Source organism: Balaenoptera musculus, chromosome 5 (assembly GCF_009873245.2).
Source record: "Balaenoptera musculus isolate JJ_BM4_2016_0621 chromosome 5, mBalMus1.pri.v3, whole genome shotgun sequence".
Taxonomy (NCBI): Eukaryota; Metazoa; Chordata; class Mammalia; order Artiodactyla; family Balaenopteridae; genus Balaenoptera; species Balaenoptera musculus.
The window spans coordinates 114,798,540-115,086,897 of NC_045789.1; the positions used below are offsets into that span (position 1 = coordinate 114,798,540).

General features: G+C 35.3%; 1 protein-coding gene and 1 pseudogene across 2 annotated transcripts; both read right to left on the reverse strand.

Annotated features, from left to right (window-relative positions):
• Window positions 1-7,053: 7,053 nt before the first annotated feature.
• On the reverse strand, window positions 7,054-242,968 carry LOC118895758 (bifunctional heparan sulfate N-deacetylase/N-sulfotransferase 4). Of its 2 annotated transcripts, XM_036853272.1 has the most exons (13): window positions 241,991-242,968; window positions 147,867-147,954; window positions 138,310-138,464; window positions 113,533-113,718; window positions 111,320-111,448; window positions 55,342-55,524; window positions 38,390-38,486; window positions 34,058-34,181; window positions 25,030-25,204; window positions 20,113-20,283; window positions 19,068-19,177; window positions 14,920-15,022; window positions 7,054-7,173 (listed from the first exon to the last, which is right to left on the reverse strand). In XM_036853272.1, exons 1-13 carry the CDS (start codon window positions 242,966-242,968, stop codon window positions 7,054-7,056), a joined length of 2,619 nt encoding a protein of 872 aa, XP_036709167.1. The 2 variants fall into 2 exon arrangements, with proteins under 2 accessions (XP_036709167.1, XP_036709168.1); XM_036853273.1 differs by lacking the exon at window positions 20,113-20,283.
• LOC118895855 lies at window positions 120,665-121,661 on the reverse strand (annotated as a pseudogene).
• Window positions 242,969-288,358: the final 45,390 nt, after the last annotated feature.

Consider the following 288,358-nt stretch of genomic DNA (forward strand, 5'->3'; position numbering starts at 1 on the left):
TTATTTTAGATAATGTAGACAAACCACAGTCTGTTGGTTTTGAACCTCAAATGCTGTGTTACAATAAGCGTCCCACCTCCAACACTCCCTAACACACACTACGCTATCCTTGACTTGCAGTCCATCTTCATCAGCAAACAAAATGGGGGAAAATATACTCAATATAAAAGTTCCTCTCCTGACACACCCTTCCTTTCCTCTCCTTGGTACATTTGGTCCAGGTACTAAGATGCCTTCTCTTGCTACAGGTCAGAAGTAGTTGAGGTTTCTTCCTGCTCTTCTGAAATCACTGCTGACATTTATACGACCCACGGTGATTTTGGTCTCTTATACCAACTCATGTGATCTAGGAATGGTCATTGGTAGCCACAAAAATGCAGTCCTGATTCTCTTGTATACTTGCAAATTGGCTTCTGGCTTCTCTTTTCTGCTGTATAGTCTTACCCTGCAGTTAGTGTCTTATTCCTGGTGTACCATTTAGAATTCCGAAAAGATTTGTAAGATTTAAGAAAATGAGAATGAAGTCTTAAATAATTAAGAATATCCTAGAAATAATTGCATTTGCATGGACATATCTGATTATATGGCGATATTTGAATTCCACTTGATTTAAAAAAGAAAGTGCCAACGTTTGTGACATAGCAGTTCCACCTATGTTTTTTCTTGGCAGTGTTTCCACAGACATTTTACATGCATCATTAAACAATTAGCATTACTTTCTTTGTCAGTAGGAAAAATAAATCTTTAAAACTCAAGGGCCTCAATGGTCAAATACCAAGTCAATGATCTCGTATCCCCTTCAACATGTTGAACTCATTTTAATTATAAGCCATGCACTTTTACCACAAGAAGTGCATTGTAGGCAGGCGGCTCTTAGCTCTGTACTGATTGCAAACAAACATATTTGTAGGAAGCACTACTGTGAGATCTTTAAACCAATATAAAATAACAACAGTCGGGGTAGTTCAATTCCTGATATGTCTAGGGATGTTTAATTTGGTCTGTTTGGCTGGTCTTGTTAGATAAGAATAGGCAACTGAGATGTACAAACATAAAGACTCTTTTAGAGAACAGGCAATACCTTTAAATGCAAACAGCCATGAATACGTACACCTTGGTGCTATGAGTGAGAGAATGACTGTATAAGTTTTATGCTTACAGATTGAAGTTCATTTCTTACTAGTGTAAAGATATAAAGTAATGCATATGTTCATTTAACAATTATTTATCTTGTGCCAGGTACCGTGTTACACATGAGAGATGAAAAAAGGAAAAGACATCTCTCATTCTAATAATTTACAGTTTAGCATGACAACACTACAATGTAGGTGAAACAATAATGGTGTAATCTAAGAATATCAAGCCAGCTGCTGGGATTATAGTGATAAATATATTATCATTATTACCCAGATATTGAGGGCCTAATGCCAAGGGAAATGGAAGATTTCTGGTACAACTTAAAGCCAGAGATGCAACATTGAGAAGCCTGATACTTCTGTGATTTAGATATGAAAGAATTGGCTAGCAAAAGGGAAGGGACTTACACAGCCAGGTTGCTTGAAATTCAAACTGGTACTGTGTTAGTGAATTAGCAATGCCAATTCAAGTGTTCTAGGCAGCAGCATATACAAAGGCCTAGAGATGTAAAAATCATGAGGTAATTGGAGAATTGTAAATAGGTGATTGTTACTAGAATTTGGAATGTAATTTTTAAAGATTGTGAAATAAGAATGGCCAGGTAGACAAAATCACAGATCATAAAGGAACTTCATGGAATATATATTGGAGTTTGCATATTGTCCTTTACGTTTGGGAAACATTTGAAGGTTTCCTAAGGTAAAGAATAGTTTCATCCTATTTACAAGTTATAAAGACCATTCCAACATTAGTGTGGTGTATGATTTAGAGAGAAATGACAGCTCCAGGTCAGAGTGTGTGACAAAATTCCAGGAGAAATAAGGAGAGCCTGTAGTAAAACAGTGGTTAGAGGTATGGTGTGAAGCCTAAATTGACTCAATATTTCATACTTTGTTGACACCTGAGAAAATTGGGATGATCTTAAATGGCCTACCCACAAAGTCTGCTTCCTTTCTGCTCCTGTGGGCAAGGTACCCTGGCCCAAACTTGTCCTTATCAAGTGGACCAGGTACAGTTTCTGCTTGTCCCTGAAAGTGGGCTTCAGTTCCCTGCCAGCCTGCAGAATTACTCAAACTAGCCAATTACATGTTCTTGTGGGAACCAAGGGCCACCTCAACCTCTTGGTGCTACAAAGCTTGTCTCTCACAGCCCTGGTTATTCATTTCTTCCCAAGTGCAGCCCCTTTGGCATCTGGCATGGTGTGCAATGTCCTCTTCCCAGGCTGAGTATATGTTGAGTATATGTAACAAAGAAATCGCTGTTGATCCCATCTGCCCAGTGTTGGGAGTTGTGTGTTTGGCGCCCCCTGATAACTGTAGGGCAAGAATTCAGCTCTCACCATTGGGTTGAATAGGAGGTGATCAAAAACAAGTAGATGAAGAGAATAGAGATTAGAGCTGTGCTGTCCAACATAGAAACCTCTAGCCCCATGTGGCTAACCAGCACTTGGAATGTGGCAAGTCCAAAATTGTTATGTGCTATATGGGTGAAATACAAATTAGATTTTGAAGGCTCAGTATGACCACAAGGGTATAAAAATCTCATTAATAATTTTTTAATTGATTTCATGTTGAAATAATATTTTAGACATATTGTATTAAATAAAATATGAGAAACAGTAAAATATTTTTGAATGGAAATTAACTATTTATATAAATGTCTTATTGGGGGCCTGAAATACCAGACATTTGCAATGAAAAATGGAAAAAAAAATTTGGTATTAATAAATATAATAGGAAGCAATATATTAGAATGCTTCATTTGTGGAAAGGAGATCTTATCACAAGAGGTGAAGTTGGAGATAAAGACTCATAGAGAATTCAGATAAATTTTCTTGTAATTTTTAACTATCTAGGATCTTTAAGCATTGATTTGTTATTATATGTATCTCTTCATTAAATTTTATGACTTTCCTTTGAGGGAGTTGTACCTCTAGACCTGATATTCCTGATAGAGGATCTGTTGGGTTGCAAAAAATTTGAAGAGAGAAATATAAAGTGAAGATAAGGGGAAGATATTCTACTAGATAAACTGAGGATTAAGTAGGTAGGAGGAAAGGGACAAAGAGACTTCAATAGAAGGGACTGAGCTGGAATGATCTTGCTCTGAATGTTGATCAGAGCAATAGCAGGGAGCCATGCAAAATTTATTTTTGAAAAATGATGGTGAAGACAGTTTCTCATTTTAACCAAATACAGTTAATTATATGTTTAAGATATATATGTTTTATTATTAAAGGGAATAGAAAAACATATTCTTGTCTGATGAAAAAAGAGATAGTGGTTTGAATATTATATGTTATTTCTGTAACAAACATGTTCCAGCATAACTACATTAGGCAATGGGCCAAGTTGTTTAAATATATTCTCATTTAATGTTTACAGTGACCCAATGAGTAATACTTTATTGTCTCTATTTTACAAAAAAGGAAACTGTGACTCAGGGATGTTCCACAAATTGTCCGAGGCCACATAGCTTGCCTGAGGCAGAACTGGGATGTGACCCCAGATACCCAAAGTCCACTCTCATAATTTCCTGGTTACACTTGTTATATGTTTGGAATTCAGGGAATATGTATAGAGTGAACCAAGTCAAAGGGAAGGAAGTAGATTCATCTATGGGTGAAAACCTTGGATTTTAGAGGAAAAAACAACATTACTCTAGTGGCCATACCAGCAGTAATATTTATTCTGAAGAAGTGAGAACCAAAGATATGTTATGCATGTACTACATCAGTTATTTAACAATTCAGTAAATGCAGAGTTCTCTTTATGTTCTCCCCACCCACCTCACTGGCTCACACAAGAAAATATTCATTTGCATATATATACATATACTGAACAAACATATGTACCTATGGCCAAGCTGTGTTCCTACAGTTGAAGTAAAATCCTATATGCAAGACTCTTCGATTTCTTTCTTTTTGAAATCGTTGGCCAGCATTGTTTTTGAGGGACCTCCATCAAGCAAATGGTTAATATCTTATCTAGCCACCAAAAGCAGGCTTGTAAGATATTATCTGAGTGTAAATTGTTTGCATAATTAAAAATAAATTGACACTCATGGTAAACAGGTCACTTTATATCATATTAAAACAGTGAGATAGAAGAACAAAAACTCCATGAGGTACATGTGAATGGGTTTGTTGAAATCAAGGCAAATAAAATCTCTTATTGGATGAAGAACTATCTTTTTTGTAGAAAAAAAAAAAACAGTGTTAGAAGGAGTATTAATTCTTCTCACTAGCATTATTCCTTGTTGCTTATTTAATTGTTTTGAGGCCATTGTTAAACACAAACAAAATTTGTTTTTGTATGAGATTTGTAATATAATTTTTAGAGGCTGGTATTTGACAAGCATATATTAATATATTTTGATGTAGGGTTATAATCAACTATTGTTCCTTACCTTTATTAATGTAATCAACGATTATATTTGTAAGTTAGGCAGTTGGAATAAAGAAAAAGAAGGAAAGAGGAGAAATACTGGCTTGTTTAAAGGTTTTAGGAAGTTCCTTAAAATTTTAAAAAGTATGTCATTCAAGACCATGAAAGATAATTTATTTAGAATGCTAAACTATTACCTATGTTAAATCTTGAGTCAATAGTTCTGAAGTAGCCAGTGGGTAAAAATTGGGAAAACCAAGATATTCTTAAAACTAAAATTTTTCCAGATTTATTATAATCTTCTCATAGCCCAGAGTTCCTCTAAGTAGTTTACTGTAAGAGATGAATTACATAATTAAAATTTGTTTTGTTGTCTTCATTGTCAATCTTAGTAAGAAAAATGTGCATACTGATTGAAATGAACCAGGGAAGAAAAGACTAGTTGAATTTGTGGGAATTTTGCTCGCAGCTATTTGTAGGTAGGTGAATGATACTGTATACATTATTTAGAAAAAATTAAAAAATGCAGAAAATTAGTTACACTTTAAAAAATCTGGTGATAAGGTGGACTTTGAATTATATGAATTTTACTCAATATGAAAAGTATCTCCCCTCTTTTCTACAAATATCTCTTTCTTCCCACTTGGGAAAAAAAAATGTTAATCTCTACTTCACGAAAGAAAAAATTAGAATGTAACTGGAGGAAACTAGTGAACAAATAAATCAAAAGTTAGAGTTCTAAATACACAATTCTTACGATTTTAGTGTGCTTTAATGGAATGCTATCAAGCACATGCTCACCTAAGTAACAATAAGGTGGAGAAACTGAGTCTCACACTGAACAAAGAACAACAAAAGCAACAGTTTTGTGATTTGTATTAATTCATACCCAAGAAAAATCTTAACATTTTCTGAAAAAGATCAAGAGCCTTTAGATGCAGTGGGAAAACAACAGAAAAACAAAAATCTTAATGAAGTATAGATCCAAAGGTGAATCCTGTTTCTTGATTCTCTTTTAGATCATACTTGAATTGTTTGCTTAAAACCACAAACAACAAATAAACAGAAAAGATGATCTTCAGTTTCCTTTGAAGACATTGAATTATGTCAAGCATAATTGCTCAGATTATAGGAGAATGTAATATTATTTACAGCCTATAGAAAAATTACTCTGGAGGAAGGATGGATTGATAGGTAATGCTACCAAAGCCACTTTGATTTACTGTTCTGCTGAAATTTTACCTTCATGTATCACTGAAAAGATTAACAAATCTTTAACATATCTTCATTGACAAATGAGACAAAAATCCTCCAAATGGGAGAGTAACCTATAACTCTAAGACAGAAAGAGCATCACTTCTCTAGAAATTAATTTTTGGATGGCATGGATGAGAAATATGGTTTAATTTAGAGAATTCATGGTGTTTAAAGAGGTAAGTTTTAAATTACATTTCTTCTGTTAAATAGGCATTAAAAACATAATCTTCTGCATTAGTATATGTACTGACACATATAAAAGTGCATGCTTTAACCGATTGACATGTACTACATAAAAGGCACAAGTGCCTCTCTCTACCTGTAAACACATATTGGTATTTTCATTCCATGTCTTATCAATAAAGTTTTCTTTCTTCTGTGGATAGTGAAAAAATATATAAATACTACATCATTGTCCAGGTGGAAATACCTAGATTAATAGCATGGTAAGATTTTTACCCATGGAAAGATGGCCTTACACACAGTAGTTAATATTATGCAAAGTATGCACTTTCTCATTCATTTCCCCCCCAAATCTCTGATAGACGCTGTTGGAACCATAATGCAAAATTCACTGAGAATGGCATGCCTTGCCAGATAAAATACTATTGTCAGTGAATATGGAAACTTTCAGATAGTCTCCTCCTGTAAGAGGAAAACAGACCAAAAATGTGGGAGGTTACAACTTCGCAACTTCTTTAGCAAGTCAAAGAAATTCATAAAGAGGAGTAACAGAAGAAAACATGTGTGGGCTAAGTATAATAAGTAATAACTGCTCAAAATAAGAGTATAGGATTATACTTATAATTTCATAACAAAAGCAAAATTGTTTTTAAATTAGCAAGGGAAAATGTAAGCCCTTAATTCAGATATGGGTTACTACTAGCCTCATTTACAGATATCTCAGTCCTTATCTTTTCCTCAAGATTCTAATTTGTCTCTTGCATATAATCAGAGTTCTCAGTCAAACACAGTTTCAGAAACCTTATGGTTAACAGAGGAACTGGGCTGTGTTATGATCCCCACATTGGAAACTGGGTAATGCCACAAAACCCCACATTATTTCTCAAAAGCTCACACAGGGATTGATGCTAGTAATTGCCAATGCGTGCATATATAACAGTTTTCATTTTATGAAAAAGATAGAAGATTTATTCACACGATCCTCTGTTGACAGTCACAAGTGCATTAAGGGGATAAAAGATGGGGGGTTTGTTTTTCTGTTTCATAGTAAAAGTCAGTATCTTGGGAGCCTTGATTCTTCTCTCCAGTGCTATCTCACTTTTTGTAGCTCCTGTCTCAGCCATGATGGGAGAGGCTGCCCCAGTCTGTGTAGTAGTTTGGACAGTTCCACATTATGATCTCGGTAGTAATTAGAGAGGAAGGTTCTAGACTGAAAAATGAATAGAAAAAGAAGGCAAAGGAAGCTATTAGTTCATTAAATGAGATTGTGCACATTTCTTAAGAAATTCTACTACACTAGGACTGGCTATAAAATAGGTATTTCTTTGTATTTTTCCACAGATATCACTCATTTTTACCATTAGAAAAGATTTGGCAGAAGTGTAGCTGTAAAATAAAAATGGGTCCGGGTATAACTTATGTGCCTTATACAACCACTAAAACACCTATTTATTAAGGGATTGCTGAAGTCTATGTAGGGAGAAAAGTTGATAAGAAGTATATAATACTAAAGAAGAATGAGGTACGTAGGGACTGGATGTGGTACCAAATCTACAGAAAAAACATCTATGTTTTTAAAATTGGTCACTTTATTGGTAAAATTGGGTCATAGCATAAAGATGAAAAATGAACATAATCACAAAAGTTGAATTTCATGATTAAAGAAATAACTTGCAATTTATAAAATGTTTTCTATATTTATTCAGGACCAAAACAGTTTTTTTGAAAAATAATTAAGCGTTTCTTCTTCAAAGATATTATAAGGTCTCATTATAAAGATCATTATAATGATCTTTCCTGTGATTCTTATATTCCTAACCAAGCTGGACTGATGGGCCACTTTTAGATGAATGGTTTAAAAAAGGATTATCAGATATATCTGTGGTTTTAGTTTGTTTTATTTCTGGAAGACAGAAAATTTATAATTGGTCTTTCTCTCTGGATGTCACTTACCTCATATTAGAACCCAATGAACATAGTTCTGTGTCTCTTTGATAAAATAGTAGAGATGAACATTTTTCCTGTGAAAATACAGGCAGCAATGGCCCACGTATAGGTTTCCATCTGGTCAAAGTTACACCATCTCTCTTAAGCCCTCCCAATATTTTAGCACAAATGAGTCTCTTTCTTCCTAAAACTCCCTTAGCCACTTTTGTGTGTACTGTGGAAATGGACTTAAGACAACTACATTTCGTCTTGTACCATTCACCAGGTATTTCATTACATTTCTTCCCTTAAACCAGATTGTAAACACTTCAAATTCTGGATAAGATTTTTATAGAAGTAGTGGAATTTTACATTGGTTTCTTGGTAGATTAAAGTGATTTTTGAAGCCCTTTTGAAATTATTGAGTTCAAAGGTATAGTTTGAGGACCTTCTGGTTCTTCTATATCCATAGTAATACCTAATCACTTCCATCCTCCTTTGGCCCACCTTGTCTTAGGAGAGATACTCATTATATCTGCTCAGTTGATTGCTAATTGGTTTCCCAATCCTAGTCTATCTCCACATACCATAACTTTTATTGAAAGATTTTTTTCCCCTGCCTTTTTGTAGTTTCACATTGTTTTGTGTATCTTACTATAAACAAGTGACTGTAACTAATTTATCCTCCTATAATAAATCTGGGCTCATAACTGTTTTATCCTGTATCCTATTTGTGATATTGTGATTCATAATAAGAAATATGAAGTTGATCATTGACCCCATTTCTGGCACAGAGCTCCTAAAACTCTTGGAATTTCCTAAGTGAGATAGAGATAAAGGTATATTTTGTTACATCAGTGAGGTGGCTTTTGGACCCCACCTAAGAATGGAGGCTGGTCATGGGGAAACAACCTTGTGATTAAAAGGTTGGAACTTTTTATTTTTTTTATACAGCAGGTTTTTATTAGTCATCAATTTTATACACATCAGTGTATACATGTCAATCCCAAATTCCCAATTCATCACACCACCATCCCCACCCCCAACGCGGCTTTCCCCCCTTGGTATCCATATGTTTGTTCTCTACGTCTGTGTCTCAACTTCTGCCCTGCAAACCGGTTAACCTGTACCATTTTTCTAGGTTCCACATACATGCGTTAATATACGATATTTGTTTTTCTCTTTCTGACTTACTTCACTCTGTATGACAGTCTCTAGATCCATCCACGTTTCAACAAATGACCCAATTTCATTCCTTTTTATGGCTGAGTAACATTCCATTGTATATATGTACCACAACTTCTTTATCCATTCGTCTGTTGATGGGCATTTAGGTTGCTTCCATGACCTGGCTATTGTAAATAGAGCTGCAATGAATATTGGGGTGCATGTGTCTTTTTGAATTTTGGTTTTCTCTGGGTATCTGCCCAGTAGTGGGATTGCTGGATCACATGGTAATTCTATTTTTAGTTTTTAAAGGAACCTCCATACTGTTCTCCATAGTGGCTGTATCAATTTACATTTCCACCAACAGTGCAAGAGGGTTCCCTTTTCTCCACACCCTCTCCAGCATTTGTTGTTTGTAGATTTTCTGATGATGCCCATTCTAACTGGTGTGAGGTGATACCTCAGTGTAGTTTTGATTTGCATTTCTCTAATAATTAGTGATGCTGAGCAGCTTTTCATCCGCTTCTTGGCCATCTGTATGTCTTCTTTGGAGAAATGTCTATTTAGGTCTTCTGCCCATTTTTGGATTGGGTTGATTGTTTCTTTAATATTGAGCTGCATGCACTGTTTATATATTTTGGAGATTAATCCTTTGTCCGTTGATTCCTTTGCAAATATTTTCTCCCATTCTGAGGGTTGTCTTCTCGTCTTGTTTGTAGTTTCCTTTGCTGTGTAAAAGCTTTTAAGTTTCATTAGGTCACATTTGTTTATTTTTGTTTTTATTTCCATTACTCTAGGAGGTGGATCAAAAAAGATCTTGCTGTGATTTATGTCAAAGAGTGTTCTTCCTATGTTTTCCTCTAAGAGTTTTATAGTGTCCGGTCTTACATTTAGATCTCGAATCCATTTTGAGTTTATTTTTGTGTTTGGTGTTAGGGAGTGTTCTAATTTCACTCTTTTACATGTAGCTGTCCAGTTTTCCCAGCACCACTTATTGAAGAGACTGTCTTTTCTCCGTTGTATATCTTTGCCTCCTTTGTCATAGATTAGTTGACCATAGGTGCGTGGGTTTATCTCTGGGCTTTCTATCTTGTTCCATTGATCTATGTTTCTGTTTTTGTGCCAGTACCATATTGTCTTGATTACTGTAGCTTTGTAGTATAGTCTGAAGTCAGGGAGTCTGATTTCTCCAGCTCTGTTTTTTCCCCTCAAGACTACTTTGGCTATTCGGGGTCTTTTGTGTCTCCATACAAATTTTAAGATTTTTTGTTCTAGTTCCATAAAAAATGCCATTGGTAATTTGATAGGGATTGCATTGAATCTGTAGATTGCTTTGGGTAGTATAGTCATTTTCACAATACTGATTCTTCCAATCCAAGAACATGGTATATCTCTCCATCTGTTGGTATCATCTTTAATTTCTTTCATCAGTGTCTTATAGTTTTCTGCATACAGGTCTTTTGTCTCCATAGGTAGGTTTATTCCTAGGTATTTTATTCTTTCTTGCAATGGTATTCTTTTTATTCTTTTCTTGAAATGGTAAATGGGAGTGTTTCCTTAATTTCTCTTCCAGATTTTTCATCATTAGTGTATAGGAATGCAAGAGATTTCTGTGCATTAATTTTGTATCCTGCTACTTTACCAAATTCATGGATTAGCTCTAGTAGTTTTCTGGTGGCATCTTTAGGATTCTCTGTGTATAGTATGTCATCTGCAAACAGTGACAGTTTTACTTCTTCTTTTCCAATTTGTATTCCTTTTATTTCTTTTTCTTCTCTGATTGCCTTGGCTAGGACTTCCAAAACGATGTTGAATAATAGTGGTGAGAGTGGACATCCTTGTTTTCTTCCTGATCTTAGAGGAAATGCTTTCAGTTTTTCACCACTGAGAATGATGTTTGCTGTGGGTTTGTCGTATATGGCCTTTATTATGTTGAGGTAGGTTCCCTCTATGCCCATTTTCTGGAGAGATTTTTATCATAAATTGGTGTTGAATTTTGTCAAAAGCTTTTTCTGCATCTATTGAGATGATCATATGGTTTTTATTCTTCAATTTGTTAATATGGTGTATCACATTGATTGATTTGCGTATATTGAAGAATCCTTGCATCCTTGGGATAAATCCCACTTGATCATGGTGTATGATCCTTTTACTGTGTTGTTGGATTCGTTTGCTAGTATTTTGTTGAGGATTTTTGCATCTATATTCATCAGTGATATTGGTCTGTAATTTTCTTTTTTTGTAGTATCTTTGTCTGGTTTTGGTATCAGGCTGATGGTGGCCTCATAGAATGAGTTTGGGAGAGTTCCTTCCTCTGCAATTATTTGGAAGAGTTTGAGAAGGATGGGTGTTAGCTCTTCTCTAAATGTTTGATAGAATTCATCTGTGAAGCCATCTGGTCCTGGACTTTCATTGGTTGGAAAATTTTTAATCACACTTTAAATTTCATTACTTGTGATTCGTCTGTTCATATCTTCTCTTTCTTCCTGGTTCAGTCTTGGAAGGTTATACCTTTCTAAGAATGTGTCCATTTCTTCCAAGTTGTCCATTTTATTGGCATAGAGTTGTTTGTAGTAGTCTCTTAGGATGCTTCGTATTTCTGCAGTGTCTGTTGTAACTTCTCCTTTTTCATTTCTAATTTTATTGATTTGAGTCCTCTCCCTCTTTTTCTTGATGAGTCTGGCTAATGGTTTATCAATTTTATTTATCTTCTCAAAGAACCAGCTTTTAGTTTTATTGATCTTTGCTATTGTTTTCTTTGTTTCTATTTCATTTATTTCTGCTCTGATCTTTATGATTTCTTTCCTTCTGCTAACTTTGGGTTTTGTTTGTTCTTCTTTCTCTAGTTCCTTTAGGTGTAAGGTTAGATTGTTTACTTGAGATTTTTCTTGTTTCTTGAGGTAGGCTTGTATAGCTATAAACTTCCCTCTTAGAACTGCTTTTGCTGCATCCCGTAGGTTTTGGATGGTCGTGTTCTCATTGTCATTTGTCTCTAGGTATTTTTTGATTTCCTCTTTGATTTCTTCAGTTATCTCTTGGTTATTTAGTAACGTATTGTTTAACCTCCATGTGTTTGTGTTTTTTACATTTTTTTCCCTGTAATTCATTTCTAATCTCATAGTGTTGTGGTCAGAAAAGATGCTTAATATGATTTCAATTTTCTTAAATTTACTGAGGCTTGATTTGTGACCCAAGATATGATCTATCCTGGAGAATGTTCCATGCACACTTGAGAAGAATGTGTAATCTGCTGTTTTTGGATCGGATGTCCTAAAAATATTAATTAAACCTATCTGGTCTATTGTGTCATTTAAAGCTTCTGTTTCCTTATTTATTTTCATTTTGGATGATCTGTCTATTGGTGTAAGTGAGGTGTTAAAGTCCCCCACTATTATTGTGTTATTGTCAATTTCCTCTTTTATAGCTGTTAGCAGTTGCCTTATGTATTGATTTGCTCCTATGTTGGGTGCATAAATATTTACAATTATTATATCTTCTTCTTGGATTGATCCCTTGATCAGTATGCAGTGTCCTTCCTTGTCTCTTGTAACATTCTGTATTTTAAAGTCTATTTTATCTGATATGAGTATTGCTACTCCAGCTTTCTTTTGATTTCCATTTGCATGGAATATCTTTTTCCATCCCCTCACTTTCAGTCTGTATGTGTCCCTAGATCTGAAGTGGGTCTCTTGTAGACAGCATATATATGGGTGTTGTTTTTGTATCCATTCTGCAAGCCTGTGTCTTTTGGTTGGAGCATTTAATCCATTCACGTTTAAGGTAATTATTGATATATATGTTCCTGTGGTCATTTTCTTAATAGTTTTGGGTTTGTTTCTGTAGGTCCTTCTCTTCTCTTGTGTTTCCCAGTTAGAGAAATTCCTTTAGCATTTGTTGTAGAGCTGGTTTTGTGGTGCTGAATTCTCTTAGCTTTTGCTTGTCTGTAAAGCTTTTGATTTCTCCATCAAATCTAAATGAGATCCTTGCCGGGTAGAGTAATCTTGGTTGTAGGTTCTTCCCTTTCATCACTTTAAGTATATCATGCCACTCCCTTCTGGCTTGCACAGCTTCTGCTAAGAAATCAGCCGTTAACCTTATGGGAGTTCCCTTGTATGTTATTTGTCATTTTTCCCTTGCTGCTTTCAATAATTTTTCTTTGTCTTTAATTTTTGCCAATTTGATTACTATGTGTCTCGGCATGTTTCTCTTTGGGTTTATCCTGTATGGGACTGGCTGCGCTTCCTGGACTTGGGTGGCTATTTCCTTTCCCATGTGAGGGAAGTTTTGGATTATAATCTCTTCAAATATTTTCTTGGGTCCTTTCTCTCTCTCTTCTCCTTCTGGGACCCCTATAATGCGAATGTTGTTGTGTTTAATGTTGTTCCAGAGGTCTCTTAGGCGGTCTTCATTTCTTTTCATTCTTTTTTCTTTATTCTGTTCCGCAGCAGTGAATTCCACCATTCTGTCTTCCCGGTCACTTATTCGTTCTTCTGCCTCAGTTACTCTGCTATTGATTCCTTCTAGTGTAGTTTTCATTTCAGTTATTGTATTGTTCATCTCTGCTTGTTTGTTCTTTAATTCTTCTAGGTCTTTGTTAAACATTTCTTGCATCTTCTCGATCTTTGCTTCCATTCTTTTTCCGAGGTCTTGGATCATCTTCACCATCATTATTCTGAATTCTTTTTCTGGAAGGTTGCCTATCTCCACTTCATTTAGTTGTTTTTCTGGGGTTTTATCTTGTTCCTTCATCTGGTACATAGCCCTCTGCCTTTTCATCTTGTCTATCTTTCTGTGAATGTGGTTTTTGTTCCACAGGTTGCAGGATTGTAGTTCTTCTTGCTTCTGCTGTCTGCCCTCTGGTGCAAAAGGTTGGAACTTTAATGTTATCCCCTGACCACAGGGAAAGGGAGAGGGGCTGGAGGTTGAAACAATCACCATTTGTCAGTGATTTAATCAATAATGTCCCTGTAATGAAACTTCCATAAAAACCGAAAAAGGATGGGGTTTGGAGAGTTTCTGGGTTGATGAACACGTGGAGATTTGGGGAGACTAGAGAAATCAGAAAAGGCATGGAAGCTCCACACCCTTACCCCATATCTTGGCCTATGCAGCTCATATATCTGGCTATTTCTGAGTTATATCCCTTTGTAATAAAACAGTGATCCAATAAGAAAAATGTTGCTCTGAGTTTTGGGAGTTGCTCTAGCATATTAATCAGAACAAAGGAGGGGGTTTTTGGAACGTCCAATCTATAGCCAGTGGTTCAAGATGGAGGTGATAACCTGGACTTGGGACTTGAGGTGAAAACCTGAACAGGGAGGGACAGTCTTGTAGGATGGGGTCCTTAGCCTGTGGGATCTGTTACTATCTTTGGGAAGACAGTGTCAGAATTGTGTTGAGTTGTGGGACACACAGCTGATGTCTGAGCCTTGCTTGGCGATGTGGAAGAAGCTCTCCACCACATGTTGTAATTGGTGATTAGAGCAGTTTACTCTCCTTTGCTTAACTCAGTACCATGCACTGTATAGGCGTTGTATATATGTATTTAATATGTAATAATAATGCTTATATATTTTGTCCAAAACCACTTGTTTAGTAGATAATTTATTTAAGTACTTTACACATTTGGAAAGGAGTTACTGTTCAGTAAGTATTTATGTTTGAATTGCATCCCAGCACACAGCTTCTACAGATATCTATCAATCATCTATCTCTGTTGGTCTGTCTATTTATTTTCCAAATATAAAACTATCGATAGCAATGAAAAAGCAGAAAAAGGAATCAGTTTTATTGCCTACTAGCTTTGAAATAGTTGTATGCACAGGGTTCTACCAGTGTATTTCAAAGATGAGGAAAATATTACCTCTGGATCCATGGGTGGATACTTTCGACCTTTGCTTTTTCCAAGGCATTTGGTCTTTCCTCCTTCCACTAGTTGACACCAAAAGCCCTTCTGGGGATCAAAACTACAAAAGATCAAATATATAAATGATAATAAAAATATAATGATTATAAATTATACACAGAATTTTGAGAGAGCCTCACCAACTGTATAAAGGAAATGCACTTTCATATGCCTGTTGCTTTGATTTAATTTAATTCAATTCTACAAATATTCATTGAATTGATTTATGAGATTAAATAAACTATATGTTATATATTTTTGATATTTCTACTGTAATGAAAAAGAACATATAGATCTTTAGTCTTTTCTTGTGATGAAATTATTAAGTTTTATATTTTACCTGTTCATCCATAAAAGATGAAAGATGAACTACAAAACTACAACCATATATATAGGATCTTTAGAATATTTATTGTCTTATTTCTATGATTTCCCTGTTAAAATATATTCACAGATTTCTTTGAAATCATTCAATGGTATATAGTAAGGTGACTGAATGTAATGTAAATATACTTTTGTGTTTTTAAACATCTTTATTGGAGTATAATTGCTTTACAGTGGTGTGTTAGTTTCTGTTTTATAACAAAGTGAATCAGCTATACATATACATATATCCCCATATCTCTTCCCTCTTGTGTCTCCCTCCCTTCCACTCTCCCAAACCCACCCCTCTAGGTGGTCACAAAGCACCGAGCTGATCTCCCTGTGCTATGTGGCTGCTTCCCACTAGCTATCTATCTTACATTTGGTAGTGTATATATGTCCATGCCACTCTATCACTTTGTCCCAGCTTACCATTCCCCTGCCCCATGTCCTCAAGTCCATTCTCTAGTAGGTCTGCGTCTTTATTCCCATCTTGCCCCTAGGTTCTTCATGACCACTTTTTTTTTTTTTTAGATTCCATATATATGTGTTAGCATATGGTATTTGTTTTTCTCTTTCTGACTTACTTCACTCTGTATGACAGACTCTAGGTCCATCCACCTCACTACAAATAACTCAATTTCATTTCTTTTTATGGCTGAGTAATATTCTATTGTATATATGTGCCACATCTTCTTTATCCATTCATCTGTCGATGGACACTTAGGTTGCTTCCATGTATATAAACCTGAATTAAAGCTTCCAAGAAAACTGCTATTTTTTTTTAACAGTTCGAAATGTTTATACTTTTCAAGGAGGAAATTAAAAGGGTAAAGATATAATTCAGTATATTTTTCCAGAGAACATGAGACACAGATTATACAAATGGTGAATGGAAGATTAGAAAAATCTTCATTTCTTTTGTTGAAGGCAGATGATCCTATTGGTTAATTCAGACCCAATACTCTTAAAGAAAATTCTAATGTTGTTTTGTTCCCATGGCTGCACAAAGTTATAAAAGAAAGAATGTGTGGCCTAATTATTTGGTTTAAACTCAGATGTATAAGAATTTTTGTTTAGGACTAACAAGGTAGGAAAAATGAAAGAATAAACCAAATAGGAAGGGAAATTTTAAATTTACTGCTATGGGACTTGCTGCATGCATAAAACATCGAAAAGGTTTGCATTTTTGTTGCTCAGCAGATGTTTTAGAAAGATGGAGCATAATTGAGTAGGACGTAAAGTTAATTAGCTGCAGAATATTTTGTTGCCCTGGGCCCATTCCTATAATACCGGTGCACCTGCAATTTGCTTCTGCGCATATGTGAACTCATTCAGGGGGAGAGGGAATTTTTCGTCACAGTTCCCTGCCCAATCTATTACTAGAGACCTGATCTTTGCAATCCAGGTTGTCCTAGTACATGTTATCAATTAAAATTAAATACATCACTGGTTAAATGGATAAAAGGAAGACAGAGTCATTTCCAACCTGGACTTTTCAATCTGCTCCTTGCCTATCATAGGCCTTTCTCTAGTTTTCATTAATTTCCCAAGAGGAAAAACAATTCTGCATGCTGTACAAAATGAGATGGGGAAGGCAGCATAACAGTGCCCCTAAACAGCATTTTCTGCCTCAGGATGAGAATATTTAACTGCATTAAGGTAAAATACAGCTCTGGCAACCAAGCCAAGATATTTATACACACTGAGAGCATATCTTTTGCTCTCCGGTGTACAGAGGTCTCAGGATGGGCTGCTGTCTCTCCTTGCTCTCCAAACAGCTGTTGTGAGGCAGAGTTTAATACAACCTGAGGAAGGGGAGCCATCCAGAATATTGAAAGTCATTCTTTTAGATAGGGTTGCCATAACCTTGAATCCACATTACTTTGCTGCCCTGGTTTCATTTATTTCATTGACAATGTTATATACCCGAAGTCTAACAATGGGCATTTATTCTTGCTAAGTTATATCAATTCCTTGTTTTATGGTTTGGTTTCAGTAGGCATGAAATTGTGAAATTAAGATGCAAAGCCTTTCTCAAATAACTGTTAGACAACTTTGAGGATATGAATTTGTTGCCTTACAAGTTCTTTTATTACACTGAACATCACTATAGTTATTAATTTTTGTGATGTGTGAGACATATTAAAAACCATATATTCTGTACTTGTTTGTAATCTCTTCTTTAAAAGTATGATTTTACAGGTTTATTGAACCATAAGGAACTATTTGTAGTAAACAGGATAGAACCATTCCCTAAACTACTGCAGGCAGGCAGGGGAAGACATGCTGACATCAATAAGTATTTATGTAAACGTATTATGGGAAGCTTTGTCTACTTAATCAACAGGGGCCATGCCTTGTGTTGTAATTTCCATGTGTAGGTGAAAACTTCATTAGACTTGTTTTAGTGGATAAGGAACAACCCAATCATATTGCTTCTTTTCCTGTCCTTCCATTACCCTCTCTAATTGTCTAATTGCTGATTCTAATCTGCTGTGAACTGGGAAATTATATAATCAAGCTTGTTAAAATTTTGTCTAAAACTTAATAGGCTGTATATCAGGCCTTTGTGAGGGCATCAAGTACATGCCCTTTTAAATATATATTTTGACTGCTTGGAGCTTTTGTTTTTGTTTGTTATTTTGCTTCTTTACACTTTTTTTTCCATTTTCAATTACCCAAGTATATGATTTTATTTTCCCAAGGTGACTGCAACAATACACCCCCTCCCACATTCTCTTCTGCAGAACGTCCTTGCCCCTCCTCATCAAGAGGCGGAGGCTCCTTTCCCTCCCCTTGGATTTGCACTGGCTCTAGTGACTTGGTTGCAATCAATAGAATATGACATAAGTGATGCTATGTGACTTGCAAGGCTAGATCAGAGAAGGCCTTGAACCACATTCGCTCGATATACCACCCCCTCTCAGAACACAAAGCCACTACACTGTGAGAAAGTCACACAGAGAGAGGTCTCGTCCCACTGAGCTCAGCTTCGAGCCATCCCAGTCCAAGAGCCAAAGATGTGAGTAAAGAAGCCTCCAGAAGACTCCAGTCTCCAGCCGTTCAAGTCATACCTAGATATTCATGTCTTCCCAAATATGGCCCCAGGTATATATTTTGAGCAGAGACAAGTTGTCCTGGCTGTGTCCTGTCTAAATTCCCAGCCCACAGCATCCATGAGCATAATAAAATGGCTACGGTTACATGCCGGTAGGTTCTGGGCGGTCAGCTGTGCAATAATAACTACAACATTATACGTGATTATATTTGGTTATACACAATTTAATAAATACAGAGTAAAACATGAATGTATCCCTTTCCCAGTTCTGCCCAAAACACTACTCACTTTCACAGAGCTAATGGAGGCCATCAACATTTTATTTCTAACCTGTAAATTACTTGGGGAAAGAGATCATCTTTCTCACCTTTGTAACCTCAATTCCTAGAACACTTTCTGCATAGAGTAGGCATGTAGAAAGTTTACTTAAACAAATTTATACTGGGAAAAAGCTCACAAAAAGGGGAATTTGTGATACATAAAATGCCTATAAGGTAAAGTGTTCCTGGTATTCAAAAGGGAGACACTACATGAATAATGAGGACATTCCTTTGACTGCTTTTGAGTAGCATAATGATGTATAAATTCATACCTAGTATTAATGATGCTATATACACACCTACCAGTGATAATTTATGATGGCAAATAATGGAAATGAAATCAACCATGAGAATAGACTCACGTTAGTGCTTCAGAGTAATTATAATGAGGTGTAACTCCCAGAAACTTCTGGACTTCGTCCATCACAGTAACTGGGTCAGATCTCAGCTGCTGTCCATCAATAATTAGCAACTGTAGAGTCAAAAATAGTCACTTTATGAAGAACAAAATTAAATTAAATAGACCAAGCTGCCTCCCTTGACCTGGTAAGATGTTAATCAATTAGATCAGTGTGAAAAGGAAGAAAATATGGACTACTTAGCATACATGTTAATGTTTACTATTCTTGTGTCCTTCCAAATAAACAGCAAATTTTGCCAAAGGCATTTTTTATAACCCTTAACTAACTTGATTGTAAATCATAAATAAACACTGACACTCTCTTGATTTAGTAGTTCAGTAGAAACACGATTTTCCATCTGCTCTGTAATACAGATAATTATCCAACCTATGAAATTCCATGAGTTAACCTTGGAGCCAAGGGCTTGGAAATAATGGGCATACAGATGAAAATTAACCATCTATTCTCCTTACAAACCACAACAGAGAACTCAGGTTTTAGTTGTGACCTGACTGGAATGAAGAAGATAAAGGATGTGGACACTTTCCTCAGATCCTTATTTCCTGTTCTATCCCAAGTTCCTGGAGCTGTTACAACACTTTCCATTTTGACAGTCTAACCCATGACCTCCTTCTTTCCTTATAAGAGTCCCACAGGACAGATGACACACGGGTATCTGCACATGGTGTTCCATAAAGGTTCTGTCTAACTGGCTGCTCCTCTACTGGTGATTGCCTATGAAGCACCTGATGCCTCCTGTGTGAGGCCCTACCACTTTGAGACCAGCTACTATCCAAAAGAAGATCCCCAGAATGTGTTTCACAGCCACTTAACATTGTAATACTACCATTGACATTAAAAATGTAAAAATCCACATTTCTTCCTTAGTTATGATCATCTCTGATAATAAATTGCTATCTGTGGCAATGTTAATTTATATTTTCTGTTTGTCAGTGCAACACTATGAGGATATAATAAACAGAAGAAATTCAGTTCAGGACATTACCTGAGAAGCAGCAAAGTAAGTTAGCCATCTTTCTATGTGGACCGCATACCATCCAGGTAATAGGCATCTTCTCTGCAAAGTTTTCAGGTCAGATGGGGCCCAATGTGCTGTTGTGATAACTTCATAGAAATTAAACCTCAGGGCAGCTGGATCTTCATGTGATCTTTGGTGCTTTAATAAGAAAGTCAATTGTAAAATTAATTTTCTTTATGCCTGCATAGGTATGTGTGCATGTATGTGTTTGATGTGTGGATATATGTGTGGGTGTCATGTGTCTTTTATTCCAAAAAAAGTAACAAAAAATAATTAATTGATTTTAGAATGAAAAATAAGGTGAAAAGTGCATACTATATTGAAACCTAGGCATTGGCATATTGTTTATATAGAGTATAAGCCTTCCATATATATCAAGTAGCATTCAGATAAGCCTGTGGTTGCCTTCATGTCTAAAATGTTTAGGTGCAAGACAAGAGACAGAGTACAAGGACTTTCTCCATGGGTCTGATTATAAGTGAAAAGATGTCAGGGACCAGACAGATCAAGCCTGATGAAAAGAGATTTTGATTGGCAGGAGTAGGCTTACATATTACTGTGCTCTTGTTTCATTACAGCCACTGCTGAGGGTTCTGACAATTCCCTAATATCCCTGTGTGTCAGGTGCTATGGGTACCGAGAAGGCAGATGTTTATTCTTGCTTGCTCAGGTGTCACATTTATGTTGATGTTGCCCAAGGCACTTCACTTTGACCCTCCCAAGGGTTTCCACCTAACTCTGCTAATTCCTAAATACCAATTCACTACTGCTTTTCAGTACCAAATTCTCTGAATCTTTCACCTCCTACCATCATTGGTCAAGCTCAAGAGCCCAACACAAATCAATACAATTTTATAAGCATTCATTAAGATCCTTCCCAGAACAATAACCTGCAATAGATTCTAGAGATAAAAAGATATAGGTAAGACAAAATTGCTGTCTTCAAAGAAATCAAAATCTGGTATGGAAAACAATAGATTAACAGATTGTGATAAAGTCATATATTTGACTAGAGGTATAAGTTATTTGCTGTGATAGTCAGACCAATAAGTGATTAGTTCTGAATGAAAGATGAAGGGATCTTTTTTAATGATTGATGCTTTTGAGTTAAAATGTAGTGAGAAAGATTTTAATAAGCAGAAAAAAATAAATGTGGAAACTAAGAGAACTTTAAAGTAAATTTGAGTGAAGATGAATGAGGTGTGTGGGACTGGATGAATTGATTTTGCAAGATATCTAAAAGTGAACTTAAAGAAAATTTACTACAGGATAAGGATGGAAGTATATTAGAGCCTGATAGAATTATGTAATAGCAGCCCTTATATATGTTAGAAATAAAAATTGCTAAGAAAGTAAAGATGATTAAGTGGTAAATGGTTAAAGTGTAACTAATGAGTGGTAGGTTGGTAGAAATAATAATACTTTTGAAGCCCTCTCATAATTGCTTATTTATTGACCTTATTTGTAAATGCATTATGCTACATACATAGAGACTACATAGTACATTTAATTAATACAAGGTGTAGAAACAGGGTAACTTGGGTAAAGAAATATAAACATACTATGTGCATGTTAATACAGTAATGTGAACGTTTCTACTTTGCACAGTGATAATATGGAATTGTACTTAATCTGCTCTATATTGACTTATACCAGTTTAGCACCAACTTATTTTTATACTTATACAACTAAAAAGATTAGCGTAAAAATATGACCAGAAGTCACACAGAACTGGAAAAAATAGCACTATAGGTCCTCTGTGAGGCCCATTATAAAAATGTGGGGTAGAAATTACAGTGGCAGGTGACATTTGTAGGAGTTTCTGAATTATACCTGCTGAGCTTCAAATTTATGGTACTTACTGAATAGACAGGACTGGGTAATAATGTAACCTAAGTAATAGGTTCCATTATTTTGAAATGTACAGCAGGCTGGGGACCCTACTCTTAGCAATATAGCAATAAAAAGTATTATCAGAAAAATTTATTCATTTCAAATGTGTATGTTCAAAGAATTTACTTGAAGAAGCAGGCATAGATTCTCTCTTTTTTAAAAAAAATTGTTGAATCCATGTGGGAAAAAAAAAGATTCATATAAATCTGCTCTAAGCAGTGACCATTTTTTCTGCCAGGAAAATGTGCAACATTTTTCCCCAAGTGTTCACATTCAAAATGTTTCATTAAGGCTTAACATCTCAATATTTTTGGCACGATTGAAAAAAATAAGTTTATCTTGCTTTGCAATGTGAATTTTGTTAAAGTGAGAAAGACACATTTTTGTATATTAGGGAGTCATTGACTCATGGATTCTAACAATAATTTCTGGATTTTGCTCCCAAAACAAGTGTTCCACTTGAATTCCTAACCACTTGCAATCTCAGTTTGCAGTATCACGTTTTTCTGTCCATCATTATTTGTTCTTAGCGATATATGTTTATTGAAGAAATTTTGAAAAGTCAAGAAAAAGAATAAAGGAAAAAGAAAAATTACTTGTTATTTTACAATGCTATTAAATTTTTTCTTTTAATCTACTTTATTTTGGCATTAATTTATGTATGCACTCATATCACTGGGATTTTAGTACATATAGATTATTACCACCTTAAATTCAAGGTCATCAGCTTTAATTAGGCTTTCATTGCAGTGGGCAATTTTACATTTCTCTGGTCAACTTTACCTCACCCCTGTAGCAAGATTTCATACCCCCTTTTTTCTGTCCTTAAACTACTGCCTCCCAAAATTTCCCCCTCTTTTCATTAGATTAACTTGTTCTCAGCTTTTTAAAGGAAAAAGAGACCATCATAGTCACTTTAATTTCTCTATCCCAGACCTTCAAACTTACCAGCAAGTACATGTAAACCCTTTTCTATCCCTTAAGTTTCAATGCAGGGGGTCTTAATAACTCCCGCTGATAGAATTCAGAGGATCTATGAGCATGAATCTTCAAAAAAAGTCTCTTTATTTTTAGTAACTTCTAAATAAAATTTGATATGTACTGTACTTGTGATTTTATCACCAATAAAAATCAGTTCTTTTTTATCACATTACAGGTCTTTCAGATATATCAAATGTTTATACTCACCGCTATTTCAAAATTACAGTAGTATTAGCCCCATCATTAGATCTTGCCATTTAATGATTTAGTAAATATTTGTTACTGATTTTAAATTACTTTTTTTAATTGCAAATTACATCTTTAGCCTTCCCCCACCCCCGCACAACACCTGTATCCTTCTTCAGTGCTTCTTTTTCACGGGAATATATGGTTATCATCCGGTTGCCCAGACTGGAAATTTGATTTATCTTTGACACTGTTTTCTGACCAGGTTCTGTTGATTTTAATCCTTAAAGATTTCTTGATACTTTATCCTTCACCCCGTTTCTACTTACTATCTTTGTCCTTGCTACTGCCATTTCACAGCAGGACTATTGCAATAGCCTCTACTTGACTTCTCTGAGTGGTCACTTCTTCCACTCCAATCCATTCTTCAAATAGCAGATAGTATCATGTTTTCTAAAAGGAATTCTGGTAGTTACACACTAACTAAACTAATGTTAAACTAATGCTGGTTTAACATTTTAAAAAGGCTTTCGATGGCTCAAGGAATGGTGGCCACTTGGTTCTCCCTCTTGGCTTCTAGCCCCCATGTGCCTCTCAGACTCATCTCCCATAGGTCTCCACCTCGGGTTTTGCTCTCTAACCACATGAACCTTTTTTTTAGTTCTTTAGCTGTGCTGTGGTTCTTTGCACCCAGGGGACTACACATACTTTCCCTCTGCCCCACTCTCCCTCTATCCTCACTCAGTTAAACCTACTCGTCTGTCAGTTTTAAGTCTAAAGTTGATTTCTCTAGAGAGTGCTCTCATAGCACCTCCCATACTTCCTCACAGAGCATTCAAAATTTCTAATTATATACCTTTTTGCTTATTTGATTAATATCTATCCACACATTAGAATGAACACTATGTTTTAATTATCATTCTATGGATTAAAACCATCATGAAATGCTGAAGAATACTCCATTTCGGTGTGACACAATTCTATATTGTAGGATATTTACTTTTCCTTTTGTTATTATTATTATGATTAGTACCTCGATGAATAAAAAAGGGATACATATTTTTAATCCTTTTGAGGTTTCCTTATAATCGATTCCAGAAGAGGAATCACAGCACAAAAGTACCTTTACAAACCTTTTGATAACTGTCATCAAGTTAGTTTTCAGAAAATATCTCCATATATACCCTTCTATTGGAAAGTTCGAGCACCTTTATCATCACACCCTTGTCAACAGAGAGAATAAGCGTGACAATTTTTGCCAAGATGATATTTTTAAAAGTACCATTTTGATTTATATTTTGTTGATCCCTAATTAGGTTGATCATTTTTCATGTAAATTATTGTGTGGTTGGATTTGTGTGTGTGTATGTAAATTGTTTATCTATGCCTTTTGCTTGTCTGCTCATTTTTTTACTCAAATATTTATTTAGTAGTTAGTTACTTTTACCAATTTGCAGGAACTTTTTTTTTACAAATTAAGGGAACTAAGCCATTTAACATGTATTGCTAAAGAAGCTCTACTTAGATAGTTATTTTAATTTTGTTAATTGTTACTTACCAACATTTTACATGTTTATATGGTTCAATCTATTAATTCTTTGATGTGTGATTTTCTTCTGTTATGTTATGCTTGAAACTCCTTGCCCAAATTGATATCAATTAGGTCTTATCAATAGTTCTTATTTCTCATAATTTTTTTTTTTTTGTTTCGCTCTTTTAACATTTGACTGTTCAATACATCTGGACTTTACTTTGGTAATTCATCATTGCTTACATTCAAGCTATGACCAAATGCTTTTAACGGTATTTTTCACTGCTTCATACCTGATACCAAGAGTATGCCCTGTCTGAGGGGTCAATGAGGATGGTGATGATCTTGGCTTTGGGGACCAGAGATGCAGCTCGTTTGGGAGCTTCTTCTGAATGGAAGTAATTAGCACTCTTTTCAAATAGAAAGTCACTTGTAATGTTGGATGGAGTAGGGAAAAATTCCATATACCTGAAGGCAGAGAAAGACAATTAATTAATTTGAGGTCTAATTGATTTCCTGCCATACTATGGATAAGAAATAATTTAAATATTTTTACATCCATTTATATCAATTTCTAATTATTGGTGTTATAATAATCAAAATAGATACTATTCTATACACTTCGAATGTAAAAACAATCCCAGGTAATATTGTTCTAATGGACTAGTTAGGGCAGGGAAAGACTGAGATGAAATAGGTAGGTTGTTAAAGAACAGAGGGAAAATCCTTTAGATTTGGGTTGATGTTCTGTGCTACTGAAAACAAAAACCAGAAAAATTAGGTTTACCCTTGGCAAACAGCAAATTACACCATATTGCCTAGTAAATATTTTAAATTAATTCATATCATTAATTAGTTAAGAATTTTTCAGACTCCGGGAGGGCTCATACCAAGGAGTACTTCCCAGAACTTTTGTTGCCAGTGTCCTTGTCCCCACAGTGAGCCACAGCCACCCCTGCCTCTGCAGGAGACCCTCCAACACTAGCAGCCATGTGGCTGACAGGGTCTTGGTGCTCCGACCGAGTGTCAGGACTGAGCCACTGAGGTGGGAGAGCCGAGTTCAGGACATTGGTCAACCAGAGACCTCCCGGCCCCACATAATATCAAATGGCGAAAGCTTTCCCAGAGATCTCCATTTCAACCCTAAGACCCAGCTCCACTCAATGACCAGCAAGCTCCAGAGCTGGACACCCTATGCCAAACAACTAGCAAGACAGGAACACAACGCCACCCATTAGCAGAGAAGCTGCCTAAAATCATAATAAGGTCACAGACACACCAGGTGCATCTGAAAACACATCACTGGACGTGGTCCTCCCCACTAGAAAGACAAGATCCAGCCTCATCCACCAGAACACAGGCACTAGTCACCTCCATCAGGAAGCCTACACAAACCACTGAACCAACCTTACCAACTGGGGGCAGACACCAAAACCAACAGGAACTACGAACATGCAGCCTGCAAAAAGGAGACCCCAAACACAGATAGTTAAGCAAAATGAGAAGACACAGAAACACACAGCAGATGAAGGAGCAAGGTAAAAACCCACCAGGCCAAACAAATGAAGAGGAAATAGGCAGTCTACCTGAAAAAGAATTCAGAGTAATGATAGTAATGATGATCCAAAATCTTGGAAATAGAATGGAAAAAATACAAGAAACGTTTAACAAGGACCTACAAGAACTAAAGAGCAAGCAAAAAATGATGAACAACACAATAAACGAAATTAAAAATTCTCTAGAAGGAATCAATAGCAGAATAACTGAGGCAGAAGAATGTATAAGTGACCTGGAAGATAAAATAGTGGAAATAACTACCTCAGAGCAGAATAAAGAAAAAAGAATGAAAAGAATTGAGGACAGTCTTAGAGACTTCTGGAACAACATTAAATGCACCAACATTCGAATTATAGGGGTCCCAGAAGAAGAAGAGAAAAAAAAAGGGACTGAGGAAAAATATGAAGACATTATAGTTGAAAACTTCCCTAATATGGGAAAGGAAATAGTCAATCAAGTCCAGGAAGCGCAGAGAGTCCCATACAGGATAAATCCAAGGAGAAACACACCAAGACACATATTAAGCAAACTATCAAAAATTAAATGCAAAGAAAAAATATTAAAAGCCACAGGGAAAAGCGGCTTTTCCAAATAACAATAACATAAACAAATAACAATAACAATAACAAAACAAATAACATAAAAAGAAATCCCCATAAGGTTAAGAGCTGATCTTTCAGCAGAAACTCTGCAAGCCAGAAGGGAGTGGCAGGACATATTTAAAGAGATGAAACGGAAAAACCTACAATCAAGATTACTCTACCCAGCAAGGATCTCATTCAGACTTGATGGAGAAATTAAAACCTTTACAGACAAGCAAAAGCTAAGAGAATTCAGCACCACCAAAACAGCTTTACAACAAATGCTAAAGGAACTTCTCTAGGTAGGAAACACAAGAGAAGGAAAAGACCTACAATAACAAACGCAAAACAATTAAGAAAATGGTAATAGGAACATACATATCAATAACTACCTTAAAAGTAAATGGATTAAGTGCTCCAACCAAAAGACACAGACTGGCGAAATGGATACAAAAACCAGACCGGTATATATGCTGTCTACAGGAGACCCACTTCAGATCTAGGGACACATACAGACAGAAAGTGAGGGGATGGAAAAGGATATTCCATGCAAATGGAAATCAAAAGAAAGCTGGAGTAGCAATTCTCATATCAGACAAAATAGACATTAAAATAAAAACTATTACAAGAGACAAAGAAGGACATTACATAATGATCAAGAGATCAATCTAAGAAAAAGATATAATAATTGTAAATATTTATGCACCCAACATAGGAGCACCTCAATACATAAGGCAAATGCCAACATCCATAAAAGGGGAAATCAACAGTAACACAATAAATGTAGGGGACTTTTAACACCTCACTTTCACCAGAGGACATATCATCCCAAATGAAAATAAATGAGGAAACACAAGCTTTTAAATGATACATTAAACAAGATGGACTTAATTCATATTTATAGGACATTCCATCCAAAAACACTTTCTTCACAAGTGTACATAGAACATTCTCCAGGATAGATCATATCTTGGGTCATAAATCAAGCCTTGGTAAATTTAAGAAAATTGAAATTGTATCAAGTATCTTTTCTGACCACAACGCTATGAGACTAGATGTCAATTACAGGAAAAAAATCTGTACGAAATACAAACACATGGAGGCTAAACAATACACTACGAAATAGCTAAGAGATCACTGAAGAAATCAAAGAGGAAATCAAAAAAATACCTAGAAACAAATGAAAATGAAAACACAATGACCCAAAACCTATGGGATGCAGCAAAAGCAGTTCTAAGAGGGAAGTTTATAGCAGTACAATCCGTTTCAGGAAACAAGAAACATCTCAAATAAACAACCTAACCTTACATCTAAAGCAATTAGAGAAAGAAGAACAAAAAAACCCCAAAGTCAGCAGAAGGAAAGAAAGCATAAATATCAGATCAGAAATAAATGAAAAAGAAATGAAGGAAATGATAGCAAAGATCAATAAAACTAAAAGCTGGGTCTTTGAGAAGATAAACAAAATTGATAAACCATTAGCCAGACTCATCAAGAAAAAAATGGAGAAGACTCTAATCAATAGAATTAGAAATGAAAAAGGAGAAGTAACTGACACTCCAGAAATACAAAGGATCATGAGACATTACTACAAGCAACTATATGCCAATAAAATGGACAACCACGAAGAAATGGACAAATTCTTAGAAAAGCACAACCTTCCGAAACTGAACCAGGAAGAAATAGATAATATAAACAGACCAATCACAAGCGCTGAAATTGAAACTGTGATTAAAAATCTTCCAGCAGACTAAAGTCCAGGACCAGATGGCTTCACAGGAGAATTCTATCAAACATTTAGAGAAGAGCTAACACCTATCTTTCTCAAACTCTTCCAAAATATAGCAGAGGGAGGCACTCCCAAACTCATTCTACAAGGCCACCATCACCCTGATACCAAAACCAGACAAAGATATCAGAAAAAAAGAAAACTACAGGCCAATATCACTGATGAACATAGATGCAAAAATCCTCAACAAAATACTAGCAAACAGAATCCAACAGCACATTAAAAGGATCATACACCATGATCAAGTGGGGTTTATCCCAGTAATGGAAGGATTCTTCAAATATACATAAAGCAATCAATGTGATACACCATATTAACAAATTGAAGGAGAAAAAACATATGACCATCTCAATAGATCCAGAAAAAGCTTTTGACAAAATTCAACACCTATTTATGATAAAAAACTCTCCAGAAAGTAGGCATAGAGGGACCTTACCTCAACATAATCAAGGTCATATATGACAAACCCACAGCCAACATCGTTCTCAATCGTGAAAAATTGAAACCATTTCCACTAAGATCAGGAAGAAGACAATGTTGCCCACTCTCACCACTATTATTCAACATAGTTTTGGAAGTTTTAGCCACAGCAATCAGAGAAGAAAAAGAAATTAATGGAATCCAAATCAGGAAAGAAGCAGTAAAACTGTCACTATTTGCAGATGACATGATACTATGTATACAGAATCCTAAAGATGCTATCAGAAAACTACTAGAGCTAATCCATGAATTTGGTAAAGTAGCAGGATACAAAATTAATGCACAGAAATCTCTTGCATTCCTACACTAATGATGAAAAATCTGAAAGAGAAATTAAGGACACACTCCCATTTACCATTGCAACAAAAAGAATAAAATACCTAGGAATAAACCTACCTAAGGAGACAAAAGACCTGTATGCAGAAAACTATGACACTGATGAAAGAAATTAAAGATGATACAAACAGATGGAAAAATATACCATGTTCTTGTATTGGAAGAATCTATATTGTGAAAATGACTATACTACAGAAAGCAATCTACATATTCAATGAAATCCCTATCAAACTACCAATGGCATTCTTCACAGAATTAGAACAAAAAATTTCACAATTTGTATGGAAACACAAAAGACCCCGAATAGCCAAAGCAATCTTGAGAAAGAAAAATGGAGTTGGAGGAATCAGGCTACCCGACTTCAAACTATACCACAAAGCTACAGTAATCAAGACACTATGGTACTGGCGCAAAAACTGAAATATAGATCAATGGTACAAGATGGAATGCCCAGAGATAAACCCACCCACGTATGGGCACCTAATTTACGACAAAGGAGGGAAGAACATACAATGGAGAAAGGACAGCCTGTTCAATAACTGGTGCTGGGAAAACTGGACAGCTACACGTAAAAGAATGAATTTAGAACACTCCTTAATACCATACACAAAAGTAAATTCCAAATGGATTAAAGACTTAGAGGTAAGACCAGACACTATAAAACCCTTAGAGGATAACATAGGAAAATGACCCTTTGACATAAACCACAGCAAGATCTTTTTTTACCCACCTCCTAGAGTAACAGAAATAAAAACAAAAATAAACAAATGGGACCTAAAAGCTTTTGCACAGCAAAGGAAACCATAAACAAGACAAAAAGACAACCCTCAGAATGGCAGAAAATATTTGCAAATGAACCAACAGACAAAGGATTAATCTCCAAAATATACAAAAAGCTCATGGAGCTCAATATCAAAATAACAAACCATCCAGTTAAAAAATGGGTGGAAGACCTAAATAGACATTTCACCAAGGAAGATATACAGATGGCCAGGAGGCACATGAAAAGATGCTCAACATCACTAATTATTAGAAAAATGCAAACCGAAACTACAATGAGGTATTACCTCACACTGGTCAGAACAGCCATCATCAAAAAATCTAGAAACAATAAACGCTGGAAAGGGTGTGGTGAAAAGGGAACCCTTTGCACTATTGGTGGGAATGTAAATTGATACAACCATTATGGAAAACAGTATGGAGGTTCCTTAAAAAACTAAAAGTAGAACTACCATATGACCCAGCAATCCCACTACTGGGCATATACCCTGAGAAAACCATAATTCAAAAAGAATCATGTACCACAATGTTCATTGTAGCTTTATTTACAATAGCCAGGACATGGAAGCAACCTAAGTATCCATTGACAAATGAATGGATAAAGAAGATGTGGCACATGTATGCTATGGAATATTATTCAGCCATAAAAGGAAACAAAATTGAGTTATTTGTAGTGAGTTGGTTGGACCTAGAGTGTGTCATACAGAGTGAAGTAAGTCAGAAAGAGAAAAACAAATACCGTATGCTAACACATATATATGGAATCTAAAAAAATATATATATTGTTCTGAAGAACCTAGGGGCAGGACAGGAATAAAGATGCAGATGTGGAGAATGGACTTGAGGACAAGGGAAGGGGGAAGGGGAAGCTGGGATGAAATGAAAGAGTGGCATGGACATATATACACTACCAAAGGTAAAATAGCTAGTGAGAAGCAGCTGCATAGCACAGGGAGATCAGCTCAGTGCTTTGTGACCACCTAGAGGGGTGGGATAGGGAGGTTGGGAGGGAGACAGAAGAGGGAGGGGATGTGGGGATATATGTATACATATAGCTGATTCACTATGTTATACAGCAGCAACTAACACCACATTGTAAAACAATTATACTCCAATAAAGATGTTAAAAAAAAACTTCTTATTTGAGGACAATGTTTTAAGCAATTACATAAGCATTAAAATGGGCAGAAGAACTGAACAGACATTTTTCCAAAGAGGAAATGCAGATGGCCAACAGTCACATGAAAAGATGCTCAACATTGCTTATCATCAGGGAAATGCATATCAAAACCACAATGAGATATCACCTCACACCTGTCAGAATGGCTATCATCAAAAAGAACACAAATAACAAGTGTCCGTGAGGATGTAGAGAAAAGGGAACCCTTGTACACTGTTGGTGGGAATTTAAATTGGTGCAGCCACTGTGGAAAACAGTATGGAAGTTCCTCAAAACTACCATATGACCCAGCAATTCAACTCCAGGGTATATACTGAAAATAACCAAAAGCACTAATTCAAAAAGTTACATGCACCCCAATGTCCATGGCACATTATTTACAATTGCCAAGATATGAAAGCAACCTATATGTCCATCAACAGATGAATGGATAAAGAAGATGTGGTATGAATATGCAATGTAATACTATTCAGCCATAAAAAAGAACAAAGGTTTGCCATTTGCAGCAACATAGATGGACCTGGAGGGCATTATGCTAAGTGAAATAAGTCAGGAAAGGACAAATACTGTTTGATACACTTACATGTGGAATCTAAAAAATACAACAAACTAATGAATATAACAAAAAAGAAGCAGACTTACAGATATGGAGAAGAAACTAGTGGTTACTAGTGGCGGGGGGAGAGGGGCAATATAGGGGTGGGAAAGTGGGAGGTACAAACTATTGTGTGTAAGATAGGATCAAGGATGTATTGTACAACACGGGGAATATAGTCAATATTTCGTAATAACCATAAAAGGAAAGTAACCTTTAAAAATTGTATAAATTTTTTTTTAAATAGGGAAACTAAACAAAATAAATTATTTCTAACTTGAAAAAAAAAAAAGAATTTTTCAAGTACCTCACAGGATACACTGCTAAACTATTTACACCTTTGTGGAAAATTTATATAACATTTTCCTTTCACAGTTGGTCTCTCAAAATATATTCTTCCCTGTGTCATCCATACTAGATGTAATTAAGGAATTATTCTTATCTTGATTTGTATATATTAAACTTTTATGATATGTTTAAAATTCCTGAGAATAAAATGTGTTCTCTCAAAAAAAAAAAAATAGAAAATTTATGTTTGCAAACTTGAATGCAAAATTCTTAAATTGAGATTAAAGTGCACAAAAGAGGAAAATGTCAGAATAGCTATAAAATACTAAACAGATTATGGCATAGTAGCTTTCCTCCTTTTTAACTTCTGCATGATTTGTAGTATGTGTAGCAATGTGAACACATTATAGTCTATCCAGAGTAATTAAAGAGATATTTCCTGCCAGTTGATCCTGTGGTGCCTCGGCAGGTTCACTCTTCCATCTGCTGTGGAAACATTCCTCTGTGTGTAGATTATGGAATCAATATGTTCAGAGGTTAATTCAGTGAGAGGCGTTAATTATGTGTGTAACCCTCTTTAGAGCTCATCACTTCTCTAACCCTCAAATGTTCTAGAAATAAATAATAAGAGCAATTAAGAATTCACATAAGACACTTATTCTCGTCTTTGACATTTGTTATTATATTTCCCAAATGTGAAGTGGTGAAAAGTCTCATATATATTCCTGCTTAACAATTTGTGTTCCATTTGAGCTCACAGATAAAATTGCTGCTCTGCTTTCAGTAACTTGCATGCAATTTCAAAATTCATTTAGTCTTTTTAAAGTAAGGTAGAATAGTGATCTCCTAGGTGCAGAGTGGACACAGCTCTACTCACGATGGGAAGTCAAATCTGTTCACTGGCATCGCCCCTGCCCCACTCTCCTCCTAGCTGCATCTTAAAAGAATGAGCCTTTCATGAGGACATATTCACGTGTAATGTTGACATAAGGTCACATGCTACAGAGGTATGCATTGAGGGGAAATTTCCTCAGAGGGGTTTGGAAATCAGGGCCATATTTTCCTTAGAAAATTGGGATAGAGCTAGAAAAAATCCCCAGAGTGAACATCAGCTGCAGTACCAGGTTTATTCTATTTCAGTTTAGGAAAAATATTGTGATTTTGACATTTTCATAACTTATCAAATACAAAGTAATTTTCCTCTTATGCACATGTGTGACTAGCATTAATATGATTTTGGAAACGTTCTGTTATTGGCATGACAAATATCAGCTTATATTATAACACAACATTTACAGTCTATGTGATTAATGAAGATACATGTCACGGAGTATAAAATAAAACAACCTACTGATTTATTTGTTTTCTCAAGAGTCATTGTGAAGACAAATTATGTATTTAGTTAAAAAAAATTCTAGGCACAGTAAAATAATAATATGCTTAAGGAGAATTTTAAATATCCTTATGAATAATGCTGATGGAAAATATTCCATAATCCTCTTTATTCAATCATACTAATTTACCAGAAAAATATTATCATTATTGGACTGTCCAAATCAAATTATAGGCAACACTGATTAAATATATCATTATAAATTAATTTCTAATTCACTATGGTAGAATTGACCATACATTTATTCTGTAATTATGTAGATGCCATGCATACATCTATAATTGCTCAGCTGTGAAGGAGCATGTGTTAATAATGGACTTTACTTTTTGTTATTTTTCTTACCAGTCAATTCCCTTGTGGTAGTTGTTGCCATTAAAGAATTGGACTTCTTCAAATGTTTTGGGGCTGGGGAGATTGCTGATGATGGAAGGGTGCATAAGAAGAAATAAATAAAGTGCTGTTGTTCCTATTACAAAACAGGAGGCAACAGGTTATACAGCAATAAAAGAAGAGACATATATTGTAACAAAATTTTTGCTCAGAAAATAATATGCAAAAGACCAAATCATTCCAGTATCAAAATGATTTCCTAAAAATCAGTTGAGTGCATTTCATGTGGCAATGATGTGTTCTTATATTAGTCTTCATGATTCTATTGACCTAAACACTTCATTTAATATGAGGACATAGTCAAAGTCAAGCAGACTGGTAGATGATACAGCTAGGGGAGAACTTCAGAAATCAGGTGGTTCAATTTCCCTCCTGGAGTCGGATGAGTGGCAAAAGTATCAAAGACATCGAGCACAATACCTGAACCTTAATTAATATTATATTCAGATCAATTAAATTAAATCAAACTATTCAAAAGATGTTGACCTGTGCAACTCTGTACAAGTTGCTGTAGTAATGATTGATGATAAATCTTGATAAGAAAAATACATTTGCTGGCCTCGATAGACTTAAAGTGTATCTGTGGACTTGAGTCAAGTAAACAGGTAATTGCAGCGTAGTGAGGGAGGTCCCATGATAAGAGCAGAGTGTTTTTCTAATACCTGAGAAAATGGGTGATTTATACTTGGGAAGTCAGTGAAGACTTCCAGGAGGAAGCATTTTTTAAGGTTGTACCTTAAAAACGTGTTTCCAGTAAGGCTGAAAGAGGAGTGCAGGATTCTGGAAGATGGCCAGTTGAATGTTCTACCCTGACAAGATGGGACAATCAAGTCTGATAGCTGAGACACTAGGCTAAACAGACTGGCTGATAGAACCCACTGAGTGTACATATCACAGAAGGCACAAATGTCACCTCTAAACCTGAGTCAGGCCAGAAACTGGGGACCACAGCAGGAAGGATCATGAAGGGACTGGCTCTCATAAATCAAAACTTCCCTTATGGAAAAGGTTATTTCTTTTGTAACGTGTTGCACCCAGGAGATTCTGTTGGATTTCCCAGCCCTAGGAGAGCTTGGAATGAACTACGCAAGAGGGCTGGCACAACAAAAATGATAGTAGCTGGGGATCTGGAAGCAGAGAAGATCGTCAGAGAATTGTGTATATAAAGGAAAGTAACAACAGATCTCGGGGGACCTAAGAAATCCAGAATGGGTGGCTCCTAGTGAAATGTGAGGACAAAAATTAATAAATGCCCTTAAGGAGATTTAATTACTAATTGAAAAACATATTTAAAATGAACAAATATGGAATCAAATTATATAAAAGTAACAAAAAATATTAAAGGAGTCAGAACTGGTTAAGAACTGAATTAGAGGCCCAAAGTACAGAAGAACTATCTCAAACACACTGAAAAATTTAGACATGAAAGTTATGGGGGGCAATAGCAGTCTTGAAGAACTGATCTGATTTTCTCCTGAAAATAAAAGGAGTTCAAAAAGGAGAAAATGTGAGAGGAGGAACAAAAATCTTCCAGGGAGAGGAAATCAATTAGAGATGGAGTAGTATAGAATAGCAGCTGGAAGGGAACAGGGAATCCAGAAGGTTTCTTTCTACATACTTTTTAGAATGGGGCCTACATAAAAATATTTAATTGATGATGAGAAAGAAGCTTGTGTTTGTGTGTGAGAGAGAGACAGAGAAAGACAGAGACAGAGAGAGACAGAGAGGGAGATTTTTTGAGACACACAAGAGCTGAAATATTAATAGGTTAACATCCCTGAGATGTTGAGATTGGATGGTTCCAGGGTAAAGATACAGGGACATTTTTGAATTATTGCTGAATATTTTAAAATGAATACTCTATAACCTCATTTGGTAGCATGTACATGTTTAGCCACCCTGATGGTCACAGAATTGCACCCAGAGCTCCCCTGGGCTACAGAAAGTCAAAGCCTTTATGCTCTGAGCCATACACCTTCACGCTGCCAGGAGCAGGAGGGATGTCGGGAGGCCTCTGAGAGGAAGGAAGGAGAAAGCAATTTCAACCAGGGACAGTAGACACATGGCCTGATGTTCATATGATCAGCCATAAAATCTGGGTCCATGGCCTCAAAATGTGTATTTACTTTATTATTGCCTGTGCTTTCATCTATCCTTGACATGCATTTTTATCCACTGTCTTTGATATAAATATTTTGTAGAGGAAGTTTCTCACACGTTGTAATGCTCTAAGAGAAACTTTGTTCTATTTTATATATAATCAACTTCTTTTCAGTTTTACCAGAGTAAATGTACCAGGGTAAGTCAGTCAAATTGTGAGAAATCAATATTGACAATGGGAAATCTGATCTTCTAGAAGATTTAAGGCCAATGAATTGTGCTTTCAGAATTATTGTGCTAAATTTAACCCTTTTGGAAATCCTCTCCTACCCTAGTAATATCAAAATTTGACCCAGAATCATGAAGAATGCCCATGTGTCCACAGGATTCTAGTAGGACTACGGTGTCAACTTTGAGTGCCTTAAGCCCAGGCCTATCCCGCTCCCTGTCTATCCCCATTCACTGCCCCACTTTTAGCTGATGGAAATTTTTTCCAGGATTCAGCAATGAGGTGGGATATTTCATCTTTCCATTCTCACCTCAGAACAACTGAGCAAATAGGGGTTTGAGGACCACTTTTATATCTCATGTTTATTGCAAGGGATGCACGGGTCAGGTTTAATTTATTTAAAGACAACTTTGCATTAAAGACCAGGTTCTTAGCATTTATCTGTGCCCATCCTCCAGGGAATTTACAGCCTCTGACAGCAGTGGGAGTTTTACCAACTGAAGCAACAGGAGAACAAATGAAGACTTCAGACTTCTACGATTGAATGGATTTTAAGAATTATCACAATCATTTTCATAGCATATAAAATATTATCATCCAATTTCTTTAACTTGTTTGCTTGTCTTGGGAAGGCCAAAACCAGCTAAAAGCTTTATCATTTCCACACTGGTAGGTCAAATATTAAAATCTAAAGGTATAAGTTATTGTCTGTAAATACAAACAGCAAAGAAGAAAACTAGATTTTTTCTTACTAACCTGTAGTGTTCTAGCAGATCTAAGAAGTAGTAATATTCAATGACAAATGGTAGAAGATATGACTTTAAATGTCTAGCATGATTTTACAACATAGGAATGTTTTGTTTCTTTAGTAGTCATTCCAGTGTTAGAACTGCTGTGAGGGAGTTGGTAGAAAATTAATGCACATTTTAAACAATAACAACAACAAAAGTGCTATATCTGAAAATATGTGCTGCTTTTTTTCCCTCCCTGCACATGTAACTTACTATTGTAATACAATTTATATTTATGGAGGAGGAAAAGATTTCAACAACCAATATCTAATAGTCTGGAAATTTTGCCCACAACCTTTAAAATGGTCTACATGCTTGTATTATAAATATCTTCATCTAGGCCAGTCTTATTTATTGTGACTGTTTGTCTTGTGTTATGGTTTGTGCACTCACTGATGAAAAAGTGCTTCTAGTCAAAGTTGTGAATTCAAAATACAGCAACTCAGTAAAAAGTTAAATTAATCAGGACATAAGCAAAGTATATAAAGCTGTTGCATGCTGAAGAAAGTATAAAATATTCTAATTGAAAGTATCATTTCATTGGCGAAATACTTTCACTCTCTTTTATTACATTCTTATACACTTGTCCTTCAGCACAGGAGAAAATATCAAGGGAAAAAAAATGCCTGATGAGCCATAGGTGTATCATAAAATAAGTCCAAACCATATTCATATATAATGATTATTTGGAAAACAAACCACACAGGTAGAATATTTGAAGGTAATAATGACAGTGGTTCTGAAAAAAAATCAATTCAAGGTTGATATGCAGTGTAAAATAATTTGAATCAAGCCAAAGCCCTTTGTTATAACTTAATTCAGGAGTTAATTAGGCAAAGCCATAAAAAGTAGAACTTAAAAATCAGATATCACAACTGTGACATATAAGCTCCAAGTTGTCAAAAATGTGATGTCTGTTGAACAGTTTTAAAATTGATAGATAAAAATTTAGCCCATAAGTCTAATTAAATGAGCAACTTTAGGGTCTCTTTGAGGATCATGGCATAAAGACGATCCACAGGAATGAAGAACAATTCAAATAATGAACTTGCATGGGTGTCTAAATATTTCACAAAGCCAAACAATCAAATACCATATGACCATGTGTTTCATGACAAAAAAAAAAAAAAAAAGAATGCAAACAGCACAGTTGGCTGTTCTTACCTGTTTTTTGTGGCCCAATTACAAGGAATTTTGGTAAATGGTCACAAGTTTTCTCTCTGGACCAGATGTCTTTGTGTCTTTTATCATCACATGGATTCTGCAAGAAGGAAGAATAATGAATCTTACTGTGTAATGAATGCCTAGCTCTGTTCCATAAAAATTGTTCAAAAGACAGGATCAACCTCTTGCCTGATACCCTAGAACTAGGAGTTAGACCTTGTTCTGGTTCTGGTTCTTTGGTTTCCAAATTGTTTCCTTCTAAACTGGCACCTTCCTTTCCTTCAAGGTTAGAACTCAGCATCAAGTCGCTCCTGCCGGTCATCCTTCTGAGGCTTGGCTAGGTTCTAACTGCTGAGATTCCACTCTGTCTCTGAATTCATGTTTTACTTCTGTATACCTGAGCCTTAACTTGTCTCTACCTGGTTTGAACATAGTTTCTCAGTTTTCTGTGCTCTGCCCTAATCGTTCTTATTTTTTTTTCCCGAGTGGCTTGAAAACCATCCTTCAACTCCAGACTTGGCCAACTTTTCCTTTACTTTTCACACTATGTGCTATTCTCTGCTGATCCAGATAATCTCATAGTTTGGCCCTACCCCACAAGCAGATACCATGCAGATCATGATTTCTAGCCCCTACTTCCCTCCTGAACTGTAGACCAATATTTTAAATTGCATATGTGTCACTGTTGTATAGATATGGTGAGGAAATGCCAGACCTAACATAGCCATCTGTCCAATTTTATCCCCATCTCAGTGTTCTCCTGTGCTGGTCTCCATTCCATTCCATTCCAGTGACCAGATTCATCATCCAATTCATGACACTTCTGAGAATTAAAAGAGCCCTTAAATGAAAGTGATACAATTTTTGAAATATCTATTGACTGACAAATTGGTTTTATTATATTGGTAATCAAATTAATAATTATATTCAAAAATCATTTTCACAAATAGAATTCTTTCTAAAAATATGTTGACCATTAAAACAATTATAATTTTACATTTATTATTCAAATATTAAAAATAGCATAAGATGAATAATCATTTATGGTTCACATTTATGTACTTTAATCAGTTTTTTAGCCATATCTTCTCTAATATCATGTCAGGGGCTTATTACCATTGCTGGTTTTTCAAAGCCCAGTGGTCTGGAGCATGCTGGGACATGCCCTCCAAGGTATAGGCTGTGTTATTGTACTTTGCAACTGCTACTACTAAGATAGAAGCACAGTGCTGGATGGGCTTCTTTGGGTTTTGGACGCAGCATTTTTTTTTTTTGCCCTAGGAAATATTGCTCTGAGTCACTGACCGGATGATGCAGAAACCTGCTAGTTTTGAGTGGAACCCAGAAGAAGAAAGAGCCCTATAAGAGGTAAGACTGAGGTCCAAGCAGCCCTCCCACTTGGGCCATACATCCTGCCAGACCCATGGTACCATGGCATCTATGGTATAAAATTGACACCAAAGAGAGTTTTGGTCAAGTCCCAGAGGAGAATCACAGTGTACTCCCCTAAGGTTCTGCAGCAAGGTGTTGCTGGGCCCTGGAAGAGATAATGCTTGTCATGGATTTTCAAAGTGATCATGTGGCCATTAATTGGCCATCATAAGCTGAGTATTGACAGACCAACCAAGTCATAAGTTCAAGTGTACCCAGTAGCAATTCATTGTAAGATGGGGTGGTACCTCCAGAACTGATTTCAAGAAGATACAAAGGCTATAAGTTAACTTTATAAACAAGTGCCCAGACCCCATGTCACCTATCACTGTTCCACTCATGTCTCTATATCAGCTCATTCTTATAGTTTCATGGAAGGTCCTCTATAACCTGCTGATGGAGAGGCGGAAACCCTAGCTTGGTTTGTAGATAGGCTGACCCATATGTTGGTAGAAGCCTAAACTGGACTGCAGCTGCCCTACAGGCCCATTCAGGGAGGTTCCTAAAAACAAATCGTTAAGGGAAAGTGTCCAGTTGGCAGACTTCTGGACAGTGTCTTTGGCCATCCACATTTTTGCAAATAGACTAGTAGCCCAAGGTAAGGGTATAGCGGACTAATAAGCAGTGATGAATGGGTTAGCCAAGGAACTTAAAGGAGCAAGACAGGAATATTAGGGCTACTAAGTTCTAGGGAAGAGGCAGGTGGATGGACCTGTGATAGTGACCAAAACGTGTGATAATCTTTGTATTGCCCATTGATGTACACCAGAGAGTATCCAATGTAGAACTGCTGAACAACCAAGCAGTCAGATGATTTAGCCAGTTCCCAGCATTCCCACATGTCATGTAACCTCTGTTCTCAGCCAACCCAGTGCTGAAGCAATGGGCTTATGAATGGAGAAGCTGTGGTCGCAAGACAGAAGCCATTCCTGGGCTTCCTTCCCCCAAGTCTGCTTTAGTTACAGCTGCTGCTGAATACCTGACCTGTCAGTAACAGAGGCCAGTTCTAAGTCCCAGAAATAGCACTCTCCTACCACTTAGTAGAAAATTGATTATGTTGGACACTTCCATCCTTAAAAGGGCAGTGACTCATCCTGATCCCATCTGACACATATTCAGAGTATGAATTTACCTTCTCTGCTTACATAGCCTTAGCCATCATCACTATGCAAGGCCTCATGGAGTGTCTGACTCATTGACATGGTATCTCACATAATATTGCTTCAGGTAAAGGGACCACTCTTGACAAAGGAAGTGTGATAGTAGGCTTATGCCCTTGGGAGTCACTGGTCCCATCACGCCTCACTATCCAGACCTGCTGGCCTGATAGAGTGGTGAAAGACTGCATGAAAGATACAGTTGAAGTACCAGCTTGGAGATACACTGTACTTCTTAAATCAAAAGCTATTGGTTGGTGCTGTGTCTCCAAAAGGTAGTGTAGCTGTGTCTAGGAATTAAGGAGTAGATGTAGGAGTGGACCCATTCACCATCATTTCTAATGGCTTAATTAGAGAATTTGTGCTTTCCATCTCCACAACTTTAAGGTCTATTGGTCTCGGAGTTCTGGTTCCCAGAGGAGAGATGCTTCCACCAGGAGGCCCAGGAGGAGGATCGCCACACTAAAAGTTGCAGTTTGTACCCATTCACTTTGGATTTCTTGTGCCAGTAGACCATCAGGCATGCAAATGAGTTACCATCCTGATAGGGACAATTGACTCTGATCATCATGAGATGTAGAACAGCTATTATACAGGGAGAAATATCTTTGGCACTCAAATAATTCACTAGGTTACTTGTTGATACTTCCACGCCCAATTTTAATAATTGAGAAAGCAGAGCCACCACAGCCTGATTAGGGTTGGGCTGGGCACCAGATCAGAGTCTACCATAGTACACCCCTTGCTTCACAAATTAAGTTATCTTTATCCAGGCACAGCCTTCCTCTGTCATAATTCCTAGGGAAATTTACAAGAAAAGAATTAGTGAGACAAACTAGAACTGTTGCTACTGCAGTTGGTCCTGAGACTGTACCTGACCCACAAGGCCAGCCATCTAGACCAGCGGAAGTGCTAACCACAGGTGGGGGAAATCCAGAATAGGGGATAGAGGTGGGAGAAACTGTGCACTGGTTTCAGCTTTGGCGCCAACTGCAGCAACAAGGTTGCAGTTTCTCCTAATGACCTTCCTCTTATAGGTTTCCCCAGGAATAATGCTCACGATTGTGGAAAAGTTGTTCCTGGGTGAATCAGTGCAATATGAGAAGCAAGTATAGCTATATGGTACAGGGTATGGACAGGGGTGTGTGGCAGACTGAGTGCTCTTTCCTCCACTGAAGGAAAATCCCTATCTCTGGCCAATGCAACACCTTATCCCCATTCCCACCACACTTCCGCCCCCAGCTGGGGAGATTGAGTATTGCCCTTGGCCAATAGGAGCTACCTGACAGGAAGTTGTGCATCCCCGCCCGACACTCCAGAGGTGGCCCGTGTCCAGTGACTGACTGATACAGGGGTGTAAAAGCCTGACCAGCTTGCTTCAAGGTGAGACAACTTGTGTAATTAGCTCTCTCCCTGCAGATCCAGTCAAGGATCCAGACTTTTCCTATGACCACATCCATGCTCTGCTTTTTCCTGTTCTACATTTTCCCTTACAAGCTTTTCCTGAAACCGTTTCCTCAATAAATCATTGAACCAGAGCCCTACCTCAGAATTGATCCCAGTGCATTTTCCATTACCATCTTCCGTTGGAAGAAGAACAGAGTGCAATATAAAGAGACCAGTTATGTATGCATTGTGTGAGAATTAGCCTTGCAAAAGGTTAGGCTATACATCTTGGATTTCTTGATGAATTCATCTATAGAAACTGTGATAAAAGGAGTTAATTACAAGCCGATAAACTCAACATTCTTTATTTTACATAAAAATGAAATTTTATTTTATTTTTACTGGTGTCTCTGTTTTCTGCAATCTTTTATTCAGTGTTCAATCGCCAATCCTCTATGGTCTAGTTTCAGCTTAACTCTCTAAACGTAATTTTCACTAGAGCACAGAAGGCTAAACTATCTTGTCTCCTTTTCTTCCTTCAGTAACAGAGTATCCTCTTGTTCAGTCTCTGGGTTCTCAGCTACAGACTATATTTCACAGTGTCTCTTGAATTTAGCTTTCTTCCTATGAATCATTTCAGTTTAAGGAAAGTGAGCCAAAAGGACGTAAAGTATCTTCTTAAGGATAAAGTTGCTCTCCCTAGATTTTTCCTTTCCTACTTACTGCCAGCTGTAAAATGGCTACAATTGCAGCATGTGCCTTGGGCTCAGAGGTGGAAGCCATACATATGTCGAACACCTGCCAACCTGGGGCCCTGGATAATCATGTGGAACAGAGCTATCTAACTCTTGTAGACTGCTTGCCCATTTTTAGACAGTTGTATGAGGGGGAAATACATTTCTACTTTATTTAGCCAGTGTAGTTTTGGAATGTCATCATTATAGCAACATTGCCTATACTCTCACTCAATGTGTTTCAAAGCACTTTGCGAGAAGGTAAAAAAAAAAACATGTGTCAGAATGTGAATTACTGAACGGCATGCTTAAACAAGAACATCCTGCTACAGGAAAAAAAGAAGATTCCGGATGATGCAACCAGCTGCTTAGTGGTATAGATTGTTTATATGTTGGCACAAACTTCTTGTCTCATGGCGAATCAGCAACAAATAATTCAAGCCTGTTCGTGGACCACACTTTGAGTAGCACTACTCTGAATTAACAACTGCCAACACCAACCTAAAGCTTCAGTTCTACTGTATTCACTACTATAGATATACCTGCACCTGAATCTTTGAATTATTTATCTTTCTGTGCAATGCTCTTATTTTTTCCCCCACAATACAGTCAAAATCTTGCCAGTTCTTCCTGCTGAAGCTAATATCCGCCATGAACCTTCCCTATTTATTTTGCAGGGGCAGCACAGCCCAGTTGCTAAGAGAGTGAGCTCAGGAGGGAGACTGTCTGTGTCTTAAGGAATTTTCCTAAACTCTCTGGACCTCAGATTCCTACCAAAAAAATAATGATTGATATTATCTACCTTGCATATAGGTCTATATATGCATAAATATAAGTATATTGCATAAATATATTAAATGAGTTAATATATTTAAAATGATTAAATCGTGCTCTGTAAAAGAAAGTGCTTATTCTGTAATCCCACATTAACTTTTTTCTTTCCTTTGCCTAGATTAGTTAGGCAGTTGGAGCAGCAGAAAGAGATTACTCTTGCTGATGGATTGGCTTCTTGCAGATATCCATCTGCAAGATAAGAGCTGACTTCCTGGTGCTTGTCAGAAGCACCAGCACCTGAGGTGCCCCTCCTCACAGCCAGATGGCTAGACTTCTGGGATACCCGATTTGGAAATGGCTTGGAGTTTCTTCAGGCAAACCGGAAGCTATGGGCTGTCTTACCAGACGACCCGTTTCAGGCAAACCGGAAGCTATGGGCTGTCTTACCAGACGACCCGTTTCAGGCAAACCGGAAGCTATGGGCTGTCTTACCAGACGACCCGTTTCAGGCAAACCGGAAGCTATGGGCTGTCTTACCAGACGACCCGAAGACTCCTATGTACCCCTAATCCAGTTGATTTCTGGGTATTCTGGCTATATGGTTGCTGCAACTCATCCAATTCATTGTTTTAGCGCTTGTCGTCCTTCAGGGCTCAATTCACATATCACCCCACATGAGATGCCTTCCCTGGTGAGTGGAGCCAAAGCACTTCCTCTCATTCCTGTCTCTCTGTAACAGCCTCCTGCCGCATTTTCTTCACTGCATTTCAGTACCTGAAATTATTTTATTCAAGGATGTGTTTCTAGTAATAGTATATAATATGAAAACTAAGAGTATAGTTGTATCTATAATAATTATATTCAACTAGAATGTAAGTGCTCTGAAGAGAAGACCTCTTGTCTTTTTTTTTTTTAATAGATTTTATTTATTTATTTATTTATTTATTTATTTATTTATTTATTTAGGCTGCTTTGGGTCTTCATTGCTGCTCATGGGCTTTCTCTAGTTGTGGCGATTGCGCTTCTCATTGTGGTGGTTTCTCGTTGGGGAGCACGGGCTCCAGACACGCAGGCTTCAGTAGTTGTGGCACGTGGGCTCAGTAGTTGTGGCTCGCGGGCTCTAGAGCGCAGGCTCAGTAGTTGCGGCACACCGGCTCAGTTGCTCCGTGGCATATGGGATCCTCCTGGATCAGGGCTCAAACCCGTGTCCCCTGCATTGGCAGGTGGATTCTTAACCACTGCACCACCAGGGAAGCCCGACCTCTGTCTTCTTGATTGCTACAATCTAATACATAAGACGTGCTTGATAATTATGGACTGAAGGATCGATTAACTGCCTTGGGACAGGCACCATAAACATTTAGTAACAAGCATAGGCAGATTTTGATATATGTTTAAAAACTAACATAATATGAACTGTGTAGATATTTTACTTCTCAAACATCCACAAAAAAATTATTCACAGTTGCCAGTGATGTCCTTCATGGTGGTCCCAGAAGCTAGGTCTTGCCATTTACTCACACCATCACTTTAGAACTTAAAAATTATTTTCCTCATATTATCATTTAACTGCTTCATTTGCAAAGAATTTTGCTTTTCAACTGTATTTTAGATATTAAGCAATAGGAAAGCAGTTTCCATTACCTATTCCCTATATATAACTCAACAAAGAAAAAATCTCAGAGTAGGTGTTCAGTTCATTTGCTCAAATGGTTTCTTTATGCTCAGCAAAGTGGATGAGCAAACTGATCAATTATTCAGTGCCACTGTTGAAAGTCAAAGCCTTTTGTGAGACCTCTCTTCATTCTGTAGGTTCAACTAGACCAATTTTATTCTTTATTGCAATACACATGTTTTTGCCATTCAAATTTCTGCATGCAAAACTGGCGAAATAAAACTCTCACAGGACTTCCCTGGTGGTGCAGTGGTTAAGAATCCACCTGCCAATGCAGGGGACAGGGGTTCGATCACTAGTCCAGGAAGATCCCACATGCCGTGGAGCAACTAAGCCCGTGAGCCACAGCTACTGAGCCCTGCGCCACAACTACCGAAGCCCACATGCTCTAAGGCCCACGTGCTGCAACTACTGAGCTCACGTGCTGCAACTACTGAATCCTGCGTGCCTAGATCCAGGGCTCCACAACGAAGAGTAGCTCCCACTCGCCGCAACTAGAGAAAGCCCACGTGCAGGAACGAAGACCCAATGCACCGAAAAAAAAAAAAAAACTTTCATGGAAATAGGCAGATTGATAAGATTTGGAAAGAGTTTCCTTTGACTTTAACACACTGAACATGGATAAACACTTGTTTTGGTAGACAAAGACACTAGTTATTTTAGTTGTACTTTCCCAAGTTATACTGATAGGAGTAAACTATCAAATAAAATTACCTGGATGCTAAGATGTTATAATACTTGCTGTTCCAAATGTTTTTATTATTAACTATTCAATTTACATTACTTCAGTTTTTCCAGTAGGTATCTCACAATCGGTGACATTTGTATACGTCAATTTAGGCAGACTTTTTTAAAAAAATTAATTAATTAATTAATTAATTTTTGGCTGCACTGGGTCTTTGTTGCTGCACACAGGCTTTCTCTAGTTGCGGTGCGTGGGGGCTACTCTTCGTTGTGGTGTGCGGGCTTCTCATTGTGGTGTCTTCTCTTGTTGCAGAGCACAGGCTATAGGCGCGTGGGTTTCAGTTGTCGTGGTGCACGGGCTTAGTTGCTCTGCGGCATGTGGGATCTTCCCGGACCAGAGTTTGAACCCATGCCCCCTGCACTGGCAGGCGGATTCTTAACCACTGCACCACCAGGGAAGTCCCTAGGCAGACTTTTTTTAAAACTGCACTCCTTCTATTTTATGCTCTTTTAGGGCTATCCAGGTGCCCATATTTCGTCTTTTATGTCTCTTCTTAGCATGTTTTCCCTTGTATCTGTTTAATCACAACTTTAATAACAGGATGTTTGCATTTCCTATTTTATATTCTGAAAATGTTTGTTTAGACTTTTCCTACTCTGACTTTCCTTATATGGTCTGAATAACAGCTAACATAATATCTAAGTTTTATTGATCACCTTCTATATTCCAGGCACTTGCTTGACAAAGATTATTTCTAATCCTCAAAGCAACCTGGCAAGACAGATATTATTATCCTTTCTTTATAGTTGAGGAAGCTGAGATGCAAGGTGTTTTATTTAGGTCGTGCTGAAGGTGACACAGCACATTAGTTTCAGATTTGAAATCCAAAGCTGGGATTGTGTCTGCAGTTAAATTGTGTGTGTGTGTGTGTGTGTGTGTTTGTGTGTGTGTGTATGAGACAGAAAGGGAGAGAGAGAGGATCCTGCAATGATTATGAAAAAAAAGGATACATTTGCATGCACTTTCATACTTTGCTCCATTGTTACGGTTTTAATTCTAAAGGTCAGAAAGTTACAAAGCAATTATATCCCTATCTGATTGTTCCCCATATATCTGAAACTGTTACACAAAGTAATTTACTGTTTTTAGTATCTAGCATTATAGATATATTGAAACTTTGAAAATATTCTCAGTTAAAACGGCTTTAGGCAGTGTATATGATAACAGTGTCAGTGTAGTGAAAATGCATGTAACTAGCTCTCACACAGGTAAAGGGGATGCAAGTGGTTTTTGTACATGGAATATATGATGAGGTGAGGCAGATTTACTTTTAAGCAGACATCAGCAAAGTGGACAGGAGATTCCCTGAGGTTATGAACCAGACTTCGTAAGGGCAGTAAATTCTGATGACATCATATTACGTAGAAGGGTATGAGCACTCAGATCTTCCCTCTCTAAGTAAAAATTTCAAATTCACAATCAAGCTAAAAACACATACTAAAAAAAAAAAAAAAATCACACTACTGACCTTATCCTGAAGTTCATATTTTTATAGAAGACATGAAGATAACTTTGGTTCTCATTAGATCTGGTTATTCCAACCTACCTGCCTTTTCTCTACTAAGAATCTGCTCTGCTCACTGCTTCTACACATCTTTCCCTGAGAAGAACACCATGGAATTATAAGTTAGACTGATTATCCCCTCTCAAGTCATGTGCCTTTTCCAGATAACGAGGAGATCTCTAGACCTTAATAGTTGAAACATTAAAAACGCCCAGTGCTCGTGGTAGAAGGATTATTTTGTTAATTAGAAACATTTCCAGGTTACTGGTTTTCATTCTATTCCCCCTGCTTGTTTTCTGCTGTTCTGACCTCACTGTTTAATGGAGAACGCTACGAAAGGTGCTTTTGTTTTTCTTTTTAAATTCTTCTGCTTCCTACTATCTGGATGTGTTGTTTTAAATTTTCTTCTGCTTATTAATTTTGCCATGTACATGTCTTTAAACAAAATCCTTTTCCAAATCTGCATTATACAGTGACTTTCAGTTTTTTGTCTCTCAATGTCATTTAAGCTTAATACAATCCACGTACACCGATGAGGAATTTTAATAGGTTAGGGATATGTATTCTCAGTGTTTCAATCAGCAAATCCGTATGGAGAAACTCTGAGACACACACCATCCTTACAAAGACTCCACTCTACCTGCACACCATGTAAGCTAGGGAGTCCTTCAGCTCCTTGGAAACACCTTTCCTTTCTGCGTGCACTGATCCGTAATGAATGCTCTCTCCACAGAACTCCTGTAGCACTTGATAGTCTGATTCATACTCGGACTTTTCTACCAAAGTACTCTGATTACAGAGGCACATAAATGCCAACCTCTGGGGGTGGAAGTGGGTAAAAGGGGCCTGTGGTTCATGTGTGGATCCAGGGTAATAGTGCCACAAGAGTTGCTCTAAGCACAAACTACCTCTGATTTATCCTAAACCCCTATGCATTCTTCACCATATTACACCACCTTTATTTCAATAAATGTATACTATTTGTATTTTCCCATGAAATAATCTCAAAAGTAAAACTGACCCCAGGAGAAGGTGACAAGTTTACTCTGTAGCTCTGAGTATCTTCAAACAGATAACTGCACACTCTCACATACAATACCTTATATTATTACTTACTGTTTTAAGAATATCCTGTCAGGGAATCTGGATAACCAACTCAATGAAAGAAACTGTATTTTTAAACTCTTATTAATAGGTTGGTCTCATATAATGTATTCAATCATAGTATGACATTTTTAGTATGACATTAAAGTTATCAGACATTTCTGTAGGGCACACACAAAAAATTCAGTTTTTTATTGTTATACTTGGATTAGGGGTTCAAAATATACTTATTTTATGATGATTTTGATTCATAAAGTATGAAAGTATTATAACAATTTACATTTTATTTTATTTTATTTTATTTTATTTTATGAGCTACCTGCAAGTAGTTTTTCCATAACAAAACCTCAGTAAGTTACTTGTGTGGAGAATTTGACACCTGACAAGATTATATTTGCAACTGATTGATGGGAAAAGGAAAATCCATGACTTATGTCACCATTTCTGGATGTCAGAATGTCTGACAGCCTTGTGTAATCAAAACAGTAAAGTGCTTTCTTGTAAATTAAAGAATTAAAATTGTGAGGAATTACCTGAGTATTTGGGAAGCATTCCTGAAAGGTTTAAATACTATTCTGAGTTAAGAAGAGAAATGTAACCACATGGTGATTAGGAAAAATATGTCAGTTGATGATGAAGTCTGTACCTCTGCTCTGACTCTGTGAAGTGATAAAAACCATTCTGGCTATTTCACTGGAATAGGCTAAAGGAGGAAAAAATGGAAGTGAAGAATATGAAATTATAGAACTCTTATTTCCCCAGCTGTGGGGGTAATTACTTACGTATCAGAGTTCCTTTAATCTCAGCATCTCACCCACAAACAATTTCTAACACTTCTCGGAAGGTCTCGCTTTTTTCCACAGCCATGAAACTATTTAAGGCTTCCCTCTCTCATAGCTAGATTATTATCCTAACTTTAGCTCCTCCCTGTTCTTACCTGTCATGGAAATAAAAGCTTCTGGTATAATCTTTTTGGCCAACACTTAAAAAAATTATTTCACTCTCATCTTCAGAACACACAGATAGTTGCTCCTTGTTGCCTATCAAACCCAAATTGCTCTGGTAGTTCTCAAAGCTTTCCTGACTGGCTTGTATGTACTCCTCAAGGTTATGTCCCATTACATGCCTACTCTTCCCCAGGAAACAAATGTGCCACTGTTACTGTTCCTTGTGCACACACATCCCTCTGCTTTTGCTTCTCCATTCGTGAGATTTTAATGACAGTAGCTATGGTACTATGCTAGATTCTAGGTTGCAAACATGAATGAATAAACACAGTCTCACTCCTTAAGGTTTGCATGAGCTGGTGTATGACAAGCACAAGTGTCTGCAATACCATAAGGTAAGTGCAATAATGGAGGAATAAATAAGGTATAGAGTGGAAAAGAGAGGAAAAAATATGAAGACAAATTTTTGATGTCATTTTGTTCACATAACCAGACACTATTATGGTTTGTAAATTACATGAAGGCAAAGACCTTTCTTTTTATTATGTAGGTACTTCAGAAGCATAGGTTGCAAAAACTCACACTGAATACCCCATCAGATTCTTCAGAAGTCACAAGGTATTCCTGATATTTCATTCTACACAGACAGTCGATGGTGGAAGTAGATTTATTTTTCTAAATGTCAAACTACCATCTTGGTGTGGTTGGGACTACACTGGATTAGAAATAAGGCAACTTGAGCTTTAGTCCTGACTTGTCCCTAATAAGCCACGTGACTTAGAACAAGACATTTCACCTCCTTAGGTGTCTAAAATGAGTAAGTTGGTCTAGATGTCCCTAACTTCTCCTGCTCTTACAATCTGTAACTCTCCACGTCAGCATTCCTTCAATAGACACAAACTAATAGAATCTACAGTGTGTATGTCACTAGACCTTGTGATTTGTTTATGTCACAGACATTCAAATCTCATCATCTCTAAGCTGGAGTTGGATGATTTCACAGCTAGAATCAACTAAGGTGCTAACTCCCTAAGGTCAGCACACTGTGGCTTTACTTCCCTGCTTCTTTAATCCTGGAGACACTGGCCTGGAAAGAGAGAAACTGCAGCTCTTTGAGCGTACTCTTGGTCACACGGGCAAGCAGGAATCCACATCACGCTTGGCATGTTTACTGATAGTGAGACTCTGGAGTGACTGACTGAAGATTGAGACTGAGGTAACCTGACAGCTTGAGAGCTTAAAAGCATTGATTAGTGAATGTGCAAGAATCTGACCTTCCAACTGCCTCCATGTTGTGGTTTTGGTTTCTATAATAAGAGTTAAAAAAAAAAAAAAAAGAGGAAACCTTATTCTTTTATGCTTTGTAGTGATTATTCTACCCAAACAAAAAGGGACATGAATTAACAGAAACCCATGAGTATAATTTTAAGAATCTTACACACCAGGAGCTATACTGAGGAGGACGTACTCTAGGGATAGAGGTCCGTGTGTGTCCTCAGCACATACTCTCATGTTAAATAACTCCAAAAGACTCCACTTCCAGTGAAGGGAGCACATACATTCTGCATTGTACTTACCATGCTGTCCATTGACAGATATTCATATTGCACTTTTTAATTAGGTGACAAAGCAGTTTTCACATATATGGTAGTTGGTGCTAATGAAAATTTACATAAGGAACCAAAGGAAATTAAATAGATGTTAAGATTATCATTTTGCACGTTTTCTTTTTATTTGTGGTAATAAAAAAGTGTGAATTGAAAATCTAAGGAAAAATAACTTTTTAAAAGTGAAATGCACTAAATAAAAAGGCATGTTTATAAATACAATAAAGTACCTGCGACATTTAATTTAGAGAATGTATAGCAATGGCAGAGACACATAATATTAATCGATCCTAACTCTGTAGGGTTGTGATGAATGGACTATAAAACATTTAATTAGTGTTGGTTATGCTTAAGTGTTTTTTGTAAAATTAAATTCATGTTGTATAAAGGACACGATGATAACGCCTTTAGCTGTTTTACTTGATGTTATAAATACAAATATGAGAAGAGGAGAAAACCACCAGGGAAAGGAACTCAAAAGTATTATGCACTTTATCTTTACTTGATCATTTGCAGTTTTCTGACACCCTTTATGACTGGCAAAGTTTATCAGATTTGCTTCAGTAAGTCTACTGTTCTCAAAATCTCATGTATGTGAATAATTCCCTGTTCAACTTAACTGCTATTTTGCTTTCTATTCCTTGTTTTCTTTCTTATATATATTTGAGAATATATGGCATTTTTTTTAAATTTTTTTTTTATTTTTGGCTGTGTTGGGTCTTCGTTTCTGTGCGAGGGCTTTCTCTAGTTGCGGCGAGCGGGGGCCACTCTTCATCGCGGTGCGCGGGCCTCTCACTGTCGCGGCCTCTCTTGTTGTGGAGCACAAGCTCCAGATGCGCAGGCTCAGTAGTTGTGGCTCACGGGCCCAGTTGCTCCGCGGCATGTGGGATCTTCCCAGACCAGGGCTCGAACCCGTGTCCCCTGCATTAGTAGGCAGATTCTCAACCACTGCGCCACCAGGGAAGCTCTATGGCACTTTTGTTAATGGGAAATGTTTGCAACTTTATTTTTCAGTCAAAAGAAACCATATAGGGCTTCCCTGGTGGCGCAGTGGTTAAGAATCCGCCTGCCAATGCGGGGGACACGGGTTCGAGCCCTGGTCCGGGAAGATCCCACATGCCGTGGATCAACTAAGCCCGTGTACCACAACTACTGAGCACACGTGTCACAACTACTGAAGCCCGCACACCTAGAGCCCGTGCTCCGCAACAAGAGAAGCCTCCACAGTGAGAAGCCCACACATCACAATGAAGACGCGACACAGCCAAAAAGAAAGAAAGAAAAAAAAAAAAGAATAAATAAAATGAATAAATTTAAAAAAGGAAACCATATAAAGGATATAATTCATGTGATAAAACAGGAGTCTTTTAGTAAACATTTACTCTTGAGTGTTACTTAAATACTCTTATAATAAGTTGTTTTGATAATAGACATATATATGACAACAATAACAAAAATCTGTGAACTCTCTGAAGCCTCTTCTGATTAATTGTGTCATTTATTAAGAACTCCCTAGGAATTTACCTCTATGATGCTATTCAAAATTAAAATAGTCTGGGCTTCCCTGGTGGCGCAGTGGTTGAGAGTCTGCCTGCCAATGCAGAGAATACGGGTTCGGGCCCTGGTCTGGGAGGATCCCACGTGCCGCGGAGCAACTGGGCCCGTGAGCCACGATTACTGAGCCTGCGCGTCTGGAGCCTGTGCTCCGCAACAGGAGAGGCCGCGATAGTGAGAGGCCCGCGCACCGCGATGAAGAGTGGCCCCCACTTGCCGCAACTGGAGAAAGCCCTCGCGCAGAAACGAAGACCCAACACAGCCAAAAATAAATTAAATAAATAAATAAAGTAGCTATTAATTAAAAAAAAAAAATTAAAATAGTCACACTCACAAATGTTTTATTTGTGTATGTATATGTTCTCATGTCTTCCAAAGTAACGTAGTTTCTCAAGGAATAATTCTACTTTCTCATTCTAATTTTCATTTATACCCCCAATCAACTAGCACAGTATTTCATATTTAACAAGCATTAGATCATCATATTTAAAATCATCATAATGAGAACCTACTGCACAGCACAGGGAACTCTAACTCTACTCAATGCTCTGTGGTGACCTAAACGGGAAGGAAATCTAAAAAAGAGTGGATATATGTATATGTATGACTGATTCACTTTGCTGTACAGCAAGAAACTAACACAACATTGTAAAGCAACTATACTCCAATAAAAATTAATAAAAAACAAATAAAGTAAAATAAAATAAAATAAAATCATCATATTAACCAAATCTTATTGGAGCTGGCATGTCTTTGATTATATTCATTCCCTAACAAAATGAACAGTGTCACTGATACCAAAAATATCAATAAATACAATTCTTTATTTTAAAAAAACTCACACAATATTAAGAAATACAAATTCTTCATAAAAAAAGCATTTTTTTTTTATGAAGGAAAAGAAAGAGTAGAGCTTGGGGCCATTGACTCATTTTTGATCATCTGTCTGCCACATTTGTTAAGTTGCTTACTTTTCATTGTTACTGTAACCATGAATTATAGATATCTTATAAATAAACATGTGTGAAAAAAGAATTGATTTACTATCAATGATTTATCAATTTTATAAGTATGTGCGCACTTCTGAGTAACTACCACTTATGGGAGACAAAGCTTTGCCTTTATGAAATTCAACATCTACGTGGTGTGACTATATACACTACAAGAACTATGTCTTTATCTATTTATTCATCTACTTAATATATACACCAAACATATAGCTGGTCAAGCTGCTGAATAAATCATCAAAATAAAGTATGACTTACTGTAGCAGTTTTAAAACACATTTTGAAATATATAGCAGTGAATAAGAATAACAAGGAAATGTTCTGCTGACTTTGAGAGAAAATATTGCATTTTTTTCTTCTTTGCATTCTCAAGAGCAACTAGCCTTGCCTTATACATAGTAGATGCTCAATAAACATATGGTGGATGAATTCCTGACCATATAGACACAGAGGGGCATGTAACACGAATTATGGAATAGAAACACAGGAGAGGGAGAGAGGATGGTAAAAAGTCTGTTTTGCAGTGATTTCTCATTAACGAGGATGCTAGCCCTCTGCTGACTACTTAGCAGGAGCCCATATGATCTGCTCTCTGCAGCCAGCTTATTGATTGTAAGGGTCAATGTAATCTGATGCATAAAGAACCGAGAAAGTGGAAGGTGGCATTTTCCTAGATAAATGGTAAGAAGCAGCTCATTTACATTTTCATGCACTGAGGCTCAGTAGCTCCCACATAAAGTTGAATTATTCATAAAAGCAATCCTAAAACTGACAATTCCTTCTTTATTAATAGATATGATCCTAGCAAAAGATTAGATTTAAAAAAAACCGCACAAAGACATCTTAAAGATAGAACCTGTATGAGCATGAAGTAAAAATTGCTTTTCCCTTTTTTATTTAGACTATCTGTGTTGTACACACACATATCAGGGTCTAGTTCTACACTCTTAGATAAGGTGGTCCTTGGTTTCTATCTTCCTAGATACCCAATGCCTAACCATTTTACTGCTAGTTAGTGCCCACACTAAATGCAAGTCAAAGTGATTCGCTCTGAGAAAAAACCAACAATAAAACAACATCCTCAATGCAAAACTTCCAAACTGACTGACCAACTAACAAAATCCCAGAAAAACAAATCCAAAATGCGAACACTTAATCCATAAAACAAATAAAAAATATTATTGAAGAGAATGAAACTATTGGATGAAGAAGAAGTTTGCATTAAATGACAGTTTTAGTATCTCCAGCAGAGTTCCTAACACAAACTCGGCACTCACAAATTGCTAGTTTCTTTTCTTTCAGCCCAGGAGAGAATGTGCAGTGTTACCTGCCAGAGAGGGTCTTTCTGCTCAGGGAAGAGCTCAAAGTACTTGTGGGCTAGTTGCACTGGAGGCAGAGTTTGCAATTTCAGGTTGGTCCAGCTCTGCGCGAAGTTGGCCAAGTTCACAAAGGTGTACAGCCCTAGGCGGTCATTCCCATAGTTTGACAAATGGGTCATGAAAATGCTGATCTGAAAAAAAAAAAAAATGACCATAAATATCATATGCATATGCTCAAAAGTCGCATACAAGCTCTAGGAAGTACCTCACCTAAACACTGAATTTCATGAGAAGTACAATTATCGTTTCAGGTGGGGTGTTATGGACGGAATTGTGTACACCGCACCCACATTCATATGTTGAAACCGTAACTCCCAATGTGACTGTATTCAAAGATAGGTTCTTTAAGGAGGTACTTAAGCTTAAATGGAGTCATAAGGGTGGGACCCTAATCTGATAGGTCTGATGCCCTTATAAGAAAAGAAACAGACACCACAGTGCATTCCCTCCCTCTCTCTTTCTCTCTCTTCCTCTCTCTCTGTCTCTTTCTGTCTCTATCCCTCCTCCCTGCAATGCACAGAAAAGAGGCCAATTGGGAACACAGCCAGAGGGCGGCTCTCTTTAAGTCAGGAAGAGAAGTCTCACCAGAAACTGAATTTTCTGGCACCTCGATCACGGACTTCTAGCCTCCAGAACTGTGAGAAAATAAATGTCCATTGTTTAAACCATCCGGTCTGTGGTGTCTTATTATGGCAGCTTGCAAAGACTAATACAGGTAGAAAGCCACACATTTGATTTCTATTTCAAAGTCACTTTTAAGCTCACTCTTAAAATAAAAATTGAAATTGGGATTGGCATCCCCTCACTGCTCATTAAAAGTATAGTATTACTTTACATATCAGTTTTTCCCCCCATTGTGGAATCAGAACTATCAAATCCAGTAATCTAATAACTCCCAACCTAGAGAAGAACCAGAATTAGACCAGTTCTAAAATTTAAAAACTGTTCCAGACCTTTTTCGGTATAGATATGTATACAGGTTGAAATGAAATCAAACTCAAGAAAACTTGTTTGTTTGTTTTTTTGGTGGTCTAATGACTCATGAGTATGAAACGTACAGTGTGGGGAATACAGTCAACAAATATTTAATATTTTTGTATGGTGATAGATGGTAACTAGACTTATCATGTGGTCATTTTTAAATGTATAGAAATAATGAATCAATATGTTGTGAACCAGGAACTAATATAGTGTGGTAGGCCAATTATACCTCAAAAAACAAACAAACAAACAAATATACAAACTCATAGAAAAAGAGATCAGATCTGTGGCTACCAGAGCCGGTGGCGGGGAGTGGGTACTGGAGGAGGGGGAATTGGATGAAGGCAGTCAAAAGGTACAACCTTCCAGTTACAAGCTAAATAACTATGAGGGATGTGATACACAATACGATAAAGATAACGAACGTTGCTCTATGTTATGTACGAAAGTTGGTAAGAGAGGAAATCCTAAGTTCTCATCATGAGGAGACAATATTTCTTTAATTCTGTATCTATATAAAATGATGGATGGTCACTAAACTTATTGTGGTCATCATTTCATAATGTATGTTAAGTCAAATCATTGTGCTGTACACCTTAAACTTATACACTGCTGTATGTCAATTATATCTCAATAAAACTAGAAGAAAAAAAATAATAGAGCATTAGTTTGCACAAGAATTAAAAAAAACCACTCTGATAAGGTAGTGTAAGTCAAAGGTATCAGGTTCATGGAATGCCCTTTACTAGAATGCTGAAAAGGATCCTCTGAGGAAAGCCCATTAAGATGATTAAAGATAACTCCTCACCAAGGTTGAAGGTGGGGAAGAGAGTGGGAGAACTTGGCCTATTCCCCGTAAATATCACCTAAAAAGTATATAGTGCTTACTATATGCTAGGCATAAATCTAAGCCCTTTACATGTATGAAATGATTAAGTCCTCACAACAATCTTACAAGGTAGGTACAGTTATTGTTCCCTTCTACAGATGAAGAAACTGAGGCACAGTGAAATAATTTGTTCAAGTCTCACATCTAGTCAATGGCAGAGCAGAACTTAAAACCTAGGCAAATCTGACACATGATATATCTGAAACCTTCACCCAAATAGTTTTATGTATAGAGTTTGAAATCCATCGTTTTCCATTTGCCATTTTGAAAATAAAAGACAAAGAATATCTATTTATAGAAGAAAGTGGAAAATTTATGTAAGTATTATCTTGGCAACTTAAAGTCATTTTTTAAAATCAGAATGACAGAACATAAATTATTTTTGGAATCTTACATGAAAACTTTTCAGACAACGAATTATAATATTTGAAAAGAATTTTACTGACAGACTGCAAATTTATCTTTGAAGGCAGTATCACTCCTATCATATTTCCAGTCCATCCCCCCCCCCCCCCACCGGGGTATATTCAAAGCTTTTCATTCTAAAGGTCAAAAAAAGAGAAAAGCTATTTTAAAGAATATTCTTTACGTAGCTTGTTTAGATAGAAATTTAAATTAAAGCCCTCAAATGCTAGCTGATACAATGATCTTAAGATTCATGTGGAATCATTTGAACAGGCCCAGGGTAACTATGTCACTGAGTTTTACATTGGCCAAACTCTCTCTCACTCTTAAGCTCTTTTTCTTTTTTTCAAATAGGAAGTGCCCTCTTGGCAGGACTTAATTATAGAGTTTTTAGAACATAACATAGTATCAGTACTTGATGACCATATAATTGCAATCTTTGTCATGAGAACTTCTTTGTAATCACCACCAAATAATATGCATTTGATCCCAATAAGTATGCATTTATCTCATGTTGTTACTGTAATTAAGAAATAAGACAGTGTAAGCAGTGTTCTCCGTGATAATTATAGTTTCTTGGGACTGAAAAACCAGGCTAGCGCCTGAATGCCTGAAGAAATACAATAACGTCCTAGAAATCTGCCACCTGCCCTCTAGCACTGTTATTTTAAGATGGAACTTTAAGGCACCTGTAAGTGTCTAAAATCGGACAAAATTGTAAATAAAAATACTACTTGAAGAATACTGTGAAAATTATTTTTATATCATGGGCAGATGTATACCATTTTGTTAGGGTATTGCCATAATGCTTCTAACTGATTTTGTGGCCCGCTAATTCTAAGTCATTTATCCAGAATTTCTTTAAGAGAACAAGCCTTGCTTTCTGAAGGAAGTATAACACTGATGCAGGGCAAATGGAAAATCCACCTTTGGAAGAAAGCAGGGCCTGGAGATGTTGCATGGTTCTAAGCTGAGGCATGCTTCTGCATTTAAATGTTCCTTTGCCGAGAAAAAAGATGAGCACCCTGGCCACAACAGTTGAAATCACTGTGTACAGGGTAGCATGTGTACATGCTTTACTGGCTAGAAATATATTAGTGCTGGCACATGGTCAATTGACTGCACTTTCAGAAGAAAGATTCTGCAAGCACAGCTTAACTGTGCATATCTGACTTGCTAAAAGCAGCTATTGTGCAGACAGAACATTTTAGTTTCAGTATTTCTGGCCACATGGCTTGTTTATAAAAAAAAAAAGCAAAACCTAGTCAGAGAGTGTAGGAAGAATAAGACAAATTAAGAATGGATGTGGTTTGAAGCATAAATAAGGGAAGTTGAAAGAAATGCAGTATGAAATATTTGCAAATAATTTTTCACAGACATAGTATATTGTTATTATTATTATTACTATTTTTTTAATATTTTTTTTTCATTTATCTATTTATTTATTTTTGGCTGCGTTGGGTCTTCGTTGCTGCGTGTGGGCTTTCTCTAGTTGCGGCGAGCGGGGGCTACTCTTCGTTGCTGTGCACAGGCTTCTCATTGCAGTGGCTTCTCTTGTTGCGGAGCACGGGCTCCAGGCACGCGGGCTCAGTAGCTGTGGCTCACAGGGTCGGTAGCTATAGCTCACGGGCTCTAGAGCGCAGGCTCAGTAGTTGTGGCACGCGGGCTTATTTGCTCCACGGCATGTGGGATCTTCCCGGACCAGGGCTTGAACCCATGTGCCCTGCATTGGCAGGCGGATACTTAACCACCACGCCACCAGGGAAGTCCGCTATTATTTTTTATATGACAGTGTATGTTCCTCCACTTATTCTGTGCTATTATTTATTTATTTATTTTGATTGTTATTTCCTTAAGGATACAGTAAGACTATTCTGGCTCAATACTCCCCAAAGCACCATCTAGAAAAGGTATGACTGTGCTACATTGGTGCAAATGATTTGCAGATGCAAACCCACTGTACCTTGAAATATTGCAGCTCAGAGATCTGCATGGATTCGGACAGCAGCAGTTTACCTCTCACATGATAAAGATGGGCAATGACACCGTGTTTGATGGATGAGTTTAAGAATAAGATATCAAATGCTAATGTCAGCAGGCCACCTGCAGCAGGCCTTCCAGAGGGGTCACCGAGGTCGGGCTTCTGTCACCAAGCTGGCCTCTGGGCTGCCCCCCACCTTTTCATTGACGCTGCTACATATGCCCCTTCCTCAACTCTCAACACTCTCAACTCCATTATAACCGAACAAGAAACAAATCTAAATTCTTCCTTTTATCTTGTAAAAATTAAAAACCAATCTTGAAGGCACTTTCATAGTCTAATTATTCATTAAAAATATATAACAGCATTTCTCAATGTCAGATGCAATATGCATGCACTAAATTTAGGAAGATCATTACCTGTGGAATAAATCCATTTAATGATGTGTCTATAGTCCAAGGAAAAAGGAGGTTTTAAATAAAGTGATGTATAAATCTTGATAATAGGGAATTGCATAAAAATAATGGAACTCTAAGGATAATCTTTAAATGTGGGTAAAAGCACTGCCTGTTGTAGAGGCAAACAGGATAGTATCAATATTATGTAAATGTGGGCAAGTGGCTGTTCTTCTGAGTCTTTAATTGCAAGTCATACAATTGTTTTGTATAGCATTTTACTTTGCCTCTCTTACTAAGCAGAAAGGATAAAGGAAAAAGGGAAAAATAAAATAAAAAACAAAGGCTTTATTTTATCCAGAAAATGAAGCATCAACCTTCTCCAAATTGAGCTAAAATATTTTCAGACTGCCAATACCAGAATAGTTTTCTGGCTTTTCCTACTTGTATGACAAGCACAATGTCACTGTAAATTGTATGGATATTAATATCCATAACCAGAATATCAAGTATAGTATCTTAAATTAGAATTTAAAATCTTTTTAGAGCATGTATTCTTATTTAAAATACACATTAAATATTTGGATATCAGTTCTGTGCCTTATAGTGCCTTTAAAAATGAAATCATTTACAGAGTTGTTGGATACATAGCTCATAGGAAAAACACATTATTATAACAAATACAGAAACAATAGCTTTGCAGAGCAAGAAGAGATGTACTCTGTTTTAAGGCAGCTTGCCCTGTGCTCATGACACAGCACAGAACTTTTCAAGATAAACATTAAATATTAGCAGTTAGTTTCCATTTTTGCCTCTGTGGCCCTGTCAGTGTACTGCTTTTCAGAAAGAGTCCATTGTGTCTAAAAATATGTCCATTAGTTTGTTAAATTATTGATTAGGCTTTTAGTTCTCATAAAATGTGAAGACAGATAGAAATAAGGGGAAGGCATCTTTGATGGCTCATCTTATGTGCTGTGGCATCATACTCGTATTTTTCCTATAAAAGGCAATTTTATGTCTTCATTTGTTCTGAATATAGGCTGGAACCGGACAAAAGATACTAAGAGTCAGATTATGCTTAACATTACCAATTTGTATGCCGGTACATTTCCAGATTTAAACACCAATGACATAATTGTTGTGAAATAATTAGAGGCCCCCCAGGTACTACTTTTTGGTCCTGGGCAACTAATAAGTTGGTATATGTATACATCTATGTCTTCAGATGCCAAGAGTAAGGAATATTTGCCCAAACCTAATATAATTATATTACTCTGCCACTCAATCTAAAACCCATCATTAGATTGGAATTCACTATTGAGATATACAAGTTTATTTTTTAAAAAATGTATCATATATTGAATGATTGGTCAATGATTGATCTCTTTTAAACACATGATGTTGTTGACTCTTTTTTTTTTTTTAAAGATTTTTTATTGATTGATTGATTGATTGATTGCTATGTTGGGTCTTCGTTTCTGTGCTAGGGCTTTCTCTAGTTGCGGCAAGCGGGGGCCACTCTTCATCGCGGTGCGCGGGCCTCTCACTATCGCGGCCTCTCTTGTTGCGGAGCACAGGCTCCAGACGCGCAGGCTCAGTAGTTGTGGCTCACGGGCCCAGTTGCTCCGCGGCATGTGGGATCTTCCCAGACCAGGGCTTGAACCCGTGTCCCCCGCATTAGCAGGCAGATTCTCAACCACTGAGCCACCAGGGAAGCCCGATGTTGTTGACTCTTAATGTGAATTTATTTAATAACTTTGCCATGGGATTTTATGTTCATTTTTGTTGTATTGATTAGGTACTAAGAACTCATCCTAATTTTTAAAGAAAAGGAAATGAAGATCAAAGGGTTTAAGTGATCTTTCTGAGACTATAGAGGAAATCCTAGCAAATCAGTGCTCAAAGTTGGGCATGCGAGTTCAGAATCAGTGCTCTCTCACATCCAGTGTTCTGCCAGAGACTTTGGCAGCAAGTTCATCTAACTTTTATTTTCTGCTTTTTCTCCTTCTATCATTTTAATTACCTGGTAGATTTTATTTGTAACAATATTAGGTTAAAACTAACATTTCTTTGTGTACTTTTCCTAGAATTGATCCAACATAAAATTTCACTTATGTATTAAAATTTTTTAGAAGTATAAGAAATAAAAGTCAATATTTCAATATTTATATTTCTACACACATACATTTCAACTGATTATTGACTCTGAACATTTCAAGATAATTCCTACTGAAGAGAGAAATGGTTATTTCATATGCAAAGATTAACATATTTCTTAATATAAATGTGTTATAGAAATTAAAAGTAACCCCAACCTTCCAATCTTAAAGAAACATGTTTGATTTTAACAGACCCTTCAAGATATATCTCTCTAAGAACTACTCTTAGAAGGAGAAAGAAAAAGAGGAGAAGAAGAAGAAAGGAATACAGAATGGAAAGAAAGAAGGAAGAAAGGAACGAAGGAAGGGAGGGAAGCATGGAGGGAGGGAAGAAGGCAGGTGGGCAGGAAGGAAGAGAACAAAAGGAAGAAAGAGAAGCAAAGAATAGCTCCAAAATCAAACATATCTCACCATCTGTAGGGCAGATGGACAGGAAAAAAGTAGGAATGATTTAGTTCATGGCTTTAAATCTCTACTGAGTAAACTGAACTCTACTGAATCTATTGATTCAACCACTCAGGAAACTTAAGTGAAACTAAACCACTAAGCAGAGGGAGCTCTTTTGCTCCACGTGACTTTCAATGTGGTTTCATGTAAGATGTGCATCACCACAGGCATTTATAATTAATTACTATTCTTAGTTGATGTTTTAATACCCCACACCCTTGACTATTAAAAGGAAGACTTTTCTTGGGCGTGTAAAAAACAAACAAACAGAAAAAACCCAAACTAAACCTTTGTTTTTAATTTGGAGCAGGTTTAATGAAGAAAACAATGCTAATCAAACAGTTTAAAAAACAAAAGAGTTAGTAATTAAAATATTATCCTGGGAGTCTCTATTGCATAAGTCAGAAAATATAGAGAAAGGACTTTGGGTTGCTGTTATAATTCACATTGGTTTGGTTTGCACACAGTGGGACAGTAGCAATGTGAAATTTGGAACCAGAATGCCTGGGTTTGAGGACTGTCTCTGCCTTACCATATCAATTAATTTCTCTGAATCTCTGACTTTTCTACTGTAAATGGAAACAATACCTTACTTTACAGTTCTACGTGATGCTCCAATGAGTTGGGGAATTCCAAAATATTTTGTAAAATGAAAAACATTGTATAAAATTTATCATCATTATGCACATTCAAGTAAGGTAACTATGGAGTAGTTAACATATCAAATATAATTTTAAATTAGTTGATATATATCTCAGCGATAATAATATGTTTTAGAAGCAAAGTCGGTGTTTCTTTGTTCCGCTGAAATAACTGCATATATGGTGCTTATAATAATTACTGTGATTTCTAGTCAAAACAGAAAATGTTGGGTATATTTACACCAGAGTAAAAATCACTAAGTTTGATACCTAATATATGAAGCTCTTTTGTAGTCTTCATGTAATTTCTTAATAAATGCAAATTTTACCCCCCAGATTCACCTCTGACAGCTGCAGTTAAAAATCAGTATAGGAGGAGATTGTTAAATGGAATCCTTTGTTTCATTTCAAAAAGTGCCATGAGGAGATTTTACAGACAGGACTCAAGGGTAGTAGTGCCATGAGCTGAGGTCTGCTTTGCTTTACCCCTATGCACCCTAAATCAAAGAGCGCCTCCAGCCCTCTCCCTTGCCCCTAAAGGCACTCATCGCTTGCCATATTATGTATTTGTTTGGTTATTTATTGTTTCCTCACTCCCGTGTTAGAATGTAAACTCCCTGTGTCTAGACACTCTACTGCTGCTATCTCCTCAGAGTTTGTAAGAAGTTTGGCAATACTAGGCGCACAACAAATATTTATTGAATAAACAAATGAATCCTTGGTACCATACACTTCTTTTGCTAGTAGAAAATGTGAAATAACTTAATTGCTTTCCAATTATTCCCATATTCTAAAGATGTGACGGGAAAACCAAAACATTCTATCCTCAATCCCTGAAAACAGCTGGCATTTAACAGGATACAATGAACGGCTAAATTACATTTTTTTATTTGTGTTTTCCATTTCCATTATCAGACTAAATGCAACAGAAGTTCCATTCTGCATCTGATTATTTACCAGTGTCCCAGTTTTTCAGTCATAATATTTGGTTAGTGAATTATTAACAAATCAGAACTGTTTTGATTCAAGACCAGCTAGAGTGTAAACACTGATCCTCCTGAATAAAGAAGTTGGGCAGTGATTTCGTCAAAGCAGCCGGAAATAGGGCAGCTGTTCTAACAGAGAACAGAAGGCTCCTGCTCTATTTCAGTGTGTAGGAGCTTAGCTCTCCATTTTTCTTGTACATTAATAGAGGCCTAAGTCATTAAAAGGCAACACATGCTCACAACCATATTGTTATTGCATATATTTGTGTTTTGTCTTGCTTTAATAGTTAAGTCAGAACTGAGGTTTTAGATGTGACAGTAATTGCCTTTTAGAATGCCCTGATTTTGAAAAAAGATCTACCATTTTACACAAAGACAAACTACCAAAGCTGCTTTCCATCTGAGCTACTTAGCACTACTCTCTTTTCAAGACATCAAATATCCTTTCCAACCATGTTGCAATGATGCCACATAAAAGTCATTGAAGTGCAAATTCATAACCCTGCAAATAATCACGGGCAGTTCAGCCCCTGGGTAGAGAAAACATGTCCATTAGTGATTGGTGTAAGCTGCACTAACAGTATCAGAGTTCAACAGTTTTCAGGGGGAAAAAAAGTAATTTTTATTTATTCAAACAATCAAGCAATTGACAAATATTTATTAAATGCCTACTAAGTGCCAGTCTATTAGGAACTGGAAATATAATTGTGAATAACTTATGAATAGTTTTTGCCTAAAGGAGTCTAGGATTAAGTGTTGATATAGAAAAGAACATAGCAGATTATAATACAATGTGATGTGGAAATTCCCTGCTCTACGACATCACACAGATGCAGGCAGTTGGGCATTGATCTAAGACTTGTGGAAGGCTTCTTGAAAAAAAAAAAGAACCTTGGAGCTAAGATCTGAAAAGTGATGAGTTAGGGACACTTCAGGTGAGAGAATGGATTGGAGTAGGAGTGGGTGACATGAGGCTGAGGTCATGTGTTAGAAGAAGGAACTGTGTTGGTGAAAGTTTACATTCCAGAAACTAAAAATGCAATGTAGTCCATGCAAAGGGGTAAGGTAGCAAGAGAAAAGAAAAGACCAGTCATATCAATCTTTTAAATTCTTGAAGGGTTTGGGCTTTAATCCTAAGAACAATGGAGAAACACTGACAGATTTTGCGTAGGGGTGAGAGAGAGTCAGATATGCATTTTAGGAAATATATCCTGAGTGCTTTATGAAAAAGGGTGAAGATTGGAGGTCAGGAGTCATTTAGGAGGTTTTTCTAGGCATATGATTGGGAGATAATGATGACCTGGCCAGTGGCCATGGGAAAGGAGAGAAATTAAATAGATTCGGGTGATATTAAGATAATCAATCTCCAGCAGTGATGTCAGCAATGTGGCTGAATAAGATGCCCCTTATTTGTGTCTTTCCTTCAAACAATAACAATCTGGCATACATCCATGGACCAAAGTACCTTTGAGAGAGCTGTGGGATCCAGCATCACATGCCAAGGGACATAGAAGGAGTCTATCCCACCTGTGTTTGTGTGTGTGTATGTGTGTGTGTGTTGGTGGGAGGAGAGTAATAGGCATACAGACCTCAGTCCCAGCTGTGGTCCCTGCAGTGGCCTATGAACTGAGTCCGGCCCCTCTTGGATTCGGTCCAGGGGTCCCTGGAGAACACTGTCTTAGACAATCACCCATTGATGAGAGAGCCCTTGTGGAAGTCCAGATTCCAGTGGAGAAATTCCAACACATCACCGTTAGAGAGAAAAGAAAAAAATGAGTTTGGATGCATTGGAGAGGGTAAGAGGAAGAGTTTGAGGTTACCGCACATCACCTTTCCCCCAAGACAGCATAGTTCAGGGCCAAGAGACATTTTCTCAACCCATGATTCCTCCTGAGGGGAAAGTGAAAGCTGGTGAAGGAGCACCCAGCTTCCCCAGCTACGCAGGATGCCGCCAAAGAGGGCTACGTGTCTCTCACTCCCTCCAGCACCCTGAGCCATGAGCTGTATGACTGGGAGGTGGGAAGAGGCTGGGAGAGCGGCAGATAAGGCTCTCAGAGGGATTCAAAGGTTGTGGATCCTACTAACTGCTTCTCAGACTCCATCAGGAAGCCCATCCAGAAGCCTCTGGGCATGCCTGTCTGCAGATTCCCCCACATGGCCTACAGGAAACCCCAGAGCCCTGCACGCCTCACCCACACACACTTCTACGCTGTGGCCGGCTCTCAGCGCACGCTCCAAGGGCAGCAAGAGCCTCGGCAGACAGCTAATGAACATGCACAGGGAGCCAGGCCTATTAAGAGACTACAAATTTCAGCTTTAGCTCCACCCCTGGGAAAGCAAAAGGGAGACTGTCAGAAGCCATCCTGGTACGTTACAGGATCAAGAGAAGGCATACAATTAAGAACTCTCTCAAAAGACAGAAGTGTGGAGAAAGTGTATTTAAGAAGGGCTGAGAAAACCTCAGAATCTCTAGCAGGGCTGAAGGAAGGTATTTCTCTCCCAAAGTCAGTTACTAAAGACTGGAGGAGGTGATTACTACTTCAAATGTGAAGACGGAGATGCAAGACTTCAAAGAACGTGAAAAATCAAGGAAACACCAAAGGATCACAGTAATCTTCCAGTAACTGACCCCAAAGACATGGAGGTCATGGGATATTATTCAGCCATGAGAAAGGAGGAAATCCTGCCATTTAAAACAATGGATGGACTTCGCGGGCATTCTGCTAAGTGAAATAAGGTAAACAGAGAAACACAAATACTCTATGATATCACTTATATGTGGAATCTAAAAAAATCTAAAAAAGTCAAACTCATAGTAACAGAGAGTAAAATGGTGGTTACCAGGGGTTCTGAGGTGGGAGAAATGGGGAGATGTTGGTCAAAGGATACAAACTTCCAACTATAAGAGGAATAAGTTCTGAGGATCTAATGGACAGCATAGTGATTATAGCTAACAATACCGTACCATATACTCTATTATATACTCAAAAGTTGCCAAGAGAGCAAATCGTAATTGTTCTCACCGCACACACACACGCACACACATGCACACGCACACACACACACAATGATAATTATGTGAGGTGATGGAGGTGTTAACTAACCTTACAGTGGTAATCATTTTGTGATGTATGTGTATCAAATCACCTTGTTGTACATCTTAAACTTATACAATATGTCAATTATATCTCTATAAAGATGGAAAAAATAATGAATCTCTAATGATCTGTGTTTGATCATATGTGAAAAGTGAAACAAAGAAGCGATCAAAGATGACACTCAGTTTTCTGGCTTAGGTAACTGGCTGGATACTAGAACAATTTTACCAAAATAGGAAACAATAGAGGAATGAATAGAAGAAAAGATTGAGAAACAAAAGCTCTAAAACAGTGGCTACAGGGAACCAGAGAGAAAGTTCAAAAGGGAAGCACAGGCTCTTGCTATGGTTGCTCTGAGGGGTCTGTTGAGACCACATAAATTTACAGAGACTCCAAGCTGTATGATATTCTCCAGTATTTTGTCAGTTAGAAGCCAGCTATAGATCTGAAGGGGGCAGACAGTTGAATTCTTCCAGAATTGGGGATTTGCCAAAGTAATGGAATGGAAGAGAAGTGGGACAAGGGATTTCTTAGTAATGACTGGTAGACAGAGATTGAAATTATCTCAAAGTACTTTCTGTAAATTAACAATATTTTCAATCTTTTAAAGTGTATTTTTATACTTTAAACTACTCACTTTATAGATACAGAATGTCATAAGGAATGGGAAGGGAGAATTCGGAATACTCTGGTACAGGTACCTGCACTGCATGTGAAACAGTACAGTGTTATTTGAAAGTAATCACAGGTTAGTTAAAAATGTATATTGCAAACTCTAGGGCCACCACTAAAAATCTTTTTAAAAGGAGTATAATTGACATGCTAAAAGAGGAAATAAAATGGAGTCATTTAAAATGTCCAATTAAAACCAGCAAAGACCAAAAAAGAAAGGGGGGCAAGAGCAAATGCAACAAATAGAAAACAGTTATAACATGGTAGATACTAATCCAACTATCAATAATCCCATTAATTGTAAATGTTCTAAATCCAACAATTAAAGATAGAGATTATAAGAATGGATCAAAAAATCAAGACTCTATATGTTGTCTACAAGAAACCCACCTTAAATATGACTCAACCAGGTTAAAAGCAGAAGGATGGAGAAAAATATGTCATGCTGACATAAAACAAAGAAAGCTAGAGTACCTATTTTTATTTGAGAAAAGTTGGCTCCAGAACAAGAAGGATTTCATGAATAAAGAGTACATACATTGCCAAGAACAGACACCAGACTTTGCACACTCACACATATACTCTTCACACACACACATGTGCAGGTACACTCATGCACATACACGCTCAGACATATTCACTTGCACATCCATATGTAGACTTGTGTGCACACCTACACAAACTCCAAGCTACTGGGGAGACAAGCAGACACAGTCAACATCGGGAGAAGGAAAAATCTTTGGGTTTAAAGTCACAACTTTCAACTTAAAATATTTATAATGTTCTTATAACTAGGAGTGGTCAGAGAGTTATGGATTCTGGTTAAGATAGTCTTATTGAATCCCCTACCCTGCAGGAAGCAAGGTTCAATGTAGCACATGTAGAGTTCTCAATAAACTTATTATATAATCATATGTTTTCCAATAATAGTTCTCTAATAGTTCACAGTGATATGGTACCTTTAAAATTATTTTATCTAAACACTTTAACATAGGTAATGCTTATATCTACGTTAAAATTTGCTTTAACATGGGTTAAATCAATATCCATTTATAATATTGATTTGAATTAACTTTTAAGAGGTATTGTTTCTCATTTAAATGTATCTGTGGTTTGGTTTTTTTTTCTTTGTTGTCTTTTAGTAAAGAAGTCATGTAAAGGATATGAATGGTGTTCCACCTAATGCTAAATGAAGAATATTAGAATAACTCCTCTATTGAAACATCATGATTGACAAATAATATCAAAATACATATTTAAAAATAGGGGTACTGAAATTTTGATTAAAGTGAGCCAGGCGGCTAAAATGACCCTACTGTGTGATAGTCATCTCAGTGACTTGTGACCTTTATGGTTTTGCAATGGTCAGATATGAAGAAAAAATTATCTTTTCATTTCACCATTTTTTAAACTTCTGTCTACCATTTTCCTATTTTCTGCTTTATACTGTGTGCTGATATAACTATGGGTTTTGCTGGCCTCACTCCTTTTATTGAACTAGCAAAATGTCCTATAATTTCCAAGCTGTCAAAATCTGATCTGCATGCCAGAAGGCTATATTTTTAAATACATGAATAGCCTTGTGAACAAAAACATTCCTGTCAAGTGTGCATTTCTCAGTACCAAGACAGCTCCATCCTTGGTTATCTGTCACAGCAGTTCTTTGAGATTTGAGTGTTTAACATGTAGCATCTCCTGACAGTCTACCATTACAGATCACAATCTGCTATTACAGATTAGAAAGTATAGTCCATTCACTGCTGTTGGATCTCCTGGACCACGTGGATCTGGTAACTCAACCAGCAGCTGCAGTAACACAGAAGGATTGCTGAAACAGAGATTTTGGATTGACAGAGCACTAATTTTAATAATGACAAATTGTCTCAGAATTCAACACTTTTCGTATTCATGACCCTTTTGCTCCTGAAACAAAAGTAATTTATGTGCCCGAAAATTGTTCCTGTGCTATAATTTGGTACTTGTATTGATATCGTGTGTTTTTTATTTCAGCACATCTGACAGAAGAGTTAAATGTTGTCTTTGTAATATTTCTTCAATGAAAGGACAAAGAGGCAACATGTGAATGAAATTTTTTCTCTCTTCTGTGTTCCCATAGCATTTTGAATATGGCTTTATACGCTTGTTTATTATATTTTAATTAATTAATTATTTTTTCCACTGGATTGTGAGCATATCTGGAGCAGGGAAAAATTTTATACATTTCTTTATCTTGGACTCTGCATAGTTCCTGGCATAAGACAGAACAGGAACCACACACTCAGATGAACGTAGGGGCCAGCAGTTAAAGTATAATAAAATAGTTTGGATTTATAAATTTAAGAAAGCAAAACAAAAACAAGATGCACATGATAGAAAGCTCAAATTCACATTCAAGACAATCAGGGGTGGTGGTGTCAGTATTGACCTAGCAAGCTCATGCTTTGCTCTCTACTCTCCAGTAGATGGCCATGCTTCTTTTCAAGACTTCATATAAACTTTGTTAATACATTTACATTTTTAAGTAATGGTGAACAATATTCCTCCCAAACAAAACATATCTGTGAATTGAATTTAGGTCATGTGTTGCCAGTTTTTTAAACTTTGAAGAAGGTACTCAACAAATATATAAATGGCTAAAAGCAGGGCATCAAAAATTATATATTTCATAGCTCACTCATTTTGAAGCATGGTTTCATTAACCAGTTGTTTGTATTTTAAAATTTATCATTTATTAAGACATACATTTATATTAATTAATAAAACTAATAACTATTCTACAGATAATGAGTTTAAAGTCATAAAAATACTTTTAAAAAATAAAATGCAAACAAAAAAAATAAAATGCAGTACAATTTCTTTTTTGGCTATACAAATTTATAAATCAAGAGCATAAAGAGATAGTTTTCAAATTGAATGAATGCTTGCAAATTTGAAAAGTTGCTTTTCCTTTAATTTAAATATTTTAAGCCACCATATAGTGATCAAACAATCTTTCACTTATCTCCTCATGAATTTCAGTAACTTCATTAATGGGACCTGTGAGGCACACTAAGCAACTGTGTAATATTGTTACAAATAAAATGGAATTTCCATTGCCTTTTCTAAAAAGTGAACCCCAAATATTTTTTCCTTTAAACATCCATATTGAAATTTAGAAAGTCATGAAGAGAGAAGTGAAAGACTGCTTGATCAATATATGGCTACTTAAAATATTTAAATTAAAGAAAAAACAACCTTTTAAATTCTTCAAGTACTCATGCAATTTGAAAATCTCTTTGTGCTCTTAATAAACTTATTATTAATTATAACACTAATATTTTCATGGTATCACCATTTAGTAGGGAAAAACAGATGTAAAAAGAAAGTATTGAACAATTTCAGCATCTGTCCTAGTTTTATGGAGTTATACTTACCTGGAACCATTGACAATTATTATGTAGAAACAAAATATAATCCAGTGAAAATGTCAACAGAGAAAGAAAGGTAAAAATTATGAAAACAAGCAATGCAAACATGTTATAAGGATGTTGGATGAACACAATAGATAGCATTTGCTTTGAAAACAGAGAGGAGGTCTTCAGTGCATTGGAACAGTCCAGGAAGAATTCACAAAATAAAAGGAACTTCAATTATACTTTGAATATAAGTAAATTTTGACTACCTCTAGAAGAAAGTGTTTGGTATTATTTCACTTTGGATAGGAAGGAAAGTATGCAAATGGGACAGATAAGGCACATTGGAGAATAGCAAGTTTTATGAGCTGGTGGTGTTCCCTTAAAATTCATTCGTTGAAGCACTAACCCCCAATATGTCAGAATGGGACTATTTGGAGATATAAACTTTAAAGAAGTGATTACGCTAAAATGTGGCCTTTAGTATGGGCCCTAATCCAATCTAGCTGGTGACATTATAAAAAGAAGAAAGTGATACCAAGGATACATGAGCACAGAGAAAAGACCATGTGAGGACATGGCAAGAAAGTGGGCATCTGAGAGCCAACGAGAGAGGCCTCAGGATCATGGACTTCTAGTCTCCAGAGCTGTGAGAAAGTAATTGCTGTTTAAGCCACCTGGTCTGTGGTATTTTGTTATGGTGCCCCCAGCAAACTAATGAGCACACCATTTTGGTAGGAGTAGAGGATTTATGTAGCTAGACAGTGGGATGTAGCTTAGGAAAGCTTGAGGCCAGACAGAAGAGATCACTGAATCAACCAGCGTTGAGAAAGATATTTTTGGGGTGATAAGTGAAGGCGTGGGTGGCATATAACATTGGGGGCTTGTTTCACTGTCTTATGTAGTAGAGAAGTATTGGTCCATGCAGCACCCCTACTTCATTCTTGGAATTGAACAAGGAACTGAATGTCCATCAAATTCTTCAGAACGTAGAGACAAGTCCCTGGATTCACTGAGCAACTCTTTGGGTGGATGCAGAAAACACTTTCTTGTAGCTGTTTACTGTTTTCCTGCAAGTTATTTTCCACCCTGTGTGAAGATTTCACATTGCCAATTCTTGGTGAAGAGAAATATTTGTGACATGAGCAATTAGGTTGTGAACCTAAACAAGGGAGCGGGTTGTACACTATTGAGTATTGTCTAATTTTTAAAGTATTATAAACCTCTTACATTTTTATGTTTACAGTTTATAGTTTTGCTCATTACCATGTGTTTTTTGGTAGAACTAATCATTTTTTGATGGGAAAAATTGATTTCTCTTACTCTTAGATACCATCTGCTGCTTCAGTCAATGAGAAAATGAGAAACACGTGATGAAAGATGGAAAGAGAGAAATCCAGCAGCTTACGTGGCTCTGGATCTTCCATATCTCTGTATCTCCTGCCTGCTTGTTGGCAAATAACAAACAGAAGTTTTGAATATTTTTATGTGAGTACAGTACAGAGGGCTTAGACTTATGAACCCCTTACAAACAAAGGAACTCACAGGAGGACTGAGAAAACCAGAAAAGATAAGAGAGAGTTATGCATTTTAGGGAGTATGTGATATTATCTGTCAGATAGGCCTATGTAGGTGCTTTTTAAGAGGTGCATAATAGCAATGAGTCCATTGTGAATTACACTCAGAAAACAACGATGCAGCGACAAGAGGCAAATGTGAAACCAAGTATTCCTAAATGTGCTAAAGTTTGGTTCTCAAAGAATCTGAATTCAAAATCAGTTTCTAGAGGAGAAACCAGGTAATTTATGAATAAAGACTTTTAAGAATATCTGGGTCTAACTTGGTATACTCTAAGAAGCAGCAGCAAACTCTTTGCTGTAAATATTAATGTACTTCAAAAATTAAATGTGATTTTTTAACGTAAAGAAAGAGCTGGATAAATAGAAATTAGCAAATATTGTGACAATGGAATCTGGATTGTTTTGAGAATCATTCAGGAGAACATTTCAAACCTGAGCAAGAAAGTGGTCAGTGCTTAAGTGAGAAGTGTTTAAGGAAATGTCCACCTGCACATACCTCTAATAAGGTTTAGTGTCGAGTTTTCGATTAAGGCTAAATTGACATTCAGCTGCAGCTACACAGAAGAGGCTCTGTGATTAAAACTTATAAACATCTCCTGTCTGCCTGTTGGCACAAAAACAAACAGGCATCCATGTGTAGATCTGTTCCATAATTATTCTATGAAATCCCAAGCTATCTAGCTAAAGGTAATTTGGCATTTAAAATTCCTGAAATGTTAGATAACATCTTTGCTCACCTGGAACACATTCAATTCATTTACTAAAGTAATGAGTTTATTTTCCCTATGCAATTTAACTTTTTCACCTTTTGGACTACAGGTGGGCAAAGGACACATACTTTACCCAGGGATTTCCCACTTGTTATCACTAGGTAATCTCAGGTTTCCTTTATTGCCATCATTATGATAAAAAGGGAAACAGATTCTTCTCAAATAATGGGTTGTCTGGGTCCTAGCAAACCTTCTACTGGAGTTTTCATATTGATTCGGCTGCTCTCTCCCTTATTCATTGCAGCTAGCACTGTCTTAGAACGTAACTACACTCTACTACCAGTGACGAAAATTCCAGGGAGAAATAATACACCTGAGAAGTAGAATCAGTTCAGTTTCAAGCTGCTCATTTATTAAGGCTCAAGCTTAAAAGCATTTATTTGCCTAGTCACTGAGTCAGAGGACAGTTGAAGTTTAAAAATGTCTAATCACTAGTACTCACAAAGTAGTGCCTATATTCTAGTCTTTGCAATTGCCCTATAATGCTTATTTAATCGCTGAAGAAGCTGAAACAGAGATTACATAACCTACACACAATAACACAGATTGGGTTTAAAACACAAGGAGTTTATGATTCTCAAACCCTCTTAAACAGTATTCTATGTGCAATGTATCATTTTCTTGTTAATCCACAATTTTTTTTTTTTTTTACATTTGATAAAAATTTCCTCCTTAACATGTTTAATTTTTTGGCCTTGTTACTACTTTCCTGATAAATGAGTAGCCCTTGACTTTGGCCCTAAGAAAGACAATTGGTCACTATTTCTTCTGTAGAGATCATGATAGTTTAGGTACTGGATCTTACATCCCATAGTCATTCTGATTTGCTTTCTCATTCTACATTTTTGGTACTTTGGGGATCAGAAAAAGTAATTTATTTCTACTTTAGATTTATTTTCCTTTATTTCTTTCCTTTTCTTTTTTCCTTCCTTCCCTCCCTCCTTCCTTCCTTCCCTCTCCCCTTCCTTCCTTCCTTCCCTTCCCCCTTCCCCTCCATCTTTCCTTCCTTTCTTTCTTTCTTTCTCTCTTTCTCTCTTTCTTTCTTTCTTTTTCTTATGTCATTTCCACCTCCAGTTCTCATCCACACATCTCTGCTGAGCTACCCCTTCCTCATATTTAGGCAGGCTGGATATTACCATACTTTCTTAAATAACATCCTTTATGGTATAAAATATGCATATCTACATTTTCAAACCATAGATTTTTATATCTCAAAAAAGCACATGTTTTTGAGCAAAAGAACAGCTATCCCTATCCCCTTTGCCACCAAAGTGAATATTTCAATTTGTAGTCCTTTCTTTGGAAAATGGGGATATTCTTTCAGATTGCCTTTGCAAGATACTTGTAAGTGGCTCATCTTAGTACATTTTACACTAAATGGATTTTGGTCCCATTTACTTTAGACAGGTGATAAACATACATTATATATAACATACGTTATATAACTGGTTATTTCTTATCAAATATTAAGGAGTAGTCAAAGAAGGGAGTAGACTGAAGATGACCTTGAAGAACATACTAAGTCATATAATACGACTATGCTGAATGTGATATCTGGCACGGATAATAAAACCTGTTTTCACTTTAGGTAATAATGTGTTTGAAGTTAAGTCATACTTGGAACAAAACACTAAACTCAAGAGAGGTGCAGCAAAATTGATAATCCTCTTAGAGGTTTACAAAGACCTTTAGAAAATGTCAAAGTAAGCATCAATTATAAACTTCTTTAAAAAATGTTATGTGCTGTCTCTAAATGGAACAGCTACACCTTCCAGGGAGGTAGATTGCATGAGAAAAAAGCACAGAACTTGATATCAAATTCACCCGTATGTAATTTACAATTTCATCTTTTTCTAGCTTTTGGCCTTGGGGCATTTATTTAGCTTCTTAGAACCTCAGTGACTCCATCTGCAAACTGGGGATAATGATACCCACATCATAAGATTATCGCGAGAAGAAAAGTACTTGGTTCACAGTGAATACTGTGTTTTTGAATGTTCAATGAAAGTACAATAATGACAGAGATGGATCTTAAGAAATCTTGGCACCTTTCTCAAGCTATTCTTTGGAAACTCCAAAGCACCAAATCATTTGTTGTCTTATCCACTGATAGTTCTTTTAATCATTGTATAGCAAGTATACAAATTTTTAGTAGTTAAAACCAGAAAGTTCCGCTTTCTTTCTAAAGTCTCTTGGCATCTCTTTTTGTAGTGTCTACATTTGTACCATTTTCCAAGTTATAGTTTGGGGGGTAAGAATATTTACAAATCTAATATAGTTTATTGGGAAGACTGTAAGTAGGAATATAAATAAAGTGTTAGAGCACCTTTAAATAAATAACAGCAGTAAGTCAGGGGCATTCTGATAAAACTTCATTAACGCACAAAGCCTTGCCTATAGGATCACCTTACAAGTAACTAGACGGTGACTCATTCATGGGAAATGTCCTGAGAGAAGCCCCCAAACACCTTTTCCTCAAGAGTCATCACCACCAATATTTTCAGTAAAATTATGGAAGTTGACTACAATGCAGAAACTTTCCCCTAGCAGAAATAACAGTTGTTATTCCTATCTCAATATAAGAGATAGTTAAGGGCTCCTGCAACTTATTTCCTAATATCTCCAAAAAACTTTATCCTCTTTTTCACTCTTCCTGCTTCTCAGAATAGCATAGACTAGGCTGGTCCGCCCAAAGTTAATCCTGTGTACTCTTAGTGGTACTCTCCTCTGTCCTCACGGCATTTTTCCTATTAATTACCCAAACCCTTCTCCTATTCTAAGACATACTCTTGCAAATTTATTCTACCTACTCTCCATTATCACTTTGCCTACAATCATCTAGTCTCTTTATTCTAAAATAGCCTTCAGAGGAGCTTCAAGATGGTGGAAGAGTAAGACGCGGAGATCACCTTCCTCCCCACAAATACATCAGAAATACATCTACATGTGGAACAACTCCTACAGAACACCGACTGAACGCTGGCAGAAGAACTCAGACCTCCCAAAAGGCAAGAAGCTCCCCACGTACCTCGGTAGGGCAAAAGAAAAAAGAAAAAAAGGAGACAAAAGAATAGGGACGGGACCTGCACCAGTGGGAGGGAGCCATGAAGGAGGAAAGGTTTCCACACACTAGGAAGCCCCTTCGCGGGCAGAGACTGCGGGTGGCGGAGGGGGGAAGCTTCGGAGCCACGGAGGAGAGTGCAGCAACAGGGGTGCGGAGGGCAAAGCAGAGAGATTCCCGCACAGAGGCTCGGTGCCGAGCAGCACTCACCAGCCTGAGAGGCTAGTCTGCTCAGCCACAGGGGCGGGCGGGGCTGGGAGCTGAGGCTCGGGCTTCGGGCAGGGAGAGGACTGGGGTTGGCTGCGTGAACACAGCCTGAAGGGGTTAGCGCACCACAGCTAGCCAGGAGGGAGTCCGGGAAAAAGTCTGCAGCTGCCGAAGAGGCAAGAGACTTTTTCTTCCCTCTTTGTTTCGCGGTGCGCGAGGAGAGGGGATTAAGAGCACCACCTAAATGAGCTCCAGAGACGGGCGCAAGCCGCGGCTATCAGCGCAGGCCCCAGAGACGGGCATGAGACGCTAAGGCTGCTGCTGCCACCACCAAGGAGCCTGTGTGCGAGCACAGGTCACTCTCCACACCGCCCCTCCCGGGAGCCTGTGCAGCCCACCACTGCCAGGGTCCCGTGATCCAGGGACAACTTCCCCGGGAGAACGCTCGGAGCGCCTCAGGCTGGTGCAACGTCATGATGGCCTCTGCCGCCGCAGGCTCGCCCCGCCTCAGTACCCCTCCCTCCCCCCAGGCTGAGTGAGCCAGATCCCCCGAATCAGCTGCTCCTTTAACCCCGTCCTGTCTGAGCGAAGAACAGATGCCCTCAGGCGACCTACACGCAGAGGCGGGGCCAAATCTAAAGCTGAAGCCCAGGAGCTGTGCGAACAAAGAAGAGAAAGGGAAATCTCTCCCAGCAGCCTCAGGAGCAGCGGATTAAATCTCCACAATCAACTTGATGTACCCTGCATCTGTGGAATACCTGAATAGAAAATGAATCATTCCAAATTGAGGCAGTAGACTTTGGGAGCAATGATGTATATATTTTGTTCCTTTTTCTTTTTTTGTGAGTGTGAATGTGTATGCTTCTGTGTGATTTTCTCTGTATAGCTTTGCTTTTACCATTTGTACTAGGGTTCTGTCTGTCCTTTTTTTTTTTTTTTTGTATACTTTTTAGCATTTCTTATCAGTGGTGGATTTGTTTTTTGGTTTGGTTGCTCTCTTCTTCTTTTTTTTATTACCTTTAAATTTTTTAATTTATTTTTTAATAATTATTTTTTATTATTTATTTTAATAACTTTATTTTATTTTATTATTTTCTTTCTTTCTCTTTCTTTCTTTTCTTTTCTTTTTTCTTTCTTTCTTTTTTTCTCCCTTTTATTCAGAGCCGTGTGGCTGATAGGGTCTTGGTGTTCCGGCTGGGCATCAGGCCTGTGTCTCTGAGGTGGGAGAACCGAGTTCAGGACATTGGTCCACCAGAGACCTCCCAGCTCCATATAATGTCAAATGGCAAAAATCTCCCAGAGATCTCCATCACAACGCCAAGACCCAGCTCCAATCAACGACCAGCAAGCTACAGTGCTGGACACCCTATGCCAAACAACTAGCAAGACAGGAACACAACCCCACCCATTAGCAGAGAGGTTGCCTAAAATCATAATAAGATCACAGACACCCCCCAAAAAACCACCAGACGCAGACCTGCCCACCAGAAAGACAAGCTCCAGCTTCATCCGCCAGAACACAGGCACCAGTCCCCTCCACCAGGAAGCCTACATAACCCACTGAACCAACATTAGCCATTGGGGGCAGACACCAAAAACAACAGGAACTACGAACCTGCAGCCTGCGAAAAGGAGACCCCAAACACAGTAAGTTAAGCAAAATGAGAAGACAGAGAAGCACACAGCAGATGAAGGAGCAAGGCAAAACCCCACCAGACCTAACAAATGAAGAGGAAATAGGCAGTCTACCTGAAAAAGAATTCAGAATAATGATAGTAAAGATGATCCAAAATCTTGGAAATAGAATGGAGAAAATACAAGAAACGTTTAACAAGGACCTAGAAGAACTAAAGAGCAAACAAACAATGATGAACAACACAATAAACGAAATTAAAAATTCTCTAGAAGGAATCAATAGCAGAATAACAGAGGCAGAAGAATGGATAAGTGACCTGGAAGACAAAAAAGTGGGAATAACTACTGCAGAGCAGAATAAAGAAAAAAGAATGAAAAGAATTGAGGACAGTCTCAGAGACTTCTGGGACAACATTAAACGCACCAACATTCGAGTTATAGGGGTCCCAGAAGAAGAGAAAAAGAAAGGGACTGAGAAAATATCTGAAGAGATTATAGTTGAAAACTTCCCTAATATGGGAAAGGAAATAGTTAATCAAGTCCAGGAACCACAGAGAGTCCCATAGAGGATAAATCCAAGGAGAAACATGCCAAGGCACATATTAATCAAACTAGCAAAAATTAAATACAAAGAAAAAATATTAAAAGCAGCAAGGGAAAAGCAACAAATACCATACAAGGGAATCCCCATAGGGTTAACAGCTGATCTTTCAGCAGAAACTCTGCAAGCCAGAAGGGTGTGGCAGGACATATTTAAAGTGATGAAAGGGAAAAAACCTACAACCAAGATTACTCTACCCAGCAAGGATCTCATTCAGATTTGACGGAGAAATTAAAACCTTTACAGACAAGCAAAAGCTAAAAGAATTCAGCACCACCAAACCAGCTTTACAACAAATGCTAACGGAACTTCTCTAGGCAGGAAAAACAAGAGAAGGAAAAGACCTACAATAACGAACCCAAAACAATCAAGAAAATGGTAATAGGAACATGCATATCGATAATTACTTTAAATGTAAATGGACTAAATGCTGCAACGAAAAGACATAGACTGGCTGAATGGATACAAAAACAAGACCCATATATATGCTGTCTACAAGAGACCCACTTCAGACCTAGGGAAACATACAGACTGAAAGTGAGGGGATGGAAAAAGATATTCCATGCAAATGGAAATCAAAAGAAAGCTGGAGTAGCAATTCTCATATCAGACAAAAGTCTTTAAAATAAAGACTATTACAAGAGACAAAGAAGGACACTACATAATGATCAAGGGATCAATCCAAGAAGACGATATAACAATTGTAAATACCTATGCACCCAAAATAGAAGCACCTCAATACATAAGGCAAATACTAACAGCCATAAACGGGGAAATCGACAGTAACACAATCATAGTAGGGGACTTTAACACCCCACTTTCAACAATGGACAGATCATCCAAAATGAAAATAAATAAGGAAACAGAAGCATTAAATGATGCATTAAAGAAGATGGACTTAATTGATATTTATAGGACATTCCATCCCAAAACAACAGAATACACTTTCTTCTCAAGTGCTCATGGAAGATTCTCCAGGATAGATCATATCTTGGGTCACAAGTCAAGCCTTGGTAAATTTAAGAAAATTGAAATTGTATCAAGTATCTTTTCTGACCACAATGCTATGAGACTAGATATCAATTACAGGAAAAAATCTGTAAGAAATACAAACACATGGAGGCTAAACCATACACTACTTAATAACCAAGAGACCACTGAAGAAATAAAAGAGGAAATCAAAAAATACCTAGAAACAAATGACAATGAAAACACGACAACCCAAAACCTATGGGATGCAGCAAAAGCAGTTCTAAGAGGGAAGTTTATAGCAATACAATGCTACCTTAAGAAACAAGAAACATCTCAAATAAACAACCTAACCTTACACCTAAAGCAATTAGAGAAACAAGATAAAAAAACCCCCAAAGTTAGCAGAAGGAAAGAAATCATAAAGATCAGATCAGAAATAAATGAAAAAGAAATGAAGGAAACGATAGCAAAGATCAATAAAACTAAAAGCTGGTTCTTTGAGAACATAAACAAAATTGATAAACCATTAGCCAGACTCATCAAGAAAAAAGGGAGAAGACTCAAATCATAGAATTAGAAATGAAAATGGAGAAGTAACAACTGACATTGCAGAAATACAAAGGATCATGAGAAATTACTGCAAGCAACTACTTGCCAATAAAATGGACAACCTGGAAGGAATGGACACATTCTTAGAAAACACAACCTGCTGAGACTGAACTAGGAAGAAATAGAAAATATAAATGACCAATCACAATCACTGAAATTGAGACTGTGATTAAAAATCTTCAACAAACAAAAGCCCAGGACCAGATGGCTTCACAGGAGAATTCTATCAAACATTTAGAGAATGTTCTCTAAACTTCTCAAACTCTTCCAAAATATAGCAGAGGGAGGAACACTCCCAAACTCATTATACGAGGCCACCATCATCCTGACACCAAAACCAGACTAATATGTCACAAAGAAAGAAAACTACAGGCCAATATCACTGATGAACATTGATGTAAAAATCCTCAACAAAATACTAGCAAAAGAATCCAAGAGCACATTAAAAGGGTCATACACCATGATCAAGTGGGGTTTATCCCAGGAATGGAAGGATTCTTCAATATACACAAATCAATCAATGTGATACACCATATTAACAAACTGAAGAATAAAAACCATATGATCATCTCAATAGATGCAGAAAAAGCTTTTGACAAAATTCAACACCCATTTATGATAAAAACCCTCCAGAAAGTAGGCATAGAGGGAACTTACCTCAACATAATAAAGGCCATATATGACAAACCCACTGCCAACATCATCCTCAATGGTGAAAAAATGAAACCATTTCCACTAAGATCAGGAACAAGACAAGGCTGTCCAATTTCACCACTATTATTCAACATAGTTTTAGTTGTTTTAGCCACAGCAATCAGAGAAGAGCAAGAAATAAAAGGAATTCAAATCAGAAAAGAAGAAGTAAAGCTGTCACTGTTTGCAGATGACATGATACTACACATAGAGAGTCCTAAATATGTTGCAAGAAAACTACTAGAGCTAATCCATGAATTTGGTAAAGTAGCAGGATATAAAATTAATGCACAGAAATCTCTTGCATTCCTATACACTAATGATGAAAAATCTGAAAAGGAAATTAAGGAAACACTCCCATTTACCATTGCAACAAAAAGAATAAAATACCTAGGAATAAACCTACCTAAGGAGACAAAACACCTGTATGCAGAAAACTGTAAGACACTGATGAAAGAAATTAAAGATGATACAAACAGATGGAGAGATCTACCATGTTCTTGGTTTGAAAGAATCAACATTGTGAAAATAACTATACTACCCAAAGCAATCTACAGATTCAATGTAATCCCTATCAAACTACCAATGGCATTTTTCACAGAACTAGAACAAAAAATTTCACAATTTGTAAGGAAACACAAAAGACCCCGAATAGCCAAAGCAATCTTGAGAAAGAAAAATGGAGGTGGAGGAATCAGGCTCCCTGACTTCAGACTATACTACAAAGCTACAGTAATCAAGACAGTATAGTACTGGCAGAAAAAAAGAAATATAGATCAATGGAATAGGATAGAAAGCCCAGAGGTAAACCCACACACATATGGTCACCTTATCTTTGATAAAGGAGGAAAGAATATACAATGGAGAAAAGCCTCTTCAATAAATGGTGCTGGGCACACTGGACAGCTCCATGTAAAAGAATGAAATTCAAACACTCCCTAACACCATACACAAAAATAAACTCAAAATGGATTAAGGACCTAAATGTAAGGCCAGAAACTATAAAACTCTTAGAGGAAAACATAGGCAGCACACTCTATAACATAAATCACAGCAAGATCCTTTTTGACCCCCTCCTAGAGAAATGGAAATAAAAACAAAAATAAACAAATGGGACCTAATGAAACTTAAAAGCTTTTGCATAGCAAAGGAAACCATAAACAATGTGAAAAGACAACCCTCAGAATGGGAGAAAATATTTGCAAATGAAGCAACTGACAATGGATTAATCTCCAAAATTCACAAGCAGCTCATGCAGCTCAATATCAAAAAAACAAACAACCCAATCCAAAAATGGGCAGAAGACCTAAATAGACATTTCTCCAAAGAAGATATACAGATTGCCAACAAACACATGAAAGAATGCTCAACATCACTAATCATTAGAGAAATGCAAATCAAAAGTACAATGAGATATCGTCCTCACACCAGTCAGAATGGCCAACATCCAAAAATCTACAAACAATAAATGCTGGAGAGGGTGTGGAGGAAAGGGAGCCCTCTTGCACTGTTGGTGGGAATGTAAATTGATACAGCCACTATGGAGAACAGTATGGAGGTTCCTTAAAAAACTAAAAATAGAACTACCATAAAACCCAGCAATCCCAGTACTGGGCATATACCCTGAGAAAACCATAATTCAAAAAGAGTCATGTACCACAATGTTCATTGCAGCTCTATTTACAATAGGCAGGACATGGAAGCAACTTACCTGTCCATCGACAGATGAATGGATAAAGAAGATGTGGCACATATATACAATGGAATATTACTCAGCCATAAAAAGAAATGAAATTGAGTTATTTGTAGGGAGGTGGATGGACATAGAGTCTGTCATACAGAGTGAAGTAAGTCAGAAAGACAAAAACAAATACCGTATGTTAACACATATATATGCAATCTAAAAGCAAATCAAAAAGATGGTCATGAAGAACCTAGGGGCAGGATGGGAATAAAGATGCAGACCTACTAGAAAATGGACTTGAGGACAATGTTGACTTTTCCTGTCTCTACAGTGCTCATCTTCTACCAAGAAAACAAACTCCGTTCAAACTTGCTTGTCCTCTTTTACTGATTCTTCCTCTCCTCTTGAAAAGTCCTCTGAGTTCTGTATACAATCGTTTCCTTCTCTTTTGCTGTGCAATATCCTCTCCTAATAGTATAAAAGGTCTTGTCTTCGATTATTGTCTAAAAGTAAAGGAATCAAAAATACCTTCAAAGCTGAAAAAATTTAGTGCCACATTTGCAATCTGAGATGTAGCCCTCTCAGGTTCTTCTCAACTCCTTGTTTGTATCTCCAAGTCAGTTTCTCTTCACCATTTCTATCAGTTTAGAATCTTTATGTCATTTGACTATTGAGTCTACCCTGGCACTACTCTTGCTACAAGTTTTTCCTTTCCATTTGCATTTCCATCATTTTAATTTAGAGTCTTCCATGTCTTTAGCTTTATTGCAAGAATCTCCTCCTTGGTCTGAGCTTCCATCTTTGCCACCATAATTCATTCAGCATCAACCACCACATTATTCACCATAAGGCATATCTTTGTCTTTCTCTCTCAGAACTGTTCACTGCTTTCAGTACCTGTTAATTAAAGTTGAAGCTGCTTCAGTACTGTTTGAGACCCTTTGTGATTTAATCCCAACCAGGTTTTGGGATTAAATCACAGGTCTCAGACCAGAATCCCAGGTCTTGACTCTGATATAACTGCATGTCACTGCTGTTTCTCAAACATTTATTTCCCCATATCCGTGTATATACTCTTGTCTATGTGTTCTCCTTTCCAATTTTACTTTTGGAAATTCTAGTCCTTCCTCAGGTTCACCTCCTGAATAATTTTAGCACCCCATCCTTCTCTTACTGCCTATACCACACATTCTGTGTGAGATTTTTTTGTTATACTAGGTGAACCATATGAAATTGCCGTTTATAGGCCAAAAATGTTTGAGTACAGGCAATTTTACCTGGTGTAACCTAACATTTTCCTCTATTAAATTAAAAGCTCCTTAAAGGTAGAATTGAGGTTTATCTGTTTTTGAAAATTTCCCAGCATATTTATATTTATGATCGCTCAGTTAATATTAACTTATTGAATTTATGAGTAAATAATGAATACCATATACATCATTTATAGTTGGATATATTGTGAATAATTAACTTAGTACTATTAGCCTACTTTTATTTTTCTACCCTAATTTTTTTTGACATTCCGTGCTTTGAAATATAACACACATACAGAAAGGTACATAATGCATTTCTATAATTAGCTTTAGTATCCAGTTGTGTGAGTTGTCCCACTTTCTTCTTCTCAAAGAGCCGTAAAGAGTTATCCTTCTTTTGTATAAGAATGATGCCTGAGTAACCAGTAAATTTCACCACCAAGAAATCCCTGTTTCATATCCACACTACTTAAATTTTTATCATAATACGAGTAAATGCATTTCACATATATTATGCCTCTCATAAATAATTCGTTAATTATTAGAGAGTGTGTACATGTATTTGAAATGGAGCAGGACACTATGGTCCTTCCCTCCTGCCCACAATGTCCTCTGCCTGCCTTTCATCTGTAGAAAAACTTTAGCCAAAGAATAAGTTCAATCAGAGAAGTGAGAAAATGCAGAAACAAAGGAAAACAGTCCAACATGATTAAATAATAGTTTAGTCAGTAAGCAAAGTCAAGGACCTTTAGTTTTTTCTCAAGGGCTATAGGTAGTATTCTAAGCCATATCATTTGAGCTGTCTTGTAGATACTGAGCCCCTCACCAGGTGGAAGAAGTTAACTACATGATGACCAGACTGTAGCCATGACATAAGTTGCCACAATTCTGAGAACTGGCCTCAAAGAAATGGTAACAAACCAACCCTGGAACTAAAGACTAACTGAACTTAAAACAATCAAGATGATGCTGATCAGACCACTGCACGACTAATTTCAAGATGATTGTCAGAGCTGACTGTGCTATTTCTACATGTAGCCCCCTCCTTCCGCCTATAAAAGCTCTTGCCCGCTGATTGTCAGCAGCGGGGAGTCGGCCTTTGGACAGGAGTCTGCCCTCTCCCGTGGTTGCTGGCATCCAAAATAAAGCAAACTTTCCTTTCCACCAACCTTGCCTCTTTATTGGCTTTTGAGCAGCGAGCAGCCGGACCCCACTTACGGTGACATTTTGAGATAGAAATAGGTATGCTGGAGAGATGAGAAGGTCTAAAAAGGGGTTGTGAGTGTTGAGATTAGGTCTATATCTGCTTCCTCATTTTCAAAAGTGTTAAATCTACCTAACAAATTTGTGTTAACAATTCAGAATCTTGTATTTAATCTAACAAAGCAATAAATAAATGTGATTCTGTTATAAAAGAATAATTAAACAATATTAAAACTCTCCTTATATTCATGCAATTGTGGTATAAAATTATCAAGAACATAGAAGCTTTAATACCATATAACCAGTGACAACTATGAAAGTCTGTCTCTGTGGTATGGTCCTGACTCAGTCTTTGAGATCATTCACCTGTATTTCTTTTAGCTAAAACCGAGAAAGAAGACATTGACTAGTATGGTTTTCAATCATGATGGCTTTTTAAGTGAGGGTGAAAGTATCATTGCCCATTTCTAAATTATTTGCTTTGGACAAAAAACTATGCATCTGGATATTCACCTGGACTATATATGAATTATTCAGATTGCATGCAAATTATTTGCAAGAAAATACAAGCAGTTATTTTACATGTTTTTAGGATTACTACCTTTTTATGTTTGTTTTCATGTTTTTAAGAAAATTATGGTTTGTTGTCAAAATGTTTGTCAGAGTCAACCATGTCCAACTCAAGGATTTATGTATGTATGTATCAATATATATCATATATGCATGTATTTAAATAGATGTTATTTTTTTTAGAGCTGTTTTAGGTTCACAGCATAATTGAGTTTAAAGTACAGAGATTTCCCATAAACCTCTTGCTCCCATACATACATAACTTCTCCCTTTATCAACATTCACCACCAGATTGGTACATTTATTACAATTGATGAATCTACATCAACACATCATTGTCACCCAAAGCCTACAGTTTACATTAGAGTTCACTCTTAATGTTGTATGTTCTATTGGTTTGGACAAATGTATGACATATATCCACCATTATAGTGTCATACAGAATAGTTTCACTGCCCTAAAAATCCTCTGTGCTCCAACTCTTCATCTCTCTCTCCTTTCTAACCCCTAGCAACCACTGATCTTTTTACTGTCTTCATAGTTTTTCCTTTCCCAGAAGGTCATATAGTTGGGATTATAGAGTATATACCTTTTTCAGATTGATTTCTTTCATGTAGTAATATGGATTTAGGATTCCTCCATGTCTTTTCATGGTTTGGTCATTCCTTTTTACCTCTAAATGATATTCCATTGTCTGGAAGTACTACAGTTTATTTGTCCATTCACCTAACTGACAAATATCTTGGTTGTTTTCAAGTTAGGCAATTGTGAATAAAGCTGCTATAAACATCTGTATGCAGATTTTGTGCAAACATAGTTTTCAACTCTTTTGGAGAAGTACTAAGGAGTGAAATTGCTGGATAATATGGTAAAAGTGTGTTAGTTTTGTAAGAGACTGCCAAGCTGTCTTCCAAAGTGGTTGTTCCACTTTGCATTCCCACCAACAATGACTGAGAGCTTCTATTGCTCTACATCTTTGCCAAAAATTGGTGTTGTCAGTGTTGTGGATTTTGGCCATTCTAAGAAGTGCACTGTGTTATCTTACCGTTGTTTTAATTTGTACTTCATTGATAACTTATGATGTGGAACATCTTTTCATATACTTATTTGCCATCTGTATATCTGTCTTGGAGAGGTGTCTGTTAAGGTCTTTGACTCATTTTTTAATTGTGTGGGTTTTTTTCTTCCTGTTGAGTTTTAAGACTTTTTTGTGTGTATTTTGGACAGTAGTTCTTTATCAGATGTGTCTTTTGCACATACGTTCTCCATGTCTGTGGTTTGTCTTCTCCAACTATCTGTTACTTCTTATGTGAGTTTTGGCAAATTGTATCTTTCAAGAAATTGATCCATTTCACCTAGGTTATCAAATTTGTTGGAATAGAGTTGTTCATAGTATTATTTGATTATTGTTTTAATGTCCTTTCTACTATAATTTTTATTATTTCTCTTCTTCTGGGTACTTTGATTTAAATTGCTCTCCTTTTTCTAGTGTTCTAAGGTGGAGGCTTAGATGATTGATTATAGATCTTTATTCTTTTATAATATATTCATTCAATGCTATAAATTTACCTTTAAGTACTGTGTTCGCTGCATCCCACAAATTTCGATAAATTGTATTTTCATTTTCATTTAGTTTAAAATATTTTCTAATGTCTCGTGAGATTTCTTTTTTGACTCATATGTTATTTAAAAGTGTATTGTTCAATCTCCATGTACTTGGGGATTTTCCAGCTATCTCTCTGTTATTGTTTGCTAGTTTAATTCCACTGTGGTCTGAGAGAAGACATTGTATGATTTATATTCTTTTACATTTGTTAAGGTGTCTTTTAAGGCCCAGAAAGTGATCTGTCTTGGTGAATGTTCCATGTGAACTTGGAAAGAATGTGTATTCTGCTGTTTTTGGATGAAATAGTACATAGATGTCCATTATATCCTATTGATTGATGGTGTTGAATTCAATCATGTCCTGAGTTTCTGCCTGCTAGATTTGTCTATTTCTGAGAAAGGAGTATTGAAGTCTCCAACTATAATATTGGATTCATCTATTTTTGCTTGCAGTTCTATCAGTTTTTGCCTTCCATAGTTTGATGCTCTGTTATTAGGCATATACACGTTGAGAATTGTTATGTCTTCTTGGAGAATTGACCCCTTTATCATTATGTAATTCCCCTTTTTATTCCTGATGACTTCTTGCCTTGAAGTCTGTTCTGTTTGAAACTAATATAGCGACTCCTACTTTTTTTTTATTAGTGCTAGTATGATATAGGTCTCCATCCATTTATTTTAAATGTATATACGTTTTTATATTTAAAGTTGATTTCCTGTAGAGAACATATAGTTGGGTCTTGTTTGTTGATCCACTCTGACAATGTCTTTTATTTGGTATATTTAGGCTCATGTCAAATTCATATTGATTAGTGATATAGTTGGTTAATATCTACCATATTTTTTACTGTTTTTTCTTTGTTGCCCTTATTCTTTGTTCGTATTTTTGCCTTTTACTCTGAGTAGATCTGAGTTTCTGTCCTATATCATTTTCCTTTTCTCTAATGAAATGCCTTTAACATTTCTTGCAGGCAAGTCTACTGGCAACAAATTCCCTCAATTTTTGTCTGAGAAAGTCTTTATTTCTCCTTCACTTTAAAGGATTATTTCACAGGACACAGAATTCTAGGTTGGTGGATGTTTTTCTCTCAACACTTTAAATATTTTACTCCATTTTCTTATTTTTTTCCTATTTATTGAAATATAGTTGACTTACAACATTATGTTATTTTCAGGTGTAAAACATAGTGATTTGATATTTATAAACATTACAAAAATTATTAATTAACATTATTACATTATTAATCATAATGGTGTTAAAAACCTTGGTCTGTTAATTCCAACATCTCTACTGCATCTGAGTTTAGTTCTGATGCTTGCTTTGTGTCTTCAATATGTGTTTTTTGTCTCTTACTGTGCCTTTAATTTTTTTCTTGATAGCCTGACATGATGTACTGGATAGAAGGATCTGTGGTAAACAGACTATAATTGACGTGGTTGTGAGGTGTGGGAAGAGGTGAAGCAGTCTATAGTCCTATGATAAGGTCTCAGTCTTGTACTGCACCTATGTCTTAGACTGTGAATTTCTCAAGTGCTTCTTAAGTCACCTTCTTCACTCAGATGGGACAGGATGTCTAGACTGGCCTGGAGTTGGGTATTTTTCTTCTCCCAAGTCAATTAGGTTCTTATAAAATCCCTGTAGGCCAGGCTTTGGTTGAAAAGTTTCTCCTGAGGGAAGCCCTTGTTAAGAAAAACAGAGTGCTCTGGGGTATTTCACAATGGTTCCTTTTTCCTTCCCCCTGCCGGAAGCACAGGAGGAATTTTCTCAGATATTTACTCTTTAAAAAAAAATAAAATTATTATTGAAATGTAGTTTATGTACAATATTATGTTAGTTTTAGCTGTACTATGAAGCGATTTGATATTTGCATACATTATGAAATGATCACCATCATGAGTATAGTAACCATTTGTCCCCTTACAAAGTTATTACAGTATCATTGACCATATTCTTTATGCTATATATTACCTCCCTGTGGCTTATTTTAAAACTGGAAGTTTCCTGGTTGAGCTTCTGAATGTAAAACTCACAAAAGTGTGGGGGGTCCCCTAAGACTGGGTTCCCTTGTTGGACTCTCAGCCTATCTCCACTGAGCCTCCAGCAACATATCAATTACAGTTCAGTTTCTTCTACCTGGCCACTGGTTTGCATGGAAGTTTCTGTTACAGTAAGTTGTGATTCTCTCTATTCACCCCTCTCTGTTTCCAATTTTGGAGGTAGCAGTTTGCTCTGTGACCTCACTTCTCTGACCTGTCTAAGAAGAGTTGTTGATTTTTCAGTTTGTTTAGCTTTTTAGTTGTTGTTAGGATGGAGTGGTGACTTCCAAACTCTTTACATGCCAGGCCAGAAATCTGAAGTCTGGATTGATTTATCGTAAAGAAAAACAAAAGAGAAATAAAGAAAAAGCAACATATGCTCTATCTTTAAGCTTGAGACACTTGTGATCTAAACTTTGGTTTCCCATCTTAATTCTCCAGTATCTGGAAATCTCTAGATTATTGACACCTATAGGAATTTTCACTTAAGTTACAGATGCCAAAGGCAGAAGCTGATGGAATGAAATAAGATTCTGCAAAGCTTAATTTAGGGTTCCTTTAAGATTGGCATTATAATTCCTATATTCATGTTTTTAAAAAATGTTAGTCCTAATGTCACATAGCTTTCATAATATTAGTGACTTAAATATGAAAATATTTTCCCTTTGATTAATGTATATTTAGAAATATGAGAGAAAACATTTGAGAAAGATCTTCTAAATCACAAAAACGTTATACTTTTCCATATAAATTATACCTGAATAACAGTACTTTCTTCAATTTCCTATTTCTCATTCAAGTGTAAGTCTTTACTGTAATGTATATCATGTATTTCTCATCTATTTTTCTCTCATCAACTAACACATTAATAAATATCTACACTATGAAGGAATCTGAAACATTAGGATGATAACCAGTGTAGAAACAGAAAATTTCACAGAATTTTCTTGTTTATTTATTCTAGAATTGAATAAGTTATTATTAGTAATAAGTTTTGATATTACTTTCATTAATAATCTCATTTAACAAGAAAATTTTAGTATCAATAATACATGTTCACTTTACATGCATACGATACCAGATTGCTTAAAGATGATAAAAATACATATAAAAAAAGAAATGTATGTGTATCTGAAACTTACTTTTGACAATATTCATCCAACTGCTTTGTTACATAGATGCTAGAAATAGCTTAACGTTAAAAGAAATTTTTAGGATAACTATGTCCATAATTCTAACACATTGGACAAAAAGAATATGTATCATTTTACTAAGTTCTAGATATTGTTTTTAATAAAGAACAAGATATAAAATATCAATAGCAATACTATTAAATATATACAATTCCAAGTAGACCAATAGGTATTATATCTAATATTCCCTCCACTAATTACTATAGGCCACACATGTATTATAGAAATTTTCAGATAATCAAACAATTTTGAGACTTTGTTATGCTTACCCATCCATATAATTAACAGTTAATTAAAGACTGGAACAGACCCAAAAAGGAACATTTTCACTCTTTGGTAATGGGTTGTAGAGTTTAAAATTTCCACATACTCTTAAAGGTACTTTACCTGCACCATCAAACCAAGCTAAAAATGGAAAACAAATGAAAAAACAAATGAAAAAAAACAAGCTATAATAATTTGTTTAAAGTCAGTTTCTTTCTTCATCTGCCCTACCCAAAATATAGTGGCATGGTGGAAATTATTTCTTTTTTTTCCCTCTTACAGATCAGTCTGTGTACATGTATAGCCTTAAACTAATTGATATACCACCCTATAAAACTCCTACATTATGCATCCCTGGACCATTTCATTGCTAATTTGTGAGAATAAAGTTTGTTAAGTAGGCTATTCATCCTGGATAGAATTATACAGATAATATTTAGCTTCTTCTTAAAACCACTGTGTAGCACATACAAATTGAATCTCTCTGTAATGTGTTAATAGGGATTTCATATCAACTTATCAGCTACTCACAGAGAAGATTTAATCTGACTTTTTAATCAGAATGTCCTTATAAGTGTAGATAAAGGGCTTTATTTAACTTTGCCTTAGATTAAGAATGCTTTTTAAAACTTAAGTTATAAAAACTGCAAAGAACTAGTGAAATTGAGATACAAAAGATAAGTTATTTGTTTTCATGACTTTCTCTTGTTTTCCATTGTCTAGCTGATTTCATGCAGTTTTTTAAAAATAACTTTTATGATTCAAAGCACTTGCAAATGATAATTAACACTCATTTTGGAACTCTACTGTGTGTAAACAATCCTTGGAATTAATTTTATTCACTATGTGGTCAGTTAGAGTATTTCATATTTTCAAATCAACCATTTTCCAAATAATTTTGAATGGTGAACAGCACAGTCGCAATTCTGTTCTTTTCCGTTTACTTACATTAAAGTTTCATTTTGGATAATCAGAGAATTTTGTATCAGCTATTTTTTAACCTTAAAGGTTTGCTTCTGACACTTTAATAAATTATCCTGTAGTCTGTGCTGGAAGGTAACTGAATTTTTTGCTCAACAGCTCTTTGTTGACACATGTTAATTTATTACCATTTCTTCCATCAGCTCACTCACTTGAGGCTAATTCTGATGAAGTACTTTCAAACAAGGACCACTGTTGGTTTACGTTAATGAGGAAATGGTGGAAAGGCAGATTTCAAATAGAAGAAATTAGAAAAAGAAAAATTATGAACCTTGGGATCAATTTTTCTATGAGTCATAACATAATTAACTATAAAATATGAAGCTGAAAAGTATTATTCTCTGTACACCCTGATATTTTGCTTCATTTAGGAACTCTGTATTAAGAAGGAAAATGAGGGAGAAGGATTGAAAAGAAAGATAGACTTGCACAATCATATTTAGGAAGAGAAATTGTGTAAAAAACCTTGAATTAGGAAGAAACAGATTTAATCACGTATCTGGAGTTGGATGATAAAAGTCCCTTTGACTTTTATGTTTGCACTGTAATTTTTCTACCATGTTATCACCTCTAGCAGCATTTCTTGTTATGAAAGGAGATATTTGGGGGAGATTATTCTACAGATAAGCATTCTTTAGTAACGTACCTTTCACTATTAATGTAATCTTTAAACTTCCATACTGTAAACAAATGGAGGTGGTTAAACCCACTCCGTGCCCTAACTCAGTTAATTTCACATGCCATCACAGATACAAGATATGTAAAATACTTAATTGTTAAATTTTCCCATATTTATTGAATAAAATCATTTTTTAAATCTATCTTGTTATAGACCTTCCGACTTTAAGTTTGGAAGATATATATTATATGTATAAATCTGGTCTTTATGTAGACTAGAGGCAAGCTTCCGATCAACTTGCATTTGAACATATCTGGGACTCCAGCTCTTCTGAAAGGACTGTGGTGCATTTATTTTTCACAGTTAAGCCTGTTTGTCAAGACTGGAGTCTTTGCATATTTTTTGAAATTTCTGCTTTCAATAAATAAAAGTAATAAGTCTTTTACTAAATTTATTAAATTAATTAATAAGTATTAAAAAAAGGAAATTTTTACAAAAAATATGTTACAAAATATAATGCTTGGAATGGACCAATTCTTTTTCTATTACCTCAATATTATTCCTCTGCCAATATCCTAACCAAAACAGTATTTTGATTTGACCCAAACATATAATTGAAAAATATTTATATATTTATTATTATTTTCAAAAATCACTTATCAAAAAATTACCCCCCCTATTCTGGGATACCCTTTAAAAATACAATATTAAATAAATAAATAAATAATTTAATGTTTTTCCCTTAATCAGTATGATGTCTATGAATAAGGCATATTGAGGATGAAGAGGTTGTTAGATAATTCATTATATATAGGCTGGCATAGCATCAGGGTTAGTGGCTTAAAAAATCTCAACCACTAAGACTTATTTGAAATCTAAATTTCTAATTTAGATTAATTCAATGGCCATTCAAAAATTTATAAATTAAGATATCACCAATTTCCTTGGGCAAATCCTTACTCATTAGTAAAGACAATCTTATGCATTAGGATGAAATTAAAAGGTTATTGAGATGAGTAGCAAATGTATCACTAAAATGCCAGAAGAGTTGTTAATATCTCATTTGAAATGTAGATTTTGTTTTGAATTTTGACTTAAACAGTTTGGCTTTATATAGAGCTCTTCTTGGTTGGTATAAGGAATTATTCCAGGATAGATAATTCTTGGACTATTGTAAGGGGATGGTATTTAGAGCTGTATTTATTAGCTTATCTTGTCTGTTAAACATTTATGAGCTGGTTCTTTATCTTCCAAAATGGCAAGGAAGCAAGAAAGATGAGCTAGGAAAAACATTCTATGAGACCTTGTAGACACTAAAGAGATATGATCATGGGTGCAGATTCTGTCTCAGGATGCCTTAAATATGTCAGAGCACTTTCTCTTCAGACCTACTCAAAATCTTGGTGCAGAAATAGGGGGAAAATTAAAGGTATCCAATGAGGCAAAAACTTTAATATGTGAGCAAAACTGGAAAGCACATCTCAATCATCCATGTCCTTAATTTCTCAAAATTGCCATTTCAGGAAATGAACATTTCTATTAGAGGAAAAAAGAGGCCCTAAAACATCACCATATTTCAATATTATGACAGTCATTAAAGGGAGTGGGTTTTGTGTGTGTGTATTCTGGCTTGTTCTTTGTCATAGAGAAAATGAGATTTTCCTTGCAATTACTAATAAGACATAGCAGTCTGGATAATATTCCTAAATATGAGAAAGAAATTTTGCATGTTATTGAATCTATTCTTCTGCTCTGCAGATAGATCGTTCAGTCCCATAACTTTATATGCCATCTTGATGCCAATATATCTTACAGAGAGAGCTCTTGAGCTGCTGACTCATGTAGCCAAATAGCAAACAAATAACGTGTTGGATGCCTACAGCATATCTCAAAATCAACTTATCAATAAATGTGCTCTTGATAGCCCTTTTCGCAAACTGGCTCCTCTCCCAATATTCCCCATCTTGCAAATGTGTTTTTATCCATCAGCACTTATTTTTTTAATAAGGTAACAATCAACCTTTCAGAATTAGTAGCATCCTGAGGCAGCAGGAAATTGAGATGGGGAGGACTTGAATTTCCAGTTGACACTTTTAATCACCATCTTTTGAAAGGCAAGAGCAACTGCTTGTTTCCCTTTAATGTTTTATCAAGTTCTTTTTCACTCCTGGCATCGCCAGGCAGAGAATAGGTAACTTGCACTCAGACAGTGGCAGGTGGAGATAGGGGCATTTTTTATGTTTGCTCCTATAATTTCTCCTTTACTACAGATGTTGATCTGATCTTTATTTTCTCTTGAAATATTAAACTGGTACTATCCTAATGAATTTTTTTAAATGCAGAAAAAATTGAATATAACATATTGCTTAGCAAAAGTGCTAGATATGAACCTGAAAAGCAAAGTTCTCCAGTAAACTGGTAAGATGACCCCTGAAGGAAATTGTTCTCACTAGCCTCCCTCTGTTCTCAGGGGTTCTCCAGCAATCACAAATAGGCAGCCTCTGCCAGTCTTCTAAGAACAAAACCACAAAGCTGTCAGATCCTCGAAGGAACCTCGAAAGACTGGTCAATGCCATAATGGAGCCAGTGAGCTAGCTGTACTTGAATTTGGTTTTGTTTCTTAATGGCTCAGTATTTTCCCTCTAGTGACACCAGATAAGATGCAACGAGGTTAATAAGTCTAATTAGAAGTTAAGATATATATATATATATATATATATATATATATATATATATATACATACATACACATATATACACACACAAGGTATTAAATTTATTCCTCTTTTATAACCATCTGTTTAACAGTCAAATGTGCAAAGAATTACAGCCCTCCTTTTCATCATTAAAATTATAAGTTAAAGTTATTTTTCTTGGGTAGTGACAGTCTTAAAAACAGATTTCTGTTTTTCTTTAACACAGAAAACATTTCATTAAAGATACTAGATGAAGTATACAAAGCCTGTGTGTTTTTCTAAACATAAGTTCATTTTAAAGGCTAAGTCACTGGTTGTTAATCGGAGTCTATTATTTTTGTCATTATAAATGACATCAAATGTCAGTGGATGGTATAAAATTACAACATGTTTCTTGTGGTCTAATAATATAATGATTCTATAAGTAATTAGCTGAACCTGTTAATTAAAGAGAACATAAGGAGAAGAAGGTAAAATGGAAGGGGGAGAGAAGGAGGGGAGGGGCGAGGGGAGAGAGGGAGGAGAGAGAGAAAGAAGAAAAAAACAAAAAAAGGAAAAAAACCACAAAGACTATGGATCTAATATTGCAATATTTCTAATTGTTACATGGTTTTAAAATCAATTTAAAAAGACTGATCTTCAAAAGTCCTGAGGTTTGTTCATTTTGCAAAGACAGCCTAGGAAGAAAGGACAGCACGTACTGTTTGTCTCTTTTTTTTTTTTTTATAACTATATTTTTCTTCCCTCTCTTTGTTTGCCAAGTGCTATTTAATTCTATTTATTTATTTTTATTTATGGTTGTGTTGGGTCTTCGTTTCTGTGCGAGGGCTTTCTCTAGTTGCGGCAAGCGGGGGCCATTCGTCATCGCGGTGCGCGGGCCTCTCACTATCACAGCCTCTCGTTGCGGAGCACAAGCTCCAGACGCGCAGGCTCAGTAGTTGTGGCTCACGGGTCCAGTTGCTCCGCGGCATGTGGGATCTTCCCAGGCCAGGGCTCGAACCCGTGTCCCCTGCATTGGCAGGCAGATTCTCAACCACTGCGCCACCAGGGAAGCCCCCCGTTTGTCTCTTATATCACCATTTTCTTTGTGAGCAAAGGACTAAGATTTATTCCAGTGCTTCCTTGAGATGAGGACAGTTTTTTAAAAAGTTCTAGCAAACTCATGGTCTGATTAAAACAAAACAAAACAAAACAAAACAAAAAACTATCCTCTCTCAAGGAAGGTTATCATTTTGATGGAATAGCTCAAATATTAAGAAATAAGAATACTAGGTTTGTCTCTACATGTGAGTATCACATCACTCAGCATCCCTACAAATGAATGATCCATAAAACCTGCAGCCCCGACCCTTTGCCCATCTCATTCTCTCCTTTTACTCTTATCCCTCCCTCTTTTTATTATTTGTTCTTTCCATACCCTTTTCTTTATATGCCTCCAGCTCACTAGCTCATTAGCTTCCTCACAGTGTGAAACACCCTTCTCCTTCAATGACACTCAAAACTCTATACATTCTGTTTGGCTCAAATATCACATCGCCCTTGTAGGCATGTGATAATCTCCCCTTGTCTGTATTTACATGCCTTTTGTGACAGCATGCATCAAACCGTATCCAAATTTCTGCTGTATGTTTATTTCTCCCACCAGTCTGTGAGGACGGCACTCTTTGTTTCCTTATGTCTCTGGCACACTAATCATACCTAATAGGTGTTTACCGAATGAATCAAGGAGCCTACAGCTTTGAGGTGAGCAAGGAATTTTGAAAAATATAGATATAGATATGTATACATATCTGCGATTGCATAAATGTATTCAACCCTGGAAGTTGATGGAGTATAGTTATTGCTGTTAAAATCACTCTCCCTCAAAAAGACAGATTTTTCCCAAGTATTATTATTATTTTGAACAGTAGTCTGACTTGGAGAGACAGTGTACTATACTGGTAAAAGAGTGGGGGGTTTCGGAACTCAGACTCCTGAGTTTAAATTGTAGCTCTGCTGCTCTCTATCTGCATGATATTGGATTAATTAGCTAACTTCTCTGGATAGTTTGCTCATTCAGAAAATGGGGATAATAATAGCATTTTCATTATGTGGTTGCTGGGAGAATTAAATGAGCTAATACATGGAAAGCATATAGAATTTTAAATATAGGTAACATTGAATAAGTACTAGTTACTCTAAATAGAACAAAGAGCTCTATTACATTAAAAGCAATAGATATCAATACTTGAGAGAATATTGAACATTCCAGATTTATATTTGTGTTTCTTAAGATATGATTACTAGGTATCTTTTTCTAATATTAGGTAGATATTAATCTAACCAGTTTGGTAAGGTAAAATGAAATATTACTTTAAGTCAAATTTGCATAAATATTATAAAACACTTCAGGTATATGGATTGTTTTCCATAAAAATTGTAAAATTATCTGTGTGCATCAAAACAAATAAACAATGATCAAATATACAGAATTGTTTTCATTTGCACATTAACATTTAAAATCTTTAGCTAAATATGACTTCCAAAGCTCACAAAGATATCTACCCAGGAATAAACAATGATAAACCATCAAATGGTTTAGCAATTTCTATGCCACTCATATCCTCCCTGTACCCTCCACCCCAACATAAATGTTGCTGGATTCATGGAGCTAATGTGGAGTGGATCACTGATGGTTTGAGGATGGGGAGTGAAACTGGGGAAGGGAAACAGATGGCAAACACATAAATCAATAGGAGAGCTCTAGAGAGTAGTGAATACCATGAAAAAATAAGACAGATAAGTGATAGAGAATGACTGCGAAAAGGCCAGGCAGCCACTCTCTGAGGTAATGACTTTTGACCTGAGACATAAAAGGCAGAAGAAATCAAGGCTAACAAATTCCTGGAAGCAGTTCACTCCAAGCAAAGTGATGGTAGCACAAAAGCCCTGAGGGGCAAACAATCTTGGCATATTTGAAGGACTGTGTGGAAATAATCATGGCATGGTGAGAATGAAACTTGGTCAATGCAGAGAAGTCAGCAGAGGGCCAGGTCATAGACCACAGTTTGAATTTTATTCTGGGATTAAATGAGAAGTCTTTGGTGGGCTTTAAGAATGGCCACGACATGCTGTATTTAGAATTTAACAATAGCATTCTGACTGCTCTTGGGGATAATGGATTCTACGTGGCCAGAATGATAGCAGTCTCTGGGGGAGAGATGATGGAGCCATTGGAAGTAGAGTTGACAGTACTTATTGATAGATTTATTCATTCAACAGATATATAATGGGACCTACTTCGAGAATAAATGTGTAAAAAGAATATCTCCTGATGTTACTTGGGAGTTTGACTGCTCTCTAGAAAATCATTTCCAAAACCACAATAATTGAGCCAATGATTCCTTACATTGTAAGTCACTATCACTGCACTTCCTATAGATGGGTTTATTTTCTAAAATCTAAACTACTAAAAATTCAAGAATTATTATAAGCTATAGCATATTTTTTTTTAAGATGAATTCAGCAAAAGATGGAATAAGAGGTGATTCCAATTTGGGGCAATGTGATGTGTTTAAAGTTTCTTTCTTTTTTGTATCTTTAAATAGCTCATAATTCCTAAAATCTCTGTTTATGATCATAACAACTCAGCCCATGTAGATAACTCTGCCTCTATAGATGTGATTGTTTGAGCAAGTTGTTTAAGTGAACTACAGAATGGACTTCTGAAAAGAAATTGCAGGAGAATGGCAATTTTCAAGTCACATCTTTTATTCACATTTGATATGAATGTGTACCTGTGTGTGAAAGAGAGTTTAAGTGGATATGATAACAGCTTCAAGAACAAGCACATCCTTTCATGTGTTTGTTGGTAATCTGTATATCTTCTTTGGACAAATGTCTACTTAGTCTTCTGCCCATTTTTGGATTGGGTTGTTTGTTTTTTTGATATTGAGCTGCATGAGCTGCTTGTAAATTTTGGAGCTTAATCCTTTGTCAGTTGCTTCATTTGCAAATATTTTCTCCCATTCTGAGGGTTGTCTTTTCATCTTGTTTATGGTTTCCTTTGCTGTGCAAAAGTTTTGAAGTCTCATTAGGTCCCATTTGTTTATTTTTGTTTTTATTTCCATTTCTCTAGGAGCTGGGTCAAAAAGGATCTTGCTGTGATTTATGTCATAGAGTGTTCTGCCTATGTTTTCCTCTAAGACTTTGATAGTGTCTGGCCTTACATTTAGGTCTTTAATCCATTTTGAGTTTATTTTTGTGTATGGTGTTAGGGAGTGTTCTAATTTCATACTTTTACATGTAGCTGTCCAGTTTTCCCAGCACCACTTATTGAAGAGGCTGTCTTTTCTCCATTGTATATTCTTGCCTCCTTTATCAAAAATAAGATGACCATATGTGTGTGGGTTTATCTCTGGGCTTTCTATCCTGTTCCGTTGACCTATATTTCTGTTTTTGTGCCAGTACCATACTGTCTTGATTATTGTAACTTTGTAGTATAGTCTGAAGTCCGGAAGCCTGACTCGTCCAGCTTCATTTTTCTTTCTCAAGATTGCCTTGGCTATTTGAGGTCTTTTGTGTTTCCATACAAATTGTGAAATTTTTTGTTCTTTTGCAGCTCTATTTACAATAGCCAGGACATGGAAGCAACCTAAGTGTCCATCGACAGATGAATAAATAAAGAAGATGTGGCACATATATACAATGGAATATTACTCAGCCATAAAAAGAAATGAAATTGAGTTATTTGTAGTGAGGTGGATGGACCTAGAGACTGTTATACAGAGTGAAGTAAGTCAGAAACAGAAAAACAAATACCGTATGCTAACACATATATATGGAATCTAAAAAAAAAAAAAATATGGTTCTGAAGAACCTAGGGGCAGGACAGGAATAAAGATGCAGAGGTAGAAAATGGACTTGAGGACATGGGGAAGGGGAAGGGTAAGCTGGGATGAAGTGAGAGAGTGGCATGGACATATATACACTACCAAATGTAAAACTGATAGCTAATGGGGAGCAGCCACATAGCACAGGGAGATCAGCTCAGTGCTTTGTGTCCACCTAGAGTGGTGGGATAGGGAGGGTGGGAGGGAGATGCAAGAGGGAGGAGATATGGGGATATATGTGTATGTATAGCTGATTCACTTTGCTATAAAGCAGAAACTAACACACCATTGTAAAGCAATTATACTCCAATAAAGATGTTAAAAAATAATAATAATACCTAGCTTATAAGTATTAAGGAAAAAAAAAATAAAAAAGAAGGAGCACAATTCTGCTACTTACACCTTATGTTTTGAATGGCATTATTGGATACCTTAAATTGTGTTAAAAGTGACAACTATAAATCAGGGAAACACTTCATGCTCGAAATCTTACCTCTTACATTCTTTAAGCTAGTAATTTTCATACAGTGCTAAAGGAGGCTGGCAGTCACCAAGAACTCTGTTCACAAAAACATCACCTTACTTTACTTGTAAATCTGTTGGCTCCCTCTCTAGTTGTAGTTAATGTTATCACAGAGAGGTAATTGAACACTGACTGTTCTGTTAGGTGTGAAGTCCAGTGGAGACAGATCTATAGGATCAAGGCTGGCAGACATGAAGAGTATCTTTCCCCCTGTTATACGTCATGAAAATCAGCCTAGAGTTTTCTATTTGGTTTGTGGGGTTGGGTTTTCTTATTTCTACTAAGTTCAACTCATTCATCTAAATTATCTGTAATTATGTTTTATTTAGGAAGGTCTTCCATTTTTCATGTCATTAATTTTGTGTACTAAACACAGAGATTGCAATAATTCTACTCACTCCTCATTTGAGCACAACAGTCAGTGTTGACCATAAAGTATTACAAAGTATGGACCTAGTGTTTCTAGAAAATCTCTCTATTAATACAAAACAAAAAATAAATAAAAGGCCTCAAAATCAGCAACACTAACAACAAAATCAAAAACCTTTGGCAAAAACATCTGAGGTACTTTGGTAGACAACAAAATCAAATTAAAAAAGCAGTCTTGACCGACCAAGCAAGCACTGGGTTCAATGACTCAGTTTGTTTCACTGGAATAAAGAATAATGGTAGAAATTTTATCATTTAAAAATAGCTCAGAAAGCACAATAAGGTGACAACCAAGAACATTTTCAGAAGCAAAACTTAAAATGAAATAAATACCTTTGTAAAGGAGACTGTCTTTATCACATGATTTATGTGTTCTAGCGGGGAGAAACAATCAAGCAAAATTCAAACTGTAAATAAAACCAGGGTTTATGCGTTGCTAACACACCTCAGATATCATTGATAATAAAAGTGATATATACTTCTACTTTTTCAAATAAGAATTATGTCCAAATTATATACATTTTCTCTGAAAAATCAAAGCACTTGCTTTTCGTTACGTCTCATACTATCTGTGTAAAACAGTAAGGGAACCAACATTATTTTCCCCATTTTATGGACAGAGACATTCTGAGGCACAGAGAAATCATAGGACTTTTTCTTCAGTATTTAGCCAGCCAGGAAAAATAAAATAAAACAAGATTTTCTGAGTTTGGTTAGTAGACAATACAGTTACATTCCTGCCGCCCATCTGATTTTATGAAAAGAGGAAGAAATGGCTTCCCGTTTTCCTTCTTTCTTTCCATCCTTAACTCCTTCCTTCTCTTCTTTTTCTTCCTTTTCCTTTCATATTTCCCCTCTCCTTTCTGTATTTCCTCTCCCCCCCACTTTTTCATTCCTTCCTTCTCCTTTCCTTCCCGTTTTCTTCTGATACAACGTTAACAACCCATGTGAAATGGCATGAGGTAGACACATACAGTTCTGATGCTATAATTTTCATTTATTGTCTAATTGAACAAGTGCCTATTGAGGCAATACTATGTTCCGGGGGATGCATGTAGCCCAGGTGAGGGAGACAACATTCTCTAAACATAAAGACACCACTGTGAACAGTATTATGCATGTGGCTCTGTGTGAACATATAGCAGTGAGAGCTGACCTAAGCCTGTGAGGGAACCCAGGTGAGGAAAAGAAATTAGAGGTAAAATCTGAGGGAAAATAGTAAGGTTGAGTCAAGAGCAGTGGGAATAGAAAAGTACTATAGGCATATGAAGGAGTGTGTAGGAAGGCCCCGTCAGCTAGAATTACAAATAACAATTATTATTTGGGTCTATCTATCACTCCCTTGTTTAAATTCCATCCCTCTTCACAATAGAATAATAGCATTCAAACTGTCAACATGTCATACAAAAACTTTCATAATTTTATTTACCCACTCTTATCTTCATTTTGTACTCCTGTGAAACGCAAACATTTACAGTTCCCAAACTTGCCATGGCCATTTTACCCTCTGTAACATTCTACAGCTCTTCCCTCTCCTACTGCAAACTCCCATTCCCCATCTCCACCACGCTACCTCATTCGTCTGATGAGTCCCTACAATGCTCAGTTCAAATATCAACTCCTCTGGACAGGATTCTGAAGCCTTCCTTGAAGGGGTTATACACACACATGAACATCCATACAAAAGAACTACTTTAGAGTGAACACATCAAGAAGATCTCCTTGAAAGAAAAATCAAATAAACAAAAATAAAACGATTGAGATACAAATACAATTGATGGCATTCTAACAATTCATTATAAATTAAACACCAGATTCCCAATTATTTTTGTCAACAATTTTTACGTTTGAGATTTTATGAATCTCAAAGAAAAATTTAACAAATATCAACTCAAGCTAACTCTAGTGATAGACCCCTTTGGACATCTGTGGATAAGACTGTATGGATGGAAATTATAAGACTTTTTTTTTTTAATTCCTCAATGGATACCAGCAAGTTTAATATTTATAAATACTCCTTATCATATCAGCATTAAGTTTTCCATTAAGCCACTAATGGAAAAACTAAGACAACATAATTTGGTTTCTTAAAATACAAAAATATGAAAATATCAACATGTTTTAGAAAAGAACTCACATTTTTATTTTCACAATATCTGACTCTGAGGAGCAGTCAGAGGAAAATGAAGTAGGAATAACCGAAATGAAAAAAAGTGAAGTGATCCAAAGAGGTCTTTCTACTTCAATGTACTTTAAAATTTAAAAATAAATAAATAAATAAGAAAGAAACAATATATATTGAATATATATCTAGGTGTTATATAATTTGTGGAAGAGAGAATAAAATCAACAATTTTGAACACTATGGTGGGTGAATACTCACAAACCAAAAAAGCACACATATCAATATCAATTTTGTGGGCTCCCACAGAACCCCCTAATTTCTTACTATCTCACCAGCCACTAAATCATATAAAGACTAATACAGAGATGGTTTTGTTTTTTTAACAATCATGAATTCACTGATTTTCCTTCCAAACTATCCCTAATCGTCGAGAGCATTATGCTCCTAATATTTATATACTGTAAGCCTCAAAACAGAGAGGAATAAAAGGTTTATCTATTGACTAACAACTACATAAACAGGAGGTTGTATTTTTTGCTGTTGAAAATTTATTTATGCTAAAGAGCTATTCCACTACCTTTTATAACATGCTTTGGGAAAACTAAATTATCCAGTTACACAAGATGAAAGAGACTTCCCCAGTAAAATATTGCTGCTTTCATTTATTTTTCTAGGGAAACAAAATTGAAAGAAACAATGTAATTTTATGGATTTGTTCATGATTTAGAAGTATAGAGGAATGTAAATTGTATTCCATCAGGACCTGTAGCAACCATTGCTTTAGAAAGATGCATGTCTACACAATAATAGCAACCTTTCTCTCATTTGGCAAGAAGACAGAGTTCAGGTTTAGGAGACAAAATATCCTGTTCTTTTGTGGTGGTGCACTTTATATTCTGAGTTATTAATTGCTAAGTAAATCCAACTGTGGAAAATCATACAAAACATGCACTACCCCCAAATCAGGAGAAAGCAAAATTTTCTCCTCATTCTCTAAAACCTTATACTAACTCTGATCCTGATTTTCAGTGTGGACAGAAAAAAATAATATCATCTGTAGTGAGGCCATGGATCTTAGCTGACTCCATATTGTACAGTATCCCTGCTGAGAGTGTGAATCACTGCAGAAGTGGTGATTCACGTCCTTTTGTAAAGGTTAGTCTTGCAAATCTTTAAGAAAAGTAAAAAACAGAAAAAAAACCCCCCGAGGAACCCCCAAAACTCAAAAAACAGATAAAGGGAAAAAAAGAGGTGACTGTAGGTCTTTCAGTGAGTGGAAATATAATTTTCCACAATCTATATATTCTACAGGGGTTCATTCTTCTCACAGTTGGTGGCTGTTCTCCCAGGCTTTAAGCCTCAGAGCTCCCAATAACATTAATTGCTTCAAAGTCCCTGCACAGATAAGAGGCACATTTCACTGTAGCAGAGCAGTTAGAAGTTAATTTATTATTGTTTTTCTAATAAACACTGCTGGAACATGTGTCAATATCTCCTGTGACCCTGAGTTAGAAATATTAATATATTATTTTACAAAGAAGTATATTTTGATGGAATATATATTTGCTTTGTTCTACATGAAATATTATCTGATTGTTACAATCATCTATAAAGTGCAGCATTTTTAGGAAATCAAAATCAAAACTGTCAAAGAATATTTGGATGTTTTGAATATTAATAATCTGTAATTCTTTTTAATCTTCTCTAAAAAAGACTCGGGATGTTTCTTGCATTTTATTTTGCTGCACCGCACATAAAATATGTTTCTGTGAATTATCTTACATATCTACTTCCATATTATTTCAGCATTAAAAAGAACTTAAAGTTTGGTTCAGGTTATTTCATGTTAATGTTTTCCTTCGCCTTGCAGCTGCCTTTTCTCTAATCTGTCTGAAGAGCCAGCTCTAATCCACAATGTACTGACCTGCTATTAGATTCCATGATTTTGGAGATTGATATACATGAGAAAGGAAAGCTCATTAACCAGCCTAGGTGTATGAAGTTTCAGGAGACAGCACATGGGGAAGTATATCATTGCGGTTCCATTACACTCTACTGTCAATTTCAAGTACACTGCTGTTTCAGGCACATATTTTTTGTTCACCTGAATTTACAACTGGCCAAAGAACAGACAAAGGTTAGTGAGTCTAGGCACTGCTCTGAACTTTGGACAATGTAGATTTCCTGGCTACAGTACTGCCATTTTAAAGCACTCTAGAATCGGAGCATCTTTAGATATATATGTTAAGAAAACTTAGAATATCCTATCTTCATACTGTTCTTTGTGTAGCACAAAATTAAAATGAGCTAGAAAAAAAAATTAAATCCGGTAAGCCATATTCATTTCAAGCTTTTATAGTTACTGGTGACACCATCTGATAAGACTCCAGACTTCCTTACTATTGCCAGTTGCTGCATATTTTATAGGGTAGTGTCTCGACTTGAATGATGGTGGCTTACCTGGTGTAAGCTGTTTCACCTCATACATGATTAAATTATCTTTCTTCCTATCTGTACAAAGATTATATTGAAAATACAAGAAGAATTTGGCACTAGGGAAATACATGTTAGTATTTGACAAGTGTGGAACAGTGCAGGCAAATATCAATATGTGATGAGGTCATGATAGAATCTAAAAAAAAATAAGAGGAAGTTACCTGAATGTTAAGTGGACAGATGCCTACCTCTTCTTTTGAAATGTCATTCAAACAGCCCTAATATCATTTAATTTTCAATTTTTAGATTCATTTGGGCAAAACAAGTTGGTATCTAAGGAAATCAAGAAACCCCATTAAGAAATGGGGTTTTCTGAGTCAAAAAATCTAACATGCAACAGTATTAGGAGTTCATATGTGAGTCAAGATGTAAAAATATATTTCAATTTGCATTTTCTGCTTTATGATATATTAGAAATAATGACATATTTTAAAATGTGTCAAACTATGAGAACAGGATAGCAGCTAGAGTCAAAATTAAACTTAAAAAAACTATTGAAAATGCATAAAGAAAAAATATCAGAGACCTTTGAACACAGAAAGGATACAGGTCTATTCTAAAGCGGGGGCGTGATACAAAATAATGTGAATTCCTAAATTGGAAGCTGGACAGGGAAAGAGGCTATGCTGGTCTTGGTGTGGTTCATGCCTTTTTGACTGCAGAGCAGAGCTGTGGAAGCTATGGACAAAAAAAAAAAAAAAAATATGTGGAACTTTGCAATGTTATTTAATCCAGTCCCCTTCCTTTAGGTAGATGAACTCCCAAGGCAATAAGAAAGAACTATATAGTCATTGATTGTCTTTTAAAGTACTCTAGAGGGGGAAATTCCAGGATATTCCCTCACATACTTTTTCCAGCTTTTATTAGACTCATATGATGCTTGCATACAAATGAATCTAGAAACTACCAACCAGTTCAAAATGGTCTGCTAAATCTGGCAGTAATATTTCTTTCAGTATATTGATGATAGAAATTTTTTTCTCTTCTACTTCCCTCAATACATCTACCACTGAATATCTTCCCATTTTTATCTCATTTTTTAGTTCTTATACATGTTGATAAGTTACCATTTCCCTTTTTCCTCTGACCTTATAATCATAGACTAAAACTAAATACATAATGCTGGTCTGTAATATGTAAAATTAAACCTACTTCATATTTTTTATATTTTACAGTGAAAAAGATATACCCCATGTCTAACTGGATAAGAACAGAATCACAGTCTTAGCGTCAGATTAAAAGTAAGAGATTCCACATTCCTACAAAATTTCTGTTTAGACAACTTCAATGACAAGGAACTGAATAGGACATGATGCAGCCCATACAATTTTCTGGCAGATTTACTCTATCTTTATATAATATTTATCCTTATATAATGCTGGCATTATACACTATTTTGTTTGAAAGTAATTTTGGGGCTTTTCATTATTTCCTGTTAAATTTCATCTTGCTAGATTTTGTCTATCACTCCAATTTGCTAAGTATAACTGGGTATTAACATTATCATCTTGTGTAATTACCCTCACTGCCAGCTTTGTGTCATGCTATCTATATCGTTATTCATCCATTCATTAACATACGGAAAACCAAAAAGTAAAAGGACAAAATTCTATGGATCATTTACAAATCAGAGGAGAAAATCACCACGCAGGAGAGGTGTTATAATATAGGATGTCTGCAGTATTTCCATGATGCGAAAGTATAGATCATTATTGAAAAAATGAAATAAAGTTAGATTGGCCTTAAATCTTTAGAGTTTATGCTAACACTATGATCACTTATCCTACTTATAAGCCCTCACAGACATCACTTTTCCTAGGTAGAAAAGGTGGTCAGTCATCTTTCTCTACGATTTCATGGATGTTGAATGCTTTTTACTAAAATCATATTTCCCCAAGGAACTTTGATACCTAAAATAATAAAATCATAGACCTCTCATTCGGGAATAGGCTCTGTTAGAATACAAATATTCTTTAGAGTTAGCATATTGATTAATTAATGTTGAAAACATACCTTCACATCAATTAATTTATAGATTTTTTTTCTTCAGCATGGTTTTGGTGAAAGAATAAGGAGGTACTCTTTATTCTGACAAAGAATTAAGTGATGACTGGAGAAAAAGAATAGACCAGAGGAGAAGGCTGGGTATCAGTATTATTTTTTGTTTTCTTCTTTCCTCATTCCCTTCCTGCAGACTCCTTCTTTGCCAGCCTTGCTGGAACCATATAACTTAAAATAATAATTAATCAAGCAGCCTCAATACTTCTTTTTTCCACATCGGTGAAGTGACTATTGATCACAGCCCATCATCTGTGATGCCTCTCTATTCACAATAGGACAAACGTACAAAACATTCCAAGCTTACGTTATCTTTACTTCATTCATCACTTCCTCCCCTCTTTCTGTGCTCCCCTTTTCATTTCACTTACTTCCAGTCTGCTCCCACCTTAAGTTCCTCATTAGGAATGATAGTTAATTTTATGTCTCAACTCAACTGGACCACAGGTTACTCAGATATTTGCTCAAACATTATTCTGGTTGTGTCTGTGAGCGTGCTTTTGGATGAGATTAACAACAGAACTGATCAACTGAGTAAAGCAGATTGCCCTCCCTAACGTGGATGGGCCTCATCCAATCAGTTGAGGCCAAATAGAACAAAAAGTCTCACTCTCTTGTGAGTAAAAAGGAACTCCTCCTGCCTGATTGCCTTTGAACTAGATCGTTGCTCTTTGTTTTTATTTGTTTTTTTTGGTTTTTTTCCTGCCTTCGAACTTGAACTGAAACATTGGCTCTTCCTGGGTCTCAATCCTGCCAGCTTTTGGACTGGAACTACACCATTAGCTCTCCTGGTTCTCAGGCCATAGAACTTCTACTAGAACTACACTATCAGCTCTCTTGGGACTCCAGCTTGTCGACTATAGATTTTGAGACTTGTCAACCTCCATAAACACATAAGCAAATTCCTTGTAATAAATCTCTTCTCCCACTCATCCTCTTGGTTCTGTTTCTCTGGAGAACCCTGACTAATACATCTGGTAACTTCTGTGTATGCAGCTCTAGAACTAAGCCCTGTTTTGATCTGGGTTCTGTCAGATGCTGCTTGCAGTCTGTCTCCATAGAGAGCTGAGTAGGATCTACCTGGATTGACTATAGCTACGCTGTTCATGTTTTGAGCAACATTATTCCTTACTCCCATATCTTTGTGGACCATTATTTGTCTGATCCAGGCTCATATCGCCATACATAGAATGTCCTATATTATCCACACTATTGACTATCTCTAGCATTGCTCTTTCTTCTGTGTCTATCTGGGTCTCTCTCCTTTACTCATGGATCCTACTTTAAGATCACCATCAATTCACAACGATAAAGTAACTGCAGTTTGTGATTGGACTCTAGAAGTCTCCTGAAAACTCCCCCCTTCCACCGTTCTATTCCTCTGCAATTAAAATAAATCTGTGTGGCAATGGTAAGCTTTTTAAGTGAGGTTAGTGTTATTTTGTTAGTTCACAACAAGTGCTAAAGATAGAAATGCCAAATAGTCTTCCATCTTGTTTAAGGGACCAACTATTAGTCTCTGAACGATGTTTTATAAAGAGTACTGAATTCAAAATTTTTAAAAACAGTTATAAATCCATCTCTTTAATGACAAGTAGTCAGATGGGCACCCAGGTAGTAAATATCAGTAACAAACAGACCTGGGGAGCAAGAGGTTTAGAGGAGGCAATCATCAGTGTTCTGATGCTCATCTCTTCCCCTGAGTAGGTGACCAGAGCAGATTTGGGGTTGGGAGTGTAGCTCCAGAGTGAAAACGGTATGAAGATGTGACCCTTGCCTCTATGGAGATCAAATTCTCAATTAGTGAGGGAAGGGTTAAAGAGAAAGATTTCCCACATTTGCTTGCATTAATATTCACATGCATACCTCAATTTCCAAAAAATATTTTTGTAACGTTTTTGATTCGTTTAAGTCTCAATGAATTTGAATTATACACCAAAAAATGGAATATCCAAAAGGAATACTTTTGAGGAACATTGAAGACTGTCTAGTTTAACAAGCTTGTTTTACAGGAAAGCAAGCAAGTTCTGAGAAATAGAGTTTCTTGCTAAGATCATAGAGCATCCAATCTGTTCCCCAGTTTAGTGGTACCCCAACACAACAGAGCGTTTTGTTTTGTTTTGTTTTTAATAGTCCCGCAGTTTGAGGAGGTTTGTTGATTACTCACACTCATGTGAAGCATTTTTGCCCCCACTTCCCTATCCCTCCAATCCAATTTAAAAGTTTTCATCTTTACACAGGTAGGTTTTTATTTAATTTCTTCAGGAATTAAAAACACCATATATAAATTATCTAAATAATTTGTTTAAAACATACCTGGAGCTTTGCCACAGACAACTGAACTATAGTTTTGTTTAAAGCATGAATCTTTTTCCCTGAGTATGAAAATTTCTTATACTAAACAAGGTGGACATAGCATGCAACTCACTATTTCATATTTTTTATTGGCGCAGTGGGATGTAAAAAAGGACATGCCTCTTTAAGGCCTCAGAAATGGAATCTTTATGGGAAAAAATTGAGAAAGCTGAAATAATCTCAACATTATCTAATGATAATATATTCCCACACTGCTATACTTTTCCACATATAACTGGAAATAAAATCGCAAAACTTTGAAAGATGAAAGGGCACAATTGAAAGGGACAAATTCTCTAGCTTTGATTCCAAATAAAATTAATGGAGATTTTAAAAACAGGCCTCAGATGACCCTAGTATACAAAGATAATGCATAGCTATGTATTTTCAATGCAGTTTTGCATTGTGATCATTTTTAGAGACTGAAATGTATGTCTACTAATACCTTGAGCTAGAAGCAAATTCAACTTATAGACAAAATATGCACCACAATATTGTGAATGTTAATTTTTGGTTATAGAACTGTATATATGTCTTTACTACAATTCACGTATAGGAGACAACATTGAGATATCTTACATTTAACTGTTATATTCAACATATGAATCTTAACAAATCTGTGTTTTTCTTGATTGACAATTATAAAGGGAATTGAATATTTGGAGATTTAGTCTAATTTCTCTCTAGTATTTACCAACTATTCTTGTGAGAGGGTTGACAATAGAAATAAAATGAAACATATATTTGAAAGTTCTGATGTTACAGTAAAAAGCATAAATAGAATACATACTGGGTTCAGAAGGATTGTGAGGAAGAGTTCACCTCCTCTGATACTTTTATCCAATTCTTGGGGGCCTCCTGGATACTCTTTGTAGAAAATAGTGTGTGTGAACAACCCACAGGTCTGTCGAGGGAGGACCTGAGGAAAAAGAAAAAGCAGCACACTGACACGACTTAATTAAAAGCTCCATCACTGTGTCATGACTTCAGAGTCTGCAAATTTCATTCCTATTGGAGTTCCTTAACTGATAAAGCCAAAATCTTAATGTAATCAAGAGTTGATGTTGGTGTAATTATGCACATATTAAGAGACTTGCTAAATAAAAGCTATAGGACAGCAGTCCCCAACCTTTCTGGCACTAGGGATGGGTTTCATGGAAGACAATTTTTCCACAGATTGGGGTGCGGGGTGTTCAGGCAGTAACACGAGCTATGGGGGGGATGGTTCAGGCGGTAATGCGAGCGATGGGGAGCGACAGATGAAGCTTCACCCGCTCACCCACCCCTCACCTCCTGCTCTGCGGCCCGGTTCCTAACAGGCCGTGGACCAGTACCGGTCTGCAGCCCCAGGGTTGGGGACCCCTGCTATAGGACATACAGGTTAAAGCATTTTCATTCATGCTTATAAATCTCACCCACCATCTGAGTTATGTTAAAGAAATGGTAAAAAATAAAAGTCTTCTTAGGGTTGGTTTAATTCAAATATAGAGATTCTCCAGGGTTGCATTTTTCATGGTATTAGTCCATTACTCTCCTTGTTTCTGAAATACAGTTTTACATGGTCCTCAGGTTCTGGGATTCAAAACAATGAGTTTTCATCACCCTCGCCACCTTTACTTTGTTTTGTTTTCACTACTCTGAATTAAAATTTTAATCACAGTAGTAGTCAGATTATCTAATGATTGCTTCCTGCATATTCTGTGGTTAATTCTGTTGTACATCTGAATGTTCAACAGAGAAAGCAAATAACTAATTTTATTCCAAAACTTATTTTGAATAATAAACTATTTATAATCTAGTGGGAAAATGCATCCAATTGAACAGAATAGCTATAATTTTATTTATTCTTTGCTTAATTTTCATAACAGTTTGTATTAAATTCAAGGTAAATGAATGTGTGTAGTATTGGTTTAAAGGAATGTTTTTATTTAATAATATACCAAATGGTCATGCTACTCAGTTAAGAAAACTGCTTTCACTTTGCTTTGCAATTATATCAGAGTAATACTTTTTATATTGCCTGGATTTCTATGGACACCATATACTATTATTTGCATTATCAATAGCTCTATTTAAATCTAAGGCTTCTTTAGGTCTTCTAGTACCAATTTACAATAAAATATTAAAGTTTTATGATTAAAGAATATTGAGTATTAGCTCTGGTTAACATACGTGCTATTACATTTTCTTTGGTTTTAGATAATTATTAGATAGACAGACAGACAGGTGGATAATTCTAATAGCAATCTGAACAATGGACTGAAAAGATGTAAATATTTAAAGGAGGGAGAACAGTTTGTAAACCTTTCCTATGATCTTGGCAATTGATGATGAGAACATGATCTAAGGCACTGGACGTGGGGATGGAAGTTTTAAAATGAACTATTTTATCTCAAAGTAAAAAATAGGATTTTTTTCATTCCAATGAATAATTATAAATTCCCATCTAATATTCATTTGGTTTTATTCTCATTTATAGGAGCATATCATTCTTATATCAGATTATTATTTTTTCAATTAATATATCTGAAAAGAAAATATATACCTTTGTTTTCATAGTATGCAAGAAAAAGAACAATGAAAAATGCTATCCTAAGATTCTTGAGTGTCTGAAAGCCAAAATAAACTGAGTAGATAAATTTAGCTTTCAGATGCTATTTGTTAGATTCTGTCTGTTGATAGTGTAGTGACTTGAGAGGTGTTTAATAGACATGGAGAAACTCCCCAGAAGTATAAGGTCCCTAGACAAAACTTTAATCCAGAAACTGCAGTGGATGACCTATATGAAACCCATTTCCAATATTTTGAGCTTGCCTTGAATTTGCCAAAACTACCCCACAGCTTAAGAAGCAAGTCTATGGGTAAGCAATGTATTAATGTATGACCACCATGGTAGGCAAGGTATTTATGATACTCATGTAAAAGAGTTTTGAAGTTAGATTTTGTCTTCATTCCACATGTAGATACTAAGAACCTTCAATACACACAGCAGTATGTGCTCACCATGATGCTATCATGAACGAAGCCCTTTCGGTACCGTGCAGGTTTCAAATGTGGATACTCTTCAGTGCTGGTGACCTGAATACCCCAGACCTTCTTCCAAGCTGCATACAGCTGAATATGAACTGGGTAGACCCCTGAGTGATGTGGTGCCACAGCATAGCCCATGTTGATAGGTATTCCATGTTCCTAAAAGAAAGCCAGAACAACATCATATGGAGTGTGGTCAATTGAATTCAACTAAAATTGTTTCCACAAACATCTATGCTAAGGATGAGAAATATAAAAACTAATAGGGTAGAGTTTTATAATCCTATGATAGACATAGTAAATACTTTGGGCATGTGGTGTGTAGCTAAGATTAACTCTGAATTTTGAATATAGAAGGTTTGGGGGGAAGATAGGAAGAAGATATGGCCCTTTCTCAGACAGATACAGAAAAAAAAAAGGTGCCACTTGAGTAAGTACCCAAATATGGAAGACAGAAGAGCCCAATGTGGGGTGTGTTTGTGTGTGTGTGTGTGTGTGTGTCTATGATGTTGAAGACAACCAGAAAGGTAGGTATGAACCATAATGTGATAAGCTTTTACTGTTGACCTAAGGGATTGGGATTTATTCTGTTTGAATAGTATAGACAGGAAGCTCTGTGAGCATGGAGGGCCATGATCTGCTCTATGTCTTAGGAAGAAGGATATAGTGACAACATGTTAAGATGAACTAGAAGTGGGGAAGAAATGAATCAAGGCTGTGCATTAGGAAGCTATTACAATGGCACAGATTAGAGGGCACATGAGTACCTAAACTAGATTGTTGGTGGTCGGATTAAAAGCCTGGGGATAAATGCCATACAAGATTCAGTGATGTTTTGGATACTGACGGTAAAGGAAAAGTGAAGATTGGTTTTGAATCTTAGCAGCTCAGTTTATTTTTATAAAGCCTACTGTTTACTATGAGATGCTTGCCTTGGGTAGACAGTCAACTCTAAAGGAAAAGAGGTATAAATTTAAAACAAGAATATGAAAAAAATTGTCGAAGAATGGTATTATATTGTGAAGTACACGATACAGATCTGCAGTCTTCTAATTTCTGCTTCTTTATATTTCTCCCTTTAAATGCTTATCTGCTTTATAAAGATGCCTTATAGGATTGAATCTCATCAATTGAGGTTATAAATGACAATATACAGTAATACATGAAGGCTGATTGAATCAATAAACAGAACACAAAAGTGTTGACTTGACAATTGCCATTTATATTTTCTATTACATGACACACAGCATAGGGAAAGAATTCAGTTTGGCATAATAAGCAAGTAGTGAATGGGTCACATATCTACAATACCTAAGTCATACGCCACATTCAGTTCAGAAGATGGGCCCTAAATATTTTGCAAGTTTCCTTCATTCTTCCTTTTACGGAATGACCCTCATTGTATAGCCAAATCTACCTCTCTTTCACTAGGAGTATGTGTTTTCTAACATCTATTACAATAAATGACTGTAGAAAGGCTGAATTATGAAATCAATGCTGTAAAATGATCTGGAGTCTTTGGCTAGGTACTGGGGAAAATTCATTTCTTTGTGTGTGCAGAGGAAAAATACTTCTTCCAGGAGCCTGTATTTTCAATATAAAGTAAAGTTGGAAAAGTCCAGTGACAAAACTACTAGGACACTACCAGAGGGAGCAGGCAACTACTGTTACCCTGACACTCACTGGGAAGCATGTACTGGAAAAAGCCTTAGATCTCTGGTTAGTTCCATGTTGCCCAGTGAATTGTCACAAAGCGTTCTGAGGATGAGTATCGCAGAGTAGCCAAGATGTGGATGTACTGGGTATGAGATACAGATGAACTTTCTCATGAGAGAAATCTAAGGTCAAGGGTGTTCAAACCTTTCTGTCTGGTAAATAGAATTTGTGTGACTGTTGCTTAGAGAAGTAGCTCTGATTTACAAAAAGGGGGAAGACAATCTGTTACACTCTTACTACTCTTTCAAGTGATTCATACCAAGGTTTCATAACTGTCTTGTCCCATGACTAGAAGAATAACAAAATCATCGGTGTATGAATCTTAATAGTCTTCACCAATCATTTTGTTAGTGTCCATTTTTTATCACTGTTTAATATTTTATTTCAAATTTTGGGCCCAGAACACTAGATAAGTGTGTGAATCTTCTAGAAGCAAAGAGATAAAAAATAAAACAATGAGAGAATTGAAACATTAAACAACTGTATCTCTTCAGAAAAAAAAGACTTTTGACAAGTAGTAAAATGAACTGTAGAACTTTCATGAAAAAACCAGAAGGTAAAAAGCAATTGATTTGGTGAGTAGGAAGGAAGTAAAAGGATTTTATTATATTTATTGATTTCTGGGGGCTTAATGTTCTACTGCTTATAAGGTCATCTTATCACACTGACAACTGGAGCTCAATCAAAATAGTAAATCACACTAGATAATTATGAGTTTATATTTTTTCAATCTAAATGATAACACAAAATGAAAAGTAATTCCCTAGTCAAACTCTTTTTCTGTTATCAAGGGGCTTGCTATAGAAACCTTCATTCTTTACTGTCCAGAGCTTAAAACACCCTTCACAGTGACTTGGTAAACTAAAAAGTGAGCTAAACATATATTTACACAAGATCACAAAAATTACAAAATTTGAAAGACTTTCTAATGTGAATATAGGAAGCATTTGAGACTACAAAATTAGACATGTAAATGACAGAGTAAACTAATTCAAACATGGTTTTTATTATTTATTAAAACAATGTCTTTGAAAAGATCTAGGAGTTCTATGATATCATAATATGAGATGGCACCACAGATATTTATGGGAAGCTTAACTTGATCATTCTTATTTACATGAAATTCCCAGTTGACTGGAAAATGAGACAATGTGGTAACTTACAGACTATATAAAAATAGGGTCATCATTTTTCAAAAACTAGAATAAAATATATTTAGCACCAGACATCTAACAGTAATGGACAAGATCTCATTTAATTTTTCTTTAATCATTCCTACTGATCCTATCTGCTTGCTGTTGCTTAGAGCCTGATAGTTATGAAGTGTTTTTACATTCATGTCTAACATTATCCTCATAATTACCCTGTGAGGTGGCCTGGATTATCAAATGTGGAAACAGAGGCTCAGAGAAAGCAAATGACTTACTCATGTTCACACGTCAGAGCTAGAATTATACCCAAGTCCTCTAAATTCATTGCTTTTGCTTTTCTACTAGGTTGCTACTACTGTCACCCTCTCTTCCCACTCCAAGTTAATGACTAGAAGCACTTTACTGACAAAAGGGAATTGATTTTAATATATATTTCTGAATTGGAACTCCTACCACTCTATTTTTACTTGGGGGGGTTATAAGGCAAAATTATACATTTCCCAAACTCTGCCGCTATCATTTTTGATGCAAACAAGTTTCAGCCAATTACAAGTACTTAGGATAGACGTCAGAAGGAAGTAGGTGGGCAGATGCTAAAGTCTGGCAGCTCCTGGCTCCTGCTGCTGGTACGTAAGATCTTTTCTGAAGCAGTATTTGGTGCCCATTTGCAGGGCAGCGGTGAAAACTTATTGTTTCTGTCAGAGCTCCAGTGGCAGCTTTAAAAGCGGTGGCCCCGCTAGGCAACCAGTTCTGTCTGGCTCTGCAAAGTCCCAGAAGAGTAGAGCCTAGAATCTGTTCCATCAGCCCTTCCAAAGTTTTTGGAAGCACTTAAATCGCTGAATAAAAACTCCCTTTAAAAAAGTTCCAAATGGCTTCTGCGTCTATCATGGAAATCGGACTGATACAAGTGGTCTTTCCCCTTTCTAATAAGTATAAAAGGTTTAAGAGGTTCAGGTGAGATGTCAGTGGTCTGAAACTAGGAAAACAGAAGAAGAGTTTGCTAAAGCACTGCCCAGTATTTCTCCAAGAAAACTCATTGATACATGCGAAACACCTATTTGTCTAGCTAGATACTATCATGTTATACATATGACTGTTAAATCCTAGGTTGATCAGTCAATGACTAGTGTATAGAGAAAATAACTAGGAGACTAGTCTGTTTAAATAATAAATGTCACAGGTCAACCCCATGGTGAAACCATGTTATAACAAAAGAAGGGGAATGGATTGCATTGAAAGAACATTGCTCTAATGGATTAATTCTGATGACTTGCAAGCACCTTTGTGTCAGCACGTAAAGCAATACCCCTTTATAGGATAACCACGTCCTAATATACAGGCAAAAAGAACTGCAGGCATCATATGCAGAGGTAGAAAGAACTATCTGTGGTCAGTCATTGGTAGATACTCTTTAGAAGACCTGGCACACCATAGAGAACCAGAGAAGAAAAGGAGAAAACTAGGAGTTGGGAAGATTGGACTCACGGACATATAAGAGGTATTTCCTACATCTACCACAAATAGCTGGACAGCAACCTGAATAATGGTTGGAGGTCCTGATACAGAGAGGAGAAAGAGCCAGACAAATGGCATTTTTCCCTATTATTATGACCGTCTGTTTACACTCCAGGAGATATGGCTTGTGAAACCAGACCTAATACATTTAGGATGGTTTAATATTCCCAGTGTTAGCACCATGCCTGGCACATTGTTGGTGTTGAATAAATATTTTTTAAAGGAAATAGCAAATAAAATTTTTTATTAAATTCATCATAGATATTTAATAAATGAATAGAAAAGAAAAATAAATAAAATGATGATTGCATAAATGAATGTACTTGTAGTAAAGAGCTAGTTCATTGAACAGTAACTTTTTGAACTTAAAGTATTGATTTGTCTTCCTAAATATACAACTTCTAGGGAGTGACACTGGTGCTAAAGAAAACAGATCTCATTATCTAATTTTCCTTTTAGTAAGGACAATGTGGAATCACTTGTCAACCTTGAGAATGATCCTAGGATCATTGATTTTGCACAGTGTTTTGGGAACTGAAATTGTCTTCTGTTTTCATAAGTGATAAAAGCAATGACTGTGTGACCCTGGAAACTGGCTGGGTCAGTCCTTACACTTTTTGGACTGAAGCCTAGTAAATGGTGACAAATCTCTAGAGAGCTCTGTGTTACAAATGGATTTTTCTTTTGAAAAAGAAAGAGCACAGCAATAGTATTGCTTCTATAGTGTGAACTTTCCAATTCTAAGTAGAGCTATTTTGGGCAACTGAGACACATCCCTTTAATATTCTTGACCCTGCTGAAGGTCTACTTAGCTGCTTGAAGAGCACTAACACAAAGACTAAGCAAGTCTTCATTCACACTGTATAAAATGTGGTTGATTAAGCATTTTCATTGCTAACTTTTGGTATTCAGAAGTCCCACTTCATTGACAATCATTCAATATATATTTATTATGTATTATAATGTACTAGGATCCATTTGTTGCAGAGGAGACAGCAGTGAACAAACAGACAGAAATCCCTGCCATAGGGAAGCTTATATTTTAGTGGGCGGAGACCAAGATTACACAAAACAAGTAGGTAAATTGTATATTATATTAGAAGGGCTAAGAGCTATTGGGAAAAATAAAGCAGAGAAAAGGAGAGGAATGAAGGGGTATGGGTTGCAATATTAAATAGATTATTCATGGAGAAGGTAATATTTTGAATCAAGGTCTAAAGTTGTAAGAGATTAAGCCATACAGATAACTTGGAGAAGATCATTCCAGGCAGAAGGACAGTACATACATTGTTGTGAGTTGAAAGAACCTCAGGTATTTTTGAGGAAGAATAAGAATTCAATTGCTTTTGGAGCAGCGTTAGCAAAGGGGGAGAGTAGCAAGAGATGATGTCAAGAGGTGGCACTGCTGCAAGTAGCCTTGTCAGTTATTTACTGAACAACTCCAGGGGGCACCATTCACATCGACTATACTTTTACAGAGGTTGTATGATGCAGTATCACTGACAAGAAGGAATGGGTGCAGAGCATTTAAGTCCTTAATGTGCCACAATAAAGATGTTGGTATTTACCTTGAATGAGAGGAGGAGCTACTGGAAAGTTTTGAGCAGATAGATGATCTAGACCATCATTAAAAAAAAAAAAAATTCTTCTGGCTGCTATGTTGAGAGCTGACTGAAAGGAAGTAAGGAGGAAAGTAGGAGCCAGTTAGTAGGTTTTGGTAACAATCTAAGTGAGAGATAATGATAGCTTGGACCAGGGTGGGGACAATGTAACTGGTGAGAAGTGATTTTATTCTGGATATATTGTGAAGGTGGAGCCACAAAATTTGATGATAGATTGAATATGCAACATGAGAGAAGGTGCTCAACTAGAAGGATAGAATTTCCATCAAGTGAGTCTGGAAAGTTTAAAAATTAATCAGGTTTGGGGGAGAAAGGACATATGTTTGAGATTAGACATTCAATTGGATGTCTCATGTCTTCCCATTCAATTGGGAAGTCAAATAAATAAGTTTAGCATTTAGAGGAGCAAGTTCAGCTGGAGAGCTGAAGTTCAGCTGGAGAGCTCAACATACCAATTTTATTTAAAGTCATAAAACTCATTACGATCACCAACAGAATGAATGTGTAAACAGACAGAAGAGGAAGGCTAAGTCTTTGGGACAGATTAACATCAAGAAGGCAGAGAGAAGAGAAGAAATCCAGAAAATACACTCAGAAAGAGTACTGCAAGTGAGACGGGAGGAATACCAGGAATTTCCAATGAGAACTAAGAATTGCCCATTGGGTTTAACACTGGATGTCCTTTAATGAACTGGAAAAGAGAAGATCTGGTGGAGTGGTGAAGGGCAAGAAAATCAGAGTGGATTTAAGAGAGACTAGAGAGAGGTGAAATGGTGAAAGTGAGTATAACAACGATTTTAAGAAGTTTTGCTAAAATGAAGAGTCAAGAAATGGTGCTGTAGTTGGAGAAACAACATAAGCACAGGACTGTCTAAAGATGGGAGAAATAGCTGTATGTTTATAGAAACGGTCATGATTTAGAAGACAGGGGAGAACTGCTGGAATTACAGTTTTTTATAAATATAATTTTATATATATAATTTATATATATAATTCTATTATATATAATTTATATATATAATTTTATTATATATATAAATTATATATATATATTTAAAATTTTCTGATTGGCCAACCCCAGCGTTAGTGTTTATTTCATCCTCAAGACCCTAGGAGGAAGGTAGTGGTAATCCCGTTGCAGAGGCTAGGGAAGCTTGCTGATGTCACGCAGCTGGCGTGGGTCTGGGCTCGGGCTGAGAGGCCAGAGCCTGCACTCCCGGCCACTAAGCTGCTGAGTAGGGTCGTGGGAGTTGCGAGTACCTGAAGCCCGGAGTCCCCAGGGCTTTGTGGGCGCTGAGCGGGTGGGCCCAGTGGCCTCAGTGCTTGGTGACCCGGCGTGGTCATCCACCGGAAGGGGTGAGAGCGGTAGTCGGCCGTGACCTGTGTGAGGATGTTCTCCTGCCTGAAGCCCGCCTTCAGCAGGGCGGACACCTGCGTCTCTTGGAACACGGTGGTGACGTCTGAGTAGTACTTGGACTTCATCCGCTCCCCCAGGAGGTGAGGTTGCAGGAGGTGAGGACGCTCCCTGGCTTCAGCAGGCGGAAGGGCATGGTCCCTAATGAGGCTGAACTGGTGTGTGTGCCAGGTCCCCTCAGACAGCGGGTACGTGTCGTACAGGATCCCATCAAATGACTGTCTGGCAGGGTGGGCGCCACCTTCTCCCACAGGCCTTTCGAGGGAACCACCATGCGGGGAGGCCGCTGGGCCGAGTCCCGGAGCCGCTGGAAGACTCCGTCGTTGCATTCAACGATCCAGTGCTCGTCGATGGGGGCCTCCTGCACCTTCGTAGCTGCCATGGTCGCGCCGAAGCCCACCTCCAGGACCTGGCCCCTTCTGGAGGCGGCGGCGGCCGCCAGCGCTTGCAGGGTGGGGTCTCGCAGCTCTCCATCGCCAGCTCGCCCAGGATCTGCACGTGCGTACCTGGCCCTGCGCAAAGACGCGGGTCGCGGCGCAGGCGCTGGTGCTGCGCGCCGCCCAAGCTCTGGATGCGCAGGGCCAGGTCCCTGCCGGGCCTTCTGGGCGGGGCCTGGAATGATATTCTCGAACAGTTGGGAAGGGATGTGACTGAGTGCAAAAGGACAGAATTTGGTCTTTGCATTTCTAGCTCTTTTATTAGTTGTTTCAAGACAGAAACCAGGATTGTGTGCTGCCCTCACAGCATGCCAAGCCACGACATATATTTAGGTCACTGTTAACACAGTTTATGGTAATAAGGGGTACCTACATATTCAGAAAGATCGTACTAAATAATTAGGACCACTTGAGTAACTAGCTATGAAGATTATTATAATTTTTATGGTTTTTTTTCTGTATAGACATGCTCACGTTTCAAATTAAAATCAAACCTATTATTATATTTACATTTTGTTATCACCACGTTGAAGTAGTAGTTGTAGTAATGGGGCCATGTGGAAGTTCTCTTTCAATTGCTTGACTTTTTTTTTTTTTTTTTTTTTTTTCAGTGAAATAAGAAACTCATCAGTTGAGAATGAAGATGGGGCAAGACGTGTAGTAGTTTGCAGAAAGAGAAGGTATGAAACACTGATCCAGGAGAGTAAGATTGTGAACAAAATAAGGACTTGCTGTGTAACTTCTGGGCAGTATTGAGCTCCACTTGAGGTCTGTGGTCATGGTTTTAAAGTGAGAACAGTTAAGTGTTGATCCTAGCCACATTAATTTTCAGGGGTACAGGCGTGGACTAGGTAGAGATTTGGATTTAAAAGGAGTTGAGACTTTGCAAGGGAGTTTGATGAACCAAGAAATGTAAAGGAGTTCAGGGAGGATTCAAGGGAATGCTTATAATGATGGGTTCTTGAGAAAAGCTTAATAAAGAGGAAAGCAAAGACCTGTGAAGAGTTAGGGGCAGCAAAGATGTGATATCAGGCTATCTCAGGAAATACTAGATCTGCATTTTAGTACCTTTCTCTTCATTGTTGCCTCTGCTGCATGGAAAGATCTAGTTCTAGATGTAAGTTAGTGACAAGAGAAATGACACCAGATAGTAAATATTTAGAGCTTCTAACAATGCCTTTAACCTGGAAGGAATAACATTCAAGATTCTTCGTAAATGTGTTAAGAGATGGAAACAAGAAGAGTATGATCCATTCCATTATGATATCATTTCTATAGTTACTATAAGCAGAAACGTGCAAAAAGAAGGTACTCAAAATAATTTTGCTTAATACAAATCACAGCATTTTCACAATACGTTCATTTGTAATTTTATCTCAAGTAAATAATGTAACTAATTTACCTTCCCATATATTTCCATTCTTAGTACCTCAAATATCTATACACAGCAAGTATAAAATAATTTTAAAAAATCTTCTACCTGATTGCCTATGTTCATGAAAAAAAGCACTGGTTTAGGTGAAATGGCTAGGGGTGTGTGTGTGTGTGTGTGTGTGTGTGGTAGACAAGTTGAGGAGGGTAACTTGTCCTTTTTGAAACTGGCTGGAATGTCCTTCATTTTTAAATTTTGCTCACATTTCCTAACTTTTTGGATGCTTCCACAATTATATAGCTGATGGTTTAGAATCATTAATTTAAACGCATCACTTTGCAGAAATAGATTTGCATAAACTATTACTCTGAGCAATGGAATATATTTCTAATATTATTTTTGAGTCAAGCTGAGATTTCCCTTAGGAGTCATTTTTCCCCTTAATGCCAGCTTAATGCATTTATGGAAAAATGCTTTAAACATTTGGTGTAGGAATGAGACATCCCTCTGGTTGTAAATTTTCTCCCCCACCTCCAAAATACAAAGTGTTATTACATGTTGTCCTCTGTGGCATCCTGTGCCTTCTCTAAGAGTTAAAATAATTCCCATCTGTGATTGTTTCCAATTTTGTGGAAACTTTACTACCATGTGAAATAAATTTCATCAGACAAAAAGTAAGCTTATGTTAATAAATGGTACGTATATAATAAAAAAACTTAAATAAATTATGATGACTTAAGTAACTGCCTATAAAGATGGTTAAATTACTATATTTTTCTGTAGACATGTCATACCAAATATTATATTTCCATGTTGTTATCTTCATGTTAAAGTGGCATCATATTTGGAAATCAAAGTTTCAATACAGTTTTCATCTCAAAACAACTCCAGTTCAAGCCCTTCAGTTCTCCTATATTATTAACCAGCTTTAACACTCTCCACTGTCCACAGGTTTGAACACAATTTCTCATATTCTCATATTGCTCAGGTTACTGCAGAAGTGACTGCAGGGAACTGAAGTGTTGACTCTGAAGAGGTAATTGCAGAATGATGAAAATGTTCAGCCCCTACAGATAAAGCATAAAAGAAACTATCTAGCTGAATTTTTCAAATTGAAAAACAAAGAGAAAGAAAGAAAAGAAAATGAAAAACATGTGATAACTACTGCTTTTGATGGATTATCCAATTTGAATAGGGTATACTCAATAGAGCAGGAGTTAAATTTTTTAAAAAATCTTGCAAACCTTGGCTTTTGATTAGCTCACAATCATTTATTAATTAAAAACAAGCTTGGTCATTGAAGCAATAAAATGAAAATCTGTCAGTGAAAGTTAATTATGCTATTATTAAGCATTCTAAGAATTCACTCACAAAACTGCTATCTAATAAATGATTGATAATTAGGCATAAAATTTTCACTATCAACACTTCTTAAAAAGTGTTAGGCCATGTTTAGGGTATTCTATATAAATATTCCTTCGAAGGGTCTACAAATTTTAGACAATGGGGCAGTTTGGATGTAGGCAAATCTCAAAACAGCTTAAGAGAAAAAATGCAATGGAAAAGCACTGGATAGGAAATGGTCAAACTTTGCATCAGAAAAACAAGAAACAGTGGATTGAGAAAAAGAAAGTGCTTATTTTTCTTGAGTAATTGGAAATCCAGAGATGAGTGGTTGGTTCAGAAGTTCAAGAATGCCAGAAGTGAGGTCTCTGATTCTCTTGGCCTTTCCTTCATGTTTTAGATGAATGTCTTAGTTCCAGCCAATAGGACCACATACTAGGCAAGAGAAAGGAACAAAGGCAAAGTGCAGAAGGGCAAACATCAGCCATCTCTAACCTGCTTTCCTGGAGATTTCCTGGAATTTCCATACCATGACTTACTTTTATATCTAATTGGCCAGAACTATGTTAAATGCTCTCTACCTGAAATAAAAGCTGAAAAATCCATCCTCTAGCTAGACATTTTGGCTCCACAAGCAAACTTTGGCTTTAATCACTAGGAAGAGTGTGAAAAATGGGTACTGAGTATGCATTTAGAAGTGATGACCAAGTATTAATCTGTACCCTACAGAATGTAGAAATAAGAATTCTCATGCCTTGTTGCTAAGCGGCCCACTTCCTAATCTTATGTATAAAAGGCACATAAGAGTCCTGATCTAGGAGGTAAACAGGAGAGCAGTAGATGAGAATACATTACTTAGGGGAGGTGATATGAGAACCTGGAGACCTGGAATTTCAGAAGGTAGAGTTCTAAGCAAAAGTGATCGGAACAGTTGGATTTAGGGTCCCTGAGGCCCTAAAACCTAGGGGAAAAGTTCCTGCATATTCTGGCTCCACATGAACTACACGGGCTCATTTTCTCTTAATTCCCAACTCAAAGCCTCTTCTGATACCAAATCGATTTCTTCTTCTTTTCTTCAATATTTTATGCTCCTTTTGGAGATTCATAAGGGCAAGAATTATCAGAAATGTATTTTATGTTCCACAAATTTCATATTTCTAAGGACACAGCAAGTTACCAATAATCATTATGGATAGATGTACATTAATTAGGGATTCAGGAAATACTGTCCATTATTATGATTCCAATTTGACATACCTTCCTCTGCATCTTTATAGGTCAAAGTGTGTAGGTCAAAGTTTGGAAGACTTTTTCTCTAAAGGGCTATGTAGGAAATATTTTAGGCTTCGCCAGCAACATAATGTCTCTGTCACATGTTTTTCTTTGTTTACTTGATTTTTTACAACCGTTTACAAATGTAAAACCCACTCTTAGCAGACCAGCCATACCAAAACAGGCTGCAGCTAAATTCCACAGGCAGTGGTTTCCTGACCCACAGATAGGTTGTTGCTGAAGCAATATATATTGATATATATTTTGTCGGAAGAGTGGAACACGTCGTTTTGGGCACTATCTTGTGCCCTTTCTCATACTGCTCCCTCTGCTTGGATGCCCTGCTCCTACCTTCTGCCTCAAGCACACCGACTCATTTTTCACAAGTGTTGTTATCTCAATTGTCTGTCCTGTTTATTATTTTTCTTCCTCTTATAACTAATCCGCGTCTCCTTTGTGGCTGTGCTGGACTCTGTACCTGTCTCTCCAAAACCCAAGATGCTGTGTTGTTAAACTGAAGTTAAATCCCAAGAATAAGCAGCATCTCATTCATTTCTGCATCCTTGGTGTCAAGTAAAGTGCTTAGTAGATAATACACATTCATTAATTACCTGCTGAGGAGAGGAAGGAAGGAAAAGAGGGAGAAAGAAAGGGAAGAAAGAAGAAAGAAATGAACAAACGAAAGACGGGAGTTACTTTTTCACACTGGAGGAAGTATCTGAAAATTTTTGGACATAATTGGAAAGCAATAACTTCAAAGATTCAAGAGTTCACATATACATGGATCAACTTTTTTTTAATATTTCGCTTATTTTCTTTAAAAACACAACTTTTATCATCAATGTTCCTTTTTCCTGGAATGTTTGGTAAGATATTGGTCTCTTTGAATCACTAAAAATTAGTGACCACATTCAGTACTGAATGATGGATAGATGGAGGACTGCAAAGCAAATTAGCCTATCTTGTATCTGTTCCCAATTTGCATATTACATTACCTTGAAAAAGTCACTGGTGGTTTTACAATCATCATCAACCTCTTATTTCAAAAGGAATGATCACATGCTTCCTGAAGAAATACGGTAAAAATGATGGTAGCCATGATGATGATGATGACGACAAACACTTTTTGAAAGACTTACGTGCCAAGTGCTTAGCTAAGCGTTATACACATATGAACATGTACACACATCACCTAAACCTCGTAAAAACCTATGTGGTAGAAACAACTATCATCTCCAGTTTACACATTGATAATTAAAGCACTGGAATTTTGAGTCATTTGCTAAGGGCACCCATCTAGTAATTGGCAAAGAAGCAATTTGAACCAAGATACATCTGAAGTTAAACACATGAACTTAATACTCAGGGCAATTAGGCTGTGTCACACACAGGGTAAACTCACGTCATAAAAGGTTTTTATGTATAAACATAGTTAAGGTTTTGTTTTCTGCAGAGGAACATGAATTTTTCTTTTGTATTTTGTGCACAGTTTATTGCTCTGTATTATATAAATATAACAATATTTAGAGGAAATATTTATTTACCTTAAAGCAAGTAAATTAAATATTAACAACTACTTTAAGCAGTTATCAGCTTACCTCCTAGGGGGAAATCTTTGTTGCAATTGTTATATGTATCAGCACTTGAAAAGAATTGAAGCTCCTCTAGTTAATCTTAAAATATTATTTAAATGCATAAAAACCATAAAGCAGAAAGAATGACTTTCAAGACTTTATACTTACTAAAAATAATGATAACAAGGTATCCAGAACAGACAGGTGCAAACCTTGGTAGATTCATATCAATGCATCTGAGTAATATAAATAGTTCATTTCCTTCAATTATTGCTGCCCAATATTAAAGTGCATTTTGTAGGTGGCATTTATTCCTTTGAGATTAAACATGTTCAGGAAAAAAATAGCTACTAAACAGAAAAAAGATGCTGCAGCTAAAATAGGGATTTGGGGGATGAGGGTGTCTGATGGTGCCCTCTGCTAAAAAAATCAAATAGATAAATATGTATTGTAGAAATTGTCCCTCTAAGGGAAATTCTTTTATCTACCCATCAATACCAGACTGGCAAATCAAGGACTGACCATGATACAGCACATGACAAGAAAAGCCATTTTTTTTCTCTAAATCCATTACTAAGCAGTATGAATATTAATAGCTAACGAAAAACCAATCCTAATTTCCAGGCAAAAAGTTTATCCTATTCTTCATGTCCTAGGTTTGGTGAAAAACAGAAATTGAGAACTTTAGTGACTGCTTGAATAAACTAGCTAAGATCTTTATTAAACAATATCATCCTACCTGTAAAAAGGCCAAAAACCTATACCTATCTGCTGTCAATGGGTAGCTGAAAGGGAAATCAAAATATTTTCACTTGTTACACAATACGTTGATAATTATGCCATTAATACACGAAATTTTCCATATTAATCTTTGAAATTTTATACAATAACATCTACTTCTCTCAATACAGAAGAAAGGTCTGGGTCTTCAACTATTATTCAACTTTGCAGAAGTCACATATATTACCTTAATTACCTGGACTATGGTTAACAAAAGGCCATTAGAATAACCGGGCACATAAGTTGGTTCATTTTACCTTGGGAAGATACTGTCTGGTTCTCCCACAGATCATCAGCTCTTGCTTGGGGTGTTGTGTGGTGCAATTGAGAGCACTGAATTAGGAACCACGAGGCAGAGTGTGAGTTCTCTGTGTGACCAAGTACAAGTCACTTATGAGCTCAGTTTTTTCATTTGTGAAATTGAGAGCTTTCATTATCACTTTAGCAACAAACCTAAGAAGCCTACTCTACCTGATTTCCAAGCTCAGGGCAATTCAGATTCACATAATTTTACAGATATCAGGGGCTTCAGTGGTCATCTAGTTTGACCACTTCATGTTACTGAAATGGGAATCTGGCTACTAGGCCCAGATAACATGACAATGGCTAGAAGAGAAAGCTACCAACATTACAAACAATAGACTGGAAAACTAGAAAAAGTAGACACAAGAATTCAAAAATTCTATGAACATAGTTTAGGAGCAAATAATCCACATAATCACAGCTGACTCTGAGAGCACAGCAGGAAGAGAGTACAGTAAAATCATCTGTATTAACATGAAAACCTTTAGCTGTCGTGAAAAATGTGTCATGATGCTTAGTACACATTTACCATTTTAAAAGTGGTAAGTTATGTATTTTAAAAGGTTACTCTCTGAAATGCTTAAAACAATAAAGCACTCAAATGCTGAAGATTTTCAGTGACGAATGAATAGCTCACTTATTGTAACACAATATTTCATCTTGATATAGCATATATTAAAGGTTGAATCTATAGGTGTGCAATTTTTTCACACAAAGTTTTATTCACTTTTATTGTAAATAAAACACAAGAATATTAACAGGAAGGTCCAAAGGACTGTGATATTTCAATATTGTCACAGAAAAGGAATATGGTAATGGATGAACTGTGTCTGTGAACAATAGTTTCGAACAAGAGATGAGAAATATATGCATATATAATATAAAAAGAAAAAATTAACAGACATAATGATGAAGGGATATCTCTACTGACCACATGGATATATGGAAATACTTTTAAACTGTTGGAAAATGCCATCTATAAATAAACGTTCTATATTCAGTAACAAAATCATTTAAATGCTCATATAAATGAGCTTCAAGTTTGCTGGCTGGTATCCTATAATCATCCCACTGTGATTTTATTATTTTCTTCTTTCCGAACACCATTTTGCTCATCATAGGTTTCCAATAAGTAGAATTAAATATATTCAAGATCATACAAATATTCCATTTACTAAACATTTAGCAAATTTTCACTGCTCTGTCTTCCAAGGAAATGCCATTAATATTTGATTTCATTATTTAATGCTTTTTCAAGCTTAAAAATATATTTTGCCTGTTTCAGGATTAAAAACTGATACAAAAAAATTGTTTCCAAAAATATAGTGGGTTTTAATTTGAAAACCCAGTCTAGAAATTCTAGCTTATCAGGGGAAATTACCAGCAATTATAGCTGCATTTCTATCACAGGGCTTAAATCTAAAAGTAGGATGGCAACTTTGGTATGGAGAATTAGGATAGTGGATTACACAGAGTGAAGTATATGAAAAACGAAGTAAAATAAAAGTGGTCCCATCCTTAAGGAGCAAGGAAAAGGGAAAATGGAAGATAAGACTAGAACACAGTCAATTTACTTTTAGGTAAAAGAGACAAAGGCAGTACTTTCTTCTCTCTCTTCAACTTCTTTTTGGTACTGGCAAAGATAACTTTTGAATGAACACAAGATGATGTCACTAAAATATTCTTTAACCCATGCCCTTCTAATTTGTTCTTAAGAGTGTGTATACGGTGTAGAGAATGGGAGGTAAGGAAATGCTCCTCCAAATTCAAGAACCCCAGAGCCTGGATGACATTAGGTTAGCAGTGACTTGTAGCAAGAGTAGGAGAAACTTGGGGTCAAAACCAGAGTCACCAAACTGGGAGGAGGAGCACAACACAAGTGTGATAACTGTGAAAAACAACAGTCATCATCAAGGACTGCATGAAGGGAGGCACACTGGAGACTTTCAAGTATCATTCATTAAAAAATGAGATGGGAGCATATAATACACAATATAAGGGGCCAGATGCTAGGGCCTTGCGGGCTATTTTAAAGTAGTCTGAAGGGCTTTGAGACAAAATGTGACAGAATCTGAATTACATGTTAACAAGATCATTGTAGTTGCTTTGATAAGAATAGACTCAACAGGGCCAAGAATGGAACTGGAGACCAGTGAAGAGGCTATTGAAACAAATTAGTCAAGAAATGATGATAGATAAAAGCCCTTTCATTTTTCAAAGTCAAGTGATAAATATATAATAGTAAAGATGTCTTCTATCTAAACAAATTGTCTAGAACTATAGTTAAAGCTGAGTAATTTTTTATTAAATCAAAATAGTTGGAAAGTCCTCCTTTATTCTCCAATTCAAAACATGATTCATTTAGAGATATGCAGAGATGGGTAATGGCTCTTCTTGGGTACATATTTTGCAAGTAGACTTTTAACTTTTATTATATCAATAGGACAGTAATATGAAAATACTCTAATAAGGACATACATTTGAAATATCTATAGTCTTTTAAGAGACAATCAGCAAGACACTGCATGAAAAAAATATTCACGAGCCTTCATTTAAAATAGTCTATGTCCAGCTTAAAAAAAAAAAAAGAAATGATGATAGAATTCAGACATCTGGAGTGGTGCTGTGAGGAGCTCAGTGGTCCCTTTTCCAGCAAAACAACCATAACCGGTAGAAATTATTTTTTTAAAAAAACCAAGCATTTAAAATCTCTGGAAAATGAACCGAGAAGATACAGCAAAGAAATATTTATTCAAGAAATCTACTAAGATTGGTAAGAACAGTGAAAGTGTGTAGCATTTGAGCCATGGCCCACCCCTTTCCCCACTTGCTCCAGTTTAAAGTGGCAAAATCCCTACCCACGCTGGGTGCAGCCAAGAACACAGGGGGTACCTCTCCTCCTCAAGGTAGCCACACTCGTAGAGCAGAAACTGTACCCCAGATGCAGACCAAGAATACTGGAACCATGATTTATCCTGGCTCCAGCTGAATTGTAGGGTGGTAGTTCTAAGCCAGGAGAGGCAAGCTGAGAGGACCAGAGGCTACTATCTCAACCCAGCACCCTGATCATAAATCTGGGTATTGCTCTGTGAGAAGGGGGCCATTATCTCCACCCTCAGCTCTGGAGCATTGGTGCAGAGATTTTGCCCAGGGTAGGCGGCAGATCATAAGAAGAGAGAGTTCCTAAGTTCTCTCGAAGGGAACTGACTTTTTTTGGGACAGAGAGTTAAGAAGTTCAAACCTAAGGTCACTCTTGAAAACAAATGATGATTTTGATAATAAGCAATTAAGAGGAGGTTGTTTTTATTTTAATTAAGATTAACAACAAGCTGATAATAGACCAAACAAAAGTTTACTAGACAGAATCAGGGAAAGAGACAGCTCAGGTTACTCCTGGAGTCATAAAAAGCCTCATGTACTGGCTTCAAAGACTACTGTGAAAAGGGCCACATTTTAGTGGTTCAGACTATGGCACAGTTTGCATCCTAGGGCATTGTCAAAAACAATAAAGCATATTGTTGGTAATTACTGTAGGTTCATATCTGGCTAACTTTTATACCTGGCTAGCTGTCTACCACAGGCAGACAGCTTAATAGAGACATCAGGAAAAGATGCAAAGGCAACCTTACTAAAAATACTGTTATGCCAGAGTGACTGTGCTGCCTCTGAGGAGTAGCGTTGAGGCTACACACTGCAGGGGAAAGAGTCTCCACTTCAATTCCCCACTCATATACTAAACAGATAAACAGCTGAGTCAATAACAACAACAACAACAAAACCCTGGAGACTGGGGGAGGGAATCAATATCAAGAGTACTACAAACATTATTTAAAATGTCCAGTTTTAAGCAGAAAATTACAAGACATGCAAAGAAACTGGAAGGGTGACCTATAGACAGGACAATAAAGTAAGCAATGCAAACTGCCTTTAAAGGGCCCAGATGCCAGACTTAGTAGACAAAGATTTCAAATGTATTCTAAGAACTGAAACAAACCATACTTCCAGATGTAAAGGAATATATAACAGTGACTCATCAAATAGATCATATCAATAAAAAGACAGAAATTATTAAAAAAGAATCAAGTGGAAATCCTGCAATTGAAAAGTACAATTACTAAAATGAAAAATTTATTAGAGAGGTTCAACAGTACATTAGAGCTGGCAGAAGAAAGATCCCATGAACTTAAAGATAGATCTATAGAGATTATGCAGTCTGAAGAACAGAGAGGAAAAAAATAAGAAAATTCAATAGAATCTCAGAGAAATGTAGGACACTGTTAAGTGCATCAGTATATTTGGTTATTACCTTAACACCACAACCAGACAAAGATATCATAATAAAAGAAAAATACAGATGAATATCCTTATGAATATAGATGCAAAACCCTCAACAAAACACTAGCAGTTAAATTCAACAACATATGAAAAGCATTATACAGCATGGCCAATGGGATTTATCACACACACGTAAGGTTGGTTTCACATCTAAAAATCAATTAATGTAATATACTATAACAATAAAAAAAGAAAAAAAACCCATAATCAACTGGATAGACACGAAAAAAAAAATATCATGTGACAAATCTAACAGCCTTTTATGATAAAAATACTCAACTGAGTAGGAATAGACAGAATATTCAACTTGATAATGAGTATCTATAAAAAGCCCACAATTAAGATCATGCTTAATGGTGAAGGACTGGATGCTTCCCTCCTAAGATCAGGAATAAGACAAGGATATTTGCTCTTACCATTTCTATTCAACATTATATTCCAGGTTCTAGTCAGGGAAATTAGACAATAAAATGAAATAAACTGTATCGAAACTGGAGAAGAAGTAAAACTATCTTTGTTTACATATAACATGATCTTGCATATAGACTATCCTGAGGAATCCATTAAAAAAACCTCTAGAACTAATAAATGAGTATAGCAAATTTGAAGGTAACAAGGTCCATATACAAAAATCAATTGTACTTCTATGCATAAAAATGAACAATGTGAAAATGAAATTAATAAAAAATTCCATTCACAGTAGCATTAAAAAGAATACAATACTTAGGATTATTTTTAATAAAAGCAGTGCAAAACATAGACCCTGAAAATTATAAAATATTGTTGGAGAAATTAAAGACCACCTAAATAAATGGAAAAACAGCCCATGTTTATGTATCAGAAGAGCTAATGTTGTTAAGATGACAATATTTCCCAAATTGATCTGTGGATTCAATGCTATCCTTATCAAAATCTCAGCCGGCCATTGTGCAGAAATTGATAAGCTGATCCTACAATTCATATGGTAATTTCAAAGAACTTCAAAGAGCCAAAACAATCTGCATGTTGTGAGTTGCCCTCTAGAGTGGCCCACGTGGTGAGGAACTGAGGGTGGACCCAGGCAACAACTGAGGAGAAACTCAGGTCCATAGTCTCACAATCCATGAGGAACTGAATCTTGTCAACAACCATGTGAGTGAGCTTCAGAGCTGGTCCACCCTCTAGTTGAGCCTTGAAATGACTGCTGCCCCAGCTGACACCTTGGTTGAAGTCTTCAAGAGATCCTGAACTGCAGGATCCAGTCAAGTCATATTCAACTTTCTGACCTACACAAACTGTTAGATATCAGTGTGTGTTGTTTTAAGTTGTTAAGTCTTGGGCTAATTTGTTATGAAGCAATAGATGACAAATATACTCAATTACCAAAGTATTTTACATGGATATTTGTACCACAAGGGTGTGTATTCTGAAGGATCCCTCAAGAACTCATGCAATTGCTGAAAATATTTTAAACTTTTCTTTGCCTGGATGCTTTGCTTCTTCATATTTTATCTAAATCCATGTTCATGTAAATGTCCACTCTGCTGAGTGTACAGACTACCTTATACATCATTGAACCTCCAAAATACACTATTTGCTCCATAGTAAACTTTCATCAAATCAATATTTGTTCACAGTTTTACTTTTGATTAAATATTATTACCTTCTCTACATTTCCTACCATTGAAATACGTTATTAGTTGTAATTATCAGGGTTTTTTGACATCTGGTATTTGATGTACACCATAAGGCTACATACTGCATCATTTAGTAAACACAGAGGCTTAGCAGCTATTGAAAGGCAGCTCTCCCTCTGTTTTATTTCATTGTGCCATTAATTCCACTATCATACTCCTTTATTTTTTAATTGAAATATCTACATAGCTGATTTAGTGTGCAGGTCATTACGACACAAAGATTGTTCATAGTTGCTCTTTGAACAGTTTGGGTTTTTATGAGAACAATTTAAATGTCAGAATTTTTCATATCAGGGATATTGTGTCTTATTATGAAAAAAAGTTATATAGAGTTCATAAATACGTGTAGTGTTTTAAAAGCAGATTTAAAAACCTGTGCCTTTATTTCAAGAATCCTTTACTTATTTACTTATGAATAAGGTTTCCAAATGTTTGATAAAATGTCAAAAAGAACCTCACAGCATTTTTGAAAAGTTACCACTGAAGACGGAAAGTGCTCTTTTTCCCTTCGGGATATTTTTTGGTCTGCTACTATTAGTGAACTGAAAAGCTCCACTCATTTGGACATTTTAATGAAGCTATATACAAAACTTATAACAACAAACCACCATTTCTTACTTTTCCCCCACAAATCTATTGTGAAATAAAAATAAATAATTCAGGTTTATGCTACAGGCATTCTCTCTGTGTTTGAGAAGGAGATGTGGGTTAAGCCAGGAATGATTTTTGGTAGCTTTTTCATCAAGCATTTTAATATTAGCCGATTATTCTTGTTCTCCTTAGCCTTAATTTTTCTGTTGTCATCTTTGAAGTGTTGTTTTTATTTAGTGACAATAAAAAGTCACTAAAATAAAACTAATCATACTAAAAGTATGATTTGGTAAAAAAAAAAAAAAAAAAGGATCAAAATTATTTCCCCCTACCCTACTGCCATATAAGTATAGTGTCTTGCAATGACCATATCTGGGTTGCCTGTGCTAATCATTAGATTAACACCTTCTATAAAAACATACACATGCACACACACTCATGGCATATATGTTCATGGATTAAACATGCATACATATATATATATATATGCACACACAAACACACACACTGCATACACATGTGCTCATGGATTAAACACAGACATACATGTAACTGCCCATACCCACAAACATTCGCACTGCATACGTAAGTGTGCATGGATTAAGAAATAATGATGCTGTACAGTAATAATAGTTCTTCTGACATAATGAAATAGTAAAGAAACAGCCTTGCAATATGTTTTTCTCATGACTTTTAGACATATTACAACAGAAAATAAACTCTATCCAGAGAGAATTCGGAGAAATTCTACAAATGGAACCATTTCGATTGATTAACAGTTTTTGAAATATCAGTATGAAGCTACTAATATGTTATTTGAATCATTTTTGTAAATGTTGTGAGAACAACTGTGCTTTTCACTGATAGTCCGTCTGCCAGCCAAGGTCATACCAAGGAATAGGGAGGAATGTCAGGATGGAATAAAAAAGAGATTTAAACACTTTTGATTTTTTTCAGTATAAATTGGCCATTTAGTTTGAAAATCTCTTCCCATAATTGCTTCGATTGCAGCTAGATGAGTATTTCAAGATGTCCATTCCAAATTTGTGGACTGATGTCAATGATCACAGAATTTTAGAATTGGAATTGATCAGTGGATTATCTGGCCCAGTGCTTTTGGTTGGCAGATGAGTTGATTTAAATTAATTATCTAAAAACTCTGTAGTTTAGAGAGTGAAAAAGGGAATCATTACCATCTCAGGGGAGGAAACCGAGGCATGAAGATATTAAATGAGTTGCCAGCTGTATTAGAACTTGTTACTAGCTGTCAGGGATAAAATTTAGCCTGCTAATACAGTGCTTTCCACTACCCTATCCCATCTTGATACTGTTGAGGGTTTTGAAGTGTCATCTGGGTATGGAAAGATAATAATTTAATAAGAAAGAAATACATTTCCTGGCTCTTTGAACAACACACATATTGCCACCCTAGGTTTACAGTTAAAGGTGGGGTTCTGAATGTCACCGCTTGAAGAATCTTGAGAAGTTTTATTGGGCTTGACACCAGAAGGAAAAGGACAATGTCATTTCAGTATGTGTGTTTAACGGACTTCACTTTAGTTATCATATTTTGATTATGCAACATATAATAAGATTTTTTTCTTATGAAGTATATTTATAGGCTTCAGTCTAGTTTCTAGCCACTGACTAAACAAATGTAATTGTTCTGAATGGACTCTAAATAGCTTTTAACATTTCATTACAAAGCAATTACATCTGAGTCTTTCCCAGTGCTCTCAGCATGGCTTTAAAAAAAAATTACACGAACAGGTGAAATCAACCATTATGAAATATAATCTACATGCCTAAAAAGCAAAGCTTCAGAGTGGGAATGAGGTGGGGGGGAGGTTTAAGCCAAAAGATAAACACAGTCTATTTTCAAGGTAACTGCACTGAGAGAATTCAGCATGCTTACTCAAGGTAAGTTTATTTTTTTGAAAAAGGAATATTTACTTAATTTTCCAACGTTATGAAGCAGTAAAAAATTTTTAGGCATTCCCCAAAAGTAAGTGAGGATCAAACTTTTATAAATCCATATTTTGAAAAATATTTGGCTTTTGTAAAGTAAGACAACTGCATAATTGTCTGGATTTAGAAATATCATAATTGATTAATTAACACCCATTGAATGCTTATTGTATTCCAGGCACTGCTCTAAGCACGTTATACATTTCCTCAAAACAGTCCTATGAGGTAGTTGTCGTGATTATTTTCATTTTTACAGATGGGGAAACTGAGGCACAGAGTGTAAGTAATTTTTGTTCAAGATCAAGCAGCCATTGATGGAAGGTCAGGATTCAAACACAGGAAATCTGGCGATTGAGTTAATGATCTTAACTGCTTTCTATACTCCCACACTTACTAGTAAGGATCCTATGTGCAGATTTGACACCGTCCTGGAGCTTTACAGATGGAAAGAGGGGTGAGCCACTAACATAATAGCTAGGCACAACATAATTAAATACCATTGTACTCATATGGCCTTGGGTCTACGCCTCCCAATTTGGCTTTTAAAAAATTAAACATATCAGCAATCATACAGTGCAAATGAACTGTTTATTTTAAATGAAAACTTGAAGACAGAGTTTTTAACTGGGGCCCAGGGTCTTTGGGGAATTCACATACCCCTTGTGACCAACTGCCACACTGTGTGAAGATGTGAGAATATGCATCTGAGTATTTTTCTGGGGAAAATATTTCTTTCATTAGATTGTTAAAAGGATACATGATTTACTTGATATCCAGCACAGGGGTGGACAGACTTTCTCGGTAAAGGTCCAGATAGTTAATATTTTGGGCTCTGTGGGACATACAATCTCTTTCGCAACTACCCAACTCTGCTGTTGCAGTGAAAAAGCAGCTGCTCCAATAACACTTTATTTATGGACATTGAAATTTGAATTTTATATAATTTTTATGTCACAGAATATTACTGTCTTTGTTTTTCATTTTAAGACGTAATTTAGAAAACCCCAAACAAAACTATCTTAATTCAGGAACAATAAAAAGCAAGCAGCAGGCCAGATTTGACCCATAGGCCACAGTTTGCCAACTGCTAGTCCAGAACAGTGGTTCTCAAAGTGCAGTCCCAGCAGCAAGGACATCCTCTGAGAATTTGTTGGAAATGCAAATTCTCAGGCCTCTTGGACAATCTACCAAACCAGAAACTCCAGGAGTGGGCCTAGCATCTGTGTCTTAAAAAGTCTTCTAGGTGAAAAAGTTACATGCTAAAGTTTGAGAAGCACTGATCTAGAGTCATTGTTCTAATGATTCAATTTATCTGTCTATTTATTCACCCTTGCAACAAATACTTTTTGAGACAGCAATTATCATGTACTAGGAATACAATGGAGAAAGTACTATTTTCCCTCTTCATAGAATAACCCTTCCATAAATCAGGAGATGGTAACTTTCTGTCAACGACCAATTCTTTTGAAATACATTTTACAGCACATCACGACCCAATACATATACACACACATACCTGAAACAAAATAATACAAAGCAATGTGTACCCTTAATACTTGTGATGCACTCTGGTATCTTCTGTTCCATTCTATATATTTCTATTGGACTAAATCCAATAAATTGATTTTACAATATATCACAACTCATAGTTTCAAAAATTCTGCAATAAAATGTGCTCACCAGTGCAAATTCCTTGTTGAGAATCATCTGCTCCACTAAAGATGACTCATTGTGGAAGAGATGGGGCTGCATGTGGCTCCACATGTGAGGAAACCACCAGAACTCATCCACAGAACGAAGTAAAAGGTCATCTCCTTCATCCTCCTCTTCAGTCCCTGTACAGCATATAAAATGGCTTAAGTGAAAATTCTATATTAGCTAAAGGTTATGCTTGTCATATTTTTGTTATTCTTCTTGCTACTGATACATAAATCCAATTTTGTGTTGTTCTAATAAAACAGAAATGACCGTAGCCTAAATTCCACCAGAGGCAATGGGGGTGGGGTGGGGGTAAGTGCAGATAGTAGTTTAGATTTAGAACTTAGGGGAATTTTATCACTGACATTGTTTAGAATAGCTAGCATATGGTGGTAATAAAAAAAACGACCGAGTTTTAGTCAATTTATTTTTGTTTTAAATTCATTAACTCTTAATTCTCTCCTTTGTTGCATACATAGGGGAAGCGTAGTCAAAGGTGATTATTCTTTTTACTCTTAAAAATATTTCTGCATATAAGTCTAACATTGAGCTGAAAAATCTTTAAATTTAATTGAAGTTTGTTGATTTTTTTCTGATTATAAAATAATATGTGCTTACTGAAGAAATGTGAGAAGGATAGACAAGTGATACATAAAACTCAAAAACAAAAAACAAAACAAAAAAACATCTTCCAGAACGTACCCAGTGGAAACGTTTTGGTATCTTTCGTTAACTCCTTTTCTACTTTTTTTTTAAAAAGTTGAGGTCTTACTGTATGAATACGTTTGTGTCCTTACATTTTAAACTTACCACTATGAACAAACATTTCTCATTTTGATATAAATATTTTATAAAATGTAAACAATAAATCTATTAACACAATAGAAACTTGACTTGAGAATTTAAAACTAATATTAATTTCTCATCCTCTATTGGGAAAATTTGCTAACAATGCCCAATGCATAGAAAAAAGTATTTGTCATGCCACAAGTGAAAAAAAATTAAAGGAAGGAAAAACGGTATCAGCAACTTAGTTCCAAGGAAATTCACTATGTTGCAGGCTATCCAAGAACATTTTCACTGTATGAATTCATAGTTTTTGTACAATTTTACAACATTCAATCCAATTTTAAAATATTCTGAATCAATAATATAAGAATTGATTCCCATGTGCTCTCTAGATACTTAACTAAATAAGTAAAGTAACAAATCCTGGCTTACAGTGTGAGGTATATTTATTTGGATTTTTTTTTTTAAATTGGAGTATGTTTTATATCCTTAAATAAATATTAAGGAAAATTTTTAAAAGACTCTTCTTTAAATATTCCATTTGAGTGCCCTATAGTAAAGACTGCATGAATCATGAAGTAGTGCCATGAAATGGTTAAAGCATATATTTGTTAAAGCATATATTTGGCTATGTGATCTTGTATAAGTTAACTTCTTTGAGTCTTGGTTTCCTGGTTTAAAAATGGGGAAATGAATATCTATCTCATAGGCTCTTGTGAAGAGTCAAGGAGATCAATTTATTAAAGCACTTAACATTGTGAATTGCAGATAGTTAGCATTCATAAATATTAGGATCACTTTCTTCTTAAAAATAGCATCTACTGGTTTATACCTATGGTGTTCTAAATTTACATATTTTCACACATTATGAAAAATATTGCCTGCCTATATTATTAAATTCTTGAAGTCAGAGACTGGATCCCTTTAATATGCATTGTATCATGCCACTTCCCCAGGAGAGTAAATAAGGGAATAATTTAATTCAGTCTTAATATATATAGTCAGTGAAATTTTTTTTTTTTAAACATCTTTATTGGAGTATAATTGCTTTACAATGGTGTGTTAGTTTCTGCTTTATAACAAAGTGAATCAGTTATACATATACATATGTCCCCATATCTCTTCCCTCTTGCATCTCCCTCCCTCCCACCCTCCCTACCCCACCCCTCTAGGTGGTCACAAAGCACAGAGCTGATCTCCCTGTGCTATGCGGCTGCTTCCCACTAGCTATCTATTTTACATTTGGTAGTGTATATATGTCCATGCCACTCTCTCACCCTGTCACATCTTACCCCTCCCCCTCCCCATATCCTCAAGTCCATTCTCTAGTAGGTCTGTGTCTTTATTCCCGTCATGCCACTAGGTTCTTCATGACCTTTTTTTTTTTTCCTTAGATTCCATATATATGTGTTAGCATACTGTATTTGTTTTTCTCTTTCTGACTTACTTCACTCTGTATGACAGTCTCTAGGTCCATCCACCTCACTACAAATACCTCCATTTCATTTCTTTTTATGGCTGAGTAATATTCCATTGTATATATGTGCCACATCTTCTTTATCCATTCATCCGATGATGGACACTTAGGTTGCTTCCATGTCCTGGCTATTGTAAATAGAGCTGCAATGAACATTTTGGTACATGACTCTTTTTGAATTATGGTTTTCTCAGGGTATATGCCCAATAGTGGGATTGCTGGGTCGTATGGTAGTTCTATTTGTAGTTTTTTAAGGAACCTCCATACTGTTCTCCATAGTGGCTGTATCAATTTACATTCCCACCAACAGTGCAAGAGGATTCCCTTTTCTCCACACCCTCTCCAGCATTTATTGTTTGTAGATTTTTTGATGATGGCCATTCTGACCGGTGTGAGATGATATCTCATTGTAGTTTTGATTTGCATTTCTCTAATGATTAATGATGTTGAACATTCTTTCGTGTGTTTGTTGCCAATCTGTATGTCTTCTTTGGAGAAATGTCTATTTAGGTCTTCTGCCCATTTTTGGATTGGGTTGTTTGCTTTTTTGTTATTGAGCTGCATGAGCTGCTTGTAAATCTTGGAGATTAATCCTTTGTCAGTTGCTTCATTTGCAAATATTTTCTCCCATTCTGAGGGTTGTCTTTTGGTCTTGTTTATGGTTTCCTTTGCTGTGCAAAAGCTTTTAAGTTTCATTAGGTCCCATTTGTTTATTTGTGTTTTTATTTCCATTTCTCTAGGAGCTGGGTCAAAAGGATCTTGCTGTGATTTATGTCATAGAGTGTTCTGCCTATGTTTTCCTCTAAGAATTTGATAGTGTCTGGCCTTACACTTAGGTCTTTAATCCATTTTGAGTTTATTTTTGTGTATGGTGTCAGGGAGTGTTCTAATTTCATACTTTTACATGTACCTGTCCAGTTTTCCCAGCACCACTTATTGAAGAGGCTGTCTTTTCTCCACTGTATATGCTTGCCTCCTTTATCAAAGATAAGGTGACCATATGTGCATGGGTTTATCTCTGGGCTTTCTATCCTGTTCCATTGATCTATGTTTCTGTTTTTGTGCCAATACCAAACTGTCTTGATTACTGTAGCTTTGTAATTAGTCAGTGAATTTTAGACCCTTCATATGTCTGCTTAAGTGCATGTCAATTTCTGTGTGTATTTATGTATATGCAATATTCTTGGTATATATTCCATAATCCATAATTCTCAAAAGGTGTAAGGACCACCAAGTTTAGTTAGTATTTTGGCACTGTTACTGCTATAACAGTTGCCACTATATAAATATATAAAGGGTAAAGAAATAGGACTTTTGAATGTGATAAAGTTCTATGAATTAGATAAGCAGACAAAAATTCTTAATTTTTGTTAACTTGAGCCAAAACTGTTAGTAATATAGACCTACAATTCATTGACTTTTGTTAATATATTGAGAATTTCAAATACTGAAATCCAAATGAAGAGAAGTTTGTCACTTCCTCAGATGGATTTTAAATATAAAATGTTTATGCCATAGACCAAGTGTCTCTCATGGTCATAATTTAGCAGACTAAGGCATAGATTAGAAACAGCTACTTTATGTTACATGAGATGAATGAACTGATCGTTCTCCCACAGTTCTGTTGTGCTTTGAATATAGAATGTTTGAGAAATGCTTCCATTCACTTTAAGCTCCACAGATTGTTATTGGAAGCGATAGGAAGCACATAACGCATACTTGACCAAGAAAGAGGTCAATTACTCAATTTAAAGAAAATTTTGCCGACTATTGATATAAATAGATGTATAACTGATCCTAAAATCTTGGTGATTTTTATACCAGAGAGTGTGTTAATTTATAAGTACTCCCCACAAGGTTAAGAGTGATATTTAAAACCTCTTTTTTTTACTCCTTGGATTAATTCCCCATCAGCCTTTCTCTTATTTTATACAGGTCATATAATTCAAAGCCACATAAGCCTAGCTCATGACATTAGAAATTGCTTAATGAAAAATGTGATATCAAGTCATGCTGAGGGACCAAAGAAGAATTTCAAATATTTTCAAATCTAGCTAAATTAAAATATTAAATTTTTGACTCCTTGTATACACTTAATCTTTTATACCTAATTTATGATTAAATTACACTTGAGAATATAATTTACAGTTCATACATGACTATATTTAGCACAAGTTCTAGTACATTAAGGTGTCTATATTCAAATTGAGCCTTTCACTTCTAACCTGATCTAGATTCAAATCTACATCATTGTTAATTAAAAATATGGTATTTTTTGTTCTCATTTAAATGTTATGTCATTTTACTTTACTGATTCCCAGAGGATAAAAGTATTTTAATTCAGAAGTAAAATATTTATGCACTCATTTCTTTGTTTCCTCTCTTGGAGGATCTGTGTTATGAGATAATAGCGTGCTTCTAGAAGTTTTTAAGTCTGCCAAAATAAGAATAATTTTAGCAAGATTTGGGCTATAGGTTAGTTTCCATAAGGCACAGTTGTGACATTAAAATCAGATACATAAATGAATGCAATACATCGTATCAAGGAGAAAAACTATAACCATCCTGATAGATGCAGAAAAAGTACTGGAGAAATTCAACAACCACGCACACATATTTTTAAAGTTCCTCAGCAAACTAGGCATAGATGGAACTTCCTCAACCCAATAAAAGGCATCTACAAAAAAAAATCTACAGCTAATGCTATATTTAATGCCAAACTAAATGTTTTCCACCTAATACTGGGGACAAGGCAAGGATGTGTGATCTCATCACTTTCATTCAGTGTTGTAATGGAGATCCTTGCCAACTCAATAAAAAGATAATAAAAGGCCTACAGATGTGAAAGGAAAAAGTAAAACTTACTGTATTCGCAGATGACATGATTGTGCATATTGAAAATCCTAAAGAATCTATAATAAAAACTATTATAACTAATAGGTGAGTATAGGAAGACTACAAGATTAATATTTAAAAAACCATTTGCTATTCTGTATACTAGCACAGTGAACAATTGCAAAATAAAACTCAAAAACGCCATTCATAATAGTATCAAAAAACGTAAAATACCCATAAATTTAAGAAAAATGTCTAAGACCTCTACAATAAAAATTACCTTACTATTTCTGAGACAAATTTTTTTTTTTTTTAATTATTTATTTATTTATTTATGGCTGTGGTGGGTCTTCGTTTCTGTGTGAAGGCTTCCTCTAGTTGTGGCAAGTGGGGGCCACTCTTCATCACGGTGCACGGGCCTCTCATTATCGCGGCCTCCCCTGTTGCGGAGCACAGGCTCCAGACGTGCAGGCTCAGCAATTGTGGCTCACGGGCCTAGTTGCTCCGCGGCATGTGGGATCCTCCCAGACCAGGGCTCGAACCCGTGTCCCCTGCACTGGCAGGCAGATTCTCAACCACTGCGCCACCAGGGAAGCCCCTGAGACAAATTTTTAAAGACCTAAATAAATAGAGAAATATGCGTGTTCATGGATCAAAAGACTCAATTTTGTGGCTAGATCAATTTTCCCTGAATTATCTATGGATTCAGATTCTAAAATAAATCTGTAGATTCAAAATCTTAGGAAGCTTTTTAAAAGAAATTGATGGATTTTTAAAAACTTATAGTGCTATAAAGCAAAGGACCTAGAATAGGTGCTGAAAACTAGAAATAGAAGCTAAAACTATAAAACTTCTACATGTATTATAGATCTCACAATACATTGTTATCATTTTTGTTTTAAACTGTATGTTAACTTTTGAAGAAATTTAAAAATGAGATAAACTTCTTTTGTATTTACTTGTAAAAAAAATCAGATACATACAATTCCATTGTCTGCATTGTCAATTTTGTACAAATGTTTGTCTTATATTTGCTATTATATATGAAATATTGTAATTCCTAAATTGCAAGAAGAGATTTCTAATTTTTTTTGTACACTGTACCTGGCACAGTTCCATATAAGTGGGTATAGTATAAACTCATTTTAAATAGTATACTAAATGAAAAGAATCATTTGATGATGAAAATTGATTACAAGCTATCTGTATTTCCAAAACTGGAAAATAAAGCCTGGGGAATAATTCAATATTTTAAAATAATATTTGATTCTTAAAAATGCTTTAAAAAGTAATAATAATAATAGACACTTACATAGCATGACATGCTATGCACTGTTCTAGATAAGAGAGATATTATTATTCCCATTTTGGAGATGTGGAAATTGAGGTACAGAAAAGTGATCTGTTTATGTTCACATAGCTAGCGAAATGTCAGAGACTAGATTTAAACAAAAGCAGGCCGTTTCCAGTGTCTAGTCTTTGAGCCAATACCTTGTACAGAACAGCAAAAGCAAACAAAAGAGAATAAATGTGACACTGTTTTTTACTTTCATGTTTAAAAGTTAATAGTTTTATATAAAGATCTGTTTTCTTTATATAAAAATGACCTCTTATAGAAAAGACCAGTATTTATCCAATTTGTAAATATTATATGAGGTAATTGATTCATATTCAATTCATTATTAGTTACAGAGAATGGCAATGACTGCCACCAGAAATCATGTCTACAAAAAATATTTGTAGCCTTCCATTCCTACAAGGCATCTTAATCCTGTAATGTCTCCATTTTTCAACTGAGTTTTCATTGTGCAATTCCAGTCATGCTTTAAATATTTCCAGACTAAAATATTTTACTCTGAACTCCATGCTTTTATTTTTTTACTTTTAATCAACAGTATGTCCTTCCCCTTTCAATTTGGCACCCATGAGTGACTGACTTTTAGGGAAGGCTTAGCGATATGTCCTTTTTGGGTGAGATTGTTTTTAGCATGTGAAGGACAGAGAAACTGAACAGGAAAGAGTACATGGAAAATACAAATAAGTGAAGCAGTCTGAGAAGGCAGAATCTATCATTATTACAGTGGGCATATGTGATTAAATGTCTTCAAAACAAGGAGGCTCATCAATCAGTGTCTTCATGCATTGGGAAATCAGATCATCCCGGGAGAGTTCTGGGACACTCATTATGACAAGGCCATCTTCTCATGGTTACGCATCACAATCAAGTGCATAGGTGAGGAAAACACTTTTCTGATTTGTTAAGCTCCCGATAGTTAAACTCCGTATAGGAATGTGACTAGAAAGGGGAGGGGCATGCCCTCCCCATAGTGAATATCATCAGTGTTTAACTCCACTCTGGAAGAAGCCTTGATATCCCCGAGTGAATAAATAAGTACTTAATATAGTACGACTGCACCCTTGAAAAACCTCATGGATGCATTTCAATGATTCTACACATAAAGTAGAAAATCAAATAAAGTTTCATATTTATGTGAAGGTAATTAAACTTCCAGGACTCACAAATTTATATATATATATATATTTATATATATATATATTGCTTAGTCTCTAAAGTGAGTTATCCCACAGCATAACAGGTTAGTGTTTCTTCCAGTATTTTTATTAGGTTAGTACCAACATAAAGAGTCAATAAGGTCCATTTAAGAGATATAATTATAATACCTTTTTTTGTTATTGTTGTTTGGTACCTTCCTCCAACAACCGTCCCTGTGATATTTACTAGTGTGTTGTTCATTTCGTAGTGGATGTGTAGTGTGTACATGTTCGGGATTATAAAAAAGAAATGGGAAGTGTTATAACCTGCTATGAACATTAACTCTGCAAATGTCTGGCAGATTTAATAGGTCTGAATATGAAAAGTATATAAAAGCTGAGGCTGTTATCCAGATATATTTCAGCCAAAAGAATGGCTTTACTTACCCTATACAGCTATTTAAGACAAAATAGTACTGTTTGTGTGTGAACTCCAAATAATCCCTTATTTTTTTCCCCAGCATGAGTAGATACAGCCTTTAGAGCTATCTGCTTTATAACTTCATAGTCAGTGATTCTTAGGTCTGAACTCATTTCCTGAGGGGGCTTTTGAAAAGGATTTACAACACCATGTCTATTTTCAAAATTGTAAGCTAGAATTGCTTTGCCTGTGCAGATGTGATGACCCAAATCTTTCTCTGCAAAATGTCCTTTTAAAATATGCAGTGATTTGATTTATCAACTGGTCTAAATACAACTTTTCCTTCTATTACTTTAAACAGATTTACATGTTTCAGAGCAGGAGGAAAAAAGCATTAAAGAAAAGCCAATAAGAAATTGCTACTTCAATATTCTAATAAACCATGCTGAGCTTCTTTGGGTAAACGTTAAAAAGCCTCTTTGGGTAAATGAACTACATATATGATAATGAAAGACTACCTTTGCATGGGATATTTTTGATGAGTCACTAAACTGCATGCATTCATAGAGAATACTATGAAATGTTTTCACTAAGATACTGTGAAGTAAGAACAATGCAGAGTCCTAAACGAAGCATTTAGCTTTCACCAGAGATGCAGAAATAGAAGCAGATAGTAGGTATTGCCCTAATACAGGCTAAGACACCATTTTGTGCCATTTTTGTTATTACTATCCGACAATCACTTTTATGCACATAGTTTTCTCTATACTAGTGCCTGACATTATAATGTTGCTATTCAGAAAATAAGGGTCAAATTCTGGAGGTAAAGATGGGTAAAGAGGTGAGAAATACCAGAACATGGAGTAGTGCATGAACACCGTTCACATTTTGAGAATCTGTCGAGAGGCTGAGACTGAACAGAAGTGCAACTGTGACTAGATAGACATGGAAAGAAATATAAACCTGATTGTGATGGTATTAATGCATGTTGGGCCAAATCACTGTAATATTTTTAAGGAAAATCCTGCAAGGGAAGGTAAATTAAGCAAGATGACTCAAAATCTATTAAATTTCTTTGAGGCTATAAAATTCCTCTCTTATCACTAGATGTTTTCAAAAGGAAAATAATACATACAAAAATGTCACCTGGATTGTCCTACAATTTAGAAACACTGTCCATTATTATTATTATCATTATTACGTCATTGTCATCATCATCATCATCGTCGTCACTATGCTTCCTACTTAGACTGTGCTGACACAAGATGCATAGACACACTTAGAACAATGGTTATAGTTTCTTTTACTGAGTTGACAAAGTCAGTTCTCTTCCTCTTTTGCCCTTGATTCTAACAGTATTTGAAAAAGTAAACAAGTTCATTGATTTTGGATTTGGCTACTCATAATGCACCCAAGTTTTTCCCATAATCAGCCTGGATATTCTATTTCTCCTACTTAAGAAACATTAAAAATACTCTCTCCTATTTATATGTAGCTGCCTGAGAACACAAAGCTCCTTCTTACCTGTGTGGTAAAACTTCCCTGAAAATCCAAGGTTGAAGGTAAAATTTGCAACCTGAGTGCGCAGTAAATTTTGAGTCTCTAGTAATGCCTGAAATAAATAAGAAATTAACATGATTTTAGAAAAATAAATATGAAGATTTGGGATGCCTCTTTTTCAAAAGTGTATGCATGAGTGAAACAAAATGTGGGCTTTACTGCTTTTTGGGTTTTTGATGGCTACTGGTATGTCCTATTCATATTTCAGGTATTATAATCACTATTGTTATTATTTTTATTGAAGGTTACGAATTATGAAGCAGTTAAGTCCTAAGCATATTATAAGCGGCTGAGAGGCAATTCTCTAACCACACAGCACTGAAATCATTTTTCATTTCTGTGTGAGACATTTCTTGAATTTCAGATTATCACACTTCTTTTCCTTGGGGAAAAATTTTCAGAATTGTTGGATGTAGACAGGTCCTGGATTTGTTGGTAAAGGATAAGAAGTTAACTTTTGTTTGAGTAGCAACTGAGTATTTTATTTAACTGTGCAACCTCTCCTATCATTTTTAAGGCATAATTATTGAGTTGAAAGCTTGGATTTTTACTTTACAAACTAAACAGCAATTTTTATATTTTATAGGATGATAATTACAAATGAACAAGGAAAGGACAGGTAGGAAATTGGTAATTCCATAGAGAAATATTCTCTAAACATTGCAAAAAGTTTCCTAATTTCTCCTTTTGGAATTATTCTATGTTAATTTCTTGTTTGTAGACAGGATAAGAACATACTGATAATAATCTCTGAGTAAGACTTAGTCCTCTAAATTTTCTGCCAATCCTTCCACTGCTATTATTCCTATGTCGACATATGTAGTTTAATTCAGAACTCTCATATCCTTGGGCTTTTTAGTTTGCTTATTGATTTGGAATGCGTTTTTCATTTTTTTAAATGGATTTTTAAAAGGGGACTTATTTTGTTCTGATGGAAATGAGAAAGTCATTTCAAATTAGAGATATTACTAAGACTGATTTTTGTTACTACTATCCATCTTTTAAGGTAAATAAAGAGCCAAAGGTTTAGACAATTTCTTTTGAGCATTAGTTATGGTGGCTAAGCATTTGCTTCAAAAATTTGTGAACCTAACTTTTTATTTCCCCAGAGTTAAGAGGGCTCTCCTGCAAATTTGTAAAGAAAAAAAAAAAAAAAAAGAAAGAAAGAAATAACCAAATAATTAAAAGGTTGATAAACTATATAGTTTCTGGTTATCCAAGATTACAGTTATACTGCATGTAATCCTGGCTAACTTATTTAAATATTACCAATTAAATAGAAAAAGGAAAAAATAGACCTACTAGTTTGACTCAGTTATATAAAATATTCAAAAAAGTTCTCATAAAAAAGCAAACTAGATACTAAAAAGAGAGTAGGGTTAAAAATAAATTTATTGACTAGTTGAGCTTATTGGTAAAGACTGTAGAATATAGCTTTAAAATTAAAAAAATAAAACCATCATGCATCTTTTTTTCTTAGGGAGTTCCTTTTTCTGGCACTCTTGTTATATTCAGTGCACAATCCCTGAGCTTTCATATATTGAAATAGTTTTGTTTTGTTTTGTTTTTAATTCTTCCTTTCCCTGTTCTCCTCACCGCTCCAACCACATCCACTCAATTTTCTACCTCTGGGGTCTTGAAGTCATTCTTTATTCCACATTTATTTATCTACCATCCATTCTTAAATTCAGTAAATATTTCTTGTAGGTGGATACAGTGTTGGGTTTGGCAAGCATAGTCTCTGTAACCTTGGGCTTTACTGAGGGGGAGAGAGATATTAAATAGAGGGTCCCACAAATGTGTAATTACAAATCATAATAAGTGCTACAAAACAAATCTAGAGCATGTTGTGATAGATGCAATAAGGGATTTAATTTAGACTGGGGAAGTGGGCCTACACTTGATGCTTTCTAAGGGGCCATTTTAAAAAGATCAAACAATCTATTTTTTCCCAATCAGCTTGCTACCACTTTAGGCAGGCCTTCATGTCTTTCTCTTGGGCTTTAAAACACTGTAGACTGCTAACCGTATTCCCACCTTCCTCTATTCTATTTTACACTCTGCAGTCATGCTAACATCCTAGAAGCAGTAAATGCACTTTACCCTTGAGGTCAGGCAAGCCATTCACTTAATGACTCAGCTTGGTCGGTCATTTCACTTCTCACATCTTTTCCCTTCTCTGTGAAATGGGATCATGCTTAACACTTGTTTCACAATATTATTGTGAAGACTACATTGTATAAGGCATACAAAGTACTTAGCTAAGTGCCTGGTACATAGTAAGAGCTTGATAAATGCTGTTAATGATCACTTAATATGTCATTCTCTTCCTGCCAATTAGGTATAAATGGTGCCTTCATATTTCCATATTAAGCTACCTGCATTGGTATTTCCCCAAATCACCCTGTCCTCTGCACTATTCCCCACCTCCTACATTTCTCCATGTTTTTCCTGTTTTTTTTGGGGGGGGGGGCCTGGAAAGTGTCCAGCTGTTCCCAATCACATTTTCCAGTCCCAACCCATTTTTAAAGATCTGCCCAAATGCCACCTTTTTGCATGAAGCCCTCCCTGATGCCTTAAAGCTTTTCCTTTTCTCATCTCCCAAAGTAAGTTCCTAAATTGTTTTTCTTAAGACTTGCATCATTTTCCACTTTACTATATAACTTTGTATTTTATTTCTCCTTTTAGTCTAAAAGTACCTGAAGGTTGATCAAACCTTACTCATTTTTACACATGCCATGTTGCTAAATATAGTTTCATATATGTGGAAGGCATTTAAAATGTGATAGGAGCATATATTAATGCACAGCTGTCAATTGAATTAGTTTCATTTATTTTTATACCTAACATTTTTCTGATGGTAACATGATAAAAATGGCTCATGGACCATACCATTAAATGATATAGATAGGATCTTGCATTTCACAAGCACATTCATAATATGGATGTTTTATAATCTTCTATTGTAAGTCGCCTAGTAAGACAAGCTCACAGAGGCGAGGGCATATGGATTTTCTTCCACTGGCGCTAATTAGCTATATGAAGAATTTGACAGACCTTTCCATTGTTAAAAGAAGTAGAGTTGTCTAGTCACAGCCTCCCAACATGTAATCTTGATTAATGTGGGAGTAAAATGACAATTTCTGTAAGTAAAAACAAAACAAATGGATAAAAAGAAGCAAATTCTAAAGGATTCAAGCTTTCCTACTTCATTGTAACTGAATGTTCTTTGAGTTTCAAAATTCAAAGAAAGAAAGGTTCCATGTCTTTCAATGATAAGAAAAAGAGAGACACAAATAAATATGTATAAAATGGATATAATTTTAAAAAATAAAACTCAGAAATAAATGTAAAAGAAAAACATGTTAAACCATAAAAATTAATGAAGAAATATAGAAAAAAATAAAGGATTGAAATAATGCCAGAGGAACTATCAGACAGGAAAAATACAAATATAAAATTATGAATAAATAAAATATAATAAAACCATAGAAACCTTCTTTTGGAAAAATTTGTTAATGGACTAGAAATAATGTCTCAATTTGAGATAAAAATCAAATAGTAAAGCATAGGAAATAGTATACAGCTGTATATATACTATTTTTATCTGAATATTTTGTGGGGAAATTTGACTATCTTTTGAAAATATATGTAAAATAAAATATATACAGTGTTTGGATAATAAACCTTAGTTATTTTCTTTAATAGTTTATAAGTCATAAAAATATATATAAATGGCTTTGAAGTTTTCCCTTGCATTATTTATGAAAGGCTCACTAAGTTATTTGATTGGGTATCAAAGAGAATAAATATATAACTTATTTAAGCAGAAGCAAAAAGTCATTATTTTAACAAACATTACTTGCATTCACTTAATGTTCTTATAATAAATTCCTCAGTATTTAATAAAGCAAGTCCAACTCTGCCCTACTGCAAAATGTTAAAGAGAACAATGGTTTTCAAACTTTACCAGACATAACATTTTCTAGAGGAGGCTGCTAAAATTGTCAATTCTGGGGACCCACTTGAAGAGTTATTGATTTAATCTGTCTATGATGGGGCCCAAGTATGTGTATTTCATTATAGACCCCAGTTGGTTCTTAAGAAGGGTCAAGCAATTGTTTCCAGTTTCCTCATAAGAAATGAACCACCAGGATGCTTTTCCCAGGCCCATTTTCTGGGTATTCTGAGTTACAGTATAAGATGGAGCCTAGGAATCTGTGTTTTTAACAGTGATTCTTTTTTTTTTTTTAACATCTTTATTGAAGTATAATTGCTTTACAATGGTGTGTTAGTTTCTGCTTTAAAACAAAGTGAATCAGTTATACATATACATATGTTCCCATATCTCTTCCCTCTTGCATCTCCCTCCCTCCCACCCTCCCTATCCCACCCCTCTAGGTGGTCACAAAGCACAGAGCTGATCTCCCTGTGCTATGCGGCTGCTTCCCACTAGCTATCTATTTTACATTTGGTAGTGTATATATGTCCATGACACTCTCTCACCCTGTCACATCTCACCCCTTCCCCTAACAGTGATTCTTATAGTTTCAAACTGGAGATTATAGCCATCAAGGAACTTCAGGAAATATTGTTAGTGCACTATTCATATTTAATTTCAAGGTATATTGCATATGTCTTAACCCATTCTGATATTCAGATTGTTTATCATCAGGTTAACACTTTCTCTACGTGTACATAATTAATAAGTCATGACTGTATACATACTTTGGTATAGGCTTACGTTTTCAGAATTTCAAATCAAATACCAAACGGTGATAGTTTTTGTTTGTCTGCCTTGGAAAGTTTTTTATTACATTCAATAACTCAATAAAAATGTTATTTTATTTACAAGATCTTACTTATCTTTTTATCTTACTTACAAGATCTTGATGTGGGAATCAGAAAAGGTTACATCTATGCTTATTTTCCAGGTGGAAAAAAATTGCTTCATGGAAAGTTTAAATGGCCCACCCAGATAACACAACAAGAGGGCCAAAATTGAGCATGTTTGCCTTAACATTTGGTCCGACTTTAACCTCAGGTCTCTCTACAGTAAATCTGTATGGCCACCCAGTTTGAAACAGACTCGGAATTTCATGAACTTTTGTGCAGAGACTATTTGTCAATGTACAGATGAAAATGAATAGGGCTGACCCAGGGTGAAAGTATGAAGCTTTTGAAGTTTGCCTTTGATAGTTTCTGCCTCCCTTCTTGTTCATCTCTTTCACTTTAGAAGAAATCTCCATTCCTTCAGAAATCTACTCTCTTCCTTTTTTTTTGATAAAATCTTACTGCTGTTCAAAGAGGAAATTGTTTGATATAATTTATAAATTGACAAAAGCTTATTACACTAACATGCTGAGTCTTCTAAAGAATTTCACATGGACCAGTTTAGCTATGATTGTGGAATGGGTGACTTAATTAAGAAAGAATGAATGTATACTTCTGATATCTTTTGTGGGGAGAAAGGTTTGGGGCTTGGGGGGGTCCCTCTGATGAAATCACATTCAATTTGAAGAACAACTTGCCAGGTAGAAAAACACCATAGTGTTTCAGAGCAATTATCCTCTCGCTTTCTGCCCATCACCTAAGTGTTCCACTGCTATCTATCTTCTCTCACTTAAGTCTCCAGGAAGCAAGGAATCTGGAACTCTCTGGGCTCTCTACCTCCTTCATTCATTTATCCATTCAAATAGTATTGACTGAACCCCTGCTTCTTGTTTTAGGCATTCTTCTAGGTACTAAGGACACAGTAGAGGATGGTAACAATAATATCTAACATAATTGTGTTAGGTACTGCTAGGTACTATGAGTACTATGAGAAGTACTCAACTTGAATTATCTCTTTAAATCTCTCCATGATCCCTTGGGCTTCCCTGGTGGAGCAGTGGTTGAGAATCTGCCTGCCAACGCAGGGGACACGGGTTCGAGCCCTGGTCTGGGAAGATCCCACATGCTGGGGAGCAACTAAGCCCGTGCACCACAACTTCTGAGCCTGTGCTCTAGAGCCCACGAGCCACAACTACTGAGCCCGCATGCTGCGACTACTGAAGCCCGCGTGCCTAGAGCCCGTGCTCCGCAACAAGAGAAGCCACCGCAGTGAGAAGCCCGCACACCACAGCGAAGAGTAGCCCCCGCTCGCCGCAATTAGAGAAAGCCCATGTGCAGCAACGAAGACCCAACACAGCCAAAAATAAATAAATAAAATAAATAAATTTATAAAAAAAAAATCTCTCCATGATCCCTTTATTAACCCTATTTTACAAGTGGGGAAAATAAATCACAGAGAGCCTAAATAAGCTACCTAAGGTTATGGAGATAGAAAGTGTCTGCCAGACAAAACCACTATATTTGTTGTTTTCATGGAGCTTACATTCTTTTTAGACATGCAGATGACACACATGGCAAATCAATCAAATAATTATTACTTTTATTATTTTTTTTTTAAAGAGAGAATCTTAGCTTGGGTTTTTTTTTTTTTTTAATTAATAGCTACTTTATTTATTTATTTAATTTATTTTTGGCTGTGTTGGGTCTTCGTTTCGTGCGAGGGCTTTCTCTAGTTGCGGCAAGCGGGGGCCACTCTTCATCGGGGTGCGCGGGTCTCTCACTATTCGCGGCCTCTCTTGTTGCGGAGCACAGGCTCCAGACGCGCAGGCTCAGTAGTTGTGGCTCACGGGCCCAGTTGCTCCGCGGCATGTGGGATCCTCCCAGACCAGGGCTCGAACCCGTGTCCCCTGCATTAGCAGGCAGATTTCCAACCACTGCGCAACCAGGGAAGCCCCAAATAATTATTTAATTGAAATTATTATTAATGTAAAAATCATTATAGTATATGCAAATATTGAAACTAACACAGAGTACCTACATTTTAACAGGATAGGCAATGAGTTGTATGAAGGTCTTTCTGAAAAAGTGGCAGTTTAGTTGAGAGAGAGATGAGAGGCCAGCTATGTCTAAAACAGGGACTCCAGAGAGTGTGCTCCAGGCAAGGGGGCCAGTGAAAACAGGGCTCCATGGCAGGAAGGACCCTGGCACCTTTTTAATACACCACCCTCTACCTCACCTCACATAGGACATGATTTACATTTTAAATTGATTTCTCTGGCTACTTGCTGATAAGGAATTGTAGGAAAACTTGTAAGAAATGGGGGAAATCATTTAGGAGGATTTTGCAGTAGTTCCAGTAAGAGAAAATAAAGGCATGGCTTCTACTGGTGGTACTGGGAATGGAAAGAAGTAAATAGTGTAATTATTGATGGGCCGACGTGGGAAGCAAAGCTGAGTGATTTCATCAATGATTCAGATTTCTGACATTCGATGAAGTGAGGGAAGAGTTGAGATAGGTTTTGAGGGAAAATCAACACCTCCATGGCTACACTAAACATTTCTTCCCCACAGCAGGATGGCTACGTTGTTGAAACCTCTACATCACCCCTAACAGGAAAAACAGAGTTTAAAGTCTCACATCGTCATTGTTTTCAAACATTGGTACCCATGATTAGAGCTAACTGCACAAGGAGTGTATATATTAGTAAGGGGAGTGGTCTCATAGTACAGGGAGTGCTTTTTGGATACCGGACGGTTAAACATTGATACTGATTAAAGATACAGGCAAAGAGAAGAAAAAAATTGAAAATTAGTTTGACCTTGTAAAATAATATTAATTCATGTCACATATGTGAAGAGTCTGCATTTTCTGCTTGATTATCAAAGAACACAATGAAGGTTATATAAATCATTAAACTTGAAGTGCATTTACAGTGTTGTAAATTTTGATTGTATCAGCAAAGCACTCCATGTGTCTTTGACTCCCTTCCCAGTGGCTATGGATGGATTTGTCTTGTGCCCTAAACTGTGTTACGGGGGAATGTCATTGGCATCTCTGTGTCCACAGAATTGTAAGCCACTGACTTCAGTCCATTCTGAAAGCATGAGAGATGAATTTCTGCTTCTGCTTTCTGATTGGCACTGGTTCTCTCCCTGGGATCAGAAAAATTCCATAAAGGTAGTGAATTACTGCCCAGTTCTTAAGAGCCCCAGTTTCTCTTCAACTATATTCTCAAGTTCAGCCCATAGAGGTCACCACAAACCGTGAGTATGCCCTTCTCTCTGTACCTCTGTTTCCATGTTTTTCATGTTCTACCTAATCGATTGGAATTTTGAATCAAATACATAAATTTGAATCAAATATGAGCTCGTATGATCCTTCAGATAGTACTACTTGAACCACTGGCTTTTCCTTTATAAGTTAGTTCTTCTAAGTCTCGTCTTCAATTGTATTATTTAATTTACTTTTTCTGTAAGCTTTGCTTCCAAGTCTCCATCATGGCCTGCAAGAATTTTTGAGTTGTAAAAAGATAAATATAATGTAACTTTAGAATTCATGGTTCATGTAGCATGATTATTTCCTTAAAAGGATTTTATAAAGTAATGGCAAGAATAACTGTCTTATTTTCCCTAGGCCCAAATGTTTAAGTAAATGATAAAGTAATAGTGAGACAGAACTATCTTACATGAGGACTTCTTCGGGGATGTGGAATGAAACTGGTCATTGTAAGCCCAGTGACTGAAAGATGCCTTCAGGAATCATCAGGAATCAGAGAGCTGAGAGGAACATACACATGCACAACAAAATAATAATGTCAGACCTTTATTAAGTAAGGATGGGAGCAAAGTCTTTTTAACTCGAAATATTTCCAGAGATTCTAAGTAAGAATCTGCACTGAACTGGGCTCAAATTCTCTCTGTGTTAGGTTGAAACTTTAAAATGTAACCTGAGTCACCCTGCATAATCCTGACTTCTGTGTTGGAGAGCCTACTTGATAGAAATGCTTTGTCCTGCTGTGGAAGTACCAAAGCAGACACAGAATCACCTTTGGAGCTAGCTTGGAGTCTCTGAAGTGTGGAAGCTTGGGCTGCCTTCGACAATGAGTCATCATGGATGATTTTATTATGTAAGAGATGATAAGCAGTGAAACAAGAGTTCCTGGTTACAGATTTCCAAACGGTGATCCATGGGTCACTAGGTCTGTAAAATTTAACAGTTCCATGAAAAAATAATTCCATGTTCAAAATGTTTGGGAAACACTCTGTAGTATATCCCTCTTGGGCGGTTCTCAATTCACCTTTACATGCTAAAGTCTTTAGTAGAAAAAATTTTGTACTTGATTTCTCTCAGCTTTTTCCCCAAACTATTTGCCAGGAACACACACTCCTACCTGCCTAATTTTAAGATACAGTCTTAGGAAGAAAACATTAAGTGGATGGCTAATACCTTGGAGGTAGAGGTATTTCCTGGGGTCATGATATCCTTGATCAAATACAGTTTCCTATTTAGTATCCAATGCAAATTGCAAAATATAATAGCTGTAATTTTACATGAAATGTGGTTCTGCATATGTATTCAGTTATATAATCACATTAACTCTCTGCATGTGATCTGTAGAAAAAGAGGACTTTTCCATTATTCCAGGATTTGTCATCCCACAAGAGCTTCAGATCAAAATCAGTTTCTTAGTATTATGAAATTGTGGAAATACACTTAGAAATAATTACCCTTTTGATAAACATGATGTTACTTCTTGGAGCATCTTATTCTTGTTGAAAACTTATTAAAAACAACTATTAAGTTGTTTTCATTACCTAAATTACGCTTTACTTCATGATCCAAAAAAAAAAATTCTCATTTTATTTTTTAGGCCTTAAAAAATGTAGGCCTCTCCAGCAGCTGTCTCCTTAATCAAGGTCAGATACTGGCATCCTTCCTTACGAATCGTGCTCTGCCTCTGTTCACAATCTCCATGTCTCATTCTCCATCCTCTGGTCACTCAGTACAAGTCTAGGGCCTCTTACAACAGTTCCTGGCACAACACAGATATTCAGTAGTTGTAGGCTGGTGTTGTAACTGACCTTCCTAATTTCATCTCTAGAAATACCCTCTGCTCACATACAGTCAGAAATCTCTTCAAAATGTCGAGGTATCAGCTTATTAGCTATCATCTTTCATTCTTTTGCTTATTAGCTATCATTCTTTCATTAAATATTGTGTTGTAACAATTCCAAAATATTTCTTGAGCACAGAAGGTGTACACTCTATTCTCAGTTTTATACAACTCCCCGTTCTTTCATGGATGCACCCTAGAAACACCTGAACTCTGTGACAGATTTTTAGGATATTGGAGACAGGCTTCAGAGATTCCTGCCATAGCTTTGGCAGATATGTCGGTTCTATAATAATTCTCCTAAAAATGTCCTGGAACCACAGAAAGGGAGTTCTGAGGATGGTAGGTATTCAGCATTTTAATTTCAGTATCTCTACAGCCATTTCATTCAAGATTAAAAAGAAAAAAATTTACTTTCTTGTCAATTTCCATCATTCCTGTCCCACAGGGGCAAGGGATACATTATTGAGAGTATCAAGGGATGTCTGCAGGTTTTTATCCACTTCTTCTTAGTAAGGTATAGTCTCTTCCTGTCTTCTCTGTGATTTCACTCACAATTTCTCTCTACTCAAAGTATAAATAAATTTCAGGTTAAAATCCATATGATCTTTGCAGTGGCCAAACTTTTCCTTTCACTAGAGTTATTTCATTAAGATTATACTTGAAAATTACAAATCATATGTTTTAACTTTACTACTATCTTTCTCTTATTAATTTTAAAGGAACCAAAGCTTTGCCTTACTTTTATTTGCTACATTAATAGAGTGAATCTTATCAATCTGAAGTTACCACTGGGGCAGAGCAAGTTGATAATGGTGAAAATAGCTGTGTGCAGTAATGATTCAACTGATTGATATGCTGTAAGTGATTTGAACAAAGATAAATCATTGACTTTATTGGATATTGAAAAATTGCATAATACATGTAGGATAGGTGGCATGCTGATATCTGTATATCTATATATCTATAGCTATATCTATATAAATATATGTGTGTGTTTTATGTCCCACAGTGAATATATTTTTCTTCTTTCTGAATAAGGATATCTATTTTTAAATACATAATTGGGCTAATAGATGATTAAACAGACTGCATCTATTAGCAAATTTATTATTTATCATCAGGGTGTACTCTATTAAGGTGGTACATGATAACTTAATTGTTTAGACTTTTAAAAAGGATCATTACTTCAGAATATTGACATATTTGCATAAAAGGATAGGAGCGTCAAATTAAAAAAATCAAGAACATTCCCTTGATGGCTTAGAAAACAAACAAAAAAGGTTATTACTTAGATTCCATATATATGTGTTAGCATATGGTATTTGTTTTTCTCTTTCTGACTTACTTCACTCTGTATGACAGACTCTAGGTCCATCCACCTCACTACAAATAACTCAATTTCGTTTCTTTTTATGGCTGAGTAATATTCCATTGTATATATGTGCCACATCTTCTTTATCCATTCATCTGTTGATGGACAGGTAAGTTGCTTCCATGTCCTGGCTATTGTAAATAGAGCTGCAATGAACATTTTGGTACATGACCCCTTTTGAATTATGGTTTTCTCAGGGTATATTCCCAGTAGTGGGATTGCTGGGTCGTATGGTAGTTCTATTTTTAGTTTTTTAAGGAACCTCCATACTGTTCTCCATAGTGGCTGTATCAATTTACATTCCCGCCAACAGTGCAGGATATGGGGAGGGGGAAGGGTAAGCTGTGACAAAGTGAGAGAGTGGCATGGGCATATATACACTACCAAATGTAAAATAGATAGCTAGTGGGAAGCAGCCGCAGAGCACAGGGAGATCAGCTCGGTGCTTTGTGACCACCTAGAGGGGTGGGATAGGGAGGGTGGGAGGGAGGGAGACTCAAGAGGGAAGAGATATGGGAACATATGTATATGTATAACTGATTCACTTTGTTATAAAGCAGAAACTAACACACCGAAAAATAAAAAATAAAATAAAATAAAATAAAATAAAAGCATCCAGTAATACAATTCAAAAAAAAGGTTATTACTGATAATAGAATTGAAACTGCAATGGTCATTAGAATTTTTCATATAGTCATTGTAATAGCATAAATTCAGTATTTAGTTTATTTAACAGGCGAAATGAGAAAAATTTATTTGTAAATAAACACATCTACCTGTAGTAACCAAATAGACTTTAAGTAAATACCAAAAACTTTATCTCCATGAGGAACTGTACTCCAATAAGCATTTACCAAACCACTGGTATCTTCGAAGCTGTCTCCTAGGTCTTGCTAATATACTGTGCCCCTTTAAAAATTATGTAAATAAGTAAATAGTCTCTGTGTAAATAAGTAAATAGTCTCTGTATAGAAACATTTCTGTGTCTTATTTTCATGTTATTTTACCATTTTGAATAAATCTGGGTTAGTTAAAAATTTCATGATCAATTCTATAAACGTCAGAAAATTTTTCGTATGCTATATAGTTTAATATTTTGCAAATGCACATTCAGATGCATATATTTTAAATGCATATCACAAAAATCGTTTCCAAAGGCTAAATATCAAATCATGTGTCAAATTATATATATTTGGGGCATTAAATCTTCTTTACTGTTTAAGTTCATATGTAGTAGAATCTTCTCATTATACTGCCAGCAAGGAAAAGATGCATCTATTTGTAGTTTTAAAAAAAATCAATATGAAATATACATGTCATTATCTATATAGATTTGGATATAGAAACCATAACCAAAGTATATTACCATTCATAGTATAGATACTTTAAGGTGGATTTTTCCTGTATGTTGTAGACAAATTATCTTTCAGCAAGTCTCTCCCTCCCTCTGACAAAATTTAAGACTTTTGAAAATAAAAAGCTCCTGTGAGATGTTGCTATCGCCTCCTCAAGCTCAATTCTATTTAAAGCCTAATTACGATTCAGGTTCTTAACAAAACAGTCTTGACATCATCTGATAAACACCTACTATTCTACCAACTCTGCTTTCTGGTAAATGAAGGAAAACTAGTGAGATATTCATAAAGGAGACCGAAAAAACCAAAAATATATTAATGGTAACATTTTCTGTACAGCTCTCATTTTCCAACACAAGAAGGCAACATTCAAAATATTTTCTATGTAAAAGGTATCCTTTAGAGTTCTATGACTGACTTTATCCACCTTTCACGGTATATTTTTATACAGAATTTGGCTATAATTTAATTTTAAGAAGGATTCTCAAATAAGTGAAATATGTTATTGTATTTACTCATGCAGGAAATATTTGAGTAGCTAATATTCCAGCTGTTCTACGTAGTAGATTCAGCTTTGAACAAAACGAAGTCCTTTCTTTAGGAGTTCATATTCCAGTGGATGAGACAGACAATAAACAAATAAAGATATGGTGCAGTAAGATGACGGTACTAAGAAGCCATTGGGGAGTTTTGATCAAGCAGAGATATCATGTTCATCACACCTTGAAATCTGGTCATTGTATGAAGAATTACCTGGGTCAAGGAGGACATGTATGGAAGAGGGAAACATTTAGAAGGAAGAACTACCCTATTTGAGGAATGAATGTCTTGGAGTTGGTGGTAATGTAGGAGGAAAGTGGTCAGATTTGGGATATAGCTTGTAGACATCTAGGACTCTAAATATCAAATGATGAATTGAATGCAGGTTGTGAGAGATTTGAATGGGGTGCATGATGACTACTGCATTTGTTCCCATATTTTGTGTATCAGATGAAAGTTGTTTGGAAATTACCAGCCACATCTATTCTCAGGGAGTGAAGTATCTCTTCAGCATCCCCAGAGTATCATTTAGTGTGTTGGCTTCATCTACAAAAAGCAGGTGTTCCTAATCCATTAAATTTTTTGGCCAAACAATTTTTTTTTCCGTCTGTGTTTTCATGAGAGCTCAAAAAGTGTGGAGTGAAAGCAAGCTTTTTCAAATATTTTGGGAAAAAAATGCTGGGATGAGTTATCAAGTAAAACTACTGCTCTAATGATTGTTTATTTAAGAATATTAGATACAGGGTAAATGCAGAGGAAATATATTGAGACATATTTAACAAACCTTATTTAAGGTATCTGAAACAATGTAAAATGAAAAGCATATCATTACCAATCATTTTATGTAGATATTGTGGTATAGACATCAGATATTAAATAGGATTTACACTTTCATTCCATTCTCTGAACTGTTGAAATAAAACTCAATAAAACTTAATTCTTATTTTACTAATTATGGCTCATTTAGCATTATAAAAAAAAACTTAACTAAGTGTTAGAATTTGTTGAAACAAAAGTCTTCTTACTTCTATAAATGAAGTGTAGTTAATTCTTTTAAATAAGTTCTTAAGGAATCTCTTTCCTAGAATATATTTAATCAACTACAGGGATGTTTCATTTTATTAACTAACTCTTTAGTTTGACATTGCAAATATCTCTCACCTTGGGCCATGAATGAGATAAAGCCTCTTAAAAAATCTTACTCTCACATTCCGCATTATTTTACATTAATCTCCAGAATTACTTTTAGAGATTTTTGAGCCATCTTTATTCTTCCTAATTGCTGCATCTACTAAGCAAGACAGATATTTTTCTACAAAACCCTTGTTAATTACTAACATATCCCACATTTACATAATACACTTTTTGGGGCAATTTCTGTGGTAACATTTCATGGCTAATAGGAAGCAACTTGCTTTCCTTTATTAAGTGCACTAAAACTTCATGCCCTAGACATCATTGACGGTAAACATTTGATTCTGCTCAAATTTAATGCACGGAGGCATTTTGCTGTGCCAATATTAGGTTTATTTATGTGCTGTGTTCTGCATTGTTAGCTGCTAATGAGACTTCAACTCTTATTGCTCTAAGGCCTGAACACTAACCTCATTTTAATGAGTTCATTATTTGCTGTCTTCTGAAAGGAAGACAACAAATTTTCCTTTTAATTAAAGGTCAAAACACCTCTGGTGAAGGAAAGGGAAGAGGTTATCAAACCCTAGGAGAAGCTGAGAGATAGCTCTTTCAGATTTCTAAGCTAAGCAGAGTTAGTATAGACTGGGGCAGGTGGTGGTTTCTCAAGAATATAGACGGTCAATCAATCTCCAGAGACCAAGGTGCATCTAAATTTAAGACAAATGAGAACCCTACAGTACGATGGCTAATGTGCCTAAGACTGTAAAAAATGAAAGTCAGCCAAAGTAATTAAAGAGGCTTTACTCCTAACCAAAAGGGCCCCCTGGGTCAATAGGGCTTCAGGAGCATGATTTATCTTTTGCATGAGGAATGAGTTATGGGGTGGAAAGAAAACATGCTATATTAATTGAGGCCAGAAAAACTAATATCAAATATTTTATCACAGAATGTGAAGCAAAAGCAAGTCAATATTTGGGGAACTATTTTTAATAATGTATAAGATATGTGGACCTAGCATGAGATATAAGAATATGTATATTCATAGGAAACTTAGCTGCTAAACTGTGAAATTCCTGGGAATGTCAGTTCTTATTTGCATTTGCAGGCAATGCAGACCTCTAACCACAGGGGAAGGTGAATTTAAATAATATATAGTCCTGTCATAACAGATAGTATGAACTTGCTACTTACGTAAATTTTAATATGAATGAAACCAAGAGATTCAAGCATAACAATTACATGGAGCCTTTGCACTTAACAAATAGTGTGGTTAGATTAAAGCCCAAAACACTTTCATTTTGCTCTGACAGCATACACATTCACACACGGGTGATTTCAATCTTGTACATTGCTTTTTAATTAATATCTAAATGTTTAATGATAATATATTTTTAATTTAAACATATGCCTTCAGTAACTTTATACATGAAATCTAGTACATACCTTTTTATGTTTCTAAGCATTGTTCCTGGATTAGAGTATATGAACCATAAATATTTTACTTCAATAAACTTTTTATTGTAGAATTTTTTAGATTTACAGAAAAATTGCAACGATAGTACAGACAGTTCCTATATACCAACACCCATGGCGTCTTATGTTAGTGTGGTACATTTATCACTATTAAAGAGCTAATACTGATATATTATTATTAACTAAGTCTATACTTTATTCATATTTTTCTCAGTTTTTCCTTAATATCCTGTTTCTGCTTCAGGATACCACGTTACATTTAAGTATATGTCTCCTCAGGCTCCTCTTGGTTCTGAGATTCACACTTTTTTTTAGAGCAGTTCTAGGTTTACAGAAAAAATAAGCAAAAGTACAGAGTTCCCATATACTCCCTCTTCCCCGTATCCCCTCCCAGATTCCCCATTTGTTACAACTGACGAATTAACATTATTATTTACTAAAGTCTATAGTTTACACTAGGGGTCCTTCCTTGTGTTGTAAATTCTATGGGTTTCGACAAACGTAGAATTTCATGTATCCACCATTACAATTCCACATAGAAGAGTATCACTTCCCTAAAAATCCCCTGCACTTCACTTATTCATCCCTTACCTCTCCTCGTGGCAACCACTGATCTTTTTACTATCTCCCTAGTTTTGCCCTTTCTAGGATATCATTTATTTGAATGATTATACAATTAAATTATACAATTATACAGCATGTAGCTTTTTCAGATTGGCTTCTCTCACTTTGCAATGTGCATTTAAGACTGCTCCATGTCTTTTTGTGGCTTCATAGCTCATTTTTTTTTTTTTTTTAACTTTTGGGTTTTATTTATTTATTTATTTATTTATGGCTGTGTTGGGTCTTCGTTTCTGTGCGAGGGCTTTCTCTAGTTGTGGCAAGTGGGGGCCACTCTTCATCGCGGTGCGCGGGCCTCTCATTATCGCGTCCTCTCTTGTTGCGGAGCACAGGCTCCAGAAGCGCAGGCTCAGTAGTTGTGGCTCACGGGCCCAGTTGCTCTGCGGCATGTGGGATCTTCCCAGACCAGGGCTCGAACTCGTGTCCCCTGCATTGGTAGGCAGATTCTCAACCACTGCGCCACCAGGGAAGCCCAGCTCATTTGTTTTTATTGCTGGATTCCGTTGTCTGGATATACATATTTTGTTTATCCATTGACTTTTTGAAGGACATCCTGGTTACTTCCAAGTTTGGGCAATTATGAATAAAGTTGCTATAAGCATTCAGGTGCAGGTTTTTGTGTGGACATAAGTTTCAACTCATTTGAATAAATACCAAGGAGTGCAATTGCTGGATGGTAAGGTAAGAGTATGTTTAGTCTTGTAAGGAACTGCCCAACTGTCTTCCAAAGTGACTGTACCATTTCGCATTGTACCATTTTGTGTTCATTTTGCAATGAATGAAAGTTCCTGCCGCTCTACATCCTCCCCAGCATTTGGTGATGTCAGTACTCTGGCTTTGGCCATTCTGATAGGTGTGGTAGTGGTAACTCACGGTTTTAATTTGCAGTTCCCTAATGACATATGCTGTTGAGCATCTTTTCATATACTATTTGCCATCTGTTTATCTTCTCTGGTGAGGTATCTGTTCAGTTCTTTTGCCCACTTTTCATTTGGCTTGTCTGTTTTCTTATTATTGAGTTTTTAGAGTCCTTTATATATTTGGATGCAAGTCCTTTATCAGATATATGTTTTACAAATATTTTCTCTGGCTTGTCTTTCCATTCTTTTAACAATGTCTTTTGCAGAGCAGAAGTTTTGAATTTTACTGAAGTCCCACTTATCAATTTTTTCTTTCATGGATAATGCTTGAAATAAAATTTATTTGGTAAATGACTCAATACAAAAAGGCAGATCAGTTTTTATTGACCACCTTTTTGTATGTAGCACTGTGATACGGACTAGAGTAAAATGATGTGGGAAGGTGACAATACAGTAAACATCCCTTGTCTTTAAGGAGAATACAATTCTATATAGTTGTTGATCATAAAGAAATTACTGTATATATTTATTTAAACACCATTTTATGGTTTTGTCTAAATGTGTTTAAATGAAATCAAAGGTGGTCAGTTGTGTGCACTTGGAAGTTATCCAATAAATAATATATATATTAACTACAAAGCCCAAAATATCCAGTTATGAGAGACAATAAAATTGGCTCTCAGTTTTCCCTTTGACAGTCTCCTTGCTTTGGCTTTTTCCAGATATGCAGAGGGGAAAATTAAGATTTGGAAAAGAAGAGAATTTTACAAATGAGGACTTCTTTCAAAAGTTTTTTTTCTTTTTAAGTTGAGAAAAGATTATACCATACTGCTATACTATGAATAATGTCTATTGAGCATTTTAAATTTTTCAAAATATTGTCATATAGTATTTCACTTAATGTTCAGAATAATTCTGTGCATTGTTGCTATCTTTATTTCACAGCTGAGGTTAACAATTCATCTAAAAAGTGGTGTGGCTCAACCAGGCTCTGAAATCTGAAACTTATGCTTCCAAATCTCTTGTTCTTCATAATTCCTATGGGACCTCTGGCTACTGTCCTATGTGTGCCATCATCTACTTACTGATGGTTAGCTGAACTGTCACTGGTTTAGCTGAGCTACGTATATTTTACTTAAATAGCCACTTCAGTTTCAGAATTTAATGTTTCAAAGGAAGGAGTTAAAACTCACATAAATGAAATAGTATTTAAATTATGTTATATAATCATAATTTAGTTTCATGCTGTGCTATATACAGCAAGTGCTTGGAATCTCAAATAAAGAAATGAGACTCAAGTAACAAAGCATCTATAGTGTTTAAAAAATTTAGTTGAGATTTTAAAAAATCTTTTTGCTCATTACTCTTATTTCCATGCTAAGAATCTAGAGGTGTTTTGGATGTAGGAATTTCATCTGGGTCCACTGCTAAATTGGACCCAATCTGAAAGGTTTAGGACCCATTTATTTTGACAATAACCTGAATTAGTAATGCATTGCTTCATATTTTTCCTTATCTGATAAGAATAGGATAGGCTGCAGACTTCTTAGGTGTTTTTTTTGCCCTCTAACCTTAAAGTTATTGTTTCTGTTTTAAAGAAGACTAGTTTTAGATGTGGTGGTGGCTGACATAGAATAAGACACAGAAAGTAGCTCTGTCTCAGCATTAATTCCAAGTTGTTATGATGATGCCTTCCAGTGGACACCTATTCTGCTGACTTTTAGATCTGTTTTTGCTGGATAATTTATGTGTACTTTACATTCCTTTTGACAGAGAAACAAATTTAAGATAATTTATAAAATTATATTTGAGCTTCTGTTTTCAAAACCAAGTGATGGGGAGGCAACTGTCTATACAGGTTTGTTATGAATCCTGGAAACCTGTGCACGCATCAAGTCTATCTTCTGTCTAGAAGTTCTCTAGTTATTTAAAGTTAAAATCCTTGTCCTTAAAGTGAACTTCCATAAACACATTGTTCCTCTGGTTTTGGTTGTACCACCTCAATTCAAGATGTAAGAGCAGATTAGTAATTCTGTTTTTATTCATGATTCATAAATGGTCAACTACATTCCATATCTTCTTTTCTAGGGGCACTGTTTATTGGCAAATCTTCAGGAAATTGTTAAAAGTATTATCCTCTATCTGTTTCATTTTGAAAGCCATATTTGACCCTGGTATTTGGTTCAGAGATTGATGCCAAATTGTTAAGATACATTTGTATAAGTCTCAAAAACAATGTGCTGACTTTTTTTGATATAGTGTTATATTTGTTAAAAATCATATTCTTATTCCCATTCAATAAAACTTGTACAGATGGAGTACTTAGTATATACTTGAAACTGTTCCATGGTTTTAGCAGGAACCAAAATATATAAAGTAATTGTCCCTACATCTAAAAGAAGTAATTTTCTGTTGAACAAACAAAACAAAATAAAGCTGTTTAAAAGGCAGCATGAAAAGAATGGTATAACAGAAGCAACTAGATGTAAATGCTCAATGAATCCAAATTAAAGAAAAGAGTAGAGCAGTATAATGTTGATCAGAGGAGGTTTCATTAAGTTAGTGAGTTTAAAACAGATCTTTGACAGATGGCCAAAAAGCACATGAAAAGATGTTCAACATCACTAATTATTAGAGAAATGCAAATCAAAACTACAATGAGGTATCACCACACACTGGTCAGAATGGCCATCATCAAAAAATCTACAAACAATAAATGCTGGAGAGGATGTGGAGAAAAGGGAACCCTCCTGCACTGTTGGTGGGAATGTAAATTGGGACAGCCCCTATGGAGAACAGTATGGAGGTTCCTTAAAAAACTAAAAATAGAATTACCATGTGACCCAGCAAACCCACTACTGGGCATATACCCAGAGAAAACCATAATTCAAAAAGATATATGCACCCCAGTGTTCATTGCAGCACTATACAATAGCCAGGACATGGAAGCCACCTAAACGTCCATCACCAGAGGAATGGATAAAGAAGATGTGCTACATATATATAATGGAATATTACTCAGCCATGAAAAATAACAAGATAATGCCATTTGCAGCAACATGGATGGACCCAGAGATTGTCATATTGAGTGAAGTCAGTCAGATACAGAAAGACAAATATCATATGATATCGCTTACATGTGGAATCTAAAAAAAAAGGGTGCAAATGAACTTATATACAAAACAGAAATAGTCACAGATGTAGAAAATAAACTTATGGTTACCAGGGGATAAGGGGGGGGTGGATAAATTGGGAGATTGGGATTGACATATACACACTACTATATATAAAATAGATAACTAATAAGAACCTGCTGTATAGCACAGCAATCTCTACTCAATACTCTGTAATGGCCTATATGGGAAAAGAATCTAAAAAAAAAGACTGGATATATATATGTATAACTGATTCACTTTGCTTTACACCTGAAACTAACACAACATTGTAAATCAACTATACTCCAATAAAAAATTTTTTTAAAAACCCAGATCTTTGAGGAAACTGTAATATTTGACCTAGTGTACAAGAAGAAAAAAAATCAGGGAAAGGTGAGAGAGAGCATGCAAAGGTGAATTATTTACTATCATATTTTTTGTAAATTGCATTTCTCTTTTCCCCATTCTCTGATTTTGGAGAGAACTGGGTTATTTTAAATGACATCCCACAGTTTGAATATCTGGCTATGAGAGTATACTTTATTTCCACATTTCCCATAAAATGACATATTGTCAAATTTCCTGCACTTCTTTGTACATGTGTCTAAGTAGCTTCCACATGTACAATATTAGCTAATGTTTTCTCAAATACACTGATCAATGACAAAGAGAATATTAGGGCCTATACGGTCCTGAAATATGTTAAAGTCCATTATAAATAACCAGGGAAATATTGCGTTATTTTAGAGTACTTTTATTCATCAAATATTAACTTTGAGTACTTATCAGCCTGCAAATATGCTAGAAGTTGGTAAGAATTTTTTTTTTAATGTGTGAAACATGGTCTCTACCCTCAAGGGTAATCAGTGTGAAGGAAAACATGTACCTGAGTAATTATAATAAAAAGCAGAAAAAATGTCATAAGTATTTTATCAGCAAAGTGCTATGAAAGTTCAAAAGAGGCCTGACATTATTGTCTTGTACTGGGCAGCAGGCAAAATACAGAATGAGAAGGCCAAAGGGTGCAGGATAAGACAGGTGAGGCAGAGAGTTCTGTGAGCCAGGTGGGAGAACCTGTGCGCTTCAGGATGGTTTTTTGAAGAGGATTGGAAATAAGTCCTCTTCAAAAAACTTTAATCTTTAAAATTAGAATAATCTGGCAAGTGTGGACAGATCAGTCATGGCTGTTAGATGGGATTTGGACATAACAGGGGAAACTAGCGAAAAAGAGGTTATTAAAGTAATATTTACTTGGGCTTTAAGAGCTTTGGTGGTGGTAGCCATGAATGCAAAGGAAGAGACAAATGGAGTGCCATGCAGAGGAAGAAAACGCAGGACTTGCTAGTTTTGTTACATGCCAAGAAATAGAGAGGAAATAGAGAACTTTGAGCCTGAGTGTCTGAGAAGATTGGGAGCCCACTCATAGAATGATATGGACGTTAAAGGAAAAATAACTGGTATGGATGGTGACATCAATGAAGTGTTAACATTAAATATTTTAATTGAGTTAAAATGACCTGAAGATGAATTAAACATACTATGTTCTTCCATAAATGCATGCCTATGTCCCAAATATAACCATTTATAAAATGATAGGAAAAACCCAGAGTTAGAACTAAGCTTGAAACAGTAAGATTCATTCAGACATTTAGAGACATCATTCAAAAGGTGTAAGTATGGACATTTAATTACTATTAATTTGTATGTTATTGCAGAAGTAAATTAATGTTAATTTTATAATAAAAATTCATTCCCATTTGTAATGGTAATAGTTTTGATGATCTGGACCTGTGGCCTCAAAACTATCAGTAAACATTTTGAGATTATCTCCTTAATACATGAATATTTATTTTTATAAATCATATACTTGTACTCCCATAATCATTTATGTACTTTATAAAATGTGCAAAATAGAAATGAGTAAATGAAATGAACATTAATTTTAAATGTTTTATTATATTTGTTAACAGCATAATAATTTTTTTGGTGCTAACAAAAATTATAATGTCTTAACTGAAAGGAATGTGACTGAACAAGTCAGATCTGATTAGCGATCCTTGTTTGAAACCTGTAATGTGACTTGACTGACAAAACATGCACTAAAGAAGTGGGAGTCCTGTCAGCTGTGCCATTTTCTTGCTGTTCATTTGTGCTCGAGTTACTGGTATTACGTTTAATCAGTGGTCTCTTCCCAGGAAGAGTTTTCAAACTACTTGCTTCACCTGGGAGGGTTAACTTAATCAAACTAGAGCATAAAAAGTGCCTGTAAGTGCCTTTATATGGTTTTATAAAGTACAATATGTAGTAATAGACTGGAATTGAAGAAGGCAGGGAGGTTACTGTTGTCAACCCTGCTCGCTCTGTCACTCCCTTTCTCCTCCAAGGATGTTGTGAGGTGGTCTGAGAAAGGAGGCTGCCTGAGAGTCAGCCTAGTGGGGCATCAGGGTTCATCCCTACAAAATAATATTTTAGGTCAATACCTCTCTTTCTTTTAGATGAATATCCATCAGTGTCCTAACACTTTTTCCCGAACGCCAATGGATTGCCTTGTATTTAGCCCACATTGGAGTAGTGCTTGTCAAGGTCACATTGTGGTTAAGAGCTCAGAAGTCATAGGCATGGGTTCAAAACGAGCTCTACCACTTACCTTACTTATGCCTTCTGTTTCTTAACTCCCCCACCTGTAAAACGAGGGTGTTACATACTTTGTAGACATGTTGGGAGGAATAATAATTGAAGTAACATATAATGCTCCAACATGTGAACAACGTGTGGTAGGTAATAAGCCTTCAATAAACACAAATCATTGTTGCTGTTGTTATATGACAACAAAGAATCCATCTGAGGTCATGCAGGATCCAGAATGTGTGAGATTATATTAGTTCCACGAAATCAAATGTACATATATACTGGAGTTATTTGGCATTACCTCAAACCCCCTTTCTTTTTGTCAGTCTTCAATATGATATCGTCCAATGTGTGGGGGGCCCCTGTGTTAGCTGTAGCTTCATTCCCTTTTGCATGTATTAGTAAATTCCTTCCTCTCTTCTAGAACATTTATTTTCAATTTGTGATAGAAGATATTTTTATAAAATTAATCTGATGAAGTTATTATTTAAAAACAAAACAAAACAACTGTGACCCCATCTCTTTTTCTTGGAAGGGAACTCTTGATAAGAGATTCAGTATAATTTGCATTTCAAATGTAATGGGAGTTATGTTCCATCATTTCATGTAATTACTTATTTTGAATAGATCTTCCTTGGCTAACAATGATTTTCTTGGTTTCACACAGAAAAACAGGGTCCTTGGTTTGTTGAAGCAGTACTGGCAGTTAATTCTGGGACCTCTTTCAAGATTTCCACCTAATCTCCCCCTAAAGCAACCTTGACTGAGCTATTTAATAATGCAGCCTCCTCCAACCCTCACTCAGTACTCCTTATCCTGTTCTACATTTTCTTTATTTGCCATAGGACTTAACTCCTTCAATATGTCATATTACTTATTTATTATATATGTGAACTGTCACTTCCCTGCCCCCCTGCCACTCAAATAAGGGTAGGAGACCTTTCTGTCTTTGTACCCTGATATATCCCATGGGGCTAAAACAGTACCTGGAACATAGAGTGCTCAATAAATATGCAGTGAATGAATGATGACAGTGTTTGGAACTGATGGAAATCAATTACTAGGAGGTAGGTGCTCACATTTCACAGCCCCAGGGTGAAGACATTCCAGTGGAGCTGTAATCACTGTCTATTGGCTGAGAGGAGTAGAGAATCATATTCACCATGTTTTCTTTCGTTACTGGCCCATTGTATATATCTGGGTATTTGAGCCTGTTGGGTTAGATAATCAGATGATACTGTAAGAGTAAGATTGCAACTTGAAGAACACTTTGATCCTGTGAAAAATAAACCCTTAGAGTTAAAAAAAAAAAAGAATGGCTTTCATTTTTCCTGTTAATTAATCAACAAGCTGGAAGTAAGTAGGTATTCATGATTAACTAACCAGAAAATGCCATGCTAAATGGAGAAAACCATAAAAATCTCAATAGACTTTTGAGCAGCAGCAGAAAAATCTCTGAATAAATTATCTGCTTTTCTTGGAATAGGTCACTTCAAGAAGTCTCTGAAGTTCTCTCTGATTTGTAACTATTACAGACCTCTGAAGTGGTACAAGAAGTATAAATTTAGAGACTGAAATGTGAGCTGAACTGTCTGCTCTAATTCACACAGTTCCTCTCTGAGAATCTCAAAGAAGCATTTCTCATTTTTTTCTAATTTCCCCTAAACTGGGCAGGAAGCTATACGGTTATGAACTGTTGGTTAATGATATAATCAGATGAATCCAGAGCTATTTCATCACTGTTAAGGGAATTGTGAACCTCAAATCAGTACATGAAACATTTACAATGATATGTTGACATATATTTTAATTTGAATTAAGATATTAGATTCATAATAATTTATATTACTGATTCATTTTCAATAAACTGATACCTCTGCTATTCTCACTTAGGAGTAATGAAAGATGAAAATATTTTGATATCTCTGTTATATAACTATTATCATTACACTGCTAAAATTCTGACCTTGAAATACAGTGTTAATTTGAATAAGCATCTACATTAGACACATGTGTAGACATTATTTTGTGTGGTCCAATACATTTCTTCTGGCTACCATATACGATCAGAGACTAAATGATGTTAAATGATCCTGGCATTTCTGTGTAAATTTTATTTGAATTCTCCAAAATTGTCTTCCCAATCATTCATTTTAATTGAATGCCTTGGTTTTTATTTGTTTCGTATATTGTACATTTGAGTTTTACAAATACCTTTTATAATTTCTCTGTAAAAATAATCTTTTAAAAAATCTCTTTTGTTACTGTGAAAAAAACTTTTATTGGTTTTTTGATGCATTAAAATTATAATGCAGTAAAGATTTAAAGTAGAAACTTGCGTTGTCCACTGACAGAGTGAGTTTTCTGAACATTAAAATGAGTGAGTTTTCCCATCCTTAAAATAGAAATAAAAAGACCTACCTTGAAGAATTAATGTGAGATATAAATGATACAAATCATGAAAAGCTGCCTTGCGCGTATACTTTTCATGTACTGAGAAGTAGAAAACCATGATAATAAGATTTCTTAAATTCTTAGAGGAAGTTCACCTTAGAGTAGAGATTGGGATCCTTGTTTTCTGCTCCCTCATCTTTCTACTATGCTACGCTGTTATTCATGTCTAACTCCAAATTGTTGTGTCAAAGAACACCTTCCACCATAAGGACACATTTAAATAACAGTAATATGCAAGAGGCATTCTCAGGCAGGGCTGAATCTTCATCTCTTACCTCTGTTTCCCAAGTTGCATCTCAGACCTGGAGGCATTTGCTTTCTGCAGCAAGCCTAGTCCCCTCCCTGTACCTGTCAGAAAGGTGATCAGCCTAGGATCAAATAAACATCCCTCATTTTTATTATGACAAACTCCTTAAGTTATTTAAACAAGGCCAATATTAAAAATCTAATTTTCATTCAGTCTGCAGCCCTCCACTGGCTTAAAGTGAGAACTCAAATTACTTGCCAGTGTGAGTCTCTTCATTAAAGCTAAATTAGAAAATGACTCCGGAGAATTCCTTTCATGTGTTCACAGGTGGCCTCACAGACCAAAATGAAAAAAAGAAGTCATGTTTAGAAGAAATAACTACTTGTTTTTACTTCAATGCATTCTTAAAAAATCAGTGATGCTGCAAGGTGTCCAACTGAGGCATGTAGGTTTCCGTGAGGCAGCTACCTCAACTGTTCACGCCGTACATAGTTAGTTGAGTGTAGGGACCCTGGAGGGATTCATGTATACCTTTTACATTTCCACACATTTCTCTATTATCCAGGCTGATGATATTGATACCAGTCAGGGTTCTTGACCTTTCCCAATCAATAGAAATTGACTACTGGCCAGACAAGAAATACAGACAAGGCTTTACTGGGGGTCCTGCGGCCACAGGAAGAAGTGAAATCAAGTAACACGTTCCCTTGCCCACTCCCCAAGATGGGGTGAGCTGGTTCCTTATGTGGGGTGAGGGTAGGGGTGTGTCCAGGGGTCGGGCTTGAGGTGTGGCTTAGAAATTTTGCCCACCCCTTAGGTAGTGTTGAGTGCAGGGGGCATGCACGGTACCCTGCTTTTGCTCTCGACACCCTGTTTTTGCTCCTGGCTCTTCAGAAGTGGCAGTTGGGATTTTTTGGTCTTTTTGTATCTTTTGTCCAGAATTTGCCCCAACTGTGCACGTTATTTTTAGTCCAATACAGTTTCTTTGTATTTTGTTGCTGGAGGAGACATTTGTCCAAGTGCAAGCACTGCAGAACTGCAGCAAAGGGTCCCAGGTCCCAGCCTGTCTCAATATCACTTGTTACTTAGCAAATATGATTCTTTTTCCAACTTCTGAGCTTTTGTGTATTTGGGGTACTTTTCACTTCCACTGCAGCTCTATCTATTATAAAAATTACTCTTCCTCCAAAGCCACTTATAAATCTAAAATTTCCATGATGCTTTTCCCAGTTCTTCATTAGGAGAGAATTTCCCTTTCCATCCTATTTTCATTCTACTTCTAGCATATTTAGTCATCCATATAGATGAAGGAGACAGAACAAGGAAAAAAAATGGAGATAGGCTCTCCAAGTTCCTATAGGAAATATATATCTGTAAAATCGGTGATAATATTATCAAAAATTCATAAAATCATCTCTTAAAGGTGTGAAATATGTCACCATTCTAATTTTTCAGTGACCGATTTTTTCAGTACGGTAGAAAGTAACGTCCACCTCCATTTACAAGTAATCTGAATATAGATGTGATATTACATCGGAAGAAAGCTATGTCAGTGATTCAGTCTTACAGTTTTTGTGGGTCTCTTCTTAACTTCCTACATGATAGCAAGGGCTCAGAAAGAAGGAACTTAATCTTATTTATCTTCATATTTCTTACATAAACAAACATGCACAGTGCACTGTCCATAGTACAGACCCAGCAGCTACTGGATTGAATTGCACTGAATACACCATTAGATTTCTTAATATACCTAGAGAGAAACATGACTCATTTTGGAAGAATTATGTAAGTGATGTTCTTTTTTGCCCACTCCAACCATCAAAATCCTGATTTTAATAGAGGAGTACTACTTCCCTAGTTCTAGGGGTTTTAAACTTGCATCCCTTTGAAGAGGATTAAAGGATTTGTTGGAAATGACACCCTATATTGGAAACTATATGAAGTCTATGATACATAAGCATCTACAATATGTTGTGATAGTCATCTCTGGTTTTCCTCCACTGATGATAACTTAAGTAGTGCGGCTAATGGAGTCGTTCTGCCTTGGACTGTATTTCTGTACTTAGAGGGCCTGGGGATTAATAATTTCCACTAGAGGCTGTTATCCCCTGCCTGCTTTCCTGGCATGTCCTCTAGTCTCAGAATTCTTGCAACTGTCCACAAAACTTAGTGTTTGCTTTGCTAAACGCAAGAACGGCTGTTTCACACTGCAACTTTCTCTGTCTATCCCCCAAGTGAGCACCTTATATCTATAGCCTCTTCTGGAGATACTTTTTCTGGCATACTGTGGGTATGAGAGAGGCTTTTTAAAACCTGTTTTAATGGAAAGAATCACTTCTAGCTTAGAATCCAAGTTGAAAATGGAGTCTCCAAAATGCAGAGACCTGAAGGTCATGGCTCATATTGTACAACCCCATTAACTATTCCCTGGGTAGCGGCTACTCTGCAGTAGCACATACCTCACCCCCTTGATGAAGGCCTTAGGGAAACATTGTTTCTAAAAGAAAGCAGGCTCTGGGCAAGGATTAAAAGCAGTCTCGTAACATAAGTGCTAAAATTCAGGCTTTCAAGTCTCATTGCTCTCAGATATATCATCAAAGTGACACTGCTGATAAAGGAAATTTTGTGGTCTGACTATAGTTTTGCAATCAGACTTTTTTTTTTAACTTAACCCCAGACTTAATCAATATTTTGTGGTCTTGCCTCTGTTTGCTGAGGCTACTTCCTCATGATGTATATTTTGCCCTTTGGTTGAGGGTCTCCTACTGGCAAAGAGAGATCTTTTAGGCCTTGAATTTAAACTGGGCTTGCTCTTCTCAGATGAGTCACTTCAACCACCAAGCCTCATAACAAGGCGTGATTTGCTATCCCCTCCATTCTGGGCCTAAACTTTGGATCAAGTTGAGAATGTATCTTGCTTTATTCCTACTGACAACCATGAAAGACTGGAAGAATAAGCTTCATGAAAGCAGAGTCAATGTCTGTTATGTTTATTGCTATGTCACCAATGCCAAGCACAGTTTCTGGTTTGTACTATACTAAGTACTTAAATGCATCTATGCAAATTAATGGCTAGATTAACACATCAATGACAGTTTTATGTTTCATCAAGATATTTAATCACCTGCTCATTTTTGTAAATGTGCTTTTTAGATTGTACTTCCATAGAAATTAATAGGTAATAAAAACTAACCTCTATTGAGCATTTATTAAGCACTGTTCTAAGCACTATATACATATTAACTCATTTAATCTGTGTCAGTTGGGTACATGTTACTACTACCTCATTTTACAGATGATGAAACTGTGGCTCAGAGAGGTAAGTATATTTCTTAAAGTCAAACAGCTGGTATGAGGCAAAGCCTGGATTTAATCATAGATGGTCTTGCTTCAGAACCCTTGCAGGATCTCTGAATTTTGAAATCTGGTTTGCTAAGTACTAGTAGTGTGACCATTTGGAATTTCATTCACCTCTTACTTACATCATCTGTAAAATGGGACTAATATTTGTATCCACCCAATAGTGTCTTGTGATCAATACTAGAGATGCTACATAGAAAGTGCTTAGAATAGTTTCCTGGCAAACAGAACGTGCTCAATAAAGATGAGTGATTAATATTATCATAATAAAACATTTATCATAATTGTTATCTGGATGTGCATTCATTTAACTAAACTTGTACCTGACTTTGCCAAAGGGAGAAGATTTAAAGCATAAGAAAGGTCTGCAAATGGTCACAGCATGTTCACGGAATGGTAAAACATTCTGAGTGTCCTTTCTATTCTTTTCTTACTAATAAGTTGGAAGTTATTTTCTAGGTAACAAATAATCACAGAGGTTTTCCAGGATGATTATTCTGAAATATGGGCTGCAGTAGGGAAAGAATCATTATGGTAAGGACAGTTAGGAAGTGTATAATACCTCACAGTCCCAATGAGATGTTTACTAAGCCCGTAATTGACATGTAGGGAAGGCCCTTGGGGGAGGTGATCAATTAAAAGACCTATACATACAAATCCTCACTTTGCCAATCTTAGTTTAAGTGGCAACATTTCCATCTTTCTCAAATATATTCAAAATCCGTAATAAAGTATATATGTCTGACTTTTTTTGATCAACAGTCACGAACATCTGTCATTCTATGTTGTAATGCAACAACGTGGAATTCAAAATTATGTTTCAAAATATTAAATTTTATACTTGTTTAAAAGCTATAGTTTATCAATCCAATTCACTTCTAAAATATCACGGCAGCTAGATCATCTTACATTAAATGGGAATTGATTTGACTATAATGCCAACTCAAAATCATGGTAAATTAAGGGTAAAGTTAATTGACATAAATTACAGGCAGTGTGGGAAAATCAAGTATCTTCATTTTAACAGTTTACCTCATTTCCCAGGAATTTAATCTTTCTTGTCTCTTATATATTGCCTCATGGAAATATGTGCTCCTTAGAAGTCCTGCTAAGAAATCAAATATCTCCATTCATCAGCACATGATGATAAATCAAAGATACAAAGGATTTTAAGATATTTTCGCTCCTTTCCATATATGCAGTGAGAACTTTGTTTAAACATAGTTCCAAGTGGATTGCCAATCATTTAAAAAAGAAAGTAAAGTAAAACCAAACAACCCCCAAATTCCTTGATGCAGAAACTTAAAAACTCTGTCTTCATTGTCCAAAGTCTTGGTATGATACTAGTTTTTATGCAAAAATTCTTTCCCTTCTGCAAGAGTTTTCTGCATCCAGCTGTTCAAATCCTATCTTTCAAGATCTACATCTTTCCTGAAGCCTCCGTTGAAATCCTCCACCCATCATAATTTTCTCCTTAGAATGGTAATTTTTATTTTCCTTGCCAATTATTTATTTCCCTCATACTAGCACCTTAATTTTCCTCCATTGCATGAGGTCTTAGCGGGTTTCTTAATGCCTGCCCTACTTTATCTAAGGAGTGAGCATGCACACAAACTAGGACTCTCTCAGACTCTCAGACTCTCTCTTCCAGGATTTTAATTATTCAGTGGAGTGACCCAAAGACAGATGCTTAGAGTTGATTGACTTACTAAAGTGATGCTGTAGAGAGTACGGCCATTAATTTCCCCCACCTAGACTATCAGGGCTGTCCTGCTTTCTGTTTTGAAAACTATTTTTTTCCCCTCCAGCTTTCTAATACATATACCTTCCAATTGATTTTGCTTAAGATAACCACAGTCTGATCCCATGTGATTGCCAAAGAACAACAACTCTGTATATTAGGTAACTTTTACGGGAGCCCTATATTAGAATTTAGTTACATATTTATAAGTGTTTTCACTAGGTATTTTTTTCACTAATGTGTTAGTCTTATATGTATATAATATTGTAAACTCCTTCAGGATTAGAATTATGTAGTATACCTTATTTTCACAGCACCCCTCAACTAAGCACTGGGCAGTGCTTAATAATAATTGTTAAAATGTGCCCAGTTTTCAATAATCGTTTATAGTTTTCAATTTAGTTCATAAAATCAACTTATTTTTATATCCACTGTGTGAACTTTCCAAGACAGATATTATCATCATGCCTAAAGGCAGCATTGCCAATAGGAAAGAGCAAGGGCAGAGAGAGGTTTGAAGCCTGCTCTACCACTTAGGGGCTCTTGTCTGCTGGGGCATGCTATGCAATGTCTCTGTAGTCTGTCTCCTCCCCTGTTAAAGAATTTGAAAAAGAATAGATACATGTATATGTATAAATGAATCAGTTTGCTATACAACTGAAACTAACACAACATTGTTAATCAGCTATACTCCAATATAAAATAAAAAGCTAAAAAAAAAAGAGATCACACAAACTCTAAAAAAAAAAGAAAAGAATAAATAGATAACTTCTATCTTAAATTGTGATGCTACTCTACTACTATATAATGACATAAAGGGAGTATTACAAAATTGGTACTAGGATTTAATACATGTTAATTATTTTATAATCATTTTATAAATAAAGAAAATGAAGCACACAATTTTTAAATGTGTTTTGCCTGTTCACATGGGTCAGTAAGTGGCTGAGTATCGAGGAGACTTGGTACTGTGTGTCCCTGACTACTGGGCAGCCCATTACAGCAAGAATCTGCTTTCTCATTACTTACTGATCTATGGCTGTCTTCACTTCTCAAAATTAAATAAATATCCTGCCCTTTGCCTACCTCTATGGATCTAATCTCCTAAGTTTTAATTTTTTAAATTAAGTAGCTAAAAATAAAATAATTTAAACTTAAAAATATAAACAGTTGAAAATCAGTCATTTGTACAAACATGATGCCATAGCCCATTAAAACAAACAAAAATAATTAGAGGTGTTTTATCATGATCACCCTTCAATATTCATAGATATTTTGGCTTTAAACTTGTATGACTCACTAATTATCAAAACAATAAATAAATGAGAATCTTCAGTGGAGATCTAAAAAAGGTATAGGCTTCCAAATAGTACAATTCATTCCGTTGGGAGGTAAAGGGATTTTGTTGATTGCTTTTGCAGCTGGCACTTGGTAATACTTTATTCCCGAATCCCTAAGCTTTGGGCGCACTATGTGCAGTGACTACAATAGGAGGCTTTCTGAGCTGCGGCAGACAAATTGCGTATCTGTCATTTTGTAAATTAAGCTGGCCTCGGTTGGTATAAGTGCATCTTCATCTTGCTGCTCATCACAGAAGCCACCCCTTCTCAGTCAACTCCAAATCACAGCACCATTTGTACATATAATAGAAACTTATTCTACTGTAACAGATGTATTAGTTTTGAGCTGTACATGATATGTATGGTATTTCCTCAGTACTTAATATTTCATCCTTTTCAGGGCTAATTGGGCAAAAATTCCTAGGATAGTCTTTAAATTAGTGAGAGGAGAAAAAAGTGAAAAATAAAATGTTTTCGCTGGAAAGTTAAGAAAAACTTTTCACAGGAAAGTTAAGCTGTAACAAATTTGATTTTCAGATGATCAAACTGAAATAAAGTTGAATTTACAAGGTTGAGTATTTTTCAATCTTACCATAGTGGGGGAATTTTCCCTCTAATTTTAACAAGGACTTGATTCTTTAATTTTAAATTGCTTATCTTTAATATAATTGTTAAAATTTAATAGTTTAAAGCTTTAATTCATTACTAACACTATAAACATTCATTGAATACCTATTATGTGTTTGGTGCTATACTGTCTAAAAAGAACAATTCACTTATCTCTCTTTTTATTCATTTTTTAAATATTCATTGAGTACATTTAGAAACCTAGGGAATGACCTAGAGCTTAGTAGGTTTTTCTAAGGTTTCTGATCCAGAAGAGAATCTCTGAGTTGGCCTTAGGAATAGCCTCAGAGATATGATAAGCTCTGATAGATCTTTCTGGATGGACGAGATGAGGGCATCTTAACTTTACAATTTTCATCATACACACATCAAATGTAATATATTTCGAGAGGGCACAATAAAAACTATTATGTCATAAATATACCATTTGTCTTTTCCTTATTGCCATACCGTTGTCAGACTTATATGAATAAAACTATAAGATGATTTTGTGGTTCTCCAATAAGTAAATTCATTGACTAAGTCTAGCTCCATAAGTTTAATATTTTAGGAGATTTTTCCTTTACCTAGACTCATCTTTTACTCAAGATTTCTCCCAGATTTCAACTAAAATTTTAGATGGTAATCTTAACTAGAAGTTTTTGCATTCGCCTCTACTTAATTTATGTTCTCCATATATTTGGTAACAGTAAGTGACAGTTACATTATGATTGTCTTTGAAAGACATAGGCACAACTTTATTGGGTTTACAAATAACTTACTTTACAATACTGGACAAAAAAAAGTCACACACATACTAGAGTTAACACAGTGAATTGCCATTACTCTTGCCTCAAGCAATCACATATACTTGCACTCACACATATGGATGTCAGATGATATGCTGTGTTTTCTGAGGCTGATACAATTTGCCTGTTAGCCCTCCCATGAACTGCAGGGCTTCAAATGTTTTGAGATGAGGTCACAGCAATTTCCTTGATCTTTCAGTGCTTTACTAAATAATTTACTAGAGTAACCTTCCAGTAAAGATTCCTAGGGGAAAAACTCCTCATAAAACTCACTGAATTAACCACTTACTTGCTTCTAAAATACCTACTCTGGACAAATGAGTCACTGATATATAGGACAGTGTTGGTAATATACTGTGGTCTCTTCAAAATCTTGAGAACTAATTCATTGAAAACAGATTATTAAACAAGAGAGAGAACTGAATTAAGGGAAGACTTGCAGCTGGACTGTCATCTCCAAAATCACTTATTAAAATATTTGTATGAAGACAAAACTAGTATTAACTCTTCAAGATATAGTTCTATTGAACCCTCCTTTTATCTTCTTCCTTTCACCTGTCAGATGATTTACTCTTTTGTGTCACTACTAGGGCACATTATATTTTTTATCTAAAGTAATATTATTTGGTTACTTTTTTTTTAACATCTTTATTGGAGTATAATTGCTTTACAATGGTGTGCTAGTTTCTGCTTTATAACAAAGTGAATCAGTTATACATATACATATGTTCCCATATCTCTTCCCTCTTGCATCTCCCTCCCTCCCACCCTCCCTATCCCACCCCTCTAGGTGGTCACAAAGCACTGAGATGATCTCCCTGTGCTATGCATTTGCTTCCCACTAGCCATCTATTTTACGCTTGGTAGTGTATGTATGTCCATGCCACTCTCTCACTTTGTCACAGCTTACCCTTCCCCCTCCCCATATCCTCAAGTCCATTCTCTAGTGGGTCTGTGTCTTTATTCCCATCTTGCCCCTAGGTTCTTCATGACCCTTTTTTTTTTTTTTTTCCTTAGATACCATATATATGTGTTAGCATACGGTATTTGTTTTTCTCTTTCTGACTTACTTCACTCTGTATGACAGACTCTAGGTCCATCCACCTCACTACAAATAACTCAATTTCGTTTCTTTTTATGGTTGAGTAATATTCCATTGTATATATGTGCCACATCTTCTTTATCCATTAATCTGTTAATGGACACTTAAGTTGCTTCCATGTCCTGGCTATTGTAAATAGAGCTGCAATGAACATTTTGGTACATGACTCTTCATGAATTATGGTTTTCTCAGGGTATATGCCCAGTAGTGGGATTGCTGGGTCGTATGGTAGTTCTAGTTTTAGTTTTTTAAGGAACCTCCATACTGTTCTCCATAGGGGTTGTATCAATTTACATTCCCAACAGTGCAAGAGGGTTCCCTTTTCTCCACACCCTCTCCAGCATTTATTGTTTCTAGATTTTTTGATGATGGCCATTCTGACTGGTGTGAGATGATATTTCATTGTAGTTTTGATTTGCATTTCTCTAATGGTTAATGATGTTGAGCATTGTTTCGTGTGTTTGTTGCCAATCTGTATGTCTTCTTTGGAGAAATGTCTATTTAGGTCTTCTGCCCATTTTTGGATTGGGTTGTTTGTTTTTTTGGTATTGAGCTGCATGAGTTATTTGTATGTTTTGGAGATTAATCCTTTGTCAGTTGCTTCATTTGCAAATATTTTCTCCCATTCTGAGGGTTGTCTTTTCGTCTTGTTTATGGTTTCCTTTGCTGTGTACAAGCTTTTAAGTTTCATTAGGTCCCATTTGTTTGTTTTTGTTTTTATTTCCATTACTCTAGGAGGTGGGTCAAAAAGGATCTTGCTGTGATTTATGTCATAGAGTGTTCTGCCTATGTTTTCCTCTAAGAGTTTGATAGTGTCTGGCCTTACACTTAGGTCTTTAATCCATTTTGAGTTTATTTTTGTGTATGGTGTCAGGGAGTGTTCTAATTTCATACTTTTACATGTACCTGTCCAGTTTTCCCAGCACCACTTATTGAAGAGGCTGTCTTTTCTCCACTGTATATTCTTGCCTCCTTTATCAAAGATAAGGTGACCATATGTGCGTGGGTTTATCTCTGGGCTTTCTATCCTGTTCCATTGATCTATATTTCTGTTTTTGTGCCAGTACCATACTGTCTTGATTACTGTAGCTTTGTAGTATAGTCTTAAGTCAGGGCGCCTGATTCCTCCAGCTCTGTTTTTCTTTCTCAAGATTGCTTTGGCTATTCGGGATCTTTTGCGTTTCCATACAGATTGTGAAATTTTTTGTTCTAGTTCTGTGAAAAATGCCATTGGTAGTTTAATAGGGGTTGCATTGAATTTGTAGATTGCTTTGGGTAGTATAGTCATTTTCACATTGTTGATTCTTCCAATCTAAGAACATGGTAAATCTCTCCGTCTGTTTGTATCAACTTTAATTTCTTTCAACACTATTTATCTAGAAGTTTATTGTCTGTTAATAATTTACCAATAGATACACTGACTTTCTTTGCTTCATGCTTCCATGCCTCTAATTTTTCTACCCATTGAGTTTTACCATTTATGTTTAAAATGAGTTTCCTATAAATAGAATAGAGGTTGGAGCTTGCATTTGTTCAATATTATAATCTGTCTTTTAACTGGAGTCTTAGTTGCCTACACTTCAATAATTACTGATATGGTTCTGTTTTACACCAACAATCTCAGTGTTTTTTTCAATATGTCTCATATGGTTTACTTGTTCTTTATTCTTACTTTTATGCATTCTTTTGGGTAAATTGAACATTTTATGTTCTACTAATTCCCCTCTATTGACTTTTTAGCTATAGCCATTTTTAAATGACTGCTTTAAATATTACAATATATATCTTTAAGGCATTACAGTCTATATTCAAATAGTATACTACTTCACTGACAATGTAAGAGCCTTACAACACTGCAATTCTATAATTCTTTTCTTTGTGCTTTTGTTGGCATATATTTTACTTATACATATGCTCTAAACTCCAAAATATATTGTTATTTTTGTCACTTTAAACAATTAATATGCTTTCAAAAAATTTAAATTATGTGTAATGAAAAATAAAGACAAAGATGTCAATTTCCCCAGATATTTACCTCTTTTTGTTGTTTATAATTGCTTCCTGCTGATACTGACTTTTATATGATATCATTTCACTTCAGATTCAAGAACATCTTTTTAGCATTTCTCACAGTTTATATGTATTGGAAACAAACCTTTTCAGTTTTTATTCTGTCTCAAATGTTATTTCGCCTTGATTTTTGAAGAATATATTTATAGGGTACAAAACTCGAAGTCTCAGGTTTTTATGAAGTAAATGTTCCCCCCCCCCATTCATATGTTAAAGCCCTAAGTCCCAATGTGATGGTATTTGGACATGTGGCCTTTGGGAGGTAATTACAGTTAGATTAGGTAATGGTGGGATTAGTGGAGAGAGGAGGAGAGATTTGTGTACTTCTACATTGAGGAAGAGGCATGTGAGGACATAGTGAGAAGTCAGCTCTCTGCAAGTCAGGAACCAAATCAGCCAGCAATTTGATCTTGGGGTTCCCAGCTTCCAGAATTGTGAGCGATAAATCTGATGCTTAATCCACCATCTGCAGTATTTTGCTATGGCAGCCTAAGAGAATTAATACAGATTTAGTTACTAAGAAATGGGGTGCTACTGTAATGAATACCTAAATATATAAGCAGCTTTGGAACCAGGTAATGGGTAGAAGCTGGAAGATTTTTGAGGTACATGCTACAAACTTGAATATTAAGGGTAATTCTGGTGAAGTCTTTTGCATGTGGATATTTGGTTTTCTCAAGACCAGTTATTGAAGATACTATAAAGAGGATTATTCTTGAGGCTTGAGATCGGATGGATTTGCCTAGCTAGGTTTTGGACTTGTTTGGGACCTGTCACCCTTTCCTTCTTATCTATTTCTCCCATTTGAAATAGGAATGTCTATCATATGCCCATCCCAGCATTGCATATTGGAAACACATAACTGATCTAGTTTTACAGGTTCACAGTTGGAGAGGAAATTTGCCTTAGAATGAACTGTATCTAAGGTTTCACCATGCCTGATTTAGATGATATTTAGATGAAACTTTGACTTCAGAGTTTAGAGTTGATGCTGGAATGAGTTAAGATTTTGGTGGCTGTTGGGATACAATGAATGTATCTGCATGTGAGAAGGACATGAATTTTGTGAAGCTGGGTGAAGAATGGACTAACTGTTTGTATCTCTCAAAATTCATATGTTGAGGCCTTTACCACCAATGTGATGATATTTGGACATGTGGTCTTTGGGAGGAAATAAAGGTTAGATTAGGTCATGAAGGTGGAGCTTTCATATGGGATTAGTGGCCTCATAATAAGAGTAAGAGAGAGATCACTCTCTCTGCATACATGCACCTAGGAAAGGCCGCGTGAGCACATAGCAAGAAAGCAGCTTTCTGCAAGCCAGGAAGAAAAGTCTCACCAGGAATTGAATGAACCTTCACCTTGATCTTGGACTTCCTAGCTTCGAAAACGGTAAGAAATAAATCTCTGTTGCCTTAGCCATCCGATTTATAGTAATTTGTTACAGCAGCCCAAATAGACTAATACACAGGTTTTACTTTTTTCTTTAAGCATTTTAAAGATGTCTTTCAATTGTCCTCAAGCCTCTTGTTTCTGATAAGTTAGCCATGATTTGTATAGTTGGTCCCCTATTGGTATGCTTCTTTTGAATCTTCTCTTTTACTTTGGTTTTCAGTAGCTTGGCCACAATGTACCTGAGTGAGGTTTTTTCCCTTTTGTTTTGCTTTTGTTTTTTTGGTATTTATTTCTTGTTTTTTTGTTTTTTTGTTTTTTTTGCCTGATTTCCTGAATATGAAGTTAACATCTTTCAGCAATTTTGGAATATTCTCAGTCATTATACCTTAAAGTATTTTGCCTTCCTCATTCACATTCTTTTCTTTTGTTACTCCAATTGACATAAGATAGATCTGTTTATATTTGTCATTCATTTTGTCAAATGGCTCCTTGTGACTTCAATATCTTAAATGGTTGACTGAACAGAGACTTGGAATTTCAGATGATGTGAAAGACAATTACCATATAAATTTCATTCTTTCAAACACAATCCAAATTTCTTTTAAACTATTTCTAAAAGTGAAGCTGCTAGGCATTTTGCTCAATTAAAACAAGAAATAAATCATTGCTTAAGAAAATGTAGCAACTGTTCTGCAATCCTTTGATTAAATAAAATGCTGAAGTTTATCACTAACTCAGAACTAAATAATGCAAAAATGATAATCAAAGAAGTCTATGTTGTAGGGTTTTTTTCCATTGATGATAGTTTAATTTTCTTATGCAATTTAATTGCAATGCCTTTCCTTTCCCACAATCACCACAGTATGAAGCAACTGGCAACTGATAAGTTGAAAAGAATTAAAAAAGGACAATGATAAAACCATCTATAATATTTATGTTTAGTTTGCCTTTGGAAGTTTAGTAGTCAGACACAATGTGCTTATCTTATTCCACTGTATGACTTACTTGTCTGTTGAATACTTTCTATTCATCTCTATGTTACGTGTCTACTGTATGCTAAACAATTACCTTAACCTTACCTCACAGCTGTCATGTCATTCTGGTATTTATCTATATTTCTACACTCTGAGAAAAGTCTTATCACTTATCTCTTCAGATATTCCATTCAAGGCTATATCTTAACCTTTCATTATACTTCATGCACCATCAAACTTTCTACTTTTATAATAGACCAACATTAAGGCATCACTTTTTTTTTAATGCTACAATTTCCATGTATATACTTGTTTTTTTAAAATGATTGATAGCTTTATGAACTGACATTTCTTGTAAGGTCTACTGCTGTCAACTTAGACAACCCTTTTTAAAGTGAGGTATTTAATGTATTAGAGAAATAGCAATACAGGTAATAATAAACAATAAAAATCTATTTTGTTAAGGTCTACTCATCTCAGAATCATAAATAATATAGTATCAATTAAAATATTTCAAAATATTTTATCTCTCTGAAGAATTGCAGAACTTACTTTATTTTATATTCCAGTACATCTCCCTGAGGCAAAAGAACTCTATTTCACATGGAACACAATCATTAAGAACAGAAATAAGAAATAACATATTTAACTTATAATAGTTACATGATCCTACATGAATAGTGTTGCAGATACATTGGCCAGTGTAAATTTTCCATGTCTACAATCAAAAACATATAGGTTGTTAATTGTAATAGAAGAATTGCATTAATTCATAAAAGACTTTACAAATAGGATACAAAAATGGTAAAATGAAGGAGAGAGAAAAAGTTTGTGTGTGCATGCGTGTGTGGCAGAGGTGAAGTGGATAAAGTGAAAGGGGGATTTAATGACCACCTAGAATGAGTACTAGAGTCTTAGAGCTAATCCATCATTTCAGAGAACAAAATAAAACAAAAAAATACAAACCAATAAGCAAGCAACTATTGATTCTAACCGTCAATGCTATCATCATAAAAAAATGATAATTTATCAGTTTTACAATCTATATATTATGCCTATTAAAGCCAGGTATTCCTGAGACCACTTTTTACAACCAGCAAAATGTCTTCTTTTTACGTTTATCACTGATATATGGGAGCTTTCACTTATAAATGTCTGGGTTATCTGATGGAAAATTGAACCAGCATCTTAAATTTTCACTACCTGATGTTATGGCTCAATGTCACTCTAAATCAATGGTGTTGCTGATGGTTACAAAATAAAACTATCAACCCAACACCATAGTTTGTGACCTCACTTGCTCTCTTTTCTTATTGGAATTTTTTCACCCAAATTAAGTAAAATAAATTTTTTATATTAGAGTGAGTGCTTGCCCTGTGATTCTTAATATAAAGAATATAATATAAAACAAAATATAATGTTATTCCTATAATACAAAGGTTGATTGAAATACATTTTCAGAACCGTTAATTTTATTACCTATATTAGTTTTGTGAAGTTATCGAGCACTTCGTGAATAATTCAGTTAATGGAATTTCCTACATCTAACTTGTATTTTGTCTTTTTAAAAACTATTCTTAAATGTAGAAAGAACTTTTCTACCCTGGACAAAAGAACCAAAACTTTCTTGCTCTCTCAGTATTATTCCATCTGTCTTTTTACTAGCAAACTTCTTTTAAAAATAAGCTACATTTACTCCTTTTCTTCTAATAATTTAGTCAAATTAGCACTATCAGAAATTCAACACAATTGCTATTAATAAAATCTAGCTGCAGAATAGATCTTTTTCTCATACTTCATTTCCTTTGATAACATTTTAAAAATTCTTTCCCTATCTTTGTATGGTATTGAATAGGGTAGTTCTCTTTTATTACTCTTGCTTTTTTCTATTGCAGAGGCTTTCCTTAATTTTCAATGTAGAATAATCCCCAAGCCTCACACTCACTACTTTCACTCCTATAAAATTTAAATACTTTAAAAAATAAAATTATTTAAATAATCACCACATTACATCCGTCCATTAAATACACAACCAGCCCAGAGCTCTTTCCTGAGTCACAGTCTGCTTGCCAGTTGCCTAAGGAACCTCTCAAGTCAAACGCCTTTCATCACCTCAAGTTTAATATAACTAAAATTTAATTTATCTCCATTTCAAAATCATACTCCTTCCAGTTTCCTGATTTCCTCTAATGCTACAGTAATTTCTAATGCTTTACCCAAGGCTAAAAGAATCAAGGTCATGCTCCAGTCTCTCAACATCTGCCTACTCTGTCTTAACAGTTTTCCTCTCATGATCCATTTTTTAAATCTTTTCATTACCTTTAACTACTTCAGAGTCTTATCAACCCAAAACTAGATCACTGTCGATGTTAGCCCATTCAAAAAACATTCAGTAGCTACATATTATCTACCAAAGCTTACAAATGTTATTGTGTGGCAGGCAAAATCCTCTAAAATGTGTCTCCCACATTATTTTCCCAGCCTATCTCCCAGAGTTTTCTTTATGCAACCCAAGTCCAAATAATTACATGACGTTCAAATGAGGAAATGTTTCTATGTACATTATCTGTATTCCATCGTCCTTGGGAAATGACATTCTGCTTATCCTTCATTTTCACATATTCAAGTTGAATCTATAATTCAAGGCCTAGGACAAATATTGTTTCCTCCTCTATGCCTAAGTGATGCCACTTTTTACCTCCTTAACCCACCAGCTTGAACTAATAGTATTATCATGTGGACTATACTTAAAGGCAATCTGCCTTGAATATGTTATTTAGACCACTTAATGACATTCTGCCATAGTATATTATTGATGCATTATATTTCCAGTTGGACTTAAGAATAGCCCATAATATTTGTATCTGCTCACAACTTACCACACTTAGTGTGGGGTTTCAAATATTTATTGAATGAATAACTCAGTTAACTGAAATTCCTTGTGTTAATTTTATGTGTCAACTTCACTGGGCCACAGGGTACCCAGACATTTGTTCAGACATTATCCCAGGTGTGCCTGTGAGGGTGTTTGTTTCTGGATGAGATTAATTTTTGTATTGGTAGACAGAGTAAAGTAGATTGCCTTCCCTAATATGGGTTGACCTTATTTAATCAGTTGATGACTTGAATAGGAAAAAAAGCTGAGTAAGAGGGAATTCCTCCTGCCTGACTATTTGATCTGGGGTATCAGTCTTTTCTTGCCTCTAGACTAAAAGGAAAAGGCAGCACTTTCTGGATCTTGAGCCTGCCGGCTTTCAGACTGGATCTTACACCATCAGCCCTCTGGGGTCTTCAGATAATGACATTTTTCAGCCTCCATAATCATGTGCCCCAATTCCTTATAAAAAATCAATCTCCCTATCTCTATCTCTCTGTCTTATTGATCTGTTTCTTTGGAGAACTCTGACTAATACATTCATATATTACTTTTTTCCAGTTTTATTGAGATAAAATTGACATATAACACTGTGTTAGCTTAAGGTGTACAGCATAATTATTTGATATATGTATATATTGCAGTGATTACCACGATATGTTTAGTTAATAGTATCATCTCACATCGTTACAATTTTTCTTTCTTGTGGTAAGAACTTTTAGGATCTACTCTCTTAGCAACTTCCTAATATACAATACAGTATTGTTAACTGTCAGAATCATACTTCAGAGCAATTCTGGAAAAAACTGAGAGATCTTAAAATTAGGAAATAGTTTTTCTTTATCAGAAACTAGATATTTATTGTGCTTTTGAAAAAAATTTTATTGCTCAGTTACTTGATGCTTAACTGTAAAATGGTTTCAATTACAATTACGTCACTCAAACAGAACAAGCACTTAAAAGTTGTCAAATATTACTAACTGTTATTAAGGGAGAACATACTATTTAATAAAGCAAATTGGTTTTTTAAAACTTCAGCATGTTATTACCAAAAAAGCAAGGATATAATACAAAGTATTTTCTTTTGCTTAATGTCGCTTTTGAATTCTATGAAATTCAATTACACTTCATGGCCATTTTAATTCAACATGTATATTTTTCTTCTTTGTTTTATCCACCAAGCACATCATCCAAATAAAGAGCCACATAATAGATATTCTTTCTTCACGGAACATTCTACGTACAATACTCTTTTCTCCAGAGCACTCCTTCCTTAGCCAATGGAGTATCATCTTACTCCATTCCGTGAATCCTTACACACAAGGTTAGTTTGGGCAACAACAGGTATGGGTGTGGATCTGATTTTCCCTTGCCACCTAATTCACACCCTTGAAAGGAAGCCATTTTATTTTCTAAAGGAATGTGTAGTAAAACATTCAGATGACAAGAGGTGAATCCAGTGTGAAAATGTGCTAGCTATATCAGAGAATGTCTTGATTACTGAGGAAAAAGAAAGCAATAGTTTATAAAGGTATTATCTAGAACAGTGCTTCTCAAACTTTTTGGACTAGAGATCATCCAGAAGCAAAGCAAAGGCCCCCAGTGCCCAACTTCATAGCCCATTCCTAATTTTTTAGGAAGAGAGGGGAGTGGAGAGTATCATATATTTGTTTGGTTATAGTAATTTGAGACCTTTTTTCCACAAAAAATTTGGAGAAGAAAAACTTAATATATACCTACTATATTAATAAGGGTATGATATTGTGGGTCAGTAATAGGGGATTGGATATATGTGTTTGAAAAACAATTATATACTTTTCTCAAGATCTAGTTATTTTTACAAGTTAAAATGCTGTTGGAGCATGCATATGCCTGTCACTGAACACTACTGTACTCAAAATACTTAAAATGGATAACTATAAAGGAAATTAAGCTAATAATAATTTACTTTCAACAATAGAAAAATGATAGCCGTGGGAGCAATGACTAACCCCACTCCCCATGTACTTAGTTACAAGTATCTTTAATCCAAATTGCAATATTTGCATTTGTGCATGTGCAGCAGAAATTTTGCCATATTAACTAGTATGATGTGTAGCAGATTTCTTCATAGAAAACAGAGTTAAAATCCTCAGTACGATATGGAAATATGTTAATTTAAATTTTCTATATGAAATCTCTTTTCCAGTATAAATAATATGGGGACTGATGAGTTTTTAACTACATATATTTAAATTCTTCTTTGCAAGCAATCTCAGCTTCAATATTTTGACTTTAAATTATTTTTTCACAAATAATTTTGAAAAGATAAGAATGAAAGAACTCAATCAAAATTACTAAAGTGTGTTTCCATATTATTCTCTTCCAATAAGTGATTTGTCAATGATTGCAAGATGGACTACAAATCTTCTATTATCAATTAGTACCCTGAGCAGAGTTTTACATAAACACCAGGAACAAAAATTAAGCGGTGTATGTGGCAGATGTGCATTATTTTATTTTTTTAAGATTGCAAAATTTAGAATATTTATAAAATAAATCGTGGAGCTAAGATAATAAAGTACTTATAAATTATTATTAGGCTTACTGTTCATGCTCAGTAAAAATATATCAATCAATACAATAAAAAATAAGGTACCGGAAGGTGAAGCTCTCCCTTCAAAACCATTTCCTCTTTTCTTTCTTTTTTTTTTGTCTAAATATTCATTTAACCAGACAAATTCTTGTTCTCACTGACCATTTCTCCTGGATCCTGCATTATCAGCAATGTGGTTGTCAAATAACTTGGGATAAACAAAGATTCCTCACCCATATAATACCCAGCTTTCATTTAACTATTTAAAAAAAAAGATTTCCAGACATTTTGTGCCAAATATATAATTGTGAATAAATTACTAACCTTGTCCAATGGGCTTCTTATGTTTCCCCTCAAAACAAAATATACTAGTATGGAAAACATTTTTTTTAAACTTCCATAAAAATATAAATTTCTTTCAATTAGGATTATACATAATATATAGACTTTTATAGACTATATTACTTGGGAAAAGGAGTTAGAGTAATGACCTATGATCTAATCTTTCCCTTTATTAAAGACATCCCCAGAAAAAAGAAAAGAAAGCAGGAAACCCAGTCAATCTTATTGTCATCTGAATCTTTGGGTAAAAAAAATGATTAGATTTGCTAGAAGGAAGAGACCTGATTTCTGAAATGCCCTGAGAATTAAGATTATTTATAATAAATAAAACTGTGCACCTATAAGGCCCGGTCTCAGGGAGAATATTACATAAGTTATGAAACCCTCAGGTTATAAAATGAACAAATTTTATAATTGAAGTTTTCCCCACTGTTTTAAGGACCCCCAAAACCTCCCTCAGGTACCTCACTCTCTTGAGCCAGAGTGGCAGCTCCAACGTGAGAAGAGGGGACCTAGAGAACAGCCTTGATACCCTAGAACATTTTCTGCTTCCTCTGAGCTTCCGTGTTAGTCTGATTTGACAATCTGATCCTGTTTGTCAGCTCAGTACCTTCCCTGGAGAATAAATGTCTTTGATGAGACAAAGATAGGTTACTTCCTGATAATACTTACCCTGTGAATATGAAGAAACAAAATGTACACTCAAAAACAAACTTAAAATTTAGAGATATTTTTGAGAGCTCTCAACAGAATTTAACCTTCAGGGATAATTTAAATTTATTAGTAAGGGCTTCCCTGGTGGCGCAGTGGTTGAGAATCTGCCTGCCAATGCTAGGGGACACGGGTTCGAGCCCTGGTCTGGAAAGACCCCACATGCCGCGGAGCAACTGGGCCCGTGAGCCACAACTACTGAGCCTGCGCGTCTGGAGCCTGTGCTCCGCAACAAGAGAGGCCGCGAATAGTGAGAGACCCGCGCACCCCGATGAAGAGTGGCCCCTGCTTGCCGCAACTAGAGAAAGCCCTCGTACAGAAACGAAGACCCAACACAGCCATAAATAAATAAATTAATTAATTAATTAATTAATTTAAAAAATTTATTAGTAAGTTTCCATCTCTGTTATTTGTTCTTCATAAAGGCCATAATCAAAGCAGAAGTATTCCATAAAAATCCTATTGGCTTGCTATCACATGAATAGCATGTATTACATTTCTAGAGTTCATACATCCCGTGGTATATATTTATCACCATAGATGAATAGAGTTTAGTGTACAGAGACATAATTTAAAGTGATGCCTGAAGTATTTACTTTAAAGCCTACCAGTCCTGGATATAGTTCTAAAAACATGTTTACCCAAGGTATATACAGTATGACTTTGTTGATGAGAATTTCTGTAAATTCTATAAACATTTCTTATAGACTGGACCAGCTTCTCAAATAATATCTGTTCCTTTTTATTAAAGTGTCACTTAGGTTAGTGAAATAATACTCATATTTCCATTTAACAGGTTATATAGTCTTAAAAATTAATATCTATGATTTTCTACTTATGTCATTGAATGTTATACAGAGTACTTTTCCTTCCAAAATTCCTTGCTCTAGGTCTAGAATAATAAAGCTTTATTTACCTTTCAACTCTTTTTGGGATAGCCCATTTTCCATTTGATTGCCTATAGATAAACCTGAAGTTAATTTCCTATAAAAAACATCTTGTATCATTGACTTTATTGAAGTTTATTGTGTTTATTGAAACACATTGGTTTGAGTCAGTTTAGGGCTCTCAAAGAAAGAGGTGTTATAAGAAGGAATCATAATCGTTACACTCTATATTAGAAAATATGATGGAGGTTAACTTCTCAGTGAAATACATTTGAACTATAGTTTCTGCATATTTGTTCTCCAAAACACTCATGTACATACACAAACTCACACACACATATACACACTCATATATATGTATACATACATACTGACACACGTTTTCTTATAGTGTCATTATTGAAGGAAAGAAAACATTTTATACACACAGACACATACACACACACACATGCAGAATTTGCTTTTCACTGACTCTCACCCACCTCTGTGGTTTACACTCCTGCTACTCTAGGTCAGCCACGTTAAAGTCCAGATAGAAGAGATTTATAATTCCTCATTCATCATGCTTTTTTATTTTTTTTTGGCCTTGACTCAGATTATCATCTCAAATATCTCTGTGCCACTAAAGAGATGTGCAGGCACAGCATTGTGGAGGGTATGGTAAGGCACAGAAGTTTATAGAAAAAGGAGTCATTGAAGTGTTTTATGTAGGAGTTTATATAGGACTTGATTGACTCATGTTTCAGATAGATTCTTCTTGTAATTTTGTGGAAGATGAACTTTAAAAGAACGAAAGTAGAATCAGCAAAAGAGTTGGGAAGGTGTTATAATTTTACAAAAGAGAAGATAGTAACCATCATCATTATCATTATTAATAATAGTAGAAACAATAATAGGAGCTAATGTACCCAGAGAGTTGGAGTGCACAGTTTGTGGCATAACCCAAACTTGACTTTATTTTGTCTTCCACTATCCTGTTGAATTCATCCAATAACGTGTAGTGTTACACTGCACTACAAAGAAAACTTGAGCAGGCTTCTGACTTTTCTGCTCAGTCTTAAATAGTAATCAGTCCTGCTTCCTCACAGGTTCATTCACTCAGAAATTAAAAGTAGGCAGACAAAAATGTTAATCACATTAAACACAAATCAATCGTTATTTCAGATAAGACTTCTCCCTTCTCTCCCTTCCTCATTCCAACCTGCCTTTGAAAAGAAGGTATAATCAGCCTCTGCTTTCACCACTCTCACACTTTCCTGAAGTTTAGCTGCTCTTTAACTCCCAGCTTGGTTCAAAGGAAGGATAGTAGGGAAAAGAGGCAACCTGGCTGACCCTTTCTCTGTTGGGGTGTTTTCACAAGTTCTTTGAATGTTCACAGTACTGTGAATCCTATGAATTCTCAGATTGCATTTCTGCATGCTGTGTAGGTGTGGTATTTAATTTCCCTTTTGACCACTCCTTTTCAGTGAGTTTCACAGGTGGGCAGCTCCACATATATGCTGTAGTCTACATATGTCCCCAGAAGTTCCTCTTGGACAGGACTTAATATCAACTGACTCCCCTTTCTGCCCCCGAGTCTTACATTTGCTCCTTTTGAAACACACAGCTGTGATGGGAAATGAAACCCTGCTCTCACTCCAAACTTCTCCACCAAAGCAGTTTGTCAGGCCATGTATTGATTTCTAGATTTCTGGGTGACAGCAATATGCCTCAAAACCATAGGTAAAACATATTAAGCTTTCGGAGTTTTCTCCTTAAAGTGCGATCTCTGTATGTTTGATATGGAAAAGAGAGTAACCTACATCCTACCTTCACCTGGGGAGAAGAATGAGTCTTCACCAGATCTTTTTGAAGAATTTTTCTCAAACTGATCTCTTGATCTTTTTTACAGTCTCATAGTAAGTGAAGTTTCAAGTATCGTGGATACAGTTTTTGACTATTTTCTTCGTAAACCCTTCATATCCTGATCTGATTTTATGATTTCATGTCTATTATATCTTGTTGGAAACTTAAATTTTAGCATCATGTTAAAGCACTATTTTTGAGCATTTAACATTTTTGGCAGGCACTGTTATAAGAGCTTCACATATATCAGCCCACTGACACCTCACAATAACCCTGAGTGGAATAAATCATCATCTCAGTGATTCCTATGAATGTACTTATAGTAGAGAAAGATAGGAGGGCATAAATTCCAGGCGATATTTAGGGGATATAATCAGCAGTAAGTCTTGATTAGAGATTAGAGGTGATAGAGAGGATCAGTTATGGCTCTCTGGACTCTTAGCAGGAACATCTGGTTGGATGAACTTGCTATCAAAGAATAATGAGTTTAAAAAGTGTAGGATGAAAACTCTTTATAAAGGGTAGAGTTTGTGGCTATACTTTGGACAGGAACTGCCAAGGGTTGGTGCTTAACAGGTGGTTCAGTATTAAAATCTGAATCTCAGGAAAGAGATGTGGGTACAAGTACAGATTTGAAAGACATTAGTGTACATGTGTGCTGAAACTCTATTGATCAAACTTGCAAATCTGAAGGTGCAGAAAAAAAATAACAATGGACTGAGCTGGAACCACTGGGAGCAACAACATTCCAAGAGAAGATATTAGAACCAGACAAAAAAAGAGTCAAAGAAGAAGAGATAGGAAGCTACAAGGAACACAAGAAGACTATCATATGCCTGAATTTGTGAAGGTAGTGAGTTGCAGGAGAGTAACACTATATGTAGCGTTAATGTCACTAAAATAAGAATTGAAAAAGACTAACTAGAAATAAAAAGTAGGAGGTACTTAGAACACTCAGCAAGAAAAGCTGTATTACAGACATGTGGTAAATCCAGAGTACATTAGGTGAGAATTGAATATAGTGTTTATTAGTCAAGATGCTTGCAGAAAGCACACCTCATTAAAATTAAGGTGACTAGAGGAGAATTTTATAAAGGAGTGATTTATAAAAATGAGGATTGGGAGTAGAAAAAACACAAAGGATAATATAATATCTTAGAACCTAAACACAAGGCTCCATTACCACTTCCAAACCTTATGGGTCATGAGATCATGAGGGCTAAGAGAAAAAGAATTTTATGTAGAGGGCCATCCGAGAGAGGTAAGAGTTTCAGTCAAGACACTCAGTCAGAGTGCTGCAACCCCACAGGTAAATGGATATTTTTATCTCACTTTCCTTCTGCCAAGCTTCTGTGTGTGTTTCATATTGGCAAAACTCAATTGGAAGCTGTAGAACAAGGCAGTTCATTGATGTAACCCATATAGGTCAGCCCAGATCTGGAGAGGCACATGTAAGATACCCAGCACAAATGTGGTAAAAGCAAGTGTTAACATCGAGAGCAGGCTACTGTTTAAAAACGTGTCAGTGAGAAGGAAAAGAAAAAATAAATCAGCTGCAACCAGAAAGGCACAAGAGTTCAAAGAAACGTTTTTAGGATAAGCAAGCATTGAGCATGTTAATAGGCTGTAACGAAGAATGCCTTCGAGGAGGAGAGGTTGAAAATATAGGGAATAGAGTTATTCATTCATAAATCAAGATTCCAGGGGAGAATGAGATGGGATCAGGGACACAGATTAAGGAATTGGTATTAAACAGGAAGGGGGGCACTTCTTCATCTGATATTTCAGAAAAAAAGAAAGAAGGATACATGTGTATGGAGATATGTTTCATGTATGAGAAACATTATATTAGGGTGGCCTTTATTTTCTTTATAAATTGGAGGATAAAACTACTAAGGGGGAAGGCTGTTGAGTAGGGGGCACCGTGGAGCGTGTTTTCTATGATCTTTGAGAAGAACGAGTAAGTGGAATGACAAGCAAATACATAAAGGCTCAACCGGGGGGTCAGGTACCTTCTATCACTTTCTCAGTGTTGTGATTTTCTCAGAAGAACTTATTTACTCATTAATGAGTAGATAAACTCACAAAAAGAAAACTCAAAACAAATTATTTACTCATAAAACTTATTATTCATAATGGTAGAGAACACAGACTTTAATACTTATTCAATTCAGGGTTTCGTTATATATGTGTGACAGAAGAAACATAAGGCTCATGGGCTAAAAATTCCTACAAGACAAACAAAGCAGACGTACTAGGTGAGGGTATGGGAAAGCTAAATGGAAAAAGGTTTTGGTCAGAGAGTTGACAGTGCAATCTGTCTCTGAGGTTGAAAAGTTTCAGATGATGGCTTTAGGAGGAGGTAGCAGGAGAGTGGACATGAAGGTATTAAAACTGGTGTGGACAGAGAACTGAGATCTTAAGGTAGTGGTTCTTGAACACATTTAAGCATAAGAATGACTAAAAGAATTAAAAGTGCTAATATTTTAAAACCATCTATGAAGATACTGTCTCAATAAGTCCAGATTGGGTCTGGCAATCTCTTTCTTCTCTCCTTAGGTAACTCATTGGATTGGCCTTAGTACTATCCTCTGTGACAACAGAGGCTTAGGGGCAGGCCTCACTTGGAAGTTGACTTCTAGGTTGAAATCTAGGTTGGAGGAGGGAATTGGGATGGAGAGGAAGATTATGAGAACTTAAGTTTTCAGTCTATGATTAGGAGGTTGTTAGATGACAGTGGAACAGGTTGAGGTCCCTGTGGCCAATTGGTCTGATGCTCCAACCAGGAAATACAAACAATCCAAATGTTCATCAGGGTTGAGGAGTGATTTTTGAAGCAGCAGTAAAGCATCAGGAGAATGCCATACTTCTCTGATAGGGCAGTATATTTTTAGTTACAGAAAGGGCCACAGAGAAAGGAATGTCCCTAAGAGTTCCAGTTTTCATTAAAGGCAAGATAAGATAAAAGCCTTTTGTGGAAAGGTTGAGAAGGTAGGAAAGATAATTCACAATCAAAAGAGCATTGCAGAGAACATGGGGGGAAGTTTGTAGTTAGGAGTGGGGCATAATGTTTTGATAAACTCAGAATAAGTTTGAATGCATTTCAAATGCATTTGAATGCATAATATGAATGCATTATGTAATTTTTATTCTGTTGATGCTGACCATCTAATAAACTTTTAATGGAATTTGTAGACGACTGTCTTACTTAGAAGGAAGACGTAACAAGAGAAACTGCTAGCTTGAATTTAATTCTGCCCTCCACAAAAATGCTTATTTTTAATGTCATCTTGGCAGAAACTTTAAGTCATAGTAACCACGTCATCCTGCATTGTTTAATAGAGAAAAAAGGGAATTCTGACAGAGGAGTCAGGCTTTTGAGAAAAAAAATAATAAAATAGAAACATTTTATTGTTATCTCATGGTCAGAGACATTAAAGAGCAACTCAAAGGAGATGAATGGAGGATGCTAAAAATATAATTCTGATTCTACATTGGTGAATAATTGCAATGAAAATTTTAAAGCAAGGTAAGGAAAATAAATTCAGTTGGGTGGAGAGGTTTCCAAAGATCGCAAAAGTCAGAAGATGTGTTTAAGATAAAGTGAAGAGTATGTTAGTAGGGAAGAGTACAAAACTGTGTCATGTTCTTTGAGGACAGGACTATAAATAAGGCAAGTGCTGGATCTCACACATTAATGGAGAAAGGATAGATAAGATAATTCAGAAAAGGATTTCAAGGATATTGAGAAATCTTGATACCGTACTCTGTAAGGAACGATTAAGCAACTGTAGCCAATATAACTAGTATTTCCCCCGCAATGTCATCATTCTCTCTCTATTGGGTCTTGTTTCTCTATCCCCCCCAATAACATCTCAGGTATAACTCATAACTTTCTTGTTCACTTTTCAGTGTTAGTTTAATTTTCAAGGATGAAAAGAAATCCAGCCCCATTAAATAAAAAGTTTGATTCCCTATCTGGTTTAATATGTCTTTTGTTCTCCCCGGCTCAGATTTAAAATGGCAGTGACGGAAGTGGGACATGGTCTGCTCCTTTGTTATTCCTTTACCTGGTTCTTTTATACCTCCTTAAATCAGAGACTCCATACCGCTAAGGGACTTGCAAGTGTGTGGTAAAAACAAGATTGTGTCTAACTTAAACAATAGGAGTATGCAAAATAGAATAAAATAAATTTCACTAGGTAGTATTTCATTATATGATACAGAAAAACGGAAAACAAAGGCTATGAATTGTGAAGAGATAAAGGTCGTAGTTGAAGTAATGAGTAAAGTCCACATGGTCATAGGATCAGTGCTGATTCTTCAAAGTAAGATAATACAGGGAAAGAGAGCAGCAGGATTTGTATGGACAAAGGACATAGAAACTATAGAAGAGGTAAGCAAAAGGCATGAGTGACAGGTTTGAAGGCTGATGAGTAACTAATTGTGGAAATATAATTTGTAGTCCCATTAAATTCAGAGATTAAAATACATACCATGTCATTTAAGACACAACGGCATGGTTTTGTTTTTAAGGGAACTACCAGTTAAGGAGTAAGAACATCTGGCATATGGGTAGGTACATTGTGAATGTTTAAACACATTGAATATATCGGTCACATATGGGTATAAAAGTACCATGTTGATTCCTGACTCCTGCTCAGGGCCTCCTTTGTCAGCTGCAGAACAAGGATGTAGCAAAAAATCGAATTCGTTCTATGAAAGTCAATTATTTAATTCTACTTACAATGGAAAATGTCATTACCAGTAAGGATACAGAAAGATAATGAGAGCATTACTTGGATTTATCTTACGCCACTGTATGCAAGCCAAGATAATTGGGACTCTAAGCTTTTGAGTAGTTACTTTGGAAGCAAAGATTCAAATAAATGATTACACTGCTTTCTTTGATTATTAGAACATAGCAGTTTTAACAGGTAGTGGGGGAACACAGAATTAATAAAAATGTAAATGTTAACAATGTTTCTTATTTCAAAAATCTTACTTCTCAAAGGAGAAAAATGTTTTCATCTGGTTAGAAAATTTTCTCAAAGTTGACTACTACGTAATATTTCTTAACAGAGCTTTGTCTTTAACAAATATTTGCAACATAAGTTTGAAAGAAACTATGATCTTTCCATTTACCTTCTTCTTGTTTTAATACAAAACATTTCTGCTCACAATAGTTTACAGCTATAAACTATTAGTTTTTTAATATAGATTTAGTATAAACTGTATATTTCTATCATTTTAAAAATAGTAATTATGTGTGTGAATATGTGGTATAGTCTAAATTTTCTAACAAGAAAAACTAACAATAGTAAATATATATAATTTATAAAGTGATCTAAGATAAATCATTTCATCTAGTCATTTTACCAGAAGGATAAAAATAAAAATCCTTATGTATTCTCCCTTTAAAAGTGGAGATTCTGCAACAAGAGACTAATAAAAATTGCCAGGGTTATATAACAGGCAGATGTCAAAACCCAAATTCTTCCCCAGGACTTTTACAGCAAGTTTGTACATCTTTTCTATATATAGAAAATCAACTTAAAGGTATACTTTAATGATACATGACTAATCTACCTCTTAAGCATCTGATGTCTAAGGATGGTCTTATACTATAAAGACATTAAAGCAAAATCATTATTCAGTAATAACAAAAATTTTCAAATATTATTTTGATATTAAATAGGGAACACAGTTATATAATATCTTTCATATTTATTTTCATACTTATAATATTTTTATCAGCAACTAGAAAAGGCAAAGTATGAAACAAAAGTTAGTTAAAATATAAGAATAAAACTTAAAAAATATAGGAGAGGAAGCAACTTTTTATTTGTTATCTCATTTGGTAAGTTATGTTGTATTTTAAGAGAGAGACAAAGGTGGGGGGAAGACAGAGAAAGAATGTGTATGCTACAAGAGCTTTCATGAAAAGAGAAATAGAATGATTTAATTTAAGATCAATAAGGTTGTGATCCGAAGGTTCTTTCTCCTTTGTAAGGATGGTGGCCATTAATGAGCCTTCCAGAAAGGAAAAAAGATGTAGAGGCAAGAGTAGTCTGTAACACAGTGAACACTGCTAGAGACTAGTGACCCATGGAAATGGAGTCAAAGCAAGACAAGTTAAGGTAAATAAGCAAAATGTACCACCAAGGAGCAGAAGGAGATATGGGTGCCTTTTGAATTTTGAATTGAGCATATAATTGCTAATTTGTGGATCAAGAGTTGAGTCTGTAAATCCATAGCAAAATGAGAAAGATATAATTTTATATTTTAAAGCAGGGGTCCCCAACACCCAGGATCTAACGCCTGATGATCTGAGGTGGAGCTGAAGTAATAACAATAGAAATAAAGTGCACAATAAATATAATGGGCTTGAATCATCCCAAAACCACCCCCACCTCCCCGGTCCTTGAAAAAATTGTCTTCCACGAAAACGGTCCCTGGTGCCAAAAAGGAAAAAAGGTTGAGGATCGCTGTTTTAAAGTATCTATCTACACATTATGCAAATCCTCAGTAACAGAATTTTTGGTTGTTCCTACTATTGTTGTGTGTGTGTGTGTATATAATATATATATATGATATATATGTATATATACATTTATGTATATATGATGTGTATGCTTTTCTCTCCAGAATGTTCTCTGTGATCAGGAATTTTTAAAATGTCTCCAGGGCATAAATTTAGTTTCTGGAACATCACATGTGTTCAACAAATATTTTTAGAACTAAGGGATAAATAATTGATTTGGATAACTTCCAATAAATACGTAATGCTGAAGGCCAAAGTTAGGATCGTAGTAATTTTAGTCGGTGTCAGTTCTGAGTCATCATTATTGATTCAGGTATTCAACAACATAAACCAGCGATATTATGCCAGCTTCAGGACCCTACTCTTAAATTAGAAGAAATAAATTTATGAAGAAATATTTGAAGGAAGCAACTAGAGGGTGGGAGAATGACCCCGTGGAATAAATAGGCCATCAAAGATGGGAACTTAAGGGAAGTTCACAGGTGACTTCTGTGTTAAATACATGTTTTGACTTTGCATCTGAAGCTAAAATCAGAAAGTAAGGATAAAAACAGAAGTCAGAACCTCATCAAGGTAGAATAGATTGCATATTTTGTGCATCTAGAATCAAGCACAGTGCCTTACACATTACACCTGTTCAATTAATATTTGTTTAGTGGGTGAATGGACTCAAGTGGGATTTTCTTTACCATTTCATAAAAAGAGTGAGAAACTATAAACAGGGATAACTGCAATAAATTTTAGGAAGTCCAATAACCTTTCTAACTTTCCCATTCTTTTTTTTGCTATCCTGTCTTTTTTGTCTGGTTATTCGCTGGGAAAATCATTACAGTTTGATTTGTCCTTAACTTCAGAGGCAACAGGAAGGGGAAAACTGGGGAAAGGATAAGACAATGGAAAAAGGAACCCTATGCAAGAGAAGGGGTGATGAATGCCATCAAAGAAGCCATAAATTTCTCTGATGTTTGGCAAAAAATGAAAGCCAGAGAAGCAAACCTAGGTCTGAAAAAGGGTCCAGTGGCTTAACACCCATTCATTAAATTTAGCATTCAACCAATGAAAAAAACCTGAGACACCCTATCTCTAATATCAATATTCTGTCTTCATATAAAGACTTATGCTCATTTATTTTCAAAGCATTAAAGAACCTGTTATTAAGCATGTAAGTTTTTAAACATGTGACGTTTCCCGTTTAAAAATTAAGTTATAAGAAATATTCCAGGAATATGGCAGCAGCAGCACATCCCTCTGAATATCCCACAAACATAAAAATATAGGGAAACTAGAAACATGGACTGCATCTAAAACAAAGGTAGGTGAACAGGTATTCTAATGAACCCACAAAATGAGTGTGTGGGATCAAACTACGTACAGGTAAAAGATTAATGCAGTTTCAGCATCTGTAGAGGAGGAAGCAAAGGGGAGCAAGAGGGTGTGGGGAACACCTGAGAACAGACATGTCTCCTTTCACAGATGAGTCAAAGGGAAACACTGTACAGTTACAGTAATTATATCTGGACATATGAACCTCAGAACTAATTGACAGAAGCTTCCAGCGTGGACAAATTCTATACTGAGGCGAAAAAAAAACCTGTTAGTAGTAGAATCTAAATTAAGCAAGGAATGAAAGCAGGGCAAATGCAGTGACACGAAGTGTGTGTGTATGTGTGTGTGTGCCCACACACGCACACATATGTGCATAATATAACAGAACCAAAGCTATCCATATTGATTAATCAATAAATATAAATGGCTTAACTCATCTATTAAAAGAAAATGTATTCATATTGCCTAACAATCCTAAATCCAACACTATGCTGTATATCTCTCTATACTACTATGAACTGATCTCCAAGTTCTTTTGTTAAGAAAAAAAATCAATGTAGGGAAGAGTTTGTAGTGTATATTAGTATTTATCTAAGAAAAGAGGGGTGTATAAGTAGTACATATGTATCTACTTACATTTTAGAAAATAAAAGGATAAATCAAAGCTAGTTTTTGAAAAGGGGATTGATGGAATAGTGAAAGACAGAACTAAAAGCTTGACTTCTTTGAATATACCTTGTTTGGTGAATTTTTCTTTGGGAGCATGTAACAATTTAACATAATTTTTAAAATTAATTGTTGAAAAGCATTCCATAGATATTAAAAATAAAATGAAAGAAATGAAGATAAATGTCCATCCAACTAGAGGTATAACTGCACAGTAGGGTACTAGCCAATGAAGCTTTTAATCAAAGTAATGTTCTGTACTTTTCTACTGTAATACACCTTAAGAACTAAAAGAACTACAAAAAGTTCATGTTATCAATAATCACATTGGTATGATTATCCTAAGAATGTTCGGTTGGTATCGTGAGATATGACATATAAGTCAATTGTTCTCTTCAAGTGTTCTCAGTGTCACTGAACACCTCTCAGCATGGAGAAAGGAGATATACATGTGAGACAGAAATGAAACCTTGTGGTCCAGTTTGAATTGGGAGTATGTGTATGACACTTAGATAATGTATTTTATATGAAAACAGTGAACATCCTTAGGGCATAGTTCACGGACATGAAATATGTCTAACAGGAGTCAGGGCTTTTTGGCAAACTACTTGAATCCAGTTCTAGACCAGAAAGTGAACAAGTTGAAGCTGGAACATCTTGTTATACTACATAGCATATCGAACTGTTTCCCACAAGTCCAGCTGGAATAATTTGAGCATCAATAATGGATAAGAATCTCTTCAGTGGATTTAAATATATACATGTATATCTTTATACAGCTTATATAGCTCATAAGGATACTGAAAACAAAAAGCAAATAACTGTTCACAGTTGGAGAATGCCAGTTGACCAACAATTTCTTTTGAAAACTAGTGGGTAAAAGAAAGTGAGCATTTATTTCACCTTTCCTTTATGAACTGTACCACAAATACAGTGAAGTTTAGTGAAGTTTCTCTTTATAGAGGTACTCTATAGTGAAGTTTCTCTTTATAGAGGTACTCGAGATAATAAATAAAGAAGGAATTACAATATCACCATTTCACAATTCCTAATAAATTAATGGATCTAGGCATTGATCATTAATGGCTGCTAAAACCAGAGACAGCCGGATATTATGTGTCTCCTGATGAAGGAAGACAACCCCCTTTTTGAAGGAGTCTTACTTAAATAGTGAGTCTGAATCTCATCTAGTCTCTAGATCCAACTCTCAATTTACAGAAAATACAGAGTATATTAAAGACAACTTTTAGACAAATTATTAAACAATGATTGCTTCTTTTCTTGGATCTCATTATTATTTACTAATTATGGCTTTTAAAAATATGTAATTATTTATCAAGTGCCTCAGCCTTCCAGAACTTTCCCAGTTCACTGAAGGAAAATTCAAACAGGTTTAAAGAAAGAAAAAACCTCAATATTAAATATGGGTATGATGCAAATCAGTTCAAGGTGGATTCTGGTTAGCGCTGTGCTGACAGGCTGGCTAATGGCATTCTCTGAGAAGGATTACCTCTGAACGAAAGTGTATCACTGAAATATGAATGTAAAGGAAAAAGATTAAATGTCTTGTTTTGAAGTTAATTTAATCACAGAGCTTTGATATCTATCTCCTTTTCATTCCAAGGATGTTCCTGATCATTATCAGCAGAATTTGGTGTTTTTCATTTATTTTTTCTGACAAATCACATTATATACTTGTGAGATGTCTGAGTCCCTGCCTATAGATAGGTTTGAATTTTCTCAATACACACTCAGTGAAGACTCTACCCCTCAGATATTTGTGGAAGTCACTTCAGAAATTTAAAAAAAACCCCAGAAAACAGGTGGTAGTTTTTTCCTTATGAAGTAATGGCTTCTTGAGAAAGGTTTAGTTATTCAGTCATTTATTCATTGTCATCAAATATTAAGTGCCTATTATATGACAACTTCTAAGGGTGGTGCTAGAGATATAATGATTTACTTATTAAATTTATTTAACAAATAGTTTATAGTACTCATTATATGTTGGACGTCTTTACAACTGGCATATCTGTGATATAAACACAGAGAGGTTGGCTCCAGATTCTGCGTCAGAGGTTCCCAAACTTTTTCCATTCATAGCATTTTTACTATAGCAGTAATTCATTTCATGGTATTACTAGACCAAAAAAATTTCTTAGAGTTCTATTATTACATATTTGGTTTCCCAAAGTTAATAATAGTAGTATATGTGGTATCTGACAGACGTCCCTGTGTTTTTCTCAAATATTTAAAAGATCTTGCGGCACTCCTGGGAGTTTACTGCATGCCCCAGGTACCTAGGTACAAAGTTTGGGAAATGCAAATTTACTTGTTTAACCACTATACATGCTGCTTACATATGAAAAAACAAAAAACAAAAAACAACAACAATAAAACAGTGCCTACTCTTAGTCTGGACTCTGACCACAAAGAAACCAGAAATATCCTATCAATTTAACAATTATTTTTAAAAATCAAGGTGAGATATAAACAAAATTATAGCTAAAAATCAAAATAAAATTCCAATAAATGTGTACTTCAAAGTGTTGGTTCTCAGTCATGGTCTTCTACTGATACACTAGAATGTGTGTAACAGTTGGCAGAAGTAGTATAAAAATGCTTTAGTATTAGCTAAAGTACTCAAGGTTTGAGAGTGATGTACATTTTAAAAATAACATAAAGGCAATTCAAAGTTATCACTATTATGTACTTTCACTTCCACATATTTTATTGAATGGAGGAAATAAACTATCATATGTATTGTATATCCAGCTCATTAGGAATTGTTAATTACTCTCTTGATATAAGATAGATCCATGAGTATAGGTAATATACATGAGTTCATCAGGGGTCATATCTTTTGCAGAAAAATAAAGTCAAGAACCACTGTTTAGAGTATCATAAAGGCAGCATGATAAAGTGAAGAACATAGGTTTTCAGTATGCGAGTAGAACCCTGGATCAACCAATGAAATAACTGTGAGACCATGGGCAAACTACACAATGTCTCTTACCACATCAGTTTCCTCACCTGTGGAATGGGCAAATAATATTTAATTTGTATCTTGTTCTGAGTTAAATAAGATACCGAGAATGCTTACTGCTTGACATGCATTATTAATTAAATAAATACTGAATAAATGAAGTAAAGAAGGGGTATTATTAAAAAGTTGACTTCATGAAGTATTATATGAATAATATAATCAAAATGCTATTGTATTTCTGAGGGGTAGAAATTACACCTTGAGGGATCAAAAAAGATTTATAGGAGTGGATTTTGAGGGCAGCTTAGAGCAGTGACTTTCAAACGTTTTACCATGACCATACACACACACAAAAATGCATTTTTATATGACTCATTAAAACTTTGCTGGTAAAATTTTAATACATTCAAAATAATAATTTGTTTTCTATATTTGATGCATCTTGTTTACAGCATACTAAATTATTTTTATGTCCCATAGTTTGAAAGAAACTGATTTAAAGTATGGACAGAAACTGAATCTGAGTTTTTATTTCAGAATCAAATGGTACACAGATAGGGACTGATCCTTCTAATAGTACAGTGGGCTAAATATGCTGCAGATACTACCAATCAAATTACAATATTTGGAATGTATTACCAATGGCATATATGTTTCACATCGGTGTGCTCACTAGAATTAACAGAAGAAATATTGAAGATTTAGGAGTAATAAACACACACACACACACAACTATAAGCTGAACCATGCTCAGGCAGCAATAGGAGGAAGCCAGTGTGTAGGGAAGGTTATCGGTAAAGGATGCTTTTTCCGTTGGGCAAGTGCCCGTGTTGGTGTTCTACAGGGAAACAAAGTAAATCTTGGAGCCATGGCAAGGTGGAGGGGGTCAACCAGAGATTCTCTATTAAATCAGGGTCATTGATGAGAGCCAAAATATTCCAAATCAATTTTAAATACTGATTCAGTAGTAGGAGAAAACTCAAATCATCTCTGATGAGAAGCACCCCCAAGTTTAGGTCCTAAACATTTTCATAGATTAAGCTCCAAATCAAATGTTCCAAACATGTAAGGAAACAAGCCACTGTGAGTAAAAGTCAGCAGGAAGGAAGGAAAACAAAAACAGATTTAGACCACCAAGAACATCAGATACTGGAGTTATTAGGTGAATAATACAATTATGTATGAATGTTTAAGGACAAACAGATAAAATAAGCAAATAAAATGAGACCAAAAAAGTGACCAGGCAATTTCACAGAAATGGCTAATAAATATATGAAAAGCTGAACAAACTCATTAGTAATCATGGAAATTCAAATTAGATCACAATGGATGCCATTTCACACCCTCTAGATGAGGCAGAACTGAGGTCTGGAAATGTTAATGTTGGCAAGAATGTGAAGCAATGGGAACGTTTATACTCTTATTAGTGGGAATGCAAATTGGTAGAATCATTTTGTAAAACAATTTGGCATTAATTATAAAGATGAACATGTGCATTCTCTATAACTTGGCAATTCTATTCCATAGAGAACCTCTAATGAGGTCTAGTAAGAGAAACCCATGTAAATGAGATCCCAGGTTTTTACATATGAAGTCTAAGAGTAAGGTGAAAATAAACTATTCTTAAAGAAGGGGAACAAGGAAATTTGCCTAGGTGGTAGGGAAATTTTGCCTGGGTGGTGGAAGAATTTGGAATCATAAGCCAACACTCATAAAGATTTGAAGTTCAAAATCATGCTACATATTATGTATGAAACCCTCACCAGTTAATTTAATTAAAAATTATCTTTTGTTGGTAGTGCCCCTAGGAGACTGATATAAGTGTATGTAGATCTCTTAGAGGACTCAACTTCCGTCCTCTAGTAATTTCCACAGGAATAATCTATGAAAGGAACAGGCGTGGTTTTAGGTATGAAAGCTATGCAGGGACTCTCTCTCACAAGGTGTTCTAGGTCTTGCTATTGCCAAATGACTGCCCTTCTCGGCTGTAGAGACTAACATTGAATAACTGGTCTCCTACCATCCCTTGAGACCTCTTTTGTTCTGGAGGGGGCAGTGGGTCATCCTTCCATAAGTGACATCTTCTCCTACTATGGATATGCCTTCCCTGCCTATAGTACTTTTGTTTTGATTTAAGGTGGAGATAAAATAGCAAGTGGGGGTGTGATGAATCCTACCTAGTACAGGGAAAAACTGATGTAGGAGAGAGAAGGGAGAATTGCTAGAGCAAAGTCCGTGAGCAATGAACTCCCTATCAGGCTACTCATTCTTGAAATGGCAAAGTATTGGGCGTTATGGTTAGTTGTAGTGGTTCTGTTGGTACTTGCCCAAACCACCTTTATCAGAAGGTACATCCATCCCCCAACTGTTGAAGTGCTGTCTGTTAATGGCCCACAGTTGTTTCTTTCCAGGGAGAATAAGCTATAATCTAGGCCAAATAGGAACCTGGTTGCCCAGTCTGCTTATGAAGGGCTACTCCCATACCTTACCCCCATGCCAGGTCAATGTCTGTGAAACAGCTTGTGCTAGATTCCCCCCTGGAGAAAGACTGAAGCTAATTTATAGCTGAGATCCCTTTCTTCCTTACCTTACCCTGCCCCAGGCTGTTATCCTCCTCCTAAGCCCTTCCTCAATAAACCTCTCAAACAAGAATTGTCTTCTCAGGTTCTGTTTCTAGAGGACCCAAACTGAGATAACTGTCTAGATCCTTATCTTCCATATGTTCTTTTTACTAAAAATACCTTCAGCACTTGCCTACATTCATGCCATTTAGTAAAAGAAAGAAAAAGAAAAAAACGCTTACCTGGTTTGTCCTACTGCGGTGTATTTTCCCAAGGTGAAAACTCTTGATGTATGTGAGGGCGGAGAAAGGGATAACTCATAATACTGATTGTAGGATAGCCTCCTTTAACCATTAATCAACACCATAAACACAGTAGATTTTAAAATTTTTCCGGTTTGGTATGTGTTATTGTATCAGATAGACGATTGATAGATAGATAGATAGATTTGGTATTTAAGAGTAATTTCTGTTAAGCCTATATTTTAGCCTAAATTGTAACATCCTTTATTCAGAACTTTGAAAAATGGAGTGGTAGGAATAACAACAATTGTTCATTAATATATCTTCCATTTCTGAATTATTGTCAAATGCAAGTATTCATTGCTCTTGATGGAAAGTCCACTGAGAGCAAATCAAAGAGAAAATTGGCAGGAAGCATTAACTCCTAAAAATGACTTCATTTTCACATATTTAATATATTCACACGGTGTCAAAATTCATCCCAAGTTTGTACCTTTAATCAGAGTACCAAGCACATTCTAACAGCTTGAGCACTTAGTGGTGTTCATTCTTTTAAATGGAGTGGGGATATTTTCCAAGACCTCTTAATTTTGCAAGATACAATAGGTAAACCTTCTGAAAAAATGTATATGATTTTATTTCAGGTATAATTTAAGATAATTAAAAACTATTTTATCAGTTGTATCACAAAATTATCAAGAGGAAATCACTATTTGATTTTATTTAAAATATTTAATATTTTTAAAACCTATTAAAATAAAATTATGTGTCAGACCCATTATATTTTAACAGTATACATATTTATTTTTATAGAACATAGAAATTAATAAAATTATTTCTGAGTTTTTATATTATTATTGTTAAATATTCCCCCAAACCAAATTCCAGATAGAGAGGCACACATTTACCAAAGGAAAACTATGGCTCTTGGCATATTCTTGTCTTGCTCCATAAATAATATTCTTGTTACACATTATTAGTCTTATTATAAATTAGTCATGAAAATAGTACATGTATTTATGCTCTTCTTATAAAGATAATGAAATTAGATCCATTTGATTTTAATTCTGCTTGCTTTGTTTGTAATCTATTTCATAAGATGCATCTTTAATTTATTTCAGAGTAGTTTTTAATATTATTACTAAAATATTTTTTAATTTAATAATGAGGATAGACTTTTTCTGAGAGTAAATAAGTATGATTTGGCTGCAGGTTTGACAGTAAAGGCTGCCCATGCTAAATAGTTTTAATAGCAGATATGCTGAAGAAATTAATCAAGCCAAATCTACAGCTCCATAGTTGTGATGACTATATATCTATATATCTATGTCTCTCTCTCTCTTTCTCTAATTCCCAATAAAAAACATCTTATGAAAAATAATACACTGTTAAAGTTGCAATAAAGTTAACGATTTTTTGATTTTTCCAATATTTTCTTAGTGTATGAGGTTAAACAAGGTGCCATTATGTGAAATTGTAGTATGTAAAGTAGTTATTTGATAAATATGGGAAAGTATTTTTGTGCTCTTTCCAGATACTTACCAAGGGATGGGCTCCAATGACTGGGTATACATTCGTTATAGAGCAGGAGGTTTAGAATTTTTTACCTGAAAAAATTGAAGGAGCATGTAACCTGATCAACTTTTTAGCTGATAGATCTTTAAAGAGATTTTCTTTTTTTCTTTTTCAAATGAGAGCTTGTTACCTAGGATTTTTAGCATCTCATCTGGAACCAGTTAAAAGAATTGAATCATTTTACTAAAAGGCAACTTCCACTCCCAATTACTTAGTTATATAACAAGGCTTTTAGCATTTACAGTTACAAAAACAAAATATAGGAAGAGAACTGATATTGAACTAATTTTCTAAATAAATCAAATTCATTCAAGGAAATATAAACTTTAAAAAAGGCCTTATCAACATCCTTAAGACATAATTACAAATAAAATATTTTATGCTTACTAATTCCTTTTCAAAGTTTATAAGGTCAGTGCATTTTGATCAAACTCTTACTAATGATAATGCCTGAAACTCAATCCAGAATTTTTTTTAATGCTTAGAATTTTACAGAAAGAGGAAATAGATCACATTACAATATTTTAAGTCACGACATTTTGCTAAAATTATGTGAGAGTACGAACAACAAAATATTTCCATACATAAATTACATTAGGATAATATTTTTTGTGTGGTAAATTGAGTGGAATCAGAGTTATAGGAGAAAAAGAAACAATAAATAAATAAGCAATAATTCTTTTGAATGTTAAAGAAGGGCTTTCTTTATGCTTAGTGTGTGTTCCCCCTTACCCCCCAAAATGATTGAGGATGTTCAGTTACTTTTGCTGAAAGCAATAATTGGAACCACTTGACTTGAAACAGGATTTGTTGCCTCATCTTTAGTCAGTGTACCCTATCGACACTCATATTTTGAAACTATTTCTTTTGTAACTCAGCAATGTACTATGGTAAATTTTAGGTTGATGAGGAAAAAAATGTAGGCTGTCTTTCTTTTACAAATTGGGAAAAGGACGATTATGCAAGGGGAGTGGAAAAGGAGACCAGTAAGCTGTCAGGACCTCAGGTGCATTCTCCTGTACATCAAGTATAGGAAGGAAGGCATAGGAAAGTTGAGGATGTTGCAACTGATTAGCTTAAAACCACTCCTGCTAGAAATGTCCTTGTGTACTCCTAGGATTACACGTAAGCCAGATGTTTGGAAGACACCAGCACTAGAGTAACTGTGTAGATGACCAGGTAGCACTAAGTACCTTTTTAAGGTAAGGGGTAATCAATTAAAAGTGAATCAGCAGTGTGATTGTGTGTTTTTCTCCAATGAACTTTGACAGTTGGAGTCATAAGTGGAGTAAATGGACAGTTAAACAGGGCTGGAGTTTTGCCTTAGTTATGGCCAGAGGTTGAAGCTGTATACAAGGGAATTAAATCTGTAGCAAATTAACTGGGAAATGAGAAGGGGAGAGGGGTAGGGGGTAAAAATGTTGTTGGAATTTGTGTAATAGATTAAAAAAAATATGAGGTGATGGCATGAAAGGGGGAAGTTTAAAACTGAGGTTATGTAAAACATACTCTATGCTCTTTGTTACATCCATACAACATGTAACAGGTAGGAGGCTTTAGCCCACTATAGCACCTCTAGTCCATTGTTCTTATTTTACAGGTGAAGACACTGAGACCCAGTGACTTTAAATGAGAGGGTTTTGCCTAAAATTCTAACAGGACTAGGACCAAAATCTGACTTTTCTGATTATCGTGTTCATTGCTTTTTTCTATCCCTCCCAAAGTGACTTTTTTTTAATATATTGTTTTCATGTTATATAGGCCTACCAACTCCCATAGCGTTCATATTTTTCCTCCTATGAGAATACGAATGATTTCTTACAGGTTTACTCTTCCATGTGTGGGAAAGATCCTATTGATAATATTTTGGGTCTGTTCTTATGTCAGTGCCCTGTGGAATCACAATCTTCAAACATGTAAAAAATTTTCACTGCAGTTAAAACTTTTCTGAAGGCATCAGTTACAAATATTGCAAAATGACCTTCCAGAATCATGTAAACAGCTAAGAGCATACTAAATCAATCATAAATTATACCTGCTTACTTGGCATATATGCTTTGAAAATGAAGCAACACACACACACACACACACACACACACACACACACACACACACCACTGTTGAGAACATGTCTGTCAGTTTTTAATGGAATGAAATACTTCAGAGACTGCCCAGAGATATTTATGGTACTTATGGTCATGGCCATGCTTTAGAAGAGTGCTCCTAGTTTTCAAAGAAATAATGATGTCATTTTATGGGAAACTTTGTTTTCATCGTCAATAGTAAATTGAATAGAATTATTGTTTATAATATCCTAATCATGCTTGGTTATTGTGTCCATAAACTTTAGCAGGTACTACTGGGAGAAGACATGCACAGTTTGTGAGAGTCATAAAAGATACATAGTCTGTGTTTGAATGTTTCCCTCTAAAAGGACTGTTATTAGTCACAATTTGAAAATGTGAGATGTCAGACGCTATGCTACATTAAATTCTTATGACTGTAGAAATAAGTAGGTTATACATGCCTTGATAATATAAAGTCTCCTTCAAACAGGAAAATATTATGGGCTTGTAATGCAGAAAATCTTATTTCAGAAGCAAATCCTCAGACTAATCAGTGGAAAATGGTTTCTTAGAGTGACATACTGCATTTTATTTAGATTGTATGCATTTTAGTAAAATTGTTCTAAGTACTTCTGAGCTTACCTCAATAAAGAATATGGTTTTATAATTTCAAGCTAAACAATTTTTATAGATAGAATTCTTTCTAAAATTGCAAGATTTTACTGCACTAGGAGTTGTTCCCTGGCTTCCTATATTTACTTTTCCCCCCAAGACAGTAAGTATATCTATATTTTCTAGTTTTATTAAATTCTTACTTGCTTGTATGATTTTGTTTAGTTTTAAATGTATCCCCAACTGCAGTTCAAAATTCAGAGCCTCTACACACTGTTTACCTAAATTCATATAAAGCATATATTCCTATAAATTTTATGTGAAAACTGGTCTCTAGCTTACCAAACATTGAAGGATTGGCTTAAAATTTACGTGACCCTAAATCTAAATACATTTCCATCTCCAGGCTTTCTATTAAAATCAGAGTTGTCTGTGGTTGTTTTATAAGCCAGCACTGTCGATAGGCAATCAGACTGAAATAGCATTTTATCCCCTATAAAGTTTTTACCCAGCTCCTCTCAGAAAACATATAGAGAAAAAGTATAGATATAAGTTTTCATCCTAGTATTTTGCCAGGATACGGTACTTCATTCACCTTTTTATCCATTCAAACAGATATTCAGTGGATCCTATAAACATTGTGCAGCATTATCAGCTTCATTCTAACCCACTTAGCATGATCATAAAGAACCTGCCTAGAGAAAGGCATTTAAGAAAGAATGATAATCACTTTGAATTTTGTTGTGATTCCTAGTGTAGAAAAGCCACATAAAATGCTGATGTTAAGTATAGATGTAAACCAAGTTAAAAAAAAACACCAAGAACATTTTATGTCAAAATGTCACTGTACTACTTAAACAAAAGACAATTGTTTATAACGTAATAAGGCCATTTATTCCATACTAGAGTCCAGTGGAAAAATCAGGGTGGCCAGCATATGCTGAACCATTAATAAACGGATGCTCTATCATATGTTATGGGAGATTAATATATTGACTGAAAGTAAAATTGTATGAGAAGCACATTTCTCTCAGTGCCAGTGAGCAGCAGATGTAGATGATATAGGCAGTGTAAAGAAAATTTCATTGTCCGATTTATAAAGAAATCTAGATAATAACCATTGAAGAACATTCTAACCACTAGTAAAGAATTAGTAGTGGAATTTCAGGAAAACATACTCAATGCATAGTCTTATTCTTTAAAAATGATAAGAATGGTGGTAGTCATTTTGCAATATGTAAGTGTATCAAATCAACAGGTTGTACGCCTTAAACTTACACAATGCTACATGCCAATTACATCTCAATAAAGCTGGAAAAACTGATGAGGTAATTTTCTCAGTATTCTACATTTTATTATTCTCTGGGACTTAATTCTGTCTCCTTTTCCATGCCAAGCTCTTCTCTGACGATTAAATTCTCAGTCCTCTGTACTCCCAGAATACTTTACTGTATGCTTGGATAGCTCTGACACCTGCATAATAAACATGGTCACACACAAAATGGTATTCAAGGATGTGAACATTTTCCTGGGAATGCAAAAATCAGGTGTGTTATTTATCAAAACTTGTCATAATAATTAGTACAGTCTAGCATGCACTTACACTGTTAGGAAAAGTAGTCAGTTGAAGACAGTGAGGGAATATGAATCTAGATAGTGTGGTCTCCCACACACTGCCTCTGCACTTCTCATCTTTTTAATCAACACTATGCTGGTTCGTTAGCTTCCCATAACTACTCAGTTATGAAAATGATACTGCCCCTTCTTACATTGAGGGATATCTACCTTAATATCTAAAACTTCTTTGTTTAGTTATCTCAGCTATAGAAACATAATGGATCCTAGTCATATTGGCTCTCAGTAAAGAATCTTGTATCTGCTGAAATCTCTATGTATGTTACCCACCAAATTTCTCTAAATGCTAATAAGTCACTATGAGTCTTTTAAAAGGCAAAAAAAGCAAAAAATTATTACAGTTTATACTTTTATAATATTTAAAAATAATGAAATATGTACAATATTTAAAGCATGATGTATCTAAACAGAAATGAACTAGTATAAAGAGATAAGACATAGAGAGTTTATTTCACTCTAAGAATGAGGAGAACTAGACAAAGAAATGGAACTTATATCTATTGTGAGGCAAGAAATCCCTGGAGTCACACACTTGCATATGAGTTATACTAAATAAAAAAGGAATACCAGACATAAAGTCATTGAATTGAATCATTTTCTTTGTGATTTGGTGTATTTATCTAGCACAGTATTTTTCAAACTGGAGTCCTTGAATTTATTCTAGTGAGCATACAAGTTCTCTCTTACGCTTATATATAATACGCAATTTTGTATTTTATTTCAACGATAATCTTTAAAAAGTATCATCATAGTCAAGATCAAATAGAAATATGATCACCAACCTTTTTGATTTTATATAAATTTAAACAGATATACTGCAAAATATAATTATTAGAAACGTGAGATAAAACCTAAAGAGCTGAAACTTTAATGTTTTCTCTCGGCGTTCCAGCGGGCTGCACGCAGCCTCCTTTATAGAGCGCTGACCCAGAGGAACACCGAGGGCAGTCAATGGCCGGCTATGAGCCTTATGGTGTGGACCTGACAATTGCATACCAAAAATTTCCCCATATGTTACTATTATCTGGAAATTTTAGGTCCTTGATTCTTATTGTGGCCTCTACCCCTTGGCTGATTGTTTTATAAAAGTCAGAAAACCCAAAACTCAGATCACCTTTGACTTGGAAGCCTCCTTGTTCCATTACAGTTATGTCGTCCATTGTAAAGTCCACATTCACCCATGAATAAACAGATAGCTATATTTCTATGCCTGTGTTACTGACTTGTATAAATCCTTTTACTGTTTTTTTTTTTTTTAATTTGGAAATAAACCAAAATGAAAACAAGCTTAATCTGAATTTAACTTGTCATTCATTTCAGTTCTTGAGTCCAAACAGATTTTGTCGTTGTGCTTAACTTTCCAACTTATGGCCTAGTACAGGTGATATTAACGCCTAATTTGAGTCTCTATTTTAATGTAATTTGTGCAAAGTAATACTTACTTGCCTCTGTAAGTTAATGAGAAATGACACAGGGATAATTAATAAGTGGGTGGTAGGAGAGCACGAAGCAAAGGCCAAGAGGATGTATAAATGAATCCTTGATGCCAAGAAAAAGTTTGAGCAAGCTGAAGTGTCATGAGTCTCTGCACAGCAGATGGTACCATATTCACACCGCCCAGGTTGCTCACATTGTGAGAAATATTTAAGCAATAACATCTTCCATCACATTAAATTAATGTTGTTAATTTTAGTACTGACCATTGGTTAATGTTGTTTTTATATAAATTGTGGATTGGGGGGGTTATAATTGAATACAAACTCCAAGTTTATATATAGTTTAATATTAACAAATATTTGTTGTAATATAAAAATGTTTTAAATTATCACTGCTGTTTATAATTGTTTCTCTTTAAAAGGGACCTGTAAAACATTCAAATCTGAAAAACACTGACTGGGACATGGCTAATAATAGTAAAGTGCATTAAAATTATAGTTTAGCATATACCTTTTTAAAAGAATAAAGCACCCCCTATAGGTTTCTAAATTAGTTGTAATCTTGATAGGGTGATGGTGATGTTGACAGAGTTAACTCAGTTTCAAAAGCCTCTTGATTTGTCTTGGACTTTCTTTCCAGTTTAATTTAAGTTTCTCAACCAGGGAGCAGCTCAAATGATTTGTAGTTTCATAAAGCATTCTGAAAGGCCATTTCATTGGCCATAGGAAATAAACTTAGAATCAGATTCCCTCTACCCAGTCTGTGATAGAATGCCGCTTTCACAATGTGCCATACAACTTTTATTAGAAATTGTTGTTTCACCATAAAACCAAGTTCTTCACTATATTTCTGGACATGCTCAGTGAATAAATATTTATACTATGATTTAAGCACAGTTTATAGACTTTGAAGACTCTGGATCTTAACATTAACACAATTTCTTTATTTCCAAAGACTAATTGCTCTTCTTTTAAGAAATTTAAATTACAGAAAAAGAAATCCTTCATGTCTCTGGATGTTTTTCATCAGAGTTTTCAATTTTGAAAGCTAAGCTGTAGTAAGTCCTAATAACAACAATAAATAGCAACAACAAATTCCAATAAGAAAAAGTAGCACCATTTTGAGTTATTTTTCTGCTTTTTTTTGTATTGTTTTCTTCAGTTTTCGTATTCTTATGCCTATTCCCATACACACATATTTATAGTAAAGTTACCTTTAGAAATTAAAATGTCAATTTAACTGGAATTGTTACTTCCCACAGATCATGTATTTCAGGCAGCATTTATTTCCCTAAAGACTTTAACAGAAATAAAAATAGAAATGTCTTACTTTTCCATATTAGTACAGGTGTAGTTACAAATTCTTTAAATGGTTTTAATTTAATACTCCTAGTTTACTACTTGTATTTAGTCTTTTTTCTCTCCCCCTCCACAGACACTTGTTCATAAAGAAGAGTCTTAAAAAAAAAAAACTTGAAAGAAAATGTATCATAAATATGACCACATCAAGTATTAGTTTAGACTTAACATCTGGACTCAAATATGGTAAGCTATCATTCTTGAAGCTGCTATTATTAATAATGATCAGGCCAAATTACATTGTCATGTCAGTGGTTTGGTGAACTATGTATCATGGCCTGTTGGTCATCTAAGTCTGAGACAAATACAAAGTTGAAAAGCATCAGACAAATATATTATAGCAGATGATATGTTGCCTAATAGGAAGGGCTCAGTATATTCAGTGTATATGAATATGTATTGCCAAATGAAGAGGTTGTCAGTGTAAGAATTGATATTTTGTATTAATATATTGCTAAATAGGAAGAGTATTTATATACTGCATTGTAGTTACTTCAACCAAGGTGACATATATGTAGGTAGATCAGCAGTACATAATCTCAGAGGCTGAGGCCTCTTCTGCTTCTAAGAAAGAGAGATTGCTTTCTCTAGAGTGAGTTGTCCTTGGTTAGCAAATGTATTAATGGAGGTACAATTGTCCAGCAACCTCAGCCTGTGAAAGGGCATAGACTGGAAGGGAAGAAGAAGTAACTAAACAAAGAATTGTTTAAGTTGTTCTTGATAAAAGATTACATCAATTTGGCAATTTTGGGTGAACATTAAGCAACTGAAAGAAGGAAAGAGAAAGAGAAGCAGAGGAAGAGGAGGAGAAAAAAGAGAAAAGGAGGAGGAGGGGGATGAGAAGGCAGAGAGAAAGGAGAAGGGAGGTGAAGAAGGAAAGAGGGAGGAGGAGGGGGAAGAATAGTCTTAGCAATATAGTGACCTGTGAGGAACTAGCAGAAAAATAGCCAGAAATTAATGTCAGATATGGATATGGCTAAAGGATTTTTAAAACTTGGGTGTGCAGTATTGAATTTTAACTCTTGTTATTGTGTATAGTCTCCTTTGTAACCAGAAGCCTCCATCAAAATCTGTTATAAATAAGTGCTCTGTCTACGTGGAAAGTCAAGGGAAATACGGCAATGTGTAGGGAATAAGGATGTAGAGACAGAATGCTCAGTTCTGTTTCTGTGTCACTCACTGTGTGGCTTTAAATAAATCACTCAATATTTACTTCCTACTCTGTGCAAAAAAGCATTATTCTTGGTGTTCTACAGATTTTAACACAAATCCTCAGAACAATCTAAGTATAATGATAACCACTTTAAAATTAGTGAGATTAGAGGAAATATAAAATACCCATCACAATGTATATACTCAAAATATAATTTTTCGCATTATTAATAAATAATAGGAAGGTCATCATGAGATGCTTTTCTAAACCTTTTTTATTTTTTTTTTCCTTTTTGTTAACTTATATGTTTCCAAACTTATACAAATATTTTCTTTAGATTTTTTTTTTCACCAGGTCTCCTTGCTTAAATCGAAATCTTCTCAAATTGTATTTTCCTCCAACGGCCTTTTTGTGTCGCAGGAACTACCGCCTCCTCACTTCCTAGTTTCACGATGGAAACTTGAAGTGATACTCATGGTTCCCCTCTCTTTGTTCTGTAGATTCAATTCACCAACTTCAGTAGACTTGTCCACCAAATATCTCAGGTTTATCTCCTCCTCCCAGTTCTGACGTGGTCACTCTGACGTAATCACCAACACCTCAGTGAAACAGCACTTCTCCTTGTTTTCTTACTTGAATCCATCTCAGGATATAATTCCACGGAGGATATAATTTCCTGCTTCGATATACCACAACTCTCCTTGAAAGACTGTCCTGTCAAACCCCCGTGACTCCCTGCCTTAGGTCTGTGTGAGCAAATCCGAATGTACTTAAAGACATGGTTTACTTTGGCTAATTTCATTTGTGACTTTTAATGCTTCCCCATAAGGACTTCGAAATCATTCCTTAACCCTCCTTCCCTATTGAATTTCCACAGAGAGCACTTTCTCTTCTTTCTCCTTTCCTTGATCAATACTCAGCATCTTCATGAAACTTACCTAACTTTTTTCAACATTTCACTGCCTTTTAATTTTATAAACATTAGTATGTTTCCTAATTCATAATTGGATATCTTGCTTATTACGTCAGCTCTTTTCCTAACCGTGCCCCCAAAATACATGCTGAGGTTTTTCTCTCTCTCCATGGCATAACCAGAATTTAAATGACTTTAGATCAATCCTTAGAATGATTTTTAAATGTTTCTTTTCTTCTGTTCCTTAGAGATGCTGACCCCTGTTACCCTTCTAAAGTAGTAAATTTTTATCTGTGGAATGTCTTCTGTATCCATCCTCTCCTGTCTAGTTCCACTGACACAGTGTTAGTTCAGGTCTTATTATTGTCCGTGTGATTTATTGCCACAATTCCCTGTGCGGTGTCTCTGAGGGTTTCTCTCCTGCCTCAAGTCCTCCCACCCATCCTACACTGTTATTTTTCTAAGTCAGAACTTCGATTGGTCCTTCTTGAAACATAAAAAAAACAAAACAACAAAACATCCAATTGTTCTTCATTTGCTGCAGAATGAAACCTAAACTCATTGTGTCCTTTGTGTCACTATATAAAATAATACTAAAATAACTTTTTAGTCTCCCTTTCATATTTTCTACACAAATACAAGATCCAGCTCACCAGACAAATATTGTACCTTCCCATCTCAGAATTTTTCTGAGGGATTCTTTTTGTCTGGCCTATTCACTGGTTGCTGGCATTCCCTTAAATCACTGATGGTCTGGTTCAAATACCACCTTCTCCATAAATTTTTTTCTGGTTACCTTCATCACAATTCAGCATTCTAGTAGCTACAATTCATCTTTTATTTATATCTTGCTTTTGTCATTTTATATAATACATTGAAATTATTTGCATGTATGTGTTTCCTCTAGCAGACCATTGATCTTATCCAAAATTTCCAGAAGCTATTCCTGTGTTCTAGCCCTAATCATATAAAACTGTACTTTTATTGCAGTAGGAATTTCATTAATACATTTTATTTATTGAATTCAGCTTCTCTTGAATCTCACCCATGGCTAATCCAGTTCTATATAGAGTACCATCTCTTAAATAATGTTAACTCTATGACTGCCAGTTATTGACAGACATCAGATAGTTTTGACATATTTGTATATTATTACCAACATTTATAACTGAACATTAGAATATAGTATTTCATATTTTGATATAGACAAAAATTCTAAGGTAAACATAAAGAGGTTGACTTACTGATTGATCACATTTAACAAGACTATGAGAAACTTGCTTTATGGAGCTAATATGTCCTGTCCATATTCTAAAAGAAGTTAAATAGTTTCCAAGTGCTCTAAGACTGAGAGGACACACGCACGCACACACACACACACACACACACACACATCACACAAACCCACACACATCTCTTACACATTCTTGATTAGTTAAAATAATGTTCAGTTCTTATTTAATGAAAATCCAGATTTCTATAAGGACATTATAAACCCACATAAAAGAAGAAGAAGCAGTTTCAGTTGAGAGGTTAAAAAATATACTGCAGTTTCCATTTAAAAATTTGGACTTTTTGTTTTTTTACAACCAAATAAAAAACAAAAATACAAATATCCTGATATTTTAAAATAATCTGTATTCCTTATCATCTATGACTTTCTGTGCATACAGATCAATTCATACACAACGAAACATATAAAAATGTTTTCAACCTTTCACTTCATATCCTGGTATTTGTAGTGGGATAATAGTTATTAAGACTAAAATTCTTAAGATGGAAGAGCCAGGGTGTAAAGCTCCTGTTTTCCTACAAACTCCTTAACTTCCAACACCATTTTAAAAAATCAAATTTGCAGCAATACAGTGAATGGAGATTTAAAATACTGAAAAATTACTTTAAAATAATTAAACAACTCTTACAACTTCATCTAATGTATTTCATTAAAATATGTTTTCAAGACTCTTAGATTCATTCTGTATATCTGATGTTTAAACAAAGCACTTTTATTAATTTACTCACTAAAGTAAAGATATAGCCAACAACAAGCAAACCATTAATAGTAATATATATGTAGCATTAGAAAATAGGCTTGAGATAAATAAAATACATTTCTAAAAAGCTTTTCTTCCTTCCAGTATTACATGGTAAGAACTGAACAGACTAGCTATAAGGAGACAAATTTTCAGATCTTTGGGGAATAATCACTTTTATGAATGTGATTAAATATACAAACACATATGCATATTTAATACATGCATTTGGATGATTTATCAAAATTGAATGCTCATAATGGAAGAATTTAATAGATACATAATATCTAATAATTTTTAAGTTAAGCTTCACTATCTTATGTTAAAAAATATAAAGGTATTAGATGAGCTTGGCAAAGGAACAAATTATGAATTATGATTCCTATCTTAAATTTTCATTTATTAGGGTTACATCTTCTAATGAGGACAGTCAAATTACAAAATATTTGTTCAAATAAAAATATATAGGGAAAAGCAAACACTCTGCAAATGTAATGATCAATGGAAAAATTCAAGATCAAAAGTCAATATTAAGAGGCATTATAGTATATTTGGTAGGAATTAAGACTTCCAGAATTCAAATAACAACCTTCCTACCTTCTGGTTATGTAACTTTGAACAAATTTTTAAACTCAAAGCATCTCTGTTGCTTCTTCTGTAAAATGGATTACTAGAAGCACTCATGACTTAGATTGTTTTGAGGATTTGAATTAAAATCCATAGAACACTAAGAATAATGCTTTGCATAGAGTCAGTAGTAATAAAAATTATTTTTTATTATTGTTGTTTTACCTATTGCTTTGTTTTGAAATGTCCATTCTAACACGTCAATTCCATTCTTTACTATGGCATCCCTATTATTTCATTTCTCTTTCAGTCAGGTGATCCAATCACAGTAAATATACTAAAACTATGCTTAAATTATAAGACACCTGGCAGAAATTTCAAAATTTCGAAATCCACTCATGTTTTGTTTCTGAAAACAGATGCATATAGGTGTGCAGTTTACATTTAGCATAAACTGTTTAAATATTTCAATTTAGTCCTGCAAGGCTATTATTTTGGCTGACTTAATAAACATATCAATTTACCCACAGTGCTTGAATGAATGACTTGGATACACAGATACACCTTTGTTTTTTGTGACTAGAAATTTTCTGCATATATACACACACTTGAGTGCATGCACACACTCACATTAGAAATGGGCAGGGTTCAGATGTGTGTTTATCTAGATGCCTGATGTCTTTTATAGGAATATATATATACACACAGACGTGTTTTCTCTCTATATATGTATATATGTATACACGTTTGCATTTGTATATAAATAAATATATATAGAGGGACCCCTTCCCACTTTTTTTTTTTTCTCCTTACTGTGCATAGGAAATGATACTTGTATCTTTTCAGAGCTGTCGATTCACCTGAGCCATTACTGTCCTGATGAACAGGACTTTTTTAACTGTTTGAATGATGTTAATGATATTAAACTGTATTATTGCCCTAATTGCTTATTCTTTTACTTGCATTTGAATAGCAAAGTAACGTCAGTAATACTATTGCAGATGGAAAAAGTTTATTTGATAATTTTTTTGCGGTGGGCTTGTTGCTATAACAACGGTTTTCAAGCTAAGCACTATAAAACTGCTTTTTAAGTTTGGATGAGCTAGTTATCCTAGTCATATACTTGCCTTTTCTATGTTTTGGTTTCCAATATAGGAAACAATTCTTTTCGTTTTCCTGTTAAATTTTATTACTTTGTTCTGAGATTTTAAAACATAGTTTAACTTTACCCCTGCCAATGCACACCACCTATTTTTTTCTTTTCTTTTTTTTTCTTCCCTTTTTTTACATTTTAAGACATTGAAATCGAGATGTGCTTTTCTGCAGCAGAACACACAGCTTTGAACCGATTTCTTCTGCTTTGAAGTAAATACAGCAATGTTTAAATGTAGCATATTCTGAAACAGTTTCAATTTCAAGATCTCTTTTAATTCCCTTTTTTCAGTAGTACAAAGTGAAATTGTACTCCACAGGAACTCCAAACATTTTTTCTTAAGTAGAGCAGTAAAAAAGCTTAGAATTAAATTATATAAACTTAGCAGGTAGCAAAAATTAATTGTGTTTTTTATTTTAAAAAATGGTTTCAAAGAGTCAGAACAGATGAGTAGCTGGCACTGTGCAAAGTTCTAACATGTGCAAATGCGCGGGCACACACACACACACACTCAAAATTGAATTTATTGAGACCAAGAACCAAGAACGTATATTCTTTCCTATTAGCATATAGCACTGAACAGAAAATTATTAAAACCTTAGTATGATGAAGAGAACTGTCCAAAGTATAACTCCATCCCCAACAACCAAAATAAGAAAAAGAAAAAAAAATCAATTGACTTCTCCTGATTATAACAATAAGTACAGTGAGAACTGATCATAACTAAAGTGAAGAGATATTGGAAGGGATATTAAGCTGGGTATGGAATGAGCAATATAATATTAGGGAATAAGCAAAGTTGCATTTTGTCTCTTTGCTCAGAGAACCCTAACCACATACCTGTGGACATCCATAGTGTTTCATTTCATCATGCCTTATATTACCTTCATTAGGGAAGGGGTTCCATATGGTACACATGTGACCATACATGGATGTAATATTTTACAGTGAGAATTACAAAGAGATGCATTTGGTTTTCCAATGAGCTGAGAACAAGCACAGATGTGCAGAGACCAAGGACAGCCATAGAAGAATGTCAAAGCTGTAGACATTATTAACCTAGAGAATTCAATGATTTTTCCTTATGAAACTCTTCTAAAGAAAAATTTTATATAGAACATTTCTCTCTTAACCCACTTTTTCTAATCTACCACTACCTTGTGTTTCATCCAAATTTCTTTCTTTAAATAAAAGTGCATTCATACAGTTATTCTACTTTCTACTAACCCCTAAAATTAGTCACAAACATTTCAAAGTTTTCTAAGATTTTTAACTAGTAGTAACTAAGAAAAACATTCTACAAAGGCACATAAGGAGCAGTCACAAGAAATCTTAAAACTTTTATAATAGTGTACCTGGAACTCACCTAATCTTACTAGGTAAGCTCTCTCTAAAGCTTTGGTATAGGAGCTACTTGGCCTGTCTTTACTTGAGTTATTCCCATTAAAACTCTAAAAATGGAAGTTTTAGCCATGGCAATCAGAGAAGAAATAAAAGGAATACAAATTGGAAAAGAGAAGTAAAACTGTCACTGTTTGGACATGACATGATACTATACATAGAAAATCCTAAAGATGCCACCAGAAAACTACTAAAGCTAATCATTGAATTTGGTAAAGTAGCAGGATACAAAATTAATGCACAGAAATCTCTTGCATTCCTATACACTAAAAATGAAAAATCAGAAAGAGAAATTAAGGAAACACTCCCATTTACCATTGCAACAAAAAGAATAAGATGCCTAGGAATAAACCTACCTAAGGAGGCAAAAGACCTGTATGCAGAAAACTATAAGACAATGATGAAAGAAATCAAAGATGATACAAACAGATGGAGAGATATACCATGTTTTTGGATTGGAAGAATCAACATTGTGAAAATGACTATACCATCCAGAGCAAACTATGGATTCAATGCAATCCCTATCAAATTACCAAAGGCATTTTTCACAGAACTAAAACAAAAAATGTTACAATTTGTATGGAAACACAAAAGACCCCGAATAGCCAAAGCAATCTTGAGAAAGAAAAACGGAGCTGCAGGAATCAGGCTTCCTGAATTCAGACTATACTACAAAGCTACAGTAATCAAGACAGTATGGTACTGGCACAGAAACAGAAATATAGATCAATGGAATAGGATAGAAAGCCCAGAGATAAACCCACACACATATGATCACCTTATCTTTGATAAAGGAGGCAAGAATATACAATGGAGAAAAGACAGCCTCTTTAATAAGTGGTGCTGGGAAAACTGGACAGCTACATGTAGAAGAATGAAATTAGAACACTTCCTAATACCATACACAAAAATAAAATCAAAATGGATTAAAGACCTAAATGTAAGGCCAGAAACTATAAAGCCCTTAGAGGAAAACATAGGCAGAACACTCTATGACATAAATCACAGCAAGATCCTTTTCGACCCACCTCCTAGAGTAATGGAAATAAAAACAAAAATAAACAAATGGGACCTAGTGAAACTTACAAGCTTTTGCACAGCAAAGGAAACCATAAATAAGATGAAAAGACAACCCTCAGAATGGGAGAAAATATTTGCAAATGAAGCAACGGACAAAGGATTAATCTCCAAAATGTATAAGCAGCTCATGCAGCTCAATATCAAAAAACAAACAACCCAATCCAAAAATGGGCAGAATACCTAAATAGACATTTCTCCAAAGAAGACATACAGATGGCCAACCAACACATGAAAAGATGTTCAACATCACTAACCATTAGAGAAATGCAAATCAAAACCACAATGAGGTATCACCTCACACCAGTTAGAACGGCCATCATCAAAAAATCTAGAAACAGTAAATGCTGGAGAGGGTGTGGAGAAAAGGGAACCCTATTGCACTGTTGGTGGGAATGTAAATTGATACAGCCACTATGGAGAACTGTATGGTGGTTCCTTAAAAAAGTAAAAATAGAACTACCATATGACTCAGCAATCCCACGACTGGGCATATACCCTGAGAAAACCATAATTCAAAAAGATACATGTACCACAATGTTCACTGCAGCACTATTTACAATAGCCAGGATATGGAAGCAACCTAAACGTCCATCGACAGATGAATGGATAAAGAAGATGTGGCACATATATACATTGGAATATTACTCAGCCATAAAACGGAACAAAATTGAGTTATTTGTAGTGAGGTGGATTGACCTATAGTCTGTCATACAGAGTAAAGTAAGTCAGAAAGACAAAAACAAATACGTATGCTAATGCATATATACGGAATCTAAAAAAACGGTGCTGATGAACCTAGTGGCAGGGCAGGAATAAAGACACAGACATAAAGAACTGACTTGAGGACATGGTGGGGGAAAGGGAAGCTGGGATGAAGTGAGTGAGTAGCATTGACATATATACACTACCAAATGTAAAATGGATGGCTAGTGGGAAGCTGCCTGCATAGCACAGGGAGATCAGCTCGATGCTTTGTGACGAACTAGAGGGGTGGGATAGGGAGGGTGGGAGGGAGGCTCAAGATGGAGGGGATATGGAGATATATGTATACATATAGCTGATTCACTTTGTTGTACAGCAGAAACTAACCCAACATTGTAAAGCAATTATACTCCAATAAAGATGAAAAAAAATAAAATAAAATCCTGTTATTTCAAGAGCTCTTGTCTTCCCTCAGATGTTTTCTTTTCTATCTCCCCCTTATTTCCTGTATTGTTTATATTCTATGTAGTAAGTGACAAATACAATATGGTAACAATGGCTATTTTGGTACATAAATCATTCAAATGAAATTCATTTATACTCCAGAGTATTGTTACACGTTGTCAATCAATGTCTTCCTACTTCATTCTGCAAAATTTGCTAGGTCTTTTTTCATTTGTGCCATTTGAAAAAAAATGTTCAACAAGGTTCATTGGCCTTAAGATGAACATCTGTCAGCAGGGACATTCTTATGTCTCAATTTAGTAAAACTTTTTGAAAGAGAGAGCAATTTACTGTATTTCCTGTAAATTACTATAACTTCCTTTTCACTGTGAAAATACAAAGTGTGTTTTTATTTTGAGAGGTCAAGGAGGTAGTCTTCTTTAATCATCAAAAAGTTTCAATCAAGTAAACAATTACCAGCAGTCTAAGAAATTTAAAAACAGAATTTAAATTGTAGTTATGCAACAAAAACTAAAATTTCATTTAAAATATTCAAATAGGATAGAAATTTAATATTTGAAACATAGCTTATAGTTTAAAATTTATGTCTTGAATGTGGGGACTAAGATGGAGCAAATTGTGAGGGCCCATCTTATGTATTATTAAATATTGTTTGGGAGGCTGGTATATATTTGGGAGTTTGTGTAATAAGAAATGATACATTTTTTCTAGCAGCAGTATTTCATATGAATATTTCTCCAGAGACACAAAAAAAATTACTTTTTCTTTAACTGTAGGTTGAATGCAGCATTTATAAGAGTGAGAATTCCTTAAAATAATTAAACAAATTAGGCAAACTATAACACGTAAATAAAGTAAGCAAATTTTATCATTTAAATTAGTATTTTAAGTTATTTCTAATTTAGTACGTTGAAAAAGATTTTGGAATATTGCTCTATTTATAATATGTGATATACTTCAAAAGTTATGAACATTTCTACTTATATGTGAAATGAGGTTAATGTTGGAAAAGTAATAGTGAGTGTGAAGTCAATGCTGAGGTATTTAAGATGAAATGTGATATTTTACAACTTACTTTCAGGTCAATTAAAAGTTTTTAAAAAACTTGAAAAAATATAATGATCAGTAAGTATAAGAAAAGCTATTCAACCTCATAAATAAACAGAAAAAATGCTAATAATAACTCATATACAACTTTAGGCCCATCAAATAGCCAAAAAATTTAAAAGTCTGAAAATACCAACACTGGAGAGAACAAACACTACAAAGAAATTAAGTTTAGTGAACTAGAGATAAGCATCAATGTGGATGAATATCGGGTATAAAAGTAAGGGAAAAAACTGCAGAGAATATGTATAATAGCTAGTTACCTCTCCAGTGGAAAAAGTAGTATGTGACTCAAAAGGTTCTGGTAACATTCTATATCCTAAGCTAAGTGGTGTGTACAAGGCTGTTCTTATTATCATGTTTTAATTATAGATAGTCCATACATACCCTCTTTAGAATGTATAAAGTATTTCAATATTATAGTAATTAAGAGACACATCAGAGGAATACCTGATTTATTTGAAAAAAAAAAAAAAAAAAGAGGCTAAAATGGCTCTGAATTCAAAACGAGACTCTGAACTCATCTCCTATCATGGGCAGACCAAAATTACAACTATTTACAGAGCAACTATCTATGAGAATGACCTGGAGACTAACAGAAAAAAATATTTCAACAACTAAAGATATAAAGAGCCACAATGAGATGGGTGGTAGGACAGAGATGCAGTATAGTTAGGATCCACAACTCTGGGTGGCACCCCACAAATGGGAGGATAACCACACAAGGCTGGAGGAATCACAGGCCCTGACTTCAGACTATACTACAAAGCTACAGTAATCAAAACAGTATGGCACTGGCACAAAAACAGATGCATAGATCAATGGAACAGGACAGACAGCCCAGAAATAAACTCTACATTTCTATAGTTAACTAATCTACAACAAAGGAGGCAAGAATATACAATGGGGAAAAGATAACCTGTTCAATAAATGGTGATCAGAAAACTGGATAGCTACATGTAAAAGAATGAAATTAGAACATTTCCTCACACCATATACAAAAATAAACTCAAAATGGATTAAAGACTTAAATGTAAGACTGGAAACCATAAAACTCCTGGAAGAAAACATAGGCAGTATCCTCTTTGACATCAATCTTGGCAATATATTTTTGGATTTATCTCCTCAGGCAAAGGAAATAAAGCAAAAATAAACAAATAAGACTACATCAAACTAAAAAGTTTTTGTACAGGGAAGAACGCCATCAACAAAATGAGAAGGCAGTCTACTGAATGCGAGAAGACATTTGTAAATGATATATCTGATAAGGGTTAATATTCAAAATACACAAAACTCTCACAACTCAACATCAAAAAAAACCATACAATCTGATTAAAAAATGGTCAGAAGATATAGACATTTTTTCAAAAAAGACATACAGATGGCCAACAGACACATGAAAAGATGCTCAACATCACTAATCATCAGGTAAATGTAAATCAAAACCACAATGAGATACCACCTCACATCTGTCAGAATGACTATCAACAAAACAACAACAAATAAGAAGTGTTGGTGAGGATGTGGAGAAAAGGGAGTCCTCATCCACTGTTGGAGAGACTGTAAATTGATGCATCCATTATGGAAAACAGTATGGGGGTTTCTAAAAAAATTGAAAATAGAACTATTATATGTCTGGCAATTTTACATCTGGGTATTTATCAGAAGAAAACAAAAGCACTAATTCCAAAAGATTTATGCACCCCAGTGTTCATTACAGCATTATTTATGGTAGCCAAGATATGGAAGCCACTTCTGTCCATCGATAGATGAATGGATAAAGAATATGTGGTATATGTGTACAATGGAATATTACTCAGCCACAAAGACTGAAATCTTGCCATCTGTGAAGACAGGAATGGATCTAGAGGGTATCATGCTAAGTGAGATAAATCAGACAGAGAAAGGCAAATACTGCATGTTCTCACTTATATGTGGAACCTTAAAAAACAAAACAAAGAAACAGAATGAAAACAGACTCATATCTATAGAGAACAAACTGGTGGTTCCCAGAAGAGAGTGGAGTGGGTGGTTGGTCGACATAGGTAAAGCAATTAAAGAGGTACAAACCTCCAGTGATTAAATAAATAAGCCACAGCGATATAATATACAGCATAGGAAATATGGTCAATAATATTATAATAACTTTGATGATGGTGACTAGACTTACAGTGGTGATCATTTCATTAAGTAAGCAAATATCAAATCGCTATGTAGTACACCTGAAACTAACATAATATTATATGTCAACTATATTTCAATTAAAAAAAAAAGAAGTAGAGTAGTGGGTGGAAATTATCAATCCCAGCAAAGAGCTAGAGAGCAAAGCTCAGGGCAGACATAAAAAAATGAAGGGTTGAATGAAAATAAAATGCAATGTCTATGACTGCTTTAACAGTTTAATCTGTTATCTGAATAATAATAATAATAATATATTCTACCTGCCACAAGATTCTATAATCAAGGTGCTTTTCTCCATGATAATTTAATATATTTCAGAACACACTGTATTTCTACAGGGAGTATAAAAGGAGCAAGTTTTTATTTTGTTTTTCTCTTCAGTCATTCTTCAGATATGAAACAATTTTGTAGCATATTTTGATGATTATCATTAACAACAACACTTAGCTGGGCTTAGCTGAAGAGCCTTATAATAATCTGAGCTAACTAATTGGCTAATTAATTAATCACTATTTATATAATCACAGAGAATGACAAAATATACAAAACCAATCAGAAAATATCCCCAGGGCTTTTAAGGCATTAACCATGAGATTTAAAGGCTCTAATAGGGTTGTTTTCCTCCTTGCTGGGAAGTGGCCAGCTTGGCTGCTCTTACCAAAATATTTTCTAGTATCTTCTCTTTCCCATGGAGACAACTGCTACACCTTGAGTAGCAAAATGGAGCAGCATGGACTTTGTGTTCTTCCCCTGGTGTATCAAGAGCTTGCTCTCTGCTCAGTAATTATCTTACACTGTGAACTAACAAAGTGAGCACTCAAGTTAGTGTTAGGTCCATGACTATTTAGCCTGTTTTGAGTGCAAATGAATTCAGGGAATGTCTAATCCTAAATTAAAATCTAGTTTGTATATAAAAAGCTTTAAAAATTGTCCTGAGCAGAAAATCCTTACTTGGTAACAGGTCTTGTTTTAAAATATGCTTTTTAAAGAATGATAATTGATTAATATGCAGAAGACAGGTGTAAATGAAAGTATGGCTCTAAACTCCTTGTTTCTAACACAAAATAGACATGTTCACAATAACTGATGTCATCAAGAAAATAAATACATAAAAACTAAGTAAAATGTTCTGAGTAGAATATAATTTCTGGGTACAGTAACTAAAATGAAGATTTAGCTTCTTTGTTCATTTAATACTTAACCCCTAAATATTACAAATTTCAGAAATATTTATAACATAGCGTCATTTGGTACATCTCACAGTCATGTTAGGAGGGGGTCCTACTGCAATTCTTGTTAATCAAAGGGTCATAAATAAGATGGAAAAAAATTCAAAATGCCAAACTCCAGATGAAAGATTGTGCCTTCTCTGCTGCATGAACACCGTGTGTCCCCAGTTAGACATTCTTTTAATTTAATTTTCCTGAGGACTGCTGGTACTTACTGAAGTTTTAGGCTTTCTTCCTTATAACCAATGAGAGCCTGAGAAGATGGCTAACATCTCGGTACATGAAACAATTTTTCTCTGTCTGAAAATAACTTGTCATGACCTTGGGTTTATTACAGGATATCCAAAATGATGCATTCCACCTGTTTTCCTTCTTATTTGATTCCTTCCCTTTAGTTATCATAACTAAGATTGCAAGTATTAAGCTTGATGGTTTCTAAATCTATATTGCCACCTCTGATGGTGTCTGAAACTCTAGATCTATTTTTTCAAATGCCTACATCTGGATGTTCCATGTTAAGTCATTAGATCTTAAACCAAACTCCTCATCTTCCTAGCACCTTTTCCTCTGCCCAATTCTGCATATGTTTATGGACACACTCAGGCTAAAACCCATGATACTACAGCAGCTGCACCTTTTTTTTTTTTCTTTTTGCTCCTTCACTGAGCATGTTTCCAAGTCCTGTCAATCCTGCATGGTCTCTCCCAGTCTCCCCTTTCCATCATGACTGCCACCAAGCTCTGTCCTGGCTCTGTCAGGCCAGGCTCTGTCCTAGAAGCTTTCCAGTACTTATCTCATTCAGGGCTCATCCCAATACTAAGAACAGTGTTGTTTTCCATCGGTTCTACAGATTTGCAATCTGAGAATTGAAGAGGTTTTCAGACATGTTCGGGGTTAACGAGTAAGTGTAGATGCCCAGACTGATACCCGAACACAAGGCACTGTATTCTAAAAGAAAGCTTAGACATTCAGGACAAATAGTCTGGGTTTGCTCTGCTACTTACTAGCTAGATGAGTATCGATATTGCTACGCCTCATTTTACTCATTCAGAAAATGTACAAAATATTTCCTCTTAGTGTTGTCATATTAAATGATATACTGCCTGTAAATGATTATCCCAGTGCTTAGTGTCTTTTAATATGCTAAATAAATACTATTTTAAAACATGTATAATAATTACTATGCCCATATAATTGTAATAGGCTCTTTTAGGTCTTCTCAAAAACATCTCCCTTATTCAAACAACATATTTTTCTTCAATCCTAAATCTGATCATGTCACTGTCTGGCTTAAAATCTTCAGTGATTCAAATGGTATCCTTCTACCCAGAGAGCTCCATATTATGGCCACAACCAAATCTTCAGCATTTAGTCCCACTACTATTTCTTATTTACTTTATCATCCAACTAAGACAAGCAACTTAACATTTGTCCTGATAGTCTCAGCCAAGTCTGAGCTTGGGCTGACCTGCTGGCCAAGAATCTACTTCACCATCTTGATTTGCTAGTGTTCTGTCAAACCATCACAGAAGACTCAAATGTCACCTCCTCCAAGAAATCTCCCTAATTACTAGAAGAAGAAATATCGTTTCCCTTTCTTTGTTCCCATTGCCCATAGTAATGCTGTCATGGCACATATTGTATTCTGCCTTGTAATGTTGATAATTGTGAATATGTCTTGCCTATACTACTGAAATCAAGAACCGAATATTTCACATATTTGTGTAAACTCTCTAGTGAATAATAATATACAGAGCCCATAGGTGAGAAATAAGTGATTTGAGCATTGAATTAAATTATATTAAGTTAATATATAAACTGTAAATGTTTTTAGCTGAATACCCAGTTTGGAAGAGATATTACTGGTGTATATTTTCTCACATTTTTCATTCTTATCATTTAAAAGTGTACTTTCATATAATTTTGACTTTTTTTTTTAAAGTGGAGAAAGACCCTATTTGCTTCCATAAAGGAATATTGTTTTGGAAAAATAGTTTTTCCTTCCATTGACAGAGTTAAATATATGGCCACTTGAAAGAATTCAGAAGAAAAGAAAAAACCTGGGACATTTACATTGAGACTTTAGATGAAAGAAAGATAGTTATAATTAAATATAGCCTGTACAGTGGCTGTCCTCCTCCGAGCATATTTGAGGACAATATTGACTCTGCCAAAATACTTATATGTAGCTTCTCTTTCCAGTCAAGTCAAATTCTACTTACAAGAAACATTTTAAATGCACCCCAGTGTTCACAGCATCATTATTTACAATTGCCAAGATATGGAAGCAACCTAAATGTCCATGAACAGACAAATGGATAAAGAAGCTGTGGTATATATATATATATATATATATATATATATACATACACACAATGGAAAACTAATCAGACATAAAAAAGAACAAAATTTTGCCATTTGCAGCAACATGGATGGACTTGGAGGGTATTATGCTAACTGAAATAAGTCAGACAGAGAAAGATAAATACTGTATGATATCACTTATATGCGGAATCTAAAAAATATAACAAATTAGTGAATATAACAAAAAAGAAGCAGACACAGATATAGAGAGCAAATTAGTGGTTACCAGTGGGGAGGGGAAGGAGGGGCAACATAGGGGTGGGGGAGTGGGTGGCACAAGCTATTGGGTGTAAGATCGGCTCCAGGATGTATTGTACAACATGGGGAACGTAGCCAATATTTTGTAATAACTGTAAATGGAAAATAACTTTTAAAAATTGTATAAAAAATTTAAAAAATATATCTCCCAGTTGAAAAATAAATTAATTTAAAAAATATTTCAATTGACACAGTAATTCTCTCTATGTTTATATAGAACATAGATCATTCTTATAAGTCTTTGACAGTACCTGCTTTTTCTTTTGAACCAGTTGAGTGTCTTCAAGTAGTACATAAACTTCTTGCATCTGGGCACCTAAGGAGGTTCTAAATGCAATTCTTCCCTGGACATCTAAAGAATCTGAGTCAGTGTCAGGGCTGTAGTTTCACACAAGTCTTGCTGATGGGTCCTCTCTCCTTTATAGGATTATTGCTGTGACTGAGTTCCTGCTTCCAGGTCTCTGTCATGTTCTCTCTGTCAAACTCCATGTTGTCAAATTCCACCTCTTCCACTATCTTCTGTTCCTTTTTTTTTTTTTTTTTCAGAAAGAAGACTTATGCTCACAAACCTAATCCATTCATTCTGCTGTGAAATATCCCAATAAATGCTGACCCCCATCTGCCCGGGCCACTGCCTAGCTCTTATGCTACACTTGCTGATTGCATGCTGGCTCACTTGCTTAGAAACTGCCGAGGAGCTTTCAGATGCTGCTTGATTAACTCTGACGGGCCATCCATCCAGTTCCTGCTGCCTGGACTGTCCTGCACTGTTGACTCTATACTGGTTGATAATGTATCAAATCTGGAGTCCATCTACCACATACCAACCTTTCCTTTTAGACTCCTTTTTTTGATTGTGACTCCATTTACTCTAAGATATCATGGATTCTTTAAAAAATGTTTATTAATTTGTCAAATATAACAACTTGTTTCAGTTACAATTGTAAAATGTTAGAAAACTAGTCTTCAATTGCCATTGTAGACTCTCATCGTCTCTGTTGATGCTCATAGAACCAATAACTTTCTATTTTCTTAGGTCACTTCTTTAAATAACATGAGATTTCTTTCTTTTTCTCTTCCAACCCTTACTCAAATCTATAACAAGTGTCTTATCTTTTCTTCTATGCTAGATTTCTTTCTTCCTATTCATAGTAATCTGCCTCCTGTTAAACATGGTAATTCCTACAAGTTTGAACTGGAATTTTATTTAGATATTTACATTAATAATAAAAAAAAACTTTCTCAAATATTTTCATCATATCATTTCCTTGTTTAAGAAGTTTTCAAATAGCTATTGGAACTAACCAAAACTCATTTATCTGTATTTTAAGACCCTCTATTAACTGTCTTCTTTATATCTATTAACTTAACATCTCTGTTTTAGTCATTCAATTTGCACAATTTATTACTTTTGCACTATAAATCTTTGAACCTATGATTTTCAATGCAGGAAATATAGAGTCAAATAATTGCATAAAGGCATCCAAATTAAGACACTGGTAAATTGCTTTATCTGGATCAAACCTTAATACCAGTCTACGTATAGATCCATTAAAAACACTACGTGGGGGAAGGAGTCAAACGAATTAGAGAGCTAGCCACTTATTTTGGACTTCAGGTTTATAACACAGATTTCTTTTCCCCCTATTTTTGCCTCTGACTCAAAATATACATATCACTTGTTTGGAGACAAAACTCAAAACTATCCTTAAATTGTTCTTTTTTAAAGTAGTAAGTTCAATTCTGAGACTAATTAGTTCTGCACTCACCAAACAGTTAAAAAACAGTGTAATGATTGTCAATATAATATTTTCAAATCAGGTCTAAGATTACTTATTACATATGTTGAGACATAATTAGATGTATGGGAAAAAACTGTTTCACCACCTAATTTTGGAGTTGACTCATGTACATGAAGATGATAAGTGACAGTTAAGGTCAGTGATTATTTAAGGACACAGTTTCAGCTTGGGTCATTAGGGCATCTGTTGCCTTCTCATAAGAAGTTGGACTTGAGATAGCTTTTGAGATATGAGTAGATTCAAGGAAAGTATTTTAGTGAAGGCTTAGAAGCTGAGAAAAGAGGTGAACGTAAACACTATCAATCCATCGCAGAGGAACAGACAGTGGGCTAGCCTAAGAGAAACAGTGTATAGTGAGTAGTAGTAAGAATAGATGCTGAAAAGGTAAATTGAGCTGGATTACATAGGACCTTAAAATAAAGTCTGGATTTCTCAGGCAGATAATGTCTTAAATATAGTCTTATACAGAGTAGATGTCCAATGAATAAATGGAAGCATTTCTTCAAGAAATCTAAAGACGTATAAAATGCTAATAATGGTGTCTTGTTGCCAACAGAGAGAATAATGACAGGTCAACAGAATTGATGAAAGCACCAGAATTATTTATAGCATCAATAATATATTTGATTTCATTGCCAGTGTGGAAGCTTACATTCACCATCGAGAAAGAACATTTATTCTGTCTTAGGGAAACTATGAAAAAAAGAACATATTTTCTCAATTCTATCAAACTTCTATGACTATTCCAAGTGTTACAACCGAGGGTAAAACATTGTTCATAGAAATCAGGTTAGTGGTCTGCAAGAAGACTTTTTAAATTAAGTTTTTAATAATCAGGATGGCCTTTTATTATCTTAATTTTCTCTAAAAAATGCATTATCACTCAACTGATAGCACTTTGGGAATGAACATTACCTACACGTAAGTAAGGCCATGATGAAAACAAGAGTTGCTTTCAAAACCAAGAAAGAGTAAATTCAAGTGTATAAGACATCACCCTCCATAGGGTGATGAAGGTCATCTTGCTAATAGAGCTTTAGATGTACAGGAAGTATTTCATGATTGCCTTGAGGACCACACAGAAATATTAACAAGTCAAAACATGACGATATTTTCTGACTTCATTCATAGCTAATATTTCACAATCTTTCAAAATACAATTAGTTTGTATTTACAAGTTTATATAAACTTGTATCTACAAGTTTCTATACATTAAATTTCTCTCATATCTTGAATTTCTAGATACACAGTGAAATTTAATTAACAGTCAGATGACAGTTACTGAAACTGAGCTTAATTTTGCTTGCCTTAGAAATGGACATATTAATTTCTGTATCAGTGGCTTTGGTCAGATGAGGGTATGATGAAATAAGATAAAGCACACAAATCTCAAAAAAAAAAAAACCTAGATATATTGTAGTTTAGATATGGCAGAACCATGTAGTGGAAAGAATATGGACTTTCAAGTTCAGTTGAAACACTTGCATTCTTTTCACTGCATCAAATGCTGTGACTTAAAAACACTAATTCTTTAACAGTATGACCCAGAATCTCTACCTCAAAGTGAGAAAATTGGCTCAAATAATAATATGCTGGTATATGTTTTGTCCATAGAGTGAGGTGGTGCTGCAGTCAAGGCCATGTTTGAATTGGTTGTTGATTGCTCCCAGCTATGTGCTCCCAGTCTAATCACAGGAGTGGCCTGGGGAAGGTCCAATCATGCACATAACCAAGGTTTTTCAACCCTAACCCTCCAGCTTTCCTCAATTTGTTCTATTGAGGAACAGCATACTTCTACTCTCTAATTTAGAATAATATAGAAAAATGTCACTAGCTATCCAATACCCTCGCTCTGGAAAATTTGGGGAGATTTTGAGGGAGGATGGATTTCTCCTCATCTATCAGTGTATAAAGAAATCTTACACCACCAGAAAAGGAACATGAGGATGAAGAACTGGGAGTATGCAGAGCTTTTCTACACACAGTTCAAGATTCTTTCCCACAAAATCATATTTATCCAAAAAATAATAGTCAAAAGAGAAATCAAATTCCCAAGACTAGAACTATAATTTTTATATTGAAAAACAGTATTCCCTATTGACCTATAAGTAACCCAACAAGTTATTTCAGTTCCAGTCAAGTTTCTGATATTCTTTGGTTAAGAGTTCTGAGCAAGAACCAGATACAACACCCAAAGTGGCAGAAAAGAGTATTTTCTTCAAAGTGACAGTTAACTTAGCATGGGCACATGTGTGTGTGTGTATGTGTGTGTATAGAATATACAATCAGTATACATATGCACATACATACACACTATATATATCTATAGATATACACACGCAACTTTTCTGATTCTTTATCTGTGTGTGGCATTGTTCCAGCCTTTGTTAAATTTCGGTTTTCTGTTATTTTGTTTGGGGTTATGTCACTCAAGAAGTCCTCAGTAATCCTTGAATATTAGATGAGTAGTGGTGAATAGCTATTTGTTTTCTATTGAGAATAAGTGATAGAGCTGAATTTGAGGCAGAGAAATTTGTTAAGAGTTATAAAGAACTTTTTCAATTCATACAGTTTATTAGACTAAAATTAGGAAACTTTTCCTTTCAGGATTTCAGGATAGGAATCACTCAGAGAACCATTTGAAGCACATGACCTTGCCTTAAGTTTTTGATTTTAAAATTAAAATAAAACTAGAATTTACATTAATTAAAAGGAATAGTAAATACAAAAAAGCATAAGTAAAAAAAAAGAAAAATCTAGACAGAATTCAAGAGGGATCACTTAATCCCTTTACAACAATACCCAAAATAAAATATTTGGATCCCAGTCAAGTGATACTTCATTCAGTGGCTCATTAAAAACAGAGTTCACTGGTCCACATATATTTTGAAGATTTTTAAAAAGTTAACTTATTTCACTGGTTTTAATAATATTTTATTATAATGGTCATAAGGTGTTAGGATGGGGAAAAAAAGCTGTTATATTGAGGTTTCATCTTTGGAGGATAAAAAGCCTAATAGCAGAAATACAAAAAAGATGACATAATCTTAACAATCTCTAGTTCCTTTATTATTCTAAGCTGTGTTCTATTATTTTTTTTAATATGTTTGCTAAAATTACTTGTTCACAGAAAGAATTTAATTATATATAAAACAAGATAGGCACAAGTGAAAGTCTTGAATCAAGATGATAAAAAAGGGAATTATCGGGCTTCCCTGGTGGCGCAGTGGTTGAGAATCTGCCTGCCAATGCAGGGGACACGGGTTCGAGCCCTGGTCTGGGAAGATCCCACATGCCGCGGAGCGACTGGGCCCGTGAGCCACAATTACTGAGCCTGCGCGTCTGGAGCCTGTGCTCCACAACAAGAGAGGCCGCGATAGTGAGAGGCCCGCGCACTGTGATGAAGAATGGCCCCCACTTGCTGCAACAGGAGAAAGCCCTCGCGCAGAAACGAAGACCCAACACAGCCATAAATACATAAATAAATAAGTAAAATATTTAAAAAAAAAAAAAAAAAAAAAAAAAAGGGAATTATTCTCAGAATACCTACCCACCTTAGTAAAACATATTTGGCTTTTCCTTTATCTGATAGCAATCACGGGGTGAATTTGTTATACCGCAGCCAATTTGACCTTAGCCTAGAAGTGCTACCAGTAACACTGCTGTGTTACCCAAAATGACGTGATAATAGAGATAGTGATGGTAGCTCCTGAGGTCAAGTCCAATACCACATCCCCTATAAAACTTTTTTTTTTCATATCTATATTTACAAATGTATGAACATTTCATATAGACAAGCACTATGCTTACTTGTTATATAAAAGTCTTGGGCTGCTTCTCTATCTTATATTTTAACCACCATTGTCAAACCCAAGTAGGGCAGGAGGATCTGCCCAGTGATAGATCTTCATGACTGTATTAGTCTTACTGCTACAAACTGCAACATGTGTGGAGTAATGGAGGCTGTTCTATGGGGGGCTGGCTGGGATGGGCAAAATCTAAAAGAGGCAAGGAGATTAAGCTCAAATGCTCTTTGGGATATTTTAGTTCTATGCCCCTCTGAAGCATTTTGGGGGTGGGTGAGGAATGGTTAAGGCTTAGTTTAAGTTTTACTTTTAATGCTTATTTTATCTCAAGTTTACTGCATCTTAAAGTTTTGAGTAATTATAAGTCTAAAATATTCAAAATTCTATTTCCTCAATACCACAGAGTTAATGAAAGAAAAATAATCAGGTGATTTATAAATGTTCTTACCTTCACATCTTTGACATTCATCCTTGTCCCTTCCTTCCCAACAAAGATGTCATCAATGTCCACAAGGATATACCTGTCCAAAGACAATGTCAGCCTCTTCCCTGACAAGAAGGAGATGGCATCTATGAAGATGAGCTTATGCAGCCAAAAGTTTAAGTTGTTGCCGAAAAGAACTCGCTGAATTCCATCATGAAGCCCCAGATCCTGAATCACCGTCGCATAGAGTGGTTTGCTGGAGAAGGATGAAAGGGATTTTTCTGTCTGTAATTCAGTTAAAAGCACAGGCTGGTAGGTTGAATGATTATACTGGAAAATTGTCCAGTCTTCCCCAGGAAGAGGGCCTTTCTCAACCTTGGGGGCTTTGGTAATATGCAGCAAAGGAGACTGAGGGTTGACAAAACAGTCCTTTAGAGCTAGATTATTGAAAAGGTTTAATGGAAAACCTTTTAATTGTGTACTTGGTGAGCTGTTTTCATTGGCTTTATGAAAACCAATTATACTAACACTGTATTCCACACAGTATTTTTCTAAAAGCTCTCGATTCCATGAGTCCATGCTGACATACTTCAGAATATTTTCATAAATAACTAAAATATATTTCCCTTTGCCATTATCTGTTAGAGGAGGTATGTCTCCCTTGCCAGGGGCGATGACCATATGGAACTGAAATCGGCTGGACTCCAAGATAGCGATAATATCTTGACCAAGTTGAGAGTACTGGCTCTCCACAAACAGGAGGACAGTAGGATCAGTTTTCGATGTATCAATAGGTTTGACTGTCTTCAGCTCCATTGACCGATATGGTAGGATTTTAACGTCAGTACATTCTGCTGCTGCAGTGGTTTCCATAAGTGTCATTTCCTGTTTATAGCCAGAGTAGAGGAAATAGGCAGAAATGACAATGCTCACCAAGCAAAAGGTGGCTAAGAGAACAATCAATGTTCGAAAACTTCTCCGAAGCTTCACAACAAGATTCATTTTTTAAAATACTGCTTTGGAAGCTTTTTCCAAGTTCTTTTCCTAAAGTGCCATCATAAATAAAGTATGAAATGGTACAAATGCTACTTCCCACAAGTTCATGTAACCATTGCAAACCATGTAAAATGTTTGATGGGATTGCAAGCAAGTTAAAGTTGGAGGACAGTGGACTAGGAAAGTAGAAGTTGAAGAGATTTTGAATATGTCCAATACCAAAGGTTGCTGTAGAGTCCTCTAAACATTACCTGAAAAAGAGGAGAAATATAATGACTAAAACAAAAATAGTAATATAAGTATTTACGTGTATACCTATGCTGATATATAAGAAACATACATATTAAGGATAAATTTAGTATGTTAATATGCTAAAATATTAATAACCTGATGTTTACAGTCTAGATTTTACTACTTAGAATGTAGTAGATTTTTTTCATGTCTTCAAGAACATAGACCCTATTTAATTTTGCCAAAATATCCATCTATATAGAAATACTGATTGAGATCATTTTTCAAACTAGTCACCTCAAAAAAAAAAAAGAAGGTAAGAAATAAAGTTTTAGTGTACAATGCTAAAACAATAAAACTTATGGTAAAACCATAAAACCATAAATGGTAAAACCACCTTTTTTAAAACCATAAAACTTGCTTCTGCAAGGCTGGTAGACATTATATACATACAGAATTAGGAAATCAGGTATCCGTGTGGGGTTTGGAGCAGTGGAACATGCTTTTAAGTATCTACTTAGGTATCTGGAATTCTAAGGTGAGGGGATGATTTTGTCTCAAATACATAGTAGTTACAGGTTTTTCCCTTTAGTAACATTCTTTTCTGAAGTCACAGGGAGACACTTGGCCTTCTTCAGCATAACAGCCAAAATAGAGAGGATTTCTCTTTCACCATTCTTAGAAGCAAAGTGAGAGAGAAGCTATGGGAGAAAGAACAAAATGGGAAGAGGATCTTAAGATCTTTTTAATGAAACAGAGGTCAGAAGCCTAGATGAGAAGAAAAATCTTGACATGTTTTTCTCAAAGCACATTCCTAAATTTGGCTGATTTCTCTAATTAGAATTAAAATTGTTTTCGATTATTACATTTTATCCAACAGTCAAGTGTTCTATTTCCCTTATCAATTTCTTTTAAAAAGAAAAAAAAGTAGAAAAAAAGAAAAAAAATTAGAAAGCAAACTGCTTTCCCAAATTGCTTCACCACAAATGGACATAATTTTCCATTATTTTTGACTCTGATTTTTAGTGAATTCCTTCCTATACAAATTTTCTTCATTCTCCTCAAAACTGTGTTAGACTAATTATGGAATTTTCTATTTCCCAGTTTGCCAAAATAGCGTCCCTAGGAAAGTAACCAAAATAGGTTATGTTTATAATCTGTGATACATATACTTTAAGGTGTGTATTATTGATGTACTATATCATAGAGAATCAAATTAGCGTGTTTTGTAATATGAGTTGTATATTCCATCACACTGCAAATATTTTATGAGTTTCTTTTTTATTTTTTAATTTAAAGAAACTGAATAATGATTAAAAGAATATTAGATTAAATGATTAAACATAGTATTATATCACTTTATTTTTATGTTCTGAAACATTTTTTCTACATAGTAATTTAAATTTTAGAAATCAACAATAAGTTGAAATAACATTTGTTTTTGTCTTAGATTTTGGAAAAAAAATTTAAAACAATCTCAGAAGTCCATGAGTTAAAAATTTTAAATTTCTACCAAACATTTTACTTCTTCAGATTCCAAATATATAAGTAGGCCTGAATTTTCCCCTTTGAAATAGTGAACCAATTTAAAAAATCTCTCCAGTGATTTCAAATTCACTTTAAAGGAAAATTAACTCCACATGCTAGGGACTTACTAATACACTGTTATCAAACATAATTTTTAAGATAATTATTTGCTCCCCCAAAACCTTTCAATTTTTTTAAAGTTCTGTTCCCTTTGAATACATTGAATTATTATTTTACTAAAAAGAAATAAAATACAGTGATAAAAAGGCTTAGGTTTGGTATAAAATATATAAACCAATTATGGTCTACCCTCTACTTTTATGTATGTTTGAAAATGTTCATAAAGTAAATTTTAAAATAAAAATCAAATTAAATTATATATGTAAAATAAATATTGAAAGAGATTTGGAATTTGCCAAAGAAAGTTATCCAGTCTTTATTATATTCCATCCCAGACTTCTCCAAGCTCATGTATTTGATTCAAAAATCCATTTAAGGACACATGGAATCAGTCCCACTCCCACCTCCCCCTCGCATCACCCCACAAAAGTAGAAATCTAATCCACATACTTTGGTGGTTTGTTTAGTATTTTCAGAATGCATTCAATCAGGAATTTGAAAAGAAACTAAGTGCATGCCAAGTTAATATTTGTTAAATCCTTATCTATTCTGACATCGAAAATGCGACTTTTATTTTTGAATGTACAAAGTATAAGATGTCAGTTTTGCATATTAGAACAGTTTATTCTAATATGCAATAGTGAAAAGGAAATAAAAAAGCATATGGAACTAGAATCTGCCAACCAAAAGAATAAATAAAATTTAAATGTGACATTTATTTAAAATTAATATGTTCAGAGTTAGAAGAATGATAGATGCAGATTACCACCACTGTAGATATATGTTTGACTTTGTGTTTGCGTGCGTGTATGTGTGTGTGTTAATCGAGTGACTTATACTTCCCATTCAATCCTCCTGTTTATTCTTCCCTAGCAAAAACTGGCCAGTGGAGGTGAGGAAGCCTGAGCAATAAAAGATAATGTAACAAGGAAATTTACTTATGTCCTATGCCTGAGATAAGAAATGATGTGGTATGCCAAAGAGATATAGTATATATATTTGGGGAGGGGAAAAATTTCCCCCCTAGCCCACTTGGTTCTTTGGGGTGTTCTAACAATTAAAATGAAAAAAAAAAAAAAAAAGACAGCAGGAGAAAAACCAAGTTAATTTCATATGTATGGAGGTCTCATAGATATAGGACTTAAGAAGTGACCAAAGCAAGCAGCTTTTAGGCAAAGAAACAATAAATTTGAGAGGAATTGACAAGACAAAGAAACTTGGGCTTGGGTACTAGTTAGTGAAGAATCTAAGCAGTTTGTTTACACAGCCTTCTCTACTCTGAATTCCCTATCTCTGGTGATAAAGATGTCTTCCTACCTCCTGCTTCAGGGAAGGTACCTTTCACATGGGAGATTTATTTCCTAATTTCTGGAGACAAAGGAGAGGTAGAGTGTTCTTCTTGCACTGGCTGTTTCTTAAGTAACTTTAATTCCAAATAATCAATATGCCACTTTGGCACATTTGGGGTGGCTACCTTGAGCCCCAACAATGTATATTGATCTCTGCCCCCAGTTCCTGGCACAGAGCTCCTAAATCCCTTGTTATTTCCTGGGTGATACGAGTGTCTTTTGTCCTAATGAGGTGATACGAGCAGGACTCTGTGGGGCTCCTGGGCTCAAAAGCCTTCCTGTGTCCCCCATTTCTTTGATTACAGGAAATAGTCTTCATTCAGCCTCCATGACCTTCCCTGAGTTCCAACCGGCAGGTTCAAGCAATGGTTCATTAGGGAAGGGAGGGGATACAAGACAAGGGAGAAACAACAGTCAAGAGAAACAATAGTGCAGCCTTGGGGCAAGGTCCTGGTTCCCCAACAAGGGATACACATAATATCTCTGAGCTGTTTGCAAATACTGAAACCCCTACCAGGCGGGAGAAGTTAACGGTTAACGGTTAACTTTGATATGGTGCCCACAGGCACGTAGACCCCAGACTGGTTGGAATCAGAAGGTTGATGGTGCTGACTCCCACTTACCTCACCACCAACCAATCAGAAGAATGTCCACGAGCTGATCATGCTCTCTTTGAACCACTACCATAAAACCCCTTACTCCAGGTTGGGACACACAGTTTTGAGGATATTAGCCCACTATGGCTCCCTTTGCCTGGCAAAGCAATAAAGCTATTCTTTTCTACTTCACCCAAAATTCTGTCTCAGAGACTTAATTCAGTACCAGGGTACAGAGGCTGGATTCAGCTTCAGAGGCAACAGTTAGTGGGTTCCTGGATGGGAGCTGGGCACCAGAAAGACCAAACAACAGTTAGAAGCTTGGAACTTTCAGCCCAGCCCTATCCTTTAGGAAGTGGAGAGGGGCTAGAAATGACTGATCACGCCAATGCAATGAAGCCTCTATAAAACCTCCCAAAGTACTGGGTTTGGAGAGCTTCCAGGTTTGGGAACACATCCACTCACTGGGAGGGTGACACACCCCCAACTCTGTGAGGACAGAGGGTCCTACTCTCAGGACTGAACCAGCCCTTGCCCTATGGATCTCTTCATCTAGTTGTTCATCTGTATCCTTTATCATATAATAAACTGGTAAAACTAAGTAGGTGTTTCCTTGAGTTCTGTGAGCTGTTTTAGCAAATAATCAAATCCAAGGTGGGGCGTCATGGGGAGCTCCGATCTGTAGCCAAGTTGGACAGAGCCAGGGACCTACTACTTGTGATTGGATCTGAAGACGGGAGCAGTCTTATGGGACTGAGCCCCTAACCTATGGGGTCTGTGCTAACTCCAGTCAGTGTCAAATTTGAATTGTAGGATGCTCGGCTGGTGTCACAAAGCACTGCTTGGTGTGTGTGGGAGAACCTCACACACCTTGTGTTGGAAGTGTTAGAAGTGTGATAGTAGTGTGAGAGTAAAGGAGAAACACACAGGAGGAAAAGTAGGTTTCCTATATGCTTATCTAGTACTGTGACCATTTAAAAAAAAAAAAAAGGCAAGGCAAAGTGCAAGGAGGTAGGAACACCAACTTAAGCATCTTGGAAAGGTCAAATAAGACAATCAAGATTATTTTTAAAGACACATGTATGTTAAATGAGTCATATAAAATTAAGAATATTCATTTAAAGATAATGGTGAAGACATTAAAATGCTGCTCCAAAAGTCTAAAAATTATGTGGCATGTGTTTTTAAGGAGTCTAGGTGATATGTTAAATTTTAATTTCACCTTAATAAAATGCATTGTGAAGGATGAACCTGAGACCAGTTAGCAACGAATTGGCACAAACAGGAGCACTTTGTCCGCTTTCCCCTTCCACCATGATGTCGGTCTTTTGTTACCGAATGAATGGACAAATGTGTGGATGACTGAGTAAACTGCATCTGTGAAGAACTGATATTTCCTCAAGCACCATACCAAGCAAGTTAAATAGACTTTGATCCCAATTCTGCTAAATCTGGCTTTCACATATCCTAATAAATCTATTGTTAAAAATTTGGAAAGGGAGACCTTCTCATTATTTTGGCAACAATCTATCCCGAAATTCCAGTTGTGTGATCCCTGTGCAGACTTTGATGAGAAAAAAAGCAAGGCTTTTTTAGGTGCTGCTTTCCTTGTTCTCACTCTTCTTTTTCTTTTTTTTAACTTCTAATCTTCCAAGTGTGACTCATCATATCAATAGTAGTGGAATAAATAGTTCCCAGAATTTCCCTCTTTTAAGATTAGATAGTATGAAAAAATTATTGTTCTGTGTATCTGTTTTAAAATTGCTCTTTGACTTATTTCCAAACTGTGTTTATAGATTTTCTAAAATACAGTCTGCAAAGTCCATTTACCAAGGGGTCTCAATCATTGTAAATTTTTAGTAATATCTGGTAGCAGCAAAGAAATTAGTAAACAAAGCAACTGCAGGTACTAGAGTGATTTTTGGCAAGAAGGAAATTCAGAAGTAAGTCAGGGGCTAAGAATTGCAATGATTGTATGTGTGATTGTTTCTTTCTTGAATGTGAACTGATGATACAGAATGTCCAAGAGGCTCTTAAAGTTCAGCTGAAATTGAAAAAAAAGAGAAAATATTTACCAGCATTTAATGAGTAGCTACTACTTGCCAGTCATTATGCTACTTTCTTTGCATTCATCATCCTGTTTAGCCATTATTAGTCTAGTTTTTAAACGAAGAAATTGAGGTTTAGAGGGTGTAGAAAAAAGACTGAGATTATACCACGAGTGATTTGTGATGCTAGAGTTCTATTTCCTCACAGTTGCACTGATGAGAAAAATTAAAATTAAGTTAGTTGAAACCAAACTCTTAGCAGTTACCGTAATTAAGTACTTTAGCCCAGATATTGGCAAGTATTATTTCAACTTTAAAAATTCAGATATTCAAAGCTAAAAATATCTAACAAAAATGCAGAAAACATCTATAAGTGAATTGGATTAGCTCAAAAGAAGCTGTGTTGTAAGTTGGGATGACATAAGAATTGCAATAATTTGACCACCTTTGACTTTTCATGATACATGCGGGGGAAAACATTTTATCAAGTATCCCATTTCTACATGCTTCATGAGATTTTTGTTTGCCCTTAGGAATATTATGAAGAATTAGCTTATATTTCATATAAATAAAGCAGTGTTTTTAATTAAAAACTGTGCTATGTACACAGTTAACCATTCATTCAAATATATTAATGGCACCTTCAATCTCTAGGGGAGAATTCCAAAATTTATAACCATATTTCAAGAGAGATACTCTTTTTTTTTTCAAATTATAGGTCAGCACCACATAAAAGAAAAGAAAATAGATGAGAATAGAAATATTGATGTACTTCATGAAGGGTAAAGGTAAATAGTGCCTTAGGAAACATGTTTGTTTGGTGTGTGTGTGTGTGTGTGTGTGTGTGTGTGTGTGTGTGTGTGTGTGTGTGTGTATTTATTTGTGTTCTGGGTCCCAATGCAAGATTATTTTTTATTCTGAGTCAGGGTCAAAAGTTTTTGCGAAACACTACTAAAGAGAGCACAGATAATTCAAATTGTTTAACCTGGTTTTATAAATACTGCAGAGGTTTTAGCTGTAGATCAATGTAGTCTCCTATGATTCCAAGTGGTTCCTGAAAATATCCACTATTGACTCAACAGAACTTGAGACTAGGAATTGGTTGATAACATGTAGTTTGGTCACTTGGTGCTCCTTTCAGCTTCCAGGACACAAAGTATTGTGATATTATTCTTGGCAACAACCAAAGCTGCATATATAACTTTTTTCAAATAAAGGTGTAAAGTGATGAGTAATTGTTATATTTACTCAAAATCAAAGAAGTATACTTATTTTATGATTTTCTGCAATAAGGATATTTTCTACCCTTGTAAATAACCAGTTGACTATTACTTAACTTTTATACATTTCATATTTTCTTGATTTCAGTGACATAATATACACTTATTTCAGTCTTCAAGTGTGCATTTTTTTATCAGTACAACTCCTAAAAGTGTCATTTCAAACATAATGATAACATTACTACCACCATAGTACATTGTAACATCATATTATACTAGGTACATAGCTCTGAGCTATCAGCTGTATTCACACTTCAAAAGGCAACTCAGTAAATAGAAAAGTAAATTTCAGTTGATTTCTTTTCTCATCATTTCTTAGAGATATATATAGTGCCTATTTACCATTTTCCTAGGTCTTGTTTCCTAAAGCAGAGAAACAATATGATTTTTCAAAAAGAATCCATTTTTATTAAAATCAAACTGTAAATATCTATATATTTATCTCGTTTATCAGAAAAACATGGGAACTTTGAGAAGGAAAATACTAAATGGATATTTATTCTGCTTTGCCACATAAGATTTCTAGATAGAGTAGCAGAAATGCTATTTGTGATCAAGTGGGGTGATCTAGTAAAGTAATCATTGTGTAAAACTCTTTGTATTTATATTTAAAATTTCATTATTGATTTTTGCCCTTAACACTACCGAAATAATGATATCTCCAGTATGGTCCAGAATTAAATAGAATTAAACCACTTTGAAATGCCTGTATCTTTCTTAAAGATTCCTGAAATCCAGACAACTCCCTTAGAAACTTGGGATGACTTTGGATAGATTTGTGGCATCTGTCTCATTTTTGTCTAGATTTGGGGGTAATATTTACAATGGGACATTCAAAATCAAACTAGGACCAGATAAGCTGTCTAAAATTCAATTTTGGATATGCTTCTATTTTCTCCTTTAGGTAAGAAGCAAAGGCATTCATCCAACATTCATTCAACACATAAATGTATCAACCTTTATTAACAGCCTACTATTTTCCAGGTACATCTACAAATTCAGCTGTATATCATCTCATCATAAAAAAAAAAAAACCTACCTTATTTTGCTTTCATCTGTTCTTAATTTCTTCTCTTTATTTACTATCTATTTTTCTTTCATTTCTAGAAAGTCTTTTTTATTTTTTTAACACTGGATATAAAACTTGTGCTAATGAATTTACTGTGAAGTGTGGCCATTAATCAGCCAATCTATATGACAATATTTCCATTTCCTATCGCCATTTTATTCTCTCCATATAAACAATTTACATGGGAGCTGCAAAAGATGACTGAGGAAATACAATGGTATGCTTCCTTATTTAGATATAATCTTAACCATTTTCTCTCAAAAGTAGGCTGTTTTTCTATAAATTGTCTCATCTACAAAGGTGAAATGAAAAATATTTTTAAAAACTGACACTACTACTTTGTGCAAGTTATTATATAAATCTCATTACAAAAGCATGAAAAATTTGAAAATCTAGAAAAATAAAAATGAAATGAACATTGCTTAACAAAAACCTCTCATATATTTCTTCCTAGTGTCTTCTCTATACGTAGTTTGTAATCTGGTTTTATGTAGCTGTGATTACACGACAAACATAATTTTTATCCTACATTTTAACTTAAAATTATAACATAACTAGTTATAATAAAAGGAACACGTGATTGAGAAGTCCTTCTTATATCCATCATTGTTTTTTTCATTTCTTTTCCCCCAACTATATATACTCTGATGATTTCAATAACTTTTTAAGCCTGCTATACCCACCACCTAACTCCTCAATTTACGCTACAAAGAAAATAGAAAGTGAGGGTTGAACCAGCTAAACATCACCCAGGGAGCCAACTGACTCCCATCAATGTTTCCCAAACCTAAGGAAGTATCACTTTACTTACTTACTTGCTTCCTGGTTCTGTGGAAAATATATATCTCTTGTAAAGTTATTTTATTTCCTTTCACCCCTAAGTCTTTTCTAGAACTTCAACCTCTCTTTTCTGAGGATTTAGTTAAAAACTGGGGATAATCATGTTAGTAATTCACTATAAACAGTGTTTGCATATGTTTTGTCTGGTAATTACAATATTTTAATATCTGAATGGCTTTAGTCGCCACCATTTGCTCACTAATTTAAGTCTATCTGCCTGTCCTGTATTTATTTTAGTTTAAGACTATAATCTTCTTCACAAATTTAACACACCTGTGTTCATACAAATTCCTCTCACAGTTACTCCCTACCCCAGCCCTAGCGACTGCCTTAATCTTTCTCTGCACCTTTAAAGTCAAACTTTTTGAAAGTTTTCTCTTGCAAAATTCTTTCATCTTGTTATTCCTGCACTTTACATGTTGACCCATTTGCAGTTCTGGAATGACCAATGTTGTCTCTCCTATTTCTAAGTTTGACCAGCTCTGTTTCACTTTTAGAGATTCAGTTTAGATAAAGCCACAACAAGAAAATCACTCTCCCTCCCCTGCCTTGCAAACGTTAGTTTAAATGAGTTTCAATTTAATGACTCATGAATTCCCATGAAGCCAGGGACTGCGATTTATTCAGAATTGAATCTTCAGCACATTGTAGACCACCTTGTAAGTCATATGTTAACAAAAAAACATTCAATGACACTCAAAGGTGGTCAGGCAGACTTTACTCAAGACCATTGTGATAGGTATAGGGACCACTGCAATGGGGTTTTATAGTGGGGGAGAGAGATGGGCTCAACTCCAAATACAGTTTGGGCAAGTAGGAATTTATAGCCAAGGATCAGGGCGGGAGTCAGTGAATGGAAAATTACTAAGAGGAAACATTCTATGTAAGGGAGGGTCTAGCTAAAACTACCTAACAGGATTCTTGCTAAAGGCAGGCTGGGCTTATCAGACATCGTCTGACGGGTGGTGGAGGATGAGGAACCTGATTGGATATTGAGGGTGATCAGATATCGAGGGTGGGGGTGGGGGGGATTCTGGGTAAACTGAATGAGCAGGATTCTTGTGAAAACTAGATTTTGCAAGAAAGTGCACACCTGGGAGAATGTTCAGAAGCCTGCTTAGAGTTTGGTCAAGCAAAGAGTCTTTGTCTCATGCATGAAACAATTATACTAAATCAGCAACTTATTCACATCTTGCATATATTAAACTTTTTTCTCTACCTCAAGGAATAGCTCAAATGCTATCTTCTCCAGAAACTTGTGGGGTGGGAGAAAAAGTCTGAGCTTCAATTTCATCATTGGGAAACTAAAGAAACGTAGCTGTTTATCTTTCTATTTCCATGTATCCATTAAAAAGGGGAGATTTGAAAGGATACTCATTAAGAGATTGACCATCTATGTCTTTCTTATACTTTTCTATATCATTTGAATTTTCTGCAGGAACCATGAACTATATTTATAAAAAGCACAAAAAATCTAAGTAGAAAATTTTAAAGAAGGTGAATTTGATAACATTAAGGTTGCTTCAAACTCTAAAATTCTATAATTTTGTGAATAATAAGCCTTCCCTATTCATTCTGATCCCTGATAATCCTTCTTCCTCTAAATAGCTGAAGAATATGTCACCCATATATTTTTTGTGATACCCTTACATTTTTGTTAAACTTATTTAAGTCTTCCCAAGATGATTGTGGGTACATTTTCAATAGACTAGTCTGTTTATTAAACTTCTCTTTTCACACTAAACTACTTTCCCTCCCCTCAAGCATAACCCAATACTAAATTAGACACACAGTTGAAACTTAATAATCTTGACTAAATCAGTTAAATTTATATTCCATGTTAGTATATTTGTAATAGTTCTATTGGAACAATGATCTCAGAATTCAAGTCTAAGATTTTGAAAATTGGAAAATCAATTGCACCAAATTATCTCTAAGTTTACTTATAACTAAAATATTATGATGCATCAATTGTTTCTGATGAGTCCAAATTTGTCAGAAGATATATGTAAATAATTCTTTAAAAATACCAAATTCATATTAATCTGTTATTGAAATGAAAAATACGGTACTTGGATTAAAAAGGGTGGCAGGATACCCAAATGTCAAAGTTTTGTCTACCCCTGAGATAGGCACTGGCATCTCTGATCAACTTGAGTCTTCAAGGAGCAGCAGACACGCATCCATCCATTTGCCTGAGTTGATTTGCAAAATTTGTTCAAGACCCTCATGCACATAGAGCACTGGGGATATAGGAAGGCACAACTCTGCATGTGCACTAGTGTTTCCATGGTGGGTGCCTGCAGCAGTGGCCTTGCTGAGACACATTCAGTGATTTCTGTGCAGTGAGACTGGTGACAGGCAGGAAAGCCAAGATGGACCTACCATTTGACAAGCACAGATGAAACCTTGAAGGGCACTGAAATGACTGTGTGACGAGAGAGAAGAGCCAATAATGTAGGAGCTTTATGATTAACCAGAGCCCATGTGTACCTACAGACAGTGGAAGTCTGGAGAAACTTGGATTATATTAATATTGGTATATTTTCCCCCAGAATTTACTTTGTGTCAGTCTTTCATTTTATTAATACAGTGATAAATATGTTGTTCTTTCTGCCTTAATCATTAACTTCCTACTTTTATTTTCTAGATGACTTTTTCTAATAAAATTTTCACATAATCTTCAGTCTTGCATTTCAGAGAAGGGAAAAGATTTTTCTCTAGGCATAGACTCTGGCTACAAAGGACCCATACACCTCTGCTAATTGAGTGACCCATGCTACAGAATTGTATTCAATACCTTTTTAACAATTAAAAGAATACTTACAACTAATTTTTATAATATAAGTAAAGTTATTATAAATACTAGGATATAAAGTATTATAACTAATTCATAAAGTTTACAACTACAATAAAATGTAATATAATTTAAAAATTTTTTTAAAGTAAAATATTAAAAAGAAATAATTTATTCTCAATCTAGTTAACATTTCTTATAACACGGGCCATACAAATAGGTTAATCAATCATGTTTGGCATTTGTGTTTCTAGAATTCAAGATGTTAACCTAAATATTGGTATATCACATTTATTTGAAGAGAGAAAATAAGACATTTGCTTTTTAAAATGTATTCTTTCTGTACTTCTGAACAATCCTTCAATCTCCTAGCTTTTTCAACACTAGAGGGCGATATGTTCTTGCTTTTATTGCAAAAATATACTCACTTCCTCTCCATAGACAGCTGAAGTGCTGAGTACAGAGCCCACAGGTTACTTTGCTCTTAGGACAAGTATTCTGCTGTTGACATCAGAGAAACATCAGTGATTCTTAAAGTTAAAACACCAATTACGCCACAATTCTACACCAAATACATTTAGTCAATTCTCTTCCTCATATTTGAAATAAACAACCAATATTACACTGCTTGTATGATTCCCTGTTTCTGAATTCTTATTTCTGTTTTTTAATTAAGCATATTTTTTGCTGTTATACCCAAGATAAAGATAAATGAAATATCACCTGTCCTTAATATCGTGCTAGTTTTTGCAAACTTTTAATATCTAAATCTTTCACTTAAAGAAACAAAAGTATAATGCCTGTAATGCAAAGATGTATAAACCAGCTTTGCCATATCTTGTTTCCAAATTAACATTTTCTTTAGGATATACGAATTCTATTTCTTAAGTAGGTACAATGTATATTTTTGTGTGTGAAATAGAGTTACCATTCAGTTTTACATTTCTCTATTATGCAATTATATTTGTGCAATAATTTCATTTGCCCCCAAAAACATAATTTTTGAAGATCTGAATCTGCTTAAATGATTAACTCCTTTTCATAATCTTGAGTAAAGAAACAACATAAAATGAATGTTAAGCAAAACTTAAATACAAAAGAAAAAAAACATGAACACTATGATTTAGGTCATCTCCCAATTTACTTTACTTCTCAGTTCTGATGAGGAAATATAAAACGTAAGAACTATATTCAAAATAATTTAAAATTGTGGTTACAATTCTGTTTAAAATGGCATTATGATTTATTTGCAAAGAAAGATTTCTAGATATCAATTTCTACTGCTCACAGTTATATCTTAGAATTGTAGTATTATGTGCTTTCATTATAATTTATCATTTACCTGAGAATCTATAAAAATACCTGTTCATATGTAGCTGCTTTGCTGATTATTTGAAAGATAATGGATCATTAGGAGGTTATTCATGCAATGAAATATACTCAGATTAATCATCCTGAGTAATAGGTATAAGCATATAATTTATTTCTGTTCACATTTTGAGTTTTTCCGAAAGTTGTTTCCACAAATTAGTCATTAAAAATTTGTTAAAGTATTTTAGAGACAAAGAAATGATGTTCAATATCACAGAATATATCATAAATGAGTACAGAATCAGATGGTAGTATAACTTACTAACTATAATTGGAATGCAAACATCAGGATGATTGAAAAATGCAATAAAAAATAGTTCTTAATTAGATTGTCATATCATTCTGCTCATGTCACAATTAAGACCACACACATGCACACACACACACAGACCCCAAAACATAAAGGTCCATTTTGAAAAAATGACCATAGACCAAATATTGCACATTCAGCATTGTCAGTATTGAGATCCTGGCAGCTCTTCAAGAGATGCTGTTACTGATGTCTCTGGACCTTGGATATAGGTGAAGACACCCTAACCTAAAGGGAATCTGTTCTGGACCTGCTTCTTCACTTCACTAGCTTCTAAGTCAAAGTCTGGTAGAGGTACATCTGATTACACACTTTTATCTGGCATGTCCATGCCTTGGCTGTGAGAGAGGCTGGGAAATAATTATCTGATATCTAAAGTGAAGAAGTGGAAACTTCTAGGATCGTGAATTTCTCAAACATAGGAAGAATGTTCAAATTGTTGAACAGAGTGAAGATAAAATAATTGTTAAAAATGTAAATTAATCTAAAGGACCTTAAATATATAAAATGAGAATAATAAAGCTTTATGGGACTAAAAACAAAATCAAAGACCAATTGAAATAAACAAAAACAATACCACAGAAGTCAGAAGGGAGTAAATGGAGCAAAAATGTTCTAAGAACCCTGTATTATGGTAATGATATTAACTGACTTAAGACATTGGTAAGTTAGGCATGCATATTTTGATTTCTAATGAAACCAATACAGAATATATATATTCAAGACTAGTAGAGGAGAGAGAATGAAATGCAAGAAAAATATTCAATTAAAAAAAGAATAAAGAGGAGAAAAAGAAACCTAGAAAAGGTAGGACTAATGCAAAACAAAAAATATTTAGGTCTGTTTATGTTAGTAATCACACTAAATATAAACTAAATTATCTTTTAAAATCAAAGATTGGCAGTTTGACAAATCCAAGTATATGTTGTTTAAAAGTGACACATGGGGCTTCCCTGGTGGCGCAGCAGTTGGGAGTCTGCCTGCCAATGCGGGGGATGCGGGTTCGTGCCCTGGTCTGGGAGGATCCCACATGCCGCGGAGCAGCTGGGCCCGTGAGCCACAACTACTGAGCCTGCGCGTCTGGAGCCTGTGCTCCGCAACAAGAGAGGCCGCGCTAGTCAGAGGCCTGCGCACCGCGATGAAGAGTGGCCCCCGCTCGCCGCAACTAGAGAAAGCCCTCGCCCAGAAATGAAGACCCAACACAGCCAAAAAATAAAATAAAATAAAAGTGACACATGAAAGTATGTGTGAAGGTAAACATCTAGAAAGATACATCAGAAATATTTTAATTAAAAGAAAACTGACAAAGCTATGTAAATACCAGGAAATTAGATTCAAGGCAGAATTACTAGAGATACAGAGATCACTGTAAAACAATAAAAAATTCAATTTACTAGGAAGTCATTAAAATTTAAATTTACATGCATCTACTATCACAACCTCAAATATATAAAGCAGAACTACAAGGTGTCATTTTTAAATTCCCAATTGTAGAGGATGAATTATGACATTTCTCAGGAATTGATTGAAAAGTTGGATAGAAGATTAGTAAGTTCAAGAATACCTATAAACACGATTAACAAATTTGGTCTAAAAGACACAGTTAAACTACGATAGTCAACAACTGTAGAATGCATACTGAACTTGGAGATATTTACAAAAATTAATCATACTGAGTCCTAAAGAAAGTCTCAAAAAATTTCAAAGAACTAAAAGCCACATAGAGATGTACTATAACCATTATGTAATTAATCTAGGAACTAATAACAAAACAACTAGAAAATTCTCATATATTAAAAATTTAAGAAACATAACCTAAATAAGTTAAGACAAAGAAAAACATGAATATATATTTTATGTTACAATTATGTCCAAAATATCACATATCAAAATTTGTGAATTAAGCTATCATAATAGATAAATTTAGAGCCTTAGAAGCATGTACTCAAAAAAAGTGTGAAAATTAATGAGCTAATAAGGTAAGCATTCTTCTCAAGAAGCTACAAAATAATAAAATAATAACAAAGATGATAGAAGAAAAGACATATCAAAAATGAACTGAAAAAATTCAGATAAAAAATACAATAAAAAAACATATCTAAAACCTGATTCTTTTCAAAAGGCTGATAAATTTGACACATTAAGATTAAAAAGAGATAAATCACACATAAATTATAGGGATGAGAAAGAGAAGATAACTAGCTTTCCTTCAGGCATTAAAAAGATACAAGAAAGTTATTGATGAATTTATAAGAAAAGATTTTAGTTTTAAAAGAATTTAAGTAAATAAACTTTTGAGAAAAGGTAGCTTTATAAAATTGATTTAAAAGAAGCCTCAAAATGAATAAAGCGAAATACAAGAATTTGAATAAATAGTCAAAAATATTCCCAAAAGAACACTCTAGTCACTGAGTCCTTCACCATAAGGTCCTATCAAAGCTTCAAGGAATAAATAATTCCAAACTTACACAGTCTTTTTCAGATAAATGAAAAAAATAGTAATACCTGTCAACCTCATTTTATTAGGCTACCATAATCTTGATAGTAGTAATTGATGAAGGGATGATATGAAAAAGGAAATTACAGGAAATATAATTCATGAATATAAGGTGTAAAAATTCTAAACAAGTACTTATAAACCAAATTAGCTATTTATAAAAAGAATGAAATGGCATAACAAAGTTGAGAGTAACTCCTATAGTTTGACTTGTGTCCCCCCCAAAATGTGTATGTTGAAGCCCTAGCCCCTAGTATCTGAGAATGTGAACTTATTTGGAAATAAGATTATTACAGATACAATTAGTTAAGATGAAGTCATACTGGAGTAAGGTAGGCCCCTACACCCATATGACTGGTAAAATGGGAAATTATAAAAAGGACACATTCAACACAGACGCATGCAAGGGGAGAATGCAATGTGGACAGAGGAAGCAAGGCTCTGTTGACATCTTGATCTCAGACTTCCAGCCTCCAGAACGGTGAAACAATAAACTTCTGATGTTTAAGCTACTCACTTTGCCGTACTTTATTACGGTAGGCCTAGCAAACTAATTTACTAATTACTAATTATCCTCTCATCCACACAAAACCATCTTTACCCAACTTCCAGGAAATCATACATCTTTGGTTTTCTATAAGTTCTTAGTCACATTCTCTGGTTCTTTCCCATCTCCCTATCCTCCAAATGTGGAGTTCCCTGGGTCTTAGTCCTTGAAACTCATCTCATTTCTATTTACATTCATTTCCTTTGTGACCTCACACTGTTTCATGGTTTTAAACACTATCTATAAGCTGACTTGAAAATTTACATCTCCAGTTAAATCTTTTACTTGCTTCTATTTGTGTGTTCAACCACCTATTTGGTATTTCCACTTGGAAATCTAATGGATATCTAAAACTAGAACAAAACCAAATCATAAGACCCTACTAAATATATAGTACAGGGAACTCTTCTCAGTACTCCATAATGACCTATATGGTAAAAGAATCTAAAACAGAGTGGATATATGTATATGCATAACTGATTCACTTTGCTGTACAGCAGAAATGAACACAACATTGTAAATCAACTATACTCCAATAAAATTTTTTTAAAAGGACAAAATCTGATTCCCTGATATTTTTCTTAACCCCAAACTGATTCCTCTCACAGTTTCCCCAGAGAAGTAAATGATAGATGCATTACTTTATTTGCTTAGAGACACACACACACACACCCACTAGATTTTCAATCTATTGGCTCTACTTGTAAAATGTATTTAGACTCTGAACAATCTTAAAACCTTCTCAGCTCTCACTCCAGTTCATATTAGCATTATATCTCCACCGGATCATCGAAATACCTTCCTAATTGACTTCTGCCTCTGCTCTTTCCCCACATCAGTTTTTTGGCCAAAGGAATCATTTTACAATGTACATCAGATTAGGCCTCTCTTCTGATCAACTCCCACCCCCAGAGGGACTCCCCCATTTCACTCAGAGTAACAGTGAAATTCACAGAGTGGTCTCTACAACTCTACCTAGTCTACCACTTCTCTTTCACTGAACTCTCAACAAACCCACTGGCCTTCTCGATGTTCTCTGAATATGCTGTGCTCTTCAGATAACCTAGCTCTGGGCTTCTGCACTTGCTGTTTCTTCTGTCTAGAATACTTGTCCTCCAAGTATAAACATGACATACACTCTCATTTCTTTTAGTCCTACTAAAATGTAATATCACTTATATGTGGAATCTAAATTATGACACAAATGAACTTATCTACAAAACAGAAACAGATTCACAGACATAAAGAACAGATTTGTGGTGGCCAAGGGTGAGGTGGGGTGGGAGAAGGAAGGACTGGGAGTTTGGGATTAGCAGATGCAAACTATTATATACAGAATGCATAAACAACAAGGTCCTACTGTATAGCACAGGGAACTATATTCAATATCCTGTAATAAACCATAATGGAAAAGAATATATAAAAAAGTATACATATATATGTAAAACTGAATCACTTTGCTGTACAGCCGAAATTAACACAGCATTGTAAATCAACTATACTTCAATAAAAAAATAAAGAAAGAAAATTAAGCACGCAAAAAATTTAATATTCTCAGTATATCTGCTTTTGGCCTCCCAATGCAAAGTTGAAAGCTCCCTCCCAACACTTTCTAACCTCTTCTTTTTTTTTCTTATGGGTGTGTGATTTTAACAATCTATTATACTATACAAACAATATTACTTTTTTTGTGTCCATCATTTCCATTAGAATCTAGCATTTGAATCAGGGATTTTATTCTGTCTTGTTCTCTCCTAAGTGTCTATATCACACTTTAAAAGGGAATAATAGATAATTGAATTGAAAAGATAGGTAGGTACCAGAAGATAAAAAGGTCTTATTCAAAATGTTACAGATTTATAATTGCCTTGAATATTGGACAATTATTGAAACATTTTAATTTCAAGGCTGACACTGTAAATGTTGTTTTTTAAAAATTTTTTTGAGGGAGTAAGAGGACAGACTGGAGCCATAAGAGAGGAGACCAGTTAGAAATTGATTACAATAGTCCACTTAAGAAAATGGAAATAGACAAACAACAAGGTCCTACTGTATAGCACAGGGAACTATATTCAATATCTTGTAATAAACTATAATGGAAAAGAATAAAAAAAAACATTTCGTGAAGCAACAGTTAAATAATTAAAGCAGTGGGGCAGGGATGTCAAAGGAGAACTTTAAATCAGTGAAAGTGAAGAGAAGGTGAAGAATTAGACCCAACTCTATATGGAAACACATTATGGCTAAGGAGGCACTTACTCTATGCCAGGTGCTATGTGATATACTTTACTTAAGATATTTCACTTGATCTTTGCAATGAACCTATGAGGGAGATATTACGACCTGTTTGGCAAAGGAGAAAAGCTCTATTTAAGCAGTGTGCTCAAGGGTCATGTGGCTAGAAAGTGGCAAAGTCGGAATCTAAACTTCACAAGCTCACACTCATAACTGCTACCCTATTTTGTCTCTTCTTTTGGAAACAAAGAGACAAAGACCAAGTACTAAAAGAAAAAAAAAGAAAACAGAAATAGGGATTTTAAGAAAACGCAAGCAAAGTTTATATGGAAAGCAAGATTCAGAGCAGCCAACACAATACTGAAGAAGGACAAAGTCATCGGACTGACACTAACAAGCTTTAAGAATTAATATAAAGCTGCAGTTATCAAGGCAGTGTCGTATTGGCAAAATAATAGATGCATAGATCAATGGAACAGAATAGAGAGCCCAGAAGTAAACCCACACAAGTTAGTCAACTGATCTTTGACAAACAGCAAAGGCAATTCAATGGAGAAAGGATAGTTTTTTCAATACATTGTATTGGAACAACTGGACATATGTTAAAAAAATACTTCCTACTCAGATCTTACACCCTTCCCGAAAATTAACTCAAAATGAATCAGAGACCAAATTGTAAAATTTTAAAAATCTATAAAACCCCTAGAAGATAAAGTAAGAGAAAATCTAGATGACTTTGGCTTTGCTGATGACTTTTTAGATATGACACCAAAGGAATGATCCATGAAAGAAAGAATTGGAAAGTTAGACTTCATTAAAAAAATTTTTTTTTCCTGTGAAAGACATTGTCAAAAGATTGAAAAGACAAGCTACAGACTGGGAGAAAATATTTGCAACAGGCATATCTGATAAAGGAAGTTCCAACAAGCTGCCTGCTGAATATATAATAATGGAATTTAAGGTCTGTGCTGGAATGGTAACTTGAAGGGGAGGAAAAGCCATTATATTGAGTGACAGAGCTAAGGAACAGTCTGTATAGTAAAATGATAGAGGCATATCATTAAGACCTTTGACTTTGCTTGAATTATGGTTAGAGGAAGAGAGCCACGGAAGCTACAAGCAAAGGGATGCAAATGTGTCTGATCAAGAACTGAACACTCCACTGTTTGCAGATGACATGATACTATACATAGAGAATACTAAAAATGCCACCAGAAAACTACTAGAGCTAATCAATGAATTTGGTAAAGTTGCAGGATACAAAATTAATGCACAGAAATCTCTTGCATTCCTATACACTATTGATGAAAAATCTGAAAGAGAAATTATGGGAACACTCCCATTTACCATTGCAACAAAAAGAATAAAATACCTAGGAATAAACCTACCTAGGGAGACGAAAGACCTGTATGCAGAAAACTATAAGACACTGATGAAAGAAATTAAAGATGATACCAACAGATGGAGAGATATACCATGTTCTTGGATTGGAAGAATCAGTATTGTGAAAATGACTATACTACCCAAAGCCATCTACAGATTCAATGCAATCCCTATCAAATTACCAATGGAACTTTTTATGGAACTAGAACAAATCATCTTAAAATTTGTATGGAGACACAAAAGACCCCAAATAGCCAAAGCAGTCTTGAGGGAAAAAAACGGAGCTGGAGGAATCAGACTCCCTGACTTCAGACTATACTACAAATCTACAGTAATCAAGACAATATGGTACTGGCACAAAAACAGAAACATAGATCAATGGAACAACATAGAAAGCCCAGAGATAAACCCACGCACCTATGGTCAACTAATCTATGACAAAGGAGGCAAAGATATACAATGGAGAAAAGACAGTCTCTTGAATAAGTGGTTCTGGGAAAACTGGACAGCTACATGTAAAAGAATGAAATTAGAACACTCCCTAACACTATACACAAAAATAAACTCAAAATGGATTAAAGACCTAAATGTAAGACTGGACATTATAAAACTCTTAGAGAAAAACATAGGAAGAACACTCTTTGACATAAGTCACAGCAACATCTTTTTGATCCACCTCCTAGAGTAATGGAAATAAAAACAAAAATAAACAAATGGGACCTAATGAAACTTCAAAGCTTTTGCACAGCAAAGGAAACCATAAACAAGACGAAAAGACAACCCTCAGAATGGGAGAAAATATTTGCAAATGAATCAACGAACAAAGGATTAATCTCCAAAATATATAAACAGCTCATGCAGCTCAATATTAAAGAAACAAACAACCCAATCCAAAAATGGGCAGAAGACCTAAATAGACATTTCTCCAAAGAAGACATACAGATGGCCAAGACGCACATGAAAAGCTGCTCAACATCACTAATTATTAGAGAAATGCAAATCAAAACTATAATGAGGTATCACCTCACACCAGCTAGAATGGGCATCACCAGAAAATCTACAAACAACAAATGCTGGAGAGGGTGTGGAGAAAAGGGAACCCTCTTGCACTGTTGGTGGGAATGTAAATTGATACAGTCACTATGGAGAACAGTATGGAGGTTCCTTAAAAAAGTAAAAAGAAAATTACCATATGATCCAGCAATCCCACTACTGGGCATATACCCAGAGACAACCGTAATTCAAAAAGACACATGCACCCGAATGTTCATTGCAGCACTATTTACAATAGCCAGGTCATGGAAGCAACCTAAATGCCCATCCACAGACGAATGGATAAAGAAGATGTGGTACATACATACAATGGAATATTACTCAGCCATAAAAAGGAACGAAATTGAGTCATTTGTTGAGACATGGATGGATCTAGAGACTGTCACACAGAGTGAAGTAAGTCAGAAAGAGAAAAACAAATATCGTATATTAACGCATGTATGTGGAGCCTAGAAAAATGGTACAGGTGAACTGGTTTGCAGGGCAGAAGTTGAGACACAGATGTAGAGAACAAACGTATGGACACCAAGGGGGGAAAGCCGCGGTGGGGTGGGGATGGTGGTGTGCTGAATTGGGCGATTGGGATTGACATGTATACACTGATGTGTATAAAATTGATGACTAATAAGAACCTGCAGTATAAACAAACAAACAAACAAAAAACAACTAATACTAAACTTTCTTTGGGTTATTTGTATGGAAATATGTTAATATAAATGTTTCAGACATTACATGAAATTTCTAAAAATCTTATACGTTCTGGTATAATGTTATAAGTCATAATTCTAGTTATTACTTTAAAATGTATATCTCTGAAATAACTAAATTTCCTTGTCAATTGCATTATTATGAACTTTCATCAAATCTTTAACCATGGTCATTTTTAAGTCTCCTGTCATTTACAGACAGTTCTGGGTGTACTCTGATGCTTTTGCAAAAATGTTCTTATAAAAGGGTTTCACCTTCAAGGAATTCATGGAAAAGACTCTGACAAGTACAGGTTGCTGGTAACTGACTATACTGCTGAACTGAATGAATAAGCATTTTCAGAACTCTAATGGAAAACTGATGAATTCATAAAAGTGCTAACAAAAGATCAAGATAAAAAAAAATTAATTACATGGGACTGAGTGAACTGATGAGGATGATTATAATTTTTGTGACTTTCTGTTTGAATAAAAAAAAAAAATCCCACAAGGGCTCAGAGGCAAAAAATATACAAATCAATTTTCACTGCAAAGTAAAGGAGCTGTTACAGTGGAGGATTACTGGACTGAATGTCAATATTGTAACGTAGTATGAGTGTGTTTCATGTTTGGTAAATGCAAATTGTTGCTTTTGTTGTGGTCATCCATTTACAATGCTTGGTGTCAGTTTATTTATCTCTTGTAAAAATAAAATACAGTGTGTGTGTTTGAAAAATAACAAAAAAATAAAAGGGCTCTAAAAAAAAAAAAAGAACTGAATACTATATATGAGTCAAGAAATACAACTGAAAATTGACCTTGACTTTGGTGACCTTAGCAAAATGTCTGGTGGTGTAGTGAAGTCAAGGAGAAGATTAAACTAAGTGGAGAAGGAAGTAGATGGTGAACAAGTTGAGAATAGCTGCAAGTTAAAAGAAAAAGAAAGTGAAAGAATGAATAGAAATACAAAGTTTGTTGCCAAGTGAGAACTCTAAGGGCATGCTATGAGATGTAAGCAAAAGGAGAGAGTCCTATGAACATGAAGTTATTAGGAGAGGATTTACAGAGGGAAGTCAATTGTTCTAATCATTGAAGAATGAGATGATTTGGATTTTGAGGGGAGAGGAAAGAGATTTGAAACAGAGAAGAAAACCAAGATTCAGGACCAGGCAGGGTAATGACAGGACCAATTTTGCCTTTAGAATTCCAATATAGTATTAATTTTCTGTGCTTTTCTCCATACATTTTAGTTAAATCAACTTATAGCCAGCAGCAATAAAATGACTGTCATCTACTGATAATTGCTTTGGGTTAGCTCAGTAATCATTCTTTAAATACTATTATTATATTTAGCATTGATCTGCATCCTTGTTAATTGTCTCAGCAGACAATCATGGAAGCAGTTATCCATGAAACATAAAATGCTCACTTAGCTTTCATATTCTTACTGGCAAGGGAACTATAAGATATAGAGATGAATGAATGAAGTTATAACATAGAAGTGTACTTCTTGACCTATGAATGAATAGAGGAGAGAGAAAACGAATTTTGCCTAGTATTTAACATCGAAGTTTAATTTCAAGAAATCACTAAGGAATTCATTAAACTATAAGTTGTTTAAACTTTTGTATTAATTGGCTTGTTATTTGTGACTTTAATGTGTTACTAATAGTGTTACACTTATGTTCACAAGTTACATTAAAATCCAGAGTCTCTTAGAAGCTATACTTTTAATATTTTAATTATTCTCCTTTTGAATTAAGGTATTTCTTTATCATTATTAATAGAATTTGCCTACAGCAGAAGTAACAAAAGATTACTATCTCTTAAAATTCATTTCAACAATCACTTCTCTACCACTGGCTTTCTTACCTAGAGACTCAATACATAAATGCCTGGAGAAAATTTAGATTGTTTTGTTTTGTTCTAGTTTATAGGAAGTTCTAGTAGGTTTTGTTTTTCATTATATTATCTCACTATCAGAATACTATCGTGTAACATGATAGACTACTGACTTCGAGCTGCTTGTAATGGAAAATAAACTCTTTTCAAATGGACACTTTTATCCTGTGTACAAACACCTATAAATTCCAATATTCAAAATTATTATTCAAAGAATGCAGGAATGAATGAATGGAGAACTTAACGCACAGAAACTTGAAGAGACCTGTCCAATGTCACACAGCTCACATGAACCCACGTTTTCTGATTGATTCTATATCTCCTTCTCCATTACTGCTGTTCTGCATCCATACCCTAAATATCAAGAAGTAGAATTTCATTGCCATGAGCAAGACTTATAAAGAACTTTATTGAAATGAAAATATTGAGTTTTGTTGATAATTTCTTTCCTAATTGTGGATTTTATGTATCTTATCATTACTATTTCCACCTTTTACTTATTTTTATTTCTCTTACTTCAGAGCGTTCTTAATTTTACACAGCACAGAACAATTGGATAATCCTTTACCAAAGAAAGACATGCTCCATTCAGTTTCACAGGTGATCTGTGCCTATTTTATTTTATTTTTTATCTAATTGCTTTATAGCTTATGTAATTTTAACTTTTAGATACTGCAGAATAAAACACCAGCTTGGCCATCAACAGAAATAACACGACTGGTCACATATAAATATATCCCATATAGAATTTCATCCTCCCACTCAAAACTGATCCAGGATACACAATTCTCAAAGTTTGGAAAAAGCATGATAAAAACTCATGAGAAGAGACTTGGAATGATTTCAAGCATTCTGCTACTTGTCAGAGGCAACATTTCTTGAGATGCTCCTATTTTAATACTTGATAAGTGGAATCTAGAATTATTACAAACGTTACTTATGAACGCTTTAAAAGGATGCTAGGCACACTACCAAAATAATTCACTTAGGAAGCCTATTTGGTATAAAAAAAAATACTGGGAGATTATGAAATGTAAAATATTTTGTTGATCTTCAAAATATCTTTGGGAGAAAAGAATAGGAGGAGTGAAAGTGGTCTTGTTTTAAATGCGAAAACCATAAGGTCAATTTAAGATACCAACACATTTGTGGCAAAACTTAAAATATAATTTTTCTCTTTTTATTCTCAATCTGGGTCAACATTAGTAATTTAGAGTAGTTCAATCTATTGTCCAAAAGCTTCTGTGGAAAGAATTCCTGCCATGAGTAGAAGCGAGACAGCAGTTACCAAGCTCTCTCGTGTTTCTCATTGCGGGACTACAGGGGGTGTGGATAATGAACATTCTGCCCACCTCCAAACCCGCTCTGCAGTCGGTTAAAAAACTACTCAATAAATATCAAGGAAGCAACTGGGAAAAATTATCTAGCGACATAATTTTCAAATGTTTGCATGGTTACCACATGTAAAACAAATTTCATTTTCTCTTTTCTTTTTTTCCCCAAATATACTTTGAAGATAAATAAAATATTTTACATTTCATAATCTCCCAGTATTTTTTACCAAATCGGCTTCCTAAACGAATTATTTTGGTTCAGTGCCTAGCATCCTTTTAAACCATTCATAAGTATCTTCTGTAATAATTCTAGAAAATATGTCAATATAGACACCACGTGAAATATTTTTTAGTGTTTTACTTGAGAAAACTGCAAACGAAGTAACATTTGTGTTTGTTTTAGTTCTATCCAGTTTCAGTTTCTGAAACTTTGCCTTCTTGTCTTCTTCCAATCCCATGTTTTTCCTTACTCCAGCATGCCAGGAAATTAAGATAAACTATTTGGAACCTTTTTCTGACAGTTTTTTCTTCCGGTTTATGGTCTGTTTTCCTTAAGATATTTGAATGTGAGTTAACTTTCAAAACTATGATGTGTCAGATTAAAATGTTGGTTAGTGAAGTTTGATCCTTTAAGTTAGATTTAATATTATTAATATTCAAATATGTGATAAAAATACAGTAGAGACAGCGCAAAATGCGATTTAGATCATTACCTCCAAGCGAAGAGGATTGGAAACAGTCAGTACTCATCACTCAGGAGTTTCTTTAAATTAGTACAAAATGTTACACTGTAGGCCAAAGTCAGAGTACTGATGCATGTAACTAATACGTAATTCTATTAATTTAACACCTCTCATGTTTCCAACATCGTACTAGGAAGTTTATGTATATTATCACATTTAGCTTTCCCAGCAATTCTATGAAGTAATTATTACTGCCATTTGCAGATCATGAATCTGAGGCACAGAGGGTTAATTAGCTTTCTCGAGGTTATACTACAAGATTCTAATTCCAGCTTTGGAGGAATTTAACATTACCTCCTGCCTCTTGCTATGCCATGATGCCATCTCATCTTTAAATCAATTCATGTTTGTTTATATGACTGCAACTCTTCTCTAGCAAGGCTTACACTTCACAGTTAAGCCAAACAATCTCTATATTCCTTATCATGTAGAAGTTCATAGAAGCCAGAAGTATCTTTCTTACTCATTCATCTAATCTTTAGATATTTTCTTTCATGGACTGGCTCAAAAGAGGAGTAAAACCAATACGTTTCAATTTTAAAAAATCAATTCTTTGTTTAAGAAATTTATCATTTCATTTTCTTTAAGAGATTATATACTTTATAAAAATGGCCTTTTAATAAAAATTTGCTCTTATGCTGTAGGGCACATAATCAATACATATATTCCTGCTATGTAATTGTACACAATCATTATTTACTTGAATGTTGTTGACTAGTCTTCTAACCAAATGCTAGAGCTGGGTTTTAGGTGGGCAGAACATTCATGCTAGAGCCTTTATCCACACTCCTTATAGTTACACAATGAAAAACAGGAGACACCTCTGTAGTCACCATTTATCTCCTACTCACAGCAGACATTCCTTCCATGGGAGTCTTCTGGATAAGCTGCACTACAACTTGTGTTGATTGCTTTGATTGACTGGAATCTCACTTATTTTCAGAATGTACAGTGTCTCCTGATATTGCACAGAAACAACCTCCCAATGTCTTTCATATGTCAGTCTGCTGGTATCACACAATATAAAGCAAATTCGCTTTTCATTAAGGAAAAAATCCTGCAACATATAAAGGTAACTATACTGTTTCTCTGTAGTCTTTTTCTTCTTAAATATCATTGTTTCTTCAACTGTTGTTCAAATGACATGCTTCCCAGATGTCACCTTCCATTTTACATTTATCAAACCCTTGCTACCTGACTTTAGGTCAAGCACTCTCTAGTATTCTTGCCATTAAATTTTTTGACTACATTAGGGGCACCGATAAACACACAGTAGTTACACCATAAGGTATAGGTATTGCGATACAACTGTGAGAGTAAAGCAGGGACAATGGTCCACCCTGGGGGAAAAGGAAGGTCACAGAAGACTGTTCCTGATATGAGGCATCAGGAACCTGAGATTGGTGAATAGGCCAAATGATGTCAGACCTGTGCTAACTAGGATCACTGTTTCCTTGCTGTTGATGCTGTGATTGTTACTTCATTTTATGTTTGCATTAGCATTGTATTAGCCTTATTATATTTTTGGTTCTTGCTGAGTTTGAAGTACTTTTGTAATTGGTGAAATGTTTTAAAAAATTCAATAATTACACTTATCCCTCTGTAATTTCATTAAGTCCATTGTTCCGGTCAACTGAGTGATGATTTGGAATATTGGTTCTTACACCCACCAATTTGTGAGAATGAGATAGGGGACCAGTTCTTCTGCTGCTTACATTTCAATAATAGCATTAACTTACAGGCTATAGGAAAAAATACAATAATTTGAGATAATTTACTCACACACTACTTTTTCAATTCTTTGGAACTGTAAAGAGGAGAAGTAAAGTTGAGAATTATATTTTCTAAAACTGATTGGTCCATTTTCCAGAGAAAGTAACACTAAACAGTGTGCCATATCCTAAATGCTACCAGACAATTTCACAGAAACAAGGAAAATAATCAATAGGTAGGGTCAAAATTCAGCCTGTCAGCTTGCATGTTACAACAAGATGCTACTCCTCATCACATTTTTCTACAAGATGAAGTAATGTTCTCAGTTTGGCATATAACTTTTCAGTAGATTTTCTGAGTGTCGTCAGTTCATCAGAAAGGTATTTCCTAACCAGCTCTATGGCTTTCACTTATACCCTTTAAGCTACCACCTTGATTTATTCATCTTCATAGTACAGTACTTAATAGCCCTATCATAGTCTTCATTTGTCTACTGCCTGTTTTCTCCCACCAGAATACAAGCCTCCTGAGAGATGTTTTGTTCACCCTAGTATGTTGAATGGTGTCTGGCACATATTAAAAATAAGAGATAATATTTATTATCACTATGAACATTATTGAACGAAAATGAAAAGGTATTTTTTCTGTTTAATGTGAATATATGTGTAGATGGAGAAGTAGAATAACCTAAGTACTAAATTGAATTCAACTTCGTTTGACCAATTTTGATCATTTTTTTGTGGTTATTCAAAAAGCGCCCTATTCCAAGGAAAGTGGCTTTACAAACAGATATCAGGAGCCATCATACTTGAATTAATAAGTGTAATTTTTAAATGATTGACTGTGTTTGATTTTACATAGTACAGTACGTGAAATCTCAAGTGGATTGACATAACTATTAGTGAAAGATTGGCTGGGAAACAAATGAAATTTAATTCTGATTCTAATTATCCATTTGCACTTTAGAGTAATGAATAGAATTAGGACTTTTATATGCATTCACAGGAGCATATGTATCTCTGCATCTCTTTCCTTTCTTGTATTAATCTTTAGTGTCGCTATATTTATTTCTGAGGTTTAAATTATTTTTATGTAGGTGTGAAAGACTATTCAGTACATCAAGAAGAACTCTTTTGAGATGTCTGATAAAATATAACAAATTCTGTGGCTCAGCAGTCTACAACTGAATTTGTGATTCAGGAATGGAGTCAAGCCAAAGCATCTTAATGTGCTTTGGCTTGACTCTCTTTTCTTTCCATTTGTATGGCAGTCGGCCTTTATTTAGGCTGCACGTGAATGTTACTATGTTTAAACTATTAAATATAAAAATGATTTATGGGGGTTTAAAACACCAGTATAAAGATTATTTCCATTTATTATTATTTTATTTTTGCCACCAAGCTGCATTTGCTGCATGAAAAAAATTTCACTGACAATGAAAGGGAAGTATATGGAAAGGGAGCAAAGGGTTCTTCTTAAAGAATTTAGTCAATTAAATAGAAATTCATAGGTAGGAGGACAGTCAGTATTTTAAAGTTGACATCTCTACTTCTCTGACATGAATTTCCCGTCCTACCTTACCTTTCCTTTATGGTTTAGTGTTCTTTAACCCCGTTTTCTGTGCATTTTTTCTACCCACTTCCATGTTCAGACTTGGCCATTAGATAAACAATAGCTGCCATACTAAATATGAGTGGTGTGCTCCCCAACTTTGCAAGAGAGCATTTAAGCTGAGGTGGCAAATATAAAGAGAGAAAAGAAAGGAAGGATTGAGGAAGGGAAGAAAGGAAAGATGGAAAGAAGAGATGAAAAGAGGAAGGGAGTAAGGAAGGAAGGGAAAGAGGTAAGGAAAGAGAGAAAAGGAAGAAAGGTGGGAGGGAGGAAAGAATGAGGAGAAAGAAGAAAGGAGGAAAAGGGAAAGGAAGAGAGAGGAAGAAAAAAAGAAAGAAGGAAAAGAAAGAAAGGAAGAAAAAAGTGAGTGTAAAGAGATTAAGGAAGCATTTCCACATTTACCTTTTGCTTGAACATACTGAAACTGCCCAGCTTTCAACTTCCATAAGGTTATGGTGGAAGATAGATTCCATTAAAGACTTTTAATGAGGAGGTTAAATATTTGAAATAAAGCAAACTCAAGTTCATCTGATGGTGGAAGGTCCAAAATGGGGGAAATCTTTTAATCTGGGGAAAAAGAATTCTTTGTGTTATGTGTGTGCACGTGTGTGTTAGCTTGGTAAAAGTTCCTTCTTATCAAACCCTTCAAGTATTTAAAAAACTAATTTCTAAGAAGTGTAAAAATTGAGTTTGGCACAAAAGTTTCTATTCTAGAACTAGAGTCATCAGCTTTGTTTTCTCAGATACCCTGAGTACATCACCAAATTAAGTTCTCAAGCATTCAGTCTTTTTTAACCCTTCAATTTTTTCATGTTTCCTTAATTCCAATTAATTAATCATGATTATCATTTAGAATTCATAAAGTATCAAGTATATCTCTTGAAGAAATATTTTTAAGGTAGTCTATATATGAGAATTTCCTCAATGAGTCACTTGAAAGCCAATATTTAGTTTGTCATATACAGGCTATTTTGTTATAATCTATGTCATGGCCTGAATTATATGGATCTTTATGAATATAGACAAACTATAAGAAGACAAAAGAAATAAATATATCAATTTATATCCACAAACATTTTCATCAGTAGGAATGGAAAATAAGTTACTCTTCACATTTAAAAAAAATGTATTTGTCTTGAAATGCTGAAAGCCATTGATATGTTTGGATTTCATTAAGACTATTTTGGATTTGGGGAAAATCTGTTATCAATTCAATATTATTCTACAAGAAATTTTAGATTTGTCAACTCTAGAATGTGATAGCATTCCTAAGAAAACTGAGATAAAGAACACTTGGAAATAAGACTGTGTTTATAAAAGTTCTACATTGCAGCTGACATCTCTAACTTCTGAAGCTTGCTGAAAATAACTAAAAAAAGAGGGCATTTGACACTCTAACAGCATAGCTGAAAGTTTCCTGAAGTGTTAAAGAAAAGGTTGACTAAATGTTATTCCCTGATGGCTGAAGGCAGCAGAGTTATGTCTACCACCTGACCCATTTCTCTCACTTCATAAACTTAAAATAAATCAACAGACAACAGGGTTTCCCTTTTTCCTAGTGATTTGGAATAAATATGGATGAGAGTTACTTTCTCTTTTGTTGTCTAGCTTCACAAGATATACACCACCACAGTTTTAGTAAGTCTACTTCTACAGTAAATTTTACTAGGCCAGTTACTTTCAGAAAACCTTCACACTTCTTTTGGGCATGTATTTATATGTGGTATTTCTGACCACTCAGCCATCTCCAAGATAATGGTTAGGCAGTGCATCTCATCTTTATTTCTCTTTCCGCTCCTGAACATCAACTATATTTTATAGGAGTTTCAGCTAGGCTATTCGCATTTTTCATTAGAGCAACCTTTAATAAAGAAGACAACTTTGTTATTTTAAAATTTTACTCTCCTCAGAAAATATATTTGTTCTTTAAATATCCCACAGTTTGTACTACAGAAAAAAGTAACACTTCAGGTTAGACTTTAAGCATAATGCATTATCAATGAATTTCAGCCCAGAAAGAATTAGCCTTCTGGGTGCACAGCTTCTCTGCCGTGGCTTCCAGCCAGGGCTGATATTCTAGCTTTATTTTATAACTTTTTCCAGCAGCTTTCCAAATCTGGGGAGACAGCAGCACCAGCTAGAAACTTCTAGTTTGAACAAAGCATGCTAAACGTTTCTCTGTTCTTCTCCCTGAGTAGTTGCTACTACATGAAGCACAGAAAGTTTGATTTTTGGATTTTATTCTCAATGGCACCTATCCCACTCAAACAGAACGTGCTGAGGATCATATAAACATCAGACCTATAGGGTACAAATATTTACTGAGCATTTATTTAACATCTTTAAGAAGTAAGGTTAGCACTTAGATTTGAATTAAGAAACTGCGTTTATTTAATTCCAAATTATGATTTTATATATTTATATATAAAATAGTCTCCATTTACTTTCTTTTGGTATTTAAGGAAAATCATTTAAATAGACATGTCTCTTAGATAATAACTTCAGCTGGAGAAAAAAAAATGCAATTAACATACATTTGCAAGTTTATAGAAAGGAAAACAAATATTAGAATCCTTGTGAAGTTTTACCTTTTTATTTATGATGCCTGAGTTTCTAAATTGCGTTTATATTTTCCCTCTCAGGGTGAATTTCATGTTATAGTTAATAAGTCACACATATTATAATTTTTTCAAAGGATTTTCTAAGCATCAGTCTTAGTGCTGACCAACTGCCATTAAGATGGAGTAAAAAAACGATGATTCTGCTTAATGTTCAATTTCCAAAAATCTCCATCAGCTTATCATGAGACTTCTATCAAATGTAGGTGCTGTGTCATATTGATCATCATAAGATATATATTCACAGGATTCTTATTATAACAATATTAACAATCACAGCAGGTGTTAAATTATGTTAAATTCTCATTTTTGTATGGAGATAAATGTATGTGGTGAATACATTTTGCTTATTAATCACACATTTTTTATGAATTCCAGTTGAAGACTTAGACTTTTTAGTCAGTGGACTTTACATTCTCTACATACATTTGCTTCATGAAAAAGCCATGACCAACATAGCACCTACTTGGCATCTGGATATAGCTAGCTGAAATATTTTAATAGAATAAATTAAAATTATTATTTTGATATAAAAAAGACTTTTAAAATCTTTGTGGGGAAAAACTGCCTCCTAGTTTGGGAGATATTCAACCAATTACAACAACTTTTATCTTCATCTATTTCCATTTGTGTAAAGAAACTCACAGGATTTGAATCATGAAGTTGGTAAGAAAATGAATAACTAAAATATTGATAATTAAGACAATACATCAATATCTTCACATGTAATTTACTTTACAACATTTATGATCTTGAGTTGATGAAAAATATTCTGATAGACAACACCATGAAATCAAGAAATAGTGAGTTTGAAAAGACATAATAAAGTATAAACTATTGAAACTTTCTCAGAGCTATATTAGAACTCACAGTATAACCTATCATAACAAACAAAATATATTATCACTTGAAAATACTCTTGATAGTAACTCTGAAAAATACAGTATCTTATTAATGAGGACAAATTACAAGGAAAATACAGGTTTAAGGTTCCCTTTTTATTTAACTTTCTCTAATCAGAGATGTTGGAAGAGATGAATGAAAACCATATTTAAATAACATTTCTTTTTTTTTTTTAACATCTTTATTGGAGTATAATTGCTTTACAATGGTGTGTTAGTTTCTGCTTTATAACAAAGTGAATCAGTTATACATATACATATATTCCCATATCTATCTCTTCCCTAAATAACATTTCTTATATTTCAACTTATTCTGTGCATTAGGAATTTGGAGGTATTTACAGGTGTAATATAAAGCTGTTTTTATCCTCCTGGGAATCTGTGCTTATGGCATATGGCATATATTGTTTTAAGAATTTGTTTTTCTTTCCTAATAGGTCCTAGTAGGAAAGCATCTATTTCTTTAAAAGCAATTTAAAATGTCTGTGACAGCTGCTTCTCTAAAGCAGACCATTAGGACAGAACGTGGCTATAAATCTCAGGTCCCAAAGAGAGGAGTTCCTATCTTGAGTAATCTGAATGCCACGTTATCAGCAACACTTCTCAGGGAAACATTTATAACCCCACTGTTTGGCTTGAGTTTGGAATACTGGCATTTTAATATGAAAAGGCTAAAGTTGTTATCAAGTGAGGTCTTTATTATGCAAATGTTCTGGCAACAGTTTACAATATTTCAAGTTGTATCTTTTTTTAGGCAGGACTGTATTTTCCATTTAGAGTGCAAATATAACTTCCACAAAGCATAATGACAGGTAAGCACACATAAGCTGAAAAGGGAGACTGCATTTGGTTTAAAACTATAATTTGCTTCTACATAAATCTTTCACAAATAAAACTTTATTGTGTTCAACTTGTTTACATAGCTAAGCAACATATATTCATTTAATGCACACAACTCAGTTTCAGCAAATTAAGCAATAACTTACCTAGAGAAGCATTTCAATTTTTTTTTTTTTCTTTTTCTAACTTGTATTTATCCGAGTTAGAAAATGAGATATCCAGTATGCAGATTCATCTGGCTCCAGGTTAATTAGAAGGAGCTTTCAGTTCATACAATCTGCCTTAATATTCCGAGAGCACTCTTTAGCTCCAGTCCTAGTATCTGGACTCTTCCAGCAGAGTCTCTTTTTATTTATACGCACATTGTCCTTTTCAAAACAAGCAGCCAGCTGGAATGATTCAAACCTCTGTTCAGCACACCGTTAAAATGCAGCTTCCTTCTTGGACATGAGAATTACACCAGGGAGCGGACCGAGTACAGCAGAAAGGCTACGAGAACTATTTAATCACCAGAATACCAGCTGCTCCGGTTCTGCTCTTGCTACTGCTGCTGTGCTTCTCGTTTAGCTGGAGTTGGTCTTTCCCTCCCCCCTCTTTCTCTCACATCTCCAGAACTATAAAGGCAGCTCTGCCGGATTATGATTGGCAGAAACAGCCAATTCCTTCGGCTAATCATCCTCAAGACTTTCAAGGACCTGGAGCTGTTGTGATGTCATCCAGTCAGTGGGATGTTACACATGAATACATTCCCACAGAAGCTAATTCAGCGATCAGCTGCATTCCTCTCACACCACGGTGATTGATTACATGTTCCTTGCGGATTTGCATAATCTTTCATTGTACAGTTGGACTGTTTCCTATGAAATTCGAGAGTAAAATTCTACTTTGCAGCTATGACACTGTACCAAAAGATTCTATCGGGTGAAAAAAGAAAAGTTCACAACAGGGTTTTCTGTGGTAAATGTGTGCTAGTCAAGCAGGAGTTATGAACTCAACAAAAGCCAAGGATGAGCAGGAGGAAACTTGGAGAAATACTAGTGACCTACATATTCCTGAAATTAATAATAATATTTTAGATCATAATAAATGCTAGAAGAAAAACAATGAGTAGGCATATGTGTGTGTGTTAAGGGTATAAATGGTTTCATTGAGGTAAATTACTGGATTATTATGGAAAAGTTCTCTTCTATTCCCAGCATGGACAAAAATTATCTCCATGTCTCACTTTCTACTTGGCAATATAGGATGAGGATTACCTCTCTTTGTTGTCTATTAACTCACATTAACTCATAAAGATATTATACGTTGCATATTATAAATTACACTTATTTACTTTATGTAAAGTCCTTTGAACTTCTTCATTCAAATACATACAAGATAAAAGTAAAGTACTTTCAAGGGTATTTCTTCATTCCAGGCTATCTGATTCCCTGGGCTCATATTGTTTCGGTACATTCTTTAGTCTCCACCGTTTAATTTAATGAAATAAAATGTGTTAATGACAGTTCAGCTCGAGGCCCCTTACAGGCTAGAGAAGAGAGCTGCAAACTTTTCTCAAACCCAAAGTTCTATTCTGGTATGCTTGTGTCTTTGGTGAGAAAGAGTTCTGCTAGATTTGCTGGGGTGGTGTCAGAGACCCTTTCAGTATGCTGCAGGTAGAGGGGGGATTGTCCCTCAAAACACACATTTATTAATGATGTGGTCTTTGGGTGAATAATTTTAATGCACTCAGTGGTACTAGTGTTATTATGCTGCACAAAGTTTTGAGGGTCAGCAAGCTGTACGCATATGCTAAGTAGAGGATAGGAAAAAAATCTGGTAAATTGCAAAGACTACACCAGTTATTTCCTAACCTAACAACACTATCAATAATAGATCATGGATCATGTGTCAGTTATTTTTTCAGGTGCACAGGCTAAAAGTATACTAAAGGAAAAATTTGTATTTTGAAAATCCTCAAGACTCAAAGAACTATTTATTACCTTTTAAGAATGTTTGCAAAGCAAAGATGCATTTGAAGGTCAAGTCAAGAATTTCCACAGTGACTCACATCAAAATACAAAATGGATAAATAAATTGCAGGTAAATAGTTCAATAATATCTTAATAAAATAATAATTATTAGAACAACATCAAGCCAAACACTAATTGCTGAGAAACAAAATAAAATAAATAAAAAAGCTGATTGAAGATTTTTCCATTTTATGGGGTTTCTCATACTAATAATGTCCTTTTATTTATTCAAGTTCAGTCATCATTTTTGTCTTACGTATACACAAATGAAAATAAACATTTTAAAATTACTCAGTTTTTGTATCCTATTGATATATTTCTATTTTACAGCTCAATAAAGAATGCTACTTTATCAGAGTAATTTCAGTTACACAAAGCCATGGTGTTAAAACACGGAGGAGGATTTATATCCTTAGCTCTGGTGATAACCGTAGTTGGTAGGAATTGATTACAAGGAAAAGTTGTTGATATGTTTTTAATCCAGTATTAGTCTATAAACAATGCTGTAGCTAAAGAAACAACATTATTTGGCGTGAAATGAATAATAGAGTGAAAGCACTTTGACAATGTAAAAGTGTTGTTTACGATATTAATGGAAGATATATTAACACAAAATACATTAAAATATCTGTTAAACACTAACTTTAAAATAAAAAAAATCCAAATTTCTGAGTTCAACTTCCTAGTAGGAAAAGGGAAAAAAAAAAAAATTTGCTGTGCTTTTCTCATTGTTTATTCAGAATTAAACATAGTCTTGGGGATAGAGGGTTCCATCAGATATACCATGTATAAATGATGGGAGCCAACCAAAAAGTGCTTTCCTTGCTACTCCTGGGGAAAGTTGGAGAAATTCATGGTGTCCATACTAAACAATAAAAATAAAGTAATCCCCAAAGCACCTTGAATAGTTTTCTTATAATTTCCTTTGTAAATTGTATTTTCCAGTCATTAAAAACAAATTTGTGAACATTTTAACTTTTATCATTTTCTAATCTGTTAGGATGGGGAAATGAAGTAAATGACCTTGAATGTTGTGAAGAAGAAATGTGATATGCAAGAGAAGATAGGAAGAATAACTTTCTCAAAGTGTTTTTTAATCACTCAACCTGTGTTCCACAATTTATAGGGCTTGCATTTAAGTCAGATGTAGCATCTATCCAGTTAGCTTGTAATAATACACATTATGCCAAGCATTTGCCCACCTGCTCATAGTTGAATTTTATTATTTTTCTTTTGATGTCCCATGAAGTGCAATATAATTTTTTCTTTATCTATTAAGACATAGGTCCAGGTCCAGACATATACTAAGTCCTCAACGGATCTTTAGTAAATTGAATTGAATATGTTGAACTAATAAATTTTTGGAGCTTCACATATTTTTATTCAATTGCTATCAAAACCTCTTTTTTCAACTGAATTTCCTTGAAAGTTAAAAAAATGTATTATATGCATGGTTTTGAAATTGTAAAATTAAAAAAAACTTTGAAAATATTCTATAATACACATTTAAAATGTATATAAAGCATATAAAGAATACACCAGTGCCTATTTATTCAGTAGAAGAAGCAGAAACCAAACCAAACACATTTAGTAAAGAAAGAAACTCATTGTTTCATTTATATGTCAATTCATTTTTTACAGTGAAAGACAGTAAGCATATCTACTAACAGAAATAATAGAAGAGTTCAGAAAAATTCAGCAAACGATTTCTAAAATTTCCATTATTTTTTTCTCATTAACTTTCTTTTTGTTAATAAATACTAAAGGCAAGTTTTAAATCCATGCATCTAAAATAAATAGAAATTTGCAAAGAAAATGCCAAAGAATTATTTACAAGTATCTTGTAGCTTCTATTTTTTAAAAACCCTTCACATGCATGTACAGGTTATAAATAGAAGATAGTATAGCTTTAAATATACATTTTTAGTTTTCCAAGTTTTATTTCTCTTCCTTAATTCTACTGCAAAAATGACAATTTTGAATAACTACAATTAAAATACTAATGGCTGAGTAATATTCCACTGTATATATGTGCCACATCTTTATCCATTCATCTGTTGATGGACACTTCGGTTGCTTCCATGTCCTGGCTATTGTAAATAGTGCTGCAATGAACATTGTGGTACATGACTCTTTTTGAATTATGGTTTTCTCAGGGTATATGCTCAGTAGTGGATTTGCTGGGTCATATGGTAGTTCTATTTTTAGTTTTTTAAGGAAATTGAGTTATTTGTAGTGAGGTGGATGGAACTAGAGTCTGTCATACAGAGTGAAGTAAGTCAGGAGAAAAACAAATACCATATGCTAACACATATATATGGAGTCTAAAAAAAAAAAATTGTTCCAATGAACCTAGGGGCAGGACAGGAATAAATATGCAGATGTAGTGAATGGACTTGAGGACACAGGGAGGGGGAAGGGTAAGCTGGGATGAAGTGAGAGAGTAGGATTGACATGTACACTACCAAATGTAAAATAGATAGCTAGTGGGAAGCAGCCGCATAGCACAGGGAGGTCAGCTGGTGCTTTGTGACCACCTAGAGGGGTGGGATAGGGAGGGTGGGAGGGAGATGCAAAAGGGAGGGGATATGGGGATATATGTATATGTATAGCTGATTCACTTTGTTATAAAGAAGAAACTAACACACCATTGTAAAGCAATTATACTCCAATAAAGATGTTAGAAAAAAATACTAATGTATTTTACAATTTAAACTACTAAATCTTATATATGTAGGATTCTATAACATGGTACTACTTTCTGTCCCTTTTCCTTGTAATTATTATTTTTTTAATCATGAGCAACTTTCTAGTTGTCCCAACCAACACAAACAAGCTGTTCTAACTTTTTTAAAGGAAAAAGCACGAATAGAAGAAACTGCATGTTCAAAGTTTATGCCATTGGGGGGAAAAGCCTCTAATTTGGCTGTGGGTGACTAACACAAAAACTTTTTTTTTTAAGGAAAAAACCTTCTGCTAGCAATTAGTCAGATAAGAAATCATGTGACAAAGAAAGAGCATAAAGTCAGCTTAGCTCCACTGGAATCATATACATGGTGAGAAAAATCAGTGCCATGTAGCATTAATTATATAACAGGTATTCCATTCACATACTTAAATGGTATCTTATTACACATGTGGATCTCTGGTTAGCAAGTTACTGAGAGAAGAATAAATGGAAACCACAGGTTGGAAGAAAGAATCTTCTTGCCAGTATCACTGTAGTGCATTGTTTTAGCAAGAAACAAATCAGCATGTTAATGCTTCAAATAAATCCTTTGAAGATGCAAAGCTTGAAAGGCCAAGTGAGGGAACAAACAGACTAAACAGTCCAATTCCAGTTTGGCTGACAACAGCTTAAAGGAACATGATTTTTAATACATAGCAGATGTTGGCCAAAGCATTATTGAATCACAAAAATCTTTGCGGTGTATTGAAAGGGTAGCACACAAGTGAGACCCCTGGTGAGGGAGGGGAGCACAGCAGAAATTGAATTTATGATTATTCCATGGTCTGATCCCTGTTATGAGAATGTTCAGTGAATTTCACTTTTTGAGGCTAAATAAAAGTGGTTAGATTTCATAAAGTACATTAATTAGGTCACAGCTCCATTGAGAGTCTCTTAGAATCAGAGGAGAATCTTTAAATACTGCAAAGCGCTTCAGTATGAGTGGGGTATCTACAATAGAGAGTTACTCTTTGTTTACTTCATTTCTGTTTTCTTTGTAATGTGTTCGCCAAAATTTCATTATGGTTTCGTGGCAATTTCCTTTTGAGTTAGGCCTTACAAGTCATTTTATAGCCTCTATAATTTAAATTCTGAAGTGCTCAAAATGAGAAACCTTCTTGCAGACCAGAATCCTAACATCATGGTGATAAATTTGTAAAAACTTTCTGTCCTAAAGGATATTTCATTTCTTCTGTTAGTAAATTCGTTTTATATTAGGTATCCCAATATCATTTGTTTTCTGTCTGTTCCAGTCCTTCGGGGAAAAGCATCTCATTTATGCGCTACTCCGGCTAATGTTCTGATCAGCGTGGGAAATCGTAATGCTTCATCCAGGCTTCCTTAATCGGTCTCTGTTCTGTTAGCTCCTATGCCTCACTTGACATTCCCATCGCTCCGGGACAATTCAATGGATGCTGTCACTCTTTCTCCTATTTGGTTTTAGTACAGTGGTGTGTGTGTTGCGGGCAGGCGAAAGGGTGAGTTGTGAGCAATGGTACAAAAATATGCTGTTTGAAAGTTAGCCAGCAATGGTTGAAAGTCTCCTTTATGTTTGAGAGGTGATACAAATAAACATATGAGATATATGACCAGGGTCAGACTGTACTCCACCTGTAAGCCCAGTGTCGCCTTCTGTAACCAGCTAGTGATTAGGTATACAGCACTACATTGCTACCATTACCTGTCTTAGAGACACACACTAATTTTGAGTCCTCAGTCATAATCTAAGTAATGGAGTTTTTGCTTTTTGAGGACAGAAATCATATCTTTTTTTTTTTTTAAGTTATATCTTCAATACTTGGAGCACTGTCATGGCATAAAGTAGATATTTGTACATTTAAAAAAAATTAAACTTAAGAATGAATGAATGGTGGCAACTTAGAGCCAGGAAATAAGGAGGGGGTGCACTAATATTTATATACAAATATATTTTCAATGCAATCATTGCGCCAGTTCTATATTCCACGAATAGAAGCAACAACTCATTTCAGGATGAAGCCACAAAGATGTGTTATAAAGCAATTTTCCCCATGGATAAGAAAACCCAGATTAGTCTTCCGTTTTAGAAGCCATGTCATTTAAATCTCCCTAATATTACCCATGAATAAAAATATTTTAGTAAGAATAAAGTCTTCATTTCTTCTTTAAATATTTTAAATATATATGTATATATATTTGATTTGTATTTATAGAATCAAAGGAATGACATTGTAATTTCTAAATGTTCCATCATATAATATGATTTGTCTATCTTTTCTATTATAAGTATCATTTTATTTTAGTGCTTTAATTGGTGTTTCCCCTTTCTGAGTAGAAATGATCATACATGAAATAATTATAGATTAACTGGAAATAAATAAGGTACTCTGAAGATGGAGATATTTTACCAAAAAAAGACAAAACGAATAACTGAATGCAATATAAAATACATAAATAAAATAAATTAAAATGAATTCTGTAATGAATAAAGTAAAATGGTACTGTAAACACACTACCTAATGAAGGAATGATAAATTTGTTTGCCAGCTCAGCTGTTTATGTCTGCTAGAAGGTGAGGAAGGAAGCAGTAATTAAACTGAGGGGAAAAAAAGCATGTGATGAGTACGGAAGTATATAAAAAAATATGCTTACCACTCAACTAAAATCTTCAATATTTTAGGTTCCCATAGAGGGCAATATTGTATAAAAGATGGCAAACCAGAATCTGCCAATTCATCTTTGCTGTTATGCTTTAAAGAAAACTGTTGTTACCATAAATTTGGTGCTGTACTTCCCCTCAAACTCTGACTAATGTATAAAATGATGCACACAAAAACACAGAGCAGAGACCCATCAAACTCAAAGAAAATTAATCTGGTATCCTACTTACTGGTAGATTACTTGAGTGAATAGCTTCCAGTTTCACCTATAACTGGACTCAATCACTGACTCTCAGATAGATTGTATTCTATCATATAACAACTATATAGTTATATAGTCTAGTGGAAATATTAATGGAATAGTGTTTTCTTCTATGCCTGAAAAAGAAAGTAAACTACAAATAAGATGAAAAACATGTCTATATTTCAAATCTAGCATTACTGAATCACAACAATCTCTGTTGTGTAATGAAAGGGTAGTACATGAGTGAGACCCTGCGTGAGATGTGGGAAGGACAGTAGATATTAACCAGGAATAAAGCCACAGTGCAGGGATAAAGCCACAGTGCAGGGATAAGATGTGGAGAAGGCAAAGTTATACTTAGCTATAGGTCTTAAAGTTATTTCTATCACTAAATATGCATGCACTCATTTACTTTCCTATCTTTGTTATAAATTGAAAAATAATTGTCTCAACATAAGTCCCTTCATCTCCGAGAGGCTAAATATGACTACAACTTGAAGCATTTACTCCCAAATGACCTTTATAGTAAGAGCTAATTTGTATTAAGATTACACTGACAGTAGTAAAGGAGGGACACTGTGCATTGTATACTACCATTAAATATTGATATTACTTTTAATAACCAGTTATCTGTAGATTTCAACATATGTGGTGATACAGAATGCCTGGATTATGGGGCATGCTCTATTGGTCTATCAGATATGCCTCAGATGTAATTCTGAAAGAGAGATGACTTTCTAAGTTTCCCTTGCTATGGAATGTCCTCGCCAAGATTATTATGATGATATCATATAGGAAATACTCTAAGGCTAACATAAATGAACTAAAATGAATAAAACTGTAAGTCAGATTTTCAGTCCCTTAGTCATAAGAAATAGAAAACTAGACCTTTTATTTAGGATATTGCTTTCTACATGAAGGTCAAACCAAAGTAATATGAATTGTTTAGTTTAAACTAAGTCATGCTAATCCTTAAAATAAAGTTCATTACTTAACAACTACAACTCCTCAAGTCTAAATAATTAATATTTCCCCATCTGCCAAATGAACTAATGTGTGTGTGTGTGTGTCTGCAATTAAGAGCTACATTTGGAACAATCTAGTTTATATCCCTATCTTGGATTTCCAGATTACCTGGGAAGGAGTTATTCCTCCAGCATGAACCTGTATTTGACCTGACCCTTCCATGTCTACTGTTAGGGTGATGTAGGGAAAGAAGGTATTTGTCAAACTTAACGTTCTCAGTCACTGCTGTTAGCAGAAGTTTGTTTCAATATGCTTGCTTTCATAATACATTCAATATCAAAACTATGTTATCTTCAAATCATTTTTAAAAGTACTTTAGAGTTTACAAAAGATGTTCCCATAGATTATTTTGAGTCTTACAATGATCTTACGATGAATGCAGTAGTGTGTACATTGTACAGGTTAAAACATTGAGACCCAAGCAGCAAATCTGGAGTCTGCCAGAGGACTCAGTAACTCCCAGCCCTGTTATCTTTTCACTATACCAAAGAGTTTCTCTAAATGAATCTGTCTAGAGAATGCTCTTTTGTATAATTCTGTAAGCTGGATGACCTTTCAGGTGGCCATCTAAAACCCTATGCTTCATAAAACACTTAATGAGGTAGGAGTCGTGCTTTCAACCATTCTGTATGGCAAGTTATCAATAATTTGGCAACACTCACATTTCAATATCTGTTTCACAGATTTCTTGTACATAAAAAGTTATTTACATCAGTACTGGTCTGAAGGTTCATATAGCAAGAAGGATTTAAGTTAGCCTTTAGAAATACTAAGCAGTATTGGGAATCATAGTCATTGAAATATGTTAATGAAATTTATGAGATTTTCTTTTCGTTTTATTGAAGTAGAGTTGATTTACAATATTATATTAGTTTCAGGTATACAACATAGTGATTCAATATTTTTATAGATTATACTCCATTTAAAGTTATTATAAAATATTGGCTATATTTCCTGTGCTGTATGATATACCCTTGTAGCTTATTTATTTTATACAGCTGTTTGTACTCCTTAATTCCCTACCCCTATCTTGTCCCTCCCCTCTCCCCACTGGTACCATTAATTTTACCTCTATATGTGTGAGTCTGTTTCTGTTTTGTTATATTCATTTAATTTTTAGATTCTACACGTATAAGTTATAACATACTTATTTGTCTTTCTCTGATTTATTTCACTAAGCATAATAGTCCCCATATTGTTGAAAATATCAGAATTTTATTCTTTTTTATGGCTGAGTAATATTCCATCATATATCTATAACCATCTATTCATCTTCTTTACCCATTCATCTATTGATGAACACTTAGGGTGCTTTCATATCTTGGCTATTGTAAATAATGCTGCTATGAACGTTAGGGTGCATGTATCTTTTTGAATTAGTGTTTTCATTTTCTTTGGATATATACACAGGAGTAAAACTGCTGAATCACATGGTACTTCTATGTTTAGTTTTTTGAGGAACCTCCATACTATTTTCCATAATGGTTGCACCAATTTACATGCCCAGCAACAATGAATTAGGGTTTCCTTTTCTCCGCATCCTTTTCAACATTTGTCATTTGTAGATTTTTGTGGAGAGCCATTTTGACAGGTGTGAGGTGATATCTCATTGTGGTTTTCATGATTACTGATGGTGAGCATCTTTTCGGTACATGTTGGCCATCTGTATATCTTTTTTGGAAAAATGTCTAGTCACGTCTTCTGCCCATTTTTTAAGCATGTTGTTTTTTTTGTGAGACTGTGCTTTCTGTACAATTTTATTTAAATCATACAATTTTTTTTTGGTTTGTGAAAGAGGGATGAACCAGAGAATTTCTCAGATCCATGCTATGATATCACAATTTAGATTGACCTACAGCATGCACACACACATACCAGAAAGGAGAGTTTCATAAAATAGTTCTTACTATAACTGTGTGAATTGTAATTAATACTTTCCTTTTTGTTCTATTTCTTTCCATTGCATTCCTTAAACATTTGAAATGCTAACTTTAATCTGTTAATATAAATGTACATAATGAGCCATGGCCTGCATTTTGGAAAAATAAGCAAATCTGGATTTATTATATATCTATACACTAATGAATATAAAAAGATCAAGTCATTTCCATAGTTTCATAGTTGGAACTTTTCCTAATATTTCCATGAAGCTGACTATTTTTACAATCTTAACAAACACTGGTTTTATTTCACAAAGTGACTGTCAATGCCATTCTTCAGAGAACACAGGTCCAAAGAGGCAGACCAAGTTAACATGTGAACACAGAAACAAATAGAGCTTTCAATTATACAGTAATAACACTGGTCTCTTAGTGTAGACAACAATAGAGTAACTAACATATTAATTCCGTTTAGGACTTTAATTGTTTGCAATTATAAATTCATAGACAAACACTTAGAAATCCCAAACTTGCAATTAAAGGAAGAAAAGAGTTGCCATAAAGCCATGGAAGGAAGCACTCAGTATTTTTTCATGGTTATTTGTGGGAAAACAGAAAGTCCAAACTTAACTGCATCATAGAAATCTTACTGCTACTTTATAAGGCTAGATTGCCTTTAGAGTGCCACTAATAAGCTTATTTTAGTTGGGCACTGTCTATAGTGACAATAGTTCCAAGCTAACTCTAAAGTAAAAAACAAACAAACAAAAAAAACACATGCTTTTCTTCTGTGAAATGTGCAGCTAAAATTTGAGGAAAAAAAAAATCAGTGCTTCAGATTAAAGAAGAAAGAAGGAAAATGAAGTGGGATGCATTACTGACTTTACATTTTTACTCCTGCCAATATTAAAGCCCTCTGTCACATTACTTTCTGGTTCCTTCCAATAAGAAAGCTACCGTATTTCCCCACCCCTATACTTTTTGATCTGCACAGCCATCCCCAACCTTTTTGGCACCAGGGACTGGTTTCATGGAAGACAATTTTTCCACGGACCGGGGTTGGGTGGTGGGATGGTAATGCAAGCAATGGGGAGCGATGGGGAGCGGCAGATGAAGTTTCACTCGCTCGCCCGCCGCTCACCTCCCGCTGTGCAGCCCAGTTCCTAACCGGCCGCAGACTGGTACCAGTCCTTGGCCCAGGGGTGGCGAACCCCTGTGCTACAAGATGTGTTTTGTACAACAGAATGAGGAGAAAGTGTCACTAT

What these genes read in the sequence shown, in the direction of transcription:
- LOC118895758 (XM_036853272.1), bottom strand. Translation starts at nt 242,968, where the DNA reads ATGAATCTTGTTGTGAAGCTTCGGAGAAGTTTTCGAACATTGATTGTT. An exon ending in TGAATGTCAAAGATGTGAAG is followed by an intron (nt 147,955 to 241,990) that starts GTAAGAACATTT and finishes TATTTATTTCAG; the next exon opens with GCATTACTAGAGACTCAAAA. An exon ending in AGAAAGACCCTCTCTGGCAG is followed by an intron (nt 38,487 to 55,341) that starts GTAACACTGCAC and finishes TCCTTCTTGCAG; the next exon opens with AATCCATGTGATGATAAAAG.